Source organism: Pinus tabuliformis, chromosome 9, assembly GCF_031772625.1.
Source record: "Pinus tabuliformis cultivar Carrire ecotype Pingquan chromosome 9, CPIR1, whole genome shotgun sequence".
Classification (NCBI taxonomy): domain Eukaryota; kingdom Viridiplantae; phylum Streptophyta; class Pinopsida; order Pinales; family Pinaceae; genus Pinus; species Pinus tabuliformis.
Window position 1 is genome coordinate 1,400,241,529 of NC_142307.1, and position 288,358 is coordinate 1,400,529,886.

The following is a 288,358-nucleotide window of genomic DNA, read 5'->3' on the forward strand; positions in this document are numbered from 1 at the left end:
ATATAGAAGATAATTTCTTTGCCACCAACCACAATGCCCATTTGGATTTGAGTGGAGTTGGCATTCATACTGAATTTTCCACTTTTTGCCACTGACCATGTAGGTAATTTTCACCATGAAAAGGAAAGTTACTGGGAAATTTCCTTGTGCACTTCTGTTATGAAAAATATGACTAATGGATATTCCTCTAAAGATTCGCATGAGAAGTGATGACCGAAAAAATCAAGTTAGGCATTCAAGGGTAAATAAAACATTCTCGGCTATAGGGTAAAAGGATTTAAAAGAAAAAGTGGGATGCTAATTGGATTTTATTTTATTTTAGATTTTGAGTTTGATGCTTAATAAATATAAAGTTAAAATAAATCTTATAGGATTTTATGTACAAACAACTCTCTTTTTTTCATAATGAATAATTCACTAGTCAATTTTATTCCCAAACAACTTTTGTTCATAGTGAATAATTTACCATTGAATTCTACTCCTAGTGATAATGGATGCTCTATAATGAAGTTTTATAATTAAACTTTTTAATATATAATTATTCAATGTTAAATTTGTTTCATTGAACTTTGGAGGTATTGACCTTGATCTCTCCTTGGGAATTAAAAACTTTAGCAATTTTGTGTACACATTTGAGTATTACTTGTAATGATTTATTAAACGATGAGTTGCAAAACTATGAACTGGATAGAAATGGGGGTCCTGAAATTTTTGCATGTTAGAGAGAACGTATGGTATGCTTAGATATAAGCACATTCTTAATCATTGTTCTGAAAAGAAAAAAAGAAAAAAGAAAATAGTTGTCTCTCACAAAAGGTCATCTCTTCAAAAACATCTTGTTCAAAATCCCCCTTGCACCTAAAACTAAAGTCCAATCTGCATAATCCATCATCACAACAAATTTCTAATAACAATTGAATATGACAAAGTTAAAAGCACTAAGTAGAATGCATGAGGTAAACTTGAATATAATGATTGTATGGAGGAGTTACCAAAGAGATTGTAAAAACCAAATGTATGAAGTATGTTGGAAGGACCAATCCCCCTACACAAATCCTTCAAATATGACATTATCATCACAAATGGATCAATCCCTATAAAAAAGTATAAATTCGAGATTAAAATTTATGTATAATGACTTGTTCTAACATATCGATTTGGATATCTAATACATCGACATAACATAAACCACAACACTGTAATCAAAGTTATTCTTCCAATGCTTCCTAAAATTATAGGCACTATTGTTGGTGAGGATTTCCCTATCAACAGTATCCACTTTGTCGATGTTGTGATTAAAACAAAAACAAAAACATTAGACATGCACATTATATGATAATTCAATAATTGCAACAAATATAGAAAACTCGTACACGATGTTTGGTTGTGAGTGAAAAATGAGTAATTTGACTCAATCTTACGAGTTTTTCTAACATGCACTATGTAGTAGCGAGTACCTGCCGCTTAGCTTTAATATAGCTTAATTAAACTAAAAAATAATAAAGACAGATATTTCATCAAAAAAATAAAACACCTACTAATAAAATATTGTATTGTTGAATGCCATCACCAAAAATTAATAAATATGATTGACTAATATTGTTTATATTAGCATATATACACTTTAATATATATGCTGTTGGGAAAAATATTGGGGGGAGGGGGAGGGTGAATCAATATATATATATATATATATATATATATATATATATATATATATATATATATATATATATATATATATATATATTTTCGTTAAGCTTGGTAGATCCTCCTTTTTCATTAATTATAGAGCAAATTTACACCACATAGAATTAGCTAGGTGGCCTCAACTTGGCCAATGGGAAACCAAGTCTGTTGGTCACCTATCCCCATTATATGCCATCTAGTAGCAAAAAATATTAGATATCTCTATCCAAGCTATATAAGTCTCATATTCTTGTCCATACTCTATAGATCTACATACATGTATAGTTGCATAAAGAAATTTAAAAGCTATTAGCATATATAAACAAAAAACATCAAAAAGTAGGTCTGCTAGTCATGTTGTTCAGCAGATGTTGATTCCACCCGTGTTGGATCCTTAACCTTCGTACCCAGCAGCTCTGTATGGACCAAGATACAAGGCAAGTGCCTCTCAATTCGGCTAAGTCGGACACCCTATTTGTGCAATTGAAACTGCACCTTCTAGAATTCTTGCTTGTAATTCGGCATGCCTTGGACAGTAACAGCCATGCCAACCGAAATCTGTTCCATTGCCTTTCCTAGCAGGCTTTTCATCAACCAGTAAAGGCAGAGGGTTTGCTTGTATTGAGTGATTCTGCCTCTTGTATTTCAAAGATCCAAGATGAGGACTCTCTAATTCTCCAGTTCCGTATCCATCTCACTCTCCTGCTTCACTTCTTCTTCCCATTCTTCTAACAACTTGCAGATTTCTTCATTGGTTCCCTCTCGATAGGTGGTTTCCACTTCACTAATTAATATTTCGACAGACTTCCTGCATTTTTGGTCATCTGACGGTCTCGGTTTCGTGTCTTTCTTGGTCATGTGAGACTTCTTGATGTGGCCTCGGGTTTTTGCAGGACGTGCCATGGTCTCTCTGGCCCAATCTTGTACAATGTGATAAACTGCAGTCCAATTACATTTCAACATATTACAACAAGGTGCATGCACACAGGTGGTAGGATTGCATCGCTACGACCCGCCATCATCATACCCCCCTATCCATCGCAATGCCCTGCCCTTCAAAGTCGCAAGCAGGTAACCCAGGGAGGACCAGCCCAAGACCTGCACCAGAGGTTGCACTTCGCCACAAACACCCCCTCTTAGTAGCAGTCCAACATGCTTTGTCTCCCTAGTCCCAAGTTGAGAGGTGCAGCTGCCTACAGGCTATCGGCCTACCCTAGCTAGCATACCCTTTTTTATCCGCCTAGTACATGAAAGGAGTACCCAACCAAGGCATCCACCCATCCCTGAGCCCCATGATGCCACCATCGCCAGCCCACCTTCCATAGCCAATTCCAATTCCCTATCAGATTTCTCGCTCGCAGTAGTTCTCATCCTTCTCCCTCATTCTCGGGTTTCTACAGACCCCCCTTCGACTGCGCATGGACATAATGCAAAGGTTACCTCACAAAATGAAGGTTAACTGGCCGACACTAACCCCATGGCCCAACCCCCCAACTTTTCCAGCGACACACCTACATGCTTCAACACTAAGCCCTCTACCCAAAGCCATCAAAATTCCCATACGGGAAAGGAGAATCTCAAAGCAGAGCGAGATGGAGAGGGTGCCTATCAGGTACCAAAGACAAAAGCAGAAGCAGACATACGCCACTAGCCTACACCCCCAGCACCCCTTAATTTTACAGTCCTCCCCCATAATTCCTTCCCTCTCCCTCAAATGAAACCCGAAGTAGGTCAACATTATGAGAGCGAAGAGATAATTGATAACATACTTGTAATCCTTCACATGTAGTTGATGGAAGTGTTGCTACTCGTAGCGCCACAGAACCAACCCGCTGCACGAGTCTCCTTGCCCATAGTCGCTATGATTATCACCAACCTTCTCTCCAGAGCAAATACAAAACCAAACACATCCCTTCCTCCTGCTGCCACCTTTCCCATATGCAGTGATTGCCATCATGCAAGGGGCCACCGCACCCATCGCCTCGAGCGTGTGGGGGAAGGTGATTATGTACGTTGCAATACTCACCATTAACCCCGAATTAAAGTGGTAATCTGCTAGCTCACACCTCGATCGGGGCCTTGGCCTACTGATTGGCCATGCTGAAGGCTTTGGCTCTGATCTTGCACCAAGATTTTGTCCAAGGACCGATACCTTTCATACCAGGGTTGAATTGTCCAGATTTCTTCCATAGGGTCATTTTGGTGGTTACATTCCCAATTGGCTAAGAAGTTCGTCGCTTTATTTCCTTCTCTTCTGACATGATTTACCATGATGTAATCAAACTTATAAATCAACTCTCCTATTTGTTGGATTAGTTTGGCAGTTCGCCAGTTATGGCTGAGCTTATCCCATTTGGTTCCATGGTTCAGTTTTGTCATCGTGTTGATGACCAAGCTAGAGGCTCCCTAGAGTTTTGCCATTGGTGTAGACTCACAACAACACGTAGGCACCCACCTACAAAAGGCTACAACCTTCTCTCATTTTCCAGCACCCACTGGAAGGCAGCTCCAACACCTTGATATCGTTTACCGACACCCACCGGAAAGGAGCTTCAACCCCTTGATCAAATTTATCAGCTACCACTATAAGGAAGCTTTGACTTCTTCACTGAAGGCTCCAACCCTCAACACCTCTATGGACCACGTTTCATAAATTTTCACACTCGATCCACTTGAAACAATACATCAAATCTGCAGGTCACATTTCATCAAATTTTCAGATTGAACCCGCTACCATCATTTAAACCCAATACTAAATAGCAAAACTGAAACTGATCACTGCAACAAATCACTCAATCATTGAACCAACTGAATCAACCAATCACTGAACTAAATGAAAACCCTTATCAATAAAATGTCAGAATATATATGCTACTTTACTATAGCAAATATGTGTGTATACACGACTTCCTTGAAGCATACCTGCGTATAAATCTCAAAACATTGAACCCTAAAACTGAATCATTGTTATTTTGAAACAAACACTGAGTTACGCCCTAAACACCTGAGTTATTCTAAAATAATCACAGAACTACCATAGATCTTCAATCACATACAACTAGCATCATCATCACTATTTAATCAATCAATTAAACTTCAATCATCATTGTTAAGCCCAGATCATCAAGTAAGACTTCATTAACAGACAGCAGAAACACAACACGACTAATTAGACTAATCAAACATCTTATTCAACAAAACCCTAGCTTATATATGCGCTTTCCACAAAACATTTTCGCATGTATACACGCTTTTCAGGAATCAAACACGTGTACAGATCTATCCAAAGTGCATAATTGATACACGACTTACCAACATTAAACATGCATATGTACACATCTTTCAGGTTATCAAACCTGTGTATAGATCTGCAACTATTGACTTATAGCTTCGCTTCACATCATACCTTCAGAACAAACCCATCTCTTAGTATACATAATAAAACATGCATAAAACATAAATATTACAAATCAAATCAATCCATTATCAATATAGTCATTTCAGATCTATGGGATCTGATCCATCATCAAATTATCGGGTTCATACATAGTTTCAGATCTAACTATTGATAAAATATTCATCTCTTGCACACTAAAGTACTTTGATCTTCATCTCCTTATATAGCTTAGCCCTTAGCCAATACCACAGGTCAAAACCAGACTAGTGTCGATGGTATTCTTTGATGGGATCAAATATCCATTGCTAAGCTCAATATTATGGGTCAATACCATGGTAAAGACCCTTCATATATATAATACCATGGTGTGGAAACTGTATGAGCTTTTTCTTCTTCATACCCACGTGTGTGCGCTGCTTTGCTACATAGAACCCGCATATACTTCTTTAAACTTCATCTTTATCATTCCTCTATCTCTGAACTAATATTCATTTTTTGTCACATCTGTATTGGCTTGAATACTCATCCTGTTACCATCATGTTGACATGTTTATTAAGTAGGTTTCCATCGAGGACAACACTTTTGTCATAATGCCAACAATCTCCCCCTTTGGACTTAATGGCAACCACTTTGGTGTTTGGTCAACACCACTTGTAGGTACCTATAAATACATCTGTAGATATACCAAGCATTCTCTAAACACCAAGATTCTCTCCCCCCGTGGCATCAAGGGCAAAGGGCTGACCAATGTTGAATGAATGTGTCTCTCCCTTTGTCGACATGAGCATTGTAGATCTGATTTGTTGAGTATGTATACTGAATACTAACCATGCTCCCCTTGAGCACATGCTGAATTTTCTGAAGATATACAAAGAATTACATGACTCTATGACTCAACTAGACATGACCTTTCCTATCACCAAGGACTCAAACTTACATCAATCGCCCAATCACAGTGGGGTTACATAATACAGCACATGCCCAAAAAAATGGGATTACATGACTTGACCATAATATTCCATACGTGGCTGAATTTTACAATGATTTATAACATAGGTCTTTATATGACCTTTACATCAAATGATAGATATGACATTTATAACCAAGACCAAAGACCTCTATAGTGAGGTATGATAGTCATCAACAACCATCATATACTGAATAGGATCTACACCATAAGTATTTTTTAGTAGTAACATGAGCAACAACATGCATATTTTCAATATCATCAACGTGTGCAACATAAACATCATAAGATTTTTTCATAGAGATCAGCGATCAACTCATCCTCTTGACCTTATCAAGGTCAACTTTCTCTTTCCCTTTGTAGGAATAGCCTCAATCAATGTTCATCAAAGAAACATATATTTTCATGCATCAACCAAGCATATGCCATGTCTCCAAGTATCATCTAGCATATATAGCAGTAAAATATCAATAACCATATCTTCACAAAACCATTTGCATCATATCATGTACATGTAGCTCATGTAAGCACCATAGGCATCATCCATGACAACAACATCATCATCAAATAATCATAGCAAGGTCTACATGTTCTTTCCACAACAATCCCCAACATATCATACATGTATCATCACTAGAGAGTTTTCTACCATCCCACATCTGATAAGCATCATTATGTACCAATGAATTATAAAGCAAACATAATGCCAATAATGCATTATTAGAAGCATAACAAATGATCCCCCCTGAACATGTGCCAACTGGATCTAATAATATCATCTCATATATCAGTAAGGACATCAAACTATCTTCATCAATCAGTTATCAATCAAGGCATCAACAACTTATAAAAGCCAAAACCACTTCTAAATAGCATCAACAAACTGTAACCATCAACCATCAGAACAAGAAAGCTAAATAATAATTATCTGAAGCATATCAGATCCTTTTCCTGAGTCTGTCCCACTTATCTTGACCTTGATCTAGGAGATTTTCTTACAGATGAGTGATTTGATTCAACCTTGCTTTGCACAACACTATACTGATTTTTTCCATCGCATTGTGTATGATCATACATAATGCCATCCTTGATCAAAGGAGAGCATTGTTCATTAATAGTCTTCTCTAGAGACTAAATTTTTTTTACCCATTTGTTGATCTTCTCATAATCTTCCTTTGGGTCATATTTTTGGATTCTAATGTTTCACATTGCTTTTCCTTTTCTTGGAGTTGTTTTCTTATGCTTTATGTTCTTTTATTGGTTGCTTCTAATTCCATTTTTAACCTTTTTATTTCTTCAATCATATTGTTTCCTTTTGATTCCAATTATTTGTTAACAATCCTCAGTTTATCATTCTCCCTTAGAGTTTTCATCAAATCATCTACCTCACAACTATTTGATTCATTAATTGATTGGTCTTCAAGAGCCATGAGTATTAGATAAGAATTATTAGAATCTGAATCAGAATTTTCTTGATCATCGGATTTGCTATGACTTTCTTCATTAGAGTAAAAGCTTTTCTTAACAGAGAACTTCCTTCTAGCAACATTCTTTCCATTTTCTTTATGATTTTCTCTATAAGGACATTTAGATGCATAATGGCCTACTCTTCCACAAGCAAAACACTTAAAGGGAAGCTTACCTCTGAATCTTCTAGTACCCACTTGCAACTTTCTCACGAAGTTTGCTTCTTCCTCATCTGATATGTAGCTTATGTCTTTGAGTGCTTCCTTATGTTTCCCTTTATATGTGGCTTTGAAGGCTGCTTCTCTCATTTCTAAAGGACCATCTTTCCTCATCTCAAATGTCATCAATATTCCATGGAGTTGATCAAGTGTGAGATTTTGTAGATCCTGCATTTCTTCAATAACAGAGACTTTGGAATCAAACTTTGGAGTTAGTGATCTCAAAATTTTCTCAACAATAGTAGAATCTTTTATGTCTTCACCAAGATTTCTAATGGAATTAACAATCTCATCAACTCTAAGAAAAATTCCTACAATGCTTTCATCATGCATGAATTTTCAGTGTCTCATACTATATTCTAAGTGGTTGGAGTTTAACATTTTTTACCTTGGTGTCACCTTCATAACTTTGGACAAGCTTATCCACATTTATTTTGTTGTCTTCAGTTGCATTAATTTCATGAACTCGGTCTTAGCCAGACTTCCCAAGATGGCATTCACAACCTTTGCATTGATTTCATACTATTTCTTTCCTGTAGTATCTGTGGGAATGGCGGCTGGATATTGGTATCCACTTTCAACAATTTCCCATACATCAACTCCCAATGATTGTAAGTATGCTCTCGTCCTGACTTTCCAAAAGACAAAGTTAGTTCCATTAAATAAAGGTGGCCTGATAGAAAATACTCCTTCTTGACTACTCATCTTGACGAATCTCCTTCAAGCGATCAAGATTCTTCTGAAGGACTTGTTCTGATACTAATTGTTGGGAAAAATACTGAGAGGAGGGGGAGGGGGATCGATATTTTAAAACTCACTTAAACTTTTATTTCCTTAGCCATATTTTTGTATGTGACTATAATGAAGCAAACCTGCGTATGTAAGTGATTGTTATGCAGACAACTAGCGTATATCTAGTTAACTAACTTTTCAGTTAATCCACCATTTGTTTAACTTGAACCAATGTATCAATACTTAAATAGGCATTAATTAACAAAACTATAATCATGTGTAGTAAGAACATAATAAACCTTCACACATAAGAAACACATCAACACACATGAACACCAAGATTTTTATTTGGAAACCCAAAGTGGGAAAAAACCACCGTTGTTGTTGTCTATGTCTTCATCTTTTATTATAATGAGAAAACTTCTTACAATCTTGTATTGGCGCAGACTCATACCAGCACGCAAAAACCCACCTACAAAAGGCTACAACCTTCTCTCATTTTCCAGTACCCACTAGAAGGGAGCTCCGACCCCCCTGATCAGATTTACCAGCTACCACTGGAAGTAAGCTTCAAATTCCTCATTGAAGGCTCCAATCCTCAACACCTATGTGGACCACGTTTCATAAATTTTCACATTGGATCCACCTGAACCAAAACATCAAATATGTAGGCCACGTTTCATAAAAATTTTAGACTAGACCCACTACCATCATTTAAGCCCAATACCAAATCAATGCAACAAATCACTCAATCATTGAACCAATTGAATAAACCAATCACTAAACCAACTAAAAACCCTGATCAATAAAATGTCATAATATATACGCTACTTTACTTTAGAAAATCCGCGTGTATACGTGAATTCCCTGAAGCATACCTACGTACAGATCTCAAAACATTGAACCCTGAAACTAGATCTATGTTGTTCTTAAACAAACAATGAGTTAGAACCTGAACACCTAAATTATTATGAAATAATCAAATAACCATCATAGATCTTCAATCGCATACAGCTAGCAGCATCATCACTCTTCAATCAATCAATTCAACTTCAATCATCACTATTAAACCCATATCATCAAGTAAGACTTCATTGGTAGACAACAGAAACACAACAAGACTGATTAGAATGACCAGACATCTTATTCAACAAAACCCTAGCTTATATGTGCGCTTTCCATAAAACATTTCCGCGTATATGTGCGCTTTTTAGGAATCAAACCAGCATACAGATTTGTCCAAAGTGTAGAATCGACACACGACTTACCAACATTAAACCCGCATATGTATGCAACTTTCATGTTATCAAACCCGCATACAGATCTGCAACTATTGACTTATAGCTTCACTGCACATTAGACCTTCAGAACAAACCCATCTCTCGACATACATAATAAAACATGCGTTAGACATAAATATTATAGATCAAATCAATCCATTATCAATATAGTCATTTCAGATCTATTGGATCTGATCCATCATCAAATTCTTGGGTCATCAAAGTTAGATCTAACTATTCATAAAATATTCATCACTTTCACGCCAAAGTACTTTGATCTTCATCTCCTTATATAGCTTAGCCCTTAGCCAATACCACAGGTCAAAACCACACTAATGCCGATGGTATTCTTTGAAATGATCAAATATATGTTGTTGAGCTCAATACTATGGGTCAATACCATGGTAAATACCCTTGGTATATAGAATACCATGGTGCGATACTGTATGCACATTTTCTTCTTCATACCCGCGTGTGTATGCGACTTTGCTTCACAGAACCCGCGTATACTTATTCAAACTTCATCTTTATCATTCCTCTGTTTCTGAACTGATATTCCTTTTCTGTCACATATGTATTGGCCTGAATACTCATATTGCTATCATCATGTTGATATGTTTATTAAGTAGGTTTCCATCAAGGACAACACATTTGTCATAATTCTAACATATGCTTATTATATATGTGTGTGTATGTGTGTGTGTGTGATTTTTTTTAAAGAAAAGGGTAGCAATTTTTATATCAAAATATGGAAACGGCCCAGGTACCTTACATTCATAAGAAGCTTAGTCTCAGAAGCATACAGAGAAATTTTCAATGAGATCTCACTGTTACCCTCTTTATTCCTATAGCCTATCATTACATCACTTATGCCATATATTTCCTAGAAAAGAACTCCAGAGCTTTACTATCTGACATAACATATAAATTGAAAGACAAGCTACTCGCGACCATCTTGATCCTTGGCTTCTTGAGCAACTTCGAGTGTCTGGCTCAAGTTCGCATTTATCTCAGCATCAGGCTCCTGGGCATTGTTCGCTGCTTCCATGGCTCCCTCCACCATTGGAACGAGTGTATCACGCAAACCAAAAACCTCCTTCAACACACCTACAATGGTTGTTTCTACCTTTACCTCTATGTTATCCACTTTGAACTTCAAGTTGATCATCCCAATATTCAAAGTTTCCATGGCCTTCTGCAACAATTCCATGTCTTTCCCTAACCCAGCCAAATGAGACAACACCATAGTCATCTGATCTTGAATCTCTTTCACAACTTGCTTGGATGATTTTTCAATCATCTCCAACACAATTCCACTGCTCCCTGGATCCTCAGCTCCATTCTCGTTGTTGGTGTTTGTTGTTGCCATCTTCCTTGCAATCCTTGCCTGCACCAGAACAATTATGTTCCTAAGCTGCATTACCCAACTTCTATATATAACCGAGTGATCAATTTGAGATGAGACTCCCATCTTTTCGAAATTAAATGAATTCCCTGCCTACAACTTCGTCATGACACACTCCTCCATTCGAAGCACCATTGAAATGCATTCAGAATGATACGCGAAGGTACTAAGATTGATCTCACCTACCTTCCCATTTAATAACCAACTGGGAAATGACCACTTGTCCTGCAACATGACCGTTTTTCTCTGCCGCGCCCATCTATAATTTATTACACAACTACCCTCAACAGCTTCCGACAATCCCTTTGCCATCCCCGAGATATTAATTAAGGTGCTCAGGACTGTGATTATCCCGATGTTCCATCTGTACTCCGTTAGTTGAATAATTAAATTGTTCATTATGGGACGTGACATGTTTTAATATAATGATCTACATGTAAAACCCCTTGTTCTAATGTCGCACCAACATTAGCTTGAAGGTTTGCCATTTGGTTATTTTCCCTTTTTACATGAAAAATTTGAATTCATCTAGCTTTCTGAGCAGAGTCACAATCCTTGTTATCAATGAAGAAGGTTCAGAGTAAAAAAGATGCTCACTTCTGGAGAGCCTTATGCATTTTTGGATCACCACCATTGAGTCACCGACAATAATCAAAATTTTAATGCCTTTGGAGATGCTTATCTTCAAGCCTTTCCAAAGAGAGAGCGCTTCAACTTGGTTATTCGAGGCTTTCCCAAGTCCCCAAGCGTACTTTGTTTCATATTTTTCTTCGAGGTTATAAATCACCCCTCTTGCTTCTGCCTCCCTGTGTTTATATATATATATATATATAGAGAGAGAGAGAGAGAGAGAGAGAGAGAGAGAGAGAGAGTTTATATTTTTATAATTAAATTTATTAAAATATGTTTTTAATATAACAATAAGTCATCTTAAATTGAAATTATGGAGAAAAAACTATAATTCATTAAAATGGAAATAATAGAAAAAGGGAAAAAATCAAAATAAAAATGTTAAATAAAAAAAAAAAAAAAAAAACAAAAACTAAAAACAAAAAGTTAGTAACTGATAGAAATAGAAGTCACTAAACAACCCATAATAAGACCTCAACCAATCACCTTACAAATAAATAAATTTGAATAATAATAAAAAATAACAAAAAATGAATTTCCAATGTTAAACCCTGATAAATGGCAAGAATTTTTGGTCAAAACAAACTAATACCCAATAATACTATTACTATGGGGCAAGTATAATAATAATTTGGTTTAATCTTTACAAGTTTTGCAATTTTATAGATAATTGACTTGGTTCGCACATGCTAGCCCATTTTATACAAGGATTGAATTTGGTTATCCCATATATATATATATATATTAGGGGTAGATGCATTTTCATTGTTGCTTTCCATTGTACTTATTGAGCTAACATTTCACATGGTATTTTCATGGATATTATAGAATTGGGGTTGCCATGAGACAATTATTTTACTTTAATTTAATTGCATTTAAACTAAGTGGCATGTACTAGCTACTATGTAGCACTCGTTAATTTATTTATTTTTATTTTTTTTCACAGGGTGGAAAAACTTATCAAAACTTAGTTGTCAAACCAGTAGTGAGAACAACCATCTTTCGTTGTTATCCACGAATGCAGGCTGACTCATCACCGTTATTCAAGGAAAACCACTTAACCTGGAATAACCCAAAAGGTAATTTCATTATTATTAAACAATAAGTGTTTTAGAGATGTTGTAATTTAAGAAAAATGAAACATGAATTCAAATAATAATAACAATAATTTAATGTAAAAAAAAAAGTTAAACAAATATATTAAATCAATTCAATTCAATTTGTAATGTTGTAATTTTATTTTTATTAATGGTATGTTATGCCTCTGTAAATGGGAATTCAAGGTAGTTGGGTTTTTCAACTCCTACGTATTGTGACATCATTGCAGAGCGGAAATCTATTTGGAACTCCAACAACACTATTGAAGAGAAAATGTGAATCTATTACATGACTAATGCGTTGCCTTTGCATTGTTGGAAGGGATTTCAGATCTACTTTGTTCAGGGTTTAATCGTTGGTAACCTTGGTCGTGTTTGTCGCTGTAAACATAATCCAAAAGCATTCAAATCTAGAGTAGCTACATGGGACACAATGTTTGGAATTTTTTGAAAATAAGAACAATATTTGTCTATATGAGGGTTTGGGTTTGGGTTTGGGTTTAATGGAGGAACGATTCGAAGCTGGGTGGAGAAATTAGGAGTTCGGTACTACAACAGTGAAGGGGTTGGAGCTTAACATACACAGTTGCTAAATGCATTCAAACATGACAACAATACAAGAAATTTCATAACCCGTGGAAACAAATGATCTACGACAAGTGAAAATTTCCTCAAAAGCCAAAGCTAGAAAGTGGGTTTGGGTCAATGCCAAACAGTATCGGGGCATTTTAAAATGAAGACTAGCCCATCTAAAATGGGAGCAGACAAGGAAAAAATGGTCTCAAAGGGAAAGTACTCGTGACCTTCGCAATAAGAAATATTCAAACAAGTCCCCTTTGCAAGCATATGGCAACAACAGGCCCAAAGGAAAATTCATTGATGATTTTGCCTTCTATAGTCCCACATCCACACCTCTCACCTAGTCATCTGATGTCTATGTGAAAGAATTGTTAGGTGCAATAAAGAGGTTGGAGGTTTTAGAAGATAAAGAGTAAGAAAGAGATCATACAATTCATGTAATAACAATTAAGAAGTAGGATTTAGCAAAAAGTAATAAAATTTTGAAGGAACAAGTGGCATTACTATAGGAATCTCTTCGGATAGGGAAGAAAAAATGGCAACGCATGAAGGCGGATGTGCAAAACATGAAGAAATTTGTGGTGTAGAGTACAAAGGTGGTGAATATGAAACCATCCCAGGATAAAGGGAAAGAGGTTTCCCAAATAGACAACCATGAAGAGACAACAAGAGAAGAAAGGAAGGGAAGTTCCATAAAAGTTTCCAAAACTTGGGCTCAAGTTATTAGCAATTCTACTAATAGGGAAGGAGAAGAAAACATTCGGGTTGGCAACATGCAAGATAGAGAAAGCAAGGAAAGGCAAGATAGACAAGCATGGACAAGGACTAAACTGTGAATCTTGCATGTAAAAACAAATAGAAATCAAGTCATACCCAGGTTTCCTCAAGATTGGTTTGTTGGAACTGCAGAGGTTACCCATGGAGATGAGGACCTAGCTTAGGGCCTATTGCAGAAGATATAGACATAATCTGCCTCATAGAAACACATGAGCATGAAGGGTGCAAGACACCTTTATTTGAAGGGTATACGAAGATGGCAATGTGGAACAAGGAAGCAAGGAATGACAAAGGACACAAGGGTATCATGGTATTAATGAGAGAAAAAGAAGACTCAAATAAACAATTCGTTTGGTTTAAAATATCAGAAAATGGAAATCACATCATAATTGCAACATGCTATTTTGCGCCGCAAGTTTAAAAAATCTACAAAAGTAGAGGACCTAACCACAAAGGTCCCTTTACAGCCTTAAACGTAGATATTGCAACATATTCTCAGCTAGGTGAAGTCATTATAGTGGGTGATTTCAATGCTAGGACTGAAAGTGAGCAAGCCAACATTCTTTGTTGTAAAGAAGGCTGCGACCCTGTTTGGCTTATAGAAGAGAGTAATCATCAATGGGAAAGAATTCCAGAGGACAAGGGCTGCAATCTCTTTGGTGAACAATTGCTTATTTGATTCGATTTAGTCATTTGTAATGGTTTGATTAGATGGGAAAACTTCGGTAATTTCACTTGCAATACTTACAATGAAGCAAGTGTAGTAAACTATGTAATTTTCTCACATAGTTTGTGTGAGAAAATGGAAGAATTTTTTATTGGAGATCGACTTTGGGACTTAAAATCAACACAAACCAATTTATTTAAGTTTCTCTTGGACCACAAAGAAGTAGTTAGGGTCAAAAACTTGGTATGTTCAATAAAATATCGCAAAGGGTAGAATTCTTTTGACTCTAGAAAATTGTAATACCTTCAAAATAACGTTAGAGAGGCTCTTTGAGAAGGATAAAATGCCATTTCATGACCTTCATAGTCACGAATTAAAACATTTAATACAAGATGCACTTGTAGAGTGCAAAAGAGAAAAAATTAAGAAGTCTCAAACAAATTGCTTTCGGGTTAATGCTTAGTTTGACGAGGAATGCAAAAAGGCAAGGAGAATGTGGAAATAGTCAAACAAGGATAACATAAAGCTCAAATCTTACAAGCATATATTAAGAAAGAAAAAGGTTGATTTCATGGTTTCGAGGAGAGAAGAACTAATCTTCCTTGGGAAAAATAACCCCAAATTATTTTGGAAGGAGCTCCAACCGAGAAAGATGCAAACTAAAAACAATATTACAACTTCTAAATGGTTTGACTACGCAAGACAACTTTATGAGTAGGATCCCAAGGTTGACCCTCCTCCCTTGGTCAACACTGATACACAACTCTTCACAGAGCAAGAGGTAGAGATGGGTATCCAAAAGTTGGGTGTTGGAAAAACAAAATATTTAGCTGAACTCCAAGTAGAGTATCTAAAGTGGGGCTTAAAAATTGTTGCACCTCACATTACAAAAATTTTCAACAACATCATACAATAGGGGTTCCCCGCATATTAGACAACTAGTCTGGCAATACCTCTTTTCAAGAGTGGTGACGTCAATAATCCCTCCAATTATAGGACCATAATGATAAACCCCTTGTTTGCAAAGTTATTTGGAAGCATGTTAGAAAATAAAATCAGCAAATGGGCAGAAGAAAGAGATAAACGTGCTAAAGGGAAAACAAGTTTTAGACATAAACATTCCATAGTTGATCATGGTATAACTTTAAGGCACGTCATTGAAAAAGTTTGGGAGAAAAAGAAATAAGTCTTTTGTTCTTTTGTTGATTTCAGAAAAGCCTTTGACACTGTTCCTAGAGATAAGGTTTGGCACAAAATGGAGGAACTTGGGGTTCTGAGGTATTTGAGGGCAGTATTGCATAAGCTGTATGAAGAGGTGAAAGTCAAAATTAGAACTTCAACAAGCATTTCTGAAAGTTTTAGAAGCGATATCGGGGTCAAACAAGGCTGCCCATTGTCTCCTACCCTCTTTGGTTTATATATTGATAAGCTTGAAGAGTGGCTAAATTCGCAAGGGGGTGATGATATCCATTCGGGCAAGTTTGTTATAAGGTTTCTTTTGTATGCAGATGACCTTATTTTGATTGCTAAATTTGCTCTTGGTTTGCAAGAGCACTTACTTTCCCTTGAGCATTTTTGTAGAAGGGTGGGGATGCAAGTTAATATTAGCAAAACGAAAGTAGTGGTTTTCTCTAACAAAAGGAAACATAACCATCATAAGTTCTACTTTGAAGGTAACATTCTGGAAGAAGTTGCAGATTACGAATACCTCATAATTGACTTCAATGGAAATCTAAGTTGGGATGGATGTAGAAAGAAAAAAAAACTTTGGGGGGTTGGAAAGCATTTTATGCTTTTCAAAATAGGTTTAGAGAGGCAGAGTTATGGGATTGGAAAACTACTCTAACTCTTTTTGGGCTTTTAGTGATTCTAATGATTCTCTATGGTTGTGAACTGTGGGCCAGCAATACATCCAACATGCAGTGGAAGCAAATTAAGAAAATTGAGAAGCATTTGATTACAAGCAAATTCAAAATTAAAAGTGAAATTCCTTATGTTATCTTGTTAAGTGAAACAAGTGTTGCTCTTATTGAAGCAATTGCTATGGTGCGGGTCATAAGTTATCTAAAAAAGATTGAGCAAATGGAAGAGGGTAGATGGCCTAAGGTTGTGTTTAATGAAATATTGTGCAAAAGAAAGAAGACTTGGATGTGGAAAAATAACAAATGGTTTAGTAAATGGGGTATTTGAATGAGCATGTGTCCCACAAACAATAAATAGTTAAAAGCTTTTCTTATGGACAAGTTCCACAAACATACTTGGGAGAAGGAGCTAGGGAGAAAGAAAAAATATTATATTGAAGAGTTTAATCCCACTCATAATCATAAAAAAAAAGCGTACATAGGGGCCAATATTTCTTGGAGAGCCAAAATTCTTATTGCTCAATTAAGGACTAATTCTCATCAACTCCGTTGTGAAACAAGGCGCTGGAAAATGCCAAAAGAAGTGTGGGAGGAAAGAGTATGTATTTTTTGCTCTTTCGGAAAAGTGGAAACTTAAAAACATTTCATTTTGGAATGCAAGGCCTTCAAAGACAACAATGAAAGTTATGCAGATATTTTGGCAGCTAGATATTGGGATAATCTATTCAGTGATGGGTTTGTCGAGAAGCTCAAAGCATTTATTGTGAAACTTCACAGGCAAATGACCAAATAGAAGAGCCATATAGATAAACAATCTGTCCCATAGGCTATCTTTAGCCTCGTGGACGTTAAAATAAATTCTTCTTCTTCTTCTATTAAAAATTCCAATTCTATGCTTGAGTCCTTGATGATGAGTGGTGAGACCAATTGAAACTTCGGACACCCTAAACCTAAGCACAACAAAATTCCAAAAATAATATTAAAAATAATAATTTATATTAATAACCATTATATTTTAAAAAACTAAATAGATTTAATTAAGAAACACATAATTAGAAATATGAATATTTTAAAAATAGAGATGTGAAATATATAAAATATAAAAAGTAATTATAAATTGTTATTTTTACCATATAAATTAAAATAATAATATATATTTTTAATTATTAGTTTTCCAAATTTTATATTTAAATTTAATCGATGATGATGATTAACATTTACTATGACCAATATGGTCTATCAGAGTTAAAGAAAGTAAGAGATTAGTTGAGATTCTTTAATATTTTATTTCTATGACTGAAAAGAAGGAAGAGAAGCGTTCTTAAATCACTATAATTTTGCTTACTTAGCAAGTAAAGAAGGTTGGTAGTGTGGCAAAGATTTTGAAAATTAGAATGGATGTGAGTAAGAGCCAGACAATCCAAGAGAAAGTGCTTTTCATCTTCAACCCTCTTAGTATCGCAAAGGTGACAAACTATTTCATCCTAAGATGTTTTGGGAATTGAGTAATGCTCGATTTTACTCTGAAGCTCACGAGTATTAGATCTTATCTTGGCAATGTTCATTTTCTTCTTAACAGTAGTCAAGGCAGAAAGATAGTTCTGGTTATCAAGATTAGGGTTGATCACCTCCTTATAATACCTTAGCTTCATTTTCCCCTCTAACTCCTTATCCTCCCACAACTTATCCTTAAATTTGGAAGTAATAATATTTTTAATATTATCTTTATTCTCCAAGATGATCTCCTCCTTTATCCCCAAATGGTCTAGCCAAGACTGGGCATCCTTATGCCAGCCTTGCTTGAGCTGGAGATGGGGGTTTTGGCTAGAGTTAGAAGCAATTTTGGGGAATCCCTTGGCTTCCATGTTGTATAGCTTCTTCTTATACATGAGATACCTAGCCATAACCATGCTTTCAGTGGGGAAAGGCTAGCTTCAATTAAGAGGATAGGGTAGGAAATATTTTCTTTAATATTGAGGTTGTAGGTTATAAATTGATTTTGGATCAGCTCAATCTTCCTCCACGATTCTCTAGATATACTGTAACCCCAAACCTCACATCCATATAAAATAACAAGGGTGATGAGAGTCTCAAAGAGGAACTTTTTTTTACTCCATGCCCAAAGATCTATCAACTTACAATTGTTTTCAAGCCCATAATAAGCTTTCCAACCTCTAATTATCTTTTTCTCAATGCTATAATTCCAATTGAGCTAATGATGAATGTCAATTCCTAGATATTTGTATGAGGAAACTTTCTCCAAGTAGTTATTATCATAAATGAAATTATCATAGTTGATATTTTTGGATTTAATTATCATGACTTTAGTCTTGTCGATATTAATAGTCATACCCATCTTGGAGTAGTAATCTTGGAGGATTCTAAGTTGCTTGTCGAGATCGTACGGCTCCTGGCTAAAAGAATAACATTGTCTGCATAAAGGAGAAGAGTAATGATCATACCAATGAGCCCGGGGCCATCACATCCTGTAGCTTCCAAACATTCTTCTAGCTTATCAATGTAAATGCCAAAAAGGGTAGGGGATAGGGGACACCCTTGCTTAACTTTGATATTACATTTGATTTATTTTGACCAACCCTCGATGGTCCTAAGCTTGGAAATAACATTATTGTATAGTTTAGTCACAACAACCCTCAACTCGAGAGGGAGCATGATCTCTTCCAGACTCTTCCACGGCTTATCCCGAGGAGTTGTGTCAAAAGCTTTTCTAAAGTCTACGAAACAACAAAAGGTATCAGTTTTTTTATTGCGACATTCCTTCACAATGATCCTAAGAGTAACAAAATGGTCTATAGTTGAGTGGTGTCTCCTAAATCCAATTTTCCCTTTAGCTCTTACCCCGACTTTCAAGCCAAAGACTAATCTTCTTTTTCCAAAATGTGGCTATCATAATGGTCCCATAGTTGAGGAATTTTTTTATCCCCACTTTTAAAGATAGACACAATAAGGCTTTGCATCCGAGGCTTAGGGAAGCCTTGTTTCATAATGAAATTGAGGAGTTTGTGTATATGATGGATGAGGAAAAAGGAAAAACCTTCCCATTCTGAAAATTTTAGCTTGGTGGCCTTCAATATCCCCAACTTTCCCATTAATGAGTTTCTTAACTTTGAACTCGATGTTTTCCAAAGAAAATATATCCTCCTTTATAGGAGTATTTGAGATGGTACCCATGGTATCTAGGGAATCATAAAGATAGACATCCTATTTTTTTTAAGAATAAGAATCTGTCTCCAAAACTTTTTAGGCTCAACTTAACAAAGGTGAAGAAGATGCTCTTGCCTCCTATTTGTATAGGAATTTTTTTTGATAATATTATGTACATATTTATTTTTCAAGCTTTACGGTTTTGTTAGAAACATCTCTAATCGTTTTCTTAACAATTTTACAATCATAACGTATAAAGAATTTTTCACAAGAAATCACATTGAAGATTTTGATCGACGCGTTTCGAACCAACGAGTGTGGTTCATCTTCAGGACACAATGAAGAAACAGATTTAGGAAGAGAGTTAAATAGGGAGACATGTCAACCTAACAGCTAGAAGATAACAACTATATTTGACCAGGGGAGGGAAAGAGGAGGAATGTTATTTTTGTTGTTGTTGTCTACTTAATAAAAATATATTTATATATTTATTAATTTATTAGTTGTTATTTTAATAAAAATGTATATATAAATATATTTATTCTTATTAACTTACTAACAACTATATTTGATGATAATTGACTCATTTATATGATAATCAAAGAATATAAATGAGTCAATTATCATCAAATATAGCCGTCAGTAAGTTAATAAGAATAAATATATTTATATATACATTTTCATTAAAATAAACAATTAATAAATTAATAAAAATAAAAATATATATTTATTAAAATAGACAATTAATAAAAATATAAATTTTTATTAAAATAGACAATTAATTAAAAAAAATATTTAACACCCCCTCTTTCCCTCTCAGTGAAATACAGATGTTATCTTCTAGCTCTTAGTTTGACCTGTCTCCCTATTTAACCCTCTTCCTAGATCTGTTTCTTCATCGTGTCCTGAAGATGAACCACATTCTTCATCGTGCCCTGAAGACGCGTCAACCAAAATCTTCAATGTGATTTCTTTCGAAAAATTCTTTATACATTATGATATAGATCACAAAATTTTACAATCATTATAAAAAATATTTTCATCGTAAACTCTTTTTTTTTTCTTTCTTTTCCTTCTATATATATTATATAACCAATGCTATATAAGCTTGAAAAACAATTCGCATCTAAAGCTTTTGATTTCTTTCTTTTTTTGACAAGAGAAAACCAATCATAACTCATTTGTCAAATGAACAATAGAAATTTTGATTCATTATTTAAATAGTGATAAATCCAAAATTAATAAAAGACAATGCTAATTTTTTTTTATAATGAAAAAACCTATCATAACTCTAATATTTTTCATAATGAGAAAATTTATAATAACTAAATGGTCAAACCAACAAATAAATGCAAATTGAGTCACCAAATAAATCACTCCATGGTCAATAAAACAGCAAATTCCACTTAGAAGAAGACTGATTCTTATAATCAAATATTTTCCTTTCGGATCTAAATTTACTAATTATTAATAAATAAAAATACTTTTATTCCAAAATAATGTATTCTACATCGCTGACGATTTGAACCCTCTTACCCTATTTGATCTTCGTACGTACTCGACAAAGAAAGTCGCCACGTAAAGAGCGACGTTTTGACGAGTACCCCGGCCTGTGATGTCAACCTTGAACAACTCCAAGGTTACGAGTTCAACCCGTACAGCGGTGGACAGAAAGGAGAATGGGAACACAGGAAGAAACAGAGCAACGGCAGCATCAGGCGGGTAAAGTAACGGTGAGAATTCCGTCGCATCAAGAGGTTTTGGAGAAATCTCAGTCGCGGCCTCTTCCTTCCCTCTTTCGCCCTTCTTCCTCTTCCAACAACAACCCACCGGCATCGGCCTCATCATTCAGCGAAGCTTTTTCCTTCGTGAAAAACACTGAATTTTACACACCACCGCCTCCGCCTCCGCCTCCGCCTCCCCAGTCCTCCTCAAATGAGCAGGGAACGGCTTCAAACTCGTCGGGGTAAGTGTTAATTTTTATCATATTAGCGCCAACATAATTTATTCAAAAACTTTACTCAGTGGATTCAAGTTAGGGTTTTCTTAAGCGTCTGTGTAAATTCTCGAAAGCTCAAGTAATATTGTAGAGTGAATGTTCACAATTGTAATCAAGAAAGTGGTTATTCGTTTAATTGAAGAAATTGCCGGATTCTATTAAGAAAAAGAATTTATCATTTCATGCTTATAAATGGTAGAAATGGAGAAATCTTCATGTGATTTATACTGCTAATAACATACCGGCAAAGTGAGTTGTGAAAGTATTAATCAAATGCCCAAAATTTTCTTAGTTTTTCAACGTAATTTTTTTTCTTTGAGTCTTTCAACGTGTTTTCCTTGACTAGGAATATTGCACAAGCCACGGTCACTCAGGGGCGCAATGCGATTATTGTCAGCCGCAGACAGGTATGCAACCTCTGCAACCTTCCCATGTGATAGAGGTCTAGGTTTGGCCAGGCTGACAAGACGTTCTTTCATTGCATCCAAGGTTGAAGTTTGCCCCCCATCCCCAACTTCAAGAAAATGCAAACGGTTGAAAACTTACACTGCCCTTCACCTCATAGCTTATAGTTCCTAAATTATTTTCGTACATTAGATTTTTATTTTTGACTTACAATATTCATATAAATATATTCCTACCTTAAATATGTATCCTTGATGGTCAACATTTTCAACTGCATCCCAAAAAAAACATCTTCCGGAAAATATTGCCTGTCTTTTTATGGCAAAAACTTCAACAACTGTACATACAGCTGGAAATTTTCAACTATGATAGATGCTATAGTTTCCAACGCATTCTGTAAGACTAATTGTCATATGAAATGACTATCCAAGTTTTTGAAGCCTGGCGTTAATTTTTTTTTTTTAAAAACAGAAATGGATAGTATTTTGTATTAAAAATAGGCTGTAGCCAAGCTGGTCAGCTTTGCAATGCAAAAATGATGCTGTCTTTTAAAACAAAAATCAGCATAACCATCAAGCAGTATGAGTCTGGAACAAAAAAGTCTATATCATCCTTTGCAGAGCATTTCAAAAAGTTTCTACTGGTATAAGCTCAAAAAAGACACCCAAAATCAGAGCTGTTCTGGATAACGTAAGAACACCTGCTACTAATAAAAGACATGGCTGCCGTGCACCTCATCTTGACCAGTATTAATAGGCTGCAATTCCTGATTTCCCAAGTCCATGTCTTCTAGTATTTGATGGACAGTTTCCTCTTATTTAGGTTCATCAGGGACAGAATTCATTGAAATACTAAAATTAGAAGCGGCGGATGAGGAGCCACTATTAAGATTGCAGACCATATTCCTTAGCATTGGACATGCTTCCAAGACCTGAATTTTCCTTTTTTGCTGCTTCAAAATGACATGTGTAATTATGGTTTTATGTAATTGATGTAAAGAAGGAAATAAAATTATTTTTGTAATGCTTGATTCATGGGTTTCATGATCATGGGATTTTATTTTATAGTAAAGGCTCCCATTGTGAGCCTTTAGGTTTGGTCATCATGTCATAAAGTCTCAAGGAAGATAGCCTCATAACCAGCGAGAAGAAGGAGAGGAAGAACAATATTTTTGGGCACTGTTTTAGGGCTAATATCCTCGCATGTGTGGCAAAAACTAGGGTTTCTGCAGCAGTAACATATCAGTCCTAAAGAAAGTAATCTAAAGGGTCTCCATTCCAGCTCCCTTGCTAGCCGAGATCACCTAGAGAAGTCTTCAAGATAAGCGAAGAAGGAAAGGGTCTCCACAATATCTCAAATCAAGCTCACACGTGGGAATTGCAGGAGTGCAGTCAGGCCGAGAATTGCAGGACTATGGTAGGAGGCCAAAAGTCAGAGTAGCTGAAGTTAGCAGTGCTAGAAGTCAGTTTGACCAAGTGTTGACTTGGGCAAGAAGAAGAAGCAGTGAAAGGAAGGATCTTGTGACTTGGTCTTGGAGAGGTTGTTGTGTCAAGGGTCTTGGTCATGGTCTTGGTATTCATCAATTGAAGTATCTATAAGAAGAAGAATTCTTTTGGGTTTTCCTCCCAAGTTGGAGAGGTTTTGGCCCTGGCTGGTTGCCTATATTTTGTATCTCTTGTCTCTTTATTGTTTATGCTTTGGTAGTTGTTTGATGAAGAAGAACGCTATAATAATCTAATCAAAGAGAATATCCTAATCTAAAGAAGTAAAAAGTATTCACAAACAATTATCATTAAAGAGAAATATCCTAATACTCATGCCTTAGATTTCTCAACATTACACACACAACCTCATGCATACAAGAATGAATTACAAGGGTGCCATCGTCCTCCTTATAAACTTTTCGATCATGCTAAATCTGGCAAGTTAATTTTAGAAATTAGACTTGTGATTGATTTATTAACTGAGTCAAATTGACTCTTCTAACTCATCCCGCCTCAATTAGAAACTGAAGCTCACTAACTTCTCCTTTTCCAAAAATAAACTCGCACTTGGTGACAAACAAAACTGAGCCTCCAATTCCTGCGCATCAGTAAACTGCTCCATGTCTTGTCCTATTTCCTAGGAACTCATGCATGCTAAAGGAAGACTGTTTTTGGCCTTTCTTGACTATGGCACAAGTCAAGAAGGACCTTCTTTGCAACACTTTTCAACACTCCCTCTTAGCGAGGAAGGTGTTTCTGGAAGAACCTCGTCCACCTGGATCTATATCCAACACTACCACGTTCTCCGCTGCTACAGCTGCCCCCTTTGAACTAGAATACTTCCCTACTTTCTTCTGTGGAATCTGATTTGAAGACCTATTCTTTCCAACCATGCTCTGCGAGTCTATCACTTCGGTCATAAGTGCCACGTACCCTGTGTACCTCTGTGGCTGCTTACCCTCGCTGAAGTTGATATTGGAAGATCCAACTCTCTCCTGATCTCCCTTAAACAAATCCTCGACCCACTTGGCTCGAACTCTCCCTATACTAGGAGTCACAGACTGAGTGGCTGCCTCCACTCGCCCTGGGCTATGATCCTCATCATCTTGCTAGTCGACCCAACTGCCAACTAGTTTAGACTCAAATTGAGATACCAAATGAGGCTCCATCTTGAGAGCTCTGCTTGGCTCTCACTCAACCATAACTTTTCCCTTCTGAGAACTTCTTGCCTTGCTGCTCAAGGCTGTGCTTGTCTCTACATGCAACTTGTAGAGACTCTTCACCCTCACAACTATTTTCTTCTTACACCCAGAAGCTAAGTGCTGGAGGTAAGCTTTATCCTTGCTGAAAATGACATCATAACCCTTGTCCTCAAGGGTAGCTACCGAAATAAGATTTTCCTTTAATCTTGGAACATAGAGGACATCTCTAAGATGAAGAGAATTACTTGGCTCCCTCTGAAAACTGACAGTGCCAACCCCACTAGCTGCATACTACCTCATCTCCTAGCTCAATCTGAAACTGCATGTCCTTCTCCTTTAGGTGACTGAAATTCTTCTTGTTCCTAGTCATGAGGAAGGATGCTCCTGAATCAATATACCATATACTGCTGCCTATTGACTTTGCCATGCAAGCTATCATCGAGAAATCTTTCTCAAACTGGGCATCTACCTTCGCTGATGCAGCTACATGATCCATACTGGACTCCTTCTGCTTAGGACACTTAGTGGCATAGTGTCCAGACTCATGGCAATGGAAGCACTTGATCTTACTTAGATCCTTCTTCTTGCCCTTCTGACTGGACTCGACCACTCCCTGGCCCTCTCTGCCCTTTTCCTTGCTTCTCTTGCCTGCCAGGGCAAAGTTTTTCTCGTCCTCTATCTTCATCGATGTACCATCTCTGGTCCCTCTCTGGATGTCTTCCTGAACGCAGTCAGTCCATAGCCTTTCCCAACTGGGAAAATTTTGTCAACCACTTACTGCATCTTGGAAACCATACCAAGACTTGTGAAGTCCTACAAGAGCAAAACTCACAAGGTCATGCTCTGGTATAGTCACGCCCACACCGCCCAACTCATCTTGTACCTGAGTGAACTTTGATAAATATGTGACAATGGGTTCTCCAACGCTCATCCATATACTCCTTAGCTTCTCCTTAAGGGCAAGCTTTCGTGGTATCACTGGAACCCTGATATAGATCTAATATGAGGAACTATATGATCTCTGACCCCTTCTAGAATAATCCTCCTTGCCTTGATATCATTCTTAGTATGTTGGGTCAACTATTGGGGATCTTGTGGTGGTGGTAAGGCATTCTTGACGAAGTCTTGCACCCCATTATCCTCCAATACAATCATGATCCTCCCTTTCCATGGAACAAAGTTAGAGGCTCCCTCCAAACAATGGTCTGATCTCAACCCTTGGAACGCCATCTTGTCTACCCAGAGAGTTTTCCTTCACAAATTGATCCCTGTCCTCCACAAATTTGATTAGCTGTGATCTTAAAAAAAAACTGCCCTCTTAACTGTCATAACCCTGCTCGTCGTTCACTGTACTAGGGCACCATAATCAGGTTGCCCACTAACAGTAACGAGTCTATCCACTTGTTCTTTGTACGTATGGCATCTTCTAGTAGCCCACACAACAATGAATCCTCACACGTTTACATTGTAACATAGGACCACTAGTTGCTATCTAAAAACACACCGAACAACCCTCCACACGTCCTTGCTATCATCAACTAGAGACACTTTCTATGCAACTGTATGTTTGCTTCTCCTTGTCCTTCTAAGTCTTCTCTGCGGTCACCTTAGGACGACCCTAACTAGTGGCCATTACAGACCCCACAACTTCGTGTTTACCCCAATCCTAGACCCTTTAGGAATGCGCATCACCATGAGGAAATTCGACCCTTAAACCAACACTCAACCAACGCATAGTTCAACTACTTTAAGGGACTCAACCCTCCCTAATGCACTAAAAATAACTCTTCCCTAGTCTCAGGAATAAACCACAGTCTTATGCATAGCCTCACATATGATGAATTGCCTTGGATCTATTAATCACCTTGGTGTTGGTCTTTATATGGATTTGTGCTCTAATACCATGTAGAATTTCCTTGAAATTCTGCAATTGTTGTAGTGAATAAATATGAAACTAATTGTTGCACTAAGACACCAAATTTCTCTACCAATTTTCAGCGGAATGGAACAAAAATAAAACACAGTCACATGATAACAAAAAACACAAGATTTTTCTTGGGAAACCCAACTGGGAAAACCCTCTCCTTGTCATAGAATTTTATTGATAGAGTTTTGAACAATTAGATCAAATACAAGGCTAACTGTTTCAATTGAAAACTCACTGTTCTCATTGCTACACTAGCTAGAAACACCTTGCAACAACCTTGACCTTTGCGCCTACTTGCTTGCGGCTTGCCTAGCCCAATTCTCTTGCGCTGGTTCCTCCTATTTCCTAGCGTAGTCTTGGCCCCTATTATTTAGGAGTCTCTCTATCCTCTACGTATTGGCTCCTCCAAGGTACACACTCTCACAATAAGGATCTCACACACACAACCTCATGCATACAAGAATGAATTACAAGGGTGCCTTCGTCTTCCTCATAAGCTTTTCAATCATGCTAAATATGGCAATTTAATTTTAAAATTCGGACTTGTGATTGATTTGTTAACTGAGTCATACTGACTCTTCTAAGTCATCTTGCCTCAATTAGAAACTGAAGCTCACTAACTCATCCTTTTTCAAATATAAACTCGCACTTGGAGATAAACAAAACAGAGCCTTCAGCTCTTGCGCATGAGCTTTTTTTTGTTTTTTGTTTTGTAAATAAGATAAGTTGTATTACTATAAAAATGAGGTATTTACATAAGTTGGTTTGTGCGAGTCAAAGTCTTCAGCACAAGAGCCAATGACCCTGGCTATTCTGACAGTTAACTGGACATAGTTACTATGTGTCTATACAAAATATACGTTCTGCTTACTTAGAGAGTTACAGAGATCAGTACAAGGTAAACAGATAGTGACCAAAATTGCAGTCAACTCCAAAAAGAAACCAATGGACTGAGCCGAGCTTGGACTGTCAACACTGAGGACCTTTATTTTCTGGACCGTTTTCCTTGCCGCATTCTCTGCCGCGGCCGTGCATCTGCAAGGGTGGTAAATCAAAAAGGTTCTATCTGCACCCATTCGGGGTTGACGGTAACCAGGTCGTTGTCCAAACTTATCGACTGCTCCTGGGTGCTTCCCTCCTGCGGCGCTATGGCGGACGAACGACTGGAGGAGGCTCTCGCCATTTCTTGCTTCATGCTTGAGGAGCAGTCAACTGGCGAATGCATCTTGGTAGTGGACTTCTTCTTTAGGACAATATATTGAGGAGATTCTCGAGTGATGAAGTGACAGTGGTGAACAACTTCGACGAAAACCACAAATTTGTCTTTGAGGCCGTCAATTTTATTCTCAACCACCTTGGAGCGTTCTGCTTGCACCTGCAGAGCCAAACCCAGAATGGTCTTCATTTGCCACCAGATGTTGATGGAGCGTGCATATAGATTTTCTCTAGCTCTGGTGAGAGTGGGGTTGGGAATCCAGGCAAAGTCAGTCTCTACTTCCTCTGAGGGAACGCCTCTCCATAAAGCTCTGGCTTGAGCCTCTAAACTAGTGATTCTTTCCTGGGTATTTGGGTTAACTGCCACAAAGTAGTTTAGAGCTGCGTGCCTCGTGGAGGACTTCGCGTGGGTGGTGGGAGGAGAAACTAAAGAATTCCAGTGAGAGGATCCTTTGGTTCGACCGCGCCCCTGACTGGGAGTCGGGCTGGAGTTGCACCTGGGAGCCATGGGGGAGGAGGGGGTAGATAACAAGTTGAGCACGGGGGGAAGACGGAAAGACCAGGGGACTAGTGCTGGTGGAATGATGAGAAGGAGAGGGTGAGGGGTGGTATTCGTAGGGGCGGGGGCGTCTCGGGGGGCGAGGAGCAGAGGGAAGGGGAGTGATGATGGACCATGGGAGGTGCCAGAGTTAGGTGGAGAGGGTACTTCACCGTGCCGGTTGAACTTCCATTGAGCCTTATAATTTGCTCTTGCAGGTGGGTGGGAGCATATTTGCCTTCCATAGGGTTCCCCAGGGGGAATTGGGGTTAACTATCCATCTCCATAGAGTTTTGGCTCCCAAGGCTTTTCCTAGAAGCTCAATGTCCTTGAGTCCCAGGCCATCATCTTTTTTGGATTTGCACATTTTGTCCCATGCTACAAGAGCCCATTTCCACTTTTTTTCCACACCTCTCCATAAGAAGTTCCTTTGCAGATTTCAGATTACGTTGGAGATCGCTTTTGGGGCAGCCAAAGCTGAATATAAGTTACGGGAATGGCCTGTAGCATAGATTTTACCAGAACTAGGCGGCTGGCCAGGTTTAACAATCGAAAAGTCCAGTTTGCCAACCTCTTTTCTAGCTTATTTAATAGGGCTTCCCAAGTGGAACGAGCCATTGGCTTGTCGGTGAGGGGAACCCCTAGGTATCTGGAGGGGAGGATGCTTATAGGAAAATCAAGGATTCTAGCAATGTTTCTTTGAATGGACGGAGAGGTATTGAAGAAGAACAATTTATATTTTTCTTGATTGATGGAGGTGCCAGAGGTAGCAGAGAAGTCAGACAGAATGGCCTTGAAGGAGGAGGCTTCTTTAGCAGTAGGGAGACCCATGAGTAGAGTGTCATCCACAAATTGTTGGTGTGTGGAAGGAGGAGCTGAAGCATAGAGCTTGAGGCCTGTTAGGTCATTGGAAGATAAGGCAACAATAATGGAGTGACTGAGCCCTTCAACCATTATGATGAAGAGAAAGGGTGAAATCGGGTCCCCTTGCCTGATGCCTCTAGAGGGGTGGAAGGGCAGAGAGGGGGAGCCATTTAGGAGGATTGAGAAAAAAGCTCCTGAAACCATCACCATTATCCATTTAATACACTCTTTGTGGAACCCGTAGGCTGCTAGAACTTCTCTCATGTAGGCCCAACTGATTTTGTCAAAGGCCTTGGACATATCTAGTTGGATCATCATACTAGGTTTCTTTTGCATTTTGAGGGAGTGGATTAGTTCATGGGAGAGGATGATACTGTCCATTATTTGCCTACCTTCCACATAGCCTGTTTGATGATGGGAGATTAGAAGAGGCAAGATGATTTTCAAGCGGTTGGCCAAAACTTTGGAGATGATCTTGTATATGACATTGCAGAGGGCTATGGGACGAAACTTATCCGGGGAGTTTGTTGTGTCGCCTTTGGGAATTAGAGTGAGAAAGGTGGCATTGAGAGCTTTTAGGACCAACTTTTGGATTTTGGATTCCTCAACCAGGGCATGGACCTCATTTTTTAAGATAGGCCAACAAGCTTTGTAGAAGTCAATGGTAAACCCATCCGGTCCAGGAGCTTCCCATTGGGCATACTCATGACTACTTCCTCCACCTCCTGAAGTGAAACCTTTCTCAGAAGCATTTTGTTATGATCCTTAGTGAGGATCTTAGGAATGTGGTTGGTAATTTTTTGTATATCCTCTGCCTGATTATTCCTTGGCTCTGTGAGGAGAGTGCTGAAGTACTGAGTTAGTTCTTCTTCCATTTCCTCCTGAGAATGAATGAGGTGTCCCTCTCGGTTCTTTAGAGCCAAAATTATGTTATTCCTTCTGTGTTGGATCATTGATTTGTGGAAGAAGGCAATGTTCCTTTCCCCACATTTTAGCCAGTTTATTCTGGATTTCTATTGCCAAAGTTTCTCTTCTTGAGTGGCTCTTTCCTCCCAACTTTGTTGTAATTTGAGCTCTTCTTGTTTTCTGTGATTTGTGATACCTTCATTGATGATTTGCTGTTGGAGAAGTTCCATTTTGTGCTCCAAGTTTTTTTGTTGGTGATGATATTGCCGAAAGTTTCCCTGTTCCATTTTTTGATTTCCTCTTTGATGTATTTTAGTTTTTGTTGAAAGGTGTACATCTTATTACCAGTTCTAGTAGTCAAGTTGTCCCACCATTGCCTCATCTTGCCCAGGAAATCCAGGTGATCAAACCAAAAGGCTTCGAATCTGAATGGCTTGTTTTTAGGGCCTGGAGAGATATGTATCTTCAATGAGATTGGCCAATGATCAGAGCTAGGTTGCGGGAGAATTCGAGCCTCCGTTTCCCTGGAGGTGAGGTAGGCTTACTCAGAGAGGAGGAAACGCTCTAGCCTAGAAGCTATTGTCATTCTCCTCTTATATTATTCCAAGTAAAGGTGGCATTACTTGTAGGGATATCAATGAGATTGAGGCTTTCAATAGTGGCTAGAAAGGCTTCTGAATCCTTGTCCAGTTTTTGAATTCCTCCCTTTTTTCCCCAAGATTTTTTATCATGTTGAAGTCCCCAACTATTATTTTGTAAGGCATGTGGATGGAATCCATCAAGATTGAGATACTTTGAAGCATCTTGATTCGATCAGTCACCTTATGGGGGGCATAGATATTGGTGATGCAGATGCTGTCATTAGAGCCTATAATTCTCAAGACAGTAGTAATGGAATGATGAGTGGCCACAAAGGAGATGAGATCGAACTGCGAGCTTTTCCATAAGGTCATGATTCCTCCCGCTGATCCTATGGCAGAGTTGGCTATGTAATTGTAATGCTTGAAGCAGATTTTTTGTAGGAGAGGAAGGTGAGCAGACTCAAGTTTGGTTTCTTGAATGAGGAGGATATCAGGTTTATCGGCAAGGATTCTATTTTTCAAGATTCTTTTCTTTCCAGGACCATTAAGTCCTCTTATATTCCAAGAAATGCAATTCATAGGTAAAGAGAGGGGGTTAGGGCTAGGGCTTTTACCTTTCCTTCATTGATGAGCTTGGCACCCAGTTCTTGGAGAAGTTGGCTGGTGGTTTTTCTTCCCCTTTTTCTACTTGGTCCTTTTGGGTTGTACCTTCCTGCTGAAATGTTTGCTATGATGCCTTTAGATGCATTGCTATCCGGTGGAGGATGAACTGCACTGTGCTTGAGCTCCTCTTGGAGGAGATATGCTCCTTCTATTTTTTGGAGTTGGTGTTCTGGGATTGCTTCTATACCATTTATCTTCCATTCCTCTGCTATAGATGCTAGGTCTACTCCTTCCAGTGCTTCTTCAATAACACTTTCCTCTGGGGTTTCATCCGTCAATATCTGTTCCATTTCTGTATCCTCCTGAGAGTTCTCATTTTCCCTATTGCTTTGATCTGCTTCTCTGTCCTCTTGTTCCCTGTTTGCCTCAGTTTTCTTGTCTTCTCTTGTTTCCTCACCTGTCGGGTAGTTCAGAGATGGTTGTTCTTGCATATTGACTAGGGCATCAAATTGGTTTTGATTAACAACATGTTGTTGTTCCTTCTTTGTGTTGTTTTTCCTGCTATTTTTGTTTCTTGTATTGACTCTGGTGAAGCCCTCGTTGTCCTTTTTCTTGCTTGCATGTTCAGTATTTTGAGGGGTTTTGTTTTGCGGACAGTCCTTGAAGAGGTGGCCATGTTCATGGCACTTCCTACACCTGAAGGGGATGTGTTCGTAATCTATACTTTGGAGCCAGACTTCATCCCTGAAAATTAGTTTAATGGCTTTTGGGAGGGCTCTGGAGACATCTATATACACACATATTCTGGCATAGGAGACATAGTGTCTGCTTTTGGTGCCTTCAGACATTTTTATGTACTCTCCCAATTGATCTCCTATGCCTTTTAGGACCGAAGGAGCCCAATATTCCGTAGGAAAGGAATAGAGGCACACCCAAACTGAGACTCTTGTAAAATCCTCCTTCTCCAGAGTGAAGTTTTCTTTCCAAAATCTCATATACAGTCCTGCTGAGTTGAAGAAGTAGGGACCTCCTTCGAATATCTTGTCTCTATCTTCTAGGAGGTCGAAAATTACTATGAAGAACCCCTTGGATCCCAGTTGAAGTTTGATTTCTCCCCTTGGTTTCCATTTGGTTTGTATCCACCAATTCAGGGCTTTCTCTGTGGGCCAGATGCCCATGAATTTGCAGATGATTGCATGTTCTTGCATGTACTCTCTGTAAACAGCTACTCCTAAGTCTTGTATTTTCAGCTCTGGTATTTTCTTGGCTATTGGGTTACAGTTACTTCGTGTTTTTGTTTCTTCTTGCTGCGTCCGACCCTTTGTTGTAGTCACCTCTATTATTAAGGGGAAGACAAAGGTGGTGCATTTTGCTGAGTGCTTCTCAGCCATTTTTCCTTTTTCTTGCCTCATTTCTCTATTCTCTGGTTTCTCTTTTGAGGAGCGGAACGCTGTGCTGGAGGCCAGCTTGGTAAAGAAGGAGTCCTGGTCTGGTAGGTGGTCTGATACCATATCCTTGAAGGAAAGGGTGCCAGGGCCTGAATCCTGCTCTGCCATGGGAGATGGAGGTGTTAGAGCGCTATCTGTCGGGCGCTCGGCTTGCCAAGGGCGGCCGCTGTGGGGGTCTAGGGACTTGGTTAGGTTTCCCCAGTCAAGGGACCATCATCCCCTGGTTAGGTTGTAATGTCTCCGATCGATATCTCCTTCAACTCCCGCGCATGAGTTAAATGCTCTATGACTCTCCCTACTTCCTAGGAACTTGTGCATGCTAAAGGAAGACTGTTTGTGGTCTTTCTTGACTAAGGAACAAGTCAAGAAGGACCTTCTTCGCTACACTTTTCAACAAAAATAACTTGATTGACAGTAGAATAAGCTAATAGTGCTCTATCGAAATGACTTACCTAAAAATCTGCTTGAGCTAGAGATGACAACCACAAATGTTGCTCATTAGTGTTTGCTTCAGCACCTTATAATCAATCCATTAATGCATTAAGTTTCCCATTGTTTCAAAATGCTGACAGTGAGTCAAGAGTGGTATGTGTAAGGAGGACGCTGTGAGGTTGATGTATTAGAATTCCATGCACCCCAGATTTGGTCGATGTTTTGGCTAGAAAACATAAACACAGTGAAAATGTCTAACTTCAAAAACTTTTACGCAGAGGAAATAAACCAACAAATAGATCAATGTAGAATACATAAGAATTAATGCCCAAATTTGTTTTCTTATTATTCCTTTAACAAGAAAATCTGCAGGGCTCCCGTACCAAGGAAAGTGGCCCCTTTCAATCCCTGTAAAATGGAAAAAATAAACAAGGCAAAATACAACTCTCTTGTACAAGTTACCTGGGCTGAGGTTGAGCCTTATCAACTCTCATTTGCCCTCCAAGGGCACTTCTTGCCATTTCAACTATTGCTATATCCTTTCAGCTGTTCAACACTTTGCTCTTGTAGCTCCTTAAACCTTTACTAGAACTTGGCCTGCTCCCTTAGGTCCCCAGTCTCCCTGTTTTCCCTTGCGGCCAACCTTTTCTCCTTGATGTAGCCCTCACCTAGCCTTCAACATGCACAACAACACCTCGACCTCCTTTTCTGGCCTATGGCCCCTGGCACAACGCTCTATAGGGCTACGACTTGCCCTAACATGCCTCCTTTAGACCTTGCTGCCTGTTTCTTGGGCTTGCAGCCAACTTCCTCATGGCTATGGCCTCTTGTTAATTTTAGGAACATGTTCTTCGCATAGGACAGTTACTTCAAAAAAATCCATATAGCCCATTTTTCAATCCATTATATTTCCGTTAGTAATCACATAAATCCTTTTGACAGTAACTAAAGAAAGAACATAAATAAAAAAAATGCTGAAGACATGCCAAGGCAAGAGAACACAAGAATATGGCTCAAGCTAGGGAAAAACCCCAAGATGGGGAAAACCCTTGATCAATTCTTCTTATTATTAATGTCAAATGTTCAACAGAGAGAGAGTACAATAATACAAGGTCAAGATTGACTTGCCAATCACTATCACAACTCATAGATGCAATTCTGAAGCTGACAAGATATACCTTCTTAGGTTGGTGACATATTGCAGAAGAAGCTTGAAATAGTTAGGGCAACTTCCAGTCTATCAAGGATCGACTATAATCTAATCAATCAGGACAACCATCCAACTAGCATTCAAAGCTACAAGATTACATTAGATCATAGGTTGTAGAATACTGCAGTTACCGACTGCTCCTGTTTAGGGCATGTGGTACACTGCATTTGCCCTTACATATTCACCCAAATAACCTTTCACAGCTAAGGCTCTCCTCCAAGACAGTCAACCCTCCATCTGCTACACGACAAGGCTTAATCAAACCTCCAAACACATCTTGATGCCAATCTGCCTTCACTGAAACAGGTCAGCAGTCTACCTGGGCAAAAATTTACCCTCATGGTTCACTGTTCAACAACATAATGCCCGCGACATACTTGAGGAGGACTTTAGAAGGTGCGGCCCACCTAAGAGATGGTTTTCACATCATAAGAAATGCATCTAACTAATCCAGCTATGCCCTTATGTCTGTGGTCAACCTCAGGAATAACTCGGACTTGCAATGGATGATAAACATACCCAGAATAATTCATAAATAAGCTGCTTCTAGGAGGCTCGACCTTCTGCTTAGGGGACTCGGCCCTTCAAACAACCCTGCACAGACGTCAACCAATCCCTTTGACCTTTGCTGGAGACACCTTCCTTCTGCGGCCATTTCAGAGAGAAGCAAAATGTGTGATTGATATAAATAGGAGGTTGGAGGATGCCCTTATATACAATTAGACATGATGATTTTCCCTTATGAAGGTGAAGTTGACCTTGACACTTGGAGGCAAATTCAAATTTCAAATTTTCAATTTTTCCTGCCTTGATAAGGTCATGACTTATAAAATTTCTTTTGAATAAATAAATATTTTTCCTTATCCAAATTTGGTGATCTTTAGGTCGATTTTGGTCCTCTTGAAAAGAGGAATTCAATGCAATAATTATTTCCAACAGATGAACTGTCTAGTAGTGGAATTTTGATCTTAGTTGCCAATTTTAACACCTCCTCTTTCTCTAGCCTGCAATCTCTCTTACTTGCTATGCTTTTGTTGCAACTGCGCCATGCACAAAATTACAGTCTAGCGGATGCCCTCCTTTAAGCTGCAGATCCTTTCCTTAGGCCATCAAATTTCTTAAACATAATTCTGTCTGTCCTTGGACCTTCAACTCAGCGAGCTGTCCTCCAATCTTCCTCTTGCAGCTAAGTCTCTTCAAGCCTCCTTGCTCCTCACAAGAAGAATGATCCTTGATCTCCTTGTCATCAAGCCTCTCCATTGGCTTATTTATACTTGTCCTTAGGTCCCTTTAGATGCCCTCTTGTCCTTCAAGAAATCTCCAACATCAACCTCAACATTAAATTAGAATATTAAATGTTTTCCTTGGGCACATAACCCCATCACTTTGGGTCTACACACACATACTTTGTGGGTGTTTCTCTGTCACAAGCCTAGCACCAAGGGCATGTGTGAGTACCTCCTGATGCCACCCAATTTCTAGCAAGGGAGGTACCTCCATTTCTTGGAAGTCTCTTTGTTTCCCACACTGGAGTATGATCCTTTTCAATGGCCGCTCTCCAACATTCATCATAAGCTTCATATTTTTTCACAAAAACAAAACTTGTTGTAAGAATAGAATCCGTTGCACACATTTTTTCAACATTCCAAGGAAGCAAGATCCAAAGACTTGAATGAATTTTTTCAAAGTTCATAATCATCAGCCAATAGTGTGTCATGTCACTGTAAACCCATTTCTGCAAATTGTAATGTAAATGATGCTAATACGACTGTTAGTTATGTAACAACTTAGGTAAGCCTATGATTATGGTGATGAATTTCATCCAAGGAGGTTTTTCCTCTCATTGATTATCTATGTTTCTAAACACAGATGTTCGACATAGTTTTTCCCTCCAACATCACCCCAAACCTAGGGTGAGATTTATCATCAAAGTCTTAGATGAGTCCTAGTGTTTTAGTCAAGTCTTTTGTAAAAGTGATTTGGGAATAATTTAAGCTAATTGACTAAATTATTTTATTACAGATCACTTGGTCTACTAGATCATATTGTGTCGCAGAATTGGGTATGTTTTATGAAGGTCTATAATGAATGGGTATTCCCCCTTTGAGGGTTGAATTTGTAAAATCTTATGTAAAAATATTTTAGTACATGGTCTCTCATACTTAGACACCATGGCTAAAATATTTGAGGGTGGAAAAATAATTAATCCCCTCATGAGTTAATTAATTAATTTTTTTGTGAAAAATAACATAAAATCCTAAGTCAACAAATTAATTAATTTAGAGTCAAAATTAAAATGTCAGAGAAATTAATTTCTTCAAGTGAAAAAATTCGTGGGTCTAAAAAAAATAATATTTGGAGGTCCCCCACCAAGGGAATAGTCGAAATTTCAAGAAAATTTGGACCCTTGGACCTTGGTGATAAAGTCAAAGTCAAAATTTTGAGGAAATTAGTTCAAAATAATTATTTTTGAACTAATAAAAAATGGTTTTAATGAGAAATTTAAAAATTCCTCAAAAATATTTTTTTTCGACGACAAAGATTAAAAGTTGATCAAGGATCTATCAACGGGCAAGATTATTTTGATGGCAATCAAGCCAACTAGCCGTTATTTTCCGCTTGGAGGAATTTATCTATAATTAGAAGTCCTTTGAGCTTCTATTGATCACAATGATAGTGACTCTGGTCTGAATGTAATTTTGTAACGCTGGTGTGAAGCCAATGTTCTGCCGGGAACGTTTGAAATTCATAATAAAAGACTTTGGAGTACAGTTCATGGTGTCTTTGTGTCATTGATCTGTGGTATGTGCTTTCCTGTATTGTGCTTTAATATTATATGAATTGTTATTTCATTTGTAGATGGTAGGAACATTCTATTGATAAGTTTCGGGCTTATCTTAGGTGATCCGATTCATTGTATGATCAAATGATTTTTTTCTTAAGAAAATATATAGAGTTTGCAGGTTCCCCGGCCCTTAGGCTCCAAGTTCACAAACTTTAGGCACAGGCTGATCTTGTTTGGATTCCAGGAATTTTATGTGGGTTTCTTATTTCACTAAGGCTGTGGTTAACATCTATCTTTTGAAATACATCAAGCTATTGTCATTATCATAAAAATTATTCTCCAAAAAATCTTTTCAAGCATTGTATATTCGTGTATAATTGTGTAAAATCTATAAATTATTTTTGTAGAATAAATTTTTCTAACCTTTGTTTTGCAACTAGCTGGGGTTTTATTTTCAATTTTTGTATATATTGGGGTTTTGGGTATTTTTTATTTTCATATGTGCAGGTGAACTCCAAGCTAGATCTGAAGAGTTGGAAAGTTTTCAAGGGTTTGTGGCACTGAATATCATTGTGAGGGTTTCTAGAGGTGGATCTAGGCTTAAGAAGGCAAGATCCACCACCTATTTCTCCTCCAAGCTCAATGTCCAAGCTAGAAGGGGAATTTGCTAGCCTTGTTGTGACATTTTGTGGTGAAGTTTGTTGAGAAATCAGTGCTAGTAGTATTAGGGTTTGATTTCTCTTTCTTGATAATTATTTGTGAATTATGTTGGCTTATTTTATTTCTTTTTTATATTCTTTCATCAAGCAATTACCAAATTATGTGTGTATGAAGATCACAAGAACAAGACACAAGATGTAGGCACTCAGCCAGGGCAAAAACCCTATCTAGGGGAAGACCCAGTCAAACTTCTTCCTTTAGTAATTAATACGAGATAATCCAAGACTCTTCGACCTAGACACGGACTTCCTCCAATCACGAAGTCAACCCTTCCTTCCAGCGACTTCGATCTAGATCTTCGACCCTGCAATAGTAGAACTTCGACTTATCCAACAAAGAAACCTTGACCTATGCAACAACAGAACTTTGACCCAACAAATCCAGAACTTCGATCTCCACAGTAGCAGATCTTCGACCCCAACAACAATCCAGTGACTTTGTACAAAAGAGAGAGAGAGATAGCCCAAAACTTCGACTTGTTCTTCTTCTGCAATTCTTCCTTCTTCTCCTTGAACTTCACACTTTTTTGCACTTCCTTCTTGTGTATCGAACTTGTTGAGTTGGTTAGCAAATAGATCGCCTGCACTTGTATATATAGCCTCTTCTGTGGGTCGAAATGTCCCCTTGTAGGCTGACTTTATCAGGCAAGGGCCGATTTGGTGTGGAGGTGACAAATTACATATTTGACTCAATAATAATTCTTTTTACATGATTCAAAAGCCCAAAAAGGGTCTCATTAAATGGACAATGACTCTAATGACTCAATATAAAACCTATAAGTCCTCAATGGGGACTTTGACCTATAAGATGATGACCCAAGCATGAAACTCATGTTTTAATAAGTCATTGTAATAATAATAAAATTTCCTTTTTTATTCTTTAATAAATACATTTCATAATGACTCAAATATAAACATGAAGACTGAACCTAGTCACGTTCTTCAACACTTCCTCTTAACTAGGGAGGTATTCATAATTTAAACCTGTATATACAAGTACAAGGAAGATCTCAAAACACAATAACTACGAAGAGTTTAGGCACACATGGTGCCACAGACTAGATTCCTGACCAGGGCAATCTATCCGGGTGGGACTAAGATGGACTAAAGCTTTCAGCCTCTCTAGGTACCATCAGGCTTACTTGCTAACCATCAACCCAGGGAACTAGGTGCGTAATGCAAGGTCAGAGCTCTATGACCAATGCCACCCTCCCTACTTTGGGAACTAGACATCAACACACAGGCCAACCAAATGTCCTCCCAGGCATTTTGTATTACACAAGATGCCTCCTCAAATCTCTTCCAAACATTTATCATCAATGAGATTAGTGATATCAACCAAACCAAGCATGCTTCTAAGATATTCAAACTTCTTATTAGGAAGAGACTTTGTTAACACATCAACTACTTGTTCGTCAGTTGGGACATACTGTAGCTTCATAATCCCATCCTGTACCAAGCTTCTAATAAAGTGGTACTTATTGGTGATATGCTTTGTCCTTGCATGGAACACGAGATCTTTAGACATCTTAATGTTGCTTTGATTATCACAATTTATCATAGTAGGACTTAGAGGCTTCTCAAACAAATCTGATAGAAGTTTCCTCAACCATACAACCTCTTTTCCTACTTCACATGTAGCCACATACTCAGCTTCAACACTACTCAAAGCAACAAGATCTTGCTTTCTACTCATCCATGATATCATCGCAGATCCCAAACTAAAACATCCACCAATAGTGCTTCTTCCATTAGTCTCATTGCCACCCCAATCAGAATTTGTAAAACCTGTCAACTTGACTTCCTTGTTGTCATACTTTAGGCAATGATGTATAGTGCCACGTAGATATCTTAATATATGCTTGGCAGCTATCCAATGATCATGACGAGGCTCCAACTGAAATTGACTAATAATGTTCACAACAAAACATATATCTAGTTTGGTATTTACCAGATGGCAAATACATTAGAGAACCCACCAACTTACGATAGTTGGTAGGATCTACGAGACTTGAGTCAGAGCTTCTCAACTTCTTGAGATTGGTGATCATGGGAGTAGTCATCAGCACTGTTGATAATATCGGCGATATTCGAAAATATCGCGATATTTTCGGCAAAACGATATATTGCCGAGAAAATATCGCGATATTTTCAAAATATCGGCAAATATCGGAAAATATCGGCAAAATATCGCGATATTTTGAAAATATCGGCAAAATATCGGCTATATTTAAAAATTTGGAAAAAATATTTTTTATGCTTGCCGATATTTACCGATATTTTGCCGATATTTTCGCCGATATTGCCGATAAGATATTTTCTGGACCCTCGCCGATATTTTCCCGATACCGATATTATCAACACTGGTCATCAGCTTGGAATCCATCATACTGAATTTCTGCAACAACTTGATTATATACTTTCCTTGCCCTTGATATATATCCCTAGGTTTTTGCCATACTTCGAGACCTAGGTAATAATGCATCAGTCCCAGATCCTTCATCTCAAACTCGACTGCCAACATCTTCTTGCATTCTTGTATCCTTCGCTCTACACCTGTAATAAATAGATCATCCACATATAGTAGAATAATGTCTGGCTCACTATCCACAACTTTGATATAGAGATTTGGATCAACAATACTTTTGACGAACCCGATTCTTAGAAGGTATGCATCCATTCTTACATACAATGCTCTAGGAGCTTGCTTCAAACCATATAGGGCCTTCTTGAGTCTACAAACATGAGTGTCTTTGCCATTTATTTCAAAGCCTTCAGGTTGTTCAATGTATACTTGATGGTTCCATTCAGAAATGTTTTTTTTTACATCCATTTTGATAGATATTCCCTCCCATTATAGCAACCTATGAAATCAAGGATCTTATAGTAGTATGTCTTGCGGTAGGTGCAAAGGTTTCTTCATAATCTATACCTTCCTTTTGAGAGAAACACCTTGCAACGAATCTAGCTTTGCACTTGCCTATGCTTCCATCAACAACATGCTTGATTTTGTAGATCCATTTAGAAGTGGCAATCGATTTGTCACTTGGTCTAGGAACTATTTCCCAAACCCCATTCTTCATGATGGATTGATATTCTTCCTGCATTGCCTTTTTCCATACTTCTTGATGAGCAACTTCTTCAAATGTAGTTGGTTCAACGTCTATTAATTTTGTCATGTATGCAACATATCCAAAATATCTTTTTGGTCTTTTGCTTTCTCTAAAACTTCCTTTCGTAGCTCCATGTTCTTCGACATCTTCAAGAGTAGCTTTTAACCGATTTGGCCTCTTCCTTGTGTTAGGTATGATCACAGTTTGAATAGGCCTCTTCTTCTTCTTCTTCGAATAGTGGTATGTCTTTGTCATCAGAATCAATAAGAATATCTTTCGATCTTTTGTAGGCATGATTTTCATCAAATATAACGTCCTTGCTTACTTCAATATGTCTTCCTTGATGTAGATTCTATATGCCTTTGAAGAAAGACTGTAGCCAATGAAAATCCCTTTAATGCTTGTAGAATCTAGCTTCTTTCGTTTGTCCTTTGGAACGTGGATATAGGTGGGACATCCAAAGATTCAGAGATGGTCCACACATGGCTTCCTTCTTGTGAATGCTTCTTCGAGTGTCATATTATCGAGGATTCTATGAGGACTTCTATTTTGTATATATACTGCGGTCATTGCTGCTTCTCCCCATAGAAATTTTGGTATATCTTGATCAAAAATCATTGTTCGTATACATTCTTCAAGTGTTATATTTTTCCTTTCTGCAACTCCATTCTGTTCAAGATTGTAGGGAACAATAAGCTCCCTCTTAATTCCTGCTTCTTTGCAATATGCAATTATTTCTTTTGAAGTGTATTCCCCACCATTATTAGATCTCAAAGTCTTTATTCTTCTTTCGGTTAAGGTCTCTACTTCAGATCTAAATTCCTTGAACTTTTCAAATACTTTGTCCTTTGATTTGAGTAGATAGAGCCATGTCTTTCTAGAGTGATCATCAATGAAGGTTACATAATAAAGATGACCTCCAAGTGATTTGTCAGACATAGGCCCACACACATCTGAATGAATGAGGTCCAATATTTCTTTAGACCTTGTTTCACTGCTTGTAAAGGGCTTCCTTGTATTCTTTCCTAAGGCACATCCCTTGCATATTCCTTCACGATCTTCTTTGATATTGGGAATGACATTTACTAATTGATTGAGAGAGGGAATAACCTTATAATGTAAATGTCCATATCTTCTATGCCATAGTTTAATGGGATTGGTTTCCATGAGAACTAGGGCTTGAGGAGATGTTGTTATGACTCTATATAGACTTCCTTCATGTACTCCAATAACCCTAGCTTTATTGATGCTTGAATCTTTTCCCCAAGCCAGAACTTTTCCATCTACAAAAGCAATTCTATCACCTTTATCTTCTAAGCAAGAAATTGAAAGTAAATTCTTTTTCAAACCTAGAACATAGAGTATATTGTTGAGATGTAGCTTTTCTCCATTATCCAGCTTCAAAGAAGTTGATCCCAGGTCTTTAACAACATAATTTTTGTTGTCTCCCAATTCCACTGCATGAAAAGATTGTTCCTTTGATAAAGTGTGCTGTTTGCTATTTCTTGTCATGTGCCTTGATGCTCCACTATCAATAATCCATGCATTGTCATCATTGAGTGAACCTGTGAGTGCAGCCAAGAACCCTTTGCTTTTGACCTTATTGAATAAGTTGTAGATGATTCTTTTGATCCAGCTTCCTGCAATATTGAATCCCATTTTCAAGTATCTTATCATAGAGGGAGTAGCTTTTTCTTTCAAGCCAATAGAGTGATCTCCAATCTTTCTTGACCTTAGCTCTGATACCATGTTGAGAAATCAATGCTAGTAGTATTAGGGTTTGATTTCTCTTTCTTGATAATTACTTGTGAATTATGTTGGCTTCTTTTACTTCTTTATTATATTATCTTTCATCAAGCAATTACCAAATTATGTGTGTATGAAGATCACAAGAACAAGAGACACAAGATGTAGGCACTCAGCTAGGGAAAAACCCCTATCTAGGGGAAAACCCAGTCAAACTTTTTCCTTCAGTAGTTAAGACGAGATAATCCAAGACTCTTCGACCTAGACACAAACTTCCTCCAATCACCAAGTCAGCCCTTCCTTCCAGCAACTTCGATCTAGATCTTCGACCTTGCAGCAGTAGAACTTCGACCTATTTAGCAACAAAACTTCAACCTAGCAAATCCATAACTTTGACCTCCCCAGTAGTAGATCTTTGACCCCAACAACAACCCAGTAACTTCGTATGAAAGAGAGAGAGAGATAGCCCAAAACTTCGACTTGTTCTTCTTCTGCAATTCTTCCTTCTTCTCCTTGAACTTCACACTTTTCTGCACTTCCTTCTTGTGTATTGAACTTGTTGAGTTGGTGAGCAAATAGATCGAACTGCACTTGTATATATAGCCTCTTCTGTGGGTTGAATTGTCCTCTTGTAGGCCGACTTCATCAGGCAAGGGCCGACTTGGTGTGGAGGTGACAAATTACATATTTGACTCAATAATAATTCTTTTTACATGATTCAAAAGCCCAAGAAGGGTCTCATTAAATGGACAATGACTCTAATGACTCAATATAAAACCTAGAAGTCCTCAATGGGGACTTTGACCTATAAGATGATGACCCAAGCATGAAACCCATGCTTTAATAGGTCGTTGTAATAATAATAAATTTTCCTTTTTTATTCTTCGATAAATACATTTCATAATGACTCAAATATAAATATGATGACTGAACCTAGATACACTCTTCAACAATGTTTGGCGTATTCAGAGGTTTGAAGTAAAATTTAATTTTTTAAAGCGTTTTCAAAGATTTTCGGGCCTCATAATCGTAGCCATGAGGCCTCCAAGCCTTGCCGTCAGCCTAAGGAGGCTCCTCCTAGCCGCAGGCCCTTAGGGCCGTTTTCAACCCTAGCCGTGGGCTTCTAGCACCCCTGCTGCCCTCTTTTCCCTTGCGGCTTCCATTCGCTAGCCTCCTCTGCCCCTTTCCTTCCTTCCGCTGGCCTTCCTTGCCTTCCTCTCTCCTCTGCTGCCCATTCTCCTTTTCTTCCCTCCGTTGCCCTTGTTTTCCCTTCCCCTGCCTCACGGGAGCCTTCTTTTTCCCTCTTCTGCCTTTATTTCTCCTCCCTAGCCCCTGGCGTGAGCCTTTAGGCTCCTTCTCCTTCCTACCATGACCTCTCTCCTCCCTTGGCAATCTTTCTCACCTAGCCGCAACCTCTAAGAGGCCTGCTGCTCCCTCTATCATTTCTTCTTTGACCTCTCTTCTTCCTCATCCATCCCTGTTTGGCTATCATTCAATTTTCTGAAGCTAACATTTGTATTTTGCAGTGAACTTGGTAAGTTTTTGGTGGTTGCAGGTAGGATCTCCTTTGGAGAAATTCTGGACAAGGTCTCCTTGTGTTCCTCTAGGCCTTGATCCTCACTGGTTTGATCTCTCTTAGCCTTACTAGCTCGTTGTTTCCTTACAACCATCCAATCTTTTCCTAATGGTGATAAAATATTTATCTAAGTGACATAAAATAAATTTGGCAAAATATCTTACATATTAGATATCATTTTTGGGATTCAACTGCGTTAAGTAAGTCATTCACGTATGACCATTTCCATGAGAGGTAGTCGTAAGTGACTAATTTCTCATGATTTGAATAGTTCACTTAGCACTTATTGCATCGGGTGATGCTCACAGGGGTGAAGAAGTGGGATTGAAACTGGTGATATAAATGACATAGCGTCAATCATCACTTCCGGGGCTTGCACCCGGTAACCAGGACTTCCCGGGAGGTCACCCATCCCAGATCTCCTCTGGCTCAAGCACGCTTAACTGTGGAGTTTTCCCCACAATCAAGCCCACTTAGCTTGCTACCCCATTTGCAAAACCTTAGCAAGTATTGTGCCTCATGAACCATTCAAGTAGAGATCCCTTCACTCTTTTTGATAAGTCATTTGAGCATATTTGGCATTCATGGTTTGGGCAATTTTCATACATTTCTAATGATGGTCATCTCTGTTTTGAGCATATTCTAAAGTCTGAAATCATAACAGTGATAGAGAGCTTAAACTCATTCATGAAATTGGTATTGACAAAGTGGTTTTTGTAGAGGATTGTTTCACTTGCATTTGGTATCTTATTTTACATCTAAAGGTCTTCTAAGCTAAAATTTTCATACTGCTGTTGCAAAATTTAATTGTGAGTGACATAAGAAATTGCACTCGTTCATGCTCCATTTATTGTTTAAGTCGATTTCATGTGTTAAGAAGGCACTAACATTCTCTTGTGTCTTGTGAGGTCTTATAAGGTTACAATTTACTTCCACTCACACAAGCTCGCTCACTAAAGCACTCTAATCTCAAGTTGCATTGTGTTGAATGAATTAAGTTTCTTTGGACATCTTGATCTAATTGTCTTTAATCATTGGCATTTAGAAATCTAATTGGCATAATCGTGTTGGGTTTCTAAGTGGATCATTGGATAATTACTCTTGTTTTCCTTTGCCATTATTGATTTATGGTTATCCTTGGCATATTGGCAAGCTCTTAATCAAGAATTAAATATCATTGGATGTCTCTTAAGCAATTTGGGAATTTAGCCTAAATCTAATTACATAAAAGAGATTAATTGGCATTGAGTAATATTGGCATAAGATCATTATAATCTTGTTGTGAAATCCTCATTGGAAGGTTTCTAATTGTCTCTAGTAATTGTCATTGACATCTTGTATTGAGGATTATTGGATAATTGTATCAAGTGGACAAGTGCTTTTATTATCATTGGTTCATGTATTAAGTTGACAACTCTTGTGGTTATTGAGGTTATATCTTGTATCTTGTTGGCACTCGATAACTTGGCACATTTTCTTGTGGTTAAGATTGTATTCTATTGGTGAGTACTTGTTGGCATAACTTGAGATCAAATCATAACTAAGTACTTAAACAATCTAAACAATCTTATCTTAAGAATCACCCAATCCATCTTGCATTGCATTCTAAGTCTAGTTGCATTAACAAATTATCTCCAAGCATAAGCTTGGTTGATAGACAGTTAGTACCACCCTCTCTCAATTTAGCTCGAGGGGCTTAACACCTCTTTAGTGGTTAACACAGTGACCTTGCTGTTGTCAGAGCCACAGGGTTTACAAGCCAAGAGGCATTGGGTGGTTGAAACACAAGGGGAGGTATTGTTAATCAAGCCATTGCTTGCTTCCCGTTGGCTTCCATCCCACAACCTACTCTTGAGACTAGCCTACTCTTGAGACTAGTTCCAAAATAGTTAAGAGAAAGGTTACTTTTAAAATAGGCATTTAACTTAAAATCAACTAAGATTTTGCATTTCACCTAGATTTTAGGATTTGCACATTTGCACTTGACACCTAATGGGTAACAAGCAAGAAATTGACTCCATAAGGCACTGGTCTCATATTCAAATCTAATTTAATCTTTAAGTCTTGCTAAAATTAACCAAGTAGTTAGGCCATTCAATCGTGTCTCTCGGCCTTGTTGGTTGACAACTTGTCCTTCATCTTCACATTTCTATAGGGACTACCCCCCATAGCCTGTTGTTGGGAGATAACTAGAACGGAGTGGGTGGGGATCAGAGTGACAGCCTTTGCCCTGAGTCATTATCATAATGCCTATACAATCTGAGCGACAACAAAACCCTCTTGGAAGTTTCCTTGCTATCAGAAGCCTCTTGCTTCTTCTTTTTATGGTAGGCCTTTAAGCCATTCCATGGTCGCTTCTTGTCAGTTATGGAAAGTTTCCTTTCTTCTCTCTAACAATGCACCCTTTTGGGGTTGCTTGACTCTCCCTCTAAATCGATGAACTCCTTCTAGAACTTGACTCCCTCTGAGTCTCTGAAACCTTCTTCTTTCCTTGGTCAATAGGCTTGCCCTTTAGCCTGTACAGACCATTCTCTCTGACTCCAAGAACCACCCCTGGGCTAAAATTAGATCCACTGGGCTTGAGCATCACTTTTTCATCCTGGAATAGAACATCAAACCCCTTTGCCTCAATTGTTGAGATTTAAAGCATGCTGCACCTAAGCTTTGGTACCCAAAGTACATCCTAGACTTGTAGCAATCCACTTGACTCCATTCTGAATGGTATAGTCTCGATTCTTCTGACTGCATGATAACTCTTATCAATAATCTTCACATGTAGATCGGAGTCCCACTTGGTCAGGCTCTCAAACACTTCTTGTGTTCCTATCATATGCTTCGAGGCTCCACTCTTTAGGAACCAAACACCCTCATGAATGTTGCTCCCAGAGAAATGAGAGATAAGAGAAAACTCCTTGTTGATTATTTTAGCGAACTCATCCTCATTGATTGTAGTTGGAGCAGCCATCGCCATCTCAAGCTTCTTCTCTTTCCCTCCTTTCTTCTTATGCAGACACTTGCTTGCATAATGACCAAACTCTTCACATGCAAAGCATTTCACTTTGCTTAAGTCCTTCTTGTTTCCATTGTTGAACTTCCCTTTGCCCATTTTTAGCTTACTAGTGAGGGAAATGTTCCCCTGATCAAGACTCTCTTGTTGAAGATCCTCATCCCGAAGTTCCTCCTAGATGAAACCATCCCACAACCTGTTCCAATCTGGAAGTTTCTGTTGAAAACAGAAGCGAGAAATTGATTCCTTGATTTGTGCCTTAATTCAAGGAGTCAAACTCGAGTTCCTTCTTGTGCATGCTCGAGTTCCTAAAATTTAGGAGTGTCCCTAAAAATTAGGATGAGTTAGGTTGCAGTTAACTGATGTGTTGAAATTGAAGGTCAAGTTCTTGATTTTCTAGTGTGAGTTAATTGAGGAAAAACACAAGTGATTGAGTTTCAAGTGGTTGACTTGAAATAGGACGAGTTGCATGAGCAGTTAACTCATGCTAACTCAATCAATCACAAAATCATTCCTTAATTAGAAAATTCACTAATTTTAGCCATCCGAATTGCTTTAAAAGGAGGAACGAAGGCACAATTTATTCATTATCTTGTGAGCACGAGTTGGTGAGACAAGATAATAGAGCTCACGGGTTTGTGAGCAGGTTGCACAGGTTTGTGTGTGTGAGCTTGTGAGAGAAAGAGTGTGCAAGAGAAGCTTGTGCACATGTTGGTAGAGGGCAACAAAGATCAACAGTCTTGCAAAGGTTTAAAACTTAGATCAAGCAGGAAAGACAAGTGTGTCTTTCAGACTGAAACAACTATATTTGGTAAGAGATCTAATGGTTAGTTTTTGCTATCAATAAAATTCTCATAAAGTAGAGGGTTTTCCTAGTTGGGTTCCCTAGAAAAACATAGTGTGTTTTTATTGTGTGATTGTGTTTATTTCAATTCCTGTTCTGCTGCAAATTTTCATAGAGAAATTCTGTTTGTATGAAAAGAAAGTGTCTTTAAGATTTTTCATATTAGTAGATCACAATTTTGTGGATTTTCTACATGGTATCAGAGCTCTTGGAACAAATTTAAGATCAAATCATAAGTGCAAATCATCATAAGAGGGAGGACATCTAAGACGAGTTTTCTTGGTTTCTTTCTGTGTTGGAGCAGGCCGAGTTAGAGGAGTCTGTTGGCAGATTTAAGGGTAGTTTTTGTGCATGGTTAGGGTTGGAAATTCTCTTCAAACAGGCCGCAAAAATTCTGAGTTATTGCGGGTGGAGAAGAGGCCTAATTGAAGTCTGTTTCAGGGTTTGATCAGTAGAAAAAGGGGCCGCATTCTCATGGAGCAATAACGCAGAAGTTGGGGACTGTTGAGGAGGGTTAGCTCAGATAAAGAAGGGATTTTCGGCTAGGAAAGAAGCAGACCTATAGTATCACAGTGTGCCCTAACCAGAGGGCCGAAAATCCTGAGGAAAGTGCACAGGCTGAAGTGTTTCAGAGGCAGAAAGGACTCTTTCTGAGGTGCATATGTCCTTCTATGGTGGATGGTTTTGCTAGGTGATTGTCCAATTTAGGACAGTATTGGATTGGCATCTTAAGGACAGTAAGGAGGGCTGTAGTAGGTGCCAAGGGAGCCCTAAGTACAATCACTTATAAAGGAAATTAAGGATTGTTAGAAGGGAAAAAGCAGAGAAGCCCTAAGGGCTAGTTCTTGAAGGACTAAGGACCAACCAAGTGGGTTTATGAACAAGCCCTAGAGTTTGCAGACTTTGAAGGACTAAAGGAGCAGTGAAGTGGGCAACCTCCAAGCCCTAAGTACAACCTTTTGTGAAGGATGATAGGCTATTAGTGGGCAAGTTTTAGAGAGCTCTTAAGGGAATGGGATGGCTTACGAAGGATTGAAATCATATCACTGTTTAGAGGGAGCATCAAACTTTGTTCTATGGAAAGGGAGGATCACGATAGTGCTGGAAGATAATGGGGTGAGAGAGTACATCAAGCAAGCGATAACACCACCTCAAGATCCGCAACAATTGGCCCGACATAATAAGAATGATATCAAGGCAAGGGGAATCATTCTATAAGGGGTCAAAGATCATATAGTGCCTCATATCCATGAGAAGAAGACAATGTTTAAGATGTACGATAAAATCTTGAAGTTGTATCAGAGTACCAGTGATACTGGGAAGCTTTCTCTTAAGGAGAAGTTGAGGAGTATCTAGATGAGCAAGGATGAGCCCATCACCCCATATTTGACATGGTTCACTCAAGTACGAAATGAACTAGGTGGGGTGGGTGTGGTTGTATTTGATCATGATCTTGTGAGTTTTACCTTACTTGGACTTCACAAGTCATGGAAAGCATTCTAGGATGCTATTAGTGGGAGAGAGAACTTCCCAAATTGGGAAAGGTTTTGGACTGACTGCATATAGGAAGAGATCCGAAGAGGAACCATAGAAGGGAGATCAATTATGATAGAGGACGAGGAGAATTGTGCCCTGCCAAGCAAGGGTAGCAAGGCCAAGGGCAAGAAGGGCCAAGGAGAGGCCGAGTCCAGTTAGAAGGGCAAGAAGAAGGATCTAAGAAAGATCGAGTGCTTCCATGCCATTCGTTTGGGAAATATTCTTCTAAGTGTCCTAATCGGAAGAAGGAGGATCATGTTGCTGCATCAACGAAGATGAATGCATTTTCTGCCCAGTTGGAGAAAAGTTTCTCATTGATTGCTTGCGTGGCAAGCTCAACAGATAACAATATATGGTATATTGATTTAGGAGCATCCTTCCACATGATTGGGAACGAGAAGAGTTTCAACCACTCGAAGGAGAAAGACATGCAATTTTAGATCGAGCTAGGAGATGATGGCAAGTATGCAGCTAGAGGAGTTGGTATTGTCAGCTTTCAAAGGGAGTCAGGTAATCTTCTTCATCTCAAAGATTTTCTCGATGTTCCAGGATTGAGGTAGAATCTTGCTTCGGTGACTACCCTAGAGGACAAGGGTTATGATGTCATCTTTAGCAAAGGTATACCTCTAACACTTAGCTTCTAGATGTAAGAAATAGATAGGTGCGAGGGTGAAGAATCTCTACAAGTTGCAGGTAGAGATAGGTGCGGCCTTGAGAAACAAGGCAAGGAGTTTACAAAGTAGAGAAGTGGTGGTTGAGCGAGAGCAAGATAGAGCTCTCAAGATGGAGCCTCAGTTAGTATCTCAATTATAGGTTAAGCTAGTTGGCAGTTGGGATGACCAACAGGATGATGATGATGAGGACCATAGCCTAGGGTGAGTGGAGGCAACCACTCAGTTAGAGACTTCCAGTATACGGAAAGTTCGAGCCAAGAGGGTAAAGGAGTTGGTTAAGGGAGATCAGAAGAGAGTTGAGTCTTCCTTCATCAAGAAGCAGCCACAGAGGTACACAGGGTACATGTCACTTATGACTAAAGAAGTGGACTTGCAAAACATGGTGGGAAAGAACAGGTCTGCAAAGCAGGTTCGACAGAAGAAACCAAGGAAGTCTTCTAGTTTAGAGGGAGCAACTGTAGCAGTAGAGAACTTGGTAGTGTAGGGGAAAGATCTAAGTGGACGAGGTTCTTCCACGAATCCCTTCCTCGCTAAGAGGGAGTGTTGAAAATAGTAGCAAAAATTGATTCCTTGATTTGTGCCTAATTCAAGGAGTCAAACTCGAGTTCCTTTATGTGCATGCTCGAGTTCCTAAACTTTAGAAGTGTCCCTAAAAATTAGGATGAGTTAGGTTGTAGTTTACAAATGTGTTGAAATTGAAGGTCGAGTTCTTGATTTTCTAGTGTGAGTTAATAGAGGAAAAACACAAGTGATTGAGTTTCAAGTGGTTGACATGAAATAGGACGAGTTGCATGAACAATTAACTCATGCTAACTCAATCAATCACAAAATCATTCCTTAATTAGAAAATTCACTAATTTTAGCCATCCGAATTGCTTTAAAAGGAGGAAGGAAGGAAAAATTTATTCACTATCTTGTGAGCACGAGTTGGTGAGACAAGATAATAGAGCTCATGGGTTTATGAGAAGGTTGCATAGGTTTGTGTGTGACCTTGTGAGAGAAAGAGTGTGCAAGAGAAGCTTGTTCACAGGTTGGTAGAGGGCAACGAAGATTAGCCATCTTGCAACGGTTTCAAGCTTAGATCAAGAAGGAAAGACAAGTTTGTCTTTCAGCTTGAAACATCTATATTTTGTAAGAGACCAATTGCTCAGTTTTTTCTACCAATAAAATTCTCATAAAGTAGAGGGTTTTCCCAATTGGGTTCCCTAGAAAAAAAAGAGTGTGTTTTTATTGTGTGATTGATCATTGTGTTTATTTATGTTCCTATTCTACTGCAAATTTTTGTAGAGAAATTCTGTGTTTGTATGAAAAGAAAGTGTCTTTTAGATTGTTCATATCAATAGATCAAAATTTCATGGATTTTCTACAGTTTCTCTTGTGAGACCACTCCTTTGATGAATGGATTCCACTGCTCTAAGAAGCCCTTTATTGCAGTGGTCACCAATTTTAATTCTTCCACATTATCCTTTATAGCTCCAAGCTGATCACAAAATTGCGAAATCCGTATAAGATACGAAGTCACATTTTTCGGACTTGTCATGTTGATGTCCCTAAGCTTCTCTCTCAATACCATCTTCTGGTTCTCGTTCTTGTTTTGAAACAATGATTTTAGAGCTTCCCACATGTCCCATGCAGTGTCTTTTCTAGTGAGATGAGGTATCAAGTGATCCTTGACTCCATCAAGAATGATCAACTTGGCTGTTGCATCTGCTAGGTTATACAAAGCTAATGCTGCTGCATTAGTTGGTGCCTTGATCTTGGTGTTGGCATAATCTGTTGGCATTATGATACATATGTTGTACTTGATGGCAACCCACTCATCTCAGATAATAAATTATAGTGTAGAGAAAAGTTCACGCACTTATATGCAGAGAAAAGTTTATTTCATGTAGAGAAAAGTTCACGCACTTTTATGCAGAGAAAAGTTTATTTCATGTAGAGAAAAGTTCACGCACTTTTATGCAGAGAAAAGTTTATTTCATGTAGAGAAAAGTTCACGCACTTTTGTGCAGAGAAAAGTTTATTTCATGTAGAGAAAAAGTTCACGCACTTTCATGTTGGAGAACTTACCTTTGGTCCATGGTAGTTAGTCCTTGGTATTTGAACCTATGGTTTTGGACCATGGTACCTCGTCAAAAGTGTGTATATGTTGGAGAACTTACCTTTGGTCCATGGTGGTTAGTCCTTGGTATTATTGAGCCCCATGTTTTTGGGCCCCTTGTATTGGTTATCTATGGTATTGATCCATGATTTTAGGAAGAAGCTTGCCTATATAAAGCAAAGGAGATCACTTGGCTAATTCATCCTTGCAATTGAATATCTTAAAATCTGAAATATTGGGTTATTGTTTTGAAAGTTTGATCTATGAAAGTGAAGTTGAAAGCAAATCTGTGAAGGGTGATCTCTCGAGCGCTGCAGCTGCGGAAGTGCGGAGGCGCCACAGAAGGCGCAGTGCAGAGGCGCCACAGAAGGCGCAGTGCGGAGACGCCACAAAAGGCGCAGTGCGGAGACGCCACAGAGGCGCCACAGAAGGCGCAGTGCGGAGGCGCCATAGAAGGCGCAGTGCGGAGGCGCCACAGAAGGCGCAGTGCGGAGATGCCACGGAGGCGCCACAGAAGGCGCAGTGCAGAGGCGCCACAGAAGGCGCAGTGCAGAGGCGCCACAGAAGGCGCAGTGCGGAGACGCCACAGAGGCGCCACAGAAGGCGCAGTGCGGAGGCGCCACAGAAGGCGCAGGTGCGGTGGTCGCGGCGCCACAGAAGGCGCAGGTGCGGAGGTAGTACATATATCCGCAGATCTATACCAGTGAAGTTGCGATCCCTGCTTAAAATTTGTTTTAACTGCCTTTGACTATTCTGCAGGGTTTTGGGTGCATAACTGATGTTTGGTTACTGGTATTGAGTTCAGATAACAGCATGATTAATGACTTATCTTTATGTACTAGATCTGGTTGATAACTCTCATAATATCATTGTATATGTATGGATCTGGTGATTGGGTGATTCAGAAGGTTGTTTGATTATGAGTTTCAATGTTGTTGTTGGGTCCAGTATGAAAATTGGATGAAAAGTGGCCTTTCAGATTATGTGTTGTGCTTCAGTGTATCCAGTCTGAAAATTGATGAAACGTGGTACCTGGAGGAGAGAAGATTGTAGGCCAGCGCCTATGTACTAGTATCTAAGCTAGTACAAAAGCTAAGGGAGATCTTTGGAGCATTGTAGCAGGTAGCAGCCTGCGTACTAGTAAATGGATTGGCTAGTACAAGAGCAAAGGGGGTTGTAGCTCCCGTACTGGTATAAGACTGCATCAGTACAAATATTGTAAAAGGATTTTCTTATTAAGAAGAAGATTGAGATGACTTGCAGCAGGTGGTTTTTCTCCCGCATTGGGTTTCCACCTTATATCATGGTGTTCATGTGTGTGCCTTATGTGTGATGATCTATTCTCTATTACTGCATCTGTTATCTGATAATATGGTTGATAATGTTCTAATGCACTCATTGAAGATCAATTAACTTAATCATAAGAAGTTGTAGAAGTAGCATATATGAATCTGATTATGGAAATGAAAAAGTTTTATTAATGTGATAACACTGATTCACCCCCCCCTCTCAGTATTATTTCCAACATAATCCACATATCATTCACCAACAACACTAGCTTCATTCTTTCCTTCCATGAATTGTAGTTGGATATCCCTTCCAACCAGTTCTCAAATCTCAAGCCAAAAACCATTTTCTCTGTTGGATTCTTACTCAGAAATCCAAGAGACCATGTGTTCCTCCTTCAACAACAAGGCAACTAAGCTCCTTCTTAGAGTTGCCACCTGTGCACAATTCTAACCTAGATGCTCTTCAAAGTAGCTTTGGAACCATGTTAGAATTCCATGCACCCTGTTGTACCTCTGTAGACAATTCTAGGTTAAGGAATTGTGCCAGAGCATGTAAAATGTTTTTAAATTTGGATTTTTAGATGACCAATGCTTTAAACTGTTAAATAGATGCAAACTCTTAATTATTTATGATGGACTAAAAGGGTTGATTCTTCACCTTTAACAATATTTAGCTTTGAAATGATATGTAAGGTTGAACTTAAGAAAATATATGATTTATTAAATCTTCAAGCTGAGTATTCAATTAATCATATATAGTTGATGCGTGTAAAATCCTTTTACAACCAAACAAAATATATTTAAAACTAAATGGAAGTGACAATTAAAAGATGTAGAGGAATTAATTAAAACGAAAAGTTTCAATTAACTAATCTCTGTAATTGATCATAACTTCACATGGGTTTTCAGATAGATTGATATTCAGTTTTATCTTTCCCAAATTTTCCCATTAATTTCAAACATATGTAGAGATAAACAAAATGGAGACATAATAGAAAACATAAATACTCACAGGAACACAAGCTGCTTCAAGATGAATCCAGAATCCTTGTATTAATCTTAGAAAAACTCAGAGAATTACAATTCTGCTTACTAATTTATCTCAAGGGTTCAACACTTCATACTTCGAGATACAAAATATTTATAGAGTTTTCCTCAAAATATCTTGGTATAAAAATCAAGATTTATTTACAAAATATCTTTTGAAACTAATTACAAAAATAGAACTAGAAAATAGAAAATTTTAATTGCTTGGACATCTTGCACAAAATTCGAGGCTTATGCTGATGACTGAGGTTGTAAACCTGTTATTTTGTTGTTTTTCCTAGTTATCTGTCCCTTTGCTCCTACAAACTTGCATCTTGTTGCTGAAATTTTGTTGCCTGCTACTGGAAACTTGCTGTTTTGTTAATCAATGAGCTGGCATATTTTTTCCCATCTATCTTCATCAGGAATGGAAAACCTTATCAATTTCTTGTAAGTCATCCACTTTAGTGTATTTATGAAAGGTGGGCTTGACTATGAACAAGTGTTTAATCTCACGCTGGATTAGGAAATCAAAACTCAATCCTTCAATAAAAGCTTTTCCTGTAATGGTTCCCTTGATCTTAGCAAATTTTGATTTATCTACAACTATAGAATGCAATCTACGCTGGTATTCTTCAAGAGGAACCAACCTGTCTCCTATCCCTCACAAACTTGGAAGTCCTTTCTGATGTAACACTTTGAATCTTTTATGAAAATTATTTGTGAACTTTTAGATTATGACACTTGTTTTTCAAGTGCAACATTAAATTCCTCTTGGTAAGTATCCTCCTCACTTCCAGAATGGTTTTAGTCTTGTCCTGAATCTCATAATATTCAAGCTCTTCCTTTGTTTTTGAATTTAAAATCCTGATTAATGTTGTTGCATCTCCTAGTTTGTGACCCATGTCCTTCTTCACTTCTGCTATTGCTTCTTTTGATTTCTCCAATAATTGTTCTTGTTTAAAAACAATTTCTATTGAAGGCCATAGTTGAGTCGTGGATTCATTGATATCCAACCAAATATTTTCTTTAGCTTGTGCAATAGTTTGAGCAATAATAGACTCATTTTCAAGGGCCACTATTCTCTGAGTCAACTTATGACTCTTTTGTAGTTCTGCCAAGTAAGCATTGTCAGTTTTGATTTTTCTGCTCTTGAAGATTGTTAAGTTGAGATTTTAACTTTTCAATCTCTTGGTCCTTTAACGATAAATCTCCCATAGCTTTAGCTAAATCAACTATTGAATCAATAGACTGTGTTTCTGCTGCAATTGTTGTTGCAATAGAAGTTCCTGCTGTTGAAGTACCTGCAATGGAAGTTGTTGCTATGGGAATAGCTGCTGATAGATTAGCTTGCTTTTCTTTTTCTTTTAATAAAGTCTCCAATTCAGTCTCCACCTTTTGTATCTGTAGATTCTGTTTAACTATGATCTTGAACATGTTTTCTTTCTCCTTTTCCAATTCACCAACTTCTTTAGTTTGTGGATCCTCTGTAGTAGGGAGTTTAAGTTGCTTCCTTAATGCTAAGATATTAGCTTTAAATTCCTCTTGATCATTTCTTCAGTTGCTTTCACATCACTAGGATCATATCCTAGCTTAATCACCAGATCTTCTAAAGATTTAATCTTAGTATCCTTAGCTAGAGATGATATTTTTTCCAACTTTAACTGTGACTAAATATTATTTAATGAAACTTGCAGCTTGGATGCTGCCATAGCTGAGCTAGTCAGAGTGGAATAAATCATTTCTCCAACTTGCTTGTGTAAGTCAATCTGGTCAATAGCATGAATTTGTTTAGTATCAAAAGCAAAAATAGATTTCTTATAATCTTCTACAGTCCTAGGGAATGGAACTTTGGGTTCCAGGAGGGCCATCTGAAACTGTCCTTTCTCAGTATCAAGTGCAGAAAGAAGTCTGTGCTGAGAAGCTGAAGTCTGCTTCCAAAATTCAGAATAGGTAGTGGCCTTTAATGCTTCATTTTCCCTTTTAATCTCCCTATATTTGGCAAAAATACTTGGTTCTGTTGCACTCTGCTCTTCTGTCTGAGATGTTTCTAATGCACCTTGAGAAACTGAGGATACATGAGAACTTGAGAAAATCTCCTGAATTCTTGGAAAAGCTGTAGCATGGGGACCTATTAGTACCAATGTTGTTTGTCGCCGTGAACTTTCTTCCTGAAAATGTTCTTCAAGAGGATTAGTTTTCTTTCTTTTCTTAAACATTATGAAATCTGTCTCTTGAACTTCTGAAACAGAAGGGGAAACACTTTCCCTTATTCTCTTAGCCTGCTTCTCTTGTGGAACTGGAGTCTGTGATGTTGTTGAAAGAAAAACCTGTTCTTTTGCTTCTTGGAATGTATTTTCTTGCCATTCTTCTTGATTCATGTATTGTTCTATTTCTAGTCTGGTTGTGTGTGCATAAGGTGTAGTTTTCTGTTCTACCCTTAACTTAGAAATAATCTCCAAGGGATCATAAGACCAAGTAAGCTTAATTTAAACTTCATCTATTTCAAGAGAATGTCTGCCTCCTTTGCTGCTGCTTTGGTGTTACAAATGAATGGTCCAATCTGTGCTTTCAACTTAAATTGAGACTCCTTTTTACTTGATACAAAATGCAACTCATCCATGTTCATCATCTGTTTGATATATTATATTGCAAAATTATGATTGGCACAAACCTTGGCAATTTGTATGGAGGAAGCTCATATCCATATACTCTGATTTCTGTGTAATTATGATATAAATACCAATCTCCACTTGTTGTTTGCTCACTGAGGTGACAGATTCTTTTGATTTCAGGTGAAATCCTAGGAATAGTATCACTATTGAGCAAGCACAAAGCAATATGTAGAAATTGATTTACATAATCATTGAAAGAAAATTCATTAGTGTTCTTCCACAGCAAGGAAGTCCAATGAATTACAGATTGAGGATTTCCCTGTTCATCTAGCTTTGTAATGGAAATTGAAATTTGTTTGCTTGATAAAACAAGAACAAGTACACAATAACTGATTTGTATTTGAAGGCTTCTTCAGTAGAAAATTTTAGAAACTGATCATGAATAGCTTCTGCCAAAAATTGACTGTAATTGAACATAAGTGATGGTTTATCACCTACTGAAAAAGAACTGATAAAAATCCCAGGATTAGTTCATCGACCCACTGATCGGTTAGATAACCTAACAGACATGAAACCATTGAAATAACCTGTCTAGTTATCTCTGGAAACATCAAGGAAGGGTATGGTGGACTTGTTCTTGGCAATTCTGCATTTTCAGGTAAAAATATTTCAAAATTTTTGGCTCTTTGAGGAAAAGTAAGTTTCTGATAGATTTCCATGAGAGAATCTATAGAAAAAGGATGCAGAGGGGCTAAGGGTTTGATTTGAAGAATTTGGCATATTGACTTAGGGGAAATTGTAAACAAGATATCATTATTTTGGGCAATGATGGCTCTCTGACTTGGGATATATCTAAAGTGACACCAGTTTACGAATTCAGGGAAGGAATGAGTTTGAGGGAAAATGAATTGAGGAAGGAAGGAGTCCCATATACTCAATTCATTGCTAGCCTTTGAGAATTTCTGTTTTGCTCAAATGTGAAGTTCATAGAGGTCAAACTCACATTGGGTTTTAGAGATCATATATTGTTGGTCAACTAAGGGCAATTTATCTAAATCTATAACAAGGGGCAACAATGGGTTTTCTATAATGACCTTTGGTTTTCCTTTAGAAGGCGACATGCTGAAAGAGGAAAATTGATAAAAAATGTCGTTTTACTAGGCACTTGACTGGTTGGTGTAGTGGCAGATGCTGTATATTGATACTGCTTGTAACGAACTTGTGTGGCTGCAAGATAATGAATGAAAGGAGTGAGGAAAAATGCTTTACGTTTAAGTTATTTTGTGGGATTTAACCATTTGAGGCAAGGGTACATCTGTAATAGACATTGATGGGAGTGGAGCTTTAATCACAATGGTTAAATGGTGGTATAACGGTTAATCGACTTTGAACGAATGGGGAGTTGACAAATGGCGGGAGCGGAATGGTGATTGGTCACTAGCGGGAGCAGAGTGAATGATTGCCGGTCTTCCGCGGGGGGGGGGGGGTAGGCTGTTTATGGTTTTGGAGAGGGGGGGGTACGCTGTTTACGGTTTTGGAGAGGGGGGGTTGAAATCTTTGTGAGGGCGACATGTCGACATGGGTGGGATTTGCGAATCAGCTTTTCAGACCCCCCCTGCCCCCCTTGTTAAACATTGGTAGCATGGGGGGGTTTTGAAATGTTTCCCTAGCTGTTGATCCGGGTGGGGGAAATACCAATGGTTGATAACAACGCGATAAGTATAATATCCGACAAAACGTCAATTTGCACTTATGAAATAGTTAATTAATCGCTAATCAATGCTTAAATAATGAATTAACAACTAATCACGTCCATGATAGTATTTAAACTAGCGCGCCATTTCCAATGGGATTTATTTCTCTTTTTTTTTTTTTTCTTTCTATTTTTATATCCCTTTCTTTTTCAGTATTTCTTTTCTTTCTTTATTTCTTTATTTTTTTTAAACAAAAAGTAAAATGTACATGATACAAATAAGTTACAACATCGGCTCCATCTGGGCACTGCTTCCCCCTGCGGGATGCAGAGAACATGCAGATCTATGTTCCTTCTTTTCGGGCTATGGAGTCTTTGCTATGAAAATCACACTTGACAACAGAATTTAAAGAAAACTAGTGATGTACAATGAATTATGACTGTGAGCAATTTTAATACTGAATGTAATGTTTAAGATATTGTCCATTGACAGGCAATGAAGAATATCTTCCTTCCAGATTCTGCAAAATAAAAATGTTATTACCCTTGACTTCTGCAATGTTGAATGGTCCTAACCAGAGATTATCAAATTTACCATGTTTTCATCTTTCCTCTCTTTTGGCATCCCATCTCAAAACTAAATCTCCTTGCCTGAAGTCTCTTTCCCTATCCTTTCTGTCAAATAATCTCTTCATCTTGTTTTGATATTGACGAAGCTTGTGCTGGACTTCATCTCTGTCTTGGTTTAACTCAATGATCTGATTGATTCTTCTTGAGAAATCATCAGGTTCCTCATATGATTCTTGTAAAAATTTCATAACAGGAAAAGCTAGTTGTGTGGGAAAGATTGCCTCAGTTCCATAAACAAGTTGGAAAGGGGATTTACCAGTAGATCTCTTAGGTGATACTCTGTTAGCCCAAACTACATATTTGAGATGACTATCCCAACTCCTTTTATGATCTGTTAGTACCTTCTTGATAACTTTGACCAAACTCTTGTTTGATGATTCTGCCAATCCATTTCCTTGAGGGTAATATGGGGTAGAATGATGCAATAAAATATGATACTTTGACAAAATTCTATCATTTTGATGCTACTGAACGCTTGTGCATTATCAGTGACTATTTGTTGTGGACAGCCAAATCTGGATAATATGTTTTCTTCAATGAATTTGATGACGACAATGTCTGTTGCATTCTTGACAGGGATGGATTCTACCCATTTGGTGAAGTAGTCTGTAGCAGTTAGAATCCATCTATGCTGATTACTGGATGCTAAAATTATTTCCCTTATGAAATCTAATCCCCACTGTAAAAGGGTGCTTCAATAAATACTGGAACAAGTGGAATTGCTGCTAACCTTTGCTTCCCAGCAAATATCTGACATGGAATACAACTTCTAACCTTTGCTCCCACTTGTGAAAACAATTTCGGCTAATAAAATCATGCTCTTAGAATTTTATACGCTGTTGCTCTCCAAGCATAGTGTCCTCCACATATACCTTCATGAATTTTTTCTATGATAGCTTCCGTCTCATTTTTAGTTAGACATAAAAGAAGGATATTCAATGGATCTTTCCAATACAAATTGGCATTGATGATGCAATATTTCATAATCTTTAGTTTGAGAGTTCTACATTGATTCCTTGTGAATCCAAGAGGATACTTAAATTCACGAAGAAAATGTATAATATCAACATACCATTCAGACAGTAGGAACTTTTCATCAATATGAAGTGGGAGAGGAATTGAATCTGCAGTAGAAGAAGGTTCTTGTGTGTTCTTCTCTGCTGAACTCTGAGAAGGTTCTTGTGTGTTCTTCTCTGCTGAACTCTGAGAAGGTTCTTATGTATTCTTCTCTGCTGAACTCTAAGAAGGTTTTTGTGTGTTCTTCTTTGATGAGACTTGCATGATAGTGTTGATACCTAGAACTTTACAATTTGATTCAGCCAACAGTTTGGCTAAACCTTGACCTTTCACCAATTTGGTAGATTTGATATCTAAGTCAAATTCTAATATTTTTGCAATCCATCTTCCTCTCCTACCATCTGTATCAGGTTGTGTTAAGACAGTCTTTACAACATTATTTGGAACATAGGCAATAATGGGAGAATGAAGGACATAGGTTCTGAAGGCTTTTAAGGCTTGTACAAGAGCATAGGCTTGCTTCTCTATGATATCATATCTCAACTCAACATCTCTCATTACTTTGTTGAAAAAGGCAATAGGTTGGTCATCTTCATTATCATTCTTTTGTAATAAGACAACAACTAAGGTAGTATCAGAGGCAAAAGAGAAAATGCTAAAAGGTTTTGAATAGTCAGGACTGGCTAGTATTGGGGCTTCAAAAATAGCTTTCTTGATCTGTGTAAAAGCATACCTTGCCTGCACTGTCCATTTGACTTCATGATCTTTTAAAGCATATCAGTAATATCTTTGACTATCTCGGCATAATTTGGTATGAATCTTCTCAAAAATTATTTTTTCCTAGAAAAGTTTGAATTTCCTTTTTATTTCTAGGTAAGTTAATTACCTCAATGGCTAAGACTCTTTTTGGGTCAATCACTACTCCTTCCTTCGAAATGATGTGTCCAAGTAGTTTTCCTTCTTTTATAGCAAACAAAGACTTCTTGGGATTAAGGGAAATTCCATATTTTTTGCATCTGTCAAAAATCTTTCTCAAGTTTTTTAAATGTTTCTCTTCAGAACTTGAAAATACAGTCAAATCATCAAGATAAATAACAACAAATTTGTTAACCTTGCCAACAAATGCTAGGTCCATTGCTCTTTGAAAAGTAGCTCCTGCATTAGTTAGGTCAAATGGCATTCTAGCATACATAAATGTACCCCAAGGAGTTGTGAATGCTGTTTTTTTTCCCTATCTTCTAAACTTACCAGGATCTGATTATACCTAGAAAAGACATCCAACATTGAAATTCTGTTTGAGCTTGAATTTTTTTGGAGCTATTGATCCATCTTGGGCAATGGATAATTATCCTTTAAAGATAGTTTGTTTAGGTTTCTGAAGTCTACACAATCTTATTTCACCATTTTTCTTCCTGACAGGAACTAGATTTGCTATCCAATTAGAGTATCTTAGGGGAACAATAATTTTTGCATCCAATAATTTCTTAAGCTCTTTTTCAATAGTTGGAAGCAAAACTGGATTTATTCTCCTCAATTTTTGTTTGAAAGGTTTAGCTTCTAGCTTGAGAGGAATTTTATGTTCAATAAGAGTTGTGTCATAGGTTTTAAGTTCTTCATATGACCATGCAAAGACATCTTTATAATGTTTAAGAAGATTAACATATTTGTCTTTTGTTTCCTGAGGTAATGATGCTGAAATTTTTACATTTCTGATTTCTTCATTGGTTCCAATATTACAATCCTCCACATCCTCTTGTTGTGAACTTGATAATGAAGTTTTTGAGACATCATTATTATCAAAGAGTTTTTTCAAGAGGAATTAATCCTTTTGGAATGTAATTATTAGGCAACTGAATGATATTATGATCAACTATTTTATGATTTAACTGTGAACTTTCATTTTCATCATTTGACTTACTTTCATTGATTTGTTCTTCTTCAATTTGTAGAGCTGAAAATTCATCAATTGCTTGTAAGAAATTTTTTAATTGCTCATCATCTTCGAAAACTTGCCAATGTTTAAGGTTGTCAGGGATTGAAGGCCTGTATTTTACTTGAATTTGATATTGCAATTGCATAGGATCAAGAATTTTAAAAGAGCTAGCAGAGACTGCTAAAGAATCTACATAAATGTTTTCATCTCTAGGGATTGCTGTAATATTAAAAGCTTGAAAGTAATTGTCCACAAAATCCCATACTTCATTCTGATAAGATCTAAGCCTAGGGTGTTTTGCTTGGCATATATTTCTAATTTGTTTCACAATTAGCTCTAAGTCACCAAATACACTTAAGTTTTGAAATTTTAAACTTTTAGCTAACTCTAGTTCTAAAAGTAAGGCTTCATACTTTGCTACATTGTTTGTAACATCAAAGTCTAACTTGAAAGATTGAGTTATATTTTATTTGTCTGGAGAAATAAGTACAATTCCAGCTCCAACTCCATCTTTGGAAAAGGCTCCATCAAAGTACAATTTCCAAACATCAGTATTTATACATTGGGGTTTATTTACAGTATGTTCAATACTAAGTTGAGAATTTTGGAGATTATTAACTGTTAAAGTAAAACATCCAAAATCTTGATCAACTGCATAAATATGATGGTTTATTGCTTGATCAGCTTTGTAAATAGTATTTATCAATCTCACCTCTCTGTATAATCTCAAATGCTCTCCCCTATAAACAAGAATTGTAGCAAAAGACATATACATTTGCATACTTCCCCCTAACTTGGCACAACAAGATCTAGATAATAACATCCCAAATTTTGGGGGAATATCTGTAACAACAATATCTAAAACTATACTCTTAACACGGATACGAGCAAGTGTTACAAGTAAATCTTTGATTAATCCAAGACAAGGTACTTTCTTTGAATCAAAGGTATATAGATCATGATAGGGTCTTGTGATTTTCAATTGAAGTTGGTTCATAATTACTTTAGGCATTAGATTATGAGAAGCCCTAGAATCTAACATACAATTATATAAGATATAATCATGAAACTTCAAAGTAATATAAAAATGAGGGACATTTTCATCGATCATATTAGAATTAGGACCAAAAACCACTGAAGATTTTTCGTCTTGTAAATTACTTACATCTCCTTCAGCATCAATACTTGAAGATTGAATCCATTTTGACACTTGATTCTTATGACCTGAATTTTTAAAGAGTTCAGTTAATGGATTTGGAATATTAACTCTCTCTAATTCTTTTTCCACATTAAAAGTTGTTGGAACCAATTTTTCAGATGTATTCCGTTCATTTGGCTGATTTAGTGGTTGAATCAATATTGTTTTTGTTTCAACTGTTTTGACCTGAGGTTCATTAATAGTAACATTTTTAGTTGGTCTATTAGGTCCTGGTCTCAAATCATAGCTTCTATTTAATTCAGCAATAAGAAATTCAGAGAAGGCCTGATATTTTGAAACTTGAGAAGCCTATTGGTTTTGAACTAAACGCTGATCATGAGAAATTGGAATAATAACATTTTATGATGATGGATCATCAAAATAATTGATTTCATTTGTAACTAAGGACCAATTTCTTCAGGTTCTTGATCATCAATCATCAATGGGGGTTCGATCTGTTGATAACTTGATCAGTATTAGGTCTTTGCAATATTTGAGGCTGAAAATGTCTCTTATATTGAACTTGAGGTCTATTTGACACTGGTTGAGCTACTTGGGCTGTGCTTCCATTTTTGAAATTCTATCTGAAATATTTCTTAGTAGATAAGTAATCTTATCTTATTTATGATCTTCATCCTTATTTTTTGAAGATGAAGTACTTTCTTCCCTAGCTTTCATCTTTCTCTCAACTTTTTTTGCTTTTTCCTTAAGTTTATTTGATGCTGATCTATTAGCTTCGACTTCAATGGCATTGGTTTGCATCTTTGCTAGGGTGACATATGTACTTTCTCTAAGCGTAACAACGAAATCATCATCAAAACCTTTAGAAATCTAACTTTAGTTGCAACCACTGGTGGTTTACAGTCTGGTGGCATTTTGTTATAAATTTTATTGAATCTTTTTATGAAATCAGAAACAGGTTCACTAGGATTTCTTTTCAAATCATCAAATTCTGTAAGATAATAAACAAGATCCTTTTTAACTCCCCATTGGTTTTTAAAGATATTGATTAATTCATTCCATGTAGGAATAGAACGAGCTCGTAATTGTTTGAACCAAATCCTAACATTTCCCTCAAGAGATTGAACAAATAATCTCATGTACACATCTTCATGCTCTATGTTCATATTATCAGCAAAATCCAAAAAGGAAACTAAATGATCCTCAACAAACAAACCAGTTTCCCCATTAAACCTAGGTAAGTGCTTTAGATATCCATATGGAAAATTATTAAGCTGACCAAGAAGGACTAGTGCTACATAACGAGCTTGAATGATAGGTTGAAAACCAACCATTTGATTAGGTGAAGAGAGTGAAGATGAAGATGAACTTTGGGGGATGAAGAGGAAGATGATTGAGTAGAATTTGTGGAAGTTTTTATAAATGGTGATGGAATAATCAACTTCTGCACTTCTGGGCCAAATTTTTCTTCACTTTCAAATAAAGGATTTGTATAAACAAAAAAGCTATCTTCAAGTTTAGCAGAAGTAGATGGAAAGGTATGAATGACAGAAGAGATGAAATCACTAGGTTTTAATTCAGGTAATTCTAACCCTAATTCTGCTTTTGATTTGGAAGATTCTGAAACAGTTTCAGGAATTTGATAAGATTCTAACTGATGAACAAGAAGATCAACCCCTTTGGATAAAAGATCTAACACTTTTGGTGGTAGATCTGACAGTTCAGGGGGAATTGAAATAGGTCTAAAAGGATCAGTTTCTGAAACAATTTCAGGTGGAAGTGAAACAGAAGCAGAAGTAGAAGCTTCTAATCTTCGTCTTAAAGAGGCAACTCTCACTAGCCTCTCTGGATCTAACAATGGAGAATAAAGATGAGGATCTGAGTGAGATCTGGTGTGCTTGCGTGAAGCCAGATTTGTTTTGTGGAATCAACATGTGAAAGATTTTAATCCACCGAACTTTTATTCACCAGTAAAAGGAAAGCCTAATCGTTGTCCCAGGGAAAAATTAATTCACATTTTTTCGTTCCCCGACAACAGCGCCAATCTGATGTTGTACCTCTGTAGACAATTCTAGGTTAAGGAATTGTGCTAGAGCATCTAAATTGTTTTTAAATTTGAATTTTTAGATGACCAATTCTTTAAACTATTAAACAGATGCAAACTCTTAATTATTTATGATATACTAAAAGGGTTGATTCTTCACCTTTAACAAAATTTAGCTTTGAAATGATATGTAAGGTTGAACTTAAGAAAATATATGATTCATTAAATCTTCAAACTGAGTATTCAACTAATCATATACAAATGATGTGTGTAAAATCCTTTTACAACCAAACAAAATATATTTAAAACTAAAGGGAAGTGACAATTAAAAGATGTAGAGGAATTAATTAAAACATAAAGTTTCAATTAACTAATCTCTGTAATTGATCATAACTTCATAGGGGTTTTCAGATAGATTGATATTCAATCTTATCTTACCCAGATTTTCCCATTAATTTCAAACATATACAGAGATAAACAAAATGGAGACATAATAGAAAACATAAATACTCACAGGAACACAAGCTGCTTCAAGATGAATCCAAAATCCTTGTATTAATCTAAAAAAAACTCAGAGAATTACAATTTTGCTTACTAGTTTATCACAAGGGTTCAACCCTTCATACTTCGAGCTACAAAGTATTTATAGAGTTTTCTTCAAAATATCTTGATTTAAAAATCAAGATTTATTTACAAAATATCTTTTGAAACTAATTACAAAAATAGAACTAGAAAATAGAAAATTTGAACTGCTTGGACATCTTGCACATAATTCAAGGCTTATGTTCACGACTGAGGCTATAAAGCTATTATTCCATTGTTTTTCCTAGTTATTTGTCCCTTTGCTCCTACAAACTTGTATCATGTTGTTGGAAACCTGCTGCTTTGTTAATCAATGAGTTGACATATTTTTTCCCATTTGTCTTCATCAGGAATGGAAAACTTTATCAATTTCTTGTAAGTCTCATCCACTTCAGTGTATTTCTGAAAGGTGGGCTTGACTATGAACAAGTGTTTAATCTCATGCTGGATTAGTAAATCAAAACTCAATCCTTCAATAAAAGCTTTTCCTGTAATGGTTCCCTTGATCTTAACAAATTTTGATTTATCTATAGCTATAGAATGCAATCTACGCTGGTATTCTTCAAGAGGAACTAGCCTGTCTCCTATCCCTCGCAAACCTGGAAGTCCTTTCTGATGTAGCACATTGAATTTTTTATGAAACTTATTGATGTGAACTTCTAGATTATGACACTTGTTTTCTAATTGCAGCATTAAATTCCTCTTGGTAAGTATCCTCCTGACTTCCAGAATGGTTTCAGTCTTGTCTTCAATCTCATAATCTTCAAGCTCTTCCTTTGTTTTTGAATTTAAAATCTTGATTATTGTTGTTGCATCTCCTAGTTTGTGACCCAGGTCCTTCTTCACTTCTGATATTGCTTCTTTTGATTTCTCCAATAATTGTTCTTGTTCAAAAATGATTTCTATTGAAGGCCATAACTGAGTCATGGATTCATTGATATCCAGCCAAATATTTTCTTTAGCTTGTGCAATAGTTTGAGCAATAGCAGACTCATTTTCAAGGGCCACTATTCTTTGAGTCAACTTATGACTCTTCTGTAGTTCTGCCAAGTAAGCATTGTCAATTTTGATTTTCTACAACTGAAGATTGTTATGTTCAACTTTTAACTTTTCAATCTCATGGCCCTTTAATGATAAATATCCCATAGCTTTAGGTAAATTAGTGGCTAAATCAGTGGACTGTGTTTCTGCTGTAATGGTTGTTGCAATAGAAATTCCTGCTGTTGAAGTACTTGCAATGGAAGTTGTTGCTATGGGAATAACTATTGATACATTAGCTTGTTGTTCTTTTTCTTTTAATAAAGTCTCCAATTCAGTCTCCATCTTCTGTATTTGCAGATTCTATTCAACTATGATCTTGAACATGTTTTCTTTCTCCTTTTCCAATTCACCAACTTCTTTAGTTTGTGGATCCTCTGTAGTAGGGAGTTTAAGATGCTTCCTTAATGCTAAGATGTCAACATAATTCCTCTTGATCATTTCTTCAACTGCTTTCACATCACTAGGATCATATCCTAACTTAATCACCAGATCTTCTAAAGATTTAATCTTAGTATCCTTAGCCAAAGATGATATTTTTTCCAACTTTAACTATGACTAAATATTATTTAATGAAACTTGCAGCTTGGATGTTGCCATAGCTGAGCTAGTCAGAGTGGAATAAATCATTTCTCCAACTTGCTTGTGTAAGTCAATTTGGTCAATAGTAGGATTTGTTTAGTATGAAAAGCAAAAATGGATTTCTTATAATCTTCTGCAGTCCTAGGGAATGGAACTTTGGGTTCCAGGAGGGCAATCTGTCACTGTCTTTTCTTAGTACAAGTGCAGAAAGAAGTATGTGCTGAGAAGCTGAAGTCTGCTTCCAAAATTTAGAATAGGTAATGGCTTTTAATGCTTCATTTTTCCTTTTAATCTCCCTATATCAAATACTTGGTTTTGTTGCACTTTGAGTTGGCTCTTTTGTCTGAGATGTTTCTAGTGCAGCTTGAGAAACTGAGGATACAGGAGCATTTTAGAAAAATTGTAGCATGGGGACTTATCAGTACCAATGTTGTTTGTTCCTGTGAACTTTCTTCCTGAAAATGTTCTTCAAGAGGATTAGTTTTCTTTCTTTTCTTAAACATTATGAAATCTATCTCTTGAACTTCTGAAACAGAAGGGAAACACTTTCCCTTATTCTCTTAGCCTGCTTCTCTTGTGGAACTGGAGTCTGTGATGTTGTTGAAATGAAAACTTGTTCTTTTGCTTCCTGCAATGTATTTTCTTGCCATTCTTCTTGATTCATGTATTGTTCTATTTCTGGTCTGGGTGTGTGTGCATAAGGTGTAGTTTTCTATTCTACCCTTAGAAATAATCCCCAAGGGATCATAAGACCAGGTAAAGATTAATTTAAACTTCATCAGTTTCAAGAGAATGGTGATCGGCCATTGGCGGGAGTGGAGTGAATGAGCGACGATTTTCATGGGGGGGTGGTAGGCGGTTTACGGTTTTGGAGAGGGGGGGTCCGAAATCTTTGTGAGGGCAACGTGGGGGGGTCCGAAATCTTTGTGAGGGCGACACGTCGCCTTGGGCAGGATTTGTGAATCAACGTTTTGGACCCCCCACCTTTGTTAAACATTGGTAGCGCGGGGGGGGGGGGGTCCGAAATGTTTCCTTAGCTGTTGATCCGGGCAGGGGAAATCCCAATGGTTGATAACAACACGATAAATATAATATCCAACAAAACATCAAATCACACTTATGAAATAGTTAATTAATCACTAATCAATGCTTAAATAATGAATTAACAACTAATCACATTCACGGCGGCATTTAAACTAGCGCACCATTTTCAATGGGATTTATTTCTCTCTTTTTTTCTATTTTTATATTCCTTTCTTTTTCAATATTTCTTTTCTTTACTTTTTTTTTTAAACAAAAAGTAAAATGTACATGATACAAATAGGTTACAACACACCCCAAGTCTGGTCTATGTTTTAGCTAGAAAACATAAACACACTGAAAATGCCTAACTTCAAAAACTTTTGCACATTTTATATATGCGAACAATTAGATAAATGTACAGTACACAAGAATTAATGCCCAAATCTGATTTCTTATTATTCCATCAAGAAGAAAATCTACAAGATCCCGTACCAGGGAAAGTGGCACTTTATGATCCCTGTACAGTGCAAAAAATAAACAAGACAATATACAACTCTCTTGTACAAGTTACCTGGGCTGAGGCTGAGCCTTATCAGCTCTCGTCTGCCCTCCTACGGCACTTCTTGCCTTTTCAACTATTGCTGTATCCTTTCAGCTGTTCAACACTTTGTTGCTGTAGCTCTTTAAACCTTTACGAGACCTTGGCCTGCTCCCTTAGGCCTTCGGTTTCCTTGTTTTCCCTTGTGGTCATCCTTTTCTCCTTGCTGTAGCCCTCAGCCAGCCTCCAACATGCACAATAACACCTCAGTCTCCTTTTCTGGCCTGCGGCCCCCTGGCACAACACTCTACAGTGCTTTGGCTTGCCATAACTGGCCTCCTTTAGCCCTTGTGGCCAGTTTCTAGGGCCTGCAACCAGCTTCCTCCTGGCTGTGACCTCCTCTTTGTCCCTGCGGCCCCCCTTGCTGTCCTTTTATCACAGCTGGGGTCTGCAAAAAAACACAGTCCAGCGAATGCCCCCCTTTAAGCTGCGGATCCTTTCCTTAGGGCAGCGGATTCCTTAAACATAATTCAGGCTGTCCTTAGACCTTCAACTCAGCCAGCTGTCCTCCAATCTTCTTCCTGCGGCTAGGGCACTCCTGCAGTTAGGTCTCTTCTAGCCTCTCTGCTCCTCATAGGAAGAATGATCCTTGATCTCCTTGTCATCAAGCCTCTCCATTGGCTTCTTGTTTATACTTGTCCTTATGTCCCTTTGGAAGCCCTCTCGTCCTTCAGGAAACCTTCAACATCAACTTCAACATTAAATTAGAATATTAAATGTTTTCCTTGGGCACAAAACCCCACCACTTTTGGTAAAAAAGCCCACCACTTGGGTGCAAAGCCCACACAGTCATACTTTGTGGGTGTTTTTCTCTCACAATCCTAGCATCATGGGCATGTGAGAGTACCTCCAAATGCTACCCAGTTTCAACATGATGCACACTACATCCTACCTCCATCTATATACTATGCACTTGCTTTGATGAAGTGACATATCTGTTTTGAATCTCTTGGAATGGTGGCAACATGCAATTAATGACAGAATTCATGACCCTAGGGGACAGCTTGCTACTTGAGAAACAATTTCCTGCATTTCCTTAGATTTGCTTCGTTCAATCTTGAGGCCTTGTTGGCGTGGTTGTCTGCTTGACAATATAGGTCCCTTAGAACATGAACAAATTTAATGTCCTTGAAATTTTAGAAGATGAAAAATCTTGATATCCTTGAAATCTAGAACCTCCTTTTTTTTGATTCTAGCTATGAGATCAGCCGATTTTCTATCTGCTGGGGTTTTCAAGTTGTTCATTAGATTTATAATTATGGATGAGATCCCAATGGCTGTTAGAGACTTCATTCTGGATGAGTTTATAGGTGTTTGTCCATGGAGGAAAGTGTAAACCTTTGCCTGGTTGTTCGTGGCTGTCCTGGGACCGCATTCAAAATTCAATTCTTGTTTCCCCCAGGATCAACGATGATCCCTCTGCCTCTGCCTCTGCCTCCCCTGTTTATTTATTTTTGATATATTCATCAATGATGACCCACCCTGCCCCTGCCACCCCTGTTTATTTTTTCATATATTCATCATATGTCTAAGATTTAGGGTTAACTTTACATTACATTGAGTGAATAAGTTGACTAAACTAGTCTCATTGTATGAAGGATAAAAAAAGTTTGAAATAATCTGAACATCTAGCCAAACAATGCACATTAATAACCATTGATTGACCTTTTCAAGTCAAGAGGTCAATTGATCAGTCAGGCTCATTCACACTTGCATCAGTTTTCTCAATCATATTGTGACAAGATATCATGCACAACCTGCTATTTAACAAATCAGTGTCTCATGGTACAATACTACAAAGGAAGATAAAGTACTTTTATTTTTGAAATTCAAGTACTCAAAGTAGAGTGTGGTCATCTCTGCTTACACTGCTTTGGATCTAATGCATTCGTTTTGGGTGCAGCAAGGAAATCCAATTCTTAAACATATACGAAATGTTCGGTGGGCATTTGGAGACATTGTACCAGATTATTTGCTTGGGCAAAACACATGTGCTTTATATTTAAGGTATATTTCTATCAATTTTGTCTCTTGAGCTCTTCTTTGATGACAATGGAATTTGACATTGAAACAGATATTTTGGTAGCTTATAGTTATGTTTTGATTATGCTGCGATGAACTCCATGGAAATCTTTACACTTGATGGTCTTACATGACAATCATCATTTCCTAATACTCTGAAAGAAGGGTTCTTCCATTCTCTCCTTTTTCTTTAAAATATGCATTGGATAGCAAGGGTAGTATACTTTTCTCTTTGGTAATATCTTCAAGATATTTCATCTATTTATTTTCTTGTACATTTAGAGTTGGATTAGTTTGCTTTCTTTGTTGATGAACTTCAATTTTTATTTTAACATATATAGGAATTTACTACTGTTTAGTCTTTTATGAATGAGTATGGAGCAGAGATAGTATAGCTTAGTACACTTTTCTATTATGAGTTGCTTTGGTTACATTTTGTTATTGAAATGATTTTGAAGTTGGCTTTAATGTATTTCCTATTTTTTGTTACCTTCTCTGACCTTAGATTCATAAGATAAGATAAGATAAGATAAGACAATTTTATTAATGTCCAACGAATGACCATAAATAGGTCAATGGGAACTGAAGGATACAACCAGTATGAGTACAATATGGGAGTGCAAACACAACAGCTAGAAAATGCCGAAGCTAAATCTGGAATAAAATGAAGTAAAGACAGATTTAATAATAGGACAGCCTCATACAAGAAAATTGTATTTACTATAAGTTCACAAATTTTATTGCCAAAAAAGGGAGCCACATGTTAAGAACAAGAATTGCTCTCAATTAAATAAAGTCAAATGAACATGTGCAGTAATAAAATATTTGACCCAGTATTATAAGGACTGAACCGGACCTGGCCGGTTTAGACCGGTCCAACTGTTTTGAGGCAAAAACCGGTTCAAACGGCTGACTTGAACCATTTTAGTCTGGTTTGATACGGTAAAGTGACGTAGAACGCAGCAAACATGGCCTGTTTTGGTTTTTTTTCTTTTAACTTGTAGTTTTATATTTTATTATTTTAGGGATTTTAGTCAAATTTTACTCCTAATTCGACTTGTTTTCCCTTATATAAATAAAGGGAAGTTGATTTGGAGAAGATCATTATCACAAACACTTATTACTCACTTGAGAGAGTGCACGAGTGCACATTAGCTTATTTTTCTCTTGGACAGAATGGAGCATTGATGTAATGAATTATCTTGGTGAGGATATTGTGATTAGAGGGAATTTTCTCTTGGATGATAAAGTGATTGCATGGTGATTTTGTGAAATTTATTGAGTATCTTCTTCCATTTTGCAATTGTTGTAGAATTAGGGTCTCACTGAAATGTTCATCTTAATGTATTCAATCTTTTATGGCTGTAACATCTCATTTTGCAAATTTATCGCCAAGATTCTATCAAGGAACCTTAGTGCACCTTCCTTGCTCGTAAATATCCAATTGATTCAAAGTTGCTAGGGTTTGATGAAGAGTCTTTGTAGCATTATTTCTCTCATACCTCATTCCAATCGGTCTTCTTCCGTAGACTGCACCCTTTGATTCCATTAACCCAACATTGAGAAAATGCACTAATCAATTAGTGTGTCAATCTTTAAAATTTAAAACACTATTTTTTTGCTGTTTTTTCTAAGTTAAATTAAGGTTAGTTTGTGACAAAATCTTCATTTAATAGCATAAAATACCTCAAACCTCATAGTCCTAGGGTTAAAACTTGCATTACTAATTTGAAAAAGCAAAATATCATTTTCAATGCATTTCTCAGCTGCCTTTTTAGGGCTGACGTCTAGGGTTTCATAGCTATTTTATGCATTTTCAGCCATTGAAAAATTGTTGCAGCCCTTTTCCTTATTTACTCTTTCAATAACCTTTGTTTACATATTGTTTATCATCATTTATAGGCTGTTTTATAATTGTTGTTGTCACAAATTATTGTAAATTGTGTTGTTTAAAAATCTTAGTTTATAACAAACATTGATAATTTAAAGTGGCATGTGTTTGGGATCTATTTGAGCGTTTCCATGATTGTTCAAGTCCTCTAGATTTAGCCATAGCTCCTTTGAACTCGTTTCTTTGAATATCTCCCATCTCACTTGTAGTCCTACTTCATTGAATATCATCTTTGGGTGTTTTATTTAGCAGAACCCTTGGAGGGTATTTAGCTTAGGGATTCTTGGGTAATCTAATCTATGAGATTTGCTAGGGAAACCTCCTTTGTGGAGATAATATCCATGCACAGAGTAGTAGGGGAACAATTACTTAGATGACAGTGGTGGCTGATCCTATTGTTGCCCTTAATCTAGAGTGCTTAGTGAAACATTTTTGGTGTCATTGCTGGGGAGGAGTTGTGTCATCCTCGTGATATGAAGTTTGAGATTCATTCCTTTTGATGCACCATTGTGCTAGATTTTGTATTAACATTTTTGGTGTCGTTGCTGGGGAGGAATCGAGTCCTCCTCATGATCTGAAGTTTGAGAATCATTCCTTTTGATGAGCACATCACAAAGCTTAGATAAATTGATCATCTGGCGAATCCATCAGAAGAACAAAGTCCTAATTCTTCATCGATCTTCAAAGATTTCATGCTTGTAAGGTGAAACAAGCATATTTTAGATTCACCTTGGCGACTCCTCATATCTATATGGTGAAAATTACATGGGATAGAAAATGGCTCCTTGGGATTGCATGAAATGTACCTTGCTTTGGATGTTCAGGATGTTTTGGGATATCTAAATTGTCTTTTACGTGGGCTGCTGTAAAAATTGTCCCATATTTGATCATGATTCTTTATTAGCTATTGATCATGTGATGGAATTATTGTCATTGATGGCAAAAGACCAACAAAAGCAAGGTATGCAGGAGCAGGACCAAGGTATGAAGGAGCAACATAGGAAGAGGAGTTGATTGATTAATGTCGATGAATGTGCAGAGGCTAAAAGTGATGTGAAGTGCAAAGGCTGAAAATTCAATGTGAAGTGAAAAAGTTGAATGTGAAGGTTGAACGTTGACATATATATATATATATATATATATATATATATATATATATATATATATATATATATGTTTCTTATTGAACAGAAAATGTAGACAATAAAAGAAAATCTGGTTTGTTTCTTGTAATCATTACAGATTGAGTGTTATGTAGCCAACTCACAAAATAGAAGAAAAGATAGATCAACGACTTCAAAATCAGCCTCTTCGAGGGGGCAATCTCCTTTACATTACACAAATGAACAATTATTGGATGAGACAAATGACAAAACCTCTTTTCTATATATAGGAGTCTAAGGGGTCACAATATAATCAAAGCCGACATAACAATAATAATATAAGGGCACAACAATAACAATAGTGGGCTTCTATGGGGCACAATAATAACAATATGGGGACAATAGGGGCACTACAATAACAATAAGGGCTATAGTGACAATAGTAAAGGGGGAATCACTAGTATTATAGGGACCTAACATGCCCCTCTCCTTCAAAAAAGTGTTGTCCTCAATGCTTGAGTAGTTCTGGATGTTTCTGTATAAAATTCTCATTTTCCCATGTGGAATCTTCAGCGGGTAAGTTCTTCCACTAGATGAGATACCCCGAAATTGATTGATTTCGTAGATGTCAAGTTCTTGTTTCTGTGACTGCTTCAGGTTCCAATATGATTTTTCGTTCCTCGTCAAGTTTTGGAAATATTGTTTGAACTGGGAGTTTGTCAACCTATAACCCTCTTTAAGCATGAAACATGGAAAACTGGGTGCACTCGGGAAGTTGCAGGAAGCTCCAATTTGTATGCCATAGTACCAATCTTTTGCAACACCTTGTACGAACCATAATACTTTGGTGATGATTTATTATCCTTCTTAGCTTGCTTCTGGGACATTTGTATATATGGTTGTAGCTGTAGGAATACCTAGTCACCTAGATGAAAACTTCTTTTGCTGTGATGTTGACCTGCCTGTTGTTTCATTCGATTCTGCGCCAAAGTGAGGTTATATTTTAAGAGTTGGAGAACTTGTTGTTGATGCTCGATGTGATCTTCCACTGCTTGAACCTTAGAATTTTCTCTTAAATATGATGTGATGGACGGTGGATGATATCCATAAAGTGCCATAAATGGGGTCATTTTTCTGTAGTATGGAAGGAAGTGTTATACCACCATTCAACCAGAGGCAACCATTTGACCCATTGTGTTTGTTTATCAGATACAAAGCAACAAATATATCCTTCCAAACATTTGTTTACTATCTCAGTTTGCCCATCAGATTGAGGATGATAAGATGAGCTATGAGTTAACTGAGTACCAAGACAAAAAAATAATTTTGTCCAAAAATTTCCGGTGAAAATGGGATCTCTGTCACTTACAATAATCTTTGGGTTTCCATGTGACTTTTGAATTGTTTCCATAAATGTAGTGAAACTGTACTGGCTTTAAATGGATGTGATAATGCACAAAAGTGTGCATACTTGGTAAGTCTGTCAACTACCACCATGATGACACTCTTTCCTTCGGACTTAGGTAAACCTGTGATAAAATCCATTGAAACCTCCTCCCAATGTTGGCTTGGAATGGATAAATGTTGTAAAAGACCTGGGGTCTTAATTGTTTCAACTTTAGTTTGATGGCAAACCAAACATTCTGTCATAAACTTTTGAATATCCGTTTTAAGGCCATCCCAAAAAAATTCCTTTTTAATCCTCTGGTAAGTTTTTAAAAATCCTGAGTGCCCTCCTAAGTGAGAGGTGTGCAATTCCATAAGAATATTTTGTTTGAGTTGGGAATTCTTACATAGGTATAAGCAATCTTTATACCATAACGAATCATTTTTCGAGCTAAATGTATTGGGATCTTGTTGTAACTTTTGAATGAGTGCCCACACTTCTTCGTCATTCTTCCGTTCATCCCTTGCTTCATTTATCCAATCTGGTTGGATAATATAAATGGCGCAAAGCAATGCTTCCACATCCTCATCCTTTCTTGAAAGTGCATCTGCCACAACATTTTGCTTCCCTTTTTTGTAGATGATTTCAAAGTCATAACCCAACATCTTTGTGACCCATTTTTGCTGCGCTTCTGAAGATAATCTTTGTTCTAAAAATTATTTAAGACTATCATGATCCGTTTTTACCTTGAAGTGTCTTCCCATTAGGTAGGGTCGCCATTTCTTAAGTGCATGTAGTATTGCCAACATTTCCTTCTCATAAATAGCTTTGTGTAAATACTTTCCTTTGATTGGATGACTTTTGAAAGCCATGGGTCTTTATTATTGCATTAAAGCAACACCAATTTCATTTCCTAAGGCATCACATTCCACAATAAAGGTTTTTGTGAAGTCCGGCGTAGCTAAGATCGGTGCTTGGCACATTGCCTCTTTAAGATTTTCAAAGGCCTTCGTTGCTCTGGAGACCATGAAAATGCATCTTTCTTCAATAATGTTGTTAGAGGTGCTGCTAGCAGCTATTCTCCCATAATTCTTAACAAGCTTGCGATAATACCCTGTCAACCTAAGAAATCCTCGCAGATGCTTTATGGATGTGGGGATTTTCCATTCTTTATTGGCTTTAATTTTGCTAGGGTCTACTTTAACACCTTCATGAGATACAACATGACCCAGATATTCCACCTCTTCTACTCTAAAGAAATTTTTGGAGATTTTTGCATATAATTGTTTCTCCTCCAATAGTTTGAGCACCGTGTCAACATGTTGAACATGATCCTTCCAAGACTTGCTGTAGATTAGTACATCATCAAAAAATACTAACACAAATTTTCTAAGGAAGGGTATGAAAATGGAATTCATCAAACCTTGAAATGTAGAAGGTGCATTGGTAAGGTCAAAAGGCATGACCAAAATTTCATAATGACCCTCATGAGTTCTAAATGCTATTTTCGGAATGTCTCCAGTCTTCATTCTGATTTGATGATATGATGAACGAAGATCCAACTTGGTGAAGTAAATTGATCCATGCAATTCATCCAATAATTCATCAATGATAGGAATGGGAAATTTATCTTTGATAGTGAGCTTGTTGAGCTCCTTATAATCTGGACACATGCGGCATGGCCCATCCTTCTTCTGCACCAATACTATTGGAGCAGTGAAAGAACTTTGACTAGGTTGAATTATACCCGCCTCTAGCATTTCTGCAACCATACGTTCAATTTCACTCTTTTGGGCATAGGGATATCTGTAAGGCCTGATGTTTGGAGGAACACTTCATGGAATCAAATGAATAGCATGATCATGATCACGAATAGGTGGGAGGCCTTTGGGAGTCTCAAATACCTTGGAATGATTGTCCAAGGCTTTTTGGAGATCTGGAGAAATAGATGATTTCGGTGTGGGAACCATTAGCGAACATAATTGTGCAATTACGCTTCGTTGTTCTTTCTTTAGAAGCATTGTCATTTCGTTAGAGCTGATTATCTTTCTCGGTTTCCCTGCGATACCCCTTAATTCAACTTCCTTTCCTTCTGAAAAAATTTTCATGAAAAGTTCTTGAAAATTAAAAGCTATTGTACCCAAGGATTGTAGCCATTGGACTCCTAGTACAAAATCAACACCACCCATTGGAATGGAAAGCATTGGGCTATTCAATACATATTCTCCCATGGATAGCTTGATATTATGGCACTTTCCAGAGCACTTTATGGTTCCTCCACTTGGAAACATCACCTGACACTCTGGTGTTGGATATAGGAAGCAATTCAATTCCTTGGCTATTTTACAATGAATAAAATTATGGGTACTGCCCGAATCAATCAACACTATTACCTTTTTCTTCTTGATATGTTCTTCTATCTTGATAGTTTGAGGAGTGGTAATTCCATCCAATGCATTACAAGGTATCGTCGGATTCATTTCTTCTTTTTCTAGGGTTTGTTCTTGGTGTATATCCTCTTCTTTTGGCATTTTTTGTTCCTTTTCTTCCTCCTCTTCACAATCTATGTAAAATAATTTCTTCTCAGCACACTTATGACCTTTAGTGTATTTGCTATCACAACTGTAACAAAGCCCTTTTGCTCTTTTTTCTTCCAATTGTTGTGGTGTCAACCTTGTAGGTTGTGGAAGGCTAGGGGCAACAACCCTTCCATCTTTATAGTTGTGAGTGGTAGGGTTCCTTGTTGTCATAATTTTGCTTTCCATTTTTCTTGCCAACCTGAATGCCTTTTCCAGTGAATCAGGTTCTCAAAGACGAACCTCATGTTGGATGTTATCATTTAAAGTCCTTATGAACACATCAATCCTATGCTCCTTTAGAATATATTTTACCCTTTTATTCAATTTTTGGAAGCCGTCAATGTGCTCCATCATTGAATCCTTTTGTTTGAGATTTATCAATTGGCTAAAAAAGGTGTTGCTTTTTGTATCCTCATAATGTGCTATCATTTCTTCTGTAAAAATTGCCCAAGTGACAATTTGTTACTAGAGAAAAGCCATCGATACAATACAAATTGATTTGGTTCCAAATATAAAGTTGCAATGCTTACCTTTTGTGTGTTTTGCACATTATGGAGATCGAAATATTGCTCCATCTGTAGTATCCATGTTACGGGATCCTTGCCATCAAACTTCTTCATATCGATCTTTGGAACATGGTGGGTCTTCAATCCAACATTAGAGTCTATGAAATCATGATTGACATTTCTTTTGTTTTGATCATATGTTTCTTTTAATACCCTTTTGCCATTAGTAGACATTTCTTGTAGCAACTTTGTCAAATCTTTCTTCAAATCTTCCATGTTGCCTTTAAGTTTTTCTTCTATACCATCCATTTTAGCTTCCACGTCATTCATCTTAGCTTCAATGCCTTTCCTTAAACCATTCATCTTAGCTTCTGTTACTTTTTGTGAGAGTGAATTTTGTTGCACTTGGTCTTGTAATTTTGATATATCATGTTGTATTTCTTCCTCTTCTTCATGAGTCATGCTAGAACTTTCAAGTTGCTTACTAGGTGTTTCCATTTTCTTTTTTCGGGGCATCAATTAATGATAATAATGCTTCACTATGCCCTTTGAATTCCTTCAAACTAATTTTTCAAACCAAACTTACGCAAAATTTTAAAAAACTACACACATTTTTTCACTTTGTAGCAGCTCGATATTGAATTTGCTATATTTCTGTAATTTCGGATCTCCAAGGTCTGAAATTGCGTCCTGCGGTAGCCCTCTGAGTCCTCTTTCCAACCCCGCAAGTTTGATCAAGATTGGATTCTCCAAGGAAGAGTTATGCCAAATCTCCCACGATGACTTGATTATAGATTGGTTCAGTAGAGCGAACTTGTACGAAGTGCCACGTGTCACTGTTTCGACCTTAGGACCTGAAACCGATACACAAAAAACTACAGGCCGTCCTCTTTCTGTAACTTTTTACGAAATTTCAATCTGATGCTCAGAGAGAAAGTTATGACAATTTTCCCCAGGTCACCTGTTTGAGATATAATTCGGGAGCCTGCAAAAACCCTAACTTCCTTGGATCCTATCTCCGAAAATATAGCGAGAAAAGATCTGAAATTCGGACCCGAGGTTCATCGAGATTTCGACTCAAATGGGTTTTAATTTCAACTTCTGAAACGTTGTAGAAAAAAAACTATAGCAAAAATGGCACGATTCCTTGTTTGGAGTAGCGAAACCCTAGAATCCAAAGGCTCTGATACCAAATGTTATGTAACCAACTCACAAAATAGAAGAAAAGATAGATCAACGACTTCAAAATCAGCCTCTTCGAGGGGGCAACCTCCTTTACATTACACAAATGAACAATTCTTGGATGATACAAATGACAAAACCTCCTTTCTATATATAAGAGTCTAAAGGGTTACAATATAGTCAAAGTCAACATAACAATAATAATATAAGGGCACAACAATAACACTAATAGGCTTTTATGGGGCACAATAATAACAATATGGGGACAATAGGGGCACAACAATAACAATAAGGGCTACAGTGACAATAATAATGGGGAAATCACTAGTATTACAGGGACTGTTTTAATTCAACTCTATTTTATATTACAAATTACTTTTCAGAATTGAAAGTGAAGAGAGAAACTCGTCGTGAGCAGTTTTTGAAGTCCAATAGACAATGATTCATTTCATATTCTTGCAAAGAATACAAACAACCAAGATGGCTTGCTTATAAAATATACAATGTGGAATGGTAAAAGAACTTTTTTGGAAGAAAAACAATCTGCATAAGAAAGTGGATGAGTAGCAAGGGAAGAGATACAAAGTGAAAAGGAGAAGCAGTGCAGCGGTAGACTTGACAACAGAACTGTAAATGAGGTAACCAACATTTGTGACATGATGTTGTGATTGAGAAATTTCTGCCCCTTTCTATGTTGTAGCTTGAAAAGGAACAGGTTGTAGCATGTTGAGGTAGGAGCCTCCTGTGGGTCATAGCCTGCAGAAAACTTGTGGGAGTTGGAGCTTCCTTCGAGGTAGGAGCCTCTTGTAGGTTGGAGCCTACAAAAATCTGATGTAATAAGGAGTAGTAGCTTGCCTTCACATCATTTTCAGCCCAAAATTCGTGGTTTTGTCCCTTTAGGGTTTTCACTTATATCTGGTGTCTTCATGTGTTTATTCTTGTGTGTTGTGTGAATGTTTTGAATACTTGATAAATAAATTTGCAAATTTCTCTCCTTGACACTTGCAAAAGGAATTCAATAATAATTGAGCACAAACATAAATCATTAACTACATAAGAAGAAGATTAAGTTGAGCAGAAATTAAAATATTGAATTACTGATTCACCCCCCCCCCCAGTAATTCTCAATCATAAATATCATCATGTTGTGAGATTCTTAAAATACACTTCAGGAGTTAATGTGATTCTTGATGATGCATTACTAAGATTGCTTGTTCATTCTTTTGAAGCAAATAAGAGGAAATGGATTAGGTGTTCCTATGACCCAAAGAGCATATTCTTCTATTGAAGTGTTTATTGAAAAAATTCTCAAGGTTTGGGTTTCGCGATTTCATAGTTATGATGACACCCTTCAAGACTTGGCCAAGGCCCTTCAAGCAAAAGGTATTCTCGATCATTCTCAAGACACAGAAGAAGAAAGTTGAGATTGATGAAGAAGATTAACAAGAGCAAGATGAAGAAGTCTTTCTTGATCATCAAGAAGGTTATATTGAGGAAGATCATGTTGAAGATTAGGATCCTAGTGAAGATTCTCGTAAAGCTGTTCATATGAAGACCATGTCACTAAAAGGGATCTTGTTGAGGACGATGCTCTTCCCCATGAGTACGAAGAGGTAAGCTATATCCCTTTCAATGCTTTCGGTTTCTATGCTACATCTTTTGAAAGCATGGAAAAGGAAGATCCCATTAAACCTTTAGAGGTTGACAATAACATTGATGATTTTTTTTACTTGGAGAAAGGCGAATGAGATAGGAGTTATTGTTTTGATGGAGATCTAGTTTATGGAACTGATAATGATCCTATAGAATCATTTCTATTATGACAAGCATCCTTCATAAGTCATGTTGAGAGGATTCTTGTGAACTCTTTCAACCATATATAATAGGCGGTGATGAAGATTTTGGGCAACAGGAGGAGGACATGATCACATATTTGTTCGAATCATCTTTACCTCCTAATATTGATCTTCAACTGTCTCCATGTTTAGTTCAAATAATTATCCATGTGACAAGTTAACTTGGTGTGCCTTTTCAAATCTGATATTTGTGAAATACAACAAGTAGTTTAAAATGACGTCCTTCAACCATCTCTTCTTTCATGCCATCCTCAAATTATGCTGGTGGGCACAATTGAAAGTTGTACGCTTGGTTTTGAAATGACGATGGGGCTAGGGAGTTTTCAATTCATAATTTGTTGCATGTATTTCAAGATGAAGGGAAAGATGCAACAAACCTTGAAATTTGAGGAAATTTTTTCTTTTAGATCTGCCCTTCCCTTTTCATCTTTGCTTTTTTGAAAAAGTTTCACATCTCTTTTTAGGTTACCAAGTATACCTTCTCAGTGTTTTGGGGATGATATCAACGGAAGTGAAAGAGGTCACATTGATCGCCTTTTTGAGATGCTAAGGCTGCATTGTGAGAACCTTGTTTGTAGCAAGGGTGGGCCTGTTGAGAAATCTGAAGGCTTACAAATTATTTTAAATTTTTCTTCTTTGATAATTATTTGTGAAGTTTGTTGGCTTCATGTTAATCTTTATTATGTTCTTTTCGTCAAACAATTATCAAATTAATGTAAACATGAAGATCACAAGAAAATAATGAACACAAGATATAGGCTCCATGCCAGGGAAAAACCCCTCAAAGGGGAAAGCCCAAAAAATTTCTCTCCTTATAGAATCGGATCAAAGTGAGATATCCAAGACCCATGACCATAAAAACTCCAACCTTCTAGATGCCAAGTCAAGCTCTCCTTCCTCATAATTCATCAACAACAAGAGACCAACAACATGTACAACATCGGATATAATCTTCCAATCAAGAAATGTTTCAAGGAAAAACTTCCACAAATCAAATTCAAGAAAAGCCCTTCTTGTCGATTTCAAATTTTGACCCTCCTTTCTTTGCTGTCCTATGCGATATTTTAGAACATATCACATGAATTGCGTGCTTCCAAATGAGCTCAACACGTCCTCTATTTATACTGTCTAGTGGGGTTCAGATATACATGTCTTTTGGGGCAGGGCCGACTTGGCATCTAGAGGCAATTTTGACCCAAATTACATATCTGAAAATTCCTTTTCCAGGCTATAAATAAGCCTTTGACTTTGACCAATACAAATAATAATGAGCACGAAGAACATGCTTAAATAAAATAATAATTTTGACTTGAGCATGAAAGCCATGCTTGAAAAATAAAATTCCTTTTTCTTTTCGTTTTTTTACATAAAATATACAATTATGAAGACCGAACCTAGTTACATTGTCCAAGATTCCTTATTAACTAGGGAGGTATTCATAATTAAACAACTGATACAAGGATCTCATAAGAAGAGTTGGATTGATAATCCATCTTTAAGCATCAACATCATAACCAACATTGTCAAATAGCAACATATCAAGGCCTTGAATAATAAGCTCTAACTCTCGACAAGATTAGAGCATAATGCTGGGAGGCATACACATGGACACCAACACCACAGCCTCTCAAGGCACATACCCCATCTGGATGTTCATCGGATATGTCGTTACAGGACTATTCTTATTTTGGATTCCCAATCCTCAATGAATATTGATCCTCTTTGACTACTCTTAACTTGGATACGCTGTCCAATCCTCAAAGAGTGTCAATCCATGGGATTATTTCTATCTTGGATTTCCTATCCTCAAGAAGTACCAGTCCCAGATGCTTATCCAATCCTCCATTCTCCTTCCCAGTGCCTTCACTAGACTTATGGCTGTTAGTCCTGGCCTAGTGAATGACACATGGAGAATATGGTGTCCATCATCACTCCCTCTCGATCAAGGAGGAGATCCTTACTTCTCAAGCATGGAGGATATTTCTTACTCCCTCTCAATCAAGGAGACATCATCACAATCCTTAGCTAGTCTCATACTTCATTAATACATCAACTACTTGTTCTTCTATGGAGATATAGTTGTAGCTGCAGGGCTCCTTTCTCACATTACATCATACTTGAGCTTTGACCTTTCTGGATGTCAAACATTTTACGAAGCCAAATTCTTCCGCACTTTATCTACTTGACAGGGTTTCTCGACTCTTAACAACATTAGATCATGTTAAGAAAGATTCTTCGGCGAAAATCACATGGAAAATCATTTGTCGACGCGTTTCGAACCAACCAGTGTGGTTCATTTGTCCTGACGATGAACCACACTGGTTGGTTCGAAACGCGTCGACAAATGATTTTCCATGTGATTTTCGCCGAAGAATCTTTCTTAACTTGATATGGATCACAGAAGCCTGAACTCTAACATTAGATCATATCACACTTTGACTTTTCTAGATCTTGTCAAACAACTTTATCATCAAATGGTTCATCTGTCATCTTCAAGGCGCCGAGCTTCCTCATAGCTCATGTCTTCTATTTATAACAGAGTTTTGCCTCGTATTCTTCGAAGAGTCATATCGGCTTTCCAATATCAATTCTACTCTCATGCTTGTCTAAGCCATCAAGAATGGTATCCACACAATCCATCTATTCCATTATCAAACCACGCAACTGTAGGTACATTAATATATTTCATCAAATTATCTCAATTTCTATCTTTCCAGCCTCTGAATATACTTCCGCAATATGTCTTTCTAGGGAGCCAAATCATATTCCATTATTATCGGAGTTACCAGATCACAATAGCCTTTAGTCAAGGTGCAAAATTCTTTTGCTACTAACTCCTTTTGAGGTCAACATTCCTTTGCATGGTCTATTGTAACAGAGTTCTGGTTTATGCACTTCAGGTGTCAATCATCAATTAGGAACAAACCAATCAACAAGCTTTAATATCGTATCCATCAGGGTCTTTGCAACTTCCTCTTTTTATATAAGCTCAGTGATCTTATAGCCATCTAATAGTCTTCTATTGCTCCTTCCTTCACAATCTTCATGCTATGCCACGTTCCTTCAAGTCTTTCATCTGCTTAGTCAAGCTTTAGATAGAACTTAGCGTTGACCTGTAACCTTGATTAGAAGACTTATGAAAGAACAAGGAGACAAAATATAAATATAATGGCATTAGTAATAATCAAGGAGACGTTAAATACTTATCTTTGGAGGAAGGTTGACTCCCTCTTAATCTTGAACCCTTTTTCATCAAAGCTTGTCTTCACATCATCATGATATAATACCTGTCATTCTTAAGAACTAGGTTCCTTTTTCTTTCACAATAGAAATAATCAGTTAGGGTTTCTATTTCTAGGGTTTCTCCTTTTATTCCATACTTTGTTAGGGTTTACAAACCCTAGATGCCAATACCTGTCATTTACAAACTGTAAAGTTCTATAACCACACAAGAGAGTTAGTTGCAAAACCCTAGATTTTTAGGGTCTTTAAGATCTGTCACGACAAGAATTGCAAATTCTATGCAAACACTAGACACTTTAAAGTCATAAAGACTTGTCATCCAAGCGTTGCAAAATGCCACAAAACCCTAGTGATACTGTTACGCCTTTTATTTATTCCATATGATTACAAGACCTATCCTTCATATGTAACATAGCATCAATTTTTTACATGTCACTGTCTCTATTTTTATGCAGAACCTTTTTATGATCAACACCATGAGCTAAATCACTATAAGCAATTTTCTTAGGTCACAAAAATTATACGTACCTATTTTACTTGTCCTCTTTTGTCGAGACCTAGTTTTCTTCCTTGAGTTGACATTTATCAACTTCATTCAAAGAGGAGACAACGTCTTAATTTTCGTGGCACAAAGATGAGCTTCATTGATCTTCAGATATTCTACTTCGACAACTTACACAGTCGTGATCTTTAGATGATCTATATAATTATTCTTTCGCTTTCACACTCTGTATGCCATGACAGGGTAATCTTTATACAAATCCAAACTTCAGGTCGACTTCATAATAAAATTCAACCTCCTTATATATATAGATGAGAAGTCTTGTGGCTTATATCACTATCACTGTCATATATTAAAGTCACTGTCTTACTAAGTCATTGATATGCCAAGGTTCATTGCCATGTTGAAGTCAATGCCATCTCTCTTAGTCACTGTCATTGTCAAACCAATGTTGCACGAAGCAGGGAGGAAGCGTGGACGCGGAAGCGTCATTTCCCAAAAATCTAGGAAGCAAAGTGTCTCATAAGCGTCTACTATATATATATTTATATATTTTTTGCATTTATATTAAAAAAACAAAAAAATACCAAATTAGTTGTAGAGGATATGAAAGCATGCATATTTGTACATAAATCAAGATAGATATGGCATCCATTGTACATTAATGATTAATTATTCGAGCATCAACCATTTAGATGCATCAACCGTATAGAATCTAGATTCTTCTCCTCTTGTCTAGCCTTTGCCTCTACCTCGATTCTTTAGGCCCTAGGGATATTAGTCAACATTGCCCAAGTTTGATCAAACCACCTAATCCAAGCCTTAAAATATGGTAAAAAAAGCTTAACATGCTTGATCAATGATTTTGACTTGATTGAAAGGTAAGTTTGTGGTAAGGGCATGACAAAGGAGTTCAACAATTAACACCACCAAAACTAGGGTACATATAGGGCTTGGCACTCTTGATTAAATGCTAATCATATACCCTCATACATGATATAATCTAATGAAATGCTACAATCCCATTGATCTTGAATTCTTGAAAACTGTTAAGTCTTCTGAATTTTGAATAAGATATTTGTCCATATGAAGTTCGATGAAGCTGGAACCACTCTCAAGCATCTTGAGTCATTTCATGGTAATGTTAAAAATTTAAGTAAAAGGCATAGATAATACATGTGAGTTTATAAGACATTTAGAGTCACAAAATATGAGTGATAATGTTGTACTATGGTGCCACAAAGTCATGTGTTGTCACACAGAGTGTAATCCACTAAGAGTGATGTCACTGTTGCAGAGAATCAATGTCAATAAGTGCGATGCCATAGAACTGGTCATACGTAAGTGCGATGCCATAAAACTAGTCATACATAAGTGCGATGCTACTCAAAGTTGCCACAGAGAATATTATTGTGATTTGAGCCACTCAATATAACAATCATTACGACTAGAGAATATAGTATGTTTGAAATCATGCGATGCAACTCGAAGCCTCTACGAGCCACATACATTGCACAAAGAATACGACCAACAAAGTATCACCATTGTAACAGTGCCTTGCGATGCCACATAGCCATTGTATAATGCAACGATGTCACCTTAGAAAATGTCAAGATTACTGCCAGTTACTGTATAATATATGCAAGCCATCATAGGGATATATAAGAGCCATAACAAGTATCGAGTCACAGAGTGTGAGCGAGCTTCCACAAAGAAAAAGCGAATTCACTGTAATTCTAACTCAATCTATAGTAAAAATAATGCGACCCATTTAGATGTAACAATGCCAATTACACAGAGAATTATATGAGCCATAGCGTAATGCTTGCCACCATAGAAAAGATTGCGAGCCATAGGGCAATGTGATCAAGGAGTAATGCGATCCATAGAATGAATACTATCTTTGAGATTTAAAGCAAGCATGTCACAAAAACAATTCGATGCGAGCCAATAGAATAAGTCACAGATGCGAACCTCTCTGAAATGCGATCTCAGAATTGAGCCACAGTAATAGAAACGAGCCACTGTAATAGTGATTAGGGTCATAGAGATTTGAGTTTCAGTGAGTGCGAGCTTGAGATCAAGGTCTACTTCATGTCACAAAGGTTAAATCGTTGTATCCATAGGAGATCCAAAATCTCGTTCCAATCATAGTAATTTCGTAGAAATTTGTCCAATAAAAGCCACAAAGAGGGAGATCCTTCAAGGATGCATAATACTTCAATCCAAATGCCAACAAAGTGTGATCTTCAGTCCTCTCCTACTATAAACCTTAGCTCTGATACCACGTTGAGAAATTCAGAGGCTTGCAAATGAGGTTAGATTTCTCTTTGATAATTGTTTGTGAAGTTTGTTGGCTTCTCATTAATCTTTATTATGTTCTTTTTATCAAACAATTATCAAAATGTAAACATGAAGATCACAAGAAAATAATGAACACAAAGATATAGGCTCCAAGCCTAGGGCAAAACCCCATAAGGGGGAAAACCCAATTTTTTTTTTCTTCTTATAGAATCAGATCAAAGTGAGATATCCAAGATCCATGACCATAAAAACTCCATTCTTCTAGATGCCAAGTCAAGCCCTTCTTCCTTATAAAAAATTCATCAACAACAAGAGACCAACATCATGTACAACGTCAAAAGTAATCTTCCAATCAAGAAATGTATCAAGCCAGAACTTCCACAAATCGAACTCAAGAAAAACTCTTCTTGTCAATTTCAGACTTTGGCCCTCCTTTCTTCGCAGTCCCTCTCTGCAATATTTCAAAACATCTCACAGGAATTGCTTGCTTCCAAATGAGCTCAACACGCCCTCTATTTATACTGTCCAGAGGGGTTTGAATAGACATGTTTTTTGGGGCAGGGCTAACTTGGCATCTAGAGGCAATTTTGACCCCAATTACATATTTGGAAATTCCTTTTCCACGCTATAAATAAGCCTTTGGCTTTGAACAATACAAATAATAATGAGCACGAAGAAGATGCTTAAATAAAATAATAATTTTGAACCTAGTTAAATTTTCCAACAAGGCCATTGTTGTTTTATCGTAAATTTTCCACAACCCGCTCTCAAGGGTTTGATCCTATCCTTCAACATTGTGAGATGATAATTGCTAATTGTGACATTTCATTGTTTTATCTCATGATTAAGCATACAAATAGAGTGTTTGATTTTAATATACTACTATGCTGGCTTCATTGGTTATATGTCGCCCTTACTGATAACGTGTCAGAGTAGGTAGGAGCATGTGTCTCACATTCTTGATTTTGCGTCCTTTGTTGTTTCCTTCATGCCGATTTTCTTGCATAATTAGATAATTTTATTATTTTTTCAAAGTTTAGGTGAAATTTTGATTTTTTCCTTTTCATAGGGTGACAATTAGCTCCCTGCCCTTTTATTACTAGTAGTTTCTTTACAATGATACAAGTAGCAGGTCTATGAGCACTAGGGATTGATAGGATTCTCATGTACTATTTGTTCGAGCAAATGGACCATGTGCTCTATGGTGAATACGTGTCCTCGTGTTGGAGCCAAATATTACCCACTCAATTAGGTAACCCCCTAGGAGAATTTTTTCTCCTATTTGTTCAACTTGTTAGCCAATACCCTTATGATGATCCACAAACAGTTAACCTCAAAGGCCTTCCATCCATGTTCTGGTCAGTGCTTTATTTCATCTAGCTTACGCATTAGATGAAGGTGGGCCATCTATTATAAGGCATCTAACCATTCTTATCGTCAAGTGATTTCATTTAATGTTCAAGGGCATTCTAGTATGAATCATAGGTTGAATTGAATGATAGAATGCTTTTGGTTGTATTCTTGTTTCCATGCTTCACTTTTGTGGTTATTCTCTTACCCTAGTATAGTGTGACCTTTCTTCAAGCCTTTCTTTCAACTGTCTAGGAGTGGCACAAATAGGAGGCACTAATTGATGTTGCGTGTCCACGGTAATCCATACTCGACACTTTCCATCTGTCCCTTGTACACACATCCCATCTTTGTGTCGATTACTATTTGTCACCTGTATTGGTTCTCGATTTTCCTCATTTTGAGTAGGGGCTTGGAAACTTTTCCCGAGGAGGTTGATGCAATAGAAAGAAAAGAAAGAGCATGAGACATAATGATAAAATGCAAAAAATATTGGCCGAGACATGATAAATTTTGTGGATAAAAGCCTAGCTTGAACTTACCCTACTCATTAGCTCTCACCTCTCAAACCAGATTTGTTCTTATAGGCCGACGTGTCCCAAGTTTGGCGAATCAAGCACGATTTGTTCCAATTCATGTCCGAAAATCGAGACATGTCGTGTTTGATTGGGACATGATTGAATCTAGATCGTGTCCTGATCGTACACATCGTGTCCCTGTTTCCAGACACGAATCCGGAAAAAAGGGACCCGTGCAGCCATAAAAGGGCGAAAATCCCTCTTCTTTGCATCATTTTCACTCATCTCTTTTGCAATAGGTAGGTTGTGAGTTAGCTGTGAGTTGTTTGGAGCAAGGAACAAAGGGTGTGGACCATTTTCAAGGAGATTCAAGCAATAGGGAAGTGCATTTCCTCTCTATTTTTTTGCATTTGTATTACAACAGTTTGCATATGCATTTCTTTTACAAATTTGTGCATTTTTTGTTTATTTTTTTACAGTATTCATGGCTCAATCAAGGGCAGCAGGTAAGGGGCAAAGGAAGGGGAAGAATGTCCCCATTGGAGATGCCCCCTCTCCCCCCAATTTCATCAGAGTCTGCTGCAAGTATTCCCTCTATTGCAAGTAATGTTGAGGGAAGACTTCCTCCTAAAGGTAACATTGAGAAATATCCCTTGTGGAAATATGTCACAAGAGAGGATGGGCCAAGCAACAAGGTGAAGGGAGGAGGCAATGTGAATTGGAGATGCAACTTTTGCCACAATACTTTCACAAGCACATATTTCCATGTGAAAGGCTATTTGTTGGCTTTACCAAGTTGTGGAGTTGGAGCTTGTACAAAAGTTCCTTTACATAAGAGGAAAGAAATGGAAAGAGAGTTCAATATTGGTATGGCACATGTGGCTATAAAATAAAAATAAAAAAAACCAAGAATGATGACCCGCTTCCATTTTTGAGGAAAGGTAGCGACAAATTCCTATTTGAGAGTTCTAGTGGGGGACAAGCAACAAAAAGAAAGACAATTTCACTTGGTCCAATGGGCAAGATTTTTGAAAAGGAGAAACGAGAAGAGCTTGATCTCACCATTGCCTTTTTTTCTATCAAAACTTCATATCCTTTAATGTTGCACGCTCACCTCTATTTATTGAGATGTGCTTGAGCTCTAACTCAAGGGGCTCCATCATGGTATGTGCCCCCTGAGTCAGAGAAGCTTAGAACCACATTGTTAACGAAGGCAAAAAAAGAGGTGCAAAAAATGCTTGCATCATGGCCAACATCTGGGGTTAGCATTGTTTCTGATGGATGGACAGATCCAACACGACACCCACTCATCAACTTCATGGTGTCTTCCTTGAATGGTCCAGTTCTCTTGAAAGCATTGGGTACACTTGGAGAATACAAGGATGCACAATATATGGGTGAGTTGTTTATTAAAGTTATTGAAGATGTAGGTGTTGATCTTGTGTGCAAATCATTACAGATAATGCACCTGTTTGCAAGGCTGCTGGCATGATTGTGGAAGCTAAATATCCAAAAGTGTTTTGGACATCTTGCATTGTCCATTCATTGAACTTAGCACTGAAATCCATTGCTTCTGATGTGCTTTAGATTGGTAACATTATTGAGGATGCACGACAAATCTGTGACTTTGTACAAAACCATACAAATGCCCTCACTATCTACAAGGAGTACAACAATCTATCATTGTTGAAGATTGCGGATACATGGTTTGGCTCTTCATTCATAATGTTGAAGAGGTTGAGGGAGGTCAAGACCGCTCTTGGGGCCATGGTTATTTCAGAGTTTTGGTCTTTTTGGAGAAAGACAGATCAAGTAGCCTCTAAAAGAGTGAAGGACGCAGTGCTACATGATGCTTGGTGGGAGAGGGTAGATCTAGTTATTCAGATCACGGACCCTATCATTTCTTTGCTTCGATTTGCAGATACAGATCAACCCATCCTAAGAGAGGTTTATGAGGGATGGGATTCCATGATTGAGTTTGTCAGGAGCCTTATTTTATAGAGTGAGTGCCCCGAGTATGAGACATCACCAGAGGCCTTCTGTGGTACTATACAAAATATTCTTGTCAGCAGATGAGACAAGAATTGCACACCTTTACAATGTTTGGCTCATTGATTGAACCCAAAATACTACAACCATGAGTGGCTGAATGGTGCACCTTCCCGCAAATTCCCTCCCTCACATGGATGGTGAAATATCACAGGGGAGGAAAGATGCATTCAAGCGGGCTTTTCAGGATAGAGCATTGCTTGATGAGGTGGAGGATGCCTTTGCAGAGTTTTCATTGACACTGGTTGATTTGCAGGATATGATGTGATTAGAGACAGGGGGGCTAAGAAGCCCTATTCTTGGTGGGCAATTCATGGGGCAACAAGCCCTCCTCTACAGCGGTTAGTCATGAGGCTCCTCTCTCAGGTGATTTCATGCTCTTGTTGCTAGAGGAATTGGAGCACATATGGGGATTTGTATAGTGTTAAGAATAGATTGGTTGAAGGGAAAGACAAAGATGTGGGATGTCTTTCCCGATGATATGGGTTTGGACAACAATGTTGAGTTGGCATTGGCCAACATGGATCTCAATGATCCAGTGCTAGAGCCTGTTAGATTTGTTGATGGTGATACTATAGAGGGGTCATCCTCCACACTAGTAGATGCAGAGGCGACTTTGGATACAAGGGAGGAGGATGCAGTAGAGGAGAGAAATGGTGACCATGATGATGAGGACAGTGACACTGATTTTGATGACGACTATGAGGATTGATGACTCATGAGCTACCTACTGCCTTGAAGCTTGTATACTTGTAGTTGTTTTGTATTTTCTATTTCTATTTTCCATTGGCATTGCACTACCTATGTAACACATTTTGATTTTAATGACTTAATGAGAAAACTACAATTGTCAGTGTCTTTATCTTACTACCTTGTCTTTCTCCTATTGGATCATTGATGAATTGAATATGTATTATGATTTATGATTTATTAATTTAGAATTTATGATTCATTGATTTATCATTTATGTGACATGTCATAAATTACAATTGTATTTGAATTTTGTACGTACTATGCATGCTATAATGTTACTAACTTATGTTGTAAACAATAAAACTTACATCTAGATGAAGATCTATGTTTGAAATCAATGAATTTGTATCATGAATGAGAATTTGTGGAAGAAATATCTAAATTTTAATATCTATATCTATATATATATATAAAAAATAATATATAACGTATCCGAACGTGTCCTGTTCTAGGGGGTCAACGTGTTCGAATCTGACACTCGAATCCTGAATCCCCGTGTCAGGTTACTTAGGCTCTCACATAGTTCTTGGCTAATGCATGAGGAACTACGAATATCCCAACCTTGATGAGCAATAAATTGCTTCATCTTTAAGGGGTCGCTGATGCAGAAATGAAAGCTTGTAACCCAAGCTATGCAAGTAAAAGAAAATTAATGAAGAAGAAAGGGCACAAGAGGGGTGATAAAAATAGGCCGAGGAAAGGGGTAATTCTGTTCCCGCGATTGCTCCCTCTTCGCATTGTAATGCTCAAGGGTTATGGAATTTCATAGCTAATACATAGATTGTGGCATCCTCCATGAAGTAAATCCCCCACCATAACCACACCATATCACTAACCACTTGCATCCATTGATTGATGGGTTAGCTTAGGAATTGTTCCTCCCCTTAGGGTTGGAAGCACTTACTAAGGCCTTTTGATAACCATCTCATATCTAAGCATGGTAACTTGTTTACAAATCATTCAATGTGAAGACATTTAAAGATGATGCTTCCGTGAAGGAATTTTGTGCCTCTTGCATTAGATATGGGCCACTTTGATACTCTTATGGTTAATTTACCTATGATAAATGATCTCACTTGATTTTGAGGGTATGGTTCATATGCTTATTCCCAAGCACAATTTCCATCCCTCGAGGGATTGAATGAGATTTTTCCAACACATTTGAGCTAGGATGTTGATGTTGAATTTTCCTTAGGCTCTAGATCTGGTCTATGGCAAACCAAGTACACAAACACACTAGGAACCCCAACACTCAATACTTTGCACAATGGAAATATAACAACAATGAAATCAATTAAGTGCAAAGATATATTGAGCCCGAAGCTCGATCTTTATTATTCCATTAATAAAAGAATCATGGGGCTCCTGTGCCAAAGATTATGGCCCTTCAGATTAGTAGTACAACTAGTATATATAGTATACAAAAAATACATAGTTTGTCTATTGACTGATCTAGGGCTTGAGATCTGCTTCTTCAGATCTAAAATCTGCCCATCAAAAACACAGAGACAAGTTTTGACTTGCTTGGTGAAGGCAGTCCATTGTCTTCAGTCCCTTTGGTCACATAGTTTGTCTATTGACTGATCTAGGGCTTGAGATCTGCTTCTTCAGATCTAAAATCTGCCCATCAAAAACACAGAGACAAGTTTTGACTTGCTTGGTGAAGGCAGTCCATTGTCTTCAGTCCCTTTGGTCCTCTTGGCCACTGCTATTGTGGCTGTCCTTCACCTCCAAGATCACATAGAGATTAGGCTCCTTTTTGATCTATGTCAAACACCACTGCTCATAATGAATTTTGTTCTTCAAAGTTACTGCATATTTAGCTCCAACCACTTCAACTACTCATCGTAAATTCATCCTTCAATTCACTGTATATATAAGCCTTCAAAATTGTTGTCCAACCTTCTTCTGATGAACAAACTTCAAATAACACACTCAACTACTCATATTCTTCAAAACAATAGCCCTTATAGCCCTATGCTGGCCTCTTCTTAGGCCTGTGGTACCTTAGCGCCCTTCTACAGGTCCCTGAGGCCTTTCGACCCTCTTTCCTCCTTGCGGCCTAGCTTCAAACAATTGCGACCCTTCTCTGTCTTGTCAGCTGAGGCCTTTTCAACCCTCTTCTAGTGATTTGAGGCCTTTCGGGCTACCTCCAGAGAAGTCTAGGTCTTTGGCCCTCACACAAGACACAAATTTGAACCAATAGCCCCTTTTTCTCCTTGTCCAAGACCTCAGATAGAACTCTACAGCCTCAAGAACCCTTAATGTCAGCCTCTTTTGCACTTTATAGGAGACCAGAGTTTGGGGAGTAACTTCGACCTCCTTCTCTAGGGCAAATACACTTTCGATCTGTGGTTTCCTTTCTTGGCTTATGCTCTCACAAGATGAGTTGCTATGATTTAACTTTGTTCTCACCCACGGGTACCCTCTAACTTGCCCTTGGCCCTCCACATCACTTATGTTCACAATGGTTGAGGCACTCGACCTCCTTCAAAGGCTACAACAACATGGCACATATCTTCTTCATTAGCCTTGATTAGGCCCTAAACCAAGCTCGGTTTGATCTCCAGCCCTCCAAAACCTCAACTCTCTTGCTGCTCATCTAATCCTTGACTTGACCTCGTAGAACATAATGTATTCCTTCTACGGTCTTCTTTCAAGGGCAGATCTCGGCCTTCATGAGTAGAACTCGGCCCTCCACTAGGGCACTCCTTGCACAAGTGAAGTCACATCTCTCGTGTATAATGAGCCTCTCCTTTGGGTCTATTTGTACTTTTCTCTTGGGGTTTCTTAGGAAAACTTTAGATCTTTAGGGTTTTCGCTCTCTTACTCATTAAAATAAACAATTAGTTTCTTTAGGTCCCATACCCATTGGTTTGGGTCCAAAACCCCAGCTTTGGATAAATTGTCCAACCAACTACTTTTGGTTGGTTTCCTTCTCTTAAAAATACCTTCCGAGCTACCGAAAATTCCAACAGTTGACCACCTTTTTGAGGAGCATTGACCTTGGGATGCATCCAACATTGATGATGACTTTCTCTCCCTCCAGAGCTTGAAACACTGTGCATTTGGACCTGGACATTGCTTGGAGAGATTGTACCCTAGAGGTAGCAGGACACTCCGAGGCTGGCATTGCACCTTCTTGATGGACGTTGCCCAATTGGTTACTTGATTTGATGAGGATGATGACTTGAGACCCCTTTGGAGGGGATGGTACACTTCCCTAGACGATGACATCATGCTTGAGCATTGCGATGTCCTCTGCATATGGTTTGGAGTAATGACGTGGGCTTTGTTGATGATGACATGTTGATGAAGGTGCTTTTGCTTGATGATTAGACACCTTATTGATGATGAGATCACCTTTTGAATAAGGAACATCCTTTTGACCCATCTGTGGCATGTTTTGATGACGATGCTCACTTTTACATGATGATGTCACCTTGAAGGCCTTTTTACTCACATGTGCGGGTTAAAAAGAGGTTAGTTGCTATGTTTTTTCATCAAGACAGCTATCTTTTAGGTCTGTTTGTGCCTTACTTAACTTGTAGTCACATATTTTATTATTTTAGGGCTTTTAGTCAAATTTTACTCCTAAATCGACTTGGTTGCCCTTATATAAATAGAGGGAAATCGATTTGGAGAAGATTGTTGTCACACACACTCGTTACTTGAGAGAGCATGCACTAACATATTTTTCTCTTGTACATAATAGAGCATTGATGTAGCGAATTGTCTTGGGGAGGATATTGTGTTTGGAGGGAATTTCCTCTTGGATGATGAAGTGGTTTTATGGTGATTTTCTGCAATTTTATTGAGTATATTCTTCCATTTTGCAATTGTTGTAAAATTAGGGTTTCAATGAAATTCTCATCTTAATGTATGCAATCTTTTATGGTTCTAACATCTACTTTTGCAAAATTACACCAAGTTTCCATCAACAAACCTTAGTGCAACTTCCTCGCTCGTAAATCTCTGATTGATTGGAAGTCACTAGGGTTTGATGAGAGAAATATATTTGTAGGATTTTCTCTCTCATATCTCATTCTGGTCGGTCTTCTTCGATAGACCTTGCCCTTTGACTCCATTAGCCCAGGATTGAGAAAAGGCACTAGTCAATTGTGTGTCAATCCTTTGAAATTTAAAACTTTAAATTTTTATTTTTCTGTTTTTCCAGGGTAAATTAGGTTTAGATTAAGGCAACATCTGCATCTAATAGCATAAAATACCTTAGACTTCATAGTTCTAGGTTAGACTTTGCATATAACGATTTGAAAAAGCAAAATATCATTTTTAATGCATTTTTAGCCACCTTTTTAGGGATGATGTCTAGGGTTTCATAGATGTTTCATGTATTTTCAACCATTGAAAATTTGCTGCAACCATTTTCCTTGTTTACTCATTCAATATCCTTTGTTTACTTATTGTTTATCATCATTTATAGGCTGTTTTATAATTGGTGTCTTAAATTTTGCATGCTGTAAATTTTGTTTAAAAACCCTAATAAATAGCAACAATTGATAATTTAAAGGTAGTATGTGTTTGGGATCTATTTGAGCCCTCTCTAGGACTATTCAAGTACTCATTTTTTAGCCATAGCTCCTTTGAACTCGTTACCTTGAATTATTTGCCATCTCATCAAGGGACCTACTTTATTGAATATCAGATATTTAGTCTATGAATTATTGGGTCATTTAATTTCTGAGGTCTACTAGGGAAGCCTCCCCTGTGGGGATAAAATCTATCTACAGAACAATATGGGAACAATTACCTAGGTGACAGTAGTGGTGAATCCCATTGTTGCCCTTAATCTAGAGTGCTTAGTGAGGCTCTGCACTAGGGCGCTAGATTTTGTGGTAACATGCCAAATTGTGGGCAGTGAATTCTTTGAAGTTTGAATTCCTAGGTGAGTATATCTCTTGTCAATAAGTGGGCTTCCCATAACTAGAGAGACCATGCAACAATATATTTTTTGTTCCATCATTGACTTCTAGAGGCCACATGACTTGAAAAGCCAAGAAGGGTTTCATGGCTTCCCAGGTTTTACAGATGCTTCGAGCCACAAAATAACCTTGAATTTTCACCATTGTATGGTGTGAGACCAGGAAAATCAGACCATTCTAGGTCTTTTGCTCAGGTAGGCTCCTGAGGTACAGTTTCTCAATGGAACCCTTTGGGCCTTCCTTCCTTCCAATATTGGAATCACGTATTTAGCATAGAGGGTTTGCACCTGTATGCGATTTTCTAGGATCCCCAATCCTCCCCATTCTTTTGGAGTGCAACATAACTGTTAGTAAATTCTGTGAATTCCTTTGCCTCAGAGAAAACTCCACAGGGCCTTCTCTAGCTTTTGACAAGTCTTCATAGAGAGAACCCAACATGAACACTAGTAAACATGTGTCACAGCGAAGACATTCTCATAGATTTGGAATTTTCTGCTGAGGCTAGGGGTTTCGTAATCATTATGTTATTTGTTTTCTCAACCCTTTGCACAACTATCTCTCAAATCTCTTGGGCGAATCCTGGAAGGCAAAGAGAATGCCAAGTGGAGGTCTGGGTCCAGAGGTGTCACAGAAGATTTGTGGACATTCCTTGGTGTCATCGGAGGAGTTTCTTCCTGAATATTGAGGAATGAATCATTGACAAAATCACCATTGACAAGCTGTTTCCTACAACAGAACTTAATAGTGATCCCTTATTGAGTTCAATTGAGAAGTTGCTATTCATTTTATTTTCTTCTTCATTACTAGAAGTGTTGTTGGTTGCATTCTATTTAAAGCTATAATTATTTGATAAATATTATTTCTCGTTAAAGGCTTTACATTTTAAGTGCTTTGGAATTTATTAAATTATGATTTTAACCATCTGCACTTGATCTGGTGTTCAAAGGAAACTAAAACTTGCTTGTAGTATTTCGAGAATGATTTAAAAATGGCATGTCTGCTTTAATTTCTGTTGAACTTTATTTCAGATTCATTATTTGATAAATATTATTTCTGGTTAAAGGCTTTTCAGACATGCACGCTGTTTAAATTGCATTGTAAGTGCTTTGAAATTTATTAAATTATGATTTTAACTGTCTGCACTTGATCTGCTGTTCGAAGGAAACTAAAATTTGCTTGTAATTTTATAGAGGATGCTCATTACATAGAACATGTTTTTAAATTCTATGCAGTTTGCGCTACCATTTACTTCATCCAGATTACATTTATTATCGAATTCGAGAGTTACAAAAGGGCTTCAAGCTTCGAGTTGTTCTGTGTCATGTTGATTTGGTAAGCTTGTTTAGTACTATCTATTATAAATGAAGTATTAAAAAATGTACCATACAATCTGTTGAAAGTTTAATTGCAAGATCAATGGATTTTCACTTTTACTGCATGGCAGTTTTCTCTTGTGACTCACCATTATTATTGGATAAATCATGTTTCTGGAAGAGAAATAGGTTATATGGTATACCTGGGAATATTTGTATGTATTACGTCAGGAAAGCATGTAAATTAAACTTTTAGACAAGGTTCGAGGAGAATTCATGGAAATATCAACTAATACAAATACTCTTGTTATGCAATGGGTGTTTCATTAATTTGTTTTAACCAGGAAGATGTAATAAAACCACTTCATGAAGTTACGAGAACAGCATTGCTACATGACTGTACACTACTATGTGGTTGGAGGTATGCCTTTTTGTAACCTTTACTAGTTTCATTGCGGAAATTCTGTAGGATGTTTCTCTTGGATCGTCTTGGATTAGATTTTCATTTCATTTTTGGGCATTGCATAAGAAACGTCATGATGACATTCTATATCTTTAGTGTATGTGCTGTTAGATTCTAATACCATGTCTGATTTATTTTTCTGCACAATTATTTTATACCCAGAAAATTATTTATGCTCAAATCATTCTGCATTTGCTGGAAAATAAATACGCTGGTATTTATAACTTAACAATAAAATTATGCAATGGAAATTAATAGGGAAATCAATCACAAGACAGTAGAAATTTTCAGTCCAACAAATCTTCTTTCACTTAATCTGGAAAATTAGAGCCTTGACCCACAGAGAAATACACAGAAAATTACAACAATAAATTGAATCCGGAAATGGCCCTCTGGACTTTCGGCCTATAAGGGAAATTTGGCCTCTGGAAATCTGCTGCTCTGGAAGATAAGTCGGCCCTGGCAAATGTCGGCCTCTACCTGCAAATTTTGGCCCTGCTGGCTGTACGATCTGCATTCTGGAAGTCTCGGCCCTCTAACTAAAACTTGGTCCCCAAATCTCGGCCCTCTGGCAAACTCAGCCTCCACGCAACTTAGCTGGAAAAACTTGGCCTTCACCCACAGTCTCGGCCTGCACAAGAATTTCGGCCTCTCTCCAAGTTTCGGCCTCTCGCTCCAAGAACTCGGCCTCCTAATTTTTCTTCCGGAAAACCCTTGCTGCAGTTTTTTCACTTCTCTTAAGTCATTGAACCTCTCACTCCTTGAGAAAATCACTTCCTTAATTGCAATGTGTTTTCACTTCTCCCTTAGACTTAGTAATTTCATTAGGCGAAAATCTCTAACCATAATTTCCTAAGTGATCAATGGCTAGGATTAGATCCGAAGTCTCATTTGAGATCAATGGTTGAGTTTATATCTAAGTCACTTAAATATTTAAATTATTTATCTTTAGAAACTTGGGTTAATAGTCCATAATAATTAATTGACATAAGTATTGTATTTTTCTTAAGTTAGACTTAGAAAAGAAATCATTATAACTCTTACTCCACCCAAGCAAGCAGCCAAAGAGGCAACTCTAACAACTTTTGCATGATAGGCACGAAGCCAATGCAAAACAAACTTCCCCTTTACGAGGGGCTTCGTGAGAATGTCTGCAACCTGCTCATTTAAGAATATATACTGAAGCTTCACAGCTCCCCTTTGGACCTTGTCTCTGATGAAGTGATACCTGATCTCTATATGCTTGGACTTCTCAAACAGTCATGAAACAATGGATTCTCAAAGAGCTTTATGCAACTCTGAATGTCACAGTGAATCACCATCGGATCCAACTCTAGACCAAACAACCCTGTGAGCATCCTGCAAAGCCAAATGGCCTCGCAACTCTTCAAACTTGCAGCCATGTACTCAATGTTTATTGAATTGATTTCCACTGAACCCAACTTCTTCCTAACCCATGATATAACTGCTGATCCCAAGCTGAAGCAACACCTTGAGGTGCTTTTCCTGTCAAGTGCGCTCAAAGCCCAATTTGAGTCTGTATAGCCCATTAACTATTCTCCATCACTTCTGACATACTTGAGCCCATACTCCACAGTACCTCAAATATACTAAGAGCATGCTTCGCTGCCACCCCATGAACCCTCCTGGACTCCACCATAAACTAGCTCAGTGTATTCACAACAAAGCATATATTTGGCCTAGTGGTGGCTAGATACATCAAGGAACCTATCAACTGCTTGTACAATGCGAGATCCACCAACTCACCCTTGGAACCACTGAACTTTCTCAACTTTGTAGTCATTGGTGTTGACTTGGCTTGATCCTCTTCAAGATCTCAACTGTATACTTTCCTTGTCCAAGGAAAATCTCACCTGACTGCTGCCACACCTCCAGTGCCAAAAGATAATGCATTGTGCCAATGCCCTTCATCTCAAAATTTGTTTCAAGACGCTGCTTGCACATCTCTATGAGCTTCTCTAACCTTGTAAGGAAGAGGTCATCCATTTACAACACCAAGATGAGAGAATCCAGAAGAGAACTTCCAAACGGGAAATGGAGACTCAGAGGAGTCGAACAGAGAACTTCCAGGAGGGAAGTAGAGGAGTGTCATGGCACTACATGGGGTAAGAGACCATGATAGATTAGACGGAGCATTGAACTTCGCAGTCTGGAAGGTCAGAATCTTATCAGTGCTTGACAGGAATTGTGTCAAGAACTTCGCCTTGAAGGTTATAGCTATCCCAGCCGACCCCAATGATAACGAAAAATACGAAGAGGCAATGGCAAGGGCCAAGTGCGTTATCCTTGACGAGGTCAAGGATCATGTGGTACCACATATAGCCGAGAACGAAATGACAGTTGAGATGTGGGAGGCTCTCAAGAACCTGTACCAGCATACTTCTGTGCAGAGAAGAATGCTGCTCGAGAACCAGATGAGGTCGTATCAGATGAAGAAGGGTCAATCAATTGACACCTTCCTCGGAGGACTAAATGAGATCAAAGACTAGTTGATTGCTATAGGAGCGACACCGAATCAGGAGCTTATGGTGAGGACAACCCTGAATGTTGTCTCAGAAGATTGGGAAGTGTTTGTCCAGAGTATCCTAGGCAGAGGGACTCTCCCACCTTGGGACGAGATGTGGGCAGCTCTTCGCCAGGAAGAGATCAGACGGCAGTCGAAGACAGGTAGTAGCAGCAAAGGAATCAAGGTCAAGTAGGAGGAGGAGGATGTGGCCCTAGCATCTAAGGGAAAGCAGGAGAAGCGAAAGAAGAAAGATCTCTCCAAGATCAGGTGCTTCCATTGTGGTGAGATGGGTCATTATGCGACCCAGTGCCCAAGGAAGAAGAGTAAGGGAGAGTCTTCCGAGACTAAGGTAGCGCCAACACAGGCAGAAAATGAAGTTTTGATAGACGATGACTGTGCCATGAGTGCACACGCACCACTTGAGCTGAAGTGGGGAGACATCGAGCTGTAGTCAGGCAGACTACAGGCGATGAGGGGCAGGATCCTCGAGGTACCTAGCCTCTTGGATTAGACCTTGCTACGGGAGCCCCGACGAGGAGGAGTAGCACTGGCTGAGTGGGTAGAGACGGATGTGGATGGAGTGGCAGAGAGAGCTACAATGCAAGAGTCTCTAGACAACGCAGAGCTAGCAGGTTGCAATAGTGCGAGAGGCACAGGAGTGTTGCACCAGTGTAGGAAGGCACAAAGAGGTGTGCAATGGTGCAAGATGCAGGGAGTTGTTACAGCAGCACAAAGGTCAGAGAGAGGGAGCACTTGTCAGCGGCAGAGAGAGCTTCAACATCAGTGGGTGTCTCTAGCCCAACAAGGAGGTCAGTTGGGAGATTAGTTACCTACTTCTCAGTAACTGAGTTGCAGTGTAGCAGTGGGCAGCACGATGCAACATGATGAGAGGAGGTGTAATGCGGATGCATTGCTGGGAGAAAGGACCAACAACAATACAGATGCAGAGGGAGCTGTCATACAGATGTAGCAGTGGCAGTGGTAGAACCATGGGCAACAGTACAAGAGGTAGCAGTGCAGAGGATGTTGGGCAGGAAGGCCTAGCATCAGCACAGGGACTGATGCCAGATAATCAGGGTGATACTCAGTAAGGAGTATTACTAGAGCACACTCCTTGTTAAGAGGGAGTGTTGATTTGCGGTAGCATCGGATGTGTTCTAGCAACGAAATTTGGTGGAGAGGTTGGGGCAAATGGGATCTCCAATACCCCGAAAGGGTTTGGGCAGATTCTAAACATATCAGAAGATATTAAAATAATTAATATTTTTAATGGAGTCCCTAAGTCTAAACTTAGGGAAAATAAAATATTAATGTGTATTAATATGAATTTGTGTTAGAATGGTCCAAAAGACATGGATCAAGCCAGATCTAATCTTAGCTGTTGATCAGGGACTTAATCTCGACCGTTGATATGTCAACAAGAAAAGTATAAGAGGAGGCTTGAGGGTCCTCCCGAGCAAATACCTAAAGTGGCAACTCTGACAACGTCTGCATGCTAGACAACAAGACAATGCAAAAGCTCTTGTCCGAGCTATTATCGCCAACACATGCTATTGTCTATTAATGATTTATTATATTAAAGACAATGTTTAATGTTACAACCTTGTAAACTTCAATAGCTTGTCCTGGGCATTTGGCTTTATAAAATGGGCTTTGTGTGCAAGCTTATTTGTTAAATTTGGACAACTAGGTCCAAACTCCATGTTCTGATGCTCAGATTAAGAGGCTAATATTTTTGTTGGATTCCTCTTTCTGAGAGGTGTAAAATCCATATAAAAATAGTCTTAATCCGATGAGCAGAACTTATATTTTGAATTTATTATTCTTATTAAATTATATGTGCAAGGTCAGCCAGTTTTGTAATGTAGGCTCACATGCCCAACAGATGTGTCACACACCCTCATTGATGGATATATATACAGGAAAAGTTGGAGAGAATTTGAATACAACAAACTCACATCTTCCTCTCTCATCCTAAAGTACGAGCTACCTGGAGGACGAATTTCAGCCACACGTGTGAAGGACAAAAAGGATTTTTCTGCTGCTAGGGTTTCTGCTGCTAGGGTTTCGCAGAAGTTTGACCAGCGTTGACTTTGGTCAATGCTTGGTCCAAACAAGCTGAAAACTTGTGGGAGGTTCGATTTTTGAAGGCCGTACTACCTGGCACAAAAATCGAGGTCAAAGGGTTGACCATTTTTGCTGCTGCGTTGACTTTTAGCTTGCTGCCCCTGCGTTGACTTTTGTAGAACTGACTTGGGTTGACTCATCTACTGGTTGGAGGGTTGTTGTGACACATGCTGGGCTGGCTGACCAAAGGAGACTTTGCTGGTTGAAGCATCCTGTTGACCGCCGAAACGAACACATACATTCTTCTTGTTTCTGATTTGTCTTCTGTAAGATCTGCTTATATGTTCTATCTGCATTTTGCTTATCTACTTGTATGATTGCTGTGAGAAAAGTGAAATTGCTCTTAGCATAGAACATCTACAAAATTTTACATGGTATCAGAGCTGAGGTGAAGACAAACTCTATCTATAGCAATCATCATCGATTATTCGCTCAATATCTCTCCTTCGAGGAGTGCGAATAAGGCTTGGAGAATGCGCCTATCTTGTGCGCATTAAGCCAGAAAGAACTTCGCATGCTTCGGTGGCCAATTATGTGGAAAGGAGATTCGGTTGAGGAAGATTCAGACTCGGGTTTACGCAGGGCTTAAGAGGAGGAGATTCTGTGCGCAGGCGGAGCACGCTCCTACCTTGAAGAAGCCAGCACACGCCGTGTAAAAGACTGTGCATATTTCAGTTCGACCTGTGTGTTATATATCCTCAGTTTTGATCTGGTTATGGACTCGGTTGAGGACGGATGCGGACAGTTTATGGTCTCGTTTGTGGACTGATATTTACCACGATCGAAGACTATCAAGGACTGTTCTGTAGCCTCGGCTGAGGGCTGTTTTGAGGTCACGATTGGGACAGGTTATAAACACGGTTGACAGAGATTATAAACACAGATGGAATATGCGTATGCTGATACGTCGAAGTAGAGGACGACGCGTGGACAGATACGTATAGACGCGGGCTGAACATATATATATGCAGTGCGTTGAAGGAGCAACGCAGGAACTATATATGGACAACGAACTATAAGTAACATATCGAAGTCACGTGGACAGAATCGAAGACTGTCACGTGGACCGCAGGAAATAAAGCATTGCAGGTTTATGAATCAACGCGAGGACAGATATACAAGTTGGAGCGTTGAGAAAATTAACGAAGGCATTGCGCAGGTCTACCGACAGGTAGACACGTGGATCGTATGTATGTGCAGGTTTGTATATACAATTGTAGACTCGGACAGCATATAGAAGCGCAGCGTTGGAAAACGCAGATGCAGTGAGCTGCCCGGTTTTTGATATGGACGCGTGGTCAGTAAGCAGTGGTTGTTAAAAGCCTGACGCGTGGACAGTGAAATATACACACGGGTGTATATACGCTGGGACGTGGGAGTGAATAGCACGCGGAGACAGGCATATATATGCATACGGGTTTATGTATGTATGCACTGGCAGATTACTACACGTGGACAGTTCTATATGTATGCATAGCACGGAGGTTTGCAGAAAGGATCTCGGTGGATTAGCAGGACGCAGACAGCAGCTGAAGACGTTGATACGCTGTTGTACATGGGCATTGTGCAGCCGCGGAAAAGGAGGACGTAACAAGCTGGTTGTCGGGTCCGACATATCCGTTCAGCGATTGTGGTGGTGACAGGGATGCCTGATTTTGGAAATAATCATAAAGGTGTATGTAAGGGCTGTGCTGAAGGAAAACATACAAGGGGACCTTTCCCCTCAAGTGTCACAAAGACATCTGAGATATTGCAACTGGTCCATTCTGATCTTTCTGGTATGTTGCCTGTAACATCCCTGGGGGGATGTTCTTACTATATGACATTTACTGATGACTTCTCTCGCAAAACCTGGATATACTTCTTGAAAAAGAAGGATGAGGCTTTCATGTGGTTCCGTACCTTCAAAGCCTTGGTGGAAAATATGACCGGAAAGAAGATCAAGATTTTGAGAACTGACAATGGCACTGAATATGAGTCAAATGAGTTCAAAGACTTTTGCAGAGAAGCTGGCATTAAGAGGGAGACTACCACTGCATATACTCCTGAGCAGAATGGTGTTGCTGAACGCAAGAATAGGACTAATGTGGAAGCTGCCCGTGCCATGCTATGTGACTAGGGTCTTCCAAAGTTTCTGTGGGGAGAAGCTGCAAATACTGCTGTGTACATTCAAAACCGATGCCCTCATTCCGCTTTGGACTCCAAAACTCCCGAAGAGGTTTTCTCTGGTAAGAAACTTGATGTCTCACATTTTAGAATTTTTGGATGTCCTGTCTATTTTCATGAGCCGAAAGAAAAGAGAAGTAAGCTGGATGCTACTGGGAAGAAAGGAATGTTTGTGGGCTACAGTGAGACTTCTAAAGGCATATAGAGTCTATGTACCTGGTCAAAGGGAAGTAGAGATAAGCCATGATGTCACTTTTGACGAAGATGCTTCCCTGAAGAAAGTAATAGATCTTCCTAGATCTGAAGAAAACCATGAAGAAAGACCTGGAAATCTGGAAGAACCCCAGGATGAGACTATGCCTGATGTTGAAGGGCCAATGGACCCTATTGATCCTTCCCCTTCTCTAGGAAAGAGGCCATCATGGCTCAGGGACACCCTCGAAGATGCTGAGGGTCATGCTGCCCCAAGGGGAACATTCCGAGAAAGCAAGAAGCCGTGTAGATACCAAGGGTATCTAGCTGCCATGAGTACTATTATACAATCTAAACCTGGATCTTTTGAGGAAGCCATCAAGCATCAAGTCTGGAAGGATGCTATGCATGAAGAATATGAGGCTATTATGAAGAATGATGTCTGGGATGTGGTCCCGAGACCGAAGGACAAATCTGTTGTCACCACTAAATGGCTCTACAAGATTAAACATGGATCTGATGGGAGTGCTGAAAAGTTTAAGGCAAGATTTGTTGCCCGTGGCTTCTCTCAAAAGGAAGGAATTGACTATGACGATATATTTGCACCTGTGGCTCGATATACCACCATCCGATCCATCATAGCCCTTGCTGCTACGCAAGGATGGAGTCTTCATCAGATGGATGTCAAGACCGCTTTTCTGCATGTTGCAACAAAGGAAGAGGTGTATGTAGAACAACCTCTGGGATTTGAAGTTCAAGATCAAGACACTTATGTCTGCAGGTTGAAGAAAGCCCTCTATGGGTTAAAGCAAGCACCCAGAGCTTGGTATGAGAGGATGGATAGTTACTTGATGAAGCTGGGCTTCACTCGAAGCTATGCTGATCCAAACCTTTACTTTAAGGTTGTGGAAGGAAAGCCTCTCATTCTAGTGCTGTATGTGGACGACCTCTTCCTGACAGGTGATGACCCTCTCATTCATCAATGTAAGAAGGAGCTTGCTGCTGAGTTCGAGATGAAAGACCTAGGACTGATGCACTATTTCCTAGGCCTGAAGGTCTGGCAGAGACCTGGAGAGATTTTCCTTTCTCAAGGAAAGTATATTGTGAAGCTTCTGGAAAGATTTGGGATGGTGGACTGTAAGTCCGTGTCGACTCCAATGGAACTCAACTTTAAGAAGTTGAGTGGCAGCGCTGCAGGGCCTATCTTGGCCAATCCTACTGAGTATCGTCAACTCATAGGAGCTTTGATGTTCTTAGTGAACACCCGTCCGGACATATGTTTTGCAGTGAATACTTTGAGTCAACAGATGGTTGAGCCTCATCATTTTCACTGGGTTGGTGCCAAGAATCTTTTGAAGATATCTTCGGGGCACGATAAACCATGGGCTGAGATACACTGCCGGGAGTGTGATACTCCGGGATATACTGATGCCGATTGGGCTGGCAGTGTGGTGGATCGTAAGAGCACATCTGGATGCTGTTTCAATCTTGGTTCTGCTTCGATCTCATGGATGAGCAGGAAGCAGAAGTCGGTGGCTTTGAGCACCGCGGAGGCCGAATACATTGCTGCTAGTATGGCCTGTTGTGAAGCAGTTTGGTTGAGGAAGCTCTTTAGTGAGCTGTTCCAACATGTGCTAGATACCACTGTAATACTCTGTGATAATCAGAGTGGGATTCGTATGACTGAGAATCCTGTGTTCCACGACCGATCCAAGCATATTGATATCAGGTACCACTTTATCTGGGATATGGTACAGCGAGGCGCCGTAAGGCTCGATCATATAGGAACTGATGAGCAGGTCGCGGGTATTCTCACTAAGCCCCTGGGGAAGGTCAAGTTCCTAACCTTCCGTGAGAGTCTTGGTGTCGTGGAAAGACCCTATGATGTGGGTCCTGTTGGACGATGAGCTCTGGGAGCTCTGGGGGGCTTTGGGGATAGCTTCTCGAAGCTATAAGCACTCATAATGCTTCTGCCCCACCCTTGTGATTATTGAGCTGGTTCGCCACTCATTTAATCTGTGCCCCGTATGCATCCTACCCATTGAGTTCAGGGCTCATGGGAAGTACCTCTCATTTGGCCAATGAGGTGTGGAAAAGCTAGAGACTATTAGCAAAGACTGATGGACGCATCAGAGATTGCCGTACTCTCTATCTAGGATGGCATGGTCCAACCACTTGATCTGGGATCAAGATTTGTGAGGTCTGGGACCTCTGGACTGATTATGTCAGTCGGGGAATGATGTCTTTGTGACTGACCCACTTCTGTTATGAAATAAAGAAGCCAGCAAAGCAAGTTTCGGCGGGATGACTCACGATGTTAATTGCACTAATAGATGGAGTTCTCCCTAGTTGAGAGGGAGTGTTAAATTTGGACAACTAGGTCCAAACTCCATGTTCTGATGCTCAGATTAAGAGGCTAATATTTTTGTTGGATTTCTCTTTCTGAGAGGTGTAAAATCCATATAAAAATAGTCTTAATCCGATGAGCAGAACTTATATTTTGAATTTATTATTCTTAATAAATTATATGTGCAAGGTCAGCCAGTTTTGTAATGTAGGCTCACATGCCCAACAGATGTGTCACACACCCTCATTGATGGATATATATACAGGAAAAGTTGGAGAGAATTTGAATACAACAAACTCACATCTTCCTCTCTCATCCTAAAGTACGAGCTACCTGGAGGACGAATTTCAGCCACACGTGGGAAGGACAAAAAGGATTTTTCTGCTGCTAGGGTTTCTGCTGCTAGGGTTTCGCAGAAGTTTGACCAGCGTTGACTTTGGTCAACGCTTGGTCCAAACAAGCTGAAAACTTGTGGGAGGTTCGATTTTTGAAGGCCGTACTACCTGGCACAAAAATCGAGGTCAAAGGGTTGACCATTTTTGCTGCTGCGTTGACTTTTAGCTTGCTGCCCCTGCGTTGACTTTTGTAGAACTGACTTGGGTTGACTCATCTACTGGTTGGAGGGTTGTTGTGACACATGCTGGGCTGGCTGACCAAAGGAGACTTTGCTGGTTGAAGCATCCTGTTGACCGCCGAAACGAACACATACATTCTTCTTGTTTCTGATTTGTCTTCTGTAAGATCTGCTTATATGTTCTATCTGCATTTTGCTTATCTACTTGTATGATTGCTGTGAGAAAAGTGAAATTGCTCTTAGCATAGAACATCTACAAAATTTTACATTATTGTTAGTTGATAGTGGCTTGTATGGCCTCTCTCAGATAGTTTCTCTAAGCCTCTACAGCAATGTGATAGATGTTTTGTTAAAATTGGCAACTAGGGCCAAACTCCATGTGGGTCATTTTATTTATGGCAGCTGATATTTTTCTTTGACTCCTCTCATCGAGAGGTGTAGGATTGATCTAAAGATCATCCGATTCCGATAAGTATTAATGGAGATATGAATTTATTTGTGTTATGGGACAATTCGTCAAGACTCAAGGTCGGCCAGCAACCAAATAACCCCCATGTGTGCTCAACGTTTTAGTGTAAAAGGAGGTGACTTGATAGTCATTTGGAGACACACTTCACTCTTGATTTCTCTCCATTTGTTTTGGGTTTTAGTGGAAGAGAAGTCTAAGAGGAGGAAGCCCTAGATGCAGGAGGAAAGGAACCTAGCATGAAGTCTAAACGCAGTCCTAGATGATGCCCTAGCAGCTCTATGCACCTAGATCTAGGACGCATCCAATCTTGTGCAACACGTACCTTAGAAAGAGAACTTGTTGGAGAGAAGAATTATGTGCCCTAGCCACAGCAAAAGAGGATCTGAAACAGCGTGGGTTAAGGTCTGTTCAGGGGTCCGTTTTTGAAGACAGAACTGTTGGTGGGAGGGCCGAAGCCCTGTTCTTGTAGGCCACAGCCAAGGCAGGGACAGCGAGTTAGTTTGGAGGCTGTTTGGTGGGTGGACAGTCCTCATAAGAGGCTGCCACAGGTCTGTCTATACACCTGTAGGATGTTGCTGTTTTTTCGGAGGATAAGTCTGTGTTTAAGGGCTTGAATCTGCCCTAAAAGAGCAACGTGGAGGGGCAGCCTCCCATTGAAGGGCAGCCGCACTTCATAAGGGCAATTCTGGGCCAGATTTGAGGACTGTTAGGGACTGTGTTGTGTGCCCTAACCAGTCCCAGAAATTGCAGCAGTGCAGGAGTCACAAACAACAGTGTTTTGATATGTGTTGGGTCAAAGGAGTTGACCAGTTTTGGATCAGTTTGTTGAGCAGCCTGTGGGAGCCAAGTTGGGCAATGATACTTGGTGCAGCAATAGTACATGGGACAACAATGATACTTGGTGCAGCAATGGTACATGGGACAGCAATGAGTACATGTTGTACAGTGCGTCATAGTGCATATAGGAGCATAGCATGATGTACAATGCAGCATGGTGTAGATCAATATTGCTAGACATTGGTGCAGCAGTGGGACAACATGGTAATGATGAGGTATTGCAGCATGCATTTGGGTGCAGCATAGTGCAATGAAAAGCTCAGCATAGTGCAGCAGTGCAGTGATGGGTACAATCATGATTAGTGAAGCATGATGAGATGCAGCGTAGTAATGATGGGTGCAGCATGGTGCAGCACAGTGAGGTGCATCATGATGATGAGGAGCAGCGCAATGATAGGTGCAGCAAGGTGATGGAGTCACCTTGGAGAATCAGTTGAAGCAGCATGTCTTCAACTGAGTTCAGCTACCTCATGTATCATCTTCTTAGAGATTATCTATGTTCTTATTTAGATAAGTCAAAGTTTTGACATCTGTTGTATATGTACCATCTCTCTCTCTCTCTGCTGAGCTATTGAAGAACATATAAGAAGAATTGATCAAGGGTTTCCCCACATCGGGGTTTGTCCCTGGCTAGCGCCACATCTTGTGTCCTCTTGTATTGGCTTGTCTTCTGCGATTTATGTTTATGTTCTATCTGCTATTTACTATTATGCTAATGTGATTGCTTATCTGGAAAAGATATTGAGGTAACTGTGAAAATTGAAATAAATTGCTCTAAGCATAGAACATACCTAAAATTAACATGTTTCTTTGCTTTCTATTAACTATTCATTGGGAGTTCTTTGGTATTGTCTACAATATTTGAATTTTGCTCTTTGGATCATTTAATGCCATGGTTTCTTTTGTTCAAGTGTCTTGCCTTTCCTACTTTAAATGATGTCTGCAGATTTTTTTTAAATGAATATGATTGTTGTTAATTCAAGTTCCTGGTGGGAGCTTGCAGTGTGGAAGAGTGTGCTCGTTATTTGGAGACAATAAAGATATACGAGAATAAGCCTGCTGACATCATACAGGAGCGGACTGACAATGATTATTTATCACGGGTATTCTCTGTTACCGTCCTCCTCCCAGACACTTCAACTTATGTATTAAGTATTGGTACTGCTGTATTTCTATGAGCATAATTCAGATAATCTCACTCTTCATGAGATGGAGCCAAAAATGGCTCTTCTATTGGATATAAGCTGCTTCAGGTTGGAATGATGCCTGCTCTATCTAAATTGTATCTTGGTTACCTTTTATGTGCAGCTTAGCAATACACTCACAACTGTTCGACATGTGAATAAGAGTGATGTTGTTTCTCTTGGTTCTACCTTCGGGGTAAGCTTGATTCTCTCCTTTTCGTAGATGTTGGAAAGTTACCTTGACCTGTGGAGTCACTTTGTACTTGCCCTTAATTATCTTTTAAACTATCAAGGAAGGTGAAATGGCTTCTGATAGGAGGAGACTGGTACAAATTTAATGGAATCAAATGGGTGGAGTGGATGAAAATACATTTTTATTTCAATGAAATTAATCAGTAACTAGAGAAAATGAGATGAGTAAGAATACCAAACGTGCATTGTCGATCTTACTCATGGCCAGGTATATTCCAGTTATTGAAACAAAATGGATATGATACATCTGGACAAGTCGCAACACACATGCACACATATATGTATGTATTTTATAATAATCATAATATCTGTTAAAGTATGATACCAATTTTGAGTTTAGATTCAATGGACAAACTGCGTTAGTTGTCAAAACAATCTTTAATCACTTGCAAAACTTGGATTTTCATATATGACTGCTTTATCTGCACCAAGTTACCTAGGATGTGCAGTGCAGTGGACAACTCAAAAGTCAAGAGTTCAAAGTTATAAAAAATCTAGTTTTACTATTAAGTTAAATGTACATTCACTGTGTAATTGCCCTTATTTATTTATCAGTCCATTAAAGAAGAGAACAAGTTTTTTGATAGGAGGAGACACATACAAATTTCAAGAAATCAATGGGTGGAGTGATGTAAAATATATTCTTAATTCAATGAAATTAATCAGTAATGAGAGAAAATGAGATAAGAATTGTTGATCTTGCTCATGGCCTAGTGCGAATTTTTGTGTGGAATATGATACAGCCCCTTCAATTTTTGAGAGTTGGGCTAATCTTCTTCTGCTGCTCACATTGTTTCCTCTTTTGTCCTTTGGATTTGCACACTGAGTGAAAATCCGTTATCACTCTCTCACTTGTGTTTTTCTAACACTCTTTTTGTCTATCTTTTGTAACTTTGAGTTGATGACCAAGTCTCCATAACCCTAATCTCTCAATGATGGTTGAGATTAAATCCCAATTGACAGTGGAGATTATATCTAAATCACTAATGTAAATAGTTTACATTTTATTAGACATTAATAAAATCACTAATAAAAGACTCATCACTTTAATAATTAACTTTAATTAAAGTGAACTAGAAAAGTAGGAAATGTCCTTTCTGGACGACTTCTTCACGTTCAATACTAGGTTTGTGCAGAAGTTCCTGTCCGATGCTACGAACATCAACAACTTAAACTAAGAAATCATCATGCAGAAGCACCCTAGCCTACCTATGGAATTGCACCCTCTATGTGTATACAAACTGAATAAAGATTAAAAGTTAAAACTCAAAATAGAACCGACAATTGGAATGAAAAGCATCTAAAATAGAAAATAGATTGAAGTTGGTGCATGGATCTTTTTGGCATGCATGCATCCGTGTCTTTCTATCTCCTTTGTAAGTACTAGTGTGTTCTCACTTTGCTAATAGATTGTTGAATAGAGGTGCATTGTTGTTGCTGAAGCTTTGCTGTATGGATTGCTCTACTGAAGGAAAGAGCACTGTGGCTGAATCATTGTCTGAGCTACACTAGTAATTAACACTCTGTCTCAGCAAGAAAAGTGATCCCCACCACACCAACCCTCTCTTTGAACATCTCAAACTTCCTCTTTGCCACAGGCATAGTCAAAATGTCAACAATCTAATAATTTGTGGTAATGCACTATAGAACCATTGCCCCCTTCTAAACTTTGTTTTTGATAAAGTGTTACTTGATATCAATATGCTTGGACCGATCATGAAAACACTGAATTATACAACTCTGATTGTTGCAGTAATCATGGTAATGTCCAAATCAAGGTTTTGCCAGAGCATGGGAGTGGGAGCGCCATTTCCTAAAATATCCAGGAGTAAAGCATCGCAGGAGCATTCTTTTTTTTTAATGATATATATTTTTTATATATTATAATGTATTTATGTTAAAAGGAATGCAGAATGCCAAATTAGTTGCATAATATAGGAAACTATACATATTTTTGTTACTTGTAGATTAGATGAGATAAGATAAAGATAAAATAATTCTATTATTGTGCAACAAATGATAACAAGTGCAAATGTATTAATACACAGTGGGTGTGCAATGACCACTCCTATAAAAACCAAAGGCAAATGTCCTCTAAGATGTAAACTCTTTACGTTAGGAAAAAGAGAAGTGATATTGGAAGAGCTGGAGATGTATACAAGAACCGTACTAAGGGTTTTAAAGATAAAAACAAGAGACTCCTTTGGGGGAAATGCCTCCTAGGAGGGCACGAGGGTAGTGCTCCATGTATCTATCATTTAAAGAAGAGGAGGAGATCTTGCTACATTATGAAGAAGTCAGAAATGTCATCCATGGTAAATTAATGATTCATCATTCAAGCATTAAATATCTATTCGTTACAAACATACAAATTCTTAAACCATATAATAGGAAATATACTTGTGATTTACGAATGAAATAGGCTATTTTCCAATTGTCAATGTGATCAGAGAGTTATGTTTACAAATAGGCCATCTGCATAAGTTCTAAATTTTATAAAGTGGTCTTTTTTCTTCATTTTCATGGGAGCACGAAGGGCACATGGTAGGAGGCTAGGAGCATAGGGGAAGTGTGGGAGGTAGTGCGGATCTGGGAGCGTCTAAGCTCCCGATGACAAGGAGTGTTCCAAAAGGGTTTGGAACACTCCTTGGCTGCTTTTGTTGGGAGCACAGTTTTGAGGTGGGAGTGCCCACTAGGGAAACACTTCTGGTAACATTGATTGGGCCAAAAGAAGCCATATTTTTGTTTTTATGGTCATCTCAAGATTGGAGGCCTAGCTTTTGGTCATAAACTTCAACACCTTGTGAAGGGTCATGTTACACCTCATGTTGGATGAAGTTCCACATTGTGATCTTCATCACATTGATGGAATTTGCAGTTGGTACTTTTTGAGTGTTGGACTGACTTGGGGGGATACATCTTCATGGAACCCCCTCTCTTCATGAAATTAGCTTACATGATGGAGGTCTTTGGTTTTGGGAGTCTCTTTTCTCCTTGGTTGGATGATTATGCTTGTTGGTTTGATGGTCTTCAGATTCTCACATGTGCTTGCCTTGTTGATCATCCCCTAGTTGCACATTTGATGGCCATGGAACATTCTATTTCATCATGGTGTGGTTTTGGTATTTTTGTTTATATTGGAGGTACTACTTTTGTTCATGGATGATGGTTCTAGGCCCCCAAAGGATTAGATGATGGTGGTTTTGGGAGGTAGATGTTCTTAATGATTGTTGAAGTTTCCTATATGTTTCATGACGACTGTTGAAGTTTCCTATTGACTATGTGCAATGATGTTGTATTATTTGTGTCATTATGAGTGTTCTACATGATTCTCGTGTTGGATGTGTGGTGGAGACATACTTGATGATTGAATGGGTTAGCATTTTCTATTGTCCCCTTCTCTGATGTTGTTGATGTGGTTGGATGATACATGTTGTGGTAGTGCACTTTGCCTTGGTGGGATTTCTCTAGGTGATATGACATAACATTGGAGCATTTGCTAATAGCTATCACCTAGGTAAAAATCAGTTTATTGATATCAGTATCCTTATAGATGTACTTTTTCCTTAAGTTTGAGTTAGAGTTGAGGATACTAGATACATTTTTGGTGGTCAAGCCTTTTCTTAAGGTTTGACGAGGTATTATCATGCAATAGTTGTTTGGTGGTGCACCTTAGGTTCAAGCCTAGGTTGAGATTTTGTTTTATCTTTATGTTGTCATCATGGTGGAATTATTGCTAGGGGGGATGACTTATTTGCATGGTAGGACATTCATGGAAGTCTAGCCCCTTATTTGGCACACATGTTCAGGTTGATTTAATCAGTTGATGACTATTGGGAGAATGGACTACAATTTTATTAGATCATTAACCTTTTTGCATAGATGTTGAGGTTGATTTTGCAGTAAACCTTACGAATTTCTAGATAAATCCTTAAACATCAAAAGATGTCCAAGCATTCACTAGGAACAACACGAGAAAATAGAGAGAAGAGCCCTTTAGGTGGGGTAACACCATCAAATACTCATTATGGAAGGAATCACACCACAAGTCATGTTTGCTTCCAAACAATACCATCCAACACATCTACAATGCAATGACACTCATGTATTTATACTTTTCTTCGAGTATTCCTAGGGGTTTATGTCAAATACCTCTTATTATTGTATTATTTCCTTTTAATTACATAGCGGGTCTTGTTATCGCAAAATCTGGCAAGCCTGGTGCAAAACCTCACTAGGCAACTTAGGCCTTATGTCAGCAAGAGATCATCCACCACTATCACCTTAGTGTGTTCTCTCTAGCTGCTTAATGGTGGATATTATCTGCACAAGGGAGGCTTCCCAATGAAAACCACTAGCAAATTATTCCACCAAGGAGGGTTCAACGGTGATGCAAAGTCTAATAATCGAAGGAAAGGGTATTGACCAAACCTTGAAAGGCTGAGATAAGAGTTGCCTAGAGTTCAAGTGCACTTTCCTAAGACCATTGTAATTTAAAAGAAGGTTGCTACATGTTAGTGTTTTTATGATATGCAGATTTAGGGCATACAATGACATACAGGAGCTTTAGGAAATAGCCTATAAGTGATAAGTTCAACAAAGGAACAAAGGCTATGTTATGTAAACAATGGCGGCTTTAAATGATTGAAAATGCATATGACAACAATTAAAATCAAGACGTCAACCCTAATTTTAGGGTGAAAAGATGCAATTAATGCTAGATTTTGCCTTTTTATGTGTATTATATGCAATTGCTTTCAATAGGTCAATAACAAATGGATAGTAAATTGTGCTTAAATGCAGATTTAAGCTAACCCAACCCTATTTACCATGAATTTAAGAAATATTTTTTTTAAATGACCACTACAAATTATTCTAGTGCCTTCTGTCAATGGGTAATGGAGTCAATGGTGGTGAGGTCAATGATAGAGGAACTTGGACGAGGTGGGTGGAGGTAAAAAATGTCTCTCTTAGAAACCCTAATGACTTTTTCTAAGTGGAGATATAAGGTCAAGGGATGCATGAACCAAGTTCTCTTCTCTTGAATGACTAATTTTGTAAAGCATAAAGAAACAAGGTTTCATGAAAGATATTCCACTTTTTAATATGGCACAAAGAAATTCTAATTTCAGAAATTTGCATGCGAACTTTAAGAAAGTCAACAATAAATTTTCACCATTCAATTAAGAATCACTTCATCAATCTTAAGACAAGTCTCCTCATGTAAAGATATCCCTCCCAAGATAATTCACTCCACCAAGATCACAGTGCATCTTGTTACCACTCAAACCAGTAGGGGTTCCTAAGAGGGCAACTACTAGGCTAAGGGCAACTGTGGAGGCTTAGCCCACTGTACCACAACTAAGTCTCCCTGTTCTTTACGGACTTTCACCGATGGGGGGAGTCTTGGTAGTGTAGGGATTCATTTGTAAAGTATATGTCAATGATAGGTGAGAAGTGACCCTGAAAGCCCTTTCCCAAGGATGGAGTGAAGAATGGAGCTTGCTTGCTATTTAAGCAAGGGACTTCATCCACCAGGGATAAGGGGTGAGGATTGGAAGGTTGAGGGAGAAAGGATAGGCTTATGAACAAGTTTCTCAATCCCTATAATCCTTGGGAAATTTGGATTCCCAAATGGTCCTTGACAGATAGTATTTATTGAGAAGTGGGACCACACGGGGCCAAGTGGACCTAGCCCAGGTTCGGGGACGGAATGTAGCAACCAATGATGTTCCTATCCGAGACAAGGTGAGGGGAAAGGACCAAATAAGAATACTTTCTTGAAAAGGTTGAATTGATCCTATTGACGAAGTTTCTAAGTCTAACGGTTAGAAACCCTTCATGTACTTTACTGATTTATTCCTAACTACATGTTCTGTTAATTAACAAGTTATTTACCATGTAAATACTGGAAATAAATACAAGTACATGCTCAACACATTACAGATCATCAACTGAAGGAAATAGAAACAGGCACACAAGTGACATCGTTGTTTTTGGACTAATGTCCTTGGAAAAACCCAATGCGAGAAAACTGGTGCAACTATCTGAGGGTTTGATTTATTAAGCAGTTTCAAAATACAATATGGGTGCCAAATCCGGGTCACCCAACAGAGAAAAATCTCGGCAGTAGTACCTCTCTACTCGGAAGCAGATATTTCGGCTGAAACCCCAGATAAACACTCCGGCAGCTCCACAGCTCCAATCTGCCCCACGAAACCCCAACATCAACCTCTAGGGGCTGTGTCAGCTCTGTCTGGTCCAGCGTTAGCCTAGTGTCACTCTGGCTTGGCTTGCGTCAGCCTCTGGAGGAACTGCGTCAGTCCTCTGGCCCTCTGCGTCCCTCATGCTGGCCCTTTGAGGCACCTGTGCAACTCTTGGCTGGTTCTGTGTGAGCCCTGGCTAGCTTTGCGTGAACCCTTGGCTGGTTCTGTGTCCCTCTCTCCGGCTGCTGCGTTGATCCTCCTAGTGCTATCTCTGCCTCTCTGCTTCTGTATTCATTGCCCCTCCGCTACAACGCTGATCACTCTCTCAACTTTCTCAGCAAACCCAACCCTAGAAAGTCGAAATCTTGATCTCTTGGTGTGTTCTCCAAGTGACCCTCAAGCCTCCTCTTATACTTTTCTCGTTGACAAATCAACAGTCGAGATTAAGTCCCTAATCAACGACTAAGATTAGATCTGGCTTGATCCATGACTTTTGGACCATTCTAACACAATTTTTATTAATTTACATCAATATTTTATTTTTCCTAAGTTTAGACTTAGGGACTCCATTAAAAATATTAATTATTTTAATATCTCCCAAAATGTTTAGAATCTGCCCAAACCCTTTTTGGGTATTGGATATCTCATGTGCCTTAGCCTGTCCACCAATTTTCGTGGCTAGAGCACATCCTATGCTACCCCAAATCAACACACCTTCTTAGTGAGGACTGTGCTCTAGCAATACTCCTAATTGAGTTTCACCCTGATCATCCGGCATTGGTCCCTGTGCTGATGCTAGGGCTGCTGCCTATCATCTGCACTGCTGCATCTTGTACTGCTACCCATGGCCCTGCCACTGCCACTGCTGCATCCGTATTGTAACTCCCTCTCATCCTGTTGCATTGTGCTGCCCATAGTACTGTCACTGCTAACTGCTGCACTGCAACCCAGTTATTGAGAAGTAAGTAACTGATCTCCCAACTCTCACATCTCTGCTAGGCTAGAGACACCCTCGATGCTGAAGCTCCCTCTGTTGCTGACAAGTGCTCCCTCTCTGACCTCTGTGCTACTCCAACTATTCCATGCATCTCGCACTGTTGCACACCTCTCTGTGCCATCTTGCACTGGTGCAACACCCACGTGCTTCTCGCATTGTTGCCTCATACTGTCCAGGGAATCCTACACTGTAGCTCCCTCTGTCGCTCCATCCGCATCCATCTCTATTGACATCCGCAAATATTGCTACTCCTCTTCGGGGCTCCCGTAGCAAGGTCTAATCCAAGAGGCTGGGTACCTCAAGGATCTTGCCCCTCATTGCCTGTAGTCCATTTGACTACAACTTGATGTCTCCCCACTTCCGCTCAAGTGGTGTGTGTGCACTCATGGCACAGTGATTATCTGTCTCCACTTCCTTCTCTGCCCTTGCTGGCGCAGCCTTGGTCTCGGAGGCCTCTCCCATGCTTTTTTTCCTTGGACACTAGGTCGCATAATGACCCAGCTCCCCATAGTGGAAGCATTTGACCTTGGAGGTCCTTCTTCCATTTCTCCTGCTTTCCCTCAAATGCTAGGGCAACATCCACCTCCTCCTCCTTGATTCTGATCCCCTTGCTGCTGCTTCCCGCCTTGCCCAACCTTCTAATCTCTTCTTGGCGAAGAGCCGCCCACATTTCCTCCCAATCTGGAAGGGTTTCCCTGCCCATTATGCTCTGGACAAACACCTCACAGTGTTTTGAGATTGCGTTAAGGGTTGTTCTCACCATCAATTCTTGATCCGGCGTGGCTCGTATGGAAGTCAGCTGATCCCGGATCTCCTTCAATCGACCGAGGAAGGGATCGATCTGTTCTCCCTTCTGCATCTGGTATGATCACAACTGATTTTCTAGTAACATCCTTCTCTACACAGAAGTATGTTGGTACAATTTCTTTAGAGCCTCCCACATCTCATTTGTTGTGTCCTTTTCGGCAATTTGTGGTACCACATGGTCCTTGACCTCGTCAAGAATGATGCTCTTGGCCCTCGCCATTATGTCCTTGTACTTGTCGCTATCAGCTGGGTCAACTAGGATAACTATCGTCCTCAAGGCGAAGTCCTTGACACGATTTTTGTCTAGAACAGATAGGATTCTGGCCTTCTAGACTACGAAGTTTGAGGCTCTGTCCGATCTGTCTTGGTCTCTTACCCCATTTACTGCCATCTCGTTGTTCCTCTACTTCCCTCCTGGAAGTTCTTGGTGTGCCTCTCTTTGAGTCTCGATTTCCGTTATGGAAACCCTTTTGCCAATGTCGAGATGCTCCCACTCCGATCGTTAGTGCAGCTGCACCATTGATCCGGATTTCTCGGCTAGAAATCCTCAGTAGCAACTCCCGCCTCCTTGGCCTTGCCCTGTTAGGTACTGTTCTGACTACAGTGCCCCACCAGCTCCACTCTGCAACTTACCCATAGCCTCCTAAACCCCAACAAACTGAAGGTTAGAGCTCCTAGGCTCTGCGCAATCCCGACACCGGTAAATCAACTTCCTCAGCCAACTGTGTCAACCCTCCTGACCTCTGCGTGGCTTTTTGTGAGCCTGTCTTTGTCTCCCTCAGCCTCTGCGCTGCCTCCTCTTGGCTCGAATTTGATGACGCAGGCACTGCATCACCCCTTCCTTGCCGCTTCTCTGCTAGGAACAACTTTTGTCACTCGGGACAACTATTTTCTGCTGTTGCTGCTTTGCTCGGCTGATGTCCTCAGTTCTCCTGTTATCTGCAACCACGCTCTGATACCATGATGAAGTTTCCAAGTCTAACTATTAGAAACCCTTCATGTACTTCATTGATTTATTCCTACCTACTTGTTCTGTTAATTAACAAGTTATTTACCATGTAAATACTGGAAATAAATACAAGTACATGTTCAACACATTACAAATCATCAACTGAAGGAAACATAAACAAGCACACAAGTGACACTGTTGTTTTTGGACTAATGTCCCCGGAAAAACCCAATACGGGAAAACTAGTGTAGCTATATGAGGGTTTGATTTATGACGCAGTTTCAAAATACAACTTGGGTGCCAATATCGGCTCACCCAACAGAGAAAAATCTTGGCAATAGTACCTCTCTACTTTGAAGCAGATATTTCGATTGAAACCCCGGATAAACATTATGACTGTTCCACAACTCCAATTTGCCCCACGAAACCCCAACGTCAGCCTCTAGGGATTGCATCAGCTCTGTCTGGCACAGTGTTAGCCCAACGTCACTCTGGCTTGTCCTGTGTCAGCTTCTGGAGGCATTGCGTCATTCCTTTGGCCCTCTGCGTCACTCATGCTGGCCCTTTGAGGCACTGCACAGTTCTTGGCTACCTCTGCGTGAGCCCTGGCTGGCTTTGCGTGAACCCTTGGCTGGTTCTGCATCCCTCTCTCCGGCAACTCAGCTGATCCTCCCGGTGCTATCTCTTCCTCTCTGCTTCTGTATTCACTGCCCCTCAGCTGCAACTTTGATCAATCTCTCAACTTTCTCAGCGAACCCAGCTCCAGAAAGTCGAGATCTTGATCTCTTGGTGTGTTCTCCAAGTGACCCTCAAGCCTCCTCTTATACTTTTCTCGTTGACAAATCAATGGTCGAGATTAAGTCCCTAATCAACGGCTAATATTAGATCTGGCTTGATCCATGACTTTTGGACCATTCTAACACAATTTTATATTAATTTACATTAATATTTTATTTTTCCTAAGTTTAGACTTAGGGACTCCATTAAGAATATTAATTATTTTAATATCTCCCAAACTGTTTAGAATCTACCCAAACCCTTTCTGGGTATTGGAGATCTCATGTGCCTTAGCCTCTCCACCAATTTTCGTGGCTAGAGCACATTCGATGCTACCCCAAATCAACACTGATTGAGGTCTAGCCTTGGGGATGCCTAGGCACAATTCAATCCTAAAGCTAGGGCTTGAGATTCCTAGAGATTTCACTGTTAGAATTGCCTCAAATTTGGAGGAGAGGGAGGGGACCCACCAACGCAGTTGCCTATAGGAGATAATTTTTTTTCCTTGGGTCAATTCTCGGGAAATTGATGCCCTAGGTGACCTAATGGGGCTAGAGTTGGGGAAAATGGTTAAAGAGGGTTGAAATGATCACCCTTTTTGAGGGATCAATGCCTTGTTCACTTGGGGATATGGAGTCGAGGATAATGATGAGTAAGAACTTGGTTTCTTGATCAAGGAGGCCCAGAAAGCCAACTTCGTCCAATGTTGAGAGAAAGAAAAGAAAAGTGACCTTCAAGCATTTATACTTCAAAGCAAATGATGCAAGCTTATCGAGATAAATAAATCTCTAGGAAATTTCATTCATATAACATTGGCCCATACATTTAATTAGCTAAAACATGCTCAATTCCACATCTCGATAATGCAACAACTAGCCCTAATTTTAGTAGTATGCAGCAACAAGAATAATAGCATCAAAATTTACCTACAATGTTATAGAGTATATCCAACCAACATTTCTTTTGCTCAATAAAGCTCCAAGCCAAGAGGAATAACCCAAATCCATACATCAAAATTCATCCATCTCCAAAGATATCCACCATGGGAAAAGTGCGAAAATTCTCTATGATTAGAGAGATCCCAAGTCAAGTGATCATACAAATGAATGGATTTAACATCAATATATAGCCTCCTAAGGAGTTCGAATTAGCCTATGGGCCCCTAAAGATAAAATGACGTGCAAATAATAACCCCTAATGGTGACAAGCCCACCATACTAGATCATAATGTAAAAACAAGCCTCACAAGGGGTCAAATAATGATGTATGCATGTCGTATGGACCTCCCAAGGCCCAATAACATCTTGAAGTGCCATATTGAGGAATAAATTCCTCAAAATATGATGGACAAGGGGGTGGCCCCTTGTTCTCCAAGTAGTAGACCTATGGTGCTCCAAGTGGGTCTGAGGGCACATCAATGACCCCATGGGTCTCCATATGAATCAAAGATGTTTGTAGATCTTCTGCAATGGTCCAGGTGGTGGAATGAATGCTGCCATGACATCGTACAAGTGCTGGGACACCTGGCAAGAGTGTGGGGCTCCTGTGGGGGCCTGCTGGCCATAGTGTACCAATCATGTCAACATCGTCCCAAAAGTGGATCGCTGGTAGCCTTTGAAGATCCATGGAGTGCTGTCTGCTGCTGTGGAGGCCCATGGCTCTCTATGCACACCCTATTTGTGCCAATGTGGACCTCTTGGTGTCAGGATCCCATGTAGGGAAGCCAAAACCAAATGGAAACCACCTACAATCCTGCATAAGATCCAATGCATCACCTAGGCTTCCAGTACAATCAATCATTAAAATAATCGAGTAAATGAGCTTAAAAATCATGGATAAAAAAGTGGGCACTTCATAATGGCATGCCCTTCTATAGTGGGCTTTGGCATGTGCTAGTGTCTCTAGGCTCCAAAAGGGGTTAGCCAAGTACCTTATTAGGTGGTTTCAACCCTTAAAGGGGATAGTATGTCCAATGCAGATCCTTCTAATGGGGGTGGCAAGTGACAAATAGGTGAGATGGAATATGGAATGAGAGGGGCAGCCCTGGGCCACATAATGGGGCATAGAGGTAGCTAGATAGGGGGAAGCCCACACCTGGGTATATATTGTATAGGAAGGAGTAGTCGTGGTACATGAGGTGCCCCGACCTTGATTTTCCCCCCTTTTTTATATGCCTTTTTCCTTTTATGAATTTTCTTTAATTAATTGCTCGGGGCTCAAAGGACAAGAGCATGATGTGTATAATATAGCAGCAATTGCCCCTTTTGAGGTAGGGCGGTTCATTACCCTCCAGGGGTTGGGACAATCATGGGTTCCTGAATGATAGAGGAGGCTCATTTAGGGCCTATGGAACCAGGGTGATGGCCAATGATTGGGGTAGAGCTCATGTAATGGCTTTTGCCCACGTGCTAATTATTTTTGTCCCGACCATATTTTGCATTTTGTGGTACAATTTCCTGTTAAATGTGGCCAATTATGCTTTTCACTTTTTTCTTTTAATTGCTTCAACCTTCGGGGCATCATTCTAGGCCTGACCCAAGGTGTGGGAAAGGGGATAGAGAGGATAGCCCTATGTTTACCCAGAATGGGAATGTGGACCCAGGTTGGAGAAAAGATGAATGGGGCTATAGTGAGTGGAAAGGGAGTAATATGTGTGGGTAAAGGAGCGGGACCACACACCCAATGCCGATGTTTCCCAAGTAGTACCACCCTAGAACTGAATGGTCAATAAAGGAGATCCGACGGGATTAAGATCCAAGGGTAACAACCAAAAGAGATGAAGGGGATAGGAGCACAAAATAAGCCCACTCTTTCCGCCAAATCCCCCCATCAATCCATACCCACACGTATCCATGATAAGTAAACCCATTACTCAATTACCAAATGACAAGACATACCTTTAGATTTAGGAGGCCCACCTTCAAACATACAATCAATACAGGTGGGTGAGGGACCACATGGCTAGCTCAAGTGGCAGAGAAATGGCACAATGAGCTAGAAGGAGGCATCAAGGGGCTGCTGGCTGTCGATTGAGGCTCATCACAGAGAAAAAATTCTCTTGGGGATATCACCCACAAAGTTGTGGGTATCACGTCCAAGAGAAAAGAACAAGAGAGCTAATGCACACTTATTAAGAGATAGAAAAGTGTTATGTTGTGTGATGATTCAAAATGAAAGTGACTCCCCTCTACTTATATGAGGATAACCAAGTCATTTTTAATTAATTTACAAGTAAAAGCCCTAAAATGTTTACTTGAGCACTCAACTAGGCCTAAAGGTCACAAATTGACCTTAAGATAGCTTTAAAAGATGATAAATACGCCAAAATAACCCATATGTGTGGGAATAAATGCTCTCCATGTTGACGTCATCCTCTCAAGATGGTCAATCTCCCATCAAACAGGTGACAAAGAGGCTCATGAGTGATCCTCCCTCTATGAAGTCATTAAAATGCATGTGTATATCTCCAAATAAATCTTCCTCCACCATGAAATCATCTCCAAGACGGCCTATGTCACTCTTCTAGGGCACATGGGGGTGATGTGGTAAGCTCCGAGACAAGTATTGACACATGGGCATGATGCGCTAGCTCTCCCAAGTCATTTTATGATAACCATCCTCATCTAGGCTCTGAAACAAGGAAACATTCATCAAATAGGGTCAAGTCTAACTTGGGGGTGTCCTAGGTCCATCTAGGTACATCATCAAACAAGCCAACACCTTGGCTTCCTAGTACAACGTTTCAACATCTAGAGGTGTAGCAAGAAACATACATTTATGTGGAGTTTCATCAAGGCTCAATGCCCATCTCATGAGGGCAATGTTGTGGCTACAAGGTCATGCTTGCTCTCAGCAATGGGAAAAATGTCCTCCGAAGGGCACTCGATGTGTGTCAAGTCTTCCTTTAGAGAATCTTTATTGCATGAATAATGAACCACTTGAAACATTCCCTTACGATCAAGTGAGATAAACATCATTAGGGACAAAAGCCATTAAAGTATTATTGTGAGCCATATTCAATGTTAGGGGCACAAGAATAGTTCACGCAAGCCTTGCCTTCCAATGTCTTTCTAGCTCATGATTTGTAAGCAAGTTACCACACTTGTGTTCGGGATGATTATGCCTTTAGCCCTATTAGGTGCTTCTAGCCCCCAAGGGGAAGGATGTTAAGTTTTGGTAGCTTGGACAACTTATTCTGTATAGGCTTAGTGTCAAGCATGTAGAACATTGCCGACAAAATTTCCTAGCAAAGTGACTTTTCATTTTCCTGAGCACATTAATTAATTAATGTTAAAGATCTTGAGATTGTGAATTACGAGGATAATTTCGTTAATCATGAAGTTGTCTTTGTGAATCACGAGGCAAAGGAAAAATTATAAAAGTAATTGCTTGAGGAGATCTTGGCATGTATTCCAAAAGGTGGTGCACACTTCAAGCAAGTTGGCACACATGCCAAGGTGCAGCGAGTTAGGAAAAGGAGAGGAAAAGGGAAGTGTGTAGATCGAGGCATCCAAACATGCAAACTGATATAGGCCGCATGTGTGAGAGGGTTGCACAAGGATTTGGTGTTCACTGGGTGGTCATTTAGAGCTGAATAGGTTGCTATCCCTGTCATTTATTGCAGTTTTTGCAATATGATATAATATGACGACAAGCTAATTGGGTCCATAAATCCTTAACTTGCTTTCTACACTAAGAAATAAGACCATATTTTGTTAGAATTTTCTTATACATCAAATTCAAGAGATCAGATGTTATATTTAAAACTGTTTTGTGTTATTTTATTTGCTGTTTTGGTTTTCTGCTTCATAATCATACACATAAATAGCGGGACAGCCCCAAGAATTAACTTCTCCACTTCTCCTTGACCCCACTTAAGGAACTAGTCTTATGTGGAGTTGGTTGGGGTGTCAAGTGGGACTTGTCCCTTGACCTTTTAGGAGGAAATTGGGTCTAAATAGTGGAGGTTTAGGCCAAGGTGATAGCGGGTCCTTGCCCTGCGTGTGCTAATCCAGTTGGTTGCTAGGACCTTATGTTGATTTTTTTACTGAGGGCAATGCTAGAACATTTTCGTATATAGATCATAACAATATTAAAATTTCATGTAACATTTTACTTCATCATGCAGTATAAGAAAATTCATTCATTAAGCATGATAGAGCAGTAGAGAAATAACCAAGAAACCATGTGACAAGAGACACAAAGAAATTAGGCTTGATGCGAGAGAGAGAGAGAGAGAGAGAGAGAGAGAGAGAGAGAGAGTTCAAGATACATCAGTACATCAAAGACATCATCAAGATCATAACAAAACCAATACCCAATAGAAATGCCAAGCCAAATCCCGTGGCCCTCCTTCACATTTCTGGCCTCCTTATCTCCTCTTGAAATTCGCTGGATTAGAGTTGCATAAAGACAAATTCGATGTACCCAAATGAGGAGGAACCCTCTCCTTTATATAGACTTCAAAGGGGGTCGAATGGGTGTCTTATTGGTGCCCAACCGACTTGAAAAACAATGAGGCTGACTTGTAAATTTTGGAGGGAAAATTTAAACTATAAATTTTACAATTTCTTCCTTTTATTTTTGATGATGGAAATGCCAACCATGGCTACAATTTTCAACACTTCCTCTTAGTGAGGGAGGTATTTTCATTCTCTTTCATCATAAGGAAAGTAGATAGCATCACAATCCAATTTCATCGCTCCCTCTCAGTTAGAGAGGTAGTCTTCCAGCTACTCCATATATCTGCTCTCGGTTGAACAATGATGTCTCCATCCACAATGGATGATAGGGGAGATCAATTTACCACAACCATATCCATGGTAGTCATATTTGACCTTGGTAAAGATCACACACACCTTACTGGTCTCCAGGTTCAGCTCCATGACCTAAAATAATATATTATAGATTTCATCTTAGATATACATGTCTTAGCATAAGGAAAGTTGAATCTTGATAGCTGCCTCATCGTCTCATCTCATTTTGGAAGAATGATCGACAATGACAATAGGGGGGATCAATTTACCACAACCACGTCCATGGCAGTCGTAAATGACCTTGGTAAAGATCACACACACCCTATGTCCACTCACTGATCCTCGCCCAACTTGATCCTTAACGATCAAGTGGTAGAACACCTGCATCCAATACTTAGGGAGATCAATTTACCTTAACCAAGTCCATGGCAGTTGCATTCGACTTTGGTAAAGATCACACACACCTAAGTCTCCTCACCCACTGACTAGATGGGTGGCAATCCCAATAAGCTTAACCAAGTCCAGGGCCCTTGGTCAATAAAGGCACGAAGGTGACTTGCAGGATGGATGCATATTGGGACATGTACTCAGCCAAGTCCATGGCTTCAAGGAGTACCCTCGTTCCCAGGAGCCTCGCTGCTCATCCCCCTTCACCAAGTCCATGGCTTCAAGGAGTACCCTCATTCCCAAGAGCCTCGCTACTCATCCCCCCTCACCAAGTCCATGGCTAGTCAAAAGACTGGGGGAGAGCATATGCTCAATGTTCTCAATCAACAATGTTCCCTCTCAAGGAGGGATACATTTTCCCGCACTCCATGCTTCTCTCTGAAGAGTAAGAACTTTGTTTTCGACAAAGGCTTGGTGAGAATGTCTACAACCTCTTGATCTGTTGAGATGTGTTGGAGCCTCACTGTTCCTCTCTGTACCATATTTTTGATTTAGTGGTACCTGATCTCGATGTGTTTATAAAAATATGATCTTTCTTTGATAGTCACAATATATGAAGATCGAATCTGGCACATGATCAAACAACTCTGCAAGGAGCTTTCGCAGCCATACTGCCTCACAACTAGCCATACTAGCTGCAATATACTTTGCCTCAGCTATATTGAGAGCGACATATCTCTGCTCCCGGCTCATTCAGGAAATTGTGACAAATCCCAGGCTTAAAGCAACACCCTAATGTGCTCTTCTAGTCAGTGAACCAATCTGCATTTGTATACCCATGTAGTCTCATATCTTCATCAGAGACATACCTTAGTCGATCATTGATTCCAGTACCGGATCACACAGGTCATGGAACAACTGAAAAGAGGTCATGGCAGACTTCAACACTTTATCAAGTGTTCCAACAAACAATAACATCTATGTTATGCTCTTAACCTGCAAAAAGATACCCAAATACAGAATATGCAAAGAAAGATACCCAGAACATAGAATAGTGAGAGACAACAGCAAATATTTTATTATTCAGAAAGCAATGTTCACTGGCCTCTTCGAGGGGGCAACCTACAATAGAGCAGAGCTCGATACAAAAATAAGACACAATGCTCCTCGCAGGGAGTCTCTATCCTTTATATATGACTCATACATGCAATACCAAGGATCAATACCATGGGTTTTATTAATACCATCTATCTAATACTACGGCCCATTTGCAACTGTGGTCCCGTCATTAATTGCGAGTTAACCACTTACAATTATTAATATGGGCTTTATTGACTCTTGACTATGACTCGATCCCATTACATAAATTAGGGGGTTAGGGTGGGACCCTAACAATCTAGCTGTTCATTCAACTTCAGATGGGGCTTCTAATAGAAGCAAACAATCCAACCGATAACAAGTGGCAATATCAACACCCTACAAATCCATCAGATATTAAGAGGCTTCTCACAGAAGCAAACATCAATCATGGTCCAATCCAACAGATGATAAGAGGCTTCTTATAGAAGCAAACATCAACAACCGAATTCACAAATTAGTTACATTTCCAGCTTCAATCGTGCTACATGCAACATGACCATTCAGTCATTCAGACCAATACATCACCCAAAATGCATCTAGTTCAAATAGTGTCAACAATTTCATGTATCAGGTGTTCAAAGAGCCAATCAGAGAATCGACCAAGTCAACAACAAAGTCTCGCAACTTCTTCGAACTTTCATTAAGCAAGTGTTCATGGACTCATAGGCCATTATGCCACAACCTCGGAAATTTGACCGGGCTCGTGACACACTTTCAATCTTTCAGTTATTCAATCAACTCCCTCTTACAATGGATGAAGAGGACCTTAGTCCTTGTCAGAAACACAACAGAAAAGTCACAGGCTCTTCTTCAACATATTTAGATAAGCATGCTTTATTCTTCCTTCCTTCTTCATTTGCTGCCACAACCCCGGTAGTCTTCATTATGCACTTGCAGTTCTCACTAGGAGGCAATAGAAGAACAAATTCATCCAAGCAAGAGAGACAAGAGACTCTTAATGAAATAATAATAGAAATAATCAAGAAAGTACTTATCTTTGAGAGTGTTTTAGCTCCCTCTTGACCTTAGTCTTTTTGTTAAAATTGGCAACTAGAGCCAAACTCCATGAGGGTCACCTCATTTATGGCAGCTGATATTTTTCCTAGATTCCTCTTGTCATGAGGTGTAGGATTGATCTAATGATAATCCGATTCCGACAAGTATTTATTGGAGATATGAATTTATTTGTAATTACTTGACAAATTGTCAAGGTCAGCCAACAGTTAAGTGTGTGGCACACATGCCCAGCATTGCATATAAATAGAGGAGAGGTTGAGTCATTATTTCATCTCATCATCTCTTCTTCTCTCTCACTCTCCTTTCTTGTTTGGGTTAACAAAGGAGCAGCCAAGTGGGAGAAGAAGGACGCAGCCACAAGGAGGAGGATGCAGCAAGGAGAAGGACGCAGCAATGAACGGACACAGGTCTGTTCTGCATTGACCTAGGGTGCAGCTAGCAAACAGGGACAACGTTGACCAGCAAAAAGCCTCCTTTGACTGCAGCCTTGTGTGGGGAGTCTCCCTCAAGCAAGCCGCAAATCAGATCTGCTGTTTGGAGGGCTGATTTGACCACAAAGTGACCAGTGCAAATCTGGTTAGGGCTGACCGCAGGGCTGCCTGAACATTGACCAGATTTGACCATGTTTCTTGAGTTGTTTCGGGCTGTCCTTCATCTCCGTTGAAGGCTGGGTTGTCTAAGGTTGATCCTAGACTATTTGTGAATCATTTGATTCACTTTGCAAGTGCTGGTTAGGGCATCTCTTACTGCTGTCATAAAAATTACAGATCTGATATATTGTACTATTTCTCTCTCTGCTGAACTATTGAAGATTAAAGAAGAATTGATCAAAGGGTTTCCCCGCATTGGGGTTTGTCCCTGGCTAGCCGCCACATTTGGTGTCTCTTGTCTTGGCTTGTTTTCTGTCGATCTTTTAATGTTCTATCTGCACATTACTTTATGTTTATGTGATTGCTAGCTAATAAGAAGAAAAGAAGTAAACTGCTCTAAGCATAGAACATACCATAATTTAACACTTTTTGGGTCCAGTCAATCTCATTCAACTCATTAAAGAGTCCAAGTCTGCATTATTAAAGAGAGTCAATCTTATTAAGAAATCCACAACATCAGTGAGTCAATATCATCATCAAAAAAGTCCACATCATCATTAAGGAGTTTACATCATCAATGAATCATAAGTCCACATCATCATTCACATCATCAAGGACATCAAAGATTCCATATCTCCAAAATTCAAGATACATGTCTTTTGAGAACATAACAACTGCCTCTTAATTTTCAGTCTTCTTACATTCAGCCTGCAAAACAACCTCATCATTAAAATATCAAATTTTCTAGGAGCTAGGGTTTCCTCTTAAGAAAAAGCAATTGAGCCCTAGACCTTCATCACCAACCCTAAATGGGGTTATCAAATGATTAGCTAGGGTCTTATCTCTAAACCCTAATGATATAGGGATTACAAATCCTTAATGCTTATTTTTATTAATCAGACCTAGGATTTTGAGAACAAACCCTTAGGGTATTCCCGATCAAACCCTCACTAGGGTTTTGCAAACCACATCATACTAAGAAACTGGAAAGACATTCAGACTTCAAACCCTAGATTTGCAAACTCATCAAAAAAATTCCATCCTTTAGTAAAAATTTGATCTGACTTTAGAGTCATTATATGTTAGCCTTGCTCTTGATAGTCCTGTAATTATTCCCAGCATTCAACGCCACTTGATTCAAACACCAATTCATTCACTTGCAACATGAGTGTCCGTTAATGAGATACTGAACCACAAGGGAGCATTTTCAGATAACACTGTCATGAGCTTCAAAACAATTTGGTCAACCTCCTCCAGAGTACATCGTCCTTGGCATCATATCAATTTCTTAATTGGTATCACAAGTTCATACAAGGGTTTAATTCAACTCATTTATAGAATATCCAACACTAGGTTTATTCTCCTTGTTCTGTCTTCAAGTTTTGAAATGTAAAAGTTTACTTTCATACAAGGTCAACAAAGACTTGCCTCAAGCATCAGATTTTATTGAGACTTATGATCCTAGCTTTGAAAAGAGCTCACATAGAAACAAAATATCAGATCTATTAGCTCACATGCCAGATCAATAGATTTTCAAATTTCTTTGAGAAGTTCATAGGTCAGGTCCTTTAATGAGATACTAAACCACAAAGGAGCATTTTCAGATAACACTGTCATGAGCTTCAAAACAATTTGGTCAACCTCCTCCACAGTAAATTGTCCTTGGCATCATATCAATTTCTTAATTGGTATCACAGGTTCATACAAGGGTTTAATTCAACTCATTTATAGAATATCCAACACTATGTTTATTCTCCTTGTTCTGTCTTCAAGTTTTGAAATATAAAAGTTTCCTTTCATACAAGGTCAACAAAGACTTGCCTCAAGCATCAGATTTTATTGAGACTTATGATCCTAGCTTTGAAAAGAGCTCACATAGAAACAAAATATCAGATCTATTAGCTCACATGCCAGATCAATAGATTTTCAAATTTCCTTGAGAAGTTCATAGGTCGGGTCCTTTTTCAACGAGGAAACACCTTTTAATGTATATGGAATAGTAACCTGTCAATATGACATCTTATCTCAGATTTCCTCATGATTCGGATCAGGTATATCTCAGAGTATAGAGCTAGAGATCAATAGATTTTCAAATTTCTTTGAGAAGTTCATAGGTTGGGTCCTTCTTCAATGAGGAAACACCTTTTAATGTATATGGAATAGTAACCTGTCAATATGACATCTCATCTCAGATTTCCTCATGATTTGGATCAGGCATATGTCAAAGTATAGAGCTAGGTAAATGAACTCAAAATTTTGTGTCGTTCTGAAGTGCTTCAAATAGAAAGTAAGAGCCTCCATGAACTATTGCAGAGCTCGTCCAAAGTAACCAAGCTCAGATAACACCATCCTTTAGGCTCAAACTTCAGATAATAGTCTCAGATCTTGTAGTACTTCCTTAAGGATGAACCTTGATTTGATCATACTTCATAGAGGCTCGACCTAGCCACAACAATAAACCCCAGACCTCAGTAATAAACTTGGATTAATTATGATCTCCAACCAGTAATACCCAAGGCTAGGATCTCGACCTAGTAAACCTAAGAAGTAGTCGTAGTCATTGCTATAAGTTTGACCTCCAATCTATTGAAAATTGAAGATCAGGGACTTGAAGAAGATTGTGAGAGAGAAAGACTTGAAGGTTGATTTAGTGTTTGCATCAGCTGCTGCTACCAGTGATCTTCATGCTACAACTTGTTCAGATTTGGGTGAACTTACTCATTCTCTTGATCTTTCATTATACTTTGTATCTTTGTTGAACAATTGGTATCTAATAGAAGAAGAATCTGGTTGGGATTTCCCCTTATGGGTTTTTCCCTGATCATTGGACCTAAATTCCCTGTGTCTCATTCTGTTCTTGGCTATCTTCTATTGTGCATTTGGTTTGTATATTGCACCTGTTGCCGCACAAAGTGTCTAGCCACCGCGACAATGCTCAAAGTAAGGGCTGTCACTTTTAAATCCTTACTCACTCTGTTTAGACACTCTCCTAGACAAGTCAAGGGGGTAGTCCCTAGGTAAATGGATGAGGATAGCTTGTGGATCACAGGCTCTAAGAGATTTTAATGATGGACAACCTAATGAATCTAAATGAATCTCGATTAATTAAGATGAATAGATTAAATGCCAACGTAAACAAGACACGACCATAAGATAGAAACAATTATAGACCAGTGCCTTTATGTTAAATTCCGTAGATAAAGTAAAACAAGTTATCCAGAACACTTTGTGACGAATAATGACAATCATGAATAATCGATATAAATGCCCAAAACTGTGTCATGCAAGATAATCCAGATTTAAGATGATTATTGTTAATGACCAAGATTTATAATTAATTAATTTTCTCCAACAGTCAATATAACTTAAAACATTAATCGTACTTTGACCATAGGAAAATCATAAAAATACATTTAATGACCAAATAACACTAAGGAACTTTAGGTTTAAATTTTAATTATTCCTTAGGCAATAACTAAAGAAGGAAAACAAATCAACGGGTTAAAAAAAATCAGAATTTTTAATGGGCCATAGGCCACATTAAAAATTTTAATGTTTAAGTGAAAACCCCTTCAATTTATTTATTTTTAATTCTCAAGTCACCAAAAGTTTAGGATTTTTTAGAATTTTTTTTAATGTTTTAATGTTTTTTTTTTTAGATTTTTAGAATTTTTTAAATGTTTAGATTTTTTATAAAATTTTTAGATTTTAATTTTTTAAAATTTTTAGGATTTTTAGGATTTTTAAGAGACTTTATATTTTTTAAATATTTAAGAATTTTAAATTTTAAAAGTTTTTTTTTGATTTTTTTTTTTTCAATCATAATAAAATCAAAGACCAAAACCAAATAAAAAAATAAAAAAGGAAGAAGAAAAATCGAAATCAAATTTAAAAAAAAATTTAAAGTCAAATACAAAATAAAATCGAATCTCAAATTAAATTGAAAACAGAAAATAAAATGAAAATAAAAATTCAAAACCAAAATGAATTTTATATGAAACTAAAGGATATATGCACTAACCCTAAGCACTAACTATATACAAATACCTACTTAAATCAAATGACCATATGCTATACAAAAAATAAAATAAAATATTGAAATGCTATTTGCGTTTAGTGTGTGTAGGTGAGGGAAGCAGCAGAAGAGAGGGTTAGGTGCAGGGATTATGCAGCTCAACGGATGGAGAATGCAGGTGCAACGATGAGGGTTAAGCACGCAACGTGAGGGGTGAGGGATGGCACACGGATCTGGAGGGAAGGATGAGGAATGCGGGTTAGACGAAGCAAACAACATGCAGGTGATGAGGATGGAAATCATGCGTGAAAGCAGAAAAGGCGGAAAATGGATGAGGATATAAGCAGCGTAAATGAGCAGGGACTAAAGCGAAAAGAGGACTGCCTGCGGTTGGACAACAAATTAAAGCTACAATGAGTGACGGAGCTGTAGGTTGAATAGGTAAACGAGCTCAAATGGCAGTGTACAGGAATGAAGACGCAGAGAGTAGAGGATAGCAGCGAATAGGAGACAGGGCTTCCAAAAAAAATTGAAATCATCAGCTTAAAATTCACCTGTCAAACCCTTAAAAAAAGAATTTAAAATTTTTCTAGATTTAAGAATTTTAAATTTAAACCATTGGACTGTGAAAAACTGATTAATATTCATGGAAAAAGATTTTAATGACCCCCAGAGATCTAGATCTTACCCTCCAGGGCCTAGATCTAGACTCTGCACAACTTTCAGCTTCAGATCTACAGCTACAGGACAACAAGAAACACCCAAACGATATATACAATGACAAAAAAGAAAACTAAAACCCAATAAACCCAAGTTAGAAAACTGAAAATAATTATAGATTTATGTACATGAATGGTAGATCTATCAGATCTAGGGAGTATGAGTCCAACTCTGCTCCTAGATCTCATAGTCTGAGGCTCTCAACAACTAGATCTATCGATTTAGTATAGAAAAGTTATTTTTTTTGAATTTTAGAGGAGGTACTGAGCTCAAAACCCTTCATGCATCACCCATAAAAAATATCTTATGATAAGCCCGGGATCAAATTTAAGCCGAGCTCTTTAGAAAACACAGATCGAGAGTTGGCTGGTTCAACCGAGAACTTCCCCAAACGCCCGATGATTTAAAAATCAAGACTTTCCTGCAAAACTCAATTCAGCGATCAACATAGAACGAGAAAACGATAATAAAATTCAGATTTAATAGAGATACTTGCTATTATATTCAAAACTTAAATTATCATTCAAACCCCAGCTACTGAGCAAGATACCTGTACTCAAATCACTCTTCAGAAAGCTATCATCAACGGCTAAAAATAAATCTATGCATGAAAATGACACATCTTACAATATTTCCGCGAAGAGTAACACCAACAGAAATTAACCCCAAAGTCTTTCTTTATTGCTTATAAAAAGATTACTAGAGAGCTTTTCGCTTAGTACATGATCAAAAGATCGGATCCACTAACTGACAAATGACCTCCTATTTAAAGATAAATCCTCCAACGGCTAGTTCAAGTGATCCTCGTTAAAGCAATCTCGACTGTTGATAAGGATCAAAATTTCTTTTAATCTCATCCGTCGAAATTTTAAATTATTGAGGAAATTCGAATTTTTCAATTAAATGCATTTTAATTAATTCAAAAATTAAATTTTTGAATTAATTTCCTCAAAATTTTGACTTTGACTTAACCCCAAGGACCAAAGGCTTAAAATTTAGAGAAATAATCAATTTACCTTAGTCCCTGGACTTCTTAAAAGCTAATTTTTAAGGACCATTGAATTTTCCCTTTGGAGAATTTAAATTTACCCTGGACCTAGAATTAATTAGATTTTTGGCTTAGGATTTTAATTCATTTTGGCCAGAAAATTTAATTAATTAACCTATGAGGGGATAAATTATTTTTCTAACCCTCAAGACACTTTACATCATGATTTTTACATTTTTTTACATCTCAAGAGGAAAAACTCATTTGCAAAAGACCCTCATAGACTACTTAGTTATGCGACACAAATAGAATCTAACAGATCAAACAATTTGTAATAAAATAACCTAACCAAATAGTTAAGATTATTCCCAAATCACTTTTACATACACTCGATCTAGAACACTAGGACTCCCCTAAGATCCCAGTGACAAAATCCATTTTGGCTTTGGGGTAGGGCTGAAGGAAAACTCTGCCGACCATCCGAAAATGGATCAGTGAGACAAAAAACCTCCCGGAATGTAGATCGTCACCAGAAAAGTAGGTTTACTTAAGTGATTACATACACGATATGGATCTGTTGACTTTATTTAATTATACACCTTTAGACTGGGTTTACATTATAAGATGATGATAACTAGACGACACAAACAATCGATCAGGCACTATCCCTTTTGCGCAAAAAAAAGGGTGTACTGCTATGGGTCATTGACACGTAGTGGTCAACATCTGGCTTTACTTGGGGACACATTGCTGCACTGGAGGAATGTGAGAATCCAGAATCTGCATCCATGCAACACACAACATAACATTAGTAGCGTCCATCCAAAAATCATCATGTAACATTAAGCACATGAAAGATAGAAGCTCTTCATTTATTAACTAATCATGAAAAACACAAATCTAACTACAAAATGAAATACTGATATAACAGGGCATAAGGTTAGAAATACAATACAAAGATGCTCCACGGCATCAGATGCGTTCAATATAGTGCATACTGAACATTTGCCTGCTTTCAAGTAAATCTTTCGATTGTTTCTCGGATGTGCCATGTCCAATCCCGCATACGGTAGGACTTTTTCCTATCCGAAAATCAAGTTGCACGTGGCCATCAGATGCATCAAATCACTTTCTTATTCTCTTTCTCTTGCGCTTTTTCTTTGTGGCAGGTTGTATCACTAATGATGTGGAACATTCTGCTTCAAAACTCTCAGATGAAGCATGTAAGATATGCATGACATGTCTCTCTTCATTTTGCATCTGCTCTGTCAAGAATGATGGATCAGTCTCACAGGTGTCACGAGTTATAACTTGATCTTATATGACTAGTGGATTAACCATGTGAGTGTCAACTTGATTCTTATCAATTTCAATTTTATCTGGGTCACCTTCAATTAACCACTTTTCAATGGAACAAATGACCTCCTCATAATAAGATCGAGCTTGCTGCAGCAGATAAGGAGGCTTCTGATCTATGGATGTCTCCTTGTTTCTTTCATCCTCTGATCGATGCTGAAATTTCTATACCTATATTGTTATGGCATCCATCTGGCTAGAGTGTTCAACCTTCATAGCACTGACTTCCTTGGCATGGTTTTCCTCCATGGTCAATAACTTATTCTGAAGACATATCTGACTAGCTTCCACATCTTTTATTACTTTTTCATTCTTTGCTTTCATGCCCATGAAATGATTTTGCATATAGTTTTTCTCTTTCTTATGATTTGCTTGCATGGTAGCTAACTGATTATTATAATTGAATCTCATGACGGTCATTTCTTCATCCATAGTTAATAATTTGCTTTTCATAGAATTAATTTCTCTGCCATGATTAGCTTTCATGGTTTCCATTTCCTTCTGCATGTCGTTCCTCATATCCTCCATATTCTGAGCACACTTTTCTACTACGGTGGTTACGTGATCAGAGTGTTTAATTTTCATGATTTCCATCTCCTCGTCATGTTTTTCCAGTGAGTATATAAAGTTCTCATATCTTTGACGTAATCAGTCACAAATTTTTCTTGATTAAGCTCCATATTTTTTACTAGTTGCGTTTGACTGAACTCTATGTCTTTAACCAACTGCCTTAGTTCTTCTATAATTTTCTTATCATTTTGCCTTTCATTGTTGACACTGATTTGACAACTTGTCCCTATTTTTCCACTGTCATGGATTTGACTTGCAATGGTACAAGTGGATGGCACATTCTAATATGGAGAATTGTCTTGAAATATTTCATTGACAGTTGGATCCTTCACAAGATCACTTTCATTCTGTTGCATAATTTTAGGGGCACAAGGCGAGCTACCTTGATAACCATATCTATCTGTAAAAGCATTGACGATGTCTTGTAAAGAAGCGAAAGAATCTTCAGGACAATTATTAAACCAATTCAAAGCATCACCCTCTAAAGAAAAGGCAAATAGACGCATTTTGACATCTTCATGATCATATTGGGGAGAACTACAATATCTGAGTATTGTATGAGTAAACCTGCATAGATGCTTTCTAACAGTGACTGAATCACCACTCGAGAACAAAGACAATTTATGAATGGCCACTTCCGGAATATCATGGAGAACATCAGTAAAATGACACGGGTTAAATGAATCATCCATGATGACTTGCTTGAAGGAATAATGAGGGACCAAATGGATGCTAGAGAGAGACCTCTGCTCAAGAAAATCAAGAGATCCATTAGAAGCGAGTTTCTAGTAGAAATTCTTGTAAGAAATGAAAGAAGTGGAGTCGCCACTTGAACACGAATCTAACTCTAGGATCCAAAAGGCAACAAACAACCGGATATAAGGGAGGGCTTCTTGTCCGAGAAATAATAAATGGAAGAAGTGGAGTCGCCACCCAAACAAAACGAACTGAAATGTCTAGGTGCTAAAGGTGCAGATGAAATGATTAATGAGATGGCGAAAGATAGGGCAATGAAAAGATAAAATGACGCCAAGAAATGTTGTGCCGCTTGATAGGCTAATGAATGGCGAAAAAGATGAGATCATGAAAACGATGTCGAAGAAGCCAAGGACATAAAAAACTCTGCCCCGGTGGCAATGCCAAGGAGTGTTGACTTTGCCGGATCGAATGAGAGATGAGAATGATGAAAGATGAATGTGAAAGAGCCAAGGCCCAATAAATCGGTCCCCGACAACGGTGCCAAAGAATGTTGTTGTTGCCGGCCCAAATGAAAAGATGAAAAATGAAAAGTCGTTGAAACATCGAGAATAAAATAGCCCTGGCAACGACGCCAAAAAATGTTGGTGTTGCCGTTAAAAATGATAAAGATGTTATGAAGATAAAATGTCGTTGAAGTGCTGAGAATAAAATATCCCCGACAACGGCTACTAGTGATCTTCATGCTACAACTTGTTCAGATTTGGGTGAACTTACTCATTCTCTTGATCTCTCATTATACTTTGTATCTTTGTTGAACAATTGGTATCTAATAGAAGAAGAATTTGGTTGGGATTTCCCCTTGTCTGTTTTGCCCTGGTCATTGGAACTAAATTCCCTGTGTCTCATTCTGTTCTTGGCTATCTTCTATTGTGCATTTGGTTTGTATATTACAACATAAAGAAGTTTTGTAATAAGTGATTGTTACAACATAGAACATCAAGTTTTAACATTATCAGAGCCTTGGTGAATACAAGCCCAAGAAGATACGAGCTGTCACTCTCCTATTTATTGTTGAAATATCACTTGCTGCTCCTATTTTCTGTTGAAATATCACTTGCTGCTCCTATTTATTGTTGAAATATCACTTGCTACTGCTACTTTTTGCTGAAATTTGTTTGGCTTGGCTAGATTTAGATGTCTTCTTCTTACTTCAAGAATACGGAAAAGTTAAATGATGCTTCGAATTTTGGTCCATGGAAGGCAAGATTGGATATTACTCTTGAGGAACATCATGTACTGTTGATTTGGGGTAGCGTCAGATGTACTCTAGCCACAAAATTTGGTGGAGAGGTTGGGGCACATGAGATCTCCAATACCCAGAAAGGGTTTGGGAAGATTTTAAACAATGCATGAGATATTAAAATAATTAATATTTTCAATGGAGTCCCTAAGTCTAAACTTAGGGAAAATAAAATATTAATGGGAATTAAGATGAAACTGTGTTAGAATGGTCCAAAAGACATGGATCAAGCCAAATCTAATCTTAGCCGTTGATTAGGGACTTAATCTCGGCCGTTGATATGTCAACAGGAAAAGTATAAGAGGAGGCTTGAGGGTCACTTGGAAAACACACCAGAGTGATCAGTCATTCTATTCTCTAGAGCAGTTTGCTAAGAGAGATAGAATCAGTGATTGAGAGATGTAGCTGAGGGGCATTTGAGTACAAAGAGACAGAGAGGCAGAGATAGTGTTGGGAGAGCAGCGCAGTAGCCGGGGAGAGTGACGCAAAGCCAACTAGGGCTCACGCAGAGCCACGCAGAGGCAACCAGGAGTTGCGTAGAGCCTCATAGAGGCCAGTGTTTCTGACGCAGAGGGCCAGAGGGCTGACACAGACCCATTCGGGGTGACGCAGGTTCAGCGTGGGGCAGAGAGGGGCTGACGTTGGTGTTTCTGGGGCAGATCGGTGTTGAGTAGCTACCGGAAGGAGTATCTGGGGTTTCAGCTAGGAGATTTGTCAGAAACTGAGAGGTATTACTGCTAAGGAAATTTTCTGTTGGGTAGGCCAGTTTCGACACCCAGATTATACTCTGATATTGCTTAATAAGAAAACCCTCAGATAGCTACATCGGTTTTCCCACATTGGGTTTTTCTGGGGACATTGGTCCAACAATAACGGTGTCATTTGGTGTGATTGTTTCTGTTTCCTTCAGTTGTTGATTTGTAATATGTTGAGCATGCACTAGTGTTTATTTTCAATATTTACATTGTAAATAACTTGTTAAGTAACAAAACAAGTAGGTAGGAATAAATCAGATAAAGTGGATCGACGGTTCTAACTGGTAGACTTAGAAACTTCAACATGGTATCAGCGCGTGATTGCAGATCACAGGAGGACTAAAGGACGTCAGCTGAGCGGAGCAATAGTAGCAGAAAAAAACTGTCTTGAGGTGATAGAAGCTGTTTTTAGCATAACAACAACAAGGGTGATGCAGTGCCTACGTCATCAAAGGTGAGCCGGGAAGAGGCAGCATAGAGGCTAAGGAAGGCAAAGGGAGCCTCACGCAGAGCCACGCAGTAGCTGGGAGGGCTGATGGTAGTTGGCTAAGGAGGCCGGGTTGCTAGTGCCGGGATTGTGCAAAGTCTGGGAGCTCTCACCTTCAGGTTGCTGGGGTTTAGAGGGTTGTGGGAATATTGCAAAGTGGAGCTGGTGAGGTACTATAGTCAGAACAGTACTTGACAGAGCAAGGCCAGAGGAGTTGCTATCGAAGGTTTCTAACCGAGGAACCCAGATCAGTGGTCGGTTGCATAAGATGATCAGAGTAGGGGGCATCTCGACAGCGGCAGAAGGATTTCCAGGAGGGAAGTCAGGATACAGAGGGAGTCCAGAAGAGAACTTCCAGACGAGAAGTAGAGACTTAGAGGAGTCGAACAGAGAACTTCCAGGAGGGAAGTAGAGGAGCGTCATGGCACTACACGGAGTAAGAGACCAGGATAGACTGGACGGAGTGTCGAACTTCACTGTCTAGACGGCCAAAATCTTATCCGTACTTGACAGAAATCATGTCAAGAACTTCGCCTTGAAGATAATAGCTATCCCAGTCGACCCCAATGATAATGACAAGTACGAGGAGGCAATGGTGAGGGCCAAGAGCATCATCCTTGACGGGGTCAAGGATCATGTAGTACCACATATAGCCGAGAAGGAAACAACATTTGAGATGTGGGAAGCTCTCAAGAAATTGTACCAACATACTTCTCTGCAGTGAAGAATGCTACTTGAGAATCAGTTGAGGTCGTATCAGATGAAGAAGGGAGAGCTTATTGACACCTTCTTCGGAGGACTGAATGAGATTCGAGATCAGTTGACTCCTGTAGAAGCGACACCGGATCAGGAGTTGATGGTGAGGAATCCCCTAAATGTTGTCTCAGAAGACTGGGAGGTATTTGTCTAGAGTATACTGGGCAGAGGGACTCTCCCACCTTGGGACGAGATGTGGGCAACTCTTTGCCAAGAAGAGATCAGACAGCAGTCGAAGACGGGTAGCAGCAGCAAGGGGATCAAAGTCAAGCAGGAGGAGGAAGATGTTGCCCTAACATCTGAAGGAAAACAGGAAAAGCGGAAGAAGAAAGATCTCTCCAAGATCAAGTGCTTCCATTGTGGGGAGCTGGGTCATTATGCAACCTAGTGTCCAAGGAAGAAGAGTAAGTGAGAGTCTTCTGAGACTAAGGCAGTGCTAACACGGGTAGAGAAGGAAGTTTTGACAGATGATGATTGTGCCATGAATGCACATGCACCACTTGAGCAGAAGTGGGGAGACATCGAGCTGTAGTCAGGCGGACTACAGGCGATTAGGGGCAGGATCCTTGAGGTACTCAGCCTCTTGGATTAGACCTTGCTACAGGAGCCTCGAAGAGGAGTAGCAACACTGGTTGAGTGGGGTAGAGACAGATGCGGATGAAGCGACAGAGAGAGCTACAATGCAGGAGTCCCGAGACAATGCAAGACTAGTAGGCTGCAGCAGTGCGAAAGGCACAGGAGTGTTGCACCCGTGTAGGATGGCACAGAGAGGTCTGCAACGATGCGAGATGAAGGCAGTTGTTGCTGCAACGCAGAGGTTAGAGAGGGAGCACTTGTTAGCGACAGAGGGAGCTTCAGCATTAGTGGGTGTCTCTAGCTCAATAGGGAGGTCAGATTGGGAGATCAGTTACTTACTTCTTAGTAACTGAGTTGCAGTGCAGCAGTGGGCAACCCGATGCAACATGATGAGAGGAGGTGCAGTGCGGATGTAGTGCTGGGAGAAAGGACCAGCAACAACCCGGATGCAGAGGGAGCTGTTGTACAGATGCAGCAATGTTAGTGGTAGAACCGTGGGCAACAATACAAGATGCAGTAGTGCAGAGGATGTTGGGTAGGAAGGCCTAGCATTAGCACAGGTACCGATGCCGGATGATCATAGTAATACTCAGTGAGGAGTATTGCTAGAGCACAGTGCTCGCTAAGAGGGAGTGTTGATTTGGGGTAGGATCGGATGTGCTCTAGCCACGAAATTTGGTGGAGAGGTTGGGGCACACGAGATCTCCAATACTTAGAAAGGGTTTGGGCAAATTATAAATAGTTCAGGAGATATTAAAATAAATAATATTTTTAATGGAGTCCCTAAGTCTAAACTTAAGGAAAATAAAATATTAATGGGAATTAAGATGAAACTATGTTAGAATGGTCCAGAAGACATGGATCAAGCCATATCTAATCTTAGCCATTGATTAGGGACTTAATCTTAGCCGTTGATATGTCAACAAGAAAAGTAAAAGAAGAGGCTTGAGGGTCACTTGGAGAACACACCAGAGTGATTAGCCATTCTATTTTCTAGAGCGGGGTTTGCTAAGAGAGATAGAATCAGTGATTGAGAGATGAAGCTGAGGGGCATTTGAGTATAAAGAGACAGAGACAGAGATAGTGTCGGGAGAGCAGTGCAGTAGCCGGGGAGAGTGACGCAGAGCCAACCAGTGCTCACGCAGAGCCACACAGAGGCAGCCGGGAGCTGCGCAAAACCTCAGAGAGGCTAGTGTTGCTGACGCAGAGGGCCAGAGGGCTGACGTAGGGCCTCCTAAGGCTGATGCAGACCCATCCGGGGTGACGCAGGGCCAACGTGGGGCAGAGAGGGGTTGACGTTGGGGTTTCTGGTGCGGATTGGTGCTGAGTAGCTGCCGGAAGGAGTATCCAGGGTTTCAGCCAGGAGATTTGTCAGAAATTGAGAGGTATTACTGCCAAGGAAATTCTCTGTTGGGTAGGCCAGTTTCTGGACACAAATTGTAATATGATATTGCTTAATAAGAAAACCCTCAGATAGCTGCACCAGTTTTCCCACATTGGGTTTTTCCATGGACATTGGTCCAAAAATAACGGTGTCATTTGGTGTGATTGTTTCTGTTTCTTTCAGTTGTTGATATGTAATATGTTGAGCATGCAGTAGTGTTTATTTTCAGTTTTTACATTGTAAATAACCTGTTAACTTGTTAAGTAACAAAACAAGTAGGTAGGAATAAATAAGATAAAGTGCATGGAGGGTTTCTAACTGGTAGACTTAGAAACTTCAACATGTACTAGAATATGTTGAAAGTAAGGTAGCAGAACCACTAGAAAATTCGAATGCTGCCATCAAGAGATACAACAAAGGAGAATTCAAGGCTGAAAATATTATCCTTGATTCTCTTGGAGACCATCTCATCACTTATGTCTCCAACTTGAAGAAATCTAAGGAAATGTATGACAAGCTGATTGGAATGTATCAAGTAAACAACTTGAGTCAAATTCTTGCTTTGAAGAATCAACTCAAGGACATTAAGATGAACAAAGGAGAGACCATTCAAGCATACTTCACGAGGATATCAAAAATCAAGGATCAACTGTCAACTACTGGTGAAATTGTATTTGATAAAGAGTTGGTGCTGATTACGCTTGGAGGTTTTTCTCCTACTTGGGAGACTTTTATTACTACCATCAACAACAATGATAAGTTTCCCACATTTGATGAGCTCCTGGGAAAGTGCAATCAAGAAGAGGCCAAAATGATTTCCAGAGGAAGAATTCCCAAGCATGAAGAGGGAGAACCTACTACCTTTTTTGTCCAAGGCAAGAAGCAAAAAGGAAGAAGAGGTCATCACTTTTCAAGAAAGCATGTTCCTAGATCCAACAACTCCTATAAATGGAGCAGGGAGTTATCAAAATTTTAATGCTACAACTGCCATAAGCATGGCCACTGTGCCTGTGACTGTCTTGAAAACAGAAGAGCACCAAGCTCCAACTTCAACAATCGTAGCAACAACTTCAGATCTTATTATAGAAGAGAAGTTCCCGTTGTTCGTAAAAAAACTACCATTCATCCAACACTTAAAGGAACCCAACGTATGATAATAATGCTGAGCCTGAGACACAATCAAAGTACTTGCTTGTTTTTGCTCTTTCTTGTTCCTCTCTTGCAGATTCTTGTGATGGTTGGTTGATAGTGGTGCTTCAAGGAACTTTACTGGTTTTAAAGAAGTTATCTTAAATCTGGTTGAGAGGGAGAGGAATCCGAAAATCATACTTAGGAGTTAACTCTACATATCCTATGAAGAGATCTGATTCTGTTTATTTTTATTTGGATCAAGGTAAATCTATATCTATTCAAGAAGTTTTGTATGTACCTGGTTTGAAAAGGAATTTTGTACCTATATTTGCCTTAAAAAATAAAGGAATGAAAGTTTTTTTCATAAATGGAAAAATTCTCACTTGGCCAAAGAGATCTAGCATGAGTGATTCCTTCACTCTAGGATCGAGATTTGAAGGTATTTATAAAGTCAATGGAAGACCAATCCATGCGCTGATTCATGACAACAATCATTAATGTGAACTTTGGCACCGAAGGTTCACTCGTCTACACTATAAATCATTGCCTCATGTGAGAAAGATGGTTTTTGGAATGCCGAAGATTAGAGTGGATCATGATGGTCTCTGCCAAGGGTGCGCAAGTGGAAAGCATGTAAAGGGACCATTCCCTTCAAGAAAAAGCAAAATAGTCAGGTACTTCATCTTATACATTTTGATTTATGTGGACCTATGCGTGTAACTTCTCTTGGTGGCTACTTGTATTATATAATCTTTGTAGATGATTTTTCTTGCAAAACATGGATTTTCTTTTTGAAAACCAAAAGTCAAGCATTTAATATGTTCAAAGACTTCAAAGCTATGGTAGAAAAATAAATTGGAAAGCAGATCAATATCTTCAGATCTGACAATGGAGGAGAGTTCACTTCAAATGATTTCATTGACTTTTACAAAGAAATTGGAATTAGGAAAGAGACCACTGTACCATATAACCCATAACAAAATGGTGTGGCTGAAAGAAAGAACAAAACTATCATGGAAGCAGTTAAAGCTATGTTGCATGATAAGAAGCTACCGAAGTTTCTATGGGGAGAAGCTGCTAACACTGTTGTCTATGTCCAAAATAAATCTCCACATCGAGCTTTAAACAACAATACTCCTAAAGAAGTCTTCACTGGTGAAAAGCTCGAGGTTGGGCACTTGAGGATCTTTGGTTGCCCATCTACTTTCATGTGCCAAAGGAAAAGAGGAACAAGCTAGAAGCTTCAGGTAAGAAAGGTATGTTTGTCGGTTATTGTGAAAATTCTAAAGCTTACAGAATATACGTGCCTGGTCAAAGAACTATAAAGTTTAACGGGGATGTAACATTTGATGAATATGCAACACCTGGAAAGGCAAGAGACACTCCTCCTCCTATTGCTAATGTTGAAAGTCAGGATGATGCCTTTGATGCTCAAGAAGATCCTGAGCCTAAGCCTGATCTTGCTGATGAACCCATGGAGTCCATGGACCCCTTAGATCCTCCTCCATGTGATCCTCCTACTAGAAAGATACCATTATGACTTCGTGACACTCTATAAGATGCAGATAGACATGCTGCCCCTAGAGGAACTTTAAGAGAAAGCAAGAAACCATGCCGGTTCCAGGGATACATTGTAGCCATGAACAACATTATTTAGGCTGAACCATGCACTTTTGAAGAAGTAGTGCAAAATCAAGTATGGAAAGATGCAATGGTCGAAGAATATGAGTCCATCATACATAATGATGTATGGGAAGTAGTTCGAAGACCCCAAGGTAAGTTTGTTGTGACTTGTAAATGCTTGTTCAAAATTAAACATGGTGCGGATAGAAGTATTGAAAACTATAAAGCTAGATTTGTAGCTAGAGGTTTCTGTAAGAAAGAGGCAATAAACTATGATGATATTTTTGCACCTGTTGCTCGATATACTACCATTCGATCTATTGCGGCTCTAACTGCTAGCCATGGATGGACTCTTAACCAAATGGATCTGAAAACTCCTTTTCTGTATGGCTTCCTCAAAGAAGAAGTATTTGTGGAGCAACCACAAGGCTTTGAAGTACATTATAGGAAAACTCATGTGTGTAGACTAAAGAAAGATCTCTATGGATTGAAGCAAGCCCCAAGAGCCTGGTATGCTCGCATTGATAACTTCTTGATGAAGCTTGGTTTTACCAGAAGCAATGCTGATCCAAATCTCTACTTCAAAACGATCCAAGGTATGCCTTTGATTTTGGTATTATATGTTGATGACTTATTCTTGACAGGTGGAGAACCTCTTATCCTCCAGTGTAAGAGGGAGTTAGCTTCTGAATTTGAAATGAAAGATCTTCATTTGATGCACTACTTTTTGGGCCTAGAGGTATGGCAGAGACCTGGTGAGATTTTCCTTTCTCAAGGAAAATATGTTGTCAAGCTTTTGGAAAGATTTGGTATGACAAAATGTAAGTCCATGAACACACCAATGGAAATGAATTTCAAAAAGTTATGTGGTGAAGCTGCAGGACTTGATTTGGCTAATCCTTTCGAGTATCGACAACTGATTGGGGCACTGATGTTCTTAGTGAACACTAGACCAGACATATGTTTTGCGGTCAATACTCTGAGCCAATATATGATTAAGCCATCACATGCACACTAGATTGTTGCAAAGCATGTGCTGAGATACCTACATGGGACCATCAATCTTGGATTGAGATATACTGCCAAAGATATGAGACTACATGGGTACTCTGATGCTAATTGGGCTGGTAACTCTGCTGACAGAAAGAACACATCTGGATGTTTCTTTAGCTTGGGATCTACATGATATCTTGGATGAGTAGAAAACATAAGCCTATAGCCCTTAGCACGACTGAAGCTGAGTACATTGCTGCTAGCATGGATAACTATGATGCTGTATGGCTGAGGAAGCTCTTTGGTTTGAGCATGTACTAGATACAATAGTAATATACTATGCCAATAAGAGTGGGATTCAACTTGCTGAAAATCTCGTGTTCCATGACAAGTCCAAGCACATTTTGATCAAATATCGCTATATTCGAGATATGGTGCAGAGAGGAGCAACGAGGCTCCATCATATTGCAATTGATGATTAGATAACTGACATACTTACCAAGCTTTTACTGAAAGGAAAGTTCTTGGTATTCAGAGAACAATTTGGATTGACGGATGTGACCCTTCTTGGTGTGGGCGATCGTGGATGATAAAGAATACTGAGCTATGCTCTTCTCTCTTGTTTGAGCTCACAAGTTGGGAATGGAGCCAAGAGAGCTCCTGGGGTTGAGGGAACTCTTAACTGTAGGTTGTGCGCGATGCTTATCTTGTGTTGACAAGTGGTAATCCCCCCAAACAGAGATGAGACTTGGTTGTGCGAGATCCTTGTCATGTGTTGACAAGTTGCAATCCCTCCAAAGTCTATGGTTGTAGGTGTCTACCATTTGACTCTTATGGTAGAGCTTGGTTGAGCATGATCATTGTCATGTGTTGACAAGTGTTAACCGCCCCCAGCAGAGGTGAGACTTGGTTGTGCGCGATCCTTGTCATGTGTTGACAAGTGGTAATCCCGCCAAGCCTGTGTCAAGATGGGAAGATCAATGGATATAGGTGATAAATGAATCTCCCCTATGATGATTCTTCTTCATTAGATTGAGACATCATTCTTCTAGAGCAGAGATGAACAAAGACGAGTAGAGAAAGTAAAAATCTTTTTTGCAGAAAGATATTCCTCCCTAGTTGAGAGGGAGTGTTAAAAGTTGGCAAAACCCACAAAGGGAAAACCCAAAAACTCTTCCTTATGTGTGAGAGAGAGAGTGTGTTTGCAAAGGCTGTTGTTAAGATTCGACTAAATGGGCAATTTTTTTGTAAAATTCTATCTAATTATTTCTGTCAAATTAAATGCAATTGCATACCTGATTCTCCCATCTGGTGTCGGTCCACGTTGCTCCGAGTTTTCTGGTTTCGTTACCAAACCAACCGATTCCTCCCTGCCTATTTGGGATCAACCTTTGCGGTTCCCAGATCCAGAGGACTTCGAAATGGAAGTCCATTGGCCCCCGTGCCCAAAACTCCAAGAATAGCTCAAAGATTTTCGATTTTCAGTTCAAAATTGAGCCCCTGGCTCATCCCTCAAACAGATTTATTTTCTATCCTCCTTCTTTGTATTTTTTCCACCCTTATCATGCTCCTCTTCTGTCTTTATGTATCATTTCTTCGTGGTCACCGCTCCCTACATGGTGACACCTTCCTTTGTAACATGTAACTCTATTTGTTCAAAGCTACAGGGATATTGACATGTAGTAGTTTACCTTTAGGATTTTTATTAGTTTTCTTTAAATGTCCTTAGTTTATAATCTTTATTTTATTTTGATTTAAATTGCACATTTTAATAATTTATTAATATTATGGGATATCTAAATATATAACCATATTTATAATTAACTTAAATTTACGTTTATTTCTTTATAACCAAATTTACTTTATACTTTTAAATTTATATTATTGAGATTATTTAGGGTATTTTCTCCTTATTTATGACGCATTTAAGCAATATGCTTGGTGATGGGTGAGGGTGTAACTTCTATCTGAAGCAGTGTCGTGATATTCAACATTTATAGTTAATTTAGAATATATATATAATAGTGCAGTACATGCAATACATGCATATGTAGCTATCATATGCATGCATTGTATGCATGCTAATACTCTTGTGCTCTCTATATTAAAGATGGGTCATTACATACACCCCTCCTTCAGAAAACTTCGTCTCGAAGTTAGAGTTTTTACCGTATATCAATACTTATTTTAGCGATTAGTACATTCTTGTTAGGGTTGCGTATCGAGGTTAAATTCTTATTTAATGTGAGGATACTATAAAATTGGTGTTTTTGAATACTTCTAGGTTTATAACTTTAATGGTCATGCCTTGCCCCAACCAAGTTCCCAAGCTATCATAAAATCATCCTATCCTTCCTAATCTCTTCCGCTCCCATCCTATCTGTCTTCTACTTGAGTATGCCATGGCATCACTTATATTGACCTAACCATTCATAAACTCTAAGGATGGCACCGTCAACTATATCGACTTGATTTCCCAGTAGGCATCCGAAAGTCATCATCACACGTCTAGGGGAGTGTGACTCGCACAGTCTTCCCATGACTCCAGGTTTTGGAGGATAAACGGTGGGCAACACCTCCACCCCTCCTAGTAGAATTAGGGTCAATACATTATCATGGAATCTCATTGAACTTAAATTGTTCTTGGAGTTTTGTCATGACGTAGTTAGTTTGGTAATGATACTATCTGCAATGTAAACACTTGCCCACAAATTATAACATATGCATCGATATATTCAAAATCAATTGTATTTAGATAACGATTTTCTATGCATTTTAATAAACTCTCATCTATGATATTAATCTTTGAGTTCATATAACATACTTGGCTATGTCTAACTAATATATTTGTAAGTTCATTTTCACGTCAAGTAATCTAGTGTATTCATTATTTTATTTCCATCTCATCATTCTTGTTGATATGTAAAATAAAAATAAAATTATAGATTTCACATTCATAACATAAGTCATGATTTATATAGGTATCCATGTACTTGCAATGTTAAGCATAATAATTTGAAATCATTCTTTCGTGTATTGCTTGTGCATGAAACTTATGGCTTTGGATTGCTAACTGACACTTGATATTTGATCTTACCAGCACATATCCTTATGTCTCAAACATTCATTGATCTGTATGTTTTTGCTCTAGTAACAACTAGCTGGATTATTATCTTACTTGGTAACAAAATGCATCATATGGATAGTCATTAGCAAAGGCAGATCTCAATTCATTCCTTTTAACAATAATGTTGTTTGTTGTGCTCTCTTTATATATATATATATATATATATATATATAGTTTAAAATACCTAGATCAAAGCATGGTATGCAACAACATTTGGGGAACATATCTTGTACTCAACATTTCTTCTAACAATAATACACCATACATTGCTTTATGTTTAAATGGTAGTACTCTTTCAGTGCCTTGGCCCTATAGGTTGTATTTATGCTCATGGAACTTGTGCTCAGGTTGTATTCATCAATTTACAAGGACTGCTAAATTAGGTCTGAATGTTATCCCAACAATCATTCCTTGAAAAGTTAGTGCAAAATGTTATGCCAAAGTGATAAGCATTGCACACAAATTTCCTTTCTCTGTCCTGAAGCCCATGATTTGTATCGAATTCCAATGCTTTTGTTTACAACAGAAAATATGTAGCTTTATGACCCTGTCCTGCTTCTTATTTTTCCACAATATCACTTATGACCACTTGTACTAGTTTTAATATTTGTTCTATAAATTCACTAGCTCATAGGTATTATTGTGGTATTTGGACCCTGTCATGACCTCTAAAGAGTCCGATTCGCTAGATCCTTTGTACCTTTTCATTGTACCTCTAGTTTCTATTTTATTATTATTATTATGATTTTTATTTATTCTATTATTACTAATTTAACATTCAACATGTATTTCCATGGTTTTTTTAGATTTATGCCTCACTTTGCTATAGAAGCACCTTTGTCTCCCCTGTCCGTATACTTCCGTTTGCCCATCATTTTCATCAAGTCAATGCTCTCAGACTTTACCACAACAGAAGATAAGGCACATAACCTACTAATTGGAACCAATTGCATTGCTATGTCGACATCATTTTATATTTCAAACAAATTATCCATTAAGTCCCAATCTTTATCCTTTATTCAAGATATGGGAATCTTTTGAAGAATCTGAATTCAACTTTTTACTTGTGAATTCAATTATTCTCTCCATAATGTTAAATTCTACATATTCATGAATTAATTCGCCACTTAGTTTAATTGGAAGTGTTCTTTTAAGGAAACCTCTCTCTATGTCCTGAGATTCATGGTAAAAAGCTTCAACATATCGGTTCTGCAAATCCAAGTGTGTTTCTTCATCTGCCAAAGTGTTGCCTTCAAACACTGAGGAATCATTAATGTCTTCTCTAATTGTTTCTATAGAAGCGCCGAGATATTCTCCAGCATCAGAATGTACATTTTGGAATTCTCTCCCCAAAATACTATTTTATAAAATCTCAATTCTATGAGTGTTAACAGGAGACAATAACCTACTCTTCCCAGAAATGTCAGGAGCACTATCATCATCTCTCCAACTACCACGCATTGAATCAAAATCACTAGAATTATCCAACTCAGAGTACCACCCTTGCTTTAATTTATGTGCAGCCCATGTAGATAACTGTATCTTGCACACTAGCTTGGCCATTTCCTGTTCATGAAATTTAAGATTCCTTGAATGCTTGATCAAAGAGTTTAGAGGCATAATATCATCCTTTGTTCTTTTCTTCCTCTCCAAGAAATATAATATAATAAGAAATATCTCCCTTCATGCAAATTTTTAGACTCTACATAATTTTATTAACTTTCACATTAGAAGAGTCCAAATCAAGCATTTTTGTTTTTTCCTGATTTCAATGCTAGGCTCGTCCTGAACAACTTGTTTGATGTATAATTTCTATAGTACCTTAACCCTATTTTTCAAACCTTAAGTAACCTTTTCAGTATCCTAATGTTGTTGGAACACAATCTTAGATATGGTAGTACATTGCCTAAACTCTTGAGTGATGAGGAATCTCAATCAGCAATTCCTCCCATCCAGCTGTTCCCTTGCTAATATCTCAAGTGAATGATACGTTTCAGCATTCTTTATTGCTGTGGATGGTTTCCCACTGAAGCGTTTGATATCCATATCATTTGTCAATTTCTAAGTATCTAAAGTAAATGTTGACAACAAATTTTTGAATTGTCGTTGTAATTACTTCCATGACATTAGCAGATTTTTAGGTTCAATAGTAATTTGATTAATAAGGTATATAACTACATAATCCTAGCCTTCTAGAATCAACCATTCCATTTTATAATAGCTCCAATACCATAGCGCTACTAGAAAGTGCTCTGCATTATTGAACATTTCAACTTATATTCCGTGTTTCATGCAGCGTTTATTGTGCAGGATTTGTAAATGCACTCAACTGTCGCTGCGGCTGTTTATAATAATACAATCACATTACTTTCCTTTAAATTAGTTCAGCAAAATATCAAAAGCAGCGGAAAAATGATACAAAATCCTATTAGTCACAAACGATATTTCTCATGTGACAGGGATAGCACCATTCTGTAAGATATACTCTGATCAATAATGTGTGTAGTAGTAATGGTGTTGCTATTGCAAATCATCCAACAGAACTTTGCAGATTGAAATTTGCACAACCTGGTCTAAGCAACATTAACTCTGCACTCCAACTAAATATACTACCAATGAACTTTAATTAAGTTTTTTTTTTTTTTTTTTTTTTTTTTAATATAAATTATATTTCTTTAATAAATTTATATATATATATATATATATATATATATATATTTTGTTTTAAAAAAAATTATATATATATAAATTACGAAATTATATTAATATAATTTGAAGCATAATATTGATGTTATACCTATGGTGCTTTCCATGGTGGGTGCATATATGGTTATAAACTATGGTTGAAAACCTAGCGGCAATGAAATATATATCAAAGTTCATGATGTAGCAAACCATGGAGCGGATTTATATGTATCTAACCTATGGTAAAAGTTTGGTACATAAAATTTATATGTATCAAAACCATGTTAATCAAACTATACGATGGATATAATATATGGTGGCATTTATGCGATGGCAGATAACTATGATATAAAACTTATGCTATAGTCCTGAGGCGAATGGAGTAGTCACCGTCGGAACAGTGGCACGAAGCAGAGTTATGACAGTCCATTCAGTGCGGAGTTAATACATGTCAGCAACGTCGGAGCCACAAGTGCGGAGGTGGCACAGAGCAGGTCTAAACCACTGGCGTGTTGAGTCATAGTGCCACGGGTCCAAACGTCGGGTGGTTGTCGTAACCACCGGAGAGCAGGTCACCGCTGGTCGAGACCGCCGGAGGTTGGGACTTTGTTAATGCCTGAATTGTAATATATATCCCGCGGGTTATATTAATTGGTGATATAATATATATATAACAATGTTTAGTTAGCGCCGATCCAATAAACAAATACGATATATTAATTTAACGCACCAAGAGGTATATATATATAAAACAATGTTTAGTTAGCGCCGATCCAATAAACAAATACCATATATTAATTTAACGCACCAAGAGGTATGGTATTAATGTAAAGACATTAAATTTTAACGTGATGTCAATAAACAATGCGCTAAAAACTTTGGATAAGAGTGTTTGTTTGTTTGGATCAGAGGCAGTGCCGTCCTTGGCATCTGAAAGTCGACGCCATGGTTAATTCTACCAACGAAAATTTGGATGAGATGCACAACAGTGCAGGTTTACATGAAGCTGCTGGTCCAGTCCTTACAGATTCTCGGTTTTTGCTGGGCACTTTCATGTCCTTGCAGGTGAATCTACATCAAATTCGGCCATGTCTTTTGAGCATCATACTCTATGCGGTCCCTCTTCTACATGCATGTTATGGAGTTTGTTGAGAATGCTCCTTATTTGAGTTTCAACCTTCTTTAGGGCAATATCTCTGAGCATTCTGAACAATTCGGTTCCAGTTCTGATATTTGGTACCTGCGACCTTGATTTTCTCTGATGAATGGCATCTAATGCCACTAAATAGGCGTTCTATACACATGCTCTTACGCAAAGATTGAGTAACACGATTTTGCCCCTGAGGTCACATTAAAAGAACTAATTTAAAAATTCATGAAGGATAATTGATTTGGATTGATGGGTATAAGGTTAACATGAGCATCCGACCTTTCTTTTGAAGCAGATCTGGAATTGTTTGGGACTTCCTCGCAAGCACGTTGAGCACTGTTCAACCTTAATTTATAAACCCTATGTCTGAGGCATGTTTTTTTATTTTTATTTTTATTTTTATTTTTTTATTTTTGTTCGCTGCTAATATTCACATATATTCTCCTTGAAACCAGCGAAGTTCTGAAGTGATTTACTACAGTTTCGGCCCTTGTATTAGGGAAACTCTTGAAGCAATACCGTAACTGTCTAGGGCTCAAATTCAAGGACCATCCGTGGGCTAAAAGGCATGATAAATCAGAATGTTAGAGCAAGCTGGTTCAAAGAAGTAACATGAATAGATTTCCCTCTAAATTCCTGAAGCCGCTGGGCACCATCTAAAGGTTCTTGGCCCCATACTCCGTGACTTGATTAGCTTCTTTCTTCTCTGCAGCAGACCATAATTGACTTGAGGAACTTGCATGGACAGATCTTGAGATTGATCTTGCAAAATCACTTGAATTCGCTTACTGTTCTATCTCTCACTGTTAATGAAAACTTAAGAGAATTTGTGGCAGGTGTTTTAGTGTCCTTCCATCGGCCTGGCTGTCAGACAGGGATAGCTAAAGTCACCAATGCATATGATCTACCTTGAGGTTTTGATTGAGCATGGGCTATAGAGTATTAGTTACTTCTAGGGCCTGTAAGATCCCAAGGGTTTGAAAACTAGCTCTGATACCAAATGTAAAGACTGTTGTTAAGATTCGACTAAATGGACAAATTTCTTGAAAAATTCTATCTGATTCTCCCATCTGGTGTCGGTCCACGTTGCTTCGAGTTTTCTGGTTCCGTTACCAAACCAATCGATTCCTCCTTGCCTATCTGGGATTAACCTCTGCGGTTCCCAGATCCAGAGGACTTCGAAATGGAAGTCCACTGGCCCTCGTGCCCAAAACTCCAAGAACAGCTCAAAGATTTCCGATTTTCAGTTCAAAATCGAGCCTTTGGCTTATCCCTCAAACAGATTTATTTTCTATCCTCCTTCTCTGTATTTTTTCCCCCTTTCATGCTCCTCTTCCGTCTTTATGTATCATTTCTTGGCGGTCACCACCCCTACATGGTGACACCTTCCTTTGTAACGTGTAACTCTATCTGTCCAAAGCTACAGGGATATTGACGTGTATTAGTTTACCTTTATGATTTTTATTAGTTTTCTTTAAATGTCCTTAGTTTATAATATTTATTTTATTTTGATTTAAGTTTCACATTTTAATAATTTATTAATATTATGGGATATCTAAATATATAACCATATTTATAATTAACTTAAATTTTGCATTTATTTCTTTATAACCAAATTTACTTTATACTTTTAAATTTATATTAGAGAGATTATTTAGGGTATTTTCTCCTTATTTATGACGCATTTAAGCAATATGCTTGGTGAAGCAGTGTTATTATATTCAACATTTATAGTTAATTTAGATATATATATATATATATATATATATATATATATAATAGTGCAGTACATGCATATGTAGCTATCATATGCATGCATTGTATGCATGCTAATACTCTTGTGCTCTCTATATTAAAGATGGGTCATTACAGTGTTCAAGATACATTAGTACATCATAAACATCATCAAGATCATAACAAAACCAATACCCAAGAGAAATGCCAAGCTAAATCCCGTAGCCCTCCTTCACATTTTCGGCCTCCATATCTCCTCCTGAAATTTGCTGGATCAGAGTTGCACAAGACACATTTGATGTGCCCAAATGAGTGTGGAAATTCCTGAACCCGGAATCCCTACTACAGCAACTGATGATATTACTCCTATTTGTTAAATTCCTTTAAACAAATTACTTGCAGTTCCGTATGACAAATATTGTAATACATACACTGCAGCCTTCACTTAATTAAATTATACGCGGAAACAAGAGGCCGAGCAAGAAAGAAAATACAACGCAATTGACACCGTTATTTTTGGACAAATATCCCCAGAAAAATCCAATGTGGGAAAACCAGTGCAACAATTCTAAGGGTTTTATATTATTAAGCAATAGTTTCTAAATACAACTCTGGATGCCCTCCCGACAATCTAGTTACAGAGAAATACAACTGGCAGAGAAGAATTGTGGGATTACCTCACTCTGCCCGACAAATCTCCACTGTTATGGCAGCTGAATCAAATGTCCCCAGCAACAACTATGCTGTCCCTGCGTAGTAACTGCGTGGGCCTACGTGGAGCTCTCCGAGGTTCCACGTCAACTCAACTGGGAAACATCTTGCCTTCTGGAGTAGTTTCCAGTCCTCCAGGCTCAGAAATGTCAGCTCCTCTGCAAAACTCGGACTTCTACGTGGGTGACTGAGCTGCCTCTGCGTGAGCCCTTCTGGCTTAGCATCAACCCCTTAGGTGTCTCTCTGCCTCTCTTTGCTGCGTATCTTGGGCTCTAGAGAAGATACTCCAACCCAACTATCCCCGCCCCTCAACCGCAAGAAATCTTCTCGATTAGAACTTCCTCTTGAGAACTTCTCACTTTAGAAATTCGATCTCTTGATCTCTCCGTGTGTTTTCCAAATGACCCTCAAGCCTCCTTAAATAATCTTCTCGTTGACATTCAACGACCCAGATTAAAAGCTAATCAATGGCTAAGATCATTTTAGCTTGATCGTCGTCTTCTTCTAGAAGTTACACCCGTAATTAGATTAATACCTATTAATATTTTAAATCTCCTAAGTTTAGACTTAGGGTCCTATTAAAAAATATTAATTATTTTAATAAAATTGTCTCTGGGTGGAATTTCCCAAAACGCTTTTTGGGTTCTTTGGAATACCTGTGCCCAAGCCTCCCTATAAAATGAGGCCTAGAGCACATCCGATGCTACCCCAAATCAACACTCCCTCTTAGAGAGGAATGTGCTCTAGTAATATATGCTGCTGCATACTACTCTGACTCTGAAGCATCGTCCTCTGCGTTGTTGATGTTTGACATGCTGTCCACCAACTATTGCGTTGTTGCTGTAACTGTACCAATGCTAACACTGTCACTGTCAACACTGCATCCATACTACAACTCCCTCTCAAGTGCTGCATTTGTGATGCTGCTGACACTGCCATTGCCAACTGCCATTGCACTGCAAACTGTTGTTGCTACCAATGTTGCAGGAAGCGTCCCCCCCCCGGTTCTAAGGCCCGAAGTGCGTCCCGTGCGGATTCATACAGGAAGCGTCCCCGGAAGCGTGCTTCCACCTGTTTTGGACGCTTTCGCCTATTTTGAGTATAAATGCAATATATATATATATATATATATAGCAGACGCTTCCGTAGACACTTTGCTTCCTAGATTTTTGGAAAATGATGCTTCCGCATCCTTGCTTCGAAAAAACGTCCCCGCTTCCAAAAAACGTCCCCGCTTCGTGCAACATTGGTTGCTACTCCATCAACAACAGAAAAAGATCCAAAAATTACTGAACTAACTGTGTTCAATATGGTACCACATGAATGCTGGAGCCTGATTGCTGCTAGTCTCTGCACTGACCCTCTGAATCTACTGTTCTGTTGCTGACCTCTGCTCTTTGTCATTTGCACTGCTGTCAACTTCTGCTCTGCGCTGCTCAGACTCTGGCGCTCCTAGCCTCTGCAACTCTCTCTGACACTCCTCGGCACCATCCGACACTCCTTGGCAATATCTGATACTAGTCCATCTTGCTACTTTTGATTTGGGCTCCCGTAGCAAGGTATTGATCCGAGAGGTGGACTCCTCAAGGATCTTGCCCATTTGTAGCTCTTTCAAACTATAACTCCAAATCAGCCCACCTCCCTCCTAGAGGTATCTCGGCTGTCATGGCGAACTCCTCCTCTTGTGCTTTTTCTTGAGAGGACACTGAGTAGCGTAGTGACCCATCTCACCACACCTGAAACACTTGATCATCGAGATGTCTTTCTTACATCTCCACTGCTCCTGCTGTCCCTTCGATGCAAGCGCTGCGTTATCCTCCTCTTTGGTTTTCGACTCACTGCTACTGCTGCTTCCATCAAGTTTGACCTTGACTAAGTGTCTCCTCAGCTCCTCTTGTTTTAGAGCTGCCCACATCTCATCCCAATTCAGTAATGCTGCTCTGCCCAGGATACTCTGGACAAAGACTTGCCACTCATCTGAGACAAAATTGAGGGCCAGTCTAACCAACTCTAAATCTTGAGGTGTATGCCCCGCAACAGACAACTCATCATGGGTTTCCTTTAGCTTTGTGAGGAATGGATCCACACTCTCCCCCTTCTGCATCTGAATAGATCTCAGCTTCTGCTCCATGTACATCTTCTGCTGCTCGGAAGATCCCTAATATAACATAGTCAAGGCATCTCCCATCTCCTTAGCAGCCCCTCTGCTAGTGACATGACACACCAGTGATCCTTTACTCCATCAAGGATCATCCTCTTGGCCTTCGCCATCTCTGATCTGTACTTCTTCAATGGATCTGCATCTGCAGGTACAACCACCACGTTGTTGACATATGTCTTGAGGGCATGCTCATTTAGAAGGAATTACATCCTTGCCTTCCAAATGACGTAGTTGGATGCTCCGTTCAACCTATCTTGATCCCTCAAGCCACTGGTTGCCATTTTTGCCAAAAAATAGAAAGTCGAAAGACCTCCTCTCTCCTCTGTGTCGCTGCTTTGCTAGCCTACGCACTCCCTGCTTGAGCTAGTAAAACTACTACCCCTTGCTGCTGCTCAGCTATTAGAGAATTCAATTTCCTTGGCTAGGAATTCTCTGAGGAAGAAAATCCCTCAGCCGTTCTTCTCCTCTTTCTTCAAATGATTTTCTACCCCAACAAACTTCCTGTAGAAAATTCTGCGTCCCACTAGCTTTCCTCACGCTGAGGCTTCAACGCTACTCCCTTTGCCCTGGCTAAAATTCGAACTGGGAGTCCTTCTCTCTGTCGACTCACTCGGAGAGGGACTGCCTTGAAGTTTCAACCCTCTAGCTATGAACTGCGCAAACCCTTTGGGGTTTCAAACTGTTGCCTCCTGCAGCTTTTCGATCTCCTTCTTCTGCTCAGCGCTGGATCTACCGGCACTGCTCTTCTTCTTCACCTGCAGCTCTGGTACCATGTGAAATTCCTAAACTCGGAATCCCTATTGCAACAATTGATGATATTACTCCTATTTGTTAAATTCCTTTAAACAAATTCCTTGCAATTTCCTATGGAAAATATTGTAACACATACACTGCAACCTTCACTTAATTAAACTATATGCGGAAACAAGAGGCTGAGCAAGAAAAAAAATATAACACAATTGACACCGTTATTTTTGGACCAATTTCCCCGGAAAAACCCAATGCGGGAAAACTGGTGCAACAGTTCTGAGGGTTTTATATTATTAAGCAATAGTTTTTGAATACAACTCTGGATGCCCTCCTGGCAATCCAGTTATAGAGAAATACAACTGGCATAGAAGAATTGTGAGATTACCTTAATCTCCCTGGCAAATCCCGATTGTTTCGACAGCTAAATCAATTGTCCCTGACTACAACTACACTGCACCTATGTAGTAACTATGTGGAGCTCTATGAGGCTCCGCCCCAGCTCAACTGAGAAACATCTTGCCTTCTGGAGCAGTTTCTAGCCCTCATGGCTCAGAAATGTTAGCTCCTCTACAAAACTTGGACTTCTGCGTGGGTGACTGCGCTGCCTCCGTGTGAGCCCTTCTAGCTCAACGTCAAGTTCTGCGTGGGCCGTTCTGGCTTAGTGTCAACCCCTCTGATGTCCCCCTGCCTCTCTCTGCTGTGTATCTTGGGCTCTGGAGAAGATACTCCAACCCAACTATCCCTGCCCCTCAACTGTAAGAAATCTTCTCAATCAGAACTTCCTCCTGAGAACTTCTCACTTTAGAAATTCGATCTCTTGAATCTCGCTGTGTTTTCCTAATGACCCTCAAGCCTCCTTAAATAATATTCTCGTAGACATTCAACGACTCAAGTTAAAAGCTAATCAATGACTAAGATCATTTTAGCTTGATCCTCGTCTTCTTCTAGAAGTTACACCCACAATTAGATTAATACCCATTAATATGTTTAATTTCCTAAGTTTAGACTTAGCGTCCCATTAAAAAATATTAATTATTTTAATAAAATTGTCTCTGGGTGGAATTTCCCAAAACACTTTCTGGGTTCTTTGGAATACATGTGCCCAAGCCTCCCTACAAAATCTGAGGCCTAGAGCACTGTTTTAAAAACCGTTTTCAAAAACCGGTTACCGGTCAAACCGGCCGGTTAGCAAGCTGGCCGGTCTGAACCGGCCAAAAAACTCGGTTTGGAAGGCCGTTTCTCCAATTTTTGGCCCTAACCGGTGAAAATCGGCTGGTTTGTATCAAACCGGCCGGTTCCGTCCTAAACCGGCCGGTTTTAGGCATGCCCACCATAACTTGAAAAAAGCGGATTTCTAACTGTGGTTTTTGGGTTTTGGGGGGGAACTAAGGGTGTTTTCCCTCCAAAAACACCCTCTCCAAGCTATAAGAGGCCCCTCTCACTCTCATTTGTCTCACACAATTGATTTGGAGTGTTTGTGAGTTTGTTTGTGAGCTTGGAGAGTGTTGAGTTTTTGCTGAAGTAGTCATCTTGGAGTTGGAGTTGGAGCTATTTTGGAGATAGTGTGTAGCTGTCAGTGGAGTTGCCATCTTCAAGAGGAGGCTAAGGAAGCTAGTTTGCATTTCCAGGTAAGGATTTGCACTTGAAAATTCCTTATTTGACTGTTGTCCATGAATTAATTTTTTTTGTGTTATAAACTTCTCACTTCTATGATCTACCATCCAGGGAGTCATCATGCCTCCAAAAGCCAGAGATACTGCATGGGCTCATTGTGATATGATTGATGGCAAAATGATCTGCAAATATTGCCAAAAATCCATTCAAGGAGGGGGTATTAACAGGTTCAAGCAACACTTGGCTGGGATAGGAGGCCATGTAAAGCCATGTGGAGCACCAAATGAAATAATAGGGCAGAATACCTTCAGAAGTTTGAGACTCAAGTCACTGAACCAATAGAGAAGTTTGTGACTGCAAAGTTTGGGAGTCGAGACTCAACCAACTGAGTTTGATCATGATGACTGAGACTCATGAGAAGTTTCAACTTCAAGTGATAATGTTGATCACTATTATAGTATTCACTATTATCATATATGTAGAGTCTAGACTGAAGTCTTGTAGTAGGCCACTGGCCCCATAGTTTGTAGGCTTTGTTTTTGCACTCTAGAGGCCATTTAGAGCCTCATTGCTTATGTATTTTGTCGATGATATGTATTGCACTCGGTGCCATTTTGATATATTCACCTTTACATGGTATATAAATGAGCAATCTTTGCATATTTTGTCTCTATTGGCTTGGAATCATGGTTTTAAATCTTAAAAATAGTTTTTTTCATTAAAAAATAATTATTTAATGTATTTTTCTAAAACCGGTTCGTTTAGACCAAACCAGTCTCGGTTAGACCGGTTCCGGTCGGTAAACCGGTTCATTAGGTGGACCGGTCCGGTCACCGGTTCCGGTTTTAAAAACATTGGCCTAGAGCACATCCGATGCTACTCCAAATCAACAATGAGGAGGAACCCTCACCTTTATATCGACTTCATATGGGGTTGAATGGGTGTCTTATTGGAGCAGCCGACCTGAAAAACCATGAGGCCGACTTGTAAATTTTGGAGGGAAAATTTAAGTTATAAATTTTACAATTTCTTCCTTTTATTTTTGATGATGGAAATGCTGACCATGGCTACAATTTTCAACACCTTGGCAACTCTGCAAATCAGATCGGTGATAGGAGCAATGGAGGGAATTGCCTAACGTTTTGTCTTGCAAAGAAGGGAATTCCTTTCCTGGTGTTGTGCAATAAAGAGAGGGGAGAGTGTGGCTGGTTATACTTAGAAATGGATAACTGTAAATTGTAACGATGTATACCTTGCTTGAGCAATATGGGTTGGGTTGTGTGAGAAAGTTCAAAGCCAACAAGTGTGAATTTGCCTGTCTGGTCTCATAGCCCTAGCATGGCGGTGGTGTCTGCAACAGAGTTCCTACAGTGGGATTGGAAGGTGCTTATTTGTAGCCATTTGTTGGTGAATTCCAGGGATGATACGTTTTACTCTTGTTGTTGCTAATAATTTTATTAACTATTTTGTTAATCTTGATGTTTGGTAAATATCTTGTTGTGCATTTCTTGTTATGATTTATAGTGTCTGCTGAATTGCATTCAATGTCTAAGTGGGCATGAGTTTGCATCTTTACATTTAGCTGTGCGAATGCATGTGTTAATTATATCTGCATTGGATTTAGTTGTTAAAATGCAGGAAGAATGCGTGTTTAAATGGATATTACGTTTATGCATTTATCTATAAATTAGGCATGAGGATGCATAGCTTCATTTTATATGATATTTGTGGTTGTATTTAAAATTGCCTTATTGTTGCTTTAACTCTACCATATTTTGCATCAATAATCTTTAATCTTTCCTTTCCAAGATGGTTCTGGGGGTTGTTGTAACTAAGGAGTGGAGGTCGAGGAAGAAGTTTTGAATTTGGTACCTTGAGAACCAAGGGAGGTGGGTCCAGGCACACTACTCTCCACTTATACCAAGTGATGATGCTTCAATTTCTTTCCAACAAATGGGGCTTCAATTCTTATTTTTGTGACTTTTCCTGGGTATCTCCTCACTTTCTTTGGGCATTAGACAAGAGTCTGCCAAATGATTGTACTCAAAACATGATTGATCATTGACCTTTGAACCTATCATTTAATTTTGGGTTCCAGATCTTGCATGCTACCTTGATCAAGATATCTTTAGGCAATTTGTTTGTAAAATCTACTTATACACACAGCCTGACATATGTTGTAACTTGTGAGAGTCTACTGCTAGTTACAAGGGTGAAAAAGTAAAATTTCCCAAGGGCACAGTTCTAGATGGAAGCCAAGGATTCAAAATCACATAATTATAAAGGAACTTTTGGAAAAGCTACACAAATTGGAGCTAAAGATAGAGAGTCCATAGGGGGATTGTAAAAGAGGGACTAGTGTTTCATGCATGATCTTGCCCTTCCCATAAACCATGGACCATACTGAAATATACTCTCTCTTTCCTCTAAAGACTCAAAACTCTACAATGAAGAAACCACGCCCATATGGATAAATGGAGGCATCCTCATCAAGAAGGGGTTTCCAAACTTGGAAAATCTATTGATGGAGATCAAGGAGATGAGTTCAGAAGTTAAGAAGGTAAATTGAATTGAGAGCCTTAAGGGAAATGGCTTAGTCTGTAGCATCTTGACTGTGGGAGTCCTACGGTGAAACTGCAGACTTTTCTGTGATGAAGAGGCCTAGAGAACGAGTAGCAGAAACAACAGATAACATGCTAGGGAAGAGCTTGTCAGGTTTGCTCCAAAAGTGGCCAAGACTTTGATGTTTGAAGGGTCTTTGACCTTCCAGTTGCAAGGCCAAAATCTGAAACAAGAGGTCTCATGATAGAGCTATGACAAAGCAGCAGCACACTTAGCCACAAAAGGGCTGCAGTAGAGCCATGAGACGGATTTTAACTATGTTGGGTGTGAAAAACAAATGTGGATTAGACTGGAAGAGAAGGAGAGACAAAATGTGGAAAATCTGAATCCTCAAACAACAAAAGCCGCATGCAAAGGAGTTGCTGTGACTAGGGGAAAACCCTAGCTGTGCATTGCAGGGATACAAAGCGCTTCATCAAATTTGTATATTTTCTATCTTAAAACAAGGATAATCTATATATCCATATGGGCCCACTGTACATATGTCAGGGCAGATTCTTCCCTGTATATATATGTAGATTAACAAATTATAGATTCTAGATACAACATGCACACACTCGTATAAATGTACCTGCTAATCCCTTTGAATGTCTGAATCCTTCAAAAGGTCGTATTTATTTGTTGCTCAATCTTTATTATTGTTTCAGAGTCTGAGAAGAGATTAATTTTCAAATTTTTTGCTCTTTGAACTCAAACTCCATGATTTTTCTAAAATCCTGTCAACTTAGACTAAGAATATCTCAATGTTAGATGAGTTTTACAAGATTATCTGGGTATGAACTATGAAGTAATTCAAAAATTGTCTAGAGAAAATTAACTTTGCATATGGCATGTTATTCCTTTACCTATTTTGAACTGCTTTGACATGTGCAGACCTTGTCTGGTATTATGGGAGCTTCTATGGAAGAGTTGGCTCGCTGTCCAGGAATTGGAGAACGCAAGGTACCGTTCTGACCTTCTGGTGGTTAACCCTCTTTTGGGCTTGATTCATTTCACTTCATACATGCTATTTGACATCTGAAGTTTGTTCCTACGCTTCTTGAACGTGATTTTTTCTAGTATTCACTGTTGTTTCATTGTTTATAACTTTCCAGTATGGATACTATAATTAATGAAATATTACCTATGTTTTGGAAGAGATGTTTTGATCTTAGTTATGTAGTCAACTGCATGAGTGGCAATTTACATGTGAGGGTGGTTGCCCATTCATCTTGGTGGTTGTAACTTTATTTTTCCAATAAAAAAACATATATTTATATTTTAAGGAGAAATCAAATATATATATGCTGTGCCATTCTGGCACACTCAAAAAGCATAATGATTGTGCTTCAGCTTATGCAAAACCTACAGGACTTGCTTATCTTCTTTATCAAGTGTTTCATTATCATACAGAGTTATTGTTTTACAAAATCAACAACAAAAATTACAATTCAGAATCCATTCAAGTAAGCTGCCCCTTTTCTGTCAGTCTGCAGTGTTAAGATTAGAAATAGACAGAGAGATTTAGCTGGAAGGACATGCCCATCTATCTCTTCCACCATTTCCATCTCCCCTTCCTGTAGCCTAAGAACTTTATTAAACAACAGATCAACTTTTACATTGAGCTCCATGTAAACATGCTGGAAAGCCTAAAGTTTCCATTTTCCCACTCAACAATGAGAGTTTGGAATCTCTGGCTACGTCCCACATCTTTTAATTCAACAATGAGAGTATGGAATCTCTGGATTCGTTCATGAAAGACTGGATTCTTGGCAAGTTTGAGCACTTCCTGATTATCACAAAACAAAGAAGTAGGCCCTGTCTGGAAAACATGCATATCTGCAAGCATACGACGAAGCCAAACTGCCTCACAGGATGCCTTAACTGCTCCCCGATACTCTGCTTCTGTTGAGGAGAGAGCCACTGCCTGTTGCTTCTTACTAGTCCAAGTAACAGCACCAGATCCTAGACTAAACACATACCCAGCTGTAGATTTACGGTCATCAACCGAACCGGCCCAGTCAGAGTCAGTGTAGCCACTGAGAATAGGATTGGAGCTGCGAGTATATAAGAGGCCATAATCAGAAGTACCACGCACATATCGTAGCACCCGCTTTGCTGCTATCCAATGATCAGCTTTAGGAGCTGACATAAAGCGAGAAATGTAGCTTACTGCAAAACTGATGTCAGATCTGGTAGCAGTAAGATAGATGAGACTGCCCACTAATTGCCTGAATAAAGTTTCATCCACAAGGGGAGAGGATGACTGTGCTGAAAGTTTGAGCCCTGGTTCCATAGGAGTCGTGGCCGGTTTGCAATCCTGCATTCTGAACCTTTCCACAAGATTTTTGGCATACTTGGACTGAGAGAGAAAGATCTGATTTTCAGTCTGCCAAACTTCAACCCCCAGACAATAATGAAGAAGTCCCAAGTCTGTCATCTCAAAAGTTCTGCATAGATCTTGTTTGATCCCATGGATCAAATGTGCAGAGCTGCCAGTAATGATAAGGTCATCCACATAGACAACCACAAACAAGATATCATCACCAGTATGCTTGATATACAGGTTTGCATCAGATGGGCTCCGCTGAAAACCCTGATCTGTCAGGTACTGATCAATTTTCATGTACCAAGCCCGAGGAGCTTGTTTCAATCCATAGATTGCTTTAGCTAACCGACACACTTTCTGTTCTTGACCAGCAACCTTGAATCCTGGAGGCTGCGTCATGTAGACTTCTTCTTGAAGATCACCATTTAGGAAAGCACTCTTTACATCCATCTGATGAACTTTCCAATTGAACTGAGCTGCTAGGGTAAGAACAAGCCTTATGGTACTCATCTTGGCTGTAGGAGCAAAAGTCTCCTCATAATCGATGCCTTCCTTCTGTGAGAACCCTCGAGCCACAAGACGAGCTTTATACTTGTCTATGGTTCCATCAGCTTTGTATTTCACTTTATACACCCATTTGCAGCCTATGGGCCTTTTTTCGGCAGGAAGATCAGAAAGTGTCCAGGTGTGATTCTTCTGAAGACTCTGGAATTCGGCTTCCATAGCCTGTTCCCACTCAGATGTACCCTTAGCCTCTGAATATGTTTGAGGCTCAAAAACACAGTGTAGGTTAGCCATAAGAGCAAAATTGACTGTAGACTATTGTCTGTTCTTATGTCTAGAAGTTCTACCTTCAAGGAGCTCATCGTCCCGGAGATCACCAATGGTTTTAGCCCACCATTTAGGCCGAAGAGAAGAAGAACCAATATCAGGAGTAGAGGAACCAATATCAGGAGGAGATGGAGAAGACTCAAGAGCAATAGGGGCAGCAAGGGGAGGGTTAGCTTCTGGAGGAAGCTCAGATAGAGTATTATCAAATACTGATGCTACATCATCCCTCCCATCAGGTGGACCGACCGGAAGAAGAACACTGTGAGACTGATCCTCAGAACGCTGCTCAGAAGAAGAAGACTGAAAGAATCCTCTGTCTTCATCAAATACGACATCTCGACTGAAGCTAAGACGACCAGTGGCTATATCTATCAGCCTATAGGCCTTGTGATGATCACTGTAACCTGTCATCATGAGTTTCTGGCTTTTGGAATCCAACTTAGAGCGCTTAGCAGATGGAATCCAAACATATGCAACTGAGCCAAATACTTTGAGGTGACTGATCTTAGGCTTACGACCAGACCAAACTTCTTCAGGAGTCTTCCCTTTAACAGCCTGAGTAGGTGATCGGTTAAGAAGGTAAACAACAATAAATACTGCTTCAGCCCAGAATTTGTTTGGAACACTCCTGTGTTGTAACATGGAACGAGCCATTTCAACAACCGTGCGGTTGCGACGCTCGACAACACTGTTCTGCTGGGGAGTGTAAGGGGTGGTTAATTGACGTTTGATGACATGAATATCACAGAAGTTGGCAAAAGCTGAGGAACAAAATTCCCCCCCATTGTCGGTCCTAAGGGTCATGATATTACAACCAAATTCTTTTTCAACTAAGGTTTTAAACTTCTGAAAGGTACTAAGAGCATCAGATTTATTTTTTAAAAAATACACCCACGTCTTTCTACTGAAGTCATCTACAATAAGTAAAAAATATTTGCAAGCAGTGATAGAAGCTGTATTCATAGGACCACAAATATCAGCATGAAGTAACTGAAGTACCTTAGATGCGCGCCAAGATTCTCCATTTGTGAATGAAGACCGATGTTGCTTTCCTGCTTGACAGGCGCTGCATACCCCCAACTGCTGAGTCTGAATATCAGGTAATCCTGACACAAGTCCCTCCCGAGAGAGCTGAGAGAGATACTGCATATTTAGATGCCCATATCGCTGATGCCATAGAATGCTGATGGGAGAGACACGTGCTGCTAGAGCCACTTCTGAAGAGTCACCGGTGTCAAGTAGCCTGTATAGACCATGGTCCTCTAGCCCAACAGCAACTGTTAGATTGGTCTCCCTGTCAATGATGGAGCACTTGTGTGCACTGAACACAACATCAAGCTGAGGAGAATTCCTCATAATCTGGCTGACAGATAGCAGATTAATCTCCATACCAGGAACATAGTATACATTCAGAAATATGAGTGTGCGTCCACCAGACTGAATTTGAACTGTACCCCTTCCAGCTACAGTGTACTTTTCACCTCCACCAAATACCACGGAATCACTGAAAGGTGAGAAGTCAATAAACCAGTCACGCCTGTGAGAGAAGTGGCGTGATGCACCAGAATCAATGTACCATGCAGAGGAAGGAACATGTTCTGAAGACCTTTTAGCCATAAAGGCGTAAAAGGCAGAATCTGTCTGCTCGGAATGTTCTGCAACATTGGCTGTCTGATGTGGCCCTCCCTGTTTCTTCTGTTCAGAAGCAATCCTCTGTCGGCAATCTTTCTTCATGTGACCGAACCTGTGACAGTAATTACACTGCACACTTTTCTTCCTAGCAGGATCCAAAGGCTGAGAAGAGCCTTTCTGCTGAAAGGACTGAGAGGATTGGTATTTTGCAGCAAATGCATTTTCCGAGGACACTGATGAAGCACCACTACCAAACTGCTGTTTCCACCGATCCTGCTGCAGAAGTTTGGTACATAAATCTGGAAACTTCAGATCAACACTTGTGGTCGTAATGTTGAGTGTTTCTATGAAGTGTTCATAAGATTTCAGTAGACTTTTCAGAGTAATGACTACCATATCTTCTTCCTCCATGGTCCGACCAATGGCTTCGAGCTGATCTCGAATGTCTTTAATTTTGTTGAGATGTTCCTGTAAAGACATATGTTCATCCATCATGATGGAGAACAACTGATTTTTGAGAAAAAATGCTCTGCTTTTGTCAGATGTCTCGTGCAGTTCTTTCAATTGTTGCCAGATTTCGGCAGCGGTCTTGCCAGAAGGAATCTGAGGTAACTGATCATCAGCGACAGAGAGCTTGAGAAGCATAACAGCTTCTCGATTTCGATCATCAAATTTATCTTGATCGGTACCAGCTGTACCGGGACGAGACTCTTTGCCCAAAATGAGCTGATCAAGACGCCTGTATTAAAAAATGGTCAGCATTCTTTGTTTCCAAATGTTATAGTTGCTGCCATTAAAGCGTTGATTTCCTTCTAACATCAGATTGGTGAGCGTGGCCATTTTCCCAAAGACAATACAAAAGTCTGACACACAAAAACAATGTAGCTGCCTGCTTAAAATCCCTCTTTCAGGATGACTGTACCAAACCTTAACAAATTCTGATTTGAAAGAAAATAGGCTTTCACAATAACTCAGATCTGTACCAGATCAAAACACCAGACCAAAAATATGACAAGAGGTCACATGTATCTTCATAAAACTACGTAGACTGAAGCTGTCCACGATTATATATACGCTGTTTTGGTCCCGTCACTATAATCTGAATGCATAGACTGAATGCGTGATATATATATGCTGTTATATATCGTGATATATGTATCGATTATATATACACTGTTATATATGCGTGAACTGGAGAAAGCCGTCACTATAATCTGGAAAATGCGTGATATATATGCGTGATATAATCTGGACTGAACTGGAAAAAAAAAACCGTCACTGTAATCTGAAAATGCGTGATACCTTTTGAAGAGAAAATGCCGTCTCTGGAAAAATGCTTGATTTTTCAATGCCGTCACTAGAAAATGCCTTCACGTGGTGAAAACGGAACTTAAGTTTCTGGAGAATCTCGATCTGTCGAATACGTGAGCCAAAAATTCGTGAGCAAAAAAAACGGTTTTCCGCTTCTCGATCTGGTTCCGCTTCCGGTTCTGATACTCAGGCTCTCGATACTCGAACGCGATTTCCACTGACGCTTTTCCTTTTCACATATATAGTGACCCCGAGCCTTTTGTGTGGTCTTGAGATTCGAGTCACGATAGTGGCATCAATGGCCCCGAGAGCAGAGAAGAGGCCCGCGGCTGGGAAAAACGGTGGTGGGGAATTCGTTTTCAACAGAAAAGAAGCCTTTGAAGCCGGAGAATAAGCTATTAAGGGAAGGCGACAGAAAGCGCAGAAGCTGGCTATTACAGCGAGGGTGGAAACCGAATACGGGTTTTACAGATTGTGCTCATCCCCGTCAATTTCGACAATAAAAAATACCGAGTCCTTGAACTTGCGCGTATTCTTCCTCTTCAGTGGCTAGGCTTCAAGGGCCACAAGAATCATGAGACAACACAGCTTCAAACAAATAAACTGTTCCTTTCAAAGCAATTTTACGATTCCGAGCACCGCCACAAAGTTAATTCCTCATAAAGTGATAATGCAGGAAAAGAATCCCTTTCTGTATCAAGATTGACGACTGTAAGCTTTTATCACAGTGAGCAAAGCCGAGGCTAAGACTCAGTGAAGGCTACCTGGCTTACAGAGGGCTCGACCTTAGAAAGGAATGAAGGAACTCAAGAGCAGTTTCGAAATGAACTACTGAATTTTTCAAACTATGAAAAATTATTTCGAAAAAAATCCCTGTGCTCTGATACCATAAAAGAATATTGAATGAATTAATTAGAAATGAGCAAACAGCTCAATGATAATACAAAGATATTTACAATAATAGAAACATCAGGTTTCTATGTAGAATATGGAAACAAACATTTTCATCTAAGAAACTGCTAAAAGAATAAAAATAGCAACAGCTAAAAGACTGAGCATTAAATACTAAATAGGAATATTCTAATAGGAATAAGTAGTTGTTTCAACATAGAACATTAGAATTTTAACAATTCTTTTCACATTTCCTTCAAAGGTTGTCAGATTCCTCCATTAGCATATCTGATCTGATGGCAGATGAATTGGTACGATTTCCGTATTTTGAAAAATCTTTACATTTCCTTCCAACAAGATTGCCCACAGTACTGTGCAGGGCAAGACTTTATCGTTTCTTACTGAAATATCCTTATGCCACCTATCCAACCATTCAAGAAATGCATTTCCTTCCCATTTGTCTTTTCCATCAGATAATTTCAAAGCCTCTTCCCATATATCTTTTGGAAATGAGCAGTGCACAAACTGATGGTCTTGTGTTCATCCTCCCTCTTGCACAAGATGTATCACCCTGGTCCCTGCCATGCCGTCCTCTTACAGTTGTTTCTTACTGAAATATCCTTATGCCAACTATCCAAGAATTCGAGAAATGTATTTCCTTCCCATTTTACGCTACTATCCAATAATGTAAAATCGTCTTCCCATATCTCTTTTAAAATGGGAAATGCACAAACAAATGGTATGGATTCTTTGTTGCACAAGATACACCACCTTGGTCCCTGCCACGCCCTCTTACAATTTCCCCAGTTTAGCACCACTGAACAAGGGCAAGGCTCTATGATTTCTTGCTGAAGTATCCTTGTGCCACCTATCCAAGCATTCAAGCAATGCATTTCCTTCCCATTTGTGATTTCCATCAAATAATGTCAAAGTATCTTTCCATATCTCTTTCCAAAATGAGCAATGCACAAGCAAATGGTATATGGATTCATCCTCCTTGCACAAGATACACCACCGTGGTGCCTGCCATGCCCTCTTCTTACAATTGCTCCAAGTTAGCACCACTGGACAAGACCAACCATACCGCTTTCCTCCACTACAATTGTTGTCCTCCACTTTCTTTCATAATGGCCGCATAGCCTAAGTTTGCTGTACATGCACTTATATATTTGTTTTTAGACAATATGATTTCATCTACCTTTGTTTAATCTAATAGCACTATTCTTAACATTTGAGACATACTGCTTCCACTCCTCTGCTAACTCTCCATGCATACCCAGCTGCAAATCTGTATTGCACCATTGGCTGCATACTGAGGTCGTTTTAGATCAGCTGCCTCTTCTAAAAAGTGGATTTCCTTAATGACCAGTTCATATTTCATAGCTTCTGACAACCTATAATTTCCAACACTCCCCCTCCAAGTGTCTTCTACTATCCTAATTTCTGCCATCCCTGCCAATTTTTGAAACCAACCATCTCCCTAAGGCCTTGACTAAAGCCTTTCAAATGACTGGTACACCTCCAGGTGTTTTTGCTTCTCTTCGTATCCAATCTTCTAGTATTCCAGGAGCAATATATTTTTTCAATCGTCACTTTACCCCACAACTATTCATTCGTCAGGATTCTCCATATGCTCTTTGCTACTAGGGCTTGCCCAAAATTCAAGCAAATAAATATTTTTGAGTCCCACTGTCTTTGATCTTTAGGTTTTGGCAGTTTTTTCCATTTCACTAGAGGGATTCCTTCGACAAAGCTAAAAAATTTCTTCTTTGTTTTATCTGGCTTTCCCCTTAGATCCTATCACATTAGGATCCCATCCAATGCTGTTTTTATCAAAATCAATCTTCTTCCCCTGGATAACCATTCATGGCACCAATTAGTGATCCTCCATCCTTTTCTTTCATAAATACCATAGTTATTAGAACCTGACCGGTCATCGGACTAATCAACCCCAAAAATGTGAATTGGACAAGAACCAGAAAAAACCGGACCAAAAAACCAATCAACCAAAAAATACATAAAATATTTAATTTTTGGGGAAAAACATATATATTCTTGCTATGAATCCAAACCATTACACAAAAATATGCAAAGCTTCTCATATATATAGCAAGGGTGCATATAACCAAAATAACAGTGAGTGAAATCCATCTCTGTATAAAAAGTACATCGACAAAGAGGCTCTAAATGGGCTCTAGACTCCAAAAAAATCATGATACAACAAGTAACTGCATCTCATCAAAATTATTGTCTATATTGAGATTCTCATCATCAATATCACTTTCTAAGCATTAAAATAAGATATAAAAAACTTAACATGCCAAATGAATGATTTTCTTGAGTGAAGGGTACACTTTTACTAAGGTCATCAAGGAGGAATTGAACAATCAATGCCACCAACATCTAGGTACATAGAGGGCTTTGTGCTCTTGATTAAATGCTAAGTTCCATACCCTCATAAGTGACAAAATCAAATGGATACATTACAACCCTGCCAATCTTGAAATCCTGAAAACTGTGAAGTTTGCTGAATATTGAATGGGATTTAAAATTATACTTTTTTCATATGAAATCCAGTGAGTTTGGAATCACTTCCAAACATCCTGAAACAATTAATGATAATGTTAAAAATTTAAGTAAAAGGATGAAAATGAAAGATAAAGGAGAATGACACTTTTACTTAATAAGGTGAGTGAACTTAGGAAGGGGGGGGGGGGGGGGGGTCTATTTAAATAGCATTAGTAGGGCCTTGGGGTAAGTGTTGTGCTTGCAAATAACTTAATTTATTTACACTAGACTTTTACTACCATCAAAATATTTGGTATATGCTAACATATATTTCCAGCAACCCAATTCTGGATTGAAATATTCACTATATTGAATGACACATGTGAACACAACAAATTAAATAGAAAATTTTCCAAAGGCAAACTACTACTTGCTGTTCACTTGATTGGTTAGAACACACACAAATGGAATTTTTTTTTCTTGTCTCACATCTTTGAAAAAGCTTGACAAAAGATGCAACAATGAGATAGATTGCCACTATCACCTCAACATTCTAACTTCTGCTCTTTAGTGGAATTTCACTACATGGGAGGCTTCCCAATTTCATACCTAAAGGATATTTAAGTCAATTGGCTCAAGGTGATATATGTGAAAGGATAAGCAAAGTACTTCTTTAATGGACTAGGGTACAATTCTCTAGGTAAAAGGAACAGTGTACCATAAAAAAAGCCTTTAAAGGATACTCGATACCATGGATTTCAAGGTTTAGTTTAAAAAAGGAGTAACTAGGCATGCAAGCATAAAGAAAAGGTTTGCTTAATGATGGAATCAACAAAAGGTGGTGGCAGACCTTCAAATAAGCCCCAAGTTGAAGCCTTGTTTAAGATTAGGGTTTATTAGGGCATAAATTGTCTTGGGCTGATGATGTCAACGATATTAGGGCGAATTTTGTTGATTTTCTAGGGCGAAAACTAGAAATAATTTTTCTTCTTCTACAAATAACCACATCCAATAATTAATAAGCATTAGATTCACATGACATTTATTTCAATATCATTAAGCAGTTATATAGAAGAAAAATATCAACCAATAGACATGAATGAGCAGTAAAATAACCATCAATGATTAGAGAATGAGACAGACACAAAAATTAGGTCGGAGGCCAGGGAAAAAGCCACAAGGGGAAAATCCAAAAAAGCTTTCCTTACGAGAGAGAGAGTTCAATGTCCATCAAAATGTCCAGAAACAGAATAACAAATACAATAGCTGACTAGAATCAAGTGTATCCACAAATGCCAAGCGACCCTATGATTTTCGTCTTCTTCTACTTGTCATCTTTCCTGCAACAAAACTCATGATGAAGTAATTTGATTTGTCAAAATGAAGAGAGAGTCTCTCCTATAAATAGTCTTCTAATGAGGTCGAATGGGTGCCTATAAAGGGGCCCAACCGACATGAGCAGAAAGGAGACCGATTTGTGCATCTTATAGGAGGCAAAATATAATTTAAATTTCCAATTTCTTCATGATAAAAATACCGACCATGGCTACCTCAAATTTCAACATTCCGTCTTATCTTGGGTGGTACTTTTCATTCTCTCTCAAGATCAATCTTCCTGACCAATCATAGGTCTCATAGCCCATAGCCTAAGGAAGAGATCATAGATACAAATCTCTCTGTGTTAGGATCAATCTCCCCGACCAATCATAGATCTCACATCCCACAGTCTAAGGGAGAGATCATTAATCTCATCATTATTGAGAAATCTAGAGGTAGAAAATTAGGTGATTTCTCTTACGATAACTGTTTGTGATGTATTTTTCTTGACTTGATTAGTTTCTTCTTTTACTTGATTATGATTTGTGTTCTTATAATCAAACAACTACCAAAACAATAAAGAACAATGAGAGAAGAGAACAGAAGATATAGGCTATCAGTCAGGGCCAAAACCTCTCCTCTTGAGAGGAAAACCCACAAGCATTCTTCTCTCCTTATAGAACTTCTAATGACGAATTCCAAGACATGACCCTTGACCATAGCCTAAGGAAGAGATCACAGATACAAATCTCTCTCTGTGAGGATCAATCTCTGCAACCAATCATAGATCTCACATCCCACAGTCTAAGGGAGAGATCATCAGTCTCATCATTATTGAGAAATCTAGAGGTAGAAAATTAGGTGATTTCTCTTACGATAACTGCTTGTGATGTATTTTTCTTGACTTGATTAGCTTCTTCTTTTACTTGATTATGATTTGTGTTCTTATCATCAAACAACTACCAAAACGATAAAGAACAATGAGAGAAGAGGACACAAGATATAGGCTATCAGTCAGGGCCAAAACCTCTCCTCTTGAGAGGAAAACCCACAAGAATTATTCTCTCAATATAGAACTTCTAATGACGAATTCCAAGACATGACCCTTGACCAAGACCCCTTAAGAACCAAGTCAAACTTCCCTTCTTATTGCATAGTCAAACCAAGTCAAACTTGCCTTGTTGTCATTGCACTTCCTCCTTCGACCTAGGCTTCAGACCTGCAACCTTGGACTGCAACTTTGACTTGCAATTTTTGGCCCCTGCTGTAGAAACCCTAGATGCGATGTGTGAGACATTTATGGTTATTTTTCCCTCCTCTCTCCTTTGCTCGATATGATTTCTTCTTTGTAGGAATTTGAATTTCAAAGGAGACTTCTTTAAGTCCAAAATTCGGTTCTTAATAATGACTGCAATCTAAACTTGCTGCAACTTCAAGATGCCCTATTTCACCTTTCATATATGTGAGAATGATGGCTCAAAACAATTTCAAAACTCAGATTATTCTTCCTTAGAGTCTTCTTGTTAATTTTAGGTAACAATGGTATGTTCTATGCTTTAGAGCAATTTTACTTCAATTTCTTTATTAGCCTAGTGTCAATATTGAGATTAGCAATCACATCAACATGATAGTAAAATGCAGATAGAACATAAACATAAATAGTAGAAGACAAGAGGACACAAAATGTGGCACCAGCCAGGGACAAGCCCCAATGTGGGGAAACCCTTGATCAAATCTTCTTTTAGTCTTCAATAGTTCAGCAGAGAGAGATAGTACAATTTACAAATCTGATAATTTATAACAGCAGCAAAAGAGCCCTAACCAGAAAAGTCAACGCTGGTCAATAGAGCAGATTTGACCCTTACCAAATCGGTCAACTTCAGTGAACTTCGGCCTCCAAACAACAAGATCAAACAATCCTCAAAACAGTCAAATTCAACCCAGTCAAAGTCTAGTCAAACAACCCACCTGTGATTAGCCCTAGTTGCAGTCAACGCTGGTCAAACTGTCCAGAAATTTGGTCTCTTGAAATTTCAGCCTCCTGAAATTTCGGATGTGTGGAGAGAGAGGCCTAGAAATCCGTACCCAATCAATGAGGAGAGAGAGAGAGGTGTGAAGATGTGTGTATCCAAATGAGGCTAAGTCACCTTCTATTTATATGCAAAATTGTGGATGAATAGACGTGACTGTTGGGCTTCCGAGCCTACATAAGTTTGCTGGCCGACCTTGACAATTTGACCATAATCAAAATAAATTGATAACTTCAGTTGTACATGTCAGAATTGGATCAATCCTACACCTCTTAGAGAGAGGAATCCAAGAAAAATATCAGCTGTCATAAATAAGATGACCCATGTGGAGTTTGGCTCTAGTTGCCAATTTTAACACTCCCTCTTAACTAGGGAGAACTCCATGTGCCAATCTGTACTATCTCTGCCATGAATGCATTGCTCTGCATTGCTTTGCTCTGCTGAACTATGAAGAAGTGATCGAGAATGTATCATATCATTCTCTACTAACTCGAAGTTAGTCCCATTCAAAAGAGAGTGGCTCATACCACTCTTATTGACCTGAAGTCAGTTCCAATCAAAAGAGAGTGTTTCATACTACTCTTACTGACCTGAAGTCAGTTCCAATTGATCCCAGATCAATATCGGTCATCCTAGCATAGGGAGTATAGTAGTACACGATGCGTCCATCGATAGTACTATGGTCCCTATCCTCATTTCCCTACTCATTGGTCAGATGAGAGGTACTTCCCATGAGTCCGAGGCTGCATGGGTAGGATGTCTCAGCAGGAGAAGGATGAACCACTCATCCTGCCTACATGTTGCCAAGGGATATCGCAGGGGAAGGCTGAACCACTCACCCTGTACACAAAAAACCACTAGGGGAAGGCTGAACCACTCACCCTATGGTTTCTCATTGCTCCAAGAAGTAACCCAAGCCCCCTCAGAGCTCTTAGAGCTTAATTTCCATCTTATACAAGACCCCCATAAGAGGGTCCCGCCACGACTCCAAGTTGTTCTTGAAAGGCCAAGAATTTGACCTTCCCTAGGGGCTTTGTCATAATATCGACGACCTTCCCATCAGTCCCAATGTGATGGAGCCTTATTGCTCCTCTTTGTACCATGTCGCTGATAAAGCGGTACCTGATATCTATATGCTTGGAGCGATCATGAAACACGGATTCTCTTATAATCAGATCCCACTCTGGTTGTCGCAGAGGATTAAGGTGGTATCTAGCACATGTCCAAACAACTCACTGAAGAGCTTCCTCATCTAGATAGCTTCACAGGAGGCCATACTAGCAGCTATGTATTTGGTCTTGGCGGTGCTCAATGCAACCGATTTCTGTTTCCTGCTCATCCAGGATATTGAAGCAGAACCCAAAGAAAAACAACATCCAGAAGTGCTCTTGTGATCCACCACAGTGCCAGCCCAATTAGCATCAGAATAACCATGGCCTCACATTTCCGACAGTGTATCTCAGTGCATGAGTGATTGTGCCCTGAAGATATCTCAAAAGATTCTTGGCAACAATCGAATGTATATGATGAGGCTCAACCATATATTGGCTCAATGTGTTAACTGCAAAACATATGTTTGGATGGGATTTCACCAAGAACATCAGTGCTCCTATGAGTTGACGATACTCAGAAGCATTTCTCAATTCAGGTCCAGCAGCACTACCACATAACTTCTTAAAGTTAAGTTCCATCGGAGTAGTCATAGGCTTGTAGTCCACCATCCCAAATATTTCTAATATCTTCACAACATATTTTCCTTGAGAGAGGAAAATGTCACTTGGCTTTTACTAGACTTCCAACCCTAGGAAATAGTGCATCAGTCCTAGGTCCTTCATCTCAAATTCAGAAGCCAACTCCCTCTTACATTTGTGAATGAGAGGGTCTGCACTTGTCAGAAAGAGGTCATCCACACAAAGAACCAGAATGAGTGGTTTATCATTTTCAACCTTAAAGTAAAGGTTCGGATCGAATTCACTTCTAGTGAATCCCACCTTCATTAAATAGCTATCGATGCTTTCATACCAAGCCCGAGGTGCTTGCTTTAATCCATAGAGAGCTTTCTTCAAGCTGCGTACATGAGATTCCTGATCATGAACCTCAAATAGGTTGTTCCACATAGACTTCCTCTTTGATTGAACCATGCAACAAAGCAGTCTTGACATCCATCTGATGTAGGTTCCACCCTTGCGAGGCAGCAAGGGCTATGATTGAGCAGATGGTGGTGTATCCGACAACATGTGCAAATATCTCATGGTAATCTATACCTTCCTTTTGAGAGAAGCCTCGAGCAACAAAGTGAGCCTTGAACTTTTTTGCACTTCCATCAGCTCCATGCTTGATTTTGTAGATCCACTTAGAGGTGACCACTGATTTGTCCTGGGGTCTAGGGACCACATCCCAGACATCATTCTTCATAATTAACTCATATTTTTCATTCATAGCGTCCTTCCATACTTGTTGCTTCATGGCTTCTTCGAATGATGAAGGCTCATTTTGAATGATAGTGCTCATGGTAGTCAAATATCCTTGATACCTGTTTGGCTTCTTGCTTTCACGGAAAGTCCCCTTAGGTGCAATGTGTCTCTTGGCATCTTCGAGAGCCTCCCTAAGCCATGAGGGTCTCCTTTTGGAGGAGGAGGGCTCATGACGAGGAGGATTAATAGGATCCATAGGCTCATCAACATCAGGCATCATTTCGTCTTCTTTTGCACCCTGATTTCCAGTGTCAGCTTCTTTGTCCTTCCTTAGGATAGGAAGGTTGTTGATCTTCCTAAGGCCCATATGTTTGTCAAAGCTGACATCATGACTTATCTCAACTTCCTTTTAACCAACCACATAAATTCTATACCCCTTAGAATTTTCACTATACCCCACAAAGATTCCTTTCTTCCCAGACGCACCCAATTTGCTTCTTTTCTCTTTCGGCACATGAAAATATACGGGACTTCCAAAAGTTCTAAAATGAGAGACATCGAGTTTCTTACCAGTGAACATTTCTTCGGGAGTCTTGGAGTCCAATGCTTGATGAGGGCATCAGTGTTGAACATACACGACGGTATTTGCAGCATGGCATGAACTGCTTCTGCAATAGAGCGATTCTTCCTTTCAGCCACACCATTATGCTCAGGGGTGTATGGCGTTGTAGTCTCCCTCTTAATGCCAACTTCTCTGTAATAATCTTGGAATTCATTGGATTCGTACTCGGTCCCATTATCTGTCCTCAATATCTTGATTTTCTTCTTGGATTGGTTTTCGATCAAGGCTTTGAAGTGTCAGAACCAGGTGAACACTTCATCCTTCTTCTTCAAGAAGTAGATACAGGTCTTGCGAGAATAATCATCCGTAATGGTGAGATAATATAAGTATCCTCCCAAAGAGTTTACGCGCATCATACCAGATATGTCAGAGTGGATCAATTGCAATATATTTGTGGTCTTGCTATTACTTGAGGGGAATGGTCCCCTTGTAAGTTTTCCTTCAGCACATCCTGGACATACACCTTCATGCTCTACTTTGAACTTGGGCATACCTGTCACCATTTGTCTCACATTGGGTAGGGCCTTATAATGAAGATGGGCAAACCTCCGGTGCCATAGTTTAGATTGTAGAGATGTGCCGCAAGACATGGCTCCCAATGGACTTCCTCCAACTTGATACAAAGTTAAACCTTGAACCTAGGAGTAAAAGCATCTTTAATTTTTTTTTTCCAAACACGTACCTTTCCATTGATGAATTCCACCTTGAATCCTTTGTCCTCCATGGCTAAATGACACCAGGTTCTTCTTGAGATTAGGTACATATAGTACTTCTTGCAAATGAATAGTGTTACCTTGATTCAATTTAAGGGTAACATTCCCTACTCCCTTCACAGGATAGGTGCCATCGTCTCCAAGGATGATCTCCAAGTTTGTCTCCTTTTCTGTCAGATTAGAGAGGGCTTCCTTGTATCTGGTGAAGTGCCTCGAGGCACCACTATTAATCAGCCAATTTCCCAAGGTGTCCGGAGGAGAGGCTGCAGAGAGGGCCGATATAAGATAGTACTCTTTTTTCTTATTGTTAACAACATTTGATTTTTCATACCTGGAGTTCCTTGATTTCTTGGAGGGTCGACCATTTCCTTGATGTCCCACATTCCTTTTTCCTTTGCCATTGGACCTACCATTCCTTTAATTGTTGTTGTTGAAGTTGCCCCTGGAATGATTGTGATCATCATCATGCGATGTGTCCCTTCTATTTGGACACTCCCTTGCATAGTGGCCAAAATTAGTGCAAACAAAGCAGTTGCCCTTCCTTCCTCCCTTAGATCTAGGCTTTCCATGGAAATGACTTTTAGACCCTGCATTATTTCTCCTTTTGGCATGAGCAGAGAATGCAGTGGGGTTGCTTCTATTAGAAGGCATTTTTTGCTCCACCATTTATGTTTCTTCTTGAATGCATCTCGACATCAATTCTTCAAACCCTGGAATTTGATCATTGTTGAGGACGGTGGTTCTAAATACATACCACTCTGGTGGGAGTCCTCCAAGGGTGGTGAGAGTAAGTGCCCTATCAGGAATGACTTCACCAATCAAGAGTAGATCATTCTTGATCTTAGTAATCCTCAAGAAATAGTATTGAATATCCTTGTCCTTGCCCTTCTTAATATCCTTCAACTTATTCTTGAGAAATAGAATTTGATTAGCGTTACTAACCTTGAACATGCCGACCAACCTGTCGTAGATCTCTTTGTAGGTCTTCAATTTGGAGATGTAAGCCACTAGATGCTTGTCAATGAAATCCCTGATAATCTTCTTTTCTTTGACTTCACCCCTATTGTACTTGGCCTTTGCAGTAGCCGGTGCATTTGAAGGAGGCTCAGGGAATTTACCTTGCACATAGTCCATCACTTCTTTTTCTTCCAAGGTCAAATCAAGAGACATCTTCCATCCATGATAGTTAGATTTATCATGGAGCTTGTCTTCAGCCGAGGAGTAGGATGAGGAACCCATTGAACCTTTTGTCCTTGTCCAACTGTCTTTGGTGATTGCTCTTTCACTCTTGCTTAGGCTTTGTCTTCACCTCACCTTTGATACCATGTTAATTTTAGGCAACAATGGTATGTTCTATGCTTTAGAGAAATTTTACTTCAATTTCTTTATTAGCCCAGTATCAATATTCAGATTAGCAATCATGTCAACATGATAGTAAAATGCAGATAGAACATACACATAAACAATATAAGACATGCCAGGACAAGAGGACAGGATGTGGCACCAGCCAGGGACAAACCCCAATGTGGGAAAACTCTTGATCAAATCTTCTTTTAGTCTTCAATAGTTTAGCAGAGAGAGATAATACAATTTACAAATTTGATAATTTATAATAGCAGCAAAAGAGCCCTAACTAAAAAAGTCAGCAGGGAAGATTTGACCCTCAACAAATCGGTCAACTTCGGCCTCCAAACAACAAGATAAAACTACCCTCAAAACAGTCAAATTCAGCCCAGTCAAAGTCTGTTCAAACAACCCACCTGCAGTCAGCCCTCGCTGCAGTCAACACTAGTCAAACTGTCCAGAAATTTGTTCTCTTGAAATTTTGGTCTCTTGAAATTTCGCTCTCTTGAAATTTCGGATGTGTGGAGAGAGAGGCCCAGAAATCCGTACCCAATCAATGAGGAGAGAGAGAGAAGTGTGAAGATGAGTGTAGCCAAATGAGGCTAAGTCACCTTCTATTTATATGCAATGTTGAGGATGAATAGACGTGACCGTTGGGCTTCTGAGCCTACATAAGTTTGTTGGCTGACCTTGACAATTTGACCATAATAAAAATAAATTCATAACCTTAGTTGTACATGTCAGAATCAGATGATCTTTAGATCAATCCTTCACCTCTCAAAGAGGAATCCAAGAAAAATATCAGCTGTCATAAATAAGATGACCCATGTGGAGTTTGGCCCTAGTTGCCAATTTTAACACTTCTTCTGCTTCGCTGATTCTAGGTGTGTTTTTTTTCTTTACTAGATCAAACTTCTTGTTAGCTTATTGGATGTCCATTGAATGAGGCTGAGTGTTCCTATATATAGACTTCTTTGAGTGCCCTAATAGGCCGACTTGTCACCTTGAAGGTTGACTTGTTCCTTCTTGTTTGACAAGGTCTTGGAGGATCTTTGACACATATGATGACTAATAATAATTTCCTTGACATGTTACAGTAAGCCCACAAGGGTCTTCCATATATGACAATGACTCAATTGACTTGATGACTCTATGACAAACCTAGAAGCACTCAATGGGTGCTTGACCTATAAAAAATAAATTTGCCTTGAGCATGAAACCGAAGACTCAAGAATGAAAATAATAGATTTATTTTTCTCTTTACATCAAATACATAAAATCGTGATTACATTTGTCATTATGAAGACCGAACCTAGTTACATATTTCAACACTCCTTTTTAACTAGGGAGGTATTCATAATCCATTCAAGGTACTTGGATATTCTCAAACTGAAGAATTCTCATAAGAAGAGTCAATTTGGTAAGCCATCTCATAAGCTACTAAGCTTATGCCAGAGCATCTCATACTAACCGATATTGTCACATAGCAAGACCTTGACTAACAACTCGATCTCTCCACAAGATCAGAGCACAATGTTGGCGAGACCAATGACTGATAGACACCATCATCATTGTCTCTCAAGGCACATACCACACCCGAGTGTTCATAGGGTATGTCCTTTTAGGACAATTTCTATCTTGGAATAACACATCCTCAAGGAATTTTGTCTTCGACTACTCTTACCTATTGGATGCCCTACCACATCCTCAGAGTATTAGAATCAATTTCAGATTGTTAATTTTTGATTAACATGTTCTTTGCATAAGAGAGTTACTTCAATGTTCCTTATTAGCCCATTTATTAATCCAACTTATTTCCATTAGCAATCGCATGAATTATCATCTTATTGACAAAACTGAAGAAAGAACATAAATGCTAAATGCAGAAGACAAGCCAAGACAAAATAACACAAGGATATGGCACAAGCCAGGGAAAAACCCCAAGACAAAGAAAACCGTTCATCAATTCTTCTTATTATCAATATCAAATGTTCAACAAAGAGATAGTACAATAATATAAGTCAAAATAGACTTGCTAAATTACTGTTTAAAATAGTCTTGAAGCTTACTGCCTGGTGTTGAAGATTCTAGGGAAAGTAGGATTAATGTGATTCTTCTTAACTTGATAACTATTTGTGAGGCATTTTAATTTTCTTATTAGCACAATCTTCTCTTTGAAATTATTAGAGTGTGTGTTTCTTATTTCATCGAATAGCTACCAAAAACAAAGAGACAAGAACGCAAGATGTTTGGCTTTCTGCAAGGGCCAAAACCTCTCCCTCTTGGAGAGGAAATCCCGCACACAATTCTTCTTATATATATTCCATTTGACAAATACCAAGACCTTGACCCTTGACCTACTATGTCACTCCAAGACCAAGACACCAATCCTCTTCTTTGACACTGCTGAGATCGTCATCATTGTTGCACCATTGAGGTCATCACTGCTGCATCATCGAAATCTTCACGCTGCTGCAACATTATTGTTGCATCATCAAAATCTTCATACTGTTGCAATATTATTGTTGCACCCTCACGGAGGTCTTCTTCGTAACAACTAGATCATCGTTGCTGCTTCAATGATATCATTACTGCTCCTTCATTCAGATACCACAGAGTTATTTATGCTAAGATATAGATACCGAGATCTTCGTCATGCTTGTGACTGTGTCTTTAGGATTACTGCTGTGATCAAGATATAATTGCATCTTAAGTGTATGCCGAAACTGAGGGCGATCCTCTTCACAAAAATGCCGAGACAATATGCTTGAGACAGAGGTATGCCGAGAGTGTATTTCACCATACATATACTATGACTAGGACAATGTTTTAGCATGCCTGGATAGTGCTTTATTGAGACTGTAAGGAGGTCGAGGCATCATCGAAAACCACAGAGATCCTTCCATCCAAAAACCTAAACTTCTGCACTTATCTGAAATTCTTGAGCTACTGTACTTCCTGTGTGTTTCCTTTGGTGACCCCAACGGGCTATTTATAGTTGTCACGTCTCCATAAATGAGTCGACATACAATGTGAAACGTTGTGTCTATTTATTGAGCTGACATGATAGCTATATATATTTTCGAGGCTGACATGACTGTACTCCTTATCATTTTGCTTACTGTCTTCTTCATGAGGATTGTGTTGCTCTTGGAAGGCTAATCTAGTCACTAGGTAGACTTATATACATTACATATATGCTCAAGAAGAGCTCTTTGACTCTTTGACTTTCCTAGACCTATGAAATGAGCAAGAAACTCATTCTTATAATTTACAAAAATAATATTTCTCTTTCTTGACAAGTACAAAGATCAAAATTACATTTGTAAATAACGAACTTAGTTACACTTTCTTCAACACCTGCTAGGGTTCCTAACAGTCACTGAGTAACCTTCTTCCAATGAGCTTCACCCTTTGCTATCCTTTACAAGACATCCAACAATGATCTAGGACTTGCAGTTCCTCTTTAAGGCATCCAACAACAATCCTATGCTAACAGTGACAAGAATATGCTCCCAAACGAGGGTTAAAGTCTCTATTTAGATTGCATCCAACAACAATCCTATGCTAACAGTAACAAGAATATGCTCACAAACAAGGGTTAAAGTCTTTGTTTAGATTGTGGTCTACTCTCCTTGAATGCCGCTGGGGTAAAGGGCTCAGATTAGGTCATGCGTCCCTTCCACACGTGCCTCCATACTTGCTGCTGTAACAACCTTTCCTGCGACCTGAACTAGAATACAAAGCATGCACAAATAAACCTCAAAACTCACCTTTAAACCAACGCCTTGATTTGTGGCTCCACACAAAGAATGCCCCCTGCTCTTGGAGAGATTCTTACCCAAAAACCATGCCAAAACATCACCCATAATTGCCCTCAAGCCTGTGGCTAGCTGCCGGCTCCTAACTCGGACCTGTGGGAGACCAATTGACCAAAGAACGAACCCAAACAACACGTCCTCCTTGCTTCTCCAAACTGTGTCTGCCTCAAAAGAATTACACACGAGATGAATGCACTCTTTTTGGATGATCGAATAAGGTGGAGGACTATTCCTTCTTATAGGAGGAGAGGGGATTCTCTTGATTATATTACCCCAAGCCGACCTTGTTAATTTGTATATATGAGTGCTTTAATTCAAAAACAGCTTTTGGCTTGTCCAAATTTGATGATCTTTAGGACGATTTTGGTCTTTTTGAAAAGAGGAATTTAATGCAATCATTATCTCGCTCAAATGAGCTGACTAGAGTGGAATTTGGCCCTAGTTGCCAATTTTAACACTCCCTCTCAACTAGGGAGAATTCCACCTGCCAATTCTTTTATCATCATTGATCAATCTGCCATCCTGTCTACATGTGCCATCTCTGAAACTCATCTTTTCTCCGTGGAACAATGATATAGATAGTGAAAAAGAATCGATTGAGAGCGAGTCACAAGACCTTACCACTCTCCACCGACAAAAGTCAATCCAGAGGTAGAAACTCAATCAGACTTGATCCTAGATCAAGCTGATTAAACATCATGCATCCTAGGCATAGGGAGTATGATAGTACACGATGCGTCCATCGGTAGTGCTAGGGTCCCAATCCACTTTTCCCAACTCATTGGCCATATGAGAGGTACTTCCCATGTGTCCCAGACTACATGGGTAGGATGATACTAAAGCAACAACAAGGAAATAATATATCACATCCTACTCACAACCACACGTATGGAAAGGATGAACCACATCCTATAGTCACATATCACAATCATTGTAGGGAAAGGATGAACCACATTCTACAGTCACCTATTACAACCATCGTAGGGAAATGATGAACCACGTCCTACATGCATGCCAACCAACAACCATAGGAAGGATCCTACACGTGGGGAAAGGATGGACCACGTCCCAACGACATGTCAACCATCGATTGTAGGGAATGAACATCCTACATGTGGGGAAAGGATGAACCACATCCCATCGACATGTCCACACTTAACAACCAATAGATGCCTATTTGCATCTCTCACTGGGGTGTCCGCAGGAGAAGGTTAACCGCTCATTCTGTTCATATGTCATAGGAGAAGGTGAACCACTCATTCTATTCATATGTCATAGGAGAAGGTGAACCACTCATCCTATGCATATCTTATCAATTGTAGCGGAAGGCGAACCACTCACCCTACACACATGTCAACCATAATGGGGTATCACAGGGGAAGGTGAACCACTCACCCTATACACAACACACCTATAGGGGAAGGTGAACCACTCACCCTATGGTTTCTTATATCTCCAAGAAGTACCCCAAGTCACCAGGAGTTCCCAGAGCTCAATGTTAAATCAGGACCCTCTTAATAGGGTCTATCCATGTCTTCTAGCCTCAGACAATAATCTGCTCATTCAATCAACACTGATGAAGCTTGGTAGCTCTTCCAATATACCATATCAAAATAAGTCAATATCCATTGCTTGGAGCTTTCGTGGAACATGGATTCTCAAAAATGAAACCCTTTCAAGAATACAACGATGGATATCAACATGTGCTCAAATAGCTTATTGAGGAGCTTCCTCAACCAATTGTCTTCGTAATAAGCCATACTTGTTTCTATAGTGCTTCTGGAGCGACTAAATAACACTAGATGATCTATTTTCATCCAACAGACTGCCAACCGAGCCAATATATAAATATCCAAGGAATCTTAGATTCCAGTGGTGTATCTCAAATTATAAACAGTAAAATCACAGGGATATATCATTAAACAACTAATATATGAGGCTCATCCTTAGATTGACTCAAAGCCTTCATAGAGAGGCATATGGCTGACAGAGTGATTACCAGAGATCCCACAAGATATACATATTTAGACCAGTAGTTTGTCAGCCCTTTAAGAGTAGAGAATAGAGTATCAAGGCTAGGTCTTCCATCTTGACTTTAAAAGTCAACTCCCTCTTACATTGATAAACGAGAGGGTAATCCATCAGACATATCTAATTTGATCTCGTTGCTGCCAAGACATCTCTAATCTGATCTCGCTGTTGCGAAGTCATCTCTAATATGAGTGATCCTGGTTAGGTATGATGCAACAACGTCAATTTCAAACATTTTGGCATTTCTCAGTTTCTCCTTCAACACCATCTTTTTGTTTTGGTTTTTCCTCTGGTCTAACTTGGTTAAGGATGCCTACATCTCAAAGGCATTCTTCATCCTTGTCACATGAAGGTATATATGGTATTTAATAGAGTCCAAAATTATTCTCTTCGCTTTCACATTTTTCTTATTAAAATCAACCGAGTAGGATTTGTGGGAATTTTGATAACCTTTTCCATGGTGTCCTACAACTCTTGCTCCTCAAATAATAAAACAATTTGTTCCTTCCATGGGCTTGAAATTTCTTGCTCCATCCAACCAATCCTCGTAACATAACCCAATAGTCATCTCAAACCCCACTGACCAACAACAATAATTTTCACCTTTTTTTTTATTTCTTTTCCGTCGAGATTTTTTTTTTTCTTGTAAAAAAGATGTAACACCCTCCTACTGATCTACCCAAGTAACCTGCCAACCGGGGTAAACATGCGACGAGAGGCTACTATGATTGGATTCGACCTCCAATGTGACCTTAAGGAAGTGGAATAGACGAAACACATCAACCAACCTATCCACATCAACAACAAAACCCTTGGGAGACATGTCAGCCACTCATAAATCCTGTCCCTGGGTCCCATTGATGTTTTGGAGATCTTAAGCCTCAGTCGCTCTCATGCTATAGGCATGAGAGCGTCCAAAAACCCAAAGTTGCTCTCACAGGCTTGCCTGCCAATGTGCAGAGACCCAATTTACTAGTGTTATGCCAACATCCCTGGGATTTGAGCCACTTTTTCAGGCACAAAGCCCATGTCACTGCCCAGAATAGAATGACAACTTAGGAGCAGTAAAAGAATAGGGAAACAATGATGCATGAGCAATAAGTTAAACAAGACCTTAATCAGATCCTTAGTAGCCATGACAGGGATTTCGTCAAACATGTCGCAAGCATGTAATCTACAGGTGTAACCAACCGAATTAAACATAGGGATCTTATACTTATCTGGGGATCGCTAAGAACCATTGTTCCCTCATGCCATTTGCTACATTACTATCTATTAGGCCATAGATACATTATCCATTCATTTACAAACAAAAACATGCTGAGAGCCATACATAGTTGCTGTCATAAAGCACACATATAACCAGCATAATAACAACATAAATACTCATGAAAGTACAACCATATAAACGGCATATGATCCACCAAAATGCTCATAGAAATACAAGGAGAAATAACTTTTAACTAATGATGCAAAAACCAAACCCGGTATGGGACTCCCACGTTCCACCCGACCATAGAATGGTTGAGCCAAATCTCTCTTCAACCATTCACCCTCGTGCCATATTCTAAGCATGAATGTGGGACTCAAACCAAAAGAACCAACCAGGGCATACCAAGGCTAAACCACCTCTTCCTCCTCAATAGAAACCAGGTTTTACCGTAATCCATTTCGGATCACTAGGCCAACACACTGAACACATCATAACAGATTTTACTGTGATCTCCACCCGATCACTAGGCTAACACACTGAACACATGATAATAGGCTTTACCGTGATCTCCACCCGATCACTAGGCCAAACAAGCATGGATGCCACTTGATTTCTCCACCTACACCGTGAGGAAGTATCTTGTCTCCTAGTCTCTCAAGCTTTATCACAATCCAAACCTGGATCACTAGGCCCTAAACCGAAACCCACTCTTCAGGTTTTACCGCATATCCCGAACACAGGATTACGAGGCCCAACGAAGAGAAAACCACCTCTTGGCTTTACCGTATATGCTGCCATTCACTGGCAAGGATTCCTAGGCCCACCGAGGCAACACAATCTTGGCTTTATTGCAACCCACAGTTTTGCACAGGGGTCACTAGGCCAGTGGCTTTACCGTGATCCACAATCTGGTTCAGGGACCACTAGGCCGTGTTCTCTATCATTCAGAGATCCACACCACTCAACTTCGAATCCATCCGACAATTTAGCTCAACCAAAACATGAGAACCCCATCACACCATGGCTATTCGGAAATGGCAAGGCTAGGCTGAAAACATTGTTACACCTGGCAAAACCCATGCCACAACAACAAAAGAACCACATGCAATACCATGCATGCGAAATCTAGCAAGGAAAATGCACATGCAAATCGATACTTGCAAAGAATCTTGCTGTAGCTGCTTGATCCTGCCTTTTTCTGCTTGATCTTTACTTCCTCTTGCCTTCTTTGCCTTTTTGCTCCAATGCCAAAATGCTCCAAGAAAACTCCAAGTGTCCGAGAGTGAGAGAGAGAGAGAGATTAATGAGAGAGCTCCAAAATTCAATTGAAGAAAGGTTACCAACTGATACTCAGAAGCCTTTTTATGAATGAGGCCTCTATTTTCTTCATTTTCCATTATTTTCTTTCAATTTCGTTCTCACATGCAACGTGTGACCTTTCACCTCCTTTTTCTCCTAATTTCCATAATTTTCATAAATAAATGTGCCAAAAATGCCATTTTGCCTTTCCAAAGCCTTAGCGATTGCTTTTGCCAATTTCCTTAGGCGTAAACAACCAAATGAACACCACTAGGATGTCTTGCTCAACATTCAACTTGGAATAAGTGTCCCATCAACTGTGGTTATTAATTTTTTCCTTTATTTACTTTTGTTACATGAAATTTTTACCAGCACTGTTATAGAACCCTCCCCCTTGGGGAACATTGTCCTTTGTGTTAAACCACACCAAGACCTCAACAAAACTACTAAACATTAAACATATTGCCCATGGAGCTTTATAACATAGCTCGATGCAGTATTTACAATGATCACCTTGCTGAAAAGAAAACCAACATCATAACAACATGTCAAAATAATGACATGACACCCATACTGCTTATTGGAGCTTTATAACTTAGCTCATGGCGGTATTTACATCCATATACATATGCACATATAGGAAAATCATCAAAACATATACCGAAACATATACCTAAGCATATACCAAAATCACAACAAAACATCAAGCCAAAATTGCCTTCCCTCAACCGGAAAACAAGGAAGGATACACAACGTGCATCTGATCTGCTACCTCCCATGTAGCTTCATCGGGCCCAATGCTTCCACTGCACTTTAACTTGCTCGATTACTCGGTTCCAGAGCATGAGCACCCTTTTTTGCAATTTACACTAAGGCTTCGGCTGGAATTCTCCATTTGGTTCCACCTGCAATACAAACCAGCCAATCACATGATCAACATCTTTAACATACTTTTTAAGTTATGACACATGGAAAACATCATGGACTTTCATTGTCGAAGATAGTGCAATTCGATAGGCTATTGGCCCAATCCTCTCAATGATACTAAAGGGTCCACAAAATGGTGGTGCCAGCTTGGCACATGATCCAATCTGCAAGGAGCTCTCTTTGGTTTGATGCACAAATACACCTGTTCCCCAACCTAGAACTCCTTGAATAACCTGTTCTGATCTGCATAGCTCTTCTGCCCATCCTGTGCTGCCTTTAGGTTCTTCTTGATCACCTGTATTTCCCGTTCCATGTCTGCCAACATCCCTGGTCCAGTCAACACCCTGTTAACCAAATCACTCCAACTATTGGGAGTATTGCAACTCTGCCCATACAATGCCTCAAAAGGGCTCATCTTCAATGACTCCTGATAACCGTTGTGGTATGTGAACTCTACCAAGGGGATATACTCTTCCCGCTTTCGCTGCTGATGTATCATATACATCCTTAACATGTCCTCCAATATCTTGTTGACCCTCTCTCTCTGTCCATCTGTCCATCTGTCTGTGGATGAAAAGCCATGCTGAAGGCCAACTCCGTGCCCAAACCTGCAAATAACTCAGGTAAAAGTAAAAGTAACAATTGAAAAGGAAGACTGATTCACCCCCTGTCAGTATTTCCAACACTTATCCCTTCTCAATCTGCTGTAGAATTGCTTTGAAAATTTCCCTTGGAAGGAGGATTTCTTTCTGAAATTCGGCATAAGAGAGTAGATCCTAGCTCCACGTATTTTGCCCAGTGACCCCTCTGCGCAGGCCCTAGAATAACAAATTCGACCCTCTCAAGAGCTGCGGCAGCCCCCAGCCCTCAAATTCTCCACAACTTCTGGTCCACCCCTCGTCAAATTTCTCTTAAATCCTCGGGCCAAAATACCTTTGGAAACTCCCTTAACTTAGTGGTACGATTTTGCCTTTGTGTCCTCCTTGGACTTCGAATTGGTTGGGAAAATAGGCTGAAAGGTACCACAACCTCCAGCAATTTACCTCTCCACTGAATTCATAAATTCCCCGTTAGGGTGGCACTCGATATCCATCGAAAGAGAGGATGGAATTTCCCCTTGGAAAATTCCTACGCTGAAAGCACCGGTTGACTTGACTATCAGCACAAGCAAACTCTAAATTAGATGGATGAACAAGGAACCCCAAAAATGAGTTTGTCTTTTCCTTTTGTAGTTGCTCCCTTCCTCCTCAAGTGGTCCCCACCAAATCGAGCCCCTTGAGCACTTTTCCCTCCATGTGGGTTGAATTCCTCCTAAGGGTTTGATTTTTCCTTTTATTTGGCCCCCACAACTCACCCTTTGATTTTCGACCCACTTTTCCTAAGTTGCCTTCCGTTCCTTGGGAAAATTTAATTCTCAAACCTTCTAACCCAAAACTCCTATGTCCAAGTGCCAAAATAATTAAGTAGGAAACAAAACTGCAAAATTGGAAGTACTCCTTAGATAAATTTAATTATTGGGGATATGACATTTTCCAAGACTAACATTTGGTTTTGCAGACTTGTCATTGAGGATTCAAGATTCAGCCCTAGAAGTCCTAGCTTCAGTCACATGAGGGCTGATCCATTGCCTGTCAAGGCTAATATTTGTGTTGCAGGTGTTTGGAGGAACTCTAGTGCACTTGGGGAAGTCAACTCACCATCTAGCAATGTCTTAGGGCCAAGGGTTTGTTCTCTAGCCTCATCTCTTTCCTCACTGTTTTATGATCAGATCTGAAATCATCTAATAACAGTGTTAAAATCTCTGAATACACACCATAAAAGAGCCCTAAGATACATTGGCATTAGTCGATAATCAACTCACATTTAATCTCAAATGATGAGGAAGATTTGTGGCATTGCATTTTTTGATTTTCTAAGTAATTTTGGAGGTCTGTTATATGATTTATAAGGTCTGATATATGCATTTGCAATTCTGATATAAGTCATAGCAGTGATAATAGAGACATCTTAGGAACCTCTAAATTCATAAGAACATCATCTTAAGGCTTTAAGACATCATTTTTCTCATCTTAAGCTACTGACAAAGTGATTTAAGTGGACTGCTCTAAGTTTTTCTCTTCATCTTGTGGTTGAGCTAACTATTGTTGAATTGTAGTGAAAGAAAGCGATTGTAGTCTTGCTACTCACTCCTTGCATTTCTCATTGTCATAGTTTTGCTCGTCTTGATTTGCATATAAGTTCTCTTTAGTATCCAAACAATATTAAAGAAATTGTGCTCGTTATTTTCTAAAGAAGTAATCCTAATTGCATTTGCACAAGTGTATATTGTTAAAGAACATTTTTGTTCCTAATTGCTAAAGTGATTTAAGATTGCCTTTGCTTCTTATTCTCAAACATCATATTTGGATTATAAGCAATATGTGATCTTAAGGGTGACTTCGCTCAAACGTTATAATTGGATAAACTAGAAGTTTCTTGTCTCATTGATTCATTGGATAAATTGGTTTTGAAGCACTTTAATTAGCAAATCAAGCATTGGCACATTTGCTTTAGTGAGATTTGTTCTTGTTATGATCTTGTGTTGAACGTCATTGGATCATAAGTAATTTAACTTGAAGTATTTAAAAGTCATTTAGTAGTCCCACTTAAAGCTATCACTCATATCTTGCATATTATTACAGGATTAGTTGTGCATTTATAAATTTACCTTTAAACATAAGCTTGGTTGATAGAAAGATAGGGCCACCTTTTTTTATTGGCTTGTGATGCCTGACCCTTGCACTAAGGTTAAAACAGGTGACCTTGCAGTTCTCTTGTGGGCAATCCCTTTTAGGAATGGAGGCACCTGAGTCGTTAAAACAGGTGACCTCACAGTTCTCTTGTGGGCAATCCCTTGTAGGAATGGAGGCACCTGGGTCGTTAGAACCTCACAGGAGGTATCGTTAATGAGGCCATAGCCTCCTTCTTGTGGGCTTCTTTCTACAACCTTCTTGCAAGACTTGCTTCAAGACAACTAAATTGAGGGTATCATCTAGAATAATCATTCTAACTAAAATTAACCAAGAGCTTGCATCTCGCTTAGTTTTAGGTGTTGCATCTCATATAGGATAGAATTTTTATCCTAGCAACAACTGTTCATCCGGTAACTTGGAATTTAATCGATATTGTGCAAGTAAATTGACTCCTAAGGCATTGGTCTCCAGTTGATAATTTCAATAAATCTAATCAAGTTGTGCTAAATAATCAAACTTGTCAATCATCCTCAACCAAGTTGCTAGGCCATTCAATTGTGTCTCTCGAACCCATCATCTCATTCCTTGGGACTACCCCCCATAGCCTACTGTAGGGAGACAACTTAAACAGAGAGGGTCGGGATCAGAGTGACAGCATTTGGCCTAAGCGTTGTTGCATTCTAGTGTACAATTTGAGTGACAACAAGAAGCATTCCAACAAAGCACTTTGGAGGCTTCAACGTGGAAATGGCCAACAATTACATCATGGCCTGCAACCAGGTAGTGCCAAAGGTAGAGTTAAAGATGGGCAACTATGCTATGGTTGATTATTTTTATGTGGTGAGGTTGTCCAATTTTGACATAGTACTGGGTGTCCAATGGCTTACCACCATAGGGAAGCATTGGAAAAACTATTAGACCATGGAGATGGGATTCAAAATGAAAGGAGGTTGGAGGGTAGTCTTGAGAGGTATGACTCAGGATCCTCCAAAGATTGCTACACTCAAACAAATGGTGGGCAAAAGCACACGAAGTTGTTACAAGATACTCAACAAATCAACACTGACTTTAATTCAAAAGAAAGTGGGGATTCAAGGCCAGGTATTCAAATAAAGCCTCACTATGTTAAAAGGTTTGTAGCAGCGAATCAAGAATACTCAGGATGGAGATGCGAGACCAAATAGGAAGGGGATCCACATCTAGGAGGAGTCAAACGACAACAAGGGATCCAACTAAAATACTAGAAGATCATGAAGCGGATGGGCCATCATGAAGTGTTAAGCTCTTCAACCAACCTGGGGGTTCTTACAATAGAGAACAACACTATTGAATTGGGCAACCTTTAGATGGCGCAACAAGTTGTTTCCAAAGCCTTCCACTGATCTGTCTGGGATTTTGGTATTGGATGGGATTTTCTTGAGGACAATCAAAATTTGGGAAGGGGGACTGTAATGTCCCTTTCTAGAAGCAAAGGGAGATTGAGTCTTAGCATATCTAGATCCATAGGCTAATGACAAGAAGAATAAGGGGTCATCATAAAACAAAATAATAATTAATAAAAGGGGTAAAAAGTAACCCATGGTATTGCTCGTGGTATTCGGAGGAGGGAAATATTATAAAATGGGGAAAGGAGAATGAAGGATATGAAGAGAAGAATTATTGAGTTTGTTAAGGAGCTCCAGGAGCTACCAAGTAAAAAAGGGGAAATCCTAATAATCACTAGTGTCCTTATTGCGAGACCTCAGACAACCCTAGATGTAGATCATTGGCTTTGGGGTTGGAAGACACTCCCTAGTCAATTATTCACCTAATACATTTGATCTACAGGAGCAGGATTGGTGGTAGGAGTGAATCGGTATCAAGAAGATCAAATTTCTTAGAGGTCAGGATTGCCTATCAAAGAACATTTCTCAGGGCCGATTTGAATGATACCAGTTAACCCAGTTGAATCAACTCAGAATGGCAACACTGATTTTCAATTAAGTCAGTAAAAGTATTGTGTAATTGCTGGGTGGCTTTATTGGCCAGAGTCAAGCTCCTAAGGCGAAGATTTTCCATCACTAGATCGACTATCGTGCAAAGACAATAAGCCCACCCAGATCGCACGTAGAAGGGAAGCTAAGACTCACATGTGACAGGGATCGAGAATCGAGTTCTCCCTCGGCCAGGGGAACACATTGGCAATTTCGGCCCTCCTCCAAAACTCGACCCTCCTATTAAGCAATTCAACCTCTCTCTTCTAGAATTGGCTTCCTTGAAATTTTCTCCTCCATTGTCCTTGCTACAATCGTTTTCCCTTCACTTCATTCCCATAGTCTCTCACTTGAGAAAATTACTTTCTCAACAATACCAAAATGTCTTCATCCTCTCATGTTTTCTTTATAATTTCTCCATGGTCCAAATCCCTAATCTCCAAAGTGATAGATGACTAAGATTAAATCCCAACCTTCTTAGATCAATGGTGGAGATTATATCTAACTCACTTAAATAATTCAATACTTATCCTTAGATAGACGTTAGCCCAAAATCAACATTAATTAAATAATTAATCAATGTAATTTTTGCTAAGTTAAAAGCTTAGGAACAACATCATATTAGTTGTTCCTCTCAAACAACCACCTAAAGAGGACTTCTTCTTCTACACGCTAGACACAAGCCTATGCAAACGACCTTTCAAAGCTAGAAAATAACAATTCTTGTTCGAGCTATAACTCTCAACACTTCCTCTTAGCGTTGAAGGAATTCTGCACCAATCTAAGTCTGTTTCTGAATGCCTCAAACTTCCCTTTTTTGAAGGGCTTGATCAAAATATCAATTACCCACTAATCTATGGGAATCTGTTGGAGCTTCATTATGTCCTTGAACCTTGTCTTGTATGAAGTTATATCTGATCTCTATATGCTTGTACCTATCATGAAACACTGGATTCTCAGATAGTTTGATACAACTTTGATTATTGCATTAAATGACTATTGGTTCCAATTTTTGATCAAACAACTCCACGAGTAACTTGTGAAGCTAGATGGCCTCACAACTAGTAGAACTCATTGCCATGTATTCCGCACTTTGTAGAGCTAAGTGCGATGGAAGTATATTTTTTGTTGAATCATGATAACGTCACTTATCACAACCTAAAGCAGCACCCTGAGGTGCTCTTCTTGTCCACTGCATTGCTTTCCCAATTTGAGTATGAATAACCTTGCAACTTCACTTCACCATTTCCAAGATATCTTAGACTATACTCCGTTGTGACCCTCAAATACTCGAGCATGTGTTTTGCTACTACCCAATGCTCCTATCGTGGCTCCGCCATGAACTAACTCAAGAATTTCATTGCAAAACATATATTTGGCCTAGTATTAAAAAAATACATAGAGGAAGTTATAAGTTGCTTGTACATCATGGGATCCACCAATTTAAAATTTGAAGTTGTCAGCGTCTTCAGATTAGTGATCATGGGTGAGGCCATAGATTTGTAGTCCTCCAGTTGAAATATTTTTAGGATTTGAGTTGCATACTTACTTTGCCCAGGAAAATTCTCTCTGAGTCTGTACTAAAACTCAAACCCCAAGAAATAATGCATCATGTTGATGTCCATCTTGAATTTAGCAACCATGTCTACTTTGCACCTCACAATGAGCTTCTTTGCACATGTCAAAAGCAAGTTATCTATATACCAATGTTGCAAACATCGACATCGAGATAAAGTTGGCAAGGGTTTGGAAAATGAAAAAATCGTAAAAATCGAGCTAAATCAGTAAAATTGGCAAACATCGGCAAAATTAAGATACCACCAAAATATCGGTAAAAATCAACAATCAATGACTAGACCAAAAAATCACAATTTCACAATAAAATTGGGATGTTGTCGGGATGTTTGCAACACTACCACAGACAATGACAAAATAAACACATCAATTTGAACAAATATATAATATAAGTTAGAATCTACTTTGCTTTTGGAGAAGCCATGCTTTGCAGATATCCATCTATCCTAGAATATTAGGCACTTGGTTCTTTTTTGAGTTATTACAAGGCTTTCTTAAGCATGCACACATGGGACTTCTTCCCATTTACCTCAAAGCCATGAGAGTGCTCTATGTACACTTCTTCCTCAATGATCTCCTTAATGAAAGTTGTCCTCACATGCATCTGATGCATCCTCCATACCATAAAAGAAACTAAGGACATAACAACTCTAATAGAAATTTATTTGGCGACTAGAGCAAATGTCTCCTTGTAGTCTATTCCCTCTCTCTAGGAGAGCTCTCTGGCCACAAACCTTGCTCTAGACTTCTCAATGTTTCCATCTACAACATGCTTGATCTTGGAGAGCCACCTAGAGGTGTACTCCACCATGGCATCTTGCCATACTTGTTGGTCTGTTGCCTCATGAAAACTGGAAGGTTTGGAATCTAGAATGCTGCTCATCAATGCCATATAGTCTAAAAACTTCTTCGTAGGTTTGCTCTCTTTGAAAGTGCTCCTATGAGTCTCAACATGCTTTTGAGCATCCCTCAATGTCTGATTGAACCATAAAGGTTTCGTGACAAAAGCAAAAGGGGCTCTTGTCTCACCCTCTTCACTTGAAGGCCATTGTATTTCCTTGGAAATCATTGGTGAGCTTGGCTCAACCTTCAAATCTTCTTGCTCCTCATCTTGCTGCTAGAATAGGCCTATGGGACTTCCTAATTGCAAAATATTCCTCAAACTTTATGTCATGACCCACTACTTACTTTGCTTTGGAATATAGACCTTGTAAGCCTTTGAAGTCTTACTGTAATCCATAAATAAACCTTGCATGTTGGAGGGCTTCAACTTGGTCCTCTTCATTACCATCACTTGTATATAAACTAGACAACTGAAGATGTAGAAACGACTAACTTCTACCGAAGATGTAGAAATGACTAACTTCTAGCTTCAAACTTGTGAATGTCTCTTTTGGTGTCTTGTCCTCCAAGATCCTATGAGGACATTGATTCTAGATGTAGACTGTTGTGTTGCATGCCTTTTCCCAAAGAAACATCGACAAGGCTTGGTCATGCATCGTAGCCTTAGCGCAACCCCTATGGTGGATTATTTCTTTTGCTCAACAATCCCCTACTACTATGGGTTATACATAACTGTCAACTTTCTTTTTGTTCCTATTCCTTGCAAAAACCTTTGAACTCCTTGGAGGTATACTCCTCCCCATTGTTTGATTTGAAGACTTTGATCTTCTTCCTATCTAGTATTCAACTAGAACTTTGAACTACTGAAACATGCTAAAGACCTTATCCTTGGTCTTTAGGAAGTAGATCCAAGTCTTGTGAGAGAAATTATCAATAAGGGAAACATAATACATGCTTCCCATTATTGACACTACCAGTGTTGACAATATCGCGATATTTTCAAGGAACCGAAATATTGCCGATATTTTCTCTCCCTGAAAATATCGCGATATTTCCGAGATATCACCGATATCTCCCAAAAATATCGTGCAACGATAGTAAATATTGCCAATTCGTCTAATCTGCACTAGAAAAGGGAAAAAACGCTTTTTTTTTGCTCATTTTGGTTTTTTGACTGTCGAAGAAGGAAGGGGAGAGTGTTGTGGTAGTTGTCAAGGAGGAATTTGTTGAAGAAAAGTGTAACTAGGTTTGGTATTTGTAAATGCAATTTTGATCGTTGTACTTGTCAAGAAAAAGAAATATTATTTTTGTAATTTAAATGAATGAGTTTCTTGCTCATTTCATAACTTTGGAAAACGTCAAAGAGTCAAAGTCACATGTAAGAAGCTCTTCTTGAGTCTTCATGTAATGTATATGGGTCAACCTAGTGTCAAATAGCCCTCCAAGACAAGCACCATCCTCTAAAGAAGAAGACTACTAGCAAATGATGAAGAAAGTCGTATTGTCAAGTCGGCTCATAAAAGGTGACACACCAGTTCAGTGGTCATGTCGGCTTATTTATGGAGACTAACTACTATATATACCCTGTTGAACTTCGCATAATAGTGGAACAAAAACTTGGACATCTTTGAGATTTCAGACATCTTGCAACTTCGGATAAGGAGCAGAAATATCTTCGCATACACCTCTGAAGTCTCGATCAAGCACAGTGGTATAGGGTCTCGGATGAGGTGCATGAATACTAGTCTCTGCAACTTCGGGTATAACTACAATACGTAATTATAGTGTGATCTTCTCGATGGTAGTACTCTCAACTATGGAGTTCTTAGTGCAGGAGGAGAATCACAGTCATGTTCTGGGCATAGTTATGATAATAAGGATCTCAGTGATACACTCAGAATGCTCTCTAACCAAGTTACAGTCTTCTCGATGATCTCACAGTGATGCATTCACATACTCAACACAGTCATAATTTCGGTAATATAGCATTCATGGTCTCTGTCATAATGAGGACAAGATCATGATCTTGGTGCACAATATAGAAACCTTGTTGACATGATGAAGATCTCAAGTAAGAATGAAGCAATGAAGGAGCAACAATCATGACCTCAGGGAGCCTAGGTATAGACCTTAAGAAGATCTTGGTATAGTTAAGACCTTGATGAAAGTGCAAAGATGTTACAACAACAGTGAAGATCTTGATGATGACTTTAGTGGTGTAGCAATGATGATTATCTCAACAGTGACAAAGAAGAGGATTGGTGTCTTGGTCTTGGAGTGGCATAGTAAGTCAAGGGTCATGGTCTTGGTGTTCGTCAATTGGAATCTCTATAAGAAGAATTATGTGCGGGTTTTCCTCTCCAAGAGGGAGAGGTTTTGGCCTTGGCAGAATGCCAACATCTTGTGTTCTTGTCTCTTTGGTTTTGATAGCTATTTGATGAAATAAGAAACACACATTCTAATAATGTTAGATCTGAGACTTTTGTGAGCCATATTGTAGATAAATTTCTTTTGGATTAATCACATCATTAGGATTTGTTCAACGTTTCGAACCAACTAATATGGTTCATCCTCACCTTGTCTTGAGGATGAACCACATTAGTTGGTTCGAAACGTCGACCAAATCCTAATGGTGTGATTAAATCTGAAAGACATTTATCTAAATTCTAATAATGTCAAAGAAAAGATTGTGCTAATAAGAAAATTAAAAAATGCGTTACAAAGAATTATCAAGTCAAGAAGAATCTAATTAACTACATGTGCCCTAGATTCTTCAACATAATTGAGGATCAAAGAGCCATTATCATCCCCAACTACGATTATTTTGTTGATCAAAGATTGAAGAATAGTGAGACAATCTTCATTTCTTCCATTAACAGGTATGTTCTTAAAAACCCTTATGTTAATGATTTTTCTCATAGATTTAGGGTTATTCTTGCTTGCCTCTTTGCCTACCAACATTTCGCTTTTTTTTTCCCATTTGCTATGATTTTCATGCCCATGAGCCAATTCAAGGGTTTTCTCCAGATTTGGACAGCAAACTCCATTTTTTTTAACTTTCAAATGCACCCTCTTTTTGTCATTTTTCATTGAATTCACATTGCAAATAATGTAGCAAAAAAAATATTTTGTAAAATGAGGTGGTTATTACTTATTATTTTTTGTGTATGGGTGGAGTAACTTTAATCATTAATTCCAATTTTTGTTTTTTTGGTGCCCTAGGTTTGAATTAGCTCACTACAAATATGCCAAAAGCCTTGGACCCATTTTGGGAGTATGGGGAGCCTGATGGTGGGACAAATCGGGCATATCTATCATGCAAATTGTGTGGGACCAGGATGACAGGAGGGGTTACGCGATTGAAATACCATCTGGCTAGACTCCCTGGACATGATGTTGGGCTTTGTACAGTTTTTAGTTCGAAGCTTATACAAAAAACTCTTGAAACAATTGATGAAAAAGATAAAAAGAAGGAAGATGCAGAAAGAAACAAGGCTAAACATGCAGGTAGATTTTTCAGGATATCTTCTTTTAATTTTGAGGTTGAGCGTATTGGGAGGGGCTGCACAACATCACCTGCTACTGCTAGTGCGAGGTCATCATTTTTTGTTCCACAAATAGGACATGGAGCACAACCTTCCATAAAATCAATTGTTTAAAAAAGGAGAAGCAAGAAGCAGATAGAGTTATGGGGAGGTGTTTTTTCTGGAGCGACTTACCTCTCAGCATCACCAAAACCAATCCATTTTGGCAGCCAATGTGTGATGTTATTGCTGTTGTGGGCTCAGGGTACAAAAGTGCTACATATGAGGGGTTGCAGGGGCCAATTCTTCAAGCAGAAAAGCAGGACATCAACTTTAGATTGGTGGAGTTGAAACAAATATGGGAAGTTTCTGGATGCACAATGATGTTTGATGGTTGGACAAATAGGAAGGGTAGGACCCTTCTAAATTTCTTGGTACATTGTCCGAAAGGTCAACACATATCAAAGATGCAACAATGATATGTGAGTTGTTAGATCGGTTCATTCGGGAGATTGGTGTACAAAATGTGGTGCAAGTCATAATAGACAATGCAGCTAATTATGTGTCAACCAACATGATGCTTATGGAGAGGTACCACACATTGTTCTGACTTCGTGTGCAACACATTGTATTGATTTGCTGCATAAGGATATGGGGAAACTCTCCTTCATCAAGGAGGTGATTGATATGGCTAGGAGCGCCCCCAAGTTTATTTATAACCATGCTTTTGTTCTTAGCCTCATGAAGAGGTACACTAGAAACAAGGAGTTGTGACATCCTGCAATCACACGTTTTGCCACCAACTTTATTACTCTTCAGTCTTTGCTTCGATGCTAGTTCGAGTTGAAGAAAATGTTTGTTTCTGATGAGTGGCATGATTGTAGGTACAACAGGAGACAAGACAGGAGAGCCATTCCAAAAATGGTGTACTCTGACATGTTTTGGTAGGGAGTAGAAGAAGCATGCTCAGTTAGTGAACCTATAGTAAAGGTTCTGAGATTGGTAGATGGAGACAAGCTTGCAATGACTTATTTGTATGAGGCCATGGATAGGGCTAAGGAGGCCATTCGCTCTTATTATGCAGACAAGGGTTCTGCTAGGCTTGATAGGCATATGATGTTATGGGATGTGATTGATAGTCGGTGGACAGGGATGCTTCATCGACCCATTCATGCAACAACACTCTTACTCAACCCTGCATTTTCATACAAATGCGCCTTTGATTTTGATGGTGAGGTGATGGAAGGGCTCCATTCTTGTATTTAGAGGATGATACCTGATCCTGAGCTTCGTAGCAAAATAAATCGCGCGATACAATTTTATCAAGATTGTGTTGGCCTATTTGGCTTTGATGATGCTATTAGGGAAAGGACCCCCTCTTCATGCCATGTAAGTGACAAGTCATCACTCACTAAAATTTTCAATTTAGAATTTCCTTATTTATAATTCTAGATTTTTAAAATTCAATTATATAACTTTTATTTGAAAGTTTAATTATGTTTTAAGTTTTTGAATTTTTTATTTCTTTATTTTGTTGTGGATATTTGGTGGTGAAGCTATGGTGCAAGGACACCAAATTTGCAGAAACTGGCCATAAGAATTCAGAGTCAAACATGTAGCTCTTTTGGGTGTGAGCGCAATGGGAGTGTATTTGAAAAAATACACTCAAAAAAGCGCAACAGGTATAACTTTGAGTTTCAACCTTCAGTTGAGCAATTACATTTATTGTAATTAAGTTTTTTTAATTTATGACCTTCAAGTGTCAAGAGTCCAGAGTCAAGATTCATTAGTTTTTTTTCACTCTTACAGCTTGGAGTTTGCACACCTCAATGATTTAGTGTATGTGCATTACAATATCAGACTTCGAGTGAAGAAAATTGAAGCACTAATGGATCCAGATGCCATTTCCTTAGACAATATTGATGTATTGTCTCAGTGGAGGGTGGAGTTTGAGGTGCCCATCTTGGAGGAGTCACCTTCATGGTTAAAGCCAGATGATCCATTAGAATAGGGGCAACAAGAGGAGGAGGACTTAGAGGAGTAACACGAGGAGGAGTAGGAGGCAGAGGAGGAGGAGGAGACTATGGGAGAATCAACATCAACACCATCTGCTATAGATATAGGAGAGCATATCTCCATACCTAGCAGTCATTATTTGCCATTAGGTGCAGGTGCAGGGCCAGGGCCTTCTACTGCTAGGGGCAGGCCTAGAAAACAACCCATCATGTTTTCCCGTAAAAGGGGGAGAGGGATTTGATTTCAGATAGATAGCTGCTAGTTTTATTTGTTTTGCTACATATAACTCATGATAATGAGATACTTTTATATATGTGATGTTATTTTGTATTGGTTCTCCACATTTGAGTCCTTGATTGGACAATTATCAGGGATCAGAAGGATTTGGCATTGCCTTTGATGTATCATTTCTATTTGACATCATATATACAAGTGCTTTCTTCATATTTATGTGCCAATGTGTTTATTTCATGTTGTTATTACTTTATATGTTTAAAAATCTGAAAAAAATGAATATATTATATATTTATTATGCTTGTCGATATATGATGATATTTTGCCGATATTTTTCCCGATAGGATGTTTTTTGGACACTCGCTGATATTTTGCCGATACTGATATTATCAACACTAGACACCACTGACATTGGTCCACAAACATCTAAATGTACTAGGTCTAGAATCCTTTAGACCTATGCTTTTTGCTTGGTAAAGTAGCCTTGGCATGATTGCCAAGCATGCACCCTCTACATACACCATGTTGCTCAGTACTGAACTATGGAAGACCTATTACTATTTCCCTCATAACAGGCAATGCCATGTGATGTAGGTGCCCCATTCTGTTGTGCTTCAACTTGCCCAAGTTATCATTGTTATGCTTTGAGGCTCAGATAGGTTCACCTTGCAACCTGTACAAATTACCTTCTCTAACCCCTATTACATAAGATGTATCTAGGCTAGAATCCTTTGGACTGATGAGGAGGACTTATTGATTCTTGAACTCCTTGGCAAAGCCCTTATCCTCCATAATCAAAATAGAAAGCAAATTCTTCTTGAGACATGGAACAAACAAGACAAAATAAAAAACTAAAGAGTTACCTGACTTGAGTTGGAAGGGAACAATACCAACTTGTAATCTTGAGTCCCGCTTCTTTAGACTAGAAAACAACTATTGGGTTGATGTTTGTTAGTTTTAGGTATGTTCTATGCTTAAGATCAATTTACTTTAATTTTCTTATTAGCTCAATATCAATATCCAGATTAGCAATCACATCAGCATGATAGTAAAATGCAGATAGAACATAAACATAAACAATAGAAGACAAGCCAAGACAAGAGGACACAAGATGTGGCACCAGCGAGGGACAAACCAATGTGGGGAAACCCTTGATCAAATCTTCTTTAGTCTTCAATAGTTCAGCAGAGAGATAGAGATAGTACAAATATACAAATCATATATTTTGTGACAGCAGTAGTAAGTCCATCATTTTGCTAATGATCACTGTTCTAAGATGCAACCCTGAATTCTTATGACAGTCTTCAAACATTCCCTAAGAGTGTTGTAGCATATCCTTTTAGTAGATCATCAATCTAGTAGCCCTCCACATAACACTGCTGCAACATTCCTCTGATTGCTTGCTGCTCCTACAACTCTGGTTAGGGTACAATATGCAGCCCTTAACCTTTCACGCTGTCAGCAAACTAAGCCCTTCTAGGGCTGCGATCCACTTGGGAGAGTCTCCCCTTTATCCACGTTGCCTCTTGCAAGCAATGTACACCTCAATGTTGCCTTGGAACAACCTTAGCTGCTTTCTATGGCTTGCAGCCTAGCAAAGCAGCTAGCTGTAGCTGCGGTCTCCTCCAACAAGTCCTTAACCCATGCCTGCAACAACTTCCTATGTCACACTGTCACCTACAACAAACACGCTGTCTTTCTAGGTGATGTTTAGACTCCTTACAACGGATTAGGGTTCCCTTTTGACAGTGGATTGGAGCTCCTCTTAGCTTTGTATCATGCCTCCCTTTGCTACGGATTAGGCCTCTCCTTAATTGCGAATAAGGGTCTTCTTTAATTGCGGGTTAGAGCTCCTCTTGAAAACGGATTAGAGCCTACCTTAATTGCGGATTAGAGCCTTCCTCTTGACAGTGGATTAGAGCCTTCATTGACTGCGTATTGCAACCTTCCCTTTGACTGCGGCTAGGGCTTCCTTTCACTAGGCTAGGGATTTTTCAAGACCGCGTCTAGGGCTTCTTTAAGACTGCGGCTAGGGTCTCTCCAAGATTGCGGCTAGGGTTAGATCTCCTCTCTAGGACTGCGGCTAGATCTCCCACTTGATCTCTCTTGCCACCAAACCCAAACGAGTGGAGAGAGATCATGACAGATGTGTGTGTCAAATGACTTGAGGCCTCCTCTATTTAAATGCAATGTTGAGGTTGAGCTGGGGATAATTGGTTGCTAGCCGACTTTGACAAATTGTTAAATAATATAAATAAATTCATATCTCCATAAATACATGTTGGAATCGGGTGATCTTTAGATCAATCCTAAACCTCTCAAAGAGAGGAATCCAAGAAAAATATCAGTTTCCATAAATAAGATGATCCACATGGAGTTTGGCCCTAGTTTCCAATTTTAACACTCCCTCTCAACTAGGGAGAACTCCATTTGCTAATCCAGCTACTGGTCTGTACTATCTCTGCCATCAATACAATGCCCTACATTGCTCTACTCTACTGAACTATGAAGAAGAAGTGATTGAGAATGTATCATACCATTCTCTACTGACCTAAAGTCAGTCCCATATAAGGAGCATGTTTCATACCACTCTCACTGACTCGAAGTTAGTTCCATTGATCCCAAATCAATATAGGTCATCCTAGCATAGGGAGTACAGTAGTACACGATGCGTCCATCAGTAGTACTATGGCCCCTATCCTCATTTCCATACTCATTGGCCAGATGAGAGGTACTTCCCATGAGTCCCAGGTTGCATGGGTAGGATGTCTCAGCAGGAGAAAGATGAACCACTCATCCTGCCTACATGTCGCCATGGGGTATCCCAGGGGAGGGCTGAACCACTCACCCTGTACACAACAAATCATTAGGGGAAGGCTGGACTATTCACCCTATGATTGTGTCTCAGCAGGAGAAGGATGAACCACTCATCTTTCCTACATAGCAAACCACTAGGGAAAGGCTGAACCACTCACCCTATGGTTGCTCATCCCTCCAAAAAGTACCTCAAGCCCCCCGGAGCTCCCAGAGCTCAGAGTCCATCTCATATGGGACCCTCAGGAGAGGGTCTCTCCACAACTCCTAGTCCTTCTCGAAAAGTCAGGAATTTGACCTTTCCCCGGGGCTTCGTTCGAATATCGACGACCTACTCATCAGTCCCAATGTGATGGAGCCTTATTGCTCCTCGTTGTACCATATCCCAGATAAAGTGGTACCTGATATCTATATTCTTGGAATGATCATGAAATACGAGATTTTATGATAATCGAATCCCACTTTGGTTGTCGCAGAGGATCACGGTGGTATCCAACACGTGTCTAAACAACTCACTGAAGAGCTTCCCCAACCAGATAGCTTCACACGAGGCCATACTCACAGTTATGTAGGGGGCCTCAGCAGTGCTCAAAGCAACCGACTTCTGCTTCCTGCTTATCCAGGATATCGAAGTAGAACCCAAAGAGAAACAACACTTAGAAGTGCTCTTACGATCCATCACACTGCCTGCCCAATCCGCATCAGAATAGTCATGCAGTCCCTCTTCTTTGACAGTGTATCTCAGTCCATGAGTGATTGTGCCCCGAAGATTCTTGGCACCAACCCAATGTGTGTGATGAGGCTCAACCATATATTGGCTCAACGTGTTAACTGCAAAACATATATCTGGATGAGAGTTCACCAAGAGCATTAGTGCTCCTATGAGTTGACGATACTCAGAAGCATTTCCCAATTCAGGTCTGGCAGCACTACCACATAACTTCTTAAAGTTAAGCTCCATTGGGGTAGTCACAGGTTTGCAGTCCACCATTCCAAATTCGGAATCCAACTCCCTCTTACATTTGTAAATGAGAGCGTCTGCACCTATCAGAAAGAGGTCATCCATATAAAGCACCAGTATGAGAGATCTATCATCTTCAACCTTAAAGTAAAGGTTTGAATCGGCTTCACTCCTAGTGAATCCCAACTTCTTCAGATAACTATCGATCCTCTAATACCAAGCCTGGGGTGCTTGTTTCAAACCATAGAGAGCTTTCTTCAACCTGCATGTATGAGATTCCTAGTCATGAACCTCAAACCCCTCAGGTTGTTCAACATCTGTGGTCTTGGTCTTGCTATTACTAGAGGGGAATAGTCCCCTTGTAAGCTTTCCCTCGGTACATCCCAGACATATATCTTCATGCTCTTCTTTGAACTCAGACATCCTAGTCACCATTTGTCTCACATCGGGTAGGGCCTTACAATGAAGATGGGCAGACCTTTGGTGCCATAGTTCAAATTGAAGAGATGTGTTACAAGACATGGTCCCCAATGGGCTTCCTGCAACTTGATACAAAGTTTCAACCTTGAACCCAAGAGTAAAAGCATCTTTAAAATTCCTTTTCCAAACACGTACCTTTCCATCGATGAATGCCACTTTGAAACCTTTATCTTCCATTGCCGAAATAGACACCAATTTCTTCTTGAGATTAGGTACATATAGAACTTCTTGTAAATGAATTGAGTTACCCTGATTCAATTGAAGGGTAACATTCCCTACACCCTTTATGGGATAGGTGGCATTGTCTCCAAGAATAATCTCCAAGTTTGTTTCCTTCTCTATCAGATTAAAGAGAGCTTCCTTGTATCCAGTGAAGTGCCTTGAAGCACCACTATCAAGAAGCCAATTTCCCAAAGTGTTTGGAGGAGAGGTGGCGGAGAGCGCTGATATAAGATAATACTCCTTTTGGTTATTATTAACAACATTTGATTCTTCATACCTGGAGTTCCTAGCTTTCTTGGAGGGTTGACCATTTCCTTGATCTCCCGCATTCCTTTTTCCTTTGCCATTGTACTTGTCATTCCTTCGATCATTGTTGATGAAGTTGCCCTTGGAGTGATTGTGATCATTATCATTTGATGTGTCCCTTCTATTTGGACACTCCCTCACATAGTGGCCAAACTTATTGCAACCAAAGCACTTGCCTTTCCTTCCACTCTTAGATCCGGGTTTTCCTTTGAAGTGTCCTTTAGACCTTGTATTATTTGTCCTTTTGGCATGAGCGGAGAAAGTAGTGGGGTTGCCTCTATTAGAAGGCATTTCTTGCTCCACCATTCTTGTTTCTTCCTGAATGCATCTTGACATCAATTCTTCAAATCCAGGAATTTGATCATTATTGAGTATAGTGGTTCTAAATATATACCACTTGGGTGGGAGTCCTCTAAGGGTAGTGATAGTAAGTTCCCTGTCAGGAATGACTTCTCCAATCGATAGAAGATCATTCTTGATCGCAGTGATCCTTAAGAAGTAGGATTGAATATCCTCTTCCTTGACTTTCTTAATATCCTTCAACTTACTTTGAGAAACAAAATTTGATTTGCATCACTAACCTTGAACATGCTTACCAATCTGTTGTAGATCTCCTTGGAGGTGTTCAAATCGAAGATGTAGGTCACTAGACGCTTGTCAATGGAATCTCTGATAATCTTCTTCGCTTTGGCTTCACCCTTGGTATACTTGATCTTTGTAGCAGCTAGTGCATTTGATGGAGGCTCAAGGATTTTACCCTTCACATAATCCAACACTTCTTGTTCTTCCAATGTCAAATCAAGAGACATCTTCCATCCGTGATAGTCAGACTTTTCACGGAGCTTGTCTTCAGCCGGGAAGTGAGATGAGGAACCCATTGAGCCTTTTGTCCTTTCAACTGTCTTCGGTGATTACTCTTTCATCTTGCTTGGGCTTTGTCTTCACCTCACCTCTAATAACATGTTAATTTTAGGTATGTTCTATGCTTAAGAGCAATTTACTTCAATTTTATTATTAGCTCAATATCAATATATAGATTAGCAATCACATCAGCATGATAGCAAAATACAGATAGAACATAAACATAAACAACAGAAGACAAGCCAAGACAAGAGGACACAAGATGTGGCACCAGCCAGGGACAAACCCCAATGCGGGGAAACCCTAGATCAAATCTTCTTTACTCTTCAATAGTTCAACAGAGAGATAGAGATAGTACAAATATACAAATTAGATATTTTATGACAGCAACAGTAAGTCCATCATTATGCTAATGATCACTGTTCTAAGATGCAACCTTGAATTCTTATGACAGTCTTCAAACATTCACTAAGGGTGTTGTAACAGATCCTTTTAGTAGATCATCAATCTAGTAGCCCTCCACATAACACTGCTACAACATTCCTTTGATTGCTTGCTGCTCCTGCAATTCTGGTTAGGGCACAATATGCAACCCTTAACCTTCCATGCTATCAGCAAACTAAGCCCTTCTAGGGCTGCGGTCCACCTAGGAGAGTCTCCCCTTTATCCATGCTGCCTCCTGCAAGCAATGTACACCTCAATGCTGCCTTGGAACAACCTTAGCTGCTTGCTATGGCTTGCAACCTAGCAAAGCAGCGAATTGTAGCTGCGGTCTCCTCCAATAGGGCCAAACAAGTCCTTAACCCATGTTTGGAACAACTTCCTATGTCACGCTGTCACTTACAACAAACACGCTATCTTTCGAGGCTATGTTAAGAATCCTTCTTACAGTGGATTAGGGCTCCCTTTTGATAGCGGATTTGAGCTCCTCTTAGCTGCGTAACAAGCCTCCCTTTGCTGCGGATTAGGCCTCTCCTTAACAACGAATAAGAGCCTTCTTTAACTGCGGGTTAGAGCTCCTCTTGACAACGGATTAGAGCCTACCTTAACTGTGGATTAGGGCCTTCCTCTTGACAACGGATTAGAGCCTTCAATGACTGCGTATTGAAGCCTTTCCTTTGACTGCGGCTAGGGATTCTTCAAGACTGTGTCTAGGGATTTTTCAAGACTACGGCTAGGGTTAGATCTCTTGTCTAGGACTATAGCTAGATCTCCCACTTGACCTCTCTTGCCACCAAACCCAAATGAGTAGAGAGAGATCATGAGAGATGTGTGTGTCAAATGACTTTAGGCTTCCTCTATTTAAATGCAACATTGAGGTTGAGCTGGGGGTAATTTGGTTGTTGGCCAACCTTGAGAAATTGTCAAATAATATAAATAAATTCATATCTCCATAAATACATGTTGGAATTGGATGATCTTTAGATCAATCCTACACCTCTCGAAGAGAGGAATCCAAGAAAATATCAGCGGCCATAAATAAAATGACCCACACGTGTTGGCATAGATTGTCATTGATGTTAATATGGCAATATTCGAGGAGCCAAGAGGAGCAAACAGAGCCATTAGAGGAGCAAACAGAGCTATCAGAGGAGCCAAGAGGAGCAGACAAAGCCATCAGAGGAGCAAACAGAGCTATCGAGGAGCAAAGAGCAGACAGAGCCATCGGAGGAAGCAAACAGAGCTATTGGAGCAATGAATGCCAAAGAATACACTATCAGGAGTGGAGAATATATATACATAGGCAAATACACTATCGACGGACAATACACTATCGGTGGATCGACGTCTGTGATGCTACGAGGCAAGGGAAAGACCCCTGGGGCCATGCGACATGCAACTGCGATGATCGTCGATTGCAATATCACATCGCCATGATGCAGAGGAGCGGGGCCCAATTACACAGGCAGACTCGATGGGTGTTATAAACCTGACCGTATAAAGTTTGAATTCCGCGCGTAAAGGGTTTTGTGTGTATTAACCAATGTTCCACCAAGACTCCGGTGCGGGGAGACGTGGGTGCGGGGAGACGCACAGGGGGGACGTGTGGGAGTACCCTCAAATTTTAGGTAAATTTCGGGGGTGCGGGGAGTCGTCGAGGTATATATATATATATATATAATTCAAGTTCATATTCATTTTTCACTGTTCAATAATGAAAGCATATAAATATTAAGTAGACAATTGAAATTTGAATCATTGATCCATCCTCGTCATTCATTTTGATACATACATCATTCATATGACATACTCAAGTGACAAGTCTCATTATTGAATTAATTATTATTCATACATACCATGAGATTCGAAAAACAAAAATAAAAATCAATAATAAAATATTCAAATAATGCTCATGTTGTAATCAACGATTTTACACTTGCAGGCTTGCAGCTTGTGTCACTGTTTTAATTTATTTTGCAATTTTTTTTTTTTGTTTTTCTGCCCTACAGGAAGAGTTTAAAAAAAAAATTCATCATGTAAATTAAATTTTACAATGCAAATATAGTAGAATTAAATTTTAATTATTAAAATTTAAAAACAAAAACATAAGCAAAAAATAAGAATTAAATTCAAGTCACTGTGTTTTGAAGCATTTTGAAGTTTTCATTAAAATTTATATTTAAAAATTATTAAAATTTAAAACATTATAATTATAGTTTAAACAAATGATATCAAATTTAAAAAAAAAAAATTAAAAATTTTAAAAATTACAACAATTTTTTTTTTAAACTACAAAATTAAAACAGTTCAGATTTCAAGCTTTAATGTCTACCTGGAGGTGGAGCCGCACAGCGTCAGGGACAGAGGGTTGACGGCAAAGGACTCAGGAGGTCCGAGGATGCTGGGCTGCGGCTGAAACTTGAAAGTCGTGGTCAAAATTTTAAACAACAGCGGTTGGAGCAACTGCCAACAGCAAGCCTGCAAGGGGACGCAACACGCTGTCTCGGCTCAGTGTCTCTCAACGGCAATGACTCGGCTCACCATCCCTCAGCTTAGACTTTTAAGTTTTAGTTATTTAGTTTTAATTTTAGTTTAAAAAAAAATAATTTAATGGCTTTGATTTTTGAATTTTTTATTTTTAATATTTAATTTTTAAGTCTTATTAGACAAATTTAAAGGGGGACGCCCAGGCACACCCTTTTTTGGGAGTCTAGACTCCCACACTGAAGGGGGACGCCCAGAAGCACCCTTTTTGGGGAGTCTTGGGGAGTCTAGACTCCCACACTGGGGAAACGCACCCCATTGCGTCTCCCCAAGACTCCCCAAAAAGGGTGCGTGGGGAAACGCACCCCCAAGAGACTCCCCGTCCTGGGTGCGTGGGGTGCAAGGGGTGCGCGCACCCGACCCTGGGGGACGCGTCCCCGTGGAACACTGGTATTAACGGGTTTCGGTGTAAAAACCGAAATACAAAGGAAAAGACCCGAAGCGATATGTTGCGGACCCGAAGCAACATTATAGTTTGGCTTAATGTATATGTCGCATTCGACACATCGCAAGTGCTTAAGGCCTTGCACCCTTGAAAGCGCTGATTGCGATATACACAGTGGACCCGATAAAGTTATAAATGTGGGTGAAATAAATTTGAAGTCCGCCTGTTTAGCGTTTTGGTCGTTTTTTCATATGTTCCTATGTATTACATTTGTGACCATAAAAAGGCGGGTCCGCATTACCTGAGCATCCGACCCTCCACCATTGATCATCCCTTTGTAGATCCAATGGTCTACATATATTTTGGGTGGACATATAGCTCGAGGAATACCCGCTCGAAAAAGCGGTATCCTCTTCCTTCCCGCTGCTACGTGTCACTTGCCGAGTGGAATCGGAAGCCATCCGCTGAATACCAGTTCCAGCTTAAGGCCCTTCCGAAATACCACTTGTGGTATAAGAATAATTGTATTGCGTGGGGTTTTTAGGGCCAAAAGGCTTATGATAATAGTTCTGATAGTTCATGAGGCCTGAACGAAAGCTGATTGCGATTGCGATTGCGATTGGGATGTGGCATGTGGGTTCGTCCTAATTGGTACAGTCTCTCCATTAAACAATAAAGTCCTGTATATGCTTATTATCGTTAAAAGAAAAAGGGGCACTATTACAGTTTTAACACGCAACAGTGAGCATGAAGAGGCAAAGGAAGCCACAACGACTGAAAAGGCAAGAAGCCCAAGGGTAATCCAGCGCAGAGGAAACTGAAAAGCCAAAGCAATGAAGAAGAAGGAAGCCAGAGGACAAGCCAGTGTAGAGGAAGTTGAAGCGAGCGTTGAAGAAGCTGAAGAGCCAGTGGGAAGCAGAAACAAACAGTAAGAGGCATCAAGAATACAAAAATGGAAAAAAACAAGGAAGTGGGTGCGAATAATTAGTGTGAGAGGAATCTGAAGTTCAGGCAGAGGCAAGAGAGGCAGGAGAAGCAGGAGAACAAGAGTGAAGCAGAAGCTCAGTAGGTTTGGGAGTAGAAAACTATAACAAAACAATTTATACCAGGTTTGGGTTGGAGCCTCAGAACTGAAAGGACTGGAATCCTTGGGAGTTGGTGCTCCTAAGTGCAAAGCTATTGCCTTGGAAGAACAAAGTTGGTGCTCTGGAGGTTGGAGCCTCACAAAAGTTTGGTGCTTAGCAACTGATTGCAACCAACTATATATTGTATTTATTTCATTGCACTGTTTGTGTTAATAAAAACATATATTTCAACTATCTATTTCTGTGTTCCATATATATATATATATATGTTTTGGTGATAAAAAGAACAACATAAAAAGAAATACCGATTCACCCCCCCTCTCAGTATTTCCAAGAATTGGTATTAGAGCAGGCTTCTTCATATTAGCCTAACAACTTGAAGAAGGATTCGTAGCCATGATGAGAAATCACAAAGCATCAGGAAGACCTCATCTGTTCAATGGCACTAATTTTGGTTTTTGAAAAAAGAGAATGACCTACTACTTAATGTCCCTTGGACCTGAAGTCTGGCATTTCGTTCAAAATGAGTACCAAATTCCTCCCACTCTTCCAACAGATCAAGACGAGAGGAAATCCTACATTGCAAATGCAAAAGCCTTGAACTCCATCACTAGTGGAATCACTGATTCCGAGTTTACAAAAGTCATGAATTGCAACTTTGCCAAAGAAATGTGGGATAAGCTAATTGGCTTATATGATGGGGACTCAAAAGTCAAGAAAGCAAAGCTTCAAACTCATAGAAGGCAGTTTGAAAGTCTGAAAATGGAAGATGAAGAAGATATTGCAGCATACTTTCTCCGAGTAGCTGAAGTGGTCAACTCTCTTAAAGGATTGGGCGAAAACATTAAAGAAAGTACCATTGTTCAAAAGGTATTAAGATCTCTTCTAGACAGATTTGACTCCAAAATAAGCACCATAGAAGAAGCAAAGGATCTAGATACTCTCAAGATGGATGAACTCCATGGAATCCTCATTGCCTATGAGATGAGAAAAGGTGGCCCAAGCTCCAAAGATGCAGCATTCAAGGCTTCAAAATCAAAGAAGGGGAAGGAAAGGAATGACTTTAGTGATGACTCTGATGTGGAATTCGAATTGGCTCAATTTGTACGAAAGTTGAAGAAAGGATCTAAGCTAAAAGGTAAGTACCCTCTTATCTGTTTCAAATGTGGAAAAATAGGCCATTATGCTGCAAAATGTCCTCATAAACATGATAGTGATGATGAAGGAAATTCTAAAAGAAGGGTATACAAAAATAAAGGGACCAATAAGAAGAACTTCTTCTCTAAGCAAGATGAGTCTGATGAGGATGAATTTGTAGTCATCAAAAGGAAATCAGATGAGGAAAGTGACCATGATGAAAGCCAAGAAACATTATTCATGGCATTCACAAATGAAGATGACTCAGGGCTAGAAGGAAATGTAGATGAACTGTTAATAAGTGCCATTGAAGAAAATGAGAAATTACGGAATAAAATCATTTGTCTCAAGGTAGAAAACGAGGAAACAAGAAGAAGAGATCTCTTGGAAACAAAGCTAAAAGAAAAAGAAGAGACTTGCGAAGAACGTGAAGCCGAAATAGTATCTCTGAGGAAGGAATTGGAGCAAGTCAAAAAGGGTTGGAAAAGCTCTCAAATACTTGAGACTATCCTAAAAAGTCAAAAACCTCAACATGACAAGTCTGGAATAGGATTTAAAGGAGAATCATCAAGCACTAAGAACAGTGCGAAAAGCTATGTCGATGCACTTTCCAAGAACCCAAAAGAAGAAAAAGTATGTCATCAAAGGCGCATCCCAGATTCAAAGAATGAAGAGAGAATAACTCCAAAGAAGAATATGGATTCGAATCATGGATACTACAACAAATACAAACTAGTATTCCATCAAAGGCCCATCTCAAATCCAAAGAATGAAGCGGGAGTAATTCCAAGGAAGGAAATTGACTCAAACCGTGGCTACTACAACAGGTACAAAACTATCTTTCTTGGACATTGTTTTCATTGTAAAAACTTTGGTCATCAAGCCAGACATTGCATGGCTTGCAAGAGTGAAACACCAAAGCTAAAGGATCAAATAATCAAACCATATGCCCCCAAAAGGCAGGGACAAATCAAAACCTTCAATTCGTTTGATCCTTTGACCAAATTTGATCTGATTTGCTCATTATGCTACAATAATGGACACTATGAACAAAACTGCCCACTCAAAGGAGGAAAAGCAAGTAGTGAGAATCCCAACATGGATAAATGTGGCCTGGCTCTATATGCTCAAAATAATGAAAATCATTGGTTTGTGGATAGTGGGTGCTCCAGACACATGACAGGAGACAAAAGGAAGTTTGTTTCATTGAGCAAAAAGGAAGGAAATGTGTCCTTTGGAAGTGGATCTGGCAGAATTGTGGGAAAAGGAACTGTTACCCTCATCAATGGAAAAGGAAAAGCTCAAGATGCTCTGCTAATAGACGGGCTTAAACACAACTTTTGGAGTGTCAGCCAGATCTATGATCAAGGGCATAATGGTGTCTTTAGCACCAAAGATTGTGAAATAAGGAACTCTTCCTCAGGGGAACTTGTGGCGAAAGGGGTTAGAACACCAGAGAACATTTACATTCTGAATAAGATTCAAGAGAATAAATGCTACCTGAGTCAGACAGATGAAAGTTAGTTGTGGCACAAGCAACTTGGAAATACAAGCTTCGAAAATCTAATCAATATCACCAAGATTAAAGCTATACGAGACATCCCAAGTCTATTCAACCCAAATCAAGGAGTATGTGGTCCCTGTCAACATGGAAAGCAAACCAGAACCAACCACAAGATCAAGGAGCTCTCTACATCAAAGCCCTTGGAGATCATCCATGCTGATTTATGTGGACCAACTAGAAATCAGGGACTCCAAGGAGAAAGGTACTTTTTTTTATTTGTTGATGACTATACTAGAATGATGTGGATATATTTTATAAAATATAAATCTGAAACATTTGAGTGTTTTAAGAATCTAAAAGCACTTGTAGAAAATGAAAAGGACTCAAAAAATTAAGTGCCTCAAAACAGATAGAGGGGGAGAATTCATATCAAAAGAATTTAATGATTTATGTAACATACATGGAATTAAAAGAGAATTCTCTGGTGCCAGAACACCCCAGCGAAATGGGGTAGTTGAAAGAAGAAACCGGACAGTTCAAGAAATGGCAAGAACAATGTTATTAGTAGCAGACTTGCAGCCAAAATTCTGGAAAGGAGCAGTCAGGACAACTGTCTATACCTTGAATCGAATTCAATTAAGACCAAATTGTGAAAAAAACTCTTTATGAATTATGGAAAGGAAGACTTGCTTCAGTAAAGTACTTCAAGATCTTTGGAAGCAAGTGCTTCATAAAAATCAATGATGGCTCACTAGGAAAGTTTGATTCTCGGGTTGATAAAGGGATATTCCTTGGACATTGTACACGGAGCAAAGCCTACAAGTGCTACAATTTTTGACTAAAGAAAATAGTGGAAAGCATTGATGAAGACCTTCCAGAAAAAGAAATTGAAGAACATGAAGATGATCCTCTCATTGAAGAAGAATAACCTAAAGAAGAAGAAATAGATTAGGAAGAAGAAGAAGAGGAAAAAGAACCACCTCATACCCCTTCAAAGATGAAGTTTCTCCAGAAATATCATCCAGAAGAGCAGATTATTGGCAATAGAGATGAAGGGATGCAAACCCGAAGAAGGATGATAATTACACCAAAGAGAAACGTTATTGCTCTTCTATCCATGATAGAACCAGAAACATTTGCACAAGCAAGGATCCTCATTGGGTAAAAGCCATGGAAGAAGAAATGTCCCAAATTGAGAAGAACGAGACATGGGAGCTGGTACCTCGTCCAAAGGACAAAAACATAATAGGAACCAAGTGGGTATTCAAAAATAAAATGAATGAAGAAGGACAAGTTATTAGAAACAAGGCAAGGCTTGTCTGCAAAGGCTATTCACAAATTGAAGGAATTGACTTTGAAGAGACATTTGCACCAGTAGCTCGTATGGAAGCTATCAGGATGTTCTTGGCATTTTCTTGCTCAAAAGGATTCAAAATCTATCAAATGGACGTAAAATCAACATTTCTGAATGGGGAACTCAAGGAAGAAGTCTACATGGAGCAACCAGAAGGGTTTGATCTAACGGAAGGAAAAGACTTAGTCTGTAAGTTGAAAAAGGCATTATATGGGTTGAAACAAGCTCCCAGAGCTTGGTATGCAAGATTGGATTACTATCTACAACAACAAGGCTTCAAGAAGAGAGTGGCAGGAAGTAATCTCTACATAAAGCCGGATGAAGGTAAGCTACTAGTCACACTTGTTTATGTTGATGATCTGATTTTTGCTAGCAATAATGATGAAATGAGCTATGAATTTTCTCAAAACATGTCAAGAGAATTTGAGATGTCAATGATAGGAGAGTTATCTCACTTCCTTGGACTACAAGTATCTCAAACCGGAGGATGATTGTTTATATGTCAAGCCAAATATCTTAAAGACATGCTTAAAAGATATGGAATGGAAGATTGTGCACCCATGAACACACCTATGACCACAAATTGCAAATTGAGCAAAGATGATGACTCCCCTCCAGCAGATGCAGCTCATTACAGGTCAATAATTGGAGCCCTTCTGTACTTAACTGCTACAAGACCCGACATAATGCAGGTAGTAGGAATGCTGGGAAGATTTCACTCTGCTCCTAAACAATCCCATTTGTTAGTTGTAAAAAGAATTCTCAGATATTTGAAAGGAACTCCTGATTTCGGTCTTTGATACCCTAAGAGCTCAACAATGACTATAACTACATACACCGATGGTGATTGGGCTGGAAGTGTAGATGATCAGAAAAGTACGAGTGGAAATGCATTCTTCCTAGTAGACTGTTTAGTATCTTGGCTCAGCAAAAAACAGACATCCATATCATTATCCACAGCCGAAGCTGAGTATATAGCTGTAGCAGATTGTTGTACTCAAATACTATGGATGAAGGAAGCTCTAAAAGATGTCAACATAGGTATAGATCAACCAATTACCATCTATTGTGATAACACAAGTGCTATCAGTCTTAACAAAAATCCAATGATGCACTCAAAGATCAAACATATACCAATCAAGTATCATTTCGTTCGTGAACAAGTAGTTGAACAAAACATCATCTTGGAATATATCAATACTAAGGAGCAGATAGCTGATATTTTAACAAAATCTCTTCCTTGAGAAGCATTTGAACATCTTTGTCAAAAGATGGGGGTTATTTCTTTAGCATCACTCAAGTTCATTCATAAAGATGTTGTAGGACAGGGGGAGCAGTTCGACAGGGAGTCCGTATGCATTCCTTTGCCATTGATGTCAAAGGGGGAGAGAGGAAGAATATTGCCATCAATAACAAAGGGGGAGATTGTTGACATAGATTATCATTGATGTCAATATGGAAATATTCGAGGAGCCAAAAGGAGCAAACAGAGCCATCAGAGGAGCAAACAGAGCTATCAGAGGAGCCAAGGGGAGCAAACAGAGCCATCAGAGGAGAAAACAAAGCTATCAAAGGAGCAAAGAGCAGATAGAGCCATTGGAGGAAGCAAACAGAGCTATTGGAGCAATGAATGCCAAAGAATACACTATCAGGAGTGGAGAATATATATAAATAGGCAAATACACTATTGGCGGATCGGCGTCGGCGATGCCACGAGGCAAGGGAAAGACCCCCGGGGCCATGCGACATGCGATTGCGATGATTGGCGATCGCAATATCACATCGCCGTGATGCAAAGGAGCAGGGCCCAATTACACAGGCGGGCCCGATGGGTGTTATAAACCCGACCGTATAAAGTTTGAATTCCGCGCGTAAAGGTTTTTGTGTGTATTAACAAGTTTCAGTGTAAAACCCGAAATACAAAGGAAAAGTCCCGAAGCAATATGTTGCAGACCCGAAGCAACATTATAGTTTGGCTTAATGTATATGTCGCATCCGACACATCGCAAGTGCTTAAGGCGTTGCACCCCTAAAAGTGCTGATTGCGATATACATAGTGGACTCGATAAAGTTATAAATGTGGGCGAAATAAATTTGAAGTTCGCTCGTTTAGCGTTTTGGTCGTTTTTCATATGTTCCCGTGTATTACATTTGCGACCAAAAAAAGGCGAGCTCGCATTACCTGAGCATCCGAACCTCCACCGTTGACCATCCCTTGTAGATCCAATGGTTTACATATATTTCGGGTGGACATATCGCTCGAGGAATACCTGCTCGAAAAAGCGATATCCTCTTCCTTCTCGCTGTTATGTGTTGCCTGCCGAGTGGAATTAGAAGCCATCCGCTGAATACCAGTTCCAGCATAAGGCCCTTCCTAAATACCACTTGTGGTATAAGAATAATTGTATTGCGCGGGGTTTTTTAGGCCAAAAGGCTTATGATGACAGTTCCGATAGTTCAGGAGCCCTAAACGAAAGCTGATTGCGATTGCGATTGGGATGTGGCATCTGGGTCCGTCCTGATTGGTATAGTCTCTTCGTTAAACAATAAATTCCTGTATATGCCTATTATCATTAAAAGAAAAAGGGGCTTTGTTACAATTTTAATACGCAATTGTGAGCACGAAGACGCAAAGGAAGTCATAGCAACCGAAGAGCGAGGAAGTCGAAGGGTAAGCTAGCGTAGAGGAAACCAAAAAGCCAAAGCAATGAAGAAGAAGGAAGCCAAAGGACAAGCCAACGTAGAGGAAACTAAAGCGAGCGTTGAAGAAGCTAAAGAGCCAGTGGGAAGCGGAAATGAACAGTCAGAGGCATCAGGAATGCAAAAATAGAAAAAACAAGGAAGTGGGTGTGAATGATCAGTGTGAGAGGAAGCCGAAGTTCAGGCAGAGGCAGCAGAGGTAGGAGAGGCAGGAGAAGCAGGAGAACAGGAGTGAAGCAGAAGCTCAGCAGGTTTGGGAGCAGAGAACTACAGCAAAACAATTTATACCAGGTTTGGGTTGGAGCCCACAGGGTTGGCGCCTCAGAACTGAAAGGACTGGAATCCTTGGGAGTTGGTGTTCCTAAGTGCAGAACTATTGCCTTGAAAGAACAAAGTTGGTGCTCTGGAGGTTGGACACAAAAGTCCAAGTTGGTGCTTGGAAACTAATTGCAACCAGCTATATATTGTATTTATTTCATTGCACTGTTTGTGTTAATAAAAGCATTTATTTCAGCTATCTATTTTTGTGTTCCATATATATATGTGTTTTGGTGATAAAAAGAACAACATAAAAAGAAACACTGATTCACCCCCCCCCCCCCTTCTTAGTATTTCCAACAACATGGAGTTTGGGGCTAGCTGCCAATCTAACAATGTCATTTGTCAAGATGCTCCACTATCCATATGCTATGCATCCCTTGGAATCACGCTCGGAGAAAGGCAAGATATCATTGAGAGATCCTTATTGAACTTGTCAACAAAGTCATTTATCTAATTCTTGCAGAGCCTTCTACCGACTTGTATCGCTGCTTTTGTCTTCTTTGGATATTGTGATGCATAATGACCATTCTTATGACAAACAAAGCACTTGATTTTACTCAGGTCCTTCTTTCCTGGTTTTGAGGTTAACTCACTTTTTCTTTTACCCTTGTTGGATCTTTTATCTCTGCCCTTATTTGATTGACCAAATAGAGGTTCTCATCACCACCCTTTTTGCTAGCTTTTGACTCCATCTGAATCGCCTCTTGATATAGTTATCCGAAAGCCTGTCAAAGTTAGAGAGGTTTCCCAAGTGCAAATACGTTTGACAAATGGTTACCATGATGATGGGAAACCATTCAACATTCTCCCTAACTGTTCACTAGCTCTGCAACTTCAACATTCTCCCTAACTGTTGCAAACTGATCACAAATCTATGCGATCTTCATAAGGTAATTGGTGACTCTGTTTGATTTGTTCATCCCTATAAATATGAGATTGTTTCGCAATATAATCTTCCTGTTTATGTTCGGACTCTAGAAATTAATAGTCTAATGAGATGACTTTTTTGCCGCTTTTTTGGGCAGATTTTCCAGTTGATTCTGCTCGAAATCTGGTTAGAAATTGGGAAAATTGTAATTTTAAGTTGTTGAGTCTGTACAATCTGAGTGTTTTGGGAGTTTTTCAGAGTGCTGAATCCATTTATGTATTCAAAAGTGTATTTTAAATGATATAACTTTGTGATCTCACCAAGAATCATGTCGGCGGATTATGGTAAAAAAGACAAAAAGTCACCTCATTAGACTATGCCTTTTGGAAAATACTAATGATGGCATCAGATTTCTTCTTTGCCATCTTCTTCACAGATACGTGAGGATCATATGGTCCTTTATGGCATCCAGGATCATTCAGTTGACCTTCGCTTCCTTTTTGTTGTGATCTACCAAGTCCTGCAGATTTGTAGGTAGAGTCACAATGTGCTTGACATCATCCCAGAGTTCATTCTCTTTTAGTAATAGTGTAACCCTCACCTTCCATGATAAGAAATTTGAGGCACCATCCAATCTGTCCTCAAATCTGAGGTTAGCTAATGCCATCTTTGAGATCTACTACACACTCCCAAATCTCAAAATTAGTTTGAAATTCTCTACCTGCTGTTCCTCCTTTCTAGCAGTTGATTTACTGCAGCAAATCCTTGAGCATTTCAATCATAAAAGTTAGCTCTAGGTGACTAATGTCCTTATGATCTCAATCAAACAGTAGATTGCAGAACTGAAGTTAAATTTCAGACCATGTCATCAATCACACAATATCAAGAAATTGAATAGCGGATGTGAAAATTAATTTCACACACACTCAGGTAATTACTCTTTCAAATCAGCTTTTCATTCATCGGAAGACATACAAAGAAATCTCCACAAGTTGTCCATAAAACAACACTGCATGGATACCAAAAAACACCCCAATCTTGAACAAAACGATTGATGAATATCATGGACTGCATGGCATGTCCATACAGACTGTACAGACACCTGTACAGTCTGTCTGTATGACTGTGTTGATCATGTATGACCTATTCATGTGATTGTACGAATCCATATGGACCTATCCATATTGCTATAAGGAACTGTTCTGTACATTGAATAAGACTGCTTACTTCCTGGAAATGCCTCTTTCCTGGCTGCCTGTGCTCTCTCTGAACTGTTCATGTGTGATAAAAGTCTCTACCTTGCCTTCTCTTTATGCTTTTAGTGGATAATCTATTTTTAAATATCTCGAACTAGTTGCACATTCACATTGATTGTGTGCAGAAGTTTCTGTCCAAGCTATGATTCTCAACACTTTAGTCGATCAGGTTAGCTGGTTCAAAGTGATAGCAGTATTCCTGATGCTATGTTGGATTCTTTGTAATTCACCTTTATTAAACCTTTTTGGTAAACTCAGTGTTAAACTTTACAGTTGTGAAGTTCGTTCATTTGGTCTCGCAAAACTAGCTCAAGACATGCCATGAAAATGGTCAAATAGGCAAAAGTCATAAATGGTGGAAAAGGCAGGCCAAGGTTCGCAAAATTTAGATTAGTTCTGCAAGGATTTTTTATTGTGAAGTTCACAGAAGCATTGACAATCTTCAAAGCTTCTTTGACATTGTAATAGATGCACATTAATCTGGTAGTATATACATATATAATATAATTGTACCCATAGTCATCAGACCCAGCCAAATCTACCTGGATTTGCTGAGTCTGAATGACTTGCCAGCCTAATGAGTTGAGTCAACTCAGTCAACCTTGTCATAGAAAAAACCAGTCAAACCTGGGTTGTCTTGGTGAACACAAAACCAGCTGGAAAAACTTGCCAGGTCAAATTGAACATAGTCAAGACTCAAAACTTGTTCTGCCATGTGAGACTTGCCCAGTCAAGCTTGAGTCAACTCTCCAGCATGTCTATTGGTACTCATTTTTAGAGGTTGGGGTCTTTTATATTTATTATTTATGCAGTGTTTTGGTTTTTGTTGTATGGATTTAGTTCTGATCTGACTTTGAGTCTTAACTCTTGACATTTGACATTTATGATGGATGAAGGATGACGTAACATTTGGCTTCTTGATGAATAAAATTTATTAGTGTTTGGTATTGGTTATGTTTTGTCAATTGTTTTTTACATTCAATATGTATTTGCATTATATAAACTTAATATTCATTTATGATATTAAACTACATTTAATGTTCTTGAATCTATATTGCTTTGCATTTTTCATGGTTCTGAGTCTATTACTGAGTCTTTGGTAGTCCAGAGACTCAGCAGAGTCTCTGACCAAAATGAGTCAGGTCCCAATTGAGTTTGGTGACTTTTCTTGTACGTGGCTGGATATATCTTCTATTATTCTTTTTAAACTATATTTTATTCACTCTCACCTGTATTTTAAATGACAATTCTGTTTAGGAACGATGCTTAGACTTTATCTGTCATTCTTGCTCACTGTACTGTAATGAAATTGGATGTCATCTACATATGATATTTTATTCTTGTCCTTTTGCATTATTTGAATTCAAATAACCTTTTGGTTTTGTAAACTAATATTTCTCATCTTCTACTCTTTGTGAGCTATTATACACCTGTCATGCCATTTGATCGTCTTAGACTGCACTTTATAGCAAATGAGCTATTTTAATATCATACATACTCTTATCACAGGTAAAACGATTGTATGACACATTTCATGAGCCATTTAGACGTGTCGTGAAGTATAATAGGACTGCTAGTGGTGCAGAAGGTGCAACTCAAGATAAAGAAAATACAAAGAAAAATGAAACAACAGAATCTACAGGGCACAAAATTGATAATGTCGAAGTCAAACACTCTGAAGTGTCAGTAAGGTCAACTCTAAGTGTGGCATATGCAAAGTACTGGAACAAAATTGGTGTTCAAAAGAACGATCACACCGAAATTGGTGAGGCAATTGAGGAGAGGGCAACATCAGAAATGAGTTTAAAAGGTGACATGACTAACGATCAGAACGATTGAGGATGGATGTTGGAGACCAAAGTTTTCTTTGTCATTGCACGTATTATGAGGTGAGCATTTTATTTAATCTTCTCCTTTACATCTTTTTTCCTAATTTTCATAGGCAGTGTCTAGACTAGTATTTTCGAGTTCTCTAGTTTTATGCCCTCATCTCAATGACTCGAACATATTCTGACAAATTTCCCACTGAAAATGTCCAATAGCGCAACGTAGTTACCATAACTTTGTGTTGCATTTCACCATTGCAGGCTCGGGTTATGATTAAGATTGCTTCTTTATGAATCAGTGACTGGGACTGTTCGAGGTAAGGGTGGAAAATGTATGTAAATTATGGAAAAATGCTAACTGTGGGTTGGCAGACAGTCTGAAGTTTCAGAAGAATGTTGTTTGTGAGGATGTTCGGCAGTCAAAAATTTCTTTTGACCACAGTCGCGATAGACATTGATCGTACTTTCAAACATTCTAGATATTTCTTATTTTTAAGTTCTAACAAAGGTTAGTTTATGAAATCTTTCTTGTATTGACTTGTATGTAATTCATTGATCAAAGTAATAGAATATTTTAATATTTAAGATTTCTGGGATTCTTAGACTGCTGTAATAGATTTTTCGGATTAATCCCATTCATATTGATTATTTTAGATCAATGTTATGAACCTTCAATTGAGGTTCATCATCAGGATGAAAGGATGAGGAAAAATGATTGCTACTCCGTGGTTAATAGAGTATCTAATAAATAGGGAGAAGGTTTTAGGGTTTAAGAGCAAATGGCCAACAGTGAAAATAAAAAAGGAATTATGTAACTGAGGTTCATCATCAGGATGAAAGGATGAGGAAAAATGATCGCTACTCTATGGTTACTAGAGTAGCTAATAAATAGGGAGAATGTTTTAGGGTTTAAGAGAAAATGGCCGACAGTGAAAATAAAAAAGGAATTATGTAATTGAGGTTCATCATCAGGATGAAAGGATGGGGAAAAATGATCGCTACTCCGTGGTTAATAGAGTAGCTAATAAATAGGGAGAAGGTTTTAGGGTTTAAGAGAAAATGGCCGACAGTGAAAATAAAAAAGGAATTATGTAACTGAGGTTGGCAGCGGCTAACCAGCCTGCCATAGGGCATTAAATGCCCACGGAGATGCAGGCTGGATAGCCCGCTAACACGCGAATTCCCATTTCCTATTTAGTGCCCAGTTTCCGAATTCGCATGTTAGCGGGCTATCCAGCCTGCATCTCCCTGGGCATTTAATGCCCTATGGCAGGCTGGTTAGCCGCTGCCACTGAGGTTCATCATCAGGATGAAGGGATGAGGAAAATTGATCTCTACTCCATGGTTAATAGAGTAGCTAATAAATAGGGAGAAGGTTTTAGGATTTAAGAGAAAATGGCCGATAGTGAAAATAAATATGTTTTATTAAGTCATATTATAATTAAATATTTAATTAATGAGAGTGATTAATTGTTGATTTTAAGATATTTTAATATGTTTAAAATATATTAGTGAGGGAAAATGAGGATAATGATATAAGGAATATTTATATTAAAAACACCTAAATGAGTATTAAAAATATATAAATATTAGAAAATGTATTGAAAGTGTTATTATAAAATTAAATGAATTAAATTCTATTATTGTTTTCAAAAATGAGTTTAATGATAAATATTACATTGTTAATCAATAGGAATTAATAGGAAAGATTAATTGTATATTTTTGGGATTTTTTTATAATATGTTAAAAATATATTAATTTGGAAAAATGATATGAGGAATACTTAGTGTGTGTGTGTATATATATATATATATATATATATAGTGTTCCATGGGGTCGTGTCCCTCCATCTGAGGTCAAGTTTCCTAGCTCCCTCGCACTCTGGGGACTTGGGGACGACTGGAGTCGCTTCCCCACGCTCCCAAAAACTAGGGTAGGCATGAAAACTTGTAAGGGGGCATTTCCTCGATTTTCAGGGTTGAATCTTCCAAATGGGGTCCTTTCCTAGGCATAAGGGGTCTTGTGGGGTCGTGAGGGGTCGTTTCCCTAGACAAAACTCACAATTTTTTAATGAAACAAAAAGTCCTATTTTTTATGAATCGTGAAGGGTTTAAACTTTATTTTCAATGTTCATTTCACATTGTTTCATCTTTTCATGATATCACTCTGCTCAGTTGTCCTCTCGTCCTCTCGTTGAACGTTACTCGCCATCGTTAAGACACATCCTCTTGCTGAAGTTTGAACCACTGCCCGCTGACTCTGATTCAGATGGTGACATTGTTGATCATGATTTATTCATGCAACAGCTAGATGCAGGGACTAGTGGGGCATTACCTTGAGCAATTATGCTCATTAGATTTATCATTTGATATGTTCTTATGTTATTAGCCTATTTGTTTATCTGTTTCAGACTTAAGTTTATTTTGAATCTTGATATATGATATATTAGACTTGAGTCTTGATGCTATAAAAAATTGACTCTTGATGTATCAGACTTGCTTTTATTTCAATATTCAGTATTCGTAGTTGGAACTTCAATATGGTTTAAACTTTAAAACTTCAAACATTTATTTTCATTGTACATTGTTAGTAGTTACATTGTACAATTACAAACTTACATGTATGATGTATGATTATATGATATCATGCTTTTTGTTTTAAATTTGTTTTAGACTTCAGTGACATGATTCATCAATTTATCATTTATCCTTCATGATGCAAGTGTTATACATTATATAATGATAAAGACAATTACATTATAAATATTAAAATTTCAATTACATATCATATATTTTTTATATTTATAAGTTTTCAAGACCCCGACATCCCCTCACGTTTCCTAAAAATTGGTGGGGAGCTTTTGCATAGGCCGCTCCTGCGTATCCCCGCTCCCTTACCCCCACGTCCCAGAAACTTGGTGGAACATTGCTAAAAACATAGATCTCTCCTTAATTCCTAGAACAAAGCTTCCATGCACTTTATTTGGCATCAATAAATGGACCTTCTGATCAATGCTACACAAGGCTTGCAGAGACCTCGACAATGAATCCATGCCAGTATGACATGTGGACTATATGTCCCATGTTTACAAATCAACAACCTGCAGATGGGCCCCTTGATAATTAATTTAGAAATTAATAGACTATTGATTATTTGACTTCATAAGATACAAGTAAGTAATATTCATGGGCGAAATTTATGAACAAACTTGCGGGGTAGCTATGGGTTCTCCTCTTTCTCCGATAATAGCCAACTTATACATGGAAGATTTTGAATCCAAAGCCCTTGAAAGTGCACCCTTTAAACCTAAATTATGGAAAAGATTTGTAAATGACACTTTCCTCATTTGGACCCATGGGCATGCAGCATTAGAAACTTTCAAACAACATCTAAATAAACTTTCCCCATCCATAAAATTTACCATGGAAGTAGAAGTTAATGGTAGCCTTCCTTTCCTTGACATCCTCATGAGCCGTAACCTGAATGGCTCCACGTCCCACTTCTCACCATCATCCCAAACAAAAATTAGGCATTTTAAACACCCTTGCAACAAGAGCAGTGTGAATCTCTGATAAAGAACACTTAGATAAAGAGAAATCTCATCTAATAAATGTATTTTTAAAAAATGGATATAATAAACATCAAGCCATCAAAGCATTTAATAAAGCTAGCAGAGACACTGGTCTTAATAATAAAAATAATAAAAATTTTGACAACTTCATTAATAAAGTCAACCTTCCATACATTCAAGGTACTACTGATAAGATCTCCCATATCCTAAGAAAACATAAAATCTTGACCACCTTCAAACCGATAAATACTAACCTCAAATCTGTTAAAGACCCTATTGATCCTAAATGCCAAAAAGGAGTTTATCTGATTCCTTGTTCTTGTGGAATTCCATATGTGGGTGAGACAAGTCGATCCATTAATACTCAGATCCTTGAATATTTGACTGACATCAAACATGATAAAAAATGTCTGCACTAGCTGAACATTCCAATAATACAAAACATCATATTTGCATTGAAAATACCTACATCTTTGCCAAATTTGACCACTATTTCCACAAAAAATTTAGAGAAGCCATTGAAATCAGTAAACATCCCAAAAACCCAAACAGGGATGATGGATGGACCATAAGCAAAAACTGGATCCCCACTCTAAAATCCAATTCTTATAATTTGTAACCCTCTAAATCTCATCATTAACCTCCCACCTCTAATTTATTTAAAAATCTCTACAGTGTATATCATTCATTATATATATACATATACACACACATAGTGTTCAACAGGGTCACGTCCCCCCACCTTGGGGTCGAGTTTCCTAGCTCCCTCACGCTTCCGGGACTTGGAGATGACTGGAGGTCGTTTCCCCACGCTCCCAAAAAGCAGGGTACACAGAAACTTGTAAGGGGGCGTTTCCTTGATTTTCGGGGTCGAATCCTCCAAATGGGATCGTTTCCTAGGCACAAGGAGTGGTTTCTCTAGACAAAACTCACAATTTTTTTTAATGAAACAAAAAAATCCTATTTTTTATGAATTGTGAAGGGTTTAAACTTTATTTTCAATGTTCATTTCACATTGTTTCATCTTTTCATGATATCACTTTTGCTAAGTCGTCCTCTCGTTGAACGTTGCTCGTCACTGCCAAGACACATCCTCTCGCTGAACGCTGCCTGCCATCGCCAAGACGCATCTTCTCGCTGAAGTTCGAACCGCTGCCCGTTGACTCTGATTAAGATGGTGACATGGTTGATCTTGATTTATTCATGCATTAGCTGGATGCAGAGACTAGCGGGGCATTACCTTGAGCAAGTATGCTCATTTATGATTTATCATTTGATATGTTCTTATGTTATTAACTTATTTGTTTTTTTGTTTCAGACTTCAGTTTATTTTGAATCTTGATATATGATATATTAGTCTTGAGTCTTGACGCTATAAAAATTTGACTCGTGATGTATCGGACTTGACTTTTATTTCAATATTCATAGTTGGAACTTCAATATGGTTTAAACTTTAAAACTTTAAACAATTATTTTCATTGTAAATTGTTAGTAGTTACACTGTACAATTACGAACTTACATGTATGATGTATGATTATATGATATCATGGTTTTTGTTTTAAATTTGTTTCAAACTTGAGTTATATGATTATCCTTCATGATGTAAGTGTTTTATATTATATAATGATAACGACAGTTACATTATAAATATTAAAATTTCAAAGATATATCATATATTTTTATATTTATAAGTTTTTAAGACCCCGATGTCCCCCCACATTTCCTGAAAATTGGTGGGGAGCTTTTGCATAGGCCACTCCTGCATATCTATGCTCCTTCGGCCCCATGTCTCGGTAACTTGGTGGAACATTGGATATAAATGTTTTGTGAGTTGAGTGGGTTAATTCTGTCTCAAATTGTCAAAGGAGTGACTTGCAACTGCTATGGGAATGAAACAACGATTATGAGAAGGATACATTACCCATTGTGGGGCACCAGAAAAGACAAAATCACTTGGATTGGAATGTGAATTGCTGGTGGTGTGGGCATGGTATAAGGGGGGTATTTGTACAATCTAATTTTGGCCCGCTGTTCCCAAACAATTGCTATAAGGAACAAATGGATGTGTAGAAGGCTCAATCTTTCTAGACATGAAGCAAGCATTGGAAGGAAATAATACAACTTTACCTTGGGTTCATGGTATGAGAAAGGAGAATGAGTTAACTACTCAATGTAAGAAACTTGTAAAAGACATATCGTGCTGGTAAGAAACTATGGAACAACTCTTTTTTTACAACCATCTATCTTCTTCAGGCACTTGGATGAACAACCTAAATCTTTTGACCATTGAATTATTTTATTTTATTTTTGGTTTTGTTTTATTTATTTATTTATTTGGTTATCATATGAATGGCAACAACATATAGTAAAATCTTTTTGCAATTGTCTTCACCATAGCAAAGACTAATAATGGCAGCAATCATAACTAAGTGTTGATCAAGGCTTATATATACACACAATAATTAAAGCGAAAAGATTGCACAACAAATTATTAATCATATGATGTATGGCTGTAGGGTATGATCATTCAACCCATAAATTAAACCAATAGCAGAGAAACCACAAAATTAGTTGTATGACATGGTGTACACCGCAGGTTTCACACCAATGATTAAACTAATTGAGAGTTAACAAACTTGTGAATTGCAAGTGTTGTGGTATGTGGTGTATGCTAGATGAAACACATCGGAGATAGATATACCTACATAGTCACAAAATTAAAGCAATTACATAGCTATAAACTCATAATAACACACATATATTACCCTGGAAACTCAAACGGGAAAACCAACTTCAAATGGTTTTGTCTTGATTTTTGACAATTACAAGGTTACGTTGCAAGCTCATGGCTTTATGGCTCATTAATCAATTTACAAAAACAAAATCCTTTTCTGTATACTCTCCTCTCAGCGAAATGATCTTTTATGAGTCAAAATGCAAGAAGATATAGGCAACACTCGGGTAAAGGGAAGACCAAACTTCATTGTCCCTTCCTTTCCCATTACCCAACCCTCTCTTCTTCATTTAATTCTTCATACTTGAATTGTCCTTTGAAAAAACTATTTACCTTTAATTAGTTGTTAACTACTTGCTCATAGTGAGCATTTATAAACCATTCATGTTTTGTTTCTAAATCCATTTTAGATCCTACTGTTCCATTGAGAGGCTCTATTCACCTTTAATTAGTTGTTGGCTACTTGCTCATAGTGATCATTTATAAATCATTCATGTTTGTTTCTAGATCCATTTTAGATCCTACCTCCCCATTGAGAGGCTTTTGGTCTTGTTATCACAAAATCTAGCAGCCTAATGCAAAGTCTCATCAGAGATTCTAGGTCTAAGGCAACAATAAGATCAACCACCACTATGACCTTAGTGATTGTTCTCTTTCTAACTCAATGATGCTTTCAGAATCCATGATTTACATAATAACAAGTCTTGCAAATCAAAAACTGACTCCAGGACTAGCCTTAACCATCCCCAACCGGGACTGACATTCTGTCAAACACTTGGCATCAATGCAATCTATAGTAAATGAATACAAGACAAAGAATAAATTACTGATAACTCATACGAGACTTGACAAGCAGGAAACCACCCTCTTCCCTTAACTGTTTTGACATCAATTAGGTCTTGCATCCATTACCTTTCAGTGACAAGTAAATCCCGGAAATAACCATGACAATAACCAGCAAATAACCATGGTCTAAGGGATTAACTAACTAAGGACTCTTACGATGAATACTTTGTTAGGAACCTGTTAATTAGACACCCTAGAAATGTATTCAATCCCGAAATGGGATGGCTTCCCCAACAGATTCAAACAATGCTGCAATTAATTAACAATTGTTGTTATTAATTAGGAATCAATTTACAACATGATGATAAAAATAATCTATAAATGATGATAGACAATAAAATTTGAAAGGATATTAAATAGGTAAACAAGAGAAAAGCTAAAGCAATTTTTTCAATAGCTGAAATGCACAAAAGAACTAGGAAGATGTCAACCCTAACATTATGGTTGAAAAATGCATAAAATTAACGTTTTTCTTTTTTAGCTTAGTGGATGTAAACCGCTAATTTTCGAAAGCCAGATCTGATTTAATATTCTCAACAATTTATTTTATACCCAAAAAATTATTCATGCAGTAAATTATTTGTTTGAAAGTTGCTAAATAAAAAGTACACTAGTATTTAACTTAAATAATTGCAACGAAAGTTTAAATAGAAAATTAGTCTCAAAAAACAAAACAAAAATTTCACCCTACAATTCTACTTAACTTTTCTTTTAGTCTGGAAAATTAGGACTCCCTGAACAGGAAGAACCTCATAGAATACATTGAAAATATAGCAAATTTAGACTTGGAATTTTCAGCCCACTTAAATTTATGCCCCCTAATTTTTTTCTCCTTGGGAAATTTGGCTTTGTTGAAATATGTAACTAGGTTCAGTCTTCATATGTACTCTTGATTCTTGTATATTGCAAAATAAAATAAAATATTATTATTATTATTTTGTAAACATGGGTTTCATGCTCAAGGTGAATTTATTTCAAGTTGAAGCACCCATTGAGTGCTTCTAGGTTTTTTCATAGAGTCAAGGAGTCAAAGAGTCATTGTCATATGTAAAAGGCCCCACTGGGCATCTTGTAACATGTCAAAAGAACTATTTGTGAGTCATAAGTGTCAAATTACCCCTCCAAGACCAAGTTAGCCTGGCAGTGGAGAAGTAGGCCTAATTAGGGTAGTTCATACTCCTAGAAGGGCTATAAATAAGAGACCATTCGACCTCATTTGATCGCTCACTTGTTCATTCATCAAGGAAGTGAAGGACAAGAAGAAGAAGGCAAGCGAAGGACTAGAAGGAAGAAGGAAGTCAGATTTTCTGGGTTTTACACTCTCTCACACACCTGCAAAATAAGGCTTGGGCTTCTGCATCATCAAGGCTGAAGTTTTTAATTTGCAAGGGAAGGGTCGAAATTGGTATAAGAGAAGTCGATTTGGCCACGTACAAGCCTTAGAAGAGGAAGCAACCCAAGCGAAGGAAGGATGAAGCTTTAGAAGCCCTAAACTCTCACACATGCGAAAATTGTAGTTGTTGTAGGGGCCGAAAATTTCAGACCTGTAGTGAGGGCTGAAAATTTGAAGTTGGGGGTTGAAGTTTTGCAATTGGAAGAGATTTGACTTGGTTTGACTTCGTAAGAAACAACACATCCTCCAGAAGGTTTGACTTCGTAAGAAACAACACATCCTCCAGAAGGTTTGACTTGGTCTTGGAAGGGTCATGGTCTTGGTCTAGAGGTCTTGGAACTTTTCATTTGAAGAATCTATAAAAATAAGATATTTTTGTGGGTTTTCCTCTCTAGGAGAGGGTTTGACATTAGCTAGCAACCTACATCTTGTGTCCTTGTGTACTATTGATCTTCATGTTTTGGTAGTTGTTTGATGATAAGAACAACATAATAATAAGAGAAGAAGAAGCTAATAATCAAGAAAAGTAAAAGAACATCACAAGCAGTTATCAAGTTTAAGAGAAATCACTTCAATTGTAGCCCTATTGATTTCTCAACATGGTTTCAGAGCTAAGGTTGAAAAAGGGCATCATGAATATCACTACATCCTTGAAGAAGCAATTCTCCATGATGACATCCTATTTCAAGCAAGGCATCAAAGCAATTTGGAATCTCTTATTATCTATCAAGAATTACATGGCCAAGACCTCCTCTACAAAGAAAAAAGGATTATTCTCAACACTTACAGGTACTTTTGAAGATGACAACATATGGATAATTGACAGTGGAGCTTCTAGACATATGATAGGTGAACATGGACAACTCAAGACTATATCAAAAGGAAAATATTCCCATTCAGTTGAGCTTGGAGATAAGAAGAACTATGTAGTCAAAGGAAGTGGATCAACCATGTTGCAACTAGAAGATGGAGGAATCATACATCTCAACAACATACTATATGCCCCAGGCTCTACAAATCACTTATACCTCTCTCTGAAGCCCTAGTTCACCTTGAAATCAATCCATGTGAACTTTGGCATAGAAGGTTTGGACACCTTCATTACAAAATCTTACCATCCTTAAATTCTATGGTAAATGGCATCCTTGATCCGAAGGAAGAGCATGAAGGAATTTGCAAGGGATGTGCACTAGGTAAAAATGTAAAGAAACCCTTTGGAAACAATGCTTCAAGATCTAAGGAAATGTTGGATCTAATTCACTTTGATGTTCGTGGTCCTATGCCTACAAAATCTCTTGGAGGCCATCTATACTATGTGAATTTCATTGATGACCGCTCAAGTAAGACTTGTATTTATTTACTTAAGTCCAAGGATGAAGTATTTTACAAATTTCAAGAATTCAAACCAGAAGCGGAGAATCTTACAAAAAGGAAGATAAAAGTGCTAAGATATGACAATGGAGGGGGATACACATCAAAAGAAATCATAGCTTTCTGTAGGGAGGCTAGAATTAAGAGGGAGCTAATAGTGCCATATAATCCAATATAGAATGGAGTAGCAGAAAGGAAGAATCGTACAATTGAAGAATGCATTAGGGAAATGCTACATGATCAAGACTTACCTCAATTCATGTGGGGTGAAGCATCCAAAACAACATTCTATATTCAAAATCAAAGTCCTCATAAGATACTTGACAACATGACTCTTAAAGAAGCGTTTACTGGAAGAAAACCTAGTGTAAATCATCTTCAAATATATGGTTTCCCTGTCTACATTCACATTCCAAAAGATGAAAGAAAGAAATTGGATCCTATAAGCATGAAGGGCATATTTGTTGGCTACAATACCTCGTCAAAGGCATATAGGATCTACATCAAGGAAGGTCACCGAATTGAAGTAAGTAGATTTGATGAAAACATTGCCTACAAGAAGTCTAAAGATCTCCTAATTGATTTCGATGATGAAGAACTACCTAAATTTGAAGAATGCCCAAGGGAAGAAGAAGATACTATATCGAATCATGAAGAATAAGGTCCCAATGAACCTATGCAACAAGTCATAATCCCTTAAACTCGTAAGAGACTCACTTGGTTAACATCAACTCTTCAAGAAGCAGAAGGACATGCTGCAGCTAAAGGACCATTCAAGGAAAGTAAAAAGCCTAAAATATATTTAGGATATGTAACCTATATAACAAAATTGATTGAGGAAGAACCATCCTCTTTTGAAGAAGCTACCAAAGGTCAAGATGAAAATATGCCATGAAAGAAAAATACCAGTCTATAGTGAAAAATGGAGTTTGAGAAATTGTTCGAAGGCCGAATGAAAAATCAATTGTAACTTCCAAATGGCTCTACAAGATTAAGCATGCAACAGATGGAAGCATTGAAAAGTGCAAATAAAGGTTTGTGGCTAGGGGTTTCTCTCAACAAGAAGACATCGATTATGAAGAAACATTTACACCTACAACTAGATACACAATTATAAGATTGTTGGTCTCCTTGGCAACAACTATGGGATGGAACATCCATCAAATGGATGTGAAGACAACTTTCCTGAATGGCACCATTGATGAAGTATATATTGAAAAACCATTAGGATTTGAAGTACATAATAAAGAAACTCGTGTCTACAGGTTAAAGAAGGCACTTTATGGCCTCAAGCAAGCCCCAAGGGCTTGGTATGCTAGGATGGATACATATCTACAAAAAATAGGTTTTTCAAAGAGTTTTGTAGATCCAAATATTTATATCAAAGTAGTGAAGGGTGAACTAATGATAATTCTTCTATATGTGGATGACCTTCTCATAACAGGTATGGAAAGTCGTATACAAGAATGCAAGAAACAATTGGTTGCAAACATCGATATGAAGAATCTAGGGCTTATGCACTATTACTTGGTGTTGGAAGTTTGACAAAGACCTGGTGTAGTGTATCTGGGTCAAGGAAAATATGTAATTAAGATGCTACAAAGGTTTGGCATGATGGATAGCAAATCGATGACAACCTCCATGGTCACAAATTTGAAGGGGTTGAGAAATTCAGAGTCAAGCCTTGTGGATCCTACACGTTATAAACAATTGGTTGGCTCTTTGATGTATCTTGTGAACACACGTCCAAATATTTGTTTTGCCGTGAATATTATCAATAAATTTCAGATGGAGCCTAGACATGACCACTGGATAACAACCAAACATATATTGAGATATCCACGAGGGACAATACATTACTGCTTGAAGTATGATGGAAAGAACAATCAAAATTTTGGGATATATTGATTTAGAATGGGGAGGTAGTGAGTCAGATGGAAGAAGCACTAGAGGATGTTTTAGCTTGGGATCCTCTATGATATCATGGATGAATAGAAAGCAAAAATTGATTGCATTAAGTAGTGCTGAAGCTGAATACATTGCAGCGTGTGAAGTTAGTAGAGAAGTTGTTTGGTTGAGGAAGCTGTTATCCGATTTGTTTGAAGGACCGATGGACCCTACAACTATACATTGGGACAACACTAGTTGCATATGGTTGTCTGAAGACCCTAAATTCCATGGAAAGATGAAGCACATATACAACAAGTATCATTACCTATGAAAATTGGTGCAAGACAGGGTGGTGCAACTATAGTATATCTCTATCGATGAGTAGGTATCTAATATTTTGACAAAATCTCTTCCTAATAAGAAGCTTGCGTATTTGAGAAAAAAGCTTGGATTGGTTGATATCTCCTCCCTAGTTGCGAGGGAGAGATAGACACATCATTCTTATCTTCACATTGTGAAGAAATAATGGAGGATTGGGTAAGCATATGATTTCTGATACTCTCTGAGGATTAGGTAGGGCATCCAATAGGTAAGAGTAGTCAAAGAGGAAATTCCTTGAGGATGTGTTAATCCAAGACGGGAATGGTCCTAAAAGGACATACCTTGTGAACATCCAGATGGGGTATGTGCCTTGAGAGGCAATGTTGATGGTGTCTTTAAGTCATTATCTCCCCAACATTGTGCTCTAATATTGTGGAGAGATAGAGCTGTTAGTCAAGGCCTTGTTATATGACAATGCTGGTAGATATGATGAGATGCAATGATATAAGCTACAAAGATAGCTTATGAGATGGCTTACCAATCCAACCCTTCATATGAGATCTCTTCAATATGAGAATGTCTTTGTACCATTATGAATACCTCCCTAGTTAAGAGGGAGTGTTGAAATATGTAACTAGGCTCGGTCTTCATATGTACTCTTGATTCTTGTATAGTGTAAAAGGAAAATTAATTAATTATTATTATTTTTTATAAGCATGTGTTTCATGCTCAAGGTTAATTTATTTTAGGTCAAAGCACACATTGAGTGCTTCTAGGTTTTGTCATAGAGTCAAGAAGTCAAAGAGTCATTGCCATATGTAAAAGACCCCATTGGGCATCTTGTAACATGTCAAAAGAATTATTTGTGAGTCATAAGTGTCAAATTACCCCTCCAAGACCAAGTTGGCCTAGCAGTGGAGAAGTCGACCTAATTAGGTTAGTTCGTACTCCTGGAAGGGCAATAAATAAGAAACCATTCGACCTCATTTGATCAATCACTCATTCACTCATCAAGGAAGTGAATGATAAAAATATCAAGGCAAGTGAAGGACTAGAAGGAAGAAGGAAGACAAATTTTCTGGTTTTTACATACACTCTCTCCCTTACACTCTCTCCCTTACATGTGCGGAGGAAGGCTAGGGTTTCTGCAACATCAAGGCCAAAGTTTTCAAGTTACAAGGGAATGGTTGAAATTGGTAGAAGAGAAGCTAATTTGGTCACTTAGAAGCCTTAGAAGAGGAAGAAACCCAAGTGAAGGAAGTAGGAAGCCTTAGAAGCCCTAACTTCTCCCACACGTGCGAAAATTGCCGAAAATTTGAAGTTGGGGGTAGAAGTTCTGCAATTGGAAGAGATTTGACTTGGTTTGACTTGGTAAGAAGCAACACATCCTCTAGAAGGTTTGAATTGGTCTTGGTCATGGTCTAGAGGTCTTGGAATTCGTCATTTGAAGAATGTATAAGAAGAGAAGATATTTTTGTGGGTTTTCCTCTCTAGGAGAGGTTTTGACCCTGGCTAATAGCCTACATCTCGTGTCATGGTTTAATATTGATCTTCATGTTTTGGTAGATGTTTGATGATAAGAACAACATAATAATAAGAAAAGAAGAAGCTAATAATCAAAAAATGTAAAAGAACATCACAAGCGATTATCAAGTCTAAGAGAAATCACTTCAATTGTAGCCCTATTGATTTCTCAACAGGCTCCTCCTATCTGTAGAGTCAACCTCCTCTTTCTTGCCTTGTATGCCCCCCTACGCACTAGAGAACTTTTCACTTCACTCCCTTTGCAAGCATATTTGGAAAACTAGGCCTCCTGGCACCAAGAGCAAAGGCAGGTGCAGGGGTCAAAGCATACCTTCTATTTCGAGATCCAGATGAAGAGTTTAGAGGGCCAGTGAACTGGGTAGTTTATATAGCAGCTTAAGAAGCAAGGGAGCCAGCATTCGAGTCAGGAGCAGATATTGTAGATGATGCGTATCCTGGGGGGAAGGGCAGTTTACTCACAAATGTCAATATCCTCTCTCCAATAAATTGACTCCGCCGAATTCTTCTCCCAAAATCTCCTTGTTGCACACTTTCCTTTGTCTCTTTAGTCTTGAGTATTTTACTCCCTTGAAAAAATCACTCTCCCAATAATTCGGTCTTCCACCTCTCCCTTAGGTTTCTTTTGTAATTTGTCATTGAACTAGATCCCTAACCCTAGATCTCCAAAGTGATGGATGATCATGGTTAAATCCTAACCCACTTAGATCAATGGTAGAGACGATATCTAAATAAAGTAAATTAATTTACTTTTCATTAGAAAACTTTAGTCCAATAGCCAACATTAATTAATAAATTAATCGATGTGCTTTTCTTAAGTTATGAAAGATATCATAAAAGTCACTTACTCAACATGAGCAAGTACCTAGAGAGTCTTTGCACAACTTCTGCATGCTTGACACCTAGCCTATGTAAAAGCACCTATCTTAGTTATAATCATCAACACTCCCTCCTAGTGAGGAATGTATTATGCACCATCCCCATTTTATCTTTGTATAAGACACACTTCCCTTTCATAAAGGGCTTGGTGAGAATATCTGCAATCTTGCTCATTTGGGGGGATATATTGAAGGTTCATAGCTCCTCTTTGTGTTGAGAAATCTATAAGGCTTTAGTTAGGATGGTTTCTCTTTAACTTGATAATTGCTTGTGATGTCTTTTTACTTTTTCTTACTCATTAGCTTCTTCACTTATTATTATGTTATTCTTATCATCAAACAACTACCAAAATAAGAAGATCAATAGTACACAAGAACATAGGATATAGGCTGCAAGCCAGGACCAAAACTTGTCCACTTGAGAGGAAAACCCATAAATCTCTTGCCCTCTTATAGATTCTTCAAATGACGAATTCCAAGACCTCTAAACCAAGACTAATACCCTTCCAAGACCAAGTCCGACATTCTTGAATATGTGCTTCCTTTATCCAAGTCAAACCCAGTCAAATCTCTTCTAGTTGCACAATTTCGACCCACAGCTATAGAATTTCAGCCTCTACTACAGGACTGAAATTTTCACCCCCTGCAACAGTTGTTGCCGCCACACGTGTGAGAAAATCTAGGTCGCAGGCTTCCTTTGACCTTCACTTGAGTTTCTCCTTCTTCTAGGGCTTGATGAGGACCTAATAGATCTTCCTTCGACCTTCTTTCTCCTATTTCTCCAAGTTCGATCTTGCAACAAAAAAACCCTAGCCTTCTTCCTTCGCATGTGTTAAAAGAGAGAGAGAAAATAACCCAAACACTTGTCCTTCGTCCTTCTTCCTTTTTCGCTATCCTTCTTCTTCTTCTCCTTCACTTAAATGATGAGAGGATGAATGATGTCCATAGGAGGTCGAGTTCCCTCCTATATATAGGCTTTCATGGTGGACAAAATGCCCTAATTGAGGCCAACTTCTTAGTTTCCAGGCTGACTTGGTCTTGGAGGGTATTTTGACACTTTTAAATACAAAAATAATTATTTTTACAAGTTACAATGTGCCTGATGGGGTCTTCTTCATAAGACAATGAATCTTTTGACTTCTTGACCTTAGGACAAATCCTAGAAGCACTCAATGGGTATTTGACCTTTAAAAATAAGACCTTGAGCATGAAACCCATGCTATAAAAATAACAATAATAATTTTTCTTTCATTTTACAATATGCAAGACTCAAAAGTACATTTCATATTTATGAAGACCGAACCTAGTTACACATTTTTCAACACTCCCTCTTAACTAGGGAGGTATTCTCAAATGGTACATGGACATTCTTAAACTGAAGAGATCTCATAAGAAGAGTTAGATTGGTAAGACATCTCTTTGCATCATACCAACCAACATTGTCACATAACAAGGCCTTGACAGAGAACTCTATCTCTCCAGAAGATCCGAGCACACTACTAGTGAGACCAATGATTGATAAACACCATCATCATTGTCTCTCAAGGCACATACCCCATCCGGGTGTTCTCAGGGTATGCCCTTCTAGGACAATTCCTATCTTGGAATGACACGTCCTCAAGGAATTTCCTATACGAATACTCTTATCTTGGGTGCTCTACCTCATCCTCAATGAGTATTAGATGCTAGATGCTTATGAAGTGAAGACAATAATGGTGTGTCTATATCTCCCTCTCAACTAGGAAGGATATATCAACTATTCCAAGCTTGTCTCTCAAATACACAAGCTTCTTATTAGGAAAAGATTTTGTTAAGATGTCAGCGACCTGTTCATCAATGGAGATGTACCATAGCTGCAACACTCCATTCTGCACCAACTTTCGAATGTAGTGATACTTATTATTAATGTGCTTTGTCTTTCCATGAAACATTGGGTCTTCATACAACCTTATAGAATTGGTGTTGTCACATTGTATCACTGTAGGGTCCATCGGTCCTTTAAACAAGTCAGACAACAACTTCCTCAACCAAAAAATTTCTCTGCTAACTTCACAAGCTGCAATATATTCAGCCCCAACACTATGCAAAGCAACCAATTCTTTCTTTTCTTGCTTTCTACTCATCCATGAGATCATGGAAGATCCCAAACTAAAACATCCTCCAATAGTGCTTCTCCCATCCATATCACTGCCTCGTCAGTCAGAATTTGTATATCCATCAAGTGGACATCGTTCCTATTATCATACTTCAGACAATAGTGGAATGTTCCCTGCATATATCTCAGTATATTCTTGACTGCTATCCAATGTTTATGCTTGAGCTCTACCTGAAACTGATTGAGTACATTTACTGCAAAACAAATGTCTAGTCAAGTACATACCAAATACATTAGTGCGACAATCACTTGTTTATACCTTGTTAGATCCACTGGGCTTGACTCAGAGCTTCTTAGCCTCTTCAAATTTGTGATCATAGAGGTTGTCATAGGTTTGCAATCCATCATGTCAAACCTCTTTAACATCTCGATCACATACTTTCCTTAACCTATATAAATCTCATCCATTCCTTGCCAAACTTCCAACCCCAAATAATAGTGCATCAACCCTAAATTCTTCATATCAAATTTTGTTGCTAGTTGCTTCTTGCATTCTTGAATATTACCTTCTACATCTTTCATGAGAAGATCATCCACATATAGAAGAATGATTACGTTCTGATCCTTCACAACCTTGATATAGAGTTTCAGATTAGTAGAAGTCTCTGAAAAGCCCAATCTTTGTAGGTATGCATCCATCATTGCATACCATGCCCTTGGTGCTTGCTTGAGGCCATACAATGTGTTGGGCCTTAGTTTTGGTCTTATTTTTGCTCAAAGAAACTTACTTATCCATCTATTTTCCATCCATTTTCCCTTCATTTATCCCATTTTGATGTATATTTGATATCCATTCAGGTATTTAATTTTAATTTTTCAATTTCTAAAGTTTTTATGAAAATTTGGTTTTTAGTGCAAAATTGGCAGATTCAGAAATTCCCGTAATAGCTCTTGGTTGATATGGTTGTAGGACACTTGGGCATGAATGGAATGCATGGATGAACAACTTGGGAACTAGGACTAAGCTAGCAATGCTTAGTTCGAATAGAACAAGCTTTATTAGGCCCATTTGGTGCTAGTCAACCATGACTAGTCATTCAGGAATCCCATAGAAATAAGGCAGTTTTGAGATTTCATAGGAATGGTCATCTTTCTTAGGATGGGAGTAATGAATTCGACTTGGATAGATGGATGAGAGTAGATGGGTTTGTTTGAGTGAATATAGATCAGTTTGTTCATGAGACTTGTTATTTAAAGCCAAAACTTTGATGGCTTATGTATTGATTTTATGATATACTTTTATGTTGTGACATCTTTGGATTGAGGAGTTAATTTGAAGACTTGTGTTATTATTATTTTGCTGTTCAATGCTATGGATGTGTGACTGAATTTAAGCTTCTGATATCACCTCTCAAAGTGTGCAAGGCAAGGGTGGAGGGCCCCCATTCCAAGCTAAGTACACTTCCTTGTTAACTAGTTTTATTTCCTTGTAATCTGGTTGATTGTAGCACTAGTTTTTCAAAGCTTTATTTCAGTTTGCTTTATGGTTTATGCATAGTGATTGATTTCATTAGTTAATAGTTTATTCATCACTTTATTGAGTTGGAAAAACAGGTGTTCAAGTTGGGCATCCCTTCTGCTAAAATGATGAATCAAAACTAGTTTCTTTTGTTTGCATGCAAGTAGTTTCTCATTGAGATTTTGATATTGAGATGAATGAATTATGATGGAATACCTTATGTGTCTCTTAAGTTAAGAGCTTCTTTCATTAATAATTTATCCATCTTAAGCTTTTGGTTTCAATTTCTGATTCATTAAGTGATAATTGAGGTGAAGGTGGACTTCTTGAAGTCAAGAACCCTTTCAATGTTTTTCTCTTTTTACGCTGATTGAATTAGAGTTATAGAATGTATTACTTTTAGCTTTTGAATAACTTATCTTTCAAGGTTTGATTACATATGATCTTCACATATAATGAACTTGCCTCAAAGCATAAACAACCCGGATTGATAAGAAATAATTGTGTTAATTTAGGTCCACAAATTAGCTCAACACAATGCTTTCTTCAACCTGCAGACATAAGTAACTCTATCTTTTACTTCAAATCCCAAGGGTTGTTCTATATAGACTTCCTCATCGATCGTGCCATTTAGGAATGCTTTCTTGACATCCATTTGATGGATGTTCCATCCTGTCGATGCTGCCAAAGAGACCAACGAACGTATAGTTGCATACCTTTCTATAGGTGCAAATGTCTCTTCATAGTTGATGCTTCCTATTGAGAGAAGCCCCTAGCCACAAATATTGTTCTATATTTAACAATACTTCCATCTGTTGCATGTTTAATCTTTTAGAGCCACTTCGAAGTTACCACAAATTTGTCTTCAGGCCTAGGTACGATCTCCCAAACTCCATTTTTCATTAATGATTGATACTCTTTATTCATGGCATCTTTCCATTCTTGATGTTTGGTAACCTATTCAAAGGTGGATGGTTCAACTTCTATTAACTTCGTCATATAGGCGACATTCCCTGGATATCTTTTGGGCTTCTTATTTTCCCTGAATGTGCCTTTCACTGCTACATGTCCTTCTACATCTAGAAGGGTAGACTTCAACCAATTAGGTCTCTTTTTGCTTTCAGGGATGATCACAAGTTGCGCAGTGTAGAGTCCAAGGACTGTCTTACCTTGACATCCTTTTTGCCTATATTTCTTCCCTTTTTCCTATACCTACCACCTAAATAATGCAATAGACACAAGGTTTTGTTAAAGGTAAGCATTTACATATCTTCTTCTTCATATTTGTTTATATACCTTATTGTTTTGTTAAAGTATGCATTCAACTACGGAATATGCCTATTTTTGCAGCTAATCCGGATTTCCATAGCTGCCTCCATTGTTCACAGGGTTCAAAAGCTCTAGCTCAGTGAAGAAATATACGAATGGATAAGGAATAGTTCCCTCGTGGATTCCTTCCTATTCCCTTGAACCAATTCATCAAGGTGGTCGCATGATAACACAGTCAACCCCAAAGTCAACCGCAAGATTATTGCCGGGATAGAATTTGAGTTTTCACGAAATCTTATTGATTTGCTTTTCCAAATAGCAAATCAATTGTTTAGCGATATAGTTTGATCGAAATAAAGATATTTATGCTTGAAATGGTCATACTGTTATATCGAGAAGTATTATAAAAACTATGGTCGCTCTGTGTTTTGGCTGTGCACTGATTTATGTAATTTTTTAGAACAATTTGTTAAGACTCGTTTGCAAGTAATAGAATTGGTTTTATGTTTGCTATATGTTGTGTTGATTGGAGATTGTCGACTGATTCATGGAGAGCCCCTACAACCAGTGCAGGTCTTTAACCGATTGCACTTAGATTTCTTTTATTACTTAATCATAGATGCTTTGTTTTGTGTGAAGAAGTGCAGTATGATGAGTTCACCATTGAATCGTTGTATGCATAAGCAATTTCTTTTGCTTTATACCTAACTTAACTCCGCCATTCGATTTGCTTTTTATCTGGTACAATGTGGCCATTTTAATTTGTTTTTTTAGTATAGTTCAACTGTTTTATTTCATAGCATAGTTTTTGTTCAGAATGTCTTGTTTGGATGAAATTGAATAAGTAAAAGAGTGAGAGTATTCTCCTTAGAAATTAAATTAAGACATTATTCATTTACAGTTTGATAGAATAGATCTCTCCTGCACATAATAAATTAGATTTGGCTGCAGCATAAAAATTCAAGACAAAAATCCAAAACAGTCTAACACAAGTAAAGTCTAGAATCACTCTCATATCATCCATAAACTGATTCAATAAAGAATAATTCCTAAGAAAATTAGCTAACAACTTTAGGGATCAAGACACTAATTAACAATACCATCTCCATACTAATTTTAAGTTTAGATCCTAATAGGAACATAACGACATAAAATAAATTCTAGCACATATAGTGCACCTCTGCTTCACAGTATACTTGCCCTGGTCGATAATTTATGATTGACAATTTAAGGACATTAAATTGGCCAAACATTTTGGCACTGTTGCCAGGGAAGTACAAATAGAAGTTAAGAAAAAAAAATCATCATTAATTCAAAACATGATATGCGTAGGGATAAAGACTCTAGAGGTAGGTTTGAAGAAGTTTAATTCCCACAAATCCACTCACTTTCACCACGATTTCATGTTATGAAACCAGCTCACAAAAAGATAGAGAAGAGAGATCAACGCCTTAGAATTTAGCCTCTTCGAGGGGGCAACCTCCTTTACGTTACACAAATGAACAATTCTTGGATGATTCAAATGACAAAACCTCCTTTCTGTATATAGGATTCTATGGAGTCACAATATAGCCCAACGGACCTAACAATAATAATATAAAGCCACAAAAATAACAATAGAGGGATTCCATAGGGCACAATAATAAAAATATGGGGACAATAAGGGCTCAACAATATTAATAAGGGATACAACTACAATAGTAATGGGGTAATCAATAGTATTATAGGGACCTAACATGCCCCTCTCCTTCAAAAAAGTGTTGTTCTCAACACTTGAGTAGTTCTGGATACTTTTGTATAAAATTCTCATCCTCCCATGTGGAATCTTCAGTGAATAAGTTCTTCCACTTGATGAGATACTGTGAAATTGATCGATTTCGTAGCTGTCGAGTTCTTGTTTCTGTGACTGCTTCCGGTTCCAATATAATTTTTCTTTCCTCATCAAGTTCTGGAAATATTGTTTGAACTGGGAGCTTGTTGCCTATAACTTTCTTTAAACATGAAACATGGAAAATTGGGTGCACTCGAGACGCTGCAGGAAGCTCCAATTTGTATGCCATAGTACCAATCTTTTGCAACACCTTGTACGAACCATAATACTTTGGTGATAATTTATTATCCTTCTTAGCTTGCTTGAGGGACATTTGTTTATATGGTTGTAGTCGTAGGAATACCCAATCACCTACATCAAAACTTTTTTCGCTGCGATGTTGATCTGCTTGTTGTTTCATTCTATTTTGTGCTAACACGAGATGTTCGATGTGATGTTCCACTGCTTGAACCTTAGAATTTTCTCTTAAATATGATGTGATGGATGGTGGCTGATATCTATACAGTGCCATAAATGGGGTCATTTTTGTTGCTGTATGGAAGGAAGTGTTATACCACCATTCAGCCAAAGGCAACCATTTGACCCATTGTGTCTGTTTATCAGATACAAAGCAACGAAGATATCCTTCCAAACATTTGTTTACTATCTCAGTTTGCCCATCAGATTGAGGATGATAAGATGAGCTATGAGCTAACTGAGTACCAAAACAAGAAAACAATTCTATCCAAAAATTTCCAGTGAAAATGGGATCTCTGTCACTTACAATAATCTTTGGGTTTCCATGTAGCTTTTGAATTGTTTCCATAAATGCAGTAGAAACTGTACTGGCTTTAAATGGATGTGATAATGCACAAAAGTGTGCATACTTGGTAAGTCTGTCAACTATCACCATGATGACACTCTTTCCCTCAGACTTGGGTAAACCTGTGATAAAATCCATTGAAACCTCCTCCCAATGTTGGCTTGGAATGGATAAAGGTTGTAATAGACCCAGGGTCTTAATTGTTTCAACTTTATTTTGTTGGAAAACCAAACATTCTGCCACAAACTTTTGAATATCCGATTTAAGGCCATCCCAAAAAAATTCCTTCTTAACCCTGTGGTAAGTTTTTAAAAATCCTGAGTGCCCTACTAAGGGAGAAGTATGCAATTCCATAAGAATTTTTTGTTTGAGTTGTGAATTCTTACAGATGTATAAGCGATCTTTGTATCATAACAAATCATTTTGCCAGCTAAATGTATCAGATGTACTGGAATCTTGTTGTAAATTTCGAATAAGTGCCCATACTTCTTCATCATTCTTCCATTCCTCCCTTGCTTTGTTTATCCAATCTGGTTGGATAATAGAAATGGCGCACAACAATGCTTCCACATCCTCATCTTTTCTTGAGAATGCATCTGCCACCACATTTTTCTTCCATTTTTTGTAGATGATTTCAAAGTCATAACCCAATATCTTTGTGACCCACTTTTGTTGCTCTTCAGATGATAATCTTTGTTCTAAAAAATATTTAAGGCTATCATGGTCCGTTTTTACCTTGAAGTGTCTTCCCATTAAGTAGGGTTGCCATTTCTTAAGTGCATGTAGTATTGCCAACATTTCCTTCTCATAAATAGCTTTGTGTAAAAACTTTCCCTTGATTGGACAACTTTCAAAAGCAATGGGTCTTTCATCTTGCATTAAAACAACAACAATTCCATGTTGCGGGATTCTTGCCATCAAACTTCCTCATATCGATTTTTGGAATATGGTGGGTCTTCGATCCAACATTAGAGTCTATGGAATTATGATTAACATTTTTTTTGTTCTCATCATGAGTTTCCTTTACTACCCTTTCACCATTAGTGACCATTTCTTGTAGCAACTTATTCATATTTATTTTCAATTCTTCCATCTTATCATCCATGCCATCCATTTTAGCGTCCATGCCATTCATCTTAGCTTCCATGCCATCCATCCTAGCTTCTATACCTTTCTTTAAACAATCCATCTTAGCTTCTACACCTTTCTTTAAACCATCCATCTTAGCTTCTACATCTTTCATCTTAGATTGTGTTACTTTTTGTGCAAGTGACACTTGTTGCACTTGGTCTTGTAATTTTGATATATCATGTTGCATTTATTCCTCTTCTTCATGAGTCATGCTAGAGCTTTCAGGTTGCTTACTAGGTGTTTGCATTTTCTTTCCTCGGGGCATCAATTGCCGATAATAATGCTTTACTATGCCTTTTGAATTCCTTCAAACTAATTTTTCAAACCAAGGTTAAGCAAAAATTAAAAAAAAACTACATATCTTTTTTCACTTTGTAGGAGTTTGATATTGAATCTGATGTATCTCTGTAATTTCGGATCATCCAGTTCTAAAATTGCGACCTATAGTAGCCCTCTGCGTCCTCTTTCCAATGCCACCAGTCTGATCCAAATTGGATTCTCCAAGAAAGAGTTATGCACAATCTCCCAAGATGACCTGATTATAGACCTTTCCAGAAGAGAGAACTTGTATGAAGTGCCACGTGTCACTGTTTCAACCTATGGCATTGAAAAGTATATACAAGAAATTACAGTCCATCCTCTTTCTGTACCTTCTTACAAAATTTCAATCTGATGTTCAGAGAGAAAGTTATGACGATTTTCCCCAGGTCACCTGTTTGGAATGTAATTCAGGAGTCTGCAAAAAGACCCAACTTTCTCAGACCATATCTCCGCAAATATAGCGCGAAAAACTCTGAAATTCGGACGCGAGGTTCAATGCGATTTCGTCTCAAATGGTTTTTTTTTTGTTCGCTTTTGAAACGTCGTAGAAAAAAAGTTATAATGAAAATTCCACGATGACCTATTTGGAGCAGCGAAACCCTAGAATCCAAAGCTATGGTACCAAATGTTAGGAAACCAGTTCACAAAAATATAGAAAAGAGAGATCAACGCCTTAGAATTCAGCCTCTTCGAGGGGGCAACCTCCTTTACATTACACAAATGAACAATTCTTAGATGATTCAAATGACAAAACCTCCTTTCTATATATAGGAGTCTATGGAGTCACAATATAGCCAAGCCGACCTAACAATAATAATATAAAGCCACAAAAATAACAATAGAGGGATTCTATAGGGCACAGTAATAAAAATATGGGGACAATAGGGGCTCAACAATATTAATAAGTGATACAACTACAATAGTAATGGGGTAATCACTCGTATTATAGGGACCTAACATTTCGAGATTCCACACCACCTACTCAAACTTGAATTCTGTTTAGAGGTCGACAAGGACTTCTTGAAGTGTCAAGATTAGAAATCCAATCTAGAACTTCATCCACTTCATCTACTGAAGCTGTAATTGAAGAAAATCATACATCCCCAACTACAGGAGTAATTTTTCTATCCTCCACCGGTGAACAAATCTTGGGAGAGGAATTAGAAGTTCTTAGTGAAGAAGGGGAGCATAAAACTTATTTTGAACAACCATTGATACAAGAACCAAAAGAATTAGAATAACACTATATTAGTTCTAAGGAATCTATCATGGCTGAAGAAGGGGAAGGAGAGGTACACAATGTCAATGGTGAGGAAAATAGGATTGGAGGAGGTAGAGGTAGAGGTAGAGGTAGAGGAGGTGGAGATAGGAACAGAGGAGGGGGTAGAGGTAGAGGAAATCAAGATCCTTTTGGATTTCCTATTCTTGATGAAGATACAACCATCACAATGAAAAATATATCACTCTCAATTCTTCCTAATTTCCACGAAAAAAGAAATGAAGACCCAAAGACATTTCTCTTCGAATTTAAGGTATTTTGCAGGTCATATGACTATCTGCATGATGCTCAAAAACTAAAATTTTTCCCTGCTACATTAAAAGACTCGCCATTAAAATGGTTTATGAGTCTAGGAGTGCATTCTATAACAACATGGGGACAAATGAAAGAGGCTTTCTTAGGCAAATATAGAGATTATTGTATGCCTAGTAACCTTAAAGATGAAGTCTTCAAAATGACACAAAAAGAAGATGAAAATCTTGAAGATTTAGTAGAAATATTTGTCTACAATGTTAAAAGAGAAAAAATGGACAATTTTGATGAGGAAACTTTAAAAGCCCTTTTGCTCAAAGCTATTAAAGATGAATGGATCGATCTCCTTAACCTAACCGGGAAAGGAGATATTTCTCAACTACCATTTGCAGATATTTGTGATTTATGTGTACATATCTCAAGGGGTAAAGCACGAGTTGGAAGGAGTCCTAGAGACCCTCTCTTGTCAAGAATTAATAAATCTGCAGCTGGGACAGTCAGCAGAGCAGAAGTACGATGTTTGCTTGATACCTTTAAGACATATATTTTAGGGAGCCTAAGTGAGCAGATAGATACCCTTAAAATACAAACAAGCAAAATTATGAAAATGCTGCATTATCTATTTTTTGTCCTAAATGTTGAAAGAAACATGCTCTAAGAGAGTGTCCCTTAGATTCAAAAGACATAGAAACTTGTGTCATGTGCAGATAATCATGATACGAAGGAATGACCTTCTTTACCAGGTCTCAAGGCTATATTTAATGATGAAGGAATATAAGAACAAGTAGACCCTCTTTACTTTATAGCCAATAGACCATGGCAAAACCCCCAACCGAATCAACCACAAGGGTTCAGACCACAACAATTTGCTCAATCTTCACAAAATAATTGGAATCCATCTTGGCAGCCTTGGGCTCAGCCATAGTCACAATCGTGGAATCAAGGATGGAAAAATCCTTATGGGGCTTATGCTCAATATCAACAATATTCACCATCCTATCTTCCACCACAATTTCTACCCCAATCTAATCAAATCCCCCAAGCTAATAAATTACCGCAAATTCAAGTTCAGAATCAAAACCCACATCTCTCCCTACCATTTCCACAAAAACAAAATCAACTACCCACTCAACCACTTCCAAATCCTAATAATAAAATACCACAACAACCTGTGTACAACATGGAAGGGCATAATCCTCAAACTTATGTAAAACTCCACTAGATCTAAATAATGTTCAATTAAGATCTGGAAGAGTGTTACAAAGAAAACCCCCTGTTGTCATATAGGAAACAAGACCAAATATTCAAAAACACAAAAACCGATCAAAATAAGGAGATACCTCTCTCCCTCAAAAAGAGAATAAACAAACAAAAAATGTTCCAATAGATACTCCCATCTAGAACAACCCTCGGTATCAATTAGACCACCTTTCCCTGAACAATTGAAAATTGATGGAGTAGAAAAAGAAATTATCTTTCCCGATTACAATATGATGGATGAATTGAGCAATCCCTGTATCAAGATTCCTTTATTACAAGCCATAAAAGAAATACCAATCTTTGCGAAAACAATTAAGGAACTAAGTACACAAAGATTAGGAAGAAAAATAAAAGACATAAAAAGAATTCAATTAGTCGGAAAAATTGTAGACATTATGATGGGGAAGACGACAATTCAAAAATATTTAGATCTAGGAAGCCCCATTGTAAAAGTTCACATCAATGGAACTGAAATACCAAACACACTGATTGATCTAGGAGCATCCATAAATATAATGGGAGCAAGTTATGGACACACGTAGGCTTCCTAACCTTCAATACACACCAACCTTATTACAATTAACAGATAGATCTGTGATTAAACCTGATGGTGTGTTGGAAGATGTTTGTGTATCCTTAGATTCTTGGGAATATCTTGTTGATTTCATGGTTTTAACACCCAAGAATAATTTAGGAGGACATCCATTAATTATAGGAAGGCCTTGGTTAGCCACAATTGATGCTTTTATTAGTTGTAGATCAGGTGACATGTTTATCTCAGATGGAAATTCTACAAAGAAATTTACATTATACCCTCCTGCAAGAACAACAATAGACACAGAAAATGAAGAATGGATAGAAGATGAAGAAGATATACAACCTATTTTTACTACTGAACAAGTAAGAGAGGAAGACCAAATTCTAAACCTACTGGAAAATAATGAATCTTCCTCACATTATGATCGTAGTCGAAATGAGTATCTCTCATCTAAACAGGTATCATTGCTCTCCATGGAAAAATTTGGGAATTCTTTGATAGAAATCTTTCCAGGTAAAACCTTGAATGTTAATGAAAACTTGGAAGAATTACAAAAGAATCAATTGATAGAAGTTTTACAGAAACATTCTTCTGCTTTTGCATGGGAATACACTGATATGAGAGGGATTGATCCTAAAACTTGCATACATCATATCTACATTGAACAGAGTGCAAGACCGGTTAGACAGCCTCAACGAAGAATGAACCCAAATTTAAAAGAAATTGTTAAGGAGGAATTGAAAAAGTTGTTAAATGTAAATTTCATCTATCCGATATCCGACAGTCAGTGGGTTTCACCCCTAGTAATCGTTCCAAAGAAAAATGGAAAATGGAGAGTATGCATCGATTACAGGGAATTAAATAAAGCAACATTAAAAGACCACTTTCCACTACCTTTCATAGATCAGGTCTTAGACACATTAGCAGGAAAAATGTATTTTTCCTTCTTGGACAGGTTCAATGGATATAACCATATTCAGGTAGCCCCTGAAGATCAAGATAAAACCACATTCACTTGTCCATGAGGAACTTATGCTTACCAAGTACTTCATTTTGGATTATGCAATGCTCCAACAACATTCCAAAGAGCAGTCCTCAGAATTTTCTCTGATCTTATTCATGATTGTGTGGAAGTGTACATGGATGATTTCATAGTTTATGGGGATTCTTTCAATGAAGCACTGGAAAATTTAGAAAAAGTATTAATAAGATGTAAAGAAACAAATTTCTCGTTAAGCCATGAAATTTTTTTCATGATGTTTAACGAAGGAAGTATTTTAGGTCACCATATTCGAGGAGATGGAATTAAGGTAGACTCATCTAAAGTTGAAGTCATTTCTAAGTTATCAGTGCCAAATTGTCAACGAGATGTTAGAAGTTTTCTTGGTTTTACTGGATATTATAGAAGATTCATAGAAAACTTCACAAAAATTGTATCCCCACTCTTTAAATTGCTTACCAAGGACTGTGAATTCAATTGGGATTCTGAATGTCAAGCTCCCTTTGAAACTTTGAAAAAGAGAATTTCTGAAGCACCTATCTTAAAAGGACCTAATTGGAAATTGCCTTTCCATATCTCAACGGATGCTTTAGACTTAGCCTTAGGGTTGTGTTAGGACAAAAAGATCTTACTCCTTATGCAATCTATTATACTAGTAAAAATTTAACTCCTGCAGAGTTAAATTACACTGTAACTGAAAAGAAATTTTTAGCTGTAGTTCATGCCATTAACAAGTTCAGACATTACGTAACTGGCTATGAAACTTTTTGTTCAACAACAGAGATCCAGATGGCATGGTAAGTACATTAAAGAAAGAAAATTTCATCTAGGAGATTGGGCATTACTCTTTGATTCGAAGTTCAAAAATTTTCAAGGAAAATTCCAAACCCATTGGCTTGGACCTTATGAAGTTGAAAGTGTCTTTGACAATGGTGCAGTTAAAATCAAGACTATTGATGAAGAGAAAATTCCTCTTCTAGTAAATGGACATCGGTTCAGAGTTTACCAGAAGCCATTGACAAAAGAAGAATTTGTTAAAATGTTTCAAGATAATTCAGAACTGAAGATGGTCAAGAAGAATTCTTCTTCTTTTCCACCTTAGAATTTTACTCAGTTTTACTTACTTATATGAAAAAAAGGCATGAAAACCAACATGCTGTTGGCATGTTTATACAGAAAATTTAAAGTGAAAACCAATTTTTGTTGGCACTTCAAATTTTCTTTTCAAAAAGAAAATAACAAAGTTCCTTTATTAAAAAAATTTCTTAGCTGCAGAATCAACAACTTTTCGCAGCTCGGACAAGTTTCTGTAGCTAAGATAAGTTTCTGTAGCCGAGTAAATTTTTTGAAGCCTACAAGGACATTTGGTGATTTGAATTGAAGGACAATTGACATAGCAAAGTGCCTGCAAGAGATCTGAGAACAACAAATAAGGTTAGCAAAGTGAATCACATGTATATGCTACTTTAATTTAGCAATAGGGATTGATATATTGCATATATGACTAAGAAGACATAGTATTGCCAAATATTAAAACAAAATCATTACAATGTAAGGGTGATGGTTGCTTATCAAAAACATCATAATCCACCACTTAAAAAAACCATGTCACGTCCTTATTCCGAATCCGCTGAAGTAATAACCGAATCATCATTGTAAATGCACCCCAATTGTCAAATTCATCTCCACAACCCTCATTATAATCCAGATTGTTATGAATATAATTCATAACAAAATAAATAAAAATAAATAATATAAATACTAAGTAATCAAGTAGTGATTATGTTAAGAAGTCATTAGTTAACTGAAAAGGCATGTGTAAAAGACATGCCCATTCACGAAAGGTCACCTGCTGAGGTATAAAAGCATGCCTCATTGCAACATTCAAATCATCTTATACAATTTTATATAAATAATAAATTATTATTATTGAATACCTGCGTGTATTTTTACGTTCAAGTCTACAAGCTATCAGTCTTCGTGTTTTAGCATAGTTTTTATGCTACAGTGGTATTAGAGCCATGTCACGCGATATAATGATGCGAGTCTTTGAACGCTGTTCACAACACAATGTGCCATTACGTTCACATCCTGAATGTGTTGAGAAGTTTAGTGAAATTCAAGAAGAATTTCAGCGTTTAGAAAAATCATATGCAGAAGTTAAAGTGTGTCGAAAGGAAATCGATAATAAGGATTCAGAGATGGTGGTCAGAAATGAGGATTTCACAACTACACAAACTTTCAATGAATCTTTGAGAGCATTTGAATTGACATCCCCAGAATACAGTGCTAAAAGCATTACCATTTCCAGAGGACCCAATAGACCAATTGAAGCACCGACTATTGGAGACAAGTCTGCAAGACATGAATTGATTGGGATGCAACCATTGTTGTCAATAGATGACTGCGCTGCACCTAAAATGACTAGACTACAACCTTCAGGTATGCAGACAATGTCAGGTTTCAAAGTGCATCATAGTACATTGATCACACCTGCTGTTGAACCAGCCAACAAGAGGAGACGTCTTGCAAACAATGGAGTAACTGGTGCTCAGAAACCACATAAAGTTAAAGATGGTAAAAAGATGAATTCTGAAGATGGCCATGATCAATCAGAGCATCAGCTGTGCATTAAAGGGTGTGGATTTTTCGGATCCCCGGCAATGGAAAACATGTGTTCAAAGTGTTACAAAGACCATCTTCTAAAAGTTAAAGGTAACACAACGCCAACGTTAAATGCTGAGACCAGCAAGGTGGAGCCAGCTGGTGGACAAACTGACGCTGTGGAGTCTAAACCTGACGCTGCGGAGTCTAAACCTGCGCGATGTTGTAGTTGCAGAAAGCGCGTTGGATTAACAGGTTTTAAGTGTCGTTGCGGAAGCACATATTGCGGTGTCCACCGATATCCAGAGGCACACGGTTGCTCATTCGACTACAAGACACAGGGACGCGAAGCTCTGGCCAAGGCCAATCCTCTTGTCCAAACTAGCAAGATCGACAAGACATGGGTTTTGTTCCAAGTTCCAATCGTCGTCGTTATTCAAGGCCACGAAGGTTCCATGGTCAAGACTAGATTCGAATAAACGTGTCGCTAGTCAAACGTTGTGGCCATCAATCGTTGCGGTCAATCATTTTGTCGGTATTAATCGAAATTATAATCATGCCAATCAAATCTCTCCAACGTATCAATATCTGGTTCCTCAAGCTGCCGGTTATGGCCAAGATCAAACACCTGAGGGAAATACTTATTCGTTTGTAGCTCAGCCGACTTCACTCATCTCTGAATCCTTAATACCGCAAGGAACAATGGCAGGCAGAGACAAGGAATATAAGTCTGCTCCACGAGCTGAAGCGAACCATAATGCAAACGGAGATGAGTGTCCTCGGCAGACTCCAAGGAATGAAGCAACACAATTCAACAGATTGCATGAAGAACCGCAGAGGAAGGAGGCATTCAGTTTGATAAGAGATGACGAACAGCAGAAGAGAACGATACTAGAGGACTTACGAAAAGGGCAAACATATAAAAACCTAGCATGGAGACTTTTGCATCATAAAGGGCAGTACAACGAGCAAGAATTAAACTCGGTGATTAAACATGCTTATGGTATTGACAACAACCAGGCACGCCTTGTATTTGATGAGAAAATACATGATTCTAACAAATGGAAAAGGATCAATGTAGGGTTTGTATTCAATGGTAGGTTATACTCATATCAGCCCAGGGAACACAAAATGATTATACACAGAGACCATAACATTGAAAATAGGCAGGACGTCATCAAATCAAATCCTGGGGATACAGGTAAGCAACTTATAAGCCGTCATTCCAAGGAAAAATATGGTTATCTGCCACAGTTTCACGAGGAATTAGATAGTTTTGTGCCTGGTTCTTTTGGAAACAGTGAGAAGATTGAAGATTTTTTAATTGGGGGAAAGGAAAAACTGCAAGAGTTCCGTCGTAGCTTAGGTGAAATCCATGAGAATGATATTGATGGACCAGTCTTATCGTCGGATCATAGTTCTCTTCGTGAGAGGAAGAAATTGACATTGTGGGGTGTTGACATTTATGAAGAAGATTTTGTAATATGGGAGTTACCAGTGAATCATAGAAGATGACGTAGTCAAATAAAGAAAGTATTAGTGGTCAAGTGAAAAGAAGACATTCGTGGCAGATAAGAGATCAAGCCCCTTCATCAACAAGCTTTGAGGACAAAGCTTCTGAAGGAAGGGGCTACCTTATGAATATAATTCATAACAAAATAAATAAAAATAAATAATATAAATTCTAAGTAATCAAGCAGTGATTATGTGAAGAAGTCATTAGTTAACTAAAAAGGCATGTCTAAAAGACATGCCCATTCACGAAAGGTCACCTGCTGAGGTATAAAAGCAGGGCCTCATTGTAACATTCAAATCATTTTATATCATCTTATACAATTTTATATAAATAATAAATTATTATTATTGAATACTTAAGTGTATTTTTACGTTCAAGTCTACAAGCTATCAGTCTTCGTGTTTTAGCATAGTTTTTATGCTACACAGATATTCTAACATTTCTCTGAACTCTCATAGCCACTCTGTCCCTTCGCCACTAAACAAAACCCTACCAACACCATTCTCTTGTTAAGGTAACCAATCTTTGAGGCAAATCCTCCTCCATAATGGGTGTCATTGTCCGAACTAAGCCAGTAGGGAAGAAATTCTTGTAGGGATATCCTCAGACCAGGGAGCTGTTGCAAAAGAAACAATGGTTGCAGTTCATAGAAAAATTCGACGATTTTCATAGGGAAGTGACAAAGACTTTTTCCCGCTCGTTTGATGGAATGGAGGCTGAAATAGGAGACATTAAGATCACCATAACGAATTCCATGATCGCAGAAGCTACTGAATTGCCTAGGAGCGGAGAGAAATGGTTCAAAAACAGGGGAATCAATGGAGAAGATTGGAAGGTCTTCCTGAAAAATCCAAATATGGACACCACTGTCTTCAAGAAAGGTATTTCTAGTATAGCCCTTAAGAGTAAATGGATGAATTTACTACTTATACTTCAAAAATTTCTCACTTGTGAGGTTCGGTTTGGATATATGTATTTTTACCATGTTAGGATAATGATTCATCTTCTTGAAGATCACCAGATGAATCTTCCTTATTATCTCTTGCATTGTCTCAAGAAAATGTCCATGAGCATTCAAAGAAAATTCAATTTATAAAAAATACCATGTATCATCATGGCTTGATAAAGATCTTGGTTGAGTCCCACCTTCGGAGTGTAGGGGATAATTGGGAAAGTCTTTTGGTGAGAAACTGTTGGAAATAATACTGAGAGGGGGGGTGAATCAGTATTATCAGAACTATAAAACTTTTTCAATGCTTAGAAACATATACGCTACTTTCGTTAAGAGAACCGGCGTGTACACGCAACTGTGAATAAAGAAAACAGCGTATAAATAGAAATCTTATAATTCAGTCAGTTTATCTTCAGTTAAGTGCATGAGGACATTATTCACCATATTAAGAGTAAGCAGATGCAGTAGAACAGATCACACAGAAACCATACACATGAACACCAAGATATAAGGTGGAAACCCAATGTGGGTGAAAACCACCTGCTGCAAGTTGTCTCTATCTTTCTTTAATATGAAACTTCAGTTTACAATCTTTTTGTACTGGTGTGCAGCCTTATACCAGTACACAGGCTACAACCTGCAGAAGGCTACAACCTTCTCTCGTTCTCCAAACTTCCTTGGAAGGGAGCTCCAACCCCCCTTTGCTCTTGTACTAGCTAAGATACTAGTACGTAGGTGCTGACCTACAATCTTCTTTCTTTCAGGTACCACCTTTCATACATTTTCAGACTGGATATTCCTGAAGCACAACATTACAATCTGTAGACCCCAATTCATTCAACTTTCACAACAGATCATTGAAGCATAAAACAACCAATAATAGCATTATCAAACTTTGAATCACTGAACCACTGAACCCTGTCAATCACCAGATACCAGAACACAGAGCAGTCTACAGAACTCTGCAATAACAGTCAGATCCAACTGCAAACCCAAAAATCAAGCTTCAAGAGATATACGCTACTTCAATGAGCGAAACCCGCGTATACACGCGCTTTTACCTAAGCCAACCTGCGTACAGATCTAAAAATAAATTCTCTCAACTTGCAGCTGTACCAGACATCAGTTAGACCCAGAACATAATATTGCGACAGTATGCAGATCTAGAAATACGCATAATCAACCATATCATAATAGTGCATTTCAAACCATTAGATCCCGATTTATCCTTAGATCTAGTCTTCCATCAACCGATGTGATTTCTCCTTAGCTCAGATCAAGCAACCCAGACCCTGCATATCAGATCTCTTTCTCTTTTAGATATTCAAGCCTTGTCGAAAGATGATTTTGCCTAATGATCTTCTTCTCCTTATATAGCCTTAGGCCTTGCTCAATACCAAGAGCCAAAACCATAGTAACACAATACCATCAACTTCAAAACTAGGGATCGACACGCCCGTCGAGACACAATGGTCCAAAACCATAGGCACAACTTCCAAGGACTAACCGCCATGGACCAAAGGTACTTTTCCACATACACGCCCTTTTGATGAAGCCAACCAGCGTGTACACGCGACTTGGGCTTAACGAACCTGCGTATATGAACTTCCTTGGCATGCTGTACTAGGATCTGTCTTCTGATTAAGTTGCCATCACCTGTACCAACCTCTGAGCACCTGTACCAACCTCTGAGTGAGTTGCCATCAAGGACAACACTTGAATCATAATGCCAACAATCTCCCCCTTTGGACTTGATGGCAACCACCACACCAAGTCACTCTCCCCCTTTGACATCAAGGGCAAAGGGCTGTGCTCCCCTTGAGGACATGCTGATACCTCTGCTTGGCTGTGCTGACTCATGCTCCCCCTGACAGTAGGCCAGATCTGCAAAAGATGTTCTTCAACAAGAACCAAGACTTATACACCATAAGGGACCTTCCTATCACCAAAAGACTCAATACATACATCCATACTCCCTACCAAGAGGGGACATATCAGAAACAACCAATTATATTACAGCATTCATCCCAGGCATAGTGGGGAAACCAACATAGGCCGTTACATGACCTTGACACCATAAAAGAAATATCACAAAAGAGAGGCATGACATAGAGACAACAGATCTAGACCAAGACTTTATGAAAGTCACCAGCAGCATCTGATAAACATCTTTTAGATCAGCAACCAGGATTTCTTTCTGAGAAACCAATAACCAAAACATCGAAATGCCAACAATGCTTTATGAGACTTTTAAGCTGCTCCCCCTGAACCTGTGCCTGCTGCACCCCTTGAAACTGTGTCTGAAGTATTCTGACATACCCATCTCAGATCTTTTTAAACCAGAGTTTGCACTTGCTGTTCAGAACTCCATATACGCGATTTATCCTGCATAGACCAGCGTATGTACGCGGATATACTCTCTGCAACATGCGTACAACATACACGCGACTTCCCCCGCATAAATCTGCGTATATACGCGGATATCCCTTACGTAACTTGCGTATACCAACTTTTCTGTAGAACAGACAGGATTTAACAGTAGGGTGAAGCATCAACTACTCCCAGCTTTTGTCTGAGATATTCAAAAGTTTCCCTGGGCAGTGGTTTTGTGAGAATATCAGCAACTTGTTCCTTAGAAGGAACATACTCCAACTTGACCTTCTGCTCAAGCACTTGCTCCCGAAGAAAATGGTACTTGATTGGTATGTGCTTGGTCTTTGAGTGCATGACTGGATTTTTTGAAATGCTGATTGCACTTGTATTATCACATAAGATAGAGACTGGTGGAGTGCAAGTGATTTGAAAGTCCTGCAAGGTTTGCATCATCCAAAGAAGTTGTGTACAACAAGATGCCGCAGCCACATATTCTGCTTCAGCTGTAGATAAGGCAATCGAACTCTGTTTCTTGCTGAACCAAGATACTAGTCTGGAACCCATGAAGAAAGCACCACCACTTGTGCTTTTCCTATCATCCACACTTCCAGCCCAATCTGCATCTGTGTAAGCATGAAGAGTGAGATCTGTATTTCTAGGATACCATAAGCCATAGTTTTGTGTCCCTTGAAGATACTTGAAGATTCTTTTGACTGCCTGAAGATGAGTTTCCTTTGGGTTGGCTTGAAATCTTCCAACAATTCCTACTGCATGTGTAATATCTGGTCGGGTACCTGTCAAATAAAGCAAGCTCCCAATCATGGATCTATAAGTGGGTTGATGAACTGCTGCTGATCCATCATTTGCACTGAGGCTGCATCCTGTAACCATGGGTGTACATACAGGCTTTGACTCTTCCATGCCATACTTCTTCAAGATCTGCTTGAGGTATTTGGTTTGAGACAAGAAGATACCTCCTTCATTTTGTTGGATTTGCAATCCAAGAAAGTATGTCAATTCTCCAAGTAGTGACATTTCGAATTCTTTCTGCATAACCAAGGCAAAGTTTTGACTCATAGTCTCTTCATTGCTGCCAAAGATAATATCATCTACATAAACAACAAGAATTAGTAATTTGTTATTTTCAACTTTTATATAGAGATTGCTATCTGCTGATCCTTTTGAAAAGCCTTGTTGGTGAAGATATTTGTCCAACCGATAGTACCAAGCCCTTGGAGCTTGTTTGAGTCCATAGAGAGCCTTTTTCAATCTGCATACAAGGTTTGGATCATTCCCAAGAATGAAACCATCTGGCTGTTCAATATATACTTCTTCTTCTAAGTCCCCATTCAGAAAGGCTGATTTCACGTCCATTTGAAATACCTTGAAGTTTTGAGAGCTTGAGAGAGCAAGGAACATTCGGATGGCCTCAAGTCTTGCCACAGGAGCAAAGGTCTCTTCAAAATCTATTCCTTCTTGCTGCGCATACCCTTTACAAACAAGTCTGGCCTTGTTTCTAATTACTTCTCCATTTTCATTTAATTTGTTCTTGAAGACCCATTTTGTTCCTATTACATTCTTATCTTTTGGTCTAGGAACTAATTCCCAAGTGTTGTTCTTTTCGATCTGCTCAAGTTCTTCATCCATTGCTTTGACCCAACATTCATCTTTGCAAGCCTCTTTAACATTTTGTGGTTCAGTGGAGGAGAGTAATGCCAAATAGCTTGAAGCTTCTGCAAGTGTCCTTCTTGTTTGTACTCCTGCTTCTTTCTGCCCCACAATCTGAGATTCTGGATGATTCTTTTGAACATATCTGGATGGAGTCTTCTCTTCTATTCTTGTCTGCTCCTCTGGTTCTTCCTGAGGTTCTTCTTCTTCTTGAGGTTCTTCTTCTTCATCATTCCGCCTTTGGGGGTAACCTTCATCTTCATCAATGTCTTCATGATGAACTTGCCTAGGAATATATCCCTTCTCGTCAACCACTACATCAATGCTATCAACAATTCTGCCAAGTCTTTTATTGTAGCACTTGTATGCTTTGCTATGTGGAGAATAACCAAGAAGAATGCCCTCATCTGCTCTTGGTTCAAGTTTGCCAAGTTGCTCATCAGTATTCTTGATATAACATTTGCTTCCAAAGATTTTGAAGTGCTTCACCGAAGGAGTCTTACCACTCCAGAGCTCATGAGGTGTTTGAGTGCTGTTTACTCGGACATTTGTTTTGTTAAGAATAATAACAGCAGCATGTGCAGCTTCACCCCAGAAGGTTGCGGGAGTACCTGATTCATCGAGCATAGCACGAGCCATTTGTTGGATAGTTCTGTTCATTCTTTCCACAACCCCATTTTGCTGAGGTGTTCTGGCTGTAGAGAATTCTCTTCTTATCCCATGTTCGTCACAGAAATCGAAAAATTCATTTGAGGTGAACTCCCCACCTCTGTCAGATCTGAGGCACTTAATTTTGTGTCCTGATTCATTTTCAACCAAGGCTTTGAAGGATTTGAATTTTTCGAATGCTTCATCTTTGTGCTTCATGAGCCCTAACCAAACAAATCTGGAGAAATCATCAATGAATAATATCAGATATTCTTCTCCTCGAGGTGTCCTCTTCCTAAATGGACCACATACATCTGTATGGACTAGCTCGAGAGGCATGCTAGCTGATCCTTCCTTCTCTGGAAAGTTAGTTCTGGTTTGCTTTCCAAACTGACAAGATTTGCATATGGTATTGTCTGGAATTTTGATATCTGGAAGACCACGAACTGCCTGATATTTGCATGCTTTCCTTATTTGTGAAAAGCTTAGATGTCCTAACCTTCGATGCCATAACCAGTGCTCTTCATCCTTGCTTAGATAGCATTGTTGTTGTCCTTCTTCAAATATGTACAGATTATTTGGAGTTCTTTTGCCTTTGAGTACTGTTTTACCTGTATCAAGATCACGAACAAGACATCCATTCGATCTGAAAATAACCTCGGTTCTTTGATCACACATCTGGCTGACACTTAGAAGATTATGCTTCAATCCATCAACATACAAAACATTTCCAGCTTTGACCTTTCCTTTTAACTGAGCAATGCCTTTTCCTTTTATAGTTGTAGGAGTATCGTTTCCAAAAGAGACTTTCTTTCCTTTTTCTAGAACAGAATAAGATTCAAGTTTTTCTTTATCACCTGTCATATGCTTCGAACATCCACTGTCAATGTACCATAGATTTTCCTGTCCCTCTGCATAAAATGCTATTCCACATCTTTCTGTTTGAGGTTCTTTTATTCTCCATGTTTTGGTGCTTGAGGCTTGCTCCTTTTTCTGCTGAAACCTGCTCCTGCATTCAGATTCTTCATGACCAAAGTTATTGCAAATAGAACATTCGACTTCATTTTCAAGAACTGAAAAGTTGTTATAGGTCCTTTTTGTCATCCCTGTCATACTTCTTTGTTTTTGAGCTTCCCTAGTCATGATTGTTTTATATGCAACACATTGAGCTGCTTTGTGACCAAAATTATGGCAAGAAAAGCATTGTCCATTGAAGAAGCTTCTGCGGTTATTGAATCTACCTGCCAACTGATTGTAATTTCTATTTTCATCTTTTCTTGAACCAAACTGAGAAGATTTTACCTGTGGCTGGTTGTAGCTTTTGTTCACCCTTAAGATGGATTGCCCCTGATAGTTTCTGTTTGTATTTTGTCTCTGCTTTACCTGATTATCTTCATTGTTCTTCTGCTCATTTCTTCTTGCCGCATCAAGATAACTTTTTGAGGTGGATGCTTGAGAGGTTTCTCCATTGTAACCCAAACCTGTCTTGTTTAGAGGAGACCGCTGCACATTGATAATCTCATCCAAAGTTTCAGATCCTTTGACAAACTTAAGATTAATAGCTTTTGTTTTCTCAATTTCTTTTCTGAGACCAACAATTTCACCTTCTAGTTTTTCAAGATGTTTTTCTTTTTCATCAATTTGAAATTGTAGAGTATCAATGATCACATTCTTTTCTTCTATACATCTCTTGAGTCTAGTAATTTCATCATAGAGGGTATTCACATCTACAGCATCCTCATAATCATCATCTTCAAATGCCATTAACAACTTATATTTATTACCTTGTTCATCTTCATCACTGTTTGATAAACCATCACTATCTTCATGGGTGTAGTAGCTTTTCTTATTTGCACTTTGTTTCTTGTTCCATCTAGCAGGTTCCTTTCCTTTATCCTTATAAGGACATTTTGCAGCATAATGACCTACTCTTCCACAAGCAAAGCATTTGAAAGGTAGCTTACCTCTGAACCTTCCAGAACCCCTTTGAAGATTTCTGACAAAATTTGATTCTTCTTCCTCTTCTTCTGGAACATGGCTTGCTTCATAGTAATCTTCTTTGCCTGATGCCTTAAAAGCAGCCTCCCTTCTGTCTGATGGACCTCCCTTTCTCATTTCATAAGCAGTTAGAATTCCATGTAGTTGAGACATAGTGAGAACACGGAGATTTTCCTTTTCTTCTATTGCAGATACTTTAGATTCAAACTTGGGGGATAATGATCTTAGAATCTTTTGAACTACTATAGCCTCTTTTACTTCTTCACCCAAATTTTTCATACAATTAACAATCTCATCTACCCGAAGAAAATAATTAGCCACACTTTCATCATTATACATCTTGAGAGTCTCATATTGAATCCTGAGAGTTTGAAGTTTAGCTTGTTTTACCTGTTCATCTCCTTCATAGCTCGTGACCATTTTGTCCCATATCTCCTTTGCTGATTTGAAGTGCATTACCTTCATGAATTCTGTTTGGGATATACTTCCTAATAGAGTACTGACTGCTTTTGCATTTGTTTCATACTTCTTTTTCTCAGCTGGATCTGTAGGAGTAGCTGAAGGAAAAGCATAGCCTGTTTCTACAATGTCCCAAACTTCTGTACCAAGAGATTGAAGATATGCAGTAACTCTTACCTTCCAATAATTGAAGTTTGTCCCATCAAAAACGGGTGGCCTGATTGATGCTTCTCTCTCGTAGTTGCTCATGATGAACGATCTACCTTCAAGCGATCAAGCTTCTCTGAAGGACCTGCTCCGATACCAATTGTTGGAAATAATACTGAGAGGGGGGGTGAATCAGTATTATCAGAACTATAAAACTTTTTCAATGCTTAGAAACATATACGCTACTTTCGTTAAGAGAACCAGCGTGTACACGCAACTGTGAATAAAGAAAACAGCGTATAAATAGAAATCTTATAATTCAGTCAGTTTATCTTCAGTTAAGTGCATGAGGACATTATTCACCATATTAAGAGTAAGCAGATGCAGTAGAACAGATCACACAGAAACCATACACATGAACACCAAGATATAAGGTGGAAACCCAATGTGGGTGAAAACCACCTGCTGCAAGTTGTCTCTATCTTTCTTTAATATGAAACTTCAGTTTACAATCTTTTTGTACTGGTGCAGCCTTATACCAGTACGCAGGCTACAACCTGCAGAAGGCTACAACCTTCTCTCATTCTCCAAACTTCCTTGGAAGGGAGCTCCAACCCCCTTTGCTCTTGTACTAGCTAAGATACTAGTACGTAGGTGCGGACCTACAATCTTCTTTCTTTCAGGTACCACCTTTCATACATTTTCAGACTGGATATTCCTGAAGCACAACATTACAATCTGTAGACCCCAATTCATTCAACTTTCACAACAGATCATTGAAGCATAAAACAACCAATACTAGCATTATCAAACTTTGAATCACTGAACCACTGAACCCTGTCAATCACCAGATACCAGAACACAGAGCAGTCTACAGAACTCTGCAATAACAGTCAGATCCAACTGCAAACCCAAAAATCAAGCTTCAAGAGATATACGCTACTTCAATGAGCGAAACCCGCGTATACACGCGCTTTTACCTAAGCCAACCTGCGTACAGATCTAAAAATAAATTCTCTCAACTTGCAGCTGTACCAGACATCAGTTAGACCCAGAACATAATATTGCGACAGTATGCAGATCTAGAAATACGCATAATCAACCATATCATAATAGTGCATTTCAAACCATTAGATCCCGATTTATCCTTAGATCTAGTCTTCCATCAACCGATGTGATTTCTCCTTAGCTCAGATCAAGCAACCCAGACCCTGCATATCAGATCTCTTTCTCTTTTAGATATTCAAGCCTTGTCGAAAGATGATTTTGCCTAATGATCTTCTTCCCCTTATATAGCCTTAGGCCTTGCTCAATACCAAGAGCCAAAACCATAGTAACACAATACCATCAACTTCAAAACTAGGGATCGACACGCCCGTCGAGACACAATGGTCCGAAACCATAGGCACAACTTCCAAGGACTAACCGCCATGGACCAAAGGTACTTTTCCACATACACGCGCTTTTGATGAAGCCAACCAGCGTGTACACGCGACTTGGGCTTAACGAACCTGCGTATATGAACTTCCTTGGCATGCTGTACTAGGATCTGTCTTCTGATTAAGTTGCCATCACCTGTACCAACCTCTGAGCACCTGTACCAACCTCTGAGTGAGTTGCCATCAAGGACAACACTTGAATCATAATGCCAACAGAAACCATTTTGAAGAAATATCTCCCGAACAAGCCAGTAGTAGTAGGACCCTTAGGGGAAGAAAGAGAACAATGGAAGTAATAAAAGAACAGGAACCCTAGGCTCAACCAGAATTATCAGAAGATGAACTGCCCATAGTGGATATTTTGCAGAAATTGAAATAGGGAAATCTTAGAAGAAAGAAAGCTAGCAAAAGAACAAATGATTTACCACAACCCAAGGCCCTTCCTCAAGAAGAAAAGCCAAAAACCAAAAGAAGGAAAGCACAGGGATTACAGACCTCAGGACTAAGGAGGAGTACAAGATTGAGCATAGTGAAACAAGCAGTCTCAAAAGCTACGAAATACATTGATCTCGAGGAAAACGAGCCAACTGAAAACCCTAAAGGTTCCCCAAGAGGATCACCAAAGTTATCAATGAGAGTGTCACCACCATGTTGTTGTTTGCCTCTAAGGAGCCTAATGCATAGTCTGGGTGTTGACCCTGTTCAACAAGATATTTATGACTACATAGAGTCATTAGAAAGAAAATAGACAACAACTAAAGAAACAATTCAAAGTCCCGAAGAAGGGAGCAATCAGTTCAATGAACCACAAGAACCTTCAACATCAAATGTTTTAAAGCAAGAGATTTTTGAGCTGGAGACATTGAATAGATATCTCAAGAATGAAAATCAGACATTGAAGGCACATAGTGAGATCCAAATTGCAAAAAGTGACAACCTCATCCTTCATTTGAATTTGTGGTACAAAAATGACAAAAAGATGAAGAAGGAAAACATCGCAATGCAAAGAGAAATGATCAACTTAAAATATAAAATTCTCATGAGAAAACCAAGGATGCCAGTGGTTGCTAGAAAGAAGAAGAAAGTGAATCTTGGAGGTGATGATCAGAAGGCATAAGTGACTGACAATGATGAAGTGTATGAAGACATACAAAACCTCCAACATGGGGGAATGTAGAGTCCAAGGACTGTCTTATCTTGACATCCTTTTTACCTATATTTCTTCCATTTTTCGTATACTTATCACCTAAATAATGCAATAGACGCAAGGTTTTGTTAAAGGTAAGCATTTACATGTCTTCTTCTTCATATTTGTCTATATACCTTATTGTTTTGTTAAAGTATGCATTTGGCTACGGAATTGGCCTGTTTCTGCAACTAATTTGGATTCCATAGTTGACTCCATTGTTCACAGGGTTCAGAAGCTCTAGCTGATCGAAGAAAGATACAGATGGATAAGGAATAGTTCCCTCGTGGATTCCTTCCTATTCCCTCTAGCCAATTCATCAAGAAGGTCGCATGATAACACGGTCAACCCCAAAGTCAATTGCAATATTATCGCCGGGATAGAATCTGAGTTTTCACGAAATCTTATTGATTTGATTTTCCGAATAGCAAATCGATTGTTTAGCGATATAGTTTGATTGAAATAAAGATATTTAGCCCTGAAATGCTCATATTGTTATACTGAGAAGTATTATAAAAACTATGGCTGTTCTGTGTTTTGGGTGCGCCTTGATTTATGTAATGTTTGAGAAAAGTTTGTTAAGACTCATTTGCAAGTAATAGACTTGGTTTTATGTTTTCTATATTCTGTGTTGATTGGAGATTGTCAACTGATTTGTGGAGGGCCCCTACAACTAGTACAAGTCTTTAACCGATTGCATTTAGATTTATTTTATTACTTAATCATAGATGCTCTGTTTTGTGTGAAGAAATGTAGTATGACGAGTTCACCATTGAATCATTGTATGCATAAGAAATTTGTTTTTATTTATACCTAGCTTAACTCTGCCATTTGATTTGCTTTTTATCTAGTACAGTGTGGCCATTTTCATTTCTTTTTTTAGTATAGTTCAACTGTTTTATTTCATAGCATAGTTTCTGTTCAAAATGTCTTGTTTGGATGAAATTGAATAAGTAAAAGAGTGAGAGTCTTCTCCTTAGCAATTAAATTCAGACATTATTCATTTACAGTTTGATAGAATAGATCTCTCCTGCACATAATAAATTAGATTTGGCTGCAACATAAAAATTCAAGACAAAAATCCAAAACAGTCTAACACAAGTAAAGTCTAGAATCACTCTCATATCATCCATAAACTGATTCAATAGAGAATAATTCCTAAGAAAATTAGCTAACAACTTTAGGGATCAAGACACTAATATAATTAACAATACCATCTCCATACTAATTTTAAGTTTAGATCCTAATAGGAACATAACGACATAAAATAACTTCTAGCACATATAGTGCACCTTTGCTTCATAAGTATACCTGCCCTGGTCGATAATTTATGATTGACAATTTAAGGACATTAAATTGGCCAAACACATAGGTTCATTGGGACCTTCATCTTCATGATTTGAGTTCTCTTCCTCCTTGGTACATTCTTCTTCAAATATTGGAAGTTCTTCATCATCAGAGTCCATTGGGAGGTCCTTTGATTTCTTGAATGCAATAATTTCATCAAAGATCACATCTCGACTTACTTCTATTCAGTGTCCTTCCTTTATGTAGATCCTTAATGCCTTTGAAGTATTACTATAGCTAATAAATATTCCCTTCATGCTTGTAGGATCCCAATGATCTTTGCATTTTCGATGGTAGAGTTTTTATCCCATATTACAACCTTTCCATCTATAAAAATGATGCTATCTCCCTTATCTTCTAGACATGAAATAGAAAGTAGATTCTTTTGCAAACCTGGAACAAATAAGATGTTGTTGAGATGAATATTTCCTGCATTCTCTAGCTCCAGCGAGGTTGATCCAATTCCCCTTCCATGATAGCTCTTCTTGTCATAAAGGTTAACGAAGTAAGAATATTTTCCTCTTAATACAATGTTTAGTTGCTTGTGTTCCCTTGTCATATGTCTTGATGCTCCACTATCGATTACCCAAATATTCTCATCTTCAAATGTGCCAGTGAATGTTGAAAATAACCCTTCGTCCTTTGTAGAAGTCTTGGTCATACTATTCTTGATTGATAATAGGAGATTCCACAATGCCTTGATACTTTCCTTGAGATGTTGCTGCCATAGAACACTTCTTAAAGGACTTCTTCACGAATGTAGTGATCTTCATAATGCCATTTTCCAACTTTATCTTTGCTATCATGTTGAGAAATCTATAGTGCTTTAGTTAGGATGATTTATCTTGAACTTGATAACTGTTTGTGATGTATTTTTACTTTTTCTTACTTAGCTTCTTTAATTATTATTATGTTATTCCTATCATCAAACAACTACCAAAACAAGAAGATCAACATTACATAGAAACACAAGATATAGGTTGTAAGCGAGGGCCAAGACCTCTCTACTTGAGAAGAAAACCCACAAATCTCATCTCTTTTTATAGATACTACGAATGACGAATTCCAAGGCCTCTAGACCAAGACCAGTACCCTTCCAAGACCAAGTTCAACCTTCTTGAAGATGTGCTTCCTATGTCCAAGTCAAATAGAACCAAATCTCTTCCAGCTGCACAACTTCAACCCCCAACTACAAAATTTCGGCCTCTACTATAGGTCTGAAATTTTTGGCCCCTGCAATAGCTGTTGCCTCCACCCATATGAGAAAATCTAGGGCTTCCAAGGCTTCCTTTGACCTTCGCTTGAGTTTCTTCTTGTTCTAAGGCTTGAGAATGACCTAATAGACCTTCCTTCAACCTTCTTTCTGTAATTTATCCAAGTTCGATCTTGCATCAGCAAAACCCTAGCTTCCTTCTTTTGGACATGTGAAAAGAGAGAGAGAAAATAACCCAAACACTTTTCCTTCATCCTTATTCCTTCTTCGTTAGCCTTCTTCTTCTTCTCCTTCACTTGAATGATGAGAGGATGAATGATGTCCATAGGAGATTGAGTTCCCTCCTATATATAGGTTTCCAAGGTTGACGAAATGCCCTAATTGAGGCTGACTTCTTAGTTGCCAGGTCAACTTGGTCTTGGAGGGTATTTTGACACTTTTAAATACAAAAATAATTCTTTTTACACGTCATAATGTGCTCGATGGGATCTTCTTCAAATGACAATGACTCTTTTGACTTCTTGACTTAGGACAAATCCTAGAAGCACTCAATGGGTGCTTGACCTTTAAAAATAAAAGACCTTGAGCATGAAACCTATGCTACAAAAATAACAATAATAACTTTTCTTTCATTTTACAATATACAAGACTCAAAAGTACATTTCATATTTGAAGACCGAACCTAGTTACACATTTTTCAACACTCTGGACCCTATATTTGATGGAGTGATAACTAATCTTTATATGCCTAGACTTGTCATGAAACACTAGATTCTTTGGCAGTTTGATGCAACTTTGATTATCACATTGAATCATAGTTTGATCGATCTCAAGACCAATTAACCTTGATATCATATTGCGAAACCAAATGGCCTCACAACATGCCAAAATCTCTGCCATGTGCTTGGCCTTTTCTAATCAGAGTGCCACGAAAGATTGCTTTTTCTGAAACCACAAGATCATTACTGACCCCAAGTTATGTTGAGAAATCAATAGGCTAGTAAATTAGGGTAGATTTCTCTTACTTGGTACTTGCTTGTAAATATTTGTTGTCTTCTTATTACTTTTATTATGTTCTCTTCATCAAACAATTACCAAAACATATAGAATATGGTCAAAAGATACAAATAACACAAAGATGTAGGCTCCAAGCGAGGGAAAAACCCCACAGGGATGAAAACCCAAACAACTTCTCTTCTTATAGAATCAAATCAAAGTGAGATATCCAAGACCTAAGACGAAGATGAAGACTACCACATAGACCAAAGTCAATGCTCCGTTCAACCATCTTCAACAAATCACAGTCAGCAAAAGTCAAAACTGGTCATCTTTGAATTTTGGTTGCTTCCTAAAATTTCCGCCTTTTCCTGATATTTCGGGCCCTGCAATTTCAGCCTTGTACTAGTTATGAAATACCATAGAAAGTCTTGCACATGTGGAAAAATTAGGGGAAAAAACAAATCTTTCTCCTCCTTTGACTTCTCTCTCTCTCCCCCCTTTGACCTTGTTGATTTTCTTCTTCTTGATAGCACAAAAATCAAATTTGTTGCTAAAATGTGGAGCACTATTGTCGATATGTAGTTGTTCGACCATATGAAGAAACATAACTTGTGGGCTATCCGAATTGTCCATTTGGAGGGACGACTTGGTCTTGTGGTGACAAATTTGGCTTTTTCTTTTTTTCTTACAAATAGTCGAAAATGAGATTTGACTCATGACAAATTTTCTTATTGACTCAATAAACCCTAGAAGCGTTAAGAACATGATTTGACTATAAAATAACAATAATAATAATTTTTTTTCTTCTTTTTGCTTTTACATTAAATACATATTGATACAGGTACAATGATAATTATGAAGAATGAACCTAGTTACGTTTCCAACAAGTTAAGGCAACACTATGAAGTTCTTTGCTTGTCCACTACACTCCCAACCCAATGTAAGTCTATATAACTCTGCAAATGTACGCCACCACTCGTGACATCTCATCCCATACTCCATTATATCTCGCAATAACCTAAGCACATGCTTTACTGTCACCCAATTCACCCTCCTCGACTCCACCATAAGTGGGTTAGGGTATTCACAATGAAGCATATATTTTCCCTAATGTTGACCAAATACATCAAGGAGCCTATCAATTACCTATATAATGTGGGATCCACCAACTTTGACTTTGAAGCATTCAACTTCTTCAAGTTGGTAATCATGGGTGTAGACAGATGCCTACAATCCATCATCCGAAATCTTTTCAAAATACCAATTGGATATTTTTCTTGTCCCATGAAAACCTCACCTGTTTGCGACTAGATCTCCAACCCCAAAAATAGTGCATCATGTCAATGTCCTTCATCTCAAACTTTGTAGCAAGATCTTACTTGCACATCTCTATGAGCTTCTTTAACCCTGTGAGAAATAGATCATCAACATACAACACCAAAGTGAGTGGATCATCTCCAACAATTGTGTATTACAAGTTGGAATTTTCCTCACTCTTGATGAAGCCCATACCTAGTAGATACCCATCAATTCTCAAGTACGATGCTCTCGATGCCTGCTTGATTCCATATAGTGCCTTCTTTAATTTTCATACATGAGACTCTCTCGGATGTACCTTAGAACCCTGCAACTACTCAATGTATACCTCCTCCTCAATTACCCCATTGGGGAAGGTTGTTTTCACATCCATTTGATGTATCATCCACCCCATCTATATTGCTCTACTCATTAAGAGTCCACTACACTCAGTAAAGGTTTCCTCAGAGTCCACTCCCTCCTTCTCATAACTGTTGGGATTGGAATCAATGATGTCACTCATGAGTGACATATAATTAAGAAATTGTCTCGGTGGTCTGCTCTCCCTAAAAGTACTCCTAGGATCCTCCACGTGCTCTTGAGCATATCTCAGTATCTGCGCTAACCATCTCGACCTCCTCCTGACAGAAGAAGGAGCCTCCAAATCCTTCTGAGTTGAAGAGTAGGTCCTCGTTATTGGTGTTGTTGGTCTCTCCTTTGTCTGTAGAGCCCTTTCCTCCCTATCCTTTGTCTTACTATTGTGTTGAAATTGTAACTAGGTTCGATCTTCATAATTATTGTACTTGTATCAATATGTACTTCGTGTAAAAACAAAAAGAAGAAAAAATATTATTATTATTTTTATTGTCAAGCGTGTGCTTCATGCTTCTAGTCAAAAGAATACTTATTTGAGTCGTGTCCCATTTGGACATTTGAAAGAAAAATAAATCAAATTTTATGTTTGAGCTATAAACCACAAGATTTTCAAGTTGGCCCTCCTTGGAAAAGTCGGCCTAATGGCACCTATTTGACTCTCCTATACAACTATATATAAGAGTCAAGTTCGACCTCTTGGAGATATCAATCATGATCACATCATCTATCTATTTTTGCACCTAAACAAGAAGGAAAAAGGGCGAAGTCAAAGGAGAGAGAGAAATCAAAGTTTTCTTCCCTATTTCAGCTCGCAGGTGTGAAAATTTTGAGGCATTTTTTGAGGTATTTCAGGGCCGAAATTTTGAAGTTTGACCAAATTTGAAGGAGTTTGACCAGTGTTGACTTTGACTTGTTGGAGGAGACTTGGAGGAGGGTTTGACTTGGATTCTTTGTGGCATGCTTGGTCTTGGTCTTGAATATCTCATTTTGATTTGATTCTATAAGAGAAGGATTGTTGGGTTTTCCCTTATGGGTTTTTCCTTGGCCTTTGGCCTAATTTTGGTTTCTCTTGTCTCTTTATGATCTTTATATTCTCCTATTTGATTAAACATTTGTATAATTGTTTGATGAAGAAGACATAACAAGTAATAAGAAGATTTCTAACATTCACAAGTAATTCTGAAGAAGAGGAATCAAGCTTTAATTTACACCACACTTGGTTTCTCAACATAGTATCAGAGCTATGGTGAAGACAAGAGCACTATTGAATAAACCCTAAGCAGGTCTAATTCTGAAAGAAATTGGAACAAAAGACTTGTTTACAAGAGGAGTATAACCTATTCGTATACAACACAACATACAAGTCATCTATCTCTGAAGTATAAAAGAATGAAGAAGGTCGGAGTACAGAAGGACAATGAAAGATTTGAACACCCTCATTCAAGCAAAAGAAGAAAGATAAATAACAGTTCGAGTCTCTATAATATTTTTTCCGTGGAATCCAAATTCTCTGAGGCACACTTTTCTGAGGTCAAATTAATTTTCTGAGGTACTATACTTATGGAAATGTGAGCCACATGAGACTATTATATCTGTGATAATGCAAGTTACATGAAAGTTATTGTCTATGTGAAATGCGAGCTACAAGAGAACAATCATTTCTATGGAATAAAAACTTTCCGAGGCCCTCTTTCTCTATGGAACGTGACATCTATGACATGACTTATTGACAAAATTATAGTAGAGTTTGGGATGTTGATGAATGGATGATTTGGCACTTTGGGTTAGTAGTACTTATACAAGATAAATAACAACCTACCTCTCCATGACGATGATCTGATTTCTCTTTGATGAAGAGTCAAGGAAGAAGTAAAAATTTCAAAGATTTTTCATATACTAAAGGAAGATAAGCATGGACCAAGTTTCACAAGCTTATACATCAAAAGAAAGTTTGAAAAATGTTTTAGAGTATTTCTCAAATAAAGACCAAAGGTCTCAAAAGCAAATAACATAAATCAATTACATCAAAGGACCAAAGGGAAAATTTCATCAAGACTCAACTGTGATCTCGAGAAGAACTCAAAAGAAAGCATGGAATATGAAAATTGTTTAGTCTATGGAATGTTGTAGTTAGGTTCTTCCTCTAGATTGAAGGTCTATAGCTGATATCTAAATTGAAATTGTTCAAGGACAAGTCTCCTCATTCCTAAAACAACACCCATGTAAGCATGACAGAATGCTTGTACCTATTTCTCATGCAAAGATCTTGCAAATATTTGTATCACTTGCTTATGTAGAGGTCTGTACCCTTGACTCATGCAAAGGACCGTGGCACTTATGCGAAGCACCGTGACAATCATGCTACTCTCTATGAATAATGCAAAGGTCTATGGTACCTTCTACCATGATTAAAGAAAACACCACTGAAGTAGCTCACATATTATTTTTGAGGTAGTATGATAGACTTGTGACAACTTATGGATAAAATTGAAAGGAATTCTAGTGAATAGAAAATTTGACTTGAGCCATCATGAGAAGTCCAAGTCTGTTGTGAACATATCTCCTTGAAGCAACCCAAAAGAAATATCTATGGTTCATATAATAGTTCAATAGCAGAAGGTCTAAGGAACCCATGTTGAAGAAAGATGATATAATCAACTGAAGAAAAGTCAAACAAGAGTCTGTTGCAAAAGGATCAAATCTCTATAAGGATGGAAAAATAAGGTTGAAAGAGGTATGTATAATCTTTGTTCATTTGCAACCAATTACCTATGTCAATGATATTGCATATAATGCTAAATCTTCTAGGTCATGGTGAAACCACATCTATAAATTAATACGAAGAAAAATAAGCTAACAATCTTATGCTCTCTTAGATAATGACATATTATAAAAAAGTATGTATAGATATATTAGAGAGTGTTGATATGTTAGCATTCTTGCATATGAAGACTATATTTTTATGAACTCCATCTCACATATAGAAGGCTTGTCAATAACATTTCTAGGGTTTGCAACTAACACATTTATATATTTATAAAATATGCAAATTTGAACTATGGCAAGTCTTGCAAACCTTTAATATTGAAGCAACTAGGGTTTGTAAACCCTAGAAAAGGTATGAACTAAGAAAACCATAGGACTAATCTGTTCTACTGTGAGAAGCCCTAGCTCTTAAGAATGATATAAATGACATCATGCTGATGTGAGGAAAAGGTTGGTGAAAAAGGTCCAAGATTAAGAGGGAGCTGACCTTCCTCAAAAGATAAGTACTCTCCTTGATTACTACTATTTCTATTTTCTTTATAATTTGCTTATTTATATTTTTTCTTTCATAGCCTCCTAATAAAGTTTGTAGGTTAATAATAAGAACTAATCAAGATTTGACAATAGATGAAAGAATGGAAAGAACATAGCAAAGAACGTGATTGAGAGTAATTTGAAGGTTCTCCCAGTAAGAGGGAGAGGATCAAGCTAAGACGATTGCCTTAGAAGAGTTACTTGAGATTTTGAAGAAGCTTCATAATTAAAGAAGACCTAGAACTTTGAAAAGGAAGGACTTATGAAGAAATATTTACTTTAGAGGAAGATGGAAGAAAAGTTGATATGAAGATCTTACACTACATCGTTTGGGTTGGCAGTGCTAATAATGAGTAGATATACTACTGATGGTTGGAATTTGATATGGTTTCATGGAAGAGTTTTAAGCATGATTTTATTACACTACAAAGGTAGAAGATGTGGCAATTGGTACAATCAATTGTGAAGCAATTTTGGCTCTGTAAAACGTTTGATGGATTATTTGATGACGTACGAGATTCAATCATGATTCTCTACAAAGATTGTCAAGAACCTAAATTTTCATAGAAGATGGAAGCGCTTGATGATTTGAGAGTATGGTGCAGATAGGAGTCGAGAAGCTACAAAAAAAATCTCCACGGATGAAAAAGTAGTTGATGTTAGGGAAGTACGAGTACTTTCGACACAAACTTGGGCTTGTAGTTATCTCCTCCTAGATTGAGAGAGAGTGAGGATGGACTCCTTTATTCTCCACGTGTCATGTACTATGGCCAAGACTAATAATCGTAAGCGTAGTGCATGGACACATGTATGGAGAATGGTGGATTGGATTTAGGGACCGACATTCTTGAGATCTGTCTGTGACCAGGAATATTAATTGTAAGTCAAGTACATTGATCTAATATAAGAATGGTTCGAAGGACCAAAATTGCCTTGTGTCAAGTATTGTGACAATGGATTAGGAAATGGTCCGATGAGGACATACTTTGGTGAACCTAGGTGGAGTATGTCCTTAGAGAGGCAGTGTGGCATCCTATTGAATGCCTCCCAACATTTTTCTCTATTCTAATGGAGAGATAAAGCATAATTGTCAAGACCCTGGTAGTTGGACAATGTTGGTTATGATGATGGTATCACCATTGATGCTTATCAATCCAAATCCTTTCTTGTATGAATATTTCAACTTGAGATTATCCTGTTGAGTCATTATGAATACCTCCCTAGTTAAGAGGGAGTGTTGAAATTGTAACTAGGGTCGGTCTTAATAATTATTGTACTTCTATCAATATTTATTTCATCTAAAAACAAAAAGAAGAAAAAACATTATGATTATTTTTATTGTCAAGCATGTTCTTCATGCTTGAGTCAAAAGAGAAAATAATATTTATTTGAGTCATGTCCCATTTGGACATTTGAAAGAAAAATAAATCAAATTTTATTTTTGTGTCATAAGCTCATACGATCTTCAAGTCATGGAAGTGAAAAGAGTTCTAACAAAGAAGAACCTGATGATACAACTTGAAAATAAGTGCAAAGAGTTAGAACTACAAGTAAAGAGATTTAACATAAAATTTAATTTGTTGCAAGAGAAAGGGCTTCCATCTTTGACAACTTCTAATGGCAAATTGATTCCATTAGAGAACTACCAGGACCAGTTGTGCAATATAGCTGCAAATATATCCAAATTTGCTATAGTGACGAGATTAATAGGTGGAAAAGCTTTCATGGAAGGCCTACAATATGACCTCTTCATTTAGCATGAAATCCATCATTTGTTTCTCAATAAACCAACTTTTCAAACATACACAAAAGTGGATGAAAGATTTCGAAATATGGTAAATTTCTCTATTCCTAGTGAAGAAAGATGGGATAAATTGTTGGAGCTCGTTGAGTAAAATCAAACAGAATCCTATAGATTAGGAGAATTCAAATAGAAGAAGCAAAAATATCCAATAGAAGAAGCAAAAATGTAGCTACAGTCAACAACAACACTCCTCAAAGTGTGAACAAAACATCCGAATTAGTCCAAGATTGCTATCATTTAGTTCTATTTTTGAAATATCTACATCTTTTGGTAGATATTATTTTGTAATTAAATTTATTTGAAGTCCAAATTAGTTCAAGACAGACTCTATAAGTATTTTTTAAAAAGAATTAGAAAGGGTTGGATTATGTAAAAGGAGAAGATCTTTCTTTGATTGTAAGTTGTGAACTTTATTTTGAAGTAATCAATTCAGAAATACAAAGGCAATACTGTTTCAAGATTCTTATGGTGATGTTTTCCTCTATGTTAATTTGTCTTTCCTTCTAAGTTTTCACATGGATGTTCTTTCTTGATTGCTACAAGAAGATTACAAGCTGAATTTAATTATAGTACTCTGCTTCGACTTATTTAAACAACCTTAATGTTTTCCTTCTGAGATTAAATATAAAATTCATTTAAGTATGCTTTATATTTAATTTATTCTCACCTTATATTCATCTTATCCATACCACACATAATTCATGAAATCTAGGAGTTTCCCTACCCTTCCCTGTTCAACTACTCTGTTTATTTGTGATTGGTTATTGAAGATTTTTTTGACTCCATGCCCAATGGAATTTTCTTTCATTTTACAATCAAAACTTTGAAAAAAGTTCTCTTGAATTTTCATATGTAGCCTAAGATCTAAACAACAAAATTAAAATCATATAGAGAGAGCCCTCGCTGAAGCTAGAAGGGCTAGATCCCAACTTTAAATGTTGTTTATGGTTACCTCTACAGTTTCCTTTTTAGCCTAGGAAAACTACAAAGTGCTAACAACCACAATACATTGACGAAGTTGGCCCACAACTTTATGAATCCATTCAGGGCCGTCCTCTCCAACTCCTCTTCTAACATGACCTTTCCAAATACAACAAACTCATGATTGGTTTCTCACTAGGTAGCCACAATCGAAATTTTTTATTGGTGTACATTATAACTATAATAAAGGACTTCTAGAATTCTGGGTTAATCCCTATATCAAGGTATTTAGCCTTAACAACAACCTAACTTAGGAGGAATTTTAGAATTTTGGGTGAATCCCTATATCAAGTTATTTAGACTTAGCAACAACCCAACTTAAGATTGGATAGAGTTGTGGTTGAAGATTGTGATAACCTTTGTTAACCCAACTTAAGATAGGATAGAGCTATGGTTGAAGATTGTGATAACCTTTGTTACTTGATATTAAAAGTACTTTAGTTTTATCTATTTAACATGTGTCTTTTGCACCATACAACATATTGATCAAAGCTAATGTTAACTTGTAAGGTATTTTAAGGTTTGTTGAGTAGTACACACCCTCGCACCACATTCGAAATTTATTTTTAGGAATCCACCAACTCTGCAATAGTTGATAATAGTTGACGATGAGTTGAATAATCCATTTATTTTTAAGATCAACCTACATCCTAGGAAACTTGTAGCATATATCTAGGTTTGAAGGCTAGAATGGTGAAATGACTTTCCATGATTGTCTTTAACCAATTTGTCTTCAATGTGTATGTGTGATCAACTGTGATATGAATTTGATGCAAGGTGGCACAATTGATTAAGTTTCCACCCTATGACGACCAAATCTTTTCACAGTATGATAAACACCCATGTGCAAGTTTTCCTCTCCTTCTAATGGTCATAGTTTAGGGCATGTCTATTTCTTAAAACATCTAATATATATCACTCCATGGAAAGTTGGTTCCTTTATTGATCATGCACAAAATACCCCCATAAAGTAGACCTATTTTCATCTCTTTCTCTAGCTAGAATGATGTTTATCTATCTAGACTGCTTTTATGAATGGTCTCCTTTTGTTTACATGTTCTCCGATAAGCAATATTTAAAAAATGTAACTCATCCATATGAATAGTAATTCACTTTAACATGGTTAGGAATATAATGATACAATTCCTGTTCATTTCGTTATTGACTACCATTATCACAATTAAGATATCTTCTTGAGATAAAGAACTATGCATATATGTAATTTTGTAAGCGATAGTGGTTCATCCACTAATTCAATGTGTTCTATGGGTCGATATTTGACTAAGGACATGGGAAAACATCTTGGGTTAAGACAAGACATGAGGGTAAAGGTGATACTATCCCATTCGTATTGGGCATCAAGTTCAATGGACAAAATCATTTTTAATTCAACTCGGTGAGATAACTAGTCACACAATTTCATTGGCACATCTTGCTAGTTGCAGGGGAATAGGTGGCTTGGGAATAATGAGTAAATATTAAAGATCCATGTTCTTGGTGGAGAGGATAGAGCATTTCTTAGAATGTGGGTGAGGGTATATCATTACTTAAAATGTGGGTCTCGTACTAAGTAACGAAGGAATTCCTATTTGCCTTTGAATTTGGTAGAATTATGATGGGAAAGTGATAGGGGTGAGCTCAGCAAATTAAATAAATCATGAGAATTAAACTTAAAAAATGATATAACCAACATTTATATTCAAAATAAAAATGACTAATTAACTCGATGAGGGGGTCTTGGTGTTTTTTTTTTTACCATGATTAATAGGTGCTTAACTAGCATTTGTATTAGATGTTGCAAAGGAAACCCGGTAAGGCATAAATTGAGGAACAATCTTGACATGTAAATAGTCATTTAAATAAGAATTAATAAAGAAAATTGCACACAAAGGCAGAAGATAAAACTAGATTATTTACATTATGTGAAGTTTATAGATAGCTCTTGATCTTCTAAGATGCTTTTTTAAGTTTCAATAAAAATTACAAATAGTAGATTATAATGGATGAGGTAAATAAAGAAAAATAACATCCTGAAAAACATGATGGTGGGATTTCCATATTTGAAATTGCATCACAACTCTATAAATTATTCTTTGTACATAGATTGGACACTCCATCTATATCCCAAGTGATTTCTTTTTTCTTTTAACTTTGAATGACATTTTGTTTAATATTTTTTATATTCAATGATTGATTTCTTTTTTATTCTAGCTTTGAATGACATTTTGTTTAATATTTTTTTATATTCAATTATCTTGTCATCATTCTTCTCAAATTTACGTGCTTTTAAAAACATTTATTATATATTTAAAATCTACATGCTTTTAAATTATATATATCATCACATATTTTTTATGTATATAGAATGGCCCATGACCCATTGTATTAGCCCATGGTATTGTCATTTTCTTCCCTTCTCTTTCTCTCTATGGTATTGTGATTTTCTTCCCTCCTCTTCCTCTCTCTATCTTTCTCTTCTGGGTATTGGCCCATGATATTGTAAAAAAGCCTTCTTAGAAGTTAATAATATCCACCGTAAATATTTGTGATTAAAAATCTTGACATATTGTAAATATTAAGTTTTTATATGCTTATTAATTAAATTTATAGATAATTATGGAATCAATATTTTAATTTATATGCTAAAATGGAAATTTATAACTACTATTTATATGTTATATATTTTAATGTGACATTTATATTATATTTTCTTTTATCTAAATTATTTTTACAATATAAAAAAATTGAATTTAAAAAATATCTCACATCACACCTCTACTTATACCGAGAATCACTCTTTAATAAAAATCTACATGCTTTTAAATTATATATATCATCACATATTTTTCTATATATATGTTTCAACACAAACACACACACACATTCTTTGTGTTTTATTTCTCTTTACTAAAAAAACATTTTTAACTAATAAATTTATAAAAAATCTTGTCATATTGTAAATATTAAGTTTTTATATGCTTATTAATTAACTTTTTAGATAATTATGGAATCAATATTTTAATTTATAATTACTATTTATATGTTACATATTTTAATGCGACATGTATATTATATTTTCTTTTATCTAAATTATTTTTACAATATAAACAAATTGAATTTAAAAAATATCTTACATCACGCATCTATTTATACTCGTTGAATCACTCTTTAATAAAAATCTACATACTTTTAAATTATATATATCATCACATATTTTTCTATATATATGTTTCATCATTCTATATATATATATATATATATATATATATATATATATATATATATATTTCATCATTCACACACACACACACACACATATACTCTTTAATAAAAATCTACATACTTTTAAATTATATATATCATCACATATTTTTCTATATATATGTTTCATCATTCTTATATATATATATATATATACTCACACACACACACACACATATATATATATTCTGCCTTTTATTTCTTTTTATTAAAAAAACATTTTTAACTAACAAATTTATTCACATTATATTTATTTTTAATATTTTAAAAACAATTATTACACACATATTTTCAAAATCTCATTTTTATTGTTGAATTGAGGCTTCTGTGATCCATATCAAGTTTATGAGAAATTCTTCGACGTCTATTCATATTAAAAATTAAATCCCAATATCAAAATTTTGTGAAGAAATTTGTTAGTAATAAAGAATTATCAATCTTTTTAAAACTCTAACCAAGGCACTACTTAAATGTCCTTCATGTGTTCATTTACACAATATTCAATGTTCTCCTACTTAAATTGAAAATTGAAAATTGAATGTCCTACTACTTAATTGAGAAATCTCATTAATGTTATTAAAATATGGTAATCAAGTATTGTCCTTGCGAATTCAAATTATTAAAATACAATAATAAATAATTAATTATCCTAAATGTCCTTCACATGTTCATTTATTAAAATACAATAATAAATAATTGATTATCCTAAATGTCCTTCACATGTTCATTTACACAGTATTCAATGTCCTCCTACTTAAATTGAAAATTGAAAATTAAATGTCCTACTACTTAATTGAAAAGTCTCATTAATATTGTTAAAATATGATAATCAAGTATTATCCTTGCCAATTCAAATTAATAAAATACAATAATCAATAATTAATTATCCTAAATATCCTTCACGTGTTTAGACAATATTCAATGTCCTCCTCCATAAATTGAAAATTGAATATCCTGCTACTTAATTGAAAAATCTCATTGATGTTATTAAAATATAATAATCAAGTATTATCATTGCAAATTCAAATTATTAAAATATGATAATCAATAATTAATTATTTGTGAATACAATAATCAAGTATTATCATTGCAAATTCAAATTATTAAAATATGATAATCAATAATTAATTATTTGTGAATACAACATTTGTATTGCATAGTAAAATTGTGAATACAATGTTTTGTATTGCATGGTAAAATGGTAAAATGTTATTAGTTGTAATTAAAATAAGTGATTGTGAACGACATTAAACAACAATGGTAAAATGTTATTGGTTATAATTAAAATAAGTGAGTGTGAATGACATTAAACAACAAAATTCATTGCCCATGTGCAATTATAAAAAGATTCCATACTAAAATTGACGTGGCTTGCATTACTAGGACCTCCATACTAGAATCATTTTAAACAAAGTACTCCGTGAGTCACACACCAGTATCCCTCACTCTTTGTTTCGTCTTCCTCGCAGTGATGTCGCGATGTGTAATATCGGTATTCAATGAAGAAAGTTGCAGAGATCGATCTGAATACCTGTGATCAAACCTGTCAAGAAAGCATTTTATGAGTTTGTAATCGCGATATGTATAGGATCAATTGTGGAAAGTTATAGTGCACAAATTTCAACCAGATATTCAACTCGGTAGCCAAGTGATTTCCAAAAGAGTGCTAGATACAACTCGGTAGCTAAGAAATTGTGTCATTCAATCTGGGTAGCAATAATATAATTCCCCACATTTAAAAACACAAATATTCCTTTATGACGATCTATCAGATCTCAATTATAAATCAAATCTCTCCTGCGACAAACGTTTCTTTGAAGTTTTTTCAGTGTCGTGAGGATTTTGGTTCCTTAGACTATATCTACGCTGCATATAACCTAATTTGTAAATTCTTGACAGCTAGAAATACTCAGAATAGTCATAAATCGCTGAAACGTTATATCTTTGACTTGTGAAATCACTGGGGATCATCATCGACAAAGAAAATTTATGTCAAATAGTTCCTTACAAACGATTACAGTACCTGGAGAAAACAAGTGCAGATGGTACTCAGTTCCACTGAAAGAGAAAAACATTGGGAGGGAAGCATGAAGAGTCCATGGCAGGGATAAATCTTTACATAAGCACGCATACCTTGAAGGCAATAGGTTGTTGAAGAATCTACTGCAGAAGTTGTTCAGAGCCACATAGCTCACGCTTTCTTCACAAGAGGCATCAACGTACCATTGATACGGGAGGCGATTACGCGGTCTATTCCTCTCCAGAATTTTCCATCGACAAACGTGGCAGGGACGGCCTGGCCACTGTCTACCAGTCTACAAATCCTTTTCCATGATTAGCAAGAAGCAATTCAAATGCACCTCTGCCTTTTTCAATCTTGTTCGGGAGCAAAACATGATTTGATATAAATTAAAACTGTGAATGGTCGAAGTTGTCAGTTAAGTCATAGTCGAACTACCAACTACCCAAGCGATCAGTTAAGCCACGTAAATAAAGTTGTCAGTTAAACCACCTAAATATTTAGACAATCATGTATTTCAAATTGGTTAAACTTGTGTGAACACCTTTTTTTTTTTTTACCTTGAGTAACCTTAAAATGAGTAGTTGAATGGATCCACTACTTTCTCTCCTTTTTTCTTTTTCTTCATTTTTTATTTTTTAAATCATGGTAAATTAATAGTTTGTTGGAATAATATAAGCGAAGCTCGGGATCAAATATATTAGCTTCCACTATAATACTAAGAGTATATTTAATAAATTGCAAGCTAGATATAATAATAACTTATGACTTAAAAACATGTGAGATGTACCAAATCTCACAGGAGAGCTATTCGAGCCTTATTATAATGGACCAACATGTCTTTTACAAGAATTGAAACTAGATGGAGAAAAAATAACCATTACTTGGTGTAAACTAAAAAATACACTTTTATAACAATTTCTTGGGTGGCATTCTTGTTTTTAGTTTAAGGTAAGTCCCATCTGAAACAAGTGGGAGAGACTTTCTTTGATTTATTATGCCTTTATAAACTCTCGATGTCCATGTTGTGTGTTATAACAATAGCTAAATCTTTTAAACTTTGCACACATTTCAATATTTTTTACTCTCAAAATTCTCTTTAATAGATTTGCTCTGATCTTTTCAACCTTTTGAAGCTTCGATAGCCCACGACATATTGGCATACATTCTCAACTTTTGATATTTGGTTTCTTAGCAAAGTTCTCTTTGAAAAAAATTGTGTGATCTTTTAAGTGTTTGAAGCTTCATTGCCCTTTGACATGTGACGTGACATACAATAGAAAGTTAATAAACTTGCAAAGACATGGTAAGAAGATTTTCAAGGATGATTTTAAGTTGTGAGTGCAAAAAATTGAGAAGGTTGCAGTTGTAGGGTTCCATAAGTTAGAAGTGTGGAGGATTTGGTAAGAATATTTTTAAGGATGAATTCAAGTTGTGAGTACAAAAAATTAAGAATGTTGCATAATGTTGTAAGGTTCTACACTTTAGAAGTGTGGAGGATTTGTATAGTGTTGTGGTAAATTTAATTTTTAGAGAATATGAAATTTGGAAAACTTTAAATGGTTTAAGGTGTTAATAAAATAAATAAATAAATAAATTTAACGGGAAGATCAAGATAACAATTTTTTTTTGAAATCGTGAGCTTGAAGACAAAGAATCTCAAGTAGTTAAAGTTAAGGTTAAATAAAAAAAGAGAAACTTGTAAGCACATAAAGTAGTTTGAAGATGAAATGAGGTTTATAATGCAAATAGAGGTAAACCAAAACCTAAATTTGTTCAACCAATTTCTACAACTTTGATTAAGATCAATATTTTATGCATTATAAAAGGAGGGGTTTCTAATTTTTGTTTAAGTTTTGCAATAAGAGGAAAAAATTGGGAAATTTGTGTGCATTCTACAACCTAGTATGAGGGAGATGTGTAATTCCTTCTATGGGCAATCTCGAGTTGACATTATTCTTTAAAAAACAAATTCTAAATAAAAAAACAATGTTAGCTATAATAAAAACCAAAAATGAATATAGATGTTTGGTATAAGGAAATGCCATAAAAATATTTCTTACTTAGCCATAAATAAAATATTTTCATATCCATGTGAAGTAACATAATTTTGTATTTTAGAGAGAGATAAAGTAACTAAAAGTAAAATAAATCTTATATTTTCACTTTTCACTATGAGTTAGCTGTATAATTCATATATATTTTTAAAAATATTTCAAGATAAACACATAAATAAACTATTTGAATATCTATACAAATTTATTTATTTCAAGATCAATTTCATATATATATATATATATATATAGAGAGAGAGAGAGAGAGAGAGAGAGAGAATTTTAATATCCACCATAGTAAAATATTTCAATTCAATTGCAAAAAGAAAGAAGTATTTGAAAGTGAAAAAATAAATTATTACTTCCTAATAAGAATAATAAGAGAGATGTATGATTCATTATATATTTTTAAAAATGTTTCAAGATAAACACTTAAATAAACTATTTGAA

General features: G+C 38.3%; 1 protein-coding gene across 1 annotated transcript; it reads left to right on the top strand.

Moving 5' to 3' along the window:
* Nucleotides 1-21,495: 21,495 nt before the first annotated feature.
* ERCC1 (nucleotide repair protein) lies at nt 21,496-227,008 on the top strand. The gene is made up of 10 exons (XM_089438651.1): nt 21,496-21,899; nt 22,279-22,339; nt 71,981-72,084; nt 99,498-99,597; nt 99,923-99,999; nt 112,284-112,383; nt 112,589-112,660; nt 166,123-166,191; nt 226,107-226,486; nt 226,685-227,008. Exons 1-9 carry the CDS (start codon nt 21,613-21,615, stop codon nt 226,434-226,436), a joined length of 1,200 nt encoding a protein of 399 aa, XP_089294777.1. The 5' UTR covers nt 21,496-21,612; the 3' UTR covers nt 226,437-226,486; nt 226,685-227,008.
* The last annotated feature ends 61,350 nt before the right edge of the window (nt 227,009-288,358 follow it).

Coding starts and splice junctions, on each gene's coding strand:
- ERCC1 (XM_089438651.1), top strand. CDS start 21,613: ATGGGAACACAGGAAGAAACAGAGCAACGGCAGCATCAGGCGGGTAAA. Junction 99,598..99,922: donor TTCTGTGTCATGTTGATTTG/GTAAGCTTGTTT, acceptor TGTTTTAACCAG/GAAGATGTAATAAAACCACT. Junction 112,661..166,122: donor CTCTTGGTTCTACCTTCGGG/GTAAGCTTGATT, acceptor TGACATGTGCAG/ACCTTGTCTGGTATTATGGG.